Raw genomic sequence first — 288,358 nt, forward strand, 5'->3', positions numbered from 1 at the left:
GGCCATGGAGCATTGTGAATACATAGGCCATGGAGCATTGTGATGACAGGGGTCAAGGAGCATTGTGATGAAAGTGGACATGGAGCACTGTGATGACACGGGCATGGAGCATTATGATGACAAGAGTTCTGGAGCATTGTGATGACAAGGGTATGGAGCATTGTGATTACAGGGGACCAGGAGCATTGTGATTACATGGGCAGTGAATATTGTGATGACAGGGGTTAATGGAGCACTGTGTTGACTAGTGTCATGGATCATTGTGATGACAGGGATCATGGAGCATTGTGATGAGAGGGGCCTTGGAGCATTATGATGATAGGCGTCATGGGGCATTTTGATGACAGCGGTCTTGGAGCATTGTGATTAAAGGGATCATGGAGCAATGTGATTACAGGAGCCATGGAGCATTGTGAATGCATAGGCCATGGAGCAATGAAATGACAGGGGTCAAGGAGCATTGTGATGTAAGTTGTCATGGAGCATTGTGATCACAAGTGTCCATGAATATTGTGATGACATCGTTCATGGAGCATTGTGATGACACAGGCATGGAGCATTATGATGACAAGTGTTCTGGAGCATTGTGATGAATAGGGTATGGAGCACTGTGATTATAGGGGACCAGAAGCATTGTGATTACATGGGCAGTGAATATTGTGATGACAGGGGTTCATGGAGCACTGTGATGACAAGTGACATGGAACATTGTGATGACAGGGTTCATGGAGCATTGTGATGAGAGGGGCCTTGAAGCATTATGATGATAGGCGTCATGGGGTTTTGTGATGAGAGTGGTCATAGAACATTGTGATGAAAGGGATCATGGAGCAATGTGATTACAGGGGCCATGGAGCATTTTGAATGCATAGGCCATGGAGCAGTGTTATGACAGGGGTCATGGAGCGTTGTGATGAATGTGGTCATAGTTCATTGTGATGATAAGTGTCCAGGAACATTGTGATGACATGGATCATGGAGCATTGTGATGACAGGTGTCATGGGGAATTGTGATGACAGTGGTCATGTAGAATTGTAATGAAAAGTATCATGGAGGACTCTGATGACAGGGGCCGTGGAGCACTGTGATGACAGTGGTCATCTAGAATTGTGATGAAATATACCAGGGAGCATTGTGATGACAGGGGTCATGGATCACCGCAATTATAGGGGCCATGGAGCATTGTGAATACAAAGATCATGGAGCATTGATATGACAGGGGTCATGGATCATTGTGGTGACAATGGTCCTGGAACCTTGTGATGACACGATTCATGGATCATTGTGAAGACATGGTTCTTCAAGCATTGTGATGACACAGGCATGGAGCATTATGATGACAAGTGTTCTGGAGCATTGTGATGAATAGGGTATGGAGCACTGTGATTATAGGGGACCAGAAGCATTGTGATTACATGGGCAGTGAATATTGTGATGACAGGGGTTCATGGAGCACTGTGATGACAAGTGACATGGAACATTGTGATGACAGGGTTCATGGAGCATTGTGATGAGAGGGGCCTTGGAGCATTATGATGATAGGCGTCATGGGGTATTGTGATGAGAGTGGTCATAGAACATTGTGATGAAAGGGATCATGGAGCAATGTGATTACAGGGGCCATGGAGCATTTTGAATGCATAGGCCATGGAGCAGTGTTATGACAGGGGTCATGGAGCGTTGTGATGAATGTGGTCATAGTTCATTGTGATGATAAGTGTCCAGGAACATTGTGATGATATGGATCATGGAGCATTGTGAAGACAAGGGCCATGGCGAATTGTGATGACAGGTGTCATGGGGCATTGTGATGACAGTGGTCATCTAGGATTGTGATGAAAGGTAACATGGAGCACTGTGATAACAGGGGCCATGGAGCATTGTGATGACAAAGGCCATGGAGCATTTTGATGACAAGTGTCATGGAACATTGTGATGAGACGGGCATGGAGCATTATGATACCAAGAGTTCTGGAGCATTGTGGTGACAAGGGCATGGAGCATTGTGATGACAAGGGCCATGGCCAATTCTGATGACAGGTGTCATCGGGCATTGTGATGACAGAGGTTATCTAGCATTGTGATGAAAGGTACCATGGATCACTGTGATAACAGGGGCCATGGAGCATTGTGATGATAAAGGCCATGGAGCATTTTAATGAAAAGTGTCATGGAGAATTGTGATGAGACGGGCATGGAGCATTATGATGACAAGAGTTCTGGAGCATTGCGTTGACAAGGGAATGGAGCATTGTGATTACAGGGACCATGGAGGAGAGTGATGACATCTGTCATGGAACATTGTGCTGACAGGGGCCATGGAGCATTGTGATGACAGGTATAATGTGGCATTGTAATGACAGTGGTCATAGAGCATTGTGATGAAATGGATCATGGAGCAATGTGATTACAGGGACCATGTAGCATTGCGAATGCATAGGCTATGGAGCATTGTGATGACAGGAGTCAAGGAGCATTGTGATGTAAGTGGTCATGGATCATTGTGATGACAAGTGTCCTGGACCATTGTGATGACACGGGTCATGGAGCATTGTGATGGCAAGGGCCATGGCGAATTGTGATGACATGTGTCTTGGGGCATTGTGATGACAGTGGTCATCTAGAATTGTGATAAAAGGTATCATGGAGCACTGTGATGACAGGGGCCATGGAGTATTGTAATGACAAGGCCATGGAACATTGTGATGACAAGTATCATGGAGCTTTGCGATGACACGAGCATTCATCATTATGATGACAAGAGTTCTGGAGCATTGTGATGACAAGGGCATGGAGCATTGTGATTACAGGGTCATGGAGCATTGTGATGACAACTGTCATGGAACATTGTGATGACAGGGTTCATGGAGCATTGTGATTAAAGGGGCCATGGAGCATTTTGATGACAAGGGCAGGCGAACATTTTGATTACATTGGTAATGGAGCATTGTGATGACATGGGCAGGGAACATTGTGAAGACAGGTGTAATGGAACATTGTGATTACAGGGGACATGGAGCATTTTGATGACATGGGCAGGCAACATTGTGATGACAGGTGTCATGGAGCATTGTGATGACAATTGTCATGGAACGTTGTGCTGACAGGGATCATGCAGCATTGTAATGAGACGGTCATTGGAGCATTGTGATGACAGGCGTACTGGAGCGTTCTGAGGAAAGGTGTCATGGGTCATTGTGATTACAGCGATCATGGAACATTGTGATGACAGTGGTCATGGAGCATTGTAATGACAGGGGCCATGGAGCATTGTGATGACAGGGTTCATGGGGCATTGTGATGACAGTGGTCATGGAGCATTGTGATGAAAGGGGTCATGGAGCACTGTGATCACAGGGGCCATGTATAATTGTGATGACAAAGGCCATGGAGCATTGTGATGACAGTTGTCATGGAGCATTGTGTTGAAAGGGGCATGGAGCATTGTGACGACAATGGTCATGGAGCATTGTGATGACTGGTATCATGGAGCATTGTTCTGAAAAAGGTCATGGGGAGTGTAATGACAAGTATCATGGAGGATGTGATGAAAGGAGTCATGGAGCATTGTGATTAAATGGATCATGAGGCATTTTGATGACAAGAGTCATGGAACATTGTGATGACAGGGCTAATGGAGCATTGTGATGACAAGGGCTATGGAGCATTGTGATGACTGGGGTCATGGAGCATTGTGATGAAAGGGGTCATGGATCACTACGATGACATGGGTAATGGAGCATTGTGATGATATGAGCATGGAGCATTGTGATGACAGGGGCCAGGGAGCATTGAGATGACAAGGGCAGGGAATATTGTGATGACAGCAGTCATGGATCATTGTGATGATACCTGTCATGGAACATTGTGCTGACAGGGGCTATAGAGCATTGTGATGACAGGTGTCATGTGGCATTGTGATGACAGTGGTCATAGAGCATTGTGATGACAGGGGTCAAGGAGCATTGTGATGAAAGTGGTCATGGAGCACTGTGATGACACGAGCATGGAGAATTATGATGACAAGAGTTCTGGAGCTATGTGATGACAAGGGTATGGAGCATTGTGATTACAGGGGACCAGGAGCATTGTGATTACATGGGCAGTGAATATTGTGATGACAGGGGTCATGGAGCACTGTGATGACTAGTGTCATGGAACATTGTGATGACAGGGATCATGGAGCATTGTGATGAGAGGGGCCTTGGAGCATTATGATGATAGGCGTCATGGGGCATTGTGATGACAGCAGTCTTGGAGCATTGTGATGAAAGGGATCATGGAGCAATGTGATTACAGGAGCCATGGAGCATTGTGAATGCATAGGCCATGGAGCAATGAAATGACAGGGGTCAAGGAGCATCGTGATGTAAGTTGTCATGGAGCATTGTGATGACTATTGTCCATGAACATTGTGATGACATGGTTCATGGAGCATTGTGATGACAGGTGTCATGTGGAATTGTGATGAGAGCGGTCATATAGAATTGTGATGAAAGGTATCAGGGAGGACTCTGATGACAGGGGCCGTGGAGCACTGTGATGACAGTAGTCATCTAGAATTGTGATGAAATATACCAGGGAGCATTGTGATGACAGGGGTCATGGATCACCGCAATTATAGGGGCCATGGAGCATTGTGAATACAAAGATCATGGAGCATTGAGATGACAGGGGTCACGGATCATTGTGATGACAAGGGTCCTGGAACCTTGTGATGACACGGTTCATGGAGCATTGTGATGACAAGGTTCTTCAAGCATTGTGATGACACGGGCATGGAGCATTATGATGACAAGAGTTCTGGAGCATTGTGATGACAAGGGTATGGAGCATTATGATTACAGGGGACCAGGAGCATTGTGATTACATGGGCAGTGAATATTGTGATGACAGGGGTCATGGAACACTGTGATGACTAGTGTCATGGAACATTGTGATGACATGGATCATGGAGCATTGTGATGACAAGGGCCGTGGCGAATTGTGATGACAGGTGTCATGGGGCCTTGTGATGACAGTGGTCATCTAGTATTGTGATGAAAGGTAACATGGAGCACTGTGATAACAGGGGCCATGGAGCATTGTGATGACAAAGGCCATGGAGCATTTTGATGACAAGTGTCATGGAGCATTGTGATGAGACGGGCATGGAGCATTATGATGCCAAGAGTTCTGGAGCATTGTGGTGACAAGGGCATGGAGCATTGTGATGACAAAGGCCATGGAGCATTTTGATGACCAGAGTCATGGAACATTGTGATGACAGGGATAATGGAGCATTGTGATGAGAAGGGCTATGGAGCATTGTGATGACTGGGGTCATGGAGCATTGTGATGAAAGGGGTCAGGGATCACTACGATTTCATGGGTAATGGAGCATTGTGATGATATGAGCATGGAGCATTCTGATGACAGGGGCCAGGGAGCATGAGAATGACAAGGGCAGGGAACATTGTGATGACAGCAGTCATGGATCATTGTGATGATACCTGTCATGGAACATTGTGCTGACAGGGGCTATAGAGCATTGTGATGACAGGTGTCATGTGGCATTGTGATGACAGTGGTCATAGAGCATTGTGATGAAAAGGATCATGGAACAATGTGATTACAGGGGCCATGGAGCATTGTGAATACATAGGCCATGGAGCATTGTGATGACAGGGGTCAAGGAGCATTGTGATGAAAGTGGACATGGAGCACTGTGATGACACGGGCATGGAGCATTATGATGACAAGAGTTCTGGAGCATTGTGATGACAAGGGTATGGAGCATTGTGATTACAGGGGACCAGGAGCATTGTGATTACATGGGCAGTGAATATTGTGATGACAGGGGTTAATGGAGCACTGTGTTGACTAGTGTCATGGATCATTGTGATGACAGGGATCATGGAGCATTGTGATGAGAGGGGCCTTGGAGCATTATGATGATAGGCGTCATGGGGCATTTTGATGACAGCGGTCTTGGAGCATTGTGATTAAAGGGATCATGGAGCAATGTGATTACAGGAGCCATGGAGCATTGTGAATGCATAGGCCATGGAGCAATGAAATGACAGGGGTCAAGGAGCATTGTGATGTAAGTTGTCATGGAGCATTGTGATCACAAGTGTCCATGAATATTGTGATGACATCGTTCATGGAGCATTGTGATGACACAGGCATGGAGCATTATGATGACAAGTGTTCTGGAGCATTGTGATGAATAGGGTATGGAGCACTGTGATTATAGGGGACCAGAAGCATTGTGATTACATGGGCAGTGAATATTGTGATGACAGGGGTTCATGGAGCACTGTGATGACAAGTGACATGGAACATTGTGATGACAGGGTTCATGGAGCATTGTGATGAGAGGGGCCTTGAAGCATTATGATGATAGGCGTCATGGGGTATTGTGATGAGAGTGGTCATAGAACATTGTGATGAAAGGGATCATGGAGCAATGTGATTACAGGGGCCATGGAGCATTTTGAATGCATAGGCCATGGAGCAGTGTTATGACAGGGGTCATGGAGCGTTGTGATGAATGTGGTCATAGTTCATTGTGATGATAAGTGTCCAGGAACATTGTGATGACATGGATCATGGAGCATTGTGATGACAGGTGTCATGGGGAATTGTGATGACAGTGGTCATGTAGAATTGTAATGAAAAGTATCATGGAGGACTCTGATGACAGGGGCCGTGGAGCACTGTGATGACAGTGGTCATCTAGAATTGTGATGAAATATACCAGGGAGCATTGTGATGACAGGGGTCATGGATCACCGCAATTATAGGGGCCATGGAGCATTGTGAATACAAAGATCATGGAGCATTGATATGACAGGGGTCATGGATCATTGTGGTGACAATGGTCCTGGAACCTTGTGATGACACGATTCATGGATCATTGTGAAGACATGGTTCTTCAAGCATTGTGATGACACAGGCATGGAGCATTATGATGACAAGTGTTCTGGAGCATTGTGATGAATAGGGTATGGAGCACTGTGATTATAGGGGACCAGAAGCATTGTGATTACATGGGCAGTGAATATTGTGATGACAGGGGTTCATGGAGCACTGTGATGACAAGTGACATGGAACATTGTGATGACAGGGTTCATGGAGCATTGTGATGAGAGGGGCCTTGGAGCATTATGATGATAGGCGTCATGGGGTATTGTGATGAGAGTGGTCATAGAACATTGTGATGAAAGGGATCATGGAGCAATGTGATTACAGGGGCCATGGAGCATTTTGAATGCATAGGCCATGGAGCAGTGTTATGACAGGGGTCATGGAGCGTTGTGATGAATGTGGTCATAGTTCATTGTGATGATAAGTGTCCAGGAACATTGTGATGATATGGATCATGGAGCATTGTGAAGACAAGGGCCATGGCGAATTGTGATGACAGGTGTCATGGGGCATTGTGATGACAGTGGTCATCTAGGATTGTGATGAAAGGTAACATGGAGCACTGTGATAACAGGGGCCATGGAGCATTGTGATGACAAAGGCCATGGAGCATTTTGATGACAAGTGTCATGGAACATTGTGATGAGACGGGCATGGAGCATTATGATACCAAGAGTTCTGGAGCATTGTGGTGACAAGGGCATGGAGCATTGTGATGACAAGGGCCATGGCCAATTCTGATGACAGGTGTCATCGGGCATTGTGATGACAGAGGTTATCTAGCATTGTGATGAAAGGTACCATGGATCACTGTGATAACAGGGGCCATGGAGCATTGTGATGATAAAGGCCATGGAGCATTTTAATGAAAAGTGTCATGGAGAATTGTGATGAGACGGGCATGGAGCATTATGATGACAAGAGTTCTGGAGCATTGCGTTGACAAGGGAATGGAGCATTGTGATTACAGGGACCATGGAGGAGAGTGATGACATCTGTCATGGAACATTGTGCTGACAGGGGCCATGGAGCATTGTGATGACAGGTATAATGTGGCATTGTAATGACAGTGGTCATAGAGCATTGTGATGAAATGGATCATGGAGCAATGTGATTACAGGGACCATGTAGCATTGCGAATGCATAGGCTATGGAGCATTGTGATGACAGGAGTCAAGGAGCATTGTGATGTAAGTGGTCATGGATCATTGTGATGACAAGTGTCCTGGACCATTGTGATGACACGGGTCATGGAGCATTGTGATGGCAAGGGCCATGGCGAATTGTGATGACATGTGTCTTGGGGCATTGTGATGACAGTGGTCATCTAGAATTGTGATAAAAGGTATCATGGAGCACTGTGATGACAGGGGCCATGGAGTATTGTAATGACAAGGCCATGGAACATTGTGATGACAAGTATCATGGAGCTTTGCGATGACACGAGCATTCATCATTATGATGACAAGAGTTCTGGAGCATTGTGATGACAAGGGCATGGAGCATTGTGATTACAGGGTCATGGAGCATTGTGATGACAACTGTCATGGAACATTGTGATGACAGGGTTCATGGAGCATTGTGATTAAAGGGGCCATGGAGCATTTTGATGACAAGGGCAGGCGAACATTTTGATTACATTGGTAATGGAGCATTGTGATGACATGGGCAGGGAACATTGTGAAGACAGGTGTAATGGAACATTGTGATTACAGGGGACATGGAGCATTTTGATGACATGGGCAGGCAACATTGTGATGACAGGTGTCATGGAGCATTGTGATGACAATTGTCATGGAACGTTGTGCTGACAGGGATCATGCAGCATTGTAATGAGACGGTCATTGGAGCATTGTGATGACAGGCGTACTGGAGCGTTCTGAGGAAAGGTGTCATGGGTCATTGTGATTACAGCGATCATGGAACATTGTGATGACAGTGGTCATGGAGCATTGTAATGACAGGGGCCATGGAGCATTGTGATGACAGGGTTCATGGGGCATTGTGATGACAGTGGTCATGGAGCATTGTGATGAAAGGGGTCATGGAGCACTGTGATCACAGGGGCCATGTATAATTGTGATGACAAAGGCCATGGAGCATTGTGATGACAGTTGTCATGGAGCATTGTGTTGAAAGGGGCATGGAGCATTGTGACGACAATGGTCATGGAGCATTGTGATGACTGGTATCATGGAGCATTGTTCTGAAAAAGGTCATGGGGAGTGTAATGACAAGTATCATGGAGGATGTGATGAAAGGAGTCATGGAGCATTGTGATTAAATGGATCATGAGGCATTTTGATGACAAGAGTCATGGAACATTGTGATGACAGGGCTAATGGAGCATTGTGATGACAAGGGCTATGGAGCATTGTGATGACTGGGGTCATGGAGCATTGTGATGAAAGGGGTCATGGATCACTACGATGACATGGGTAATGGAGCATTGTGATGATATGAGCATGGAGCATTGTGATGACAGGGGCCAGGGAGCATTGAGATGACAAGGGCAGGGAATATTGTGATGACAGCAGTCATGGATCATTGTGATGATACCTGTCATGGAACATTGTGCTGACAGGGGCTATAGAGCATTGTGATGACAGGTGTCATGTGGCATTGTGATGACAGTGGTCATAGAGCATTGTGATGACAGGGGTCAAGGAGCATTGTGATGAAAGTGGTCATGGAGCACTGTGATGACACGAGCATGGAGAATTATGATGACAAGAGTTCTGGAGCTATGTGATGACAAGGGTATGGAGCATTGTGATTACAGGGGACCAGGAGCATTGTGATTACATGGGCAGTGAATATTGTGATGACAGGGGTCATGGAGCACTGTGATGACTAGTGTCATGGAACATTGTGATGACAGGGATCATGGAGCATTGTGATGAGAGGGGCCTTGGAGCATTATGATGATAGGCGTCATGGGGCATTGTGATGACAGCAGTCTTGGAGCATTGTGATGAAAGGGATCATGGAGCAATGTGATTACAGGAGCCATGGAGCATTGTGAATGCATAGGCCATGGAGCAATGAAATGACAGGGGTCAAGGAGCATCGTGATGTAAGTTGTCATGGAGCATTGTGATGACTATTGTCCATGAACATTGTGATGACATGGTTCATGGAGCATTGTGATGACAGGTGTCATGTGGAATTGTGATGAGAGCGGTCATATAGAATTGTGATGAAAGGTATCAGGGAGGACTCTGATGACAGGGGCCGTGGAGCACTGTGATGACAGTAGTCATCTAGAATTGTGATGAAATATACCAGGGAGCATTGTGATGACAGGGGTCATGGATCACCGCAATTATAGGGGCCATGGAGCATTGTGAATACAAAGATCATGGAGCATTGAGATGACAGGGGTCACGGATCATTGTGATGACAAGGGTCCTGGAACCTTGTGATGACACGGTTCATGGAGCATTGTGATGACAAGGTTCTTCAAGCATTGTGATGACACGGGCATGGAGCATTATGATGACAAGAGTTCTGGAGCATTGTGATGACAAGGGTATGGAGCATTATGATTACAGGGGACCAGGAGCATTGTGATTACATGGGCAGTGAATATTGTGATGACAGGGGTCATGGAACACTGTGATGACTAGTGTCATGGAACATTGTGATGACATGGATCATGGAGCATTGTGATGACAAGGGCCGTGGCGAATTGTGATGACAGGTGTCATGGGGCCTTGTGATGACAGTGGTCATCTAGTATTGTGATGAAAGGTAACATGGAGCACTGTGATAACAGGGGCCATGGAGCATTGTGATGACAAAGGCCATGGAGCATTTTGATGACAAGTGTCATGGAGCATTGTGATGAGACGGGCATGGAGCATTATGATGCCAAGAGTTCTGGAGCATTGTGGTGACAAGGGCATGGAGCATTGTGATGACAAAGGCCATGGAGCATTTTGATGACCAGAGTCATGGAACATTGTGATGACAGGGATAATGGAGCATTGTGATGAGAAGGGCTATGGAGCATTGTGATGACTGGGGTCATGGAGCATTGTGATGAAAGGGGTCAGGGATCACTACGATGACATGGGTAATGGAGCATTGTGATGATATGAGCATGGAGCATTCTGATGACAGGGGCCAGGGAGCATGAGAATGACAAGGGCAGGGAACATTGTGATGACAGCAGTCATGGATCATTGTGATGATACCTGTCATGGAACATTGTGCTGACAGGGGCTATAGAGCATTGTGATGACAGGTGTCATGTGGCATTGTGATGACAGTGGTCATAGAGCATTGTGATGAAAAGGATCATGGAACAATGTGATTACAGGGGCCATGGAGCATTGTGAATACATAGGCCATGGAGCATTGTGATGACAGGGGTCAAGGAGCATTGTGATGAAAGTGGACATGGAGCACTGTGATGACACGGGCATGGAGCATTATGATGACAAGAGTTCTGGAGCATTGTGATGACAAGGGTATGGAGCATTGTGATTACAGGGGACCAGGAGCATTGTGATTACATGGGCAGTGAATATTGTGATGACAGGGGTTAATGGAGCACTGTGTTGACTAGTGTCATGGATCATTGTGATGACAGGGATCATGGAGCATTGTGATGAGAGGGGCCTTGGAGCATTATGATGATAGGCGTCATGGGGCATTTTGATGACAGCGGTCTTGGAGCATTGTGATTAAAGGGATCATGGAGCAATGTGATTACAGGAGCCATGGAGCATTGTGAATGCATAGGCCATGGAGCAATGAAATGACAGGGGTCAAGGAGCATTGTGATGTAAGTTGTCATGGAGCATTGTGATCACAAGTGTCCATGAATATTGTGATGACATCGTTCATGGAGCATTGTGATGACAGGTGTCATGGGGAATTGTGATGACAGTGGTCACGTAGAATTGTAATGAAAAGTATCATGGAGGACTCTGATGACAGGGGCCGTGGAGCCCTGTGTTGACAGTGGTCATCTAGAATTGTGATGAAATATACCAGGGAGTATTGTGATGACAGGGGTCATGGATCACCGCAATTATAGGGGCCATGGAGCATTGTGAATACAAAGATCATGGAGCATTGAGATGACAGGGGTCATGGATCATTGTGATGACAAGGGTCCTGGAACCTTGTGATGACACGGTTCATGGAGCATTGTGATGACAAGGTTCTTCAAGCATTGTGATGACACGGGCATGGAGCATTATGATGACAAGAGTTCTGGAGCATTGTGATGAAAAGGGTATGGAGCACTGTGATTATAGGGGACCAGGAGCATTGTGATTACATGGGCAGTGAATATTGTGATGACAGGGGTTCATGGAGCACTGTGATGACAAGTGTCATGGAACATTGTGATGACAGGGTTCATGGAGCATTGTGATGAGAGGGGCCTTGGAGCATTATGATGATAGGCGTCATGGGGTATTGTGATGAGAGTGGTCATAGAACATTGTGATGAAAGGGATCATGGAGCAATGTGATTAAAGGGGCCATGGAGCATTTTGAATGCATAGGCCATGGAGCAGTGTGATGACAGGTGTCATGGATCACCGCAATTATAGCGGCCATGGAGCATTGTGAATACAAAGATCATGGAGCATTGAGATGACAGGGGTCATGGAGTATTGTAATGACAAGGCCATGGAACATTGTAATGACAAGTATCATGGAGCTTTTTGATGACACGAGCATTCATCATTATGATGACAAGAGTTCTGGAGCATTGTGATGACAAGGGCATGGAGCATTGTGATTACAGTGTCATGGAGCATTGTGATGACAACTGTCATGGAACATTGTGATGACAGGGTTCATGGAGCATTGTGATTAAAGGGGCCATGGAGCATTTTGATGACAAGGGCAGGCGAACATTTTGATTACATTGATAATGGAGCATTGTGATGACATGGGCAGGGAACATTGTGAAGACAGGTGTAATGGAACATTGTGATTACAGGGGACATGGAGCATTTTGATGACATGGGCAGGCAACATTGTGATGACAGGTGTCTCGGAGCATTGTGAAGACAATTGTCATGTAACTTTGTGCTGACAGGGATCATGGAGCATTGTGATGACAGGCGTACTGGAGCCTTCTTAGGAATGGTGTCATGAGTCATTGTGATTACAGCGATCATGGGACATTGTGATGACAGTGGTCATGGAGCATTGTGATGAAAGGGGTCATGGAGCACTGTGATCACAGGAGCCATGTATAATTGTGATGACAAAGGCCATGGAGCATTGTGATGACAGTTGTCATGGAGCATTGTGTTGTAAGGGGCATGGAGCACTGTGACGACGATGGTCATGGAGCATTGTGATGACTGGTATCATGGAGCATTGTTCTGAAAAAGGTCATGGGGCAGTGTAATGACAAGTATCATGGAGGATGTGATGAAAGGAGTCATGGAGCATTGTGATTAAATGGATCATGAGGCATTTTGATGACAAGAGTCATGGAACATTGTGATGACAGGGATCATGGAGCATTGTGATGAGAGGGGCCTTGGAGCATTATGATGATAGGCATCATGGGGCATTGTGATGACAGCAGTCTTGGAGCATTGTGATGAAAGGGATCATGGAGCAATGTGATTAAAGGAGCCATGGAGCATTGTGAATGCATAGGCCATGGAGCAATGAAATGACAGGGGTCAAGGAGCATTGTGATGTAAGTTGTCATGGAGCATTGTGATGACAAGTGTCCATGAACATTGTGATGACATGGTTCATGGAGCATTGTGATGACAAGTGCCATGGCGAATTGTGATGACAGGTGTCATGGGGCATTGTGATGACAGTGGTCACGTAGTATTGTAATGAAAGGTATCATGGAGGATTCGGACGACAGGGGCCGTGGAGCACTGTGATGACAGTGGTCATCTAGAATTGTGATGAAATATACCAGGGAGCATTGTGATGACAGGGGTCATGGATCACCGCAATTATAGGGGCCAGGGAGCATTGTGAATACAAAGATCATGGAGCATTGAGATGACAGGGGTCATGGATCATTGTGATGACAAGGGTCCTGGAACCTTGTGATGACACGGTTCATGGAGCATTGTGATGACAAGGTTCTTCAAGCATTGTGATGACACGGGCATGGAGCATTATGATGACAAGAGTTCTGGAGCATTGTGATGAAAAGTGTATGGAGCACTGTGATTACAGGGGACCAGGAGCATTGTGATTACATGGGCAGTGAATATTGTGATGGCAGGGGTTCATGGAGCACTGTGATGACAAGAGTCATGGAACATTGTGATGACAGGGTTCATGGAGCATTGTGATGAGAGGGGCCTTGGAGCATTATGATGATAGGCGTCATGGGGTATTGTGATGAGAGTGGTCATAGAACATTGTGATGAAAGGTATCATGGAGCAACGTGATTAAAGGGGCCATGGAGCATTTTGAATGCATAGGCCATGGAGCAGTGTGATGACAGGGGTCATGGAGCATTGTGATGAATGTGGTCATAGTTCATTGTGATGATAAGTGTCCAGGAACATTGTGATGACATGGATCATGGAGCATTGTGATGACAAGGGCCATGGCGAATTGTGATGACAGGTGTCATGGGGCATTGTGATGACAGTGGTCATCTAGAATTGAGATGAAAGGTAACATGGAGCACTGTCATAACAGGTGCCATGGAGCATTGTGATGACAAAGGCCATGGAGCATTTTGATGACAAGTGTCATGGAGCATTGTGATGAAGCGGGCATGGAGCATTATGATGCCAAGAGTTCTGGAGCATTGTGGTGACAAGGGCATGGAGCATTGTGATGACAAAGGCCATGGAGCATTTTGATGACCTGAGTCATGGAACATTGTGATGACAGGGATAATGGAGCATTGTGATGACAAGGGCTATGGAGCATTGTGATGACTGGGGTCATGGAGCATTGTGATGAAAGGGGTCATGGATCACTACGATGACATGGGTAATGGAGCATTGTGATGATATGAGCATGGAAAATTGTGAGGGCAGGGGCAAGGGAGCATTGAGATGACAAGGGCAGGGAACATTTTGATGACAGCAGTCATGGATCATTGTGATTATACCTGTCATGGAACATTGTGCTGACAGGGGCTATAGAGCATTGTGATGACAGGTGTCATGTGGCATTGTGATGACAGTGGTCATAGAGCATTGTGATGAAAAGGATCATGGAACAATGTGATTACAGGGGACATTGAGCATTGTGAATACATAGGCCATGGAGCATTGTGATGACAGGGGTCAAGGAGCATTGTGATGAAAGTGGTCATGGAGCACTGTGATGACACGGGCATGGAGCATTATGAAGACAAGAGTTCTGGAGCATTGTGATGACAAGGGTATGGAGCATTGTGATTACAGGGGACCAGGAGCATTGTGATTACATGGGCAGTGAATATTGTGATGACAAGGGTTCATGGAGCACTGTGATGACTAGTGTCATGGATCATTGTGATGACAGTGATCATGGAGCATTGTGATGAGAGGGGCCTTGGAGCATTATGATGATAGGCGTCATGGGGCATTTTGATGACAGCGGTCTTGGAGCATTGTGATGAAAGGGATCATGGAGCAATGTGATTACAGGGGCCATGGAGCATTGTGAATGCATAGGCCATGGAGCAATGAAATGACAGGGGTCAAGGAGCATTGTGATGTAAGTTGTCATGGAGCATTGTGATCACAAGTGTCCATGAATATTGTGATGACATCGTTCATGGAGCATTGTGATGACAGGTGTCATGGGGAATTGTGATGACAGTGGTCATGTAGAATTGTAATGAAAAGTATCATGGAGGACTCTGATGACAGGGGCCGTGGAGCACTGTGATGACAGTGGTCATCTAGAATTGTGATGAAATATACCAGGGAGCATTGTGATGACAGGGGTCATGGATCACCGCAATTATAGGGGCCATGGAGCATTGTGAATACAAAGATCATGGAGCATTGAGATGACAGGGGTCATGGATCATTGTGGTGACAATGGTCCTGGAACCTTGTGATGACACGGTTCATGGATCATTGTGAAGACAAGGTTCTTCAAGCATTGTGATGACACAGGCATGGAGCATTATGATGACAAGTGTTCTGGAGCATTGTGATGAATAGGGTATGGAGCACTGTGATTATAGGGGACCAGAAGCATTGTGATTACATGGGCAGTGAATATTGTGATGACAGGGGTTCATGGAGCACTGTGATGACAAGTGACATGGAACATTGTGATGACAGGGTTCATGGAGCATTGTGATGAGAGGGGCCTTGAAGCATTATGATGATAGGCGTCATGGGGTATTGTGATGAGAGTGGTCATAGAACATTGTGATGAAAGGGATCATGGAGCAATGTGATTACAGGGGCCATGGAGCATTTTGAATGCATAGGCCATGGAGCAGTGTTATGACAGGGGTCATGGAGCGTTGTGATGAATGTGGTCATAGTTCATTGTGATGATAAGTGTCCAGGAACATTGTGATGACATGGATCATGGAGCATTGTGATGACAGGTGTCATGGGGAATTGTGATGACAGTGGTCATGTAGAATTGTAATGAAAAGTATCATGGAGGACTCTGATGACAGGGGCCGTGGAGCACTGTGATGACAGTGGTCATCTAGAATTGTGATGAAATATACCAGGGAGCATTGTGATGACAGGGGTCATGGATCACCGCAATTATAGGGGCCATGGAGCATTGTGAATACAAAGATCATGGAGCATTGATATGACAGGGGTCATGGATCATTGTGGTGACAATGGTCCTGGAACCTTGTGATGACACGATTCATGGATCATTGTGAAGACATGGTTCTTCAAGCATTGTGATGACACAGGCATGGAGCATTATGATGACAAGTGTTCTGGAGCATTGTGATGAATAGGGTATGGAGCACTGTGATTATAGGGGACCAGAAGCATTGTGATTACATGGGCAGTGAATATTGTGATGACAGGGGTTCATGGAGCACTGTGATGACAAGTGACATGGAACATTGTGATGACAGGGTTCATGGAGCATTGTGATGAGAGGGGCCTTGGAGCATTATGATGATAGGCGTCATGGGGTATTGTGATGAGAGTGGTCATAGAACATTGTGATGAAAGGGATCATGGAGCAATGTGATTACAGGGGCCATGGAGCATTTTGAATGCATAGGCCATGGAGCAGTGTTATGACAGGGGTCATGGAGCGTTGTGATGAATGTGGTCATAGTTCATTGTGATGATAAGTGTCCAGGAACATTGTGATGATATGGATCATGGAGCATTGTGAAGACAAGGGCCATGGCGAATTGTGATGACAGGTGTCATGGGGCATTGTGATGACAGTGGTCATCTAGGATTGTGATGAAAGGTAACATGGAGCACTGTGATAACAGGGGCCATGGAGCATTGTGATGACAAAGGCCATGGAGCATTTTGATGACAAGTGTCATGGAACATTGTGATGAGACGGGCATGGAGCATTATGATACCAAGAGTTCTGGAGCATTGTGGTGACAAGGGCATGGAGCATTGTGATGACAAGGGCCATGGCCAATTCTGATGACAGGTGTCATCGGGCATTGTGATGACAGAGGTTATCTAGCATTGTGATGAAAGGTACCATGGATCACTGTGATAACAGGGGCCATGGAGCATTGTGATGATAAAGGCCATGGAGCATTTTAATGAAAAGTGTCATGGAGAATTGTGATGAGACGGGCATGGAGCATTATGATGACAAGAGTTCTGGAGCATTGCGTTGACAAGGGAATGGAGCATTGTGATTACAGGGACCATGGAGGAGAGTGATGACATCTGTCATGGAACATTGTGCTGACAGGGGCCATGGAGCATTGTGATGACAGGTATAATGTGGCATTGTAATGACAGTGGTCATAGAGCATTGTGATGAAATGGATCATGGAGCAATGTGATTACAGGGACCATGTAGCATTGCGAATGCATAGGCTATGGAGCATTGTGATGACAGGAGTCAAGGAGCATTGTGATGTAAGTGGTCATGGATCATTGTGATGACAAGTGTCCTGGACCATTGTGATGACACGGGTCATGGAGCATTGTGATGGCAAGGGCCATGGCGAATTGTGATGACATGTGTCTTGGGGCATTGTGATGACAGTGGTCATCTAGAATTGTGATAAAAGGTATCATGGAGCACTGTGATGACAGGGGCCATGGAGTATTGTAATGACAAGGCCATGGAACATTGTGATGACAAGTATCATGGAGCTTTGCGATGACACGAGCATTCATCATTATGATGACAAGAGTTCTGGAGCATTGTGATGACAAGGGCATGGAGCATTGTGATTACAGGGTCATGGAGCATTGTGATGACAACTGTCATGGAACATTGTGATGACAGGGTTCATGGAGCATTGTGATTAAAGGGGCCATGGAGCATTTTGATGACAAGGGCAGGCGAACATTTTGATTACATTGGTAATGGAGCATTGTGATGACATGGGCAGGGAACATTGTGAAGACAGGTGTAATGGAACATTGTGATTACAGGGGACATGGAGCATTTTGATGACATGGGCAGGCAACATTGTGATGACAGGTGTCATGGAGCATTGTGATGACAATTGTCATGGAACGTTGTGCTGACAGGGATCATGCAGCATTGTAATGAGACGGTCATTGGAGCATTGTGATGACAGGCGTACTGGAGCGTTCTGAGGAAAGGTGTCATGGGTCATTGTGATTACAGCGATCATGGAACATTGTGATGACAGTGGTCATGGAGCATTGTAATGACAGGGGCCATGGAGCATTGTGATGACAGGGTTCATGGGGCATTGTGATGACAGTGGTCATGGAGCATTGTGATGAAAGGGGTCATGGAGCACTGTGATCACAGGGGCCATGTATAATTGTGATGACAAAGGCCATGGAGCATTGTGATGACAGTTGTCATGGAGCATTGTGTTGAAAGGGGCATGGAGCATTGTGACGACAATGGTCATGGAGCATTGTGATGACTGGTATCATGGAGCATTGTTCTGAAAAAGGTCATGGGGAGTGTAATGACAAGTATCATGGAGGATGTGATGAAAGGAGTCATGGAGCATTGTGATTAAATGGATCATGAGGCATTTTGATGACAAGAGTCATGGAACATTGTGATGACAGGGCTAATGGAGCATTGTGATGACAAGGGCTATGGAGCATTGTGATGACTGGGGTCATGGAGCATTGTGATGAAAGGGGTCATGGATCACTACGATGACATGGGTAATGGAGCATTGTGATGATATGAGCATGGAGCATTGTGATGACAGGGGCCAGGGAGCATTGAGATGACAAGGGCAGGGAATATTGTGATGACAGCAGTCATGGATCATTGTGATGATACCTGTCATGGAACATTGTGCTGACAGGGGCTATAGAGCATTGTGATGACAGGTGTCATGTGGCATTGTGATGACAGTGGTCATAGAGCATTGTGATGACAGGGGTCAAGGAGCATTGTGATGAAAGTGGTCATGGAGCACTGTGATGACACGAGCATGGAGAATTATGATGACAAGAGTTCTGGAGCTATGTGATGACAAGGGTATGGAGCATTGTGATTACAGGGGACCAGGAGCATTGTGATTACATGGGCAGTGAATATTGTGATGACAGGGGTCATGGAGCACTGTGATGACTAGTGTCATGGAACATTGTGATGACAGGGATCATGGAGCATTGTGATGAGAGGGGCCTTGGAGCATTATGATGATAGGCGTCATGGGGCATTGTGATGACAGCAGTCTTGGAGCATTGTGATGAAAGGGATCATGGAGCAATGTGATTACAGGAGCCATGGAGCATTGTGAATGCATAGGCCATGGAGCAATGAAATGACAGGGGTCAAGGAGCATCGTGATGTAAGTTGTCATGGAGCATTGTGATGACTATTGTCCATGAACATTGTGATGACATGGTTCATGGAGCATTGTGATGACAGGTGTCATGTGGAATTGTGATGAGAGCGGTCATATAGAATTGTGATGAAAGGTATCAGGGAGGACTCTGATGACAGGGGCCGTGGAGCACTGTGATGACAGTAGTCATCTAGAATTGTGATGAAATATACCAGGGAGCATTGTGATGACAGGGGTCATGGATCACCGCAATTATAGGGGCCATGGAGCATTGTGAATACAAAGATCATGGAGCATTGAGATGACAGGGGTCACGGATCATTGTGATGACAAGGGTCCTGGAACCTTGTGATGACACGGTTCATGGAGCATTGTGATGACAAGGTTCTTCAAGCATTGTGATGACACGGGCATGGAGCATTATGATGACAAGAGTTCTGGAGCATTGTGATGACAAGGGTATGGAGCATTATGATTACAGGGGACCAGGAGCATTGTGATTACATGGGCAGTGAATATTGTGATGACAGGGGTCATGGAACACTGTGATGACTAGTGTCATGGAACATTGTGATGACATGGATCATGGAGCATTGTGATGACAAGGGCCGTGGCGAATTGTGATGACAGGTGTCATGGGGCCTTGTGATGACAGTGGTCATCTAGTATTGTGATGAAAGGTAACATGGAGCACTGTGATAACAGGGGCCATGGAGCATTGTGATGACAAAGGCCATGGAGCATTTTGATGACAAGTGTCATGGAGCATTGTGATGAGACGGGCATGGAGCATTATGATGCCAAGAGTTCTGGAGCATTGTGGTGACAAGGGCATGGAGCATTGTGATGACAAAGGCCATGGAGCATTTTGATGACCAGAGTCATGGAACATTGTGATGACAGGGATAATGGAGCATTGTGATGAGAAGGGCTATGGAGCATTGTGATGACTGGGGTCATGGAGCATTGTGATGAAAGGGGTCAGGGATCACTACGATGACATGGGTAATGGAGCATTGTGATGATATGAGCATGGAGCATTCTGATGACAGGGGCCAGGGAGCATGAGAATGACAAGGGCAGGGAACATTGTGATGACAGCAGTCATGGATCATTGTGATGATACCTGTCATGGAACATTGTGCTGACAGGGGCTATAGAGCATTGTGATGACAGGTGTCATGTGGCATTGTGATGACAGTGGTCATAGAGCATTGTGATGAAAAGGATCATGGAACAATGTGATTACAGGGGCCATGGAGCATTGTGAATACATAGGCCATGGAGCATTGTGATGACAGGGGTCAAGGAGCATTGTGATGAAAGTGGACATGGAGCACTGTGATGACACGGGCATGGAGCATTATGATGACAAGAGTTCTGGAGCATTGTGATGACAAGGGTATGGAGCATTGTGATTACAGGGGACCAGGAGCATTGTGATTACATGGGCAGTGAATATTGTGATGACAGGGGTTAATGGAGCACTGTGTTGACTAGTGTCATGGATCATTGTGATGACAGGGATCATGGAGCATTGTGATGAGAGGGGCCTTGGAGCATTATGATGATAGGCGTCATGGGGCATTTTGATGACAGCGGTCTTGGAGCATTGTGATTAAAGGGATCATGGAGCAATGTGATTACAGGAGCCATGGAGCATTGTGAATGCATAGGCCATGGAGCAATGAAATGACAGGGGTCAAGGAGCATTGTGATGTAAGTTGTCATGGAGCATTGTGATCACAAGTGTCCATGAATATTGTGATGACATCGTTCATGGAGCATTGTGATGACACAGGCATGGAGCATTATGATGACAAGTGTTCTGGAGCATTGTGATGAATAGGGTATGGAGCACTGTGATTATAGGGGACCAGAAGCATTGTGATTACATGGGCAGTGAATATTGTGATGACAGGGGTTCATGGAGCACTGTGATGACAAGTGACATGGAACATTGTGATGACAGGGTTCATGGAGCATTGTGATGAGAGGGGCCTTGAAGCATTATGATGATAGGCGTCATGGGGTTTTGTGATGAGAGTGGTCATAGAACATTGTGATGAAAGGGATCATGGAGCAATGTGATTACAGGGGCCATGGAGCATTTTGAATGCATAGGCCATGGAGCAGTGTTATGACAGGGGTCATGGAGCGTTGTGATGAATGTGGTCATAGTTCATTGTGATGATAAGTGTCCAGGAACATTGTGATGACATGGATCATGGAGCATTGTGATGACAGGTGTCATGGGGAATTGTGATGACAGTGGTCATGTAGAATTGTAATGAAAAGTATCATGGAGGACTCTGATGACAGGGGCCGTGGAGCACTGTGATGACAGTGGTCATCTAGAATTGTGATGAAATATACCAGGGAGCATTGTGATGACAGGGGTCATGGATCACCGCAATTATAGGGGCCATGGAGCATTGTGAATACAAAGATCATGGAGCATTGATATGACAGGGGTCATGGATCATTGTGGTGACAATGGTCCTGGAACCTTGTGATGACACGATTCATGGATCATTGTGAAGACATGGTTCTTCAAGCATTGTGATGACACAGGCATGGAGCATTATGATGACAAGTGTTCTGGAGCATTGTGATGAATAGGGTATGGAGCACTGTGATTATAGGGGACCAGAAGCATTGTGATTACATGGGCAGTGAATATTGTGATGACAGGGGTTCATGGAGCACTGTGATGACAAGTGACATGGAACATTGTGATGACAGGGTTCATGGAGCATTGTGATGAGAGGGGCCTTGGAGCATTATGATGATAGGCGTCATGGGGTATTGTGATGAGAGTGGTCATAGAACATTGTGATGAAAGGGATCATGGAGCAATGTGATTACAGGGGCCATGGAGCATTTTGAATGCATAGGCCATGGAGCAGTGTTATGACAGGGGTCATGGAGCGTTGTGATGAATGTGGTCATAGTTCATTGTGATGATAAGTGTCCAGGAACATTGTGATGATATGGATCATGGAGCATTGTGAAGACAAGGGCCATGGCGAATTGTGATGACAGGTGTCATGGGGCATTGTGATGACAGTGGTCATCTAGGATTGTGATGAAAGGTAACATGGAGCACTGTGATAACAGGGGCCATGGAGCATTGTGATGACAAAGGCCATGGAGCATTTTGATGACAAGTGTCATGGAACATTGTGATGAGACGGGCATGGAGCATTATGATACCAAGAGTTCTGGAGCATTGTGGTGACAAGGGCATGGAGCATTGTGATGACAAGGGCCATGGCCAATTCTGATGACAGGTGTCATCGGGCATTGTGATGACAGAGGTTATCTAGCATTGTGATGAAAGGTACCATGGATCACTGTGATAACAGGGGCCATGGAGCATTGTGATGATAAAGGCCATGGAGCATTTTAATGAAAAGTGTCATGGAGAATTGTGATGAGACGGGCATGGAGCATTATGATGACAAGAGTTCTGGAGCATTGCGTTGACAAGGGAATGGAGCATTGTGATTACAGGGACCATGGAGGAGAGTGATGACATCTGTCATGGAACATTGTGCTGACAGGGGCCATGGAGCATTGTGATGACAGGTATAATGTGGCATTGTAATGACAGTGGTCATAGAGCATTGTGATGAAATGGATCATGGAGCAATGTGATTACAGGGACCATGTAGCATTGCGAATGCATAGGCTATGGAGCATTGTGATGACAGGAGTCAAGGAGCATTGTGATGTAAGTGGTCATGGATCATTGTGATGACAAGTGTCCTGGACCATTGTGATGACACGGGTCATGGAGCATTGTGATGGCAAGGGCCATGGCGAATTGTGATGACATGTGTCTTGGGGCATTGTGATGACAGTGGTCATCTAGAATTGTGATAAAAGGTATCATGGAGCACTGTGATGACAGGGGCCATGGAGTATTGTAATGACAAGGCCATGGAACATTGTGATGACAAGTATCATGGAGCTTTGCGATGACACGAGCATTCATCATTATGATGACAAGAGTTCTGGAGCATTGTGATGACAAGGGCATGGAGCATTGTGATTACAGGGTCATGGAGCATTGTGATGACAACTGTCATGGAACATTGTGATGACAGGGTTCATGGAGCATTGTGATTAAAGGGGCCATGGAGCATTTTGATGACAAGGGCAGGCGAACATTTTGATTACATTGGTAATGGAGCATTGTGATGACATGGGCAGGGAACATTGTGAAGACAGGTGTAATGGAACATTGTGATTACAGGGGACATGGAGCATTTTGATGACATGGGCAGGCAACATTGTGATGACAGGTGTCATGGAGCATTGTGATGACAATTGTCATGGAACGTTGTGCTGACAGGGATCATGCAGCATTGTAATGAGACGGTCATTGGAGCATTGTGATGACAGGCGTACTGGAGCGTTCTGAGGAAAGGTGTCATGGGTCATTGTGATTACAGCGATCATGGAACATTGTGATGACAGTGGTCATGGAGCATTGTAATGACAGGGGCCATGGAGCATTGTGATGACAGGGTTCATGGGGCATTGTGATGACAGTGGTCATGGAGCATTGTGATGAAAGGGGTCATGGAGCACTGTGATCACAGGGGCCATGTATAATTGTGATGACAAAGGCCATGGAGCATTGTGATGACAGTTGTCATGGAGCATTGTGTTGAAAGGGGCATGGAGCATTGTGACGACAATGGTCATGGAGCATTGTGATGACTGGTATCATGGAGCATTGTTCTGAAAAAGGTCATGGGGAGTGTAATGACAAGTATCATGGAGGATGTGATGAAAGGAGTCATGGAGCATTGTGATTAAATGGATCATGAGGCATTTTGATGACAAGAGTCATGGAACATTGTGATGACAGGGCTAATGGAGCATTGTGATGACAAGGGCTATGGAGCATTGTGATGACTGGGGTCATGGAGCATTGTGATGAAAGGGGTCATGGATCACTACGATGACATGGGTAATGGAGCATTGTGATGATATGAGCATGGAGCATTGTGATGACAGGGGCCAGGGAGCATTGAGATGACAAGGGCAGGGAATATTGTGATGACAGCAGTCATGGATCATTGTGATGATACCTGTCATGGAACATTGTGCTGACAGGGGCTATAGAGCATTGTGATGACAGGTGTCATGTGGCATTGTGATGACAGTGGTCATAGAGCATTGTGATGACAGGGGTCAAGGAGCATTGTGATGAAAGTGGTCATGGAGCACTGTGATGACACGAGCATGGAGAATTATGATGACAAGAGTTCTGGAGCTATGTGATGACAAGGGTATGGAGCATTGTGATTACAGGGGACCAGGAGCATTGTGATTACATGGGCAGTGAATATTGTGATGACAGGGGTCATGGAGCACTGTGATGACTAGTGTCATGGAACATTGTGATGACAGGGATCATGGAGCATTGTGATGAGAGGGGCCTTGGAGCATTATGATGATAGGCGTCATGGGGCATTGTGATGACAGCAGTCTTGGAGCATTGTGATGAAAGGGATCATGGAGCAATGTGATTACAGGAGCCATGGAGCATTGTGAATGCATAGGCCATGGAGCAATGAAATGACAGGGGTCAAGGAGCATCGTGATGTAAGTTGTCATGGAGCATTGTGATGACTATTGTCCATGAACATTGTGATGACATGGTTCATGGAGCATTGTGATGACAGGTGTCATGTGGAATTGTGATGAGAGCGGTCATATAGAATTGTGATGAAAGGTATCAGGGAGGACTCTGATGACAGGGGCCGTGGAGCACTGTGATGACAGTAGTCATCTAGAATTGTGATGAAATATACCAGGGAGCATTGTGATGACAGGGGTCATGGATCACCGCAATTATAGGGGCCATGGAGCATTGTGAATACAAAGATCATGGAGCATTGAGATGACAGGGGTCACGGATCATTGTGATGACAAGGGTCCTGGAACCTTGTGATGACACGGTTCATGGAGCATTGTGATGACAAGGTTCTTCAAGCATTGTGATGACACGGGCATGGAGCATTATGATGACAAGAGTTCTGGAGCATTGTGATGACAAGGGTATGGAGCATTATGATTACAGGGGACCAGGAGCATTGTGATTACATGGGCAGTGAATATTGTGATGACAGGGGTCATGGAACACTGTGATGACTAGTGTCATGGAACATTGTGATGACATGGATCATGGAGCATTGTGATGACAAGGGCCGTGGCGAATTGTGATGACAGGTGTCATGGGGCCTTGTGATGACAGTGGTCATCTAGTATTGTGATGAAAGGTAACATGGAGCACTGTGATAACAGGGGCCATGGAGCATTGTGATGACAAAGGCCATGGAGCATTTTGATGACAAGTGTCATGGAGCATTGTGATGAGACGGGCATGGAGCATTATGATGCCAAGAGTTCTGGAGCATTGTGGTGACAAGGGCATGGAGCATTGTGATGACAAAGGCCATGGAGCATTTTGATGACCAGAGTCATGGAACATTGTGATGACAGGGATAATGGAGCATTGTGATGAGAAGGGCTATGGAGCATTGTGATGACTGGGGTCATGGAGCATTGTGATGAAAGGGGTCAGGGATCACTACGATTTCATGGGTAATGGAGCATTGTGATGATATGAGCATGGAGCATTCTGATGACAGGGGCCAGGGAGCATGAGAATGACAAGGGCAGGGAACATTGTGATGACAGCAGTCATGGATCATTGTGATGATACCTGTCATGGAACATTGTGCTGACAGGGGCTATAGAGCATTGTGATGACAGGTGTCATGTGGCATTGTGATGACAGTGGTCATAGAGCATTGTGATGAAAAGGATCATGGAACAATGTGATTACAGGGGCCATGGAGCATTGTGAATACATAGGCCATGGAGCATTGTGATGACAGGGGTCAAGGAGCATTGTGATGAAAGTGGACATGGAGCACTGTGATGACACGGGCATGGAGCATTATGATGACAAGAGTTCTGGAGCATTGTGATGACAAGGGTATGGAGCATTGTGATTACAGGGGACCAGGAGCATTGTGATTACATGGGCAGTGAATATTGTGATGACAGGGGTTAATGGAGCACTGTGTTGACTAGTGTCATGGATCATTGTGATGACAGGGATCATGGAGCATTGTGATGAGAGGGGCCTTGGAGCATTATGATGATAGGCGTCATGGGGCATTTTGATGACAGCGGTCTTGGAGCATTGTGATTAAAGGGATCATGGAGCAATGTGATTACAGGAGCCATGGAGCATTGTGAATGCATAGGCCATGGAGCAATGAAATGACAGGGGTCAAGGAGCATTGTGATGTAAGTTGTCATGGAGCATTGTGATCACAAGTGTCCATGAATATTGTGATGACATCGTTCATGGAGCATTGTGATGACACAGGCATGGAGCATTATGATGACAAGTGTTCTGGAGCATTGTGATGAATAGGGTATGGAGCACTGTGATTATAGGGGACCAGAAGCATTGTGATTACATGGGCAGTGAATATTGTGATGACAGGGGTTCATGGAGCACTGTGATGACAAGTGACATGGAACATTGTGATGACAGGGTTCATGGAGCATTGTGATGAGAGGGGCCTTGAAGCATTATGATGATAGGCGTCATGGGGTATTGTGATGAGAGTGGTCATAGAACATTGTGATGAAAGGGATCATGGAGCAATGTGATTACAGGGGCCATGGAGCATTTTGAATGCATAGGCCATGGAGCAGTGTTATGACAGGGGTCATGGAGCGTTGTGATGAATGTGGTCATAGTTCATTGTGATGATAAGTGTCCAGGAACATTGTGATGACATGGATCATGGAGCATTGTGATGACAGGTGTCATGGGGAATTGTGATGACAGTGGTCATGTAGAATTGTAATGAAAAGTATCATGGAGGACTCTGATGACAGGGGCCGTGGAGCACTGTGATGACAGTGGTCATCTAGAATTGTGATGAAATATACCAGGGAGCATTGTGATGACAGGGGTCATGGATCACCGCAATTATAGGGGCCATGGAGCATTGTGAATACAAAGATCATGGAGCATTGATATGACAGGGGTCATGGATCATTGTGGTGACAATGGTCCTGGAACCTTGTGATGACACGATTCATGGATCATTGTGAAGACATGGTTCTTCAAGCATTGTGATGACACAGGCATGGAGCATTATGATGACAAGTGTTCTGGAGCATTGTGATGAATAGGGTATGGAGCACTGTGATTATAGGGGACCAGAAGCATTGTGATTACATGGGCAGTGAATATTGTGATGACAGGGGTTCATGGAGCACTGTGATGACAAGTGACATGGAACATTGTGATGACAGGGTTCATGGAGCATTGTGATGAGAGGGGCCTTGGAGCATTATGATGATAGGCGTCATGGGGTATTGTGATGAGAGTGGTCATAGAACATTGTGATGAAAGGGATCATGGAGCAATGTGATTACAGGGGCCATGGAGCATTTTGAATGCATAGGCCATGGAGCAGTGTTATGACAGGGGTCATGGAGCGTTGTGATGAATGTGGTCATAGTTCATTGTGATGATAAGTGTCCAGGAACATTGTGATGATATGGATCATGGAGCATTGTGAAGACAAGGGCCATGGCGAATTGTGATGACAGGTGTCATGGGGCATTGTGATGACAGTGGTCATCTAGGATTGTGATGAAAGGTAACATGGAGCACTGTGATAACAGGGGCCATGGAGCATTGTGATGACAAAGGCCATGGAGCATTTTGATGACAAGTGTCATGGAACATTGTGATGAGACGGGCATGGAGCATTATGATACCAAGAGTTCTGGAGCATTGTGGTGACAAGGGCATGGAGCATTGTGATGACAAGGGCCATGGCCAATTCTGATGACAGGTGTCATCGGGCATTGTGATGACAGAGGTTATCTAGCATTGTGATGAAAGGTACCATGGATCACTGTGATAACAGGGGCCATGGAGCATTGTGATGATAAAGGCCATGGAGCATTTTAATGAAAAGTGTCATGGAGAATTGTGATGAGACGGGCATGGAGCATTATGATGACAAGAGTTCTGGAGCATTGCGTTGACAAGGGAATGGAGCATTGTGATTACAGGGACCATGGAGGAGAGTGATGACATCTGTCATGGAACATTGTGCTGACAGGGGCCATGGAGCATTGTGATGACAGGTATAATGTGGCATTGTAATGACAGTGGTCATAGAGCATTGTGATGAAATGGATCATGGAGCAATGTGATTACAGGGACCATGTAGCATTGCGAATGCATAGGCTATGGAGCATTGTGATGACAGGAGTCAAGGAGCATTGTGATGTAAGTGGTCATGGATCATTGTGATGACAAGTGTCCTGGACCATTGTGATGACACGGGTCATGGAGCATTGTGATGGCAAGGGCCATGGCGAATTGTGATGACATGTGTCTTGGGGCATTGTGATGACAGTGGTCATCTAGAATTGTGATAAAAGGTATCATGGAGCACTGTGATGACAGGGGCCATGGAGTATTGTAATGACAAGGCCATGGAACATTGTGATGACAAGTATCATGGAGCTTTGCGATGACACGAGCATTCATCATTATGATGACAAGAGTTCTGGAGCATTGTGATGACAAGGGCATGGAGCATTGTGATTACAGGGTCATGGAGCATTGTGATGACAACTGTCATGGAACATTGTGATGACAGGGTTCATGGAGCATTGTGATTAAAGGGGCCATGGAGCATTTTGATGACAAGGGCAGGCGAACATTTTGATTACATTGGTAATGGAGCATTGTGATGACATGGGCAGGGAACATTGTGAAGACAGGTGTAATGGAACATTGTGATTACAGGGGACATGGAGCATTTTGATGACATGGGCAGGCAACATTGTGATGACAGGTGTCATGGAGCATTGTGATGACAATTGTCATGGAACGTTGTGCTGACAGGGATCATGCAGCATTGTAATGAGACGGTCATTGGAGCATTGTGATGACAGGCGTACTGGAGCGTTCTGAGGAAAGGTGTCATGGGTCATTGTGATTACAGCGATCATGGAACATTGTGATGACAGTGGTCATGGAGCATTGTAATGACAGGGGCCATGGAGCATTGTGATGACAGGGTTCATGGGGCATTGTGATGACAGTGGTCATGGAGCATTGTGATGAAAGGGGTCATGGAGCACTGTGATCACAGGGGCCATGTATAATTGTGATGACAAAGGCCATGGAGCATTGTGATGACAGTTGTCATGGAGCATTGTGTTGAAAGGGGCATGGAGCATTGTGACGACAATGGTCATGGAGCATTGTGATGACTGGTATCATGGAGCATTGTTCTGAAAAAGGTCATGGGGAGTGTAATGACAACTATCATGGAGGATGTGATGAAAGGAGTCATGGAGCATTGTGATTAAATGGATCATGAGGCATTTTGATGACAAGAGTCATGGAACATTGTGATGACAGGGCTAATGGAGCATTGTGATGACAAGGGCTATGGAGCATTGTGATGACTGGGGTCATGGAGCATTGTGATGAAAGGGGTCATGGATCACTACGATGACATGGGTAATGGAGCATTGTGATGATATGAGCATGGAGCATTGTGATGACAGGGGCCAGGGAGCATTGAGATGACAAGGGCAGGGAATATTGTGATGACAGCAGTCATGGATCATTGTGATGATACCTGTCATGGAACATTGTGCTGACAGGGGCTATAGAGCATTGTGATGACAGGTGTCATGTGGCATTGTGATGACAGTGGTCATAGAGCATTGTGATGACAGGGGTCAAGGAGCATTGTGATGAAAGTGGTCATGGAGCACTGTGATGACACGAGCATGGAGAATTATGATGACAAGAGTTCTGGAGCTATGTGATGACAAGTGTATGGAGCATTGTGATTACAGGGGACCAGGAGCATTGTGATTACATGGGCAGTGAATATTGTGATGACAGGGGTCATGGAGCACTGTGATGACTAGTGTCATGGAACATTGTGATGACAGGGATCATGGAGCATTGTGATGAGAGGGGCCTTGGAGCATTATGATGATAGGCGTCATGGGGCATTGTGATGACAGCAGTCTTGGAGCATTGTGATGAAAGGGATCATGGAGCAATGTGATTACAGGAGCCATGGAGCATTGTGAATGCATAGGCCATGGAGCAATGAAATGACAGGGGTCAAGGAGCATCGTGATGTAAGTTGTCATGGAGCATTGTGATGACTATTGTCCATGAACATTGTGATGACATGGTTCATGGAGCATTGTGATGACAGGTGTCATGTGGAATTGTGATGAGAGCGGTCATATAGAATTGTGATGAAAGGTATCAGGGAGGACTCTGATGACAGGGGCCGTGGAGCACTGTGATGACAGTAGTCATCTAGAATTGTGATGAAATATACCAGGGAGCATTGTGATGACAGGGGTCATGGATCACCGCAATTATAGGGGCCATGGAGCATTGTGAATACAAAGATCATGGAGCATTGAGATGACAGGGGTCACGGATCATTGTGATGACAAGGGTCCTGGAACCTTGTGATGACACGGTTCATGGAGCATTGTGATGACAAGGTTCTTCAAGCATTGTGATGACACGGGCATGGAGCATTATGATGACAAGAGTTCTGGAGCATTGTGATGACAAGGGTATGGAGCATTATGATTACAGGGGACCAGGAGCATTGTGATTACATGGGCAGTGAATATTGTGATGACAGGGGTCATGGAACACTGTGATGACTAGTGTCATGGAACATTGTGATGACATGGATCATGGAGCATTGTGATGACAAGGGCCGTGGCGAATTGTGATGACAGGTGTCATGGGGCCTTGTGATGACAGTGGTCATCTAGTATTGTGATGAAAGGTAACATGGAGCACTGTGATAACAGGGGCCATGGAGCATTGTGATGACAAAGGCCATGGAGCATTTTGATGACAAGTGTCATGGAGCATTGTGATGAGACGGGCATGGAGCATTATGATGCCAAGAGTTCTGGAGCATTGTGGTGACAAGGGCATGGAGCATTGTGATGACAAAGGCCATGGAGCATTTTGATGACCAGAGTCATGGAACATTGTGATGACAGGGATAATGGAGCATTGTGATGAGAAGGGCTATGGAGCATTGTGATGACTGGGGTCATGGAGCATTGTGATGAAAGGGGTCAGGGATCACTACGATTTCATGGGTAATGGAGCATTGTGATGATATGAGCATGGAGCATTCTGATGACAGGGGCCAGGGAGCATGAGAATGACAAGGGCAGGGAACATTGTGATGACAGCAGTCATGGATCATTGTGATGATACCTGTCATGGAACATTGTGCTGACAGGGGCTATAGAGCATTGTGAGGACAGGTGTCATGTGGCATTGTGATGACAGTGGTCATAGAGCATTGTGATGAAAAGGATCATGGAACAATGTGATTACAGGGGCCATGGAGCATTGTGAATACATAGGCCATGGAGCATTGTGATGACAGGGGTCAAGGAGCATTGTGATGAAAGTGGACATGGAGCACTGTGATGACACGGGCATGGAGCATTATGATGACAAGAGTTCTGGAGCATTGTGATGACAAGGGTATGGAGCATTGTGATTACAGGGGACCAGGAGCATTGTGATTACATGGGCAGTGAATATTGTGATGACAGGGGTTAATGGAGCACTGTGTTGACTAGTGTCATGGATCATTGTGATGACAGGGATCATGGAGCATTGTGATGAGAGGGGCCTTGGAGCATTATGATGATAGGCGTCATGGGGCATTTTGATGACAGCGGTCTTGGAGCATTGTGATTAAAGGGATCATGGAGCAATGTGATTACAGGAGCCATGGAGCATTGTGAATGCATAGGCCATGGAGCAATGAAATGACAGGGGTCAAGGAGCATTGTGATGTAAGTTGTCATGGAGCATTGTGATCACAAGTGTCCATGAATATTGTGATGACATCGTTCATGGAGCATTGTGATGACACAGGCATGGAGCATTATGATGACAAGTGTTCTGGAGCATTGTGATGAATAGGGTATGGAGCACTGTGATTATAGGGGACCAGAAGCATTGTGATTACATGGGCAGTGAATATTGTGATGACAGGGGTTCATGGAGCACTGTGATGACAAGTGACATGGAACATTGTGATGACAGGGTTCATGGAGCATTGTGATGAGAGGGGCCTTGAAGCATTATGATGATAGGCGTCATGGGGTATTGTGATGAGAGTGGTCATAGAACATTGTGATGAAAGGGATCATGGAGCAATGTGATTACAGGGGCCATGGAGCATTTTGAATGCATAGGCCATGGAGCAGTGTTATGACAGGGGTCATGGAGCGTTGTGATGAATGTGGTCATAGTTCATTGTGATGATAAGTGTCCAGGAACATTGTGATGACATGGATCATGGAGCATTGTGATGACAGGTGTCATGGGGAATTGTGATGACAGTGGTCATGTAGAATTGTAATGAAAAGTATCATGGAGGACTCTGATGACAGGGGCCGTGGAGCACTGTGATGACAGTGGTCATCTAGAATTGTGATGAAATATACCAGGGAGCATTGTGATGACAGGGGTCATGGATCACCGCAATTATAGGGGCCATGGAGCATTGTGAATACAAAGATCATGGAGCATTGATATGACAGGGGTCATGGATCATTGTGGTGACAATGGTCCTGGAACCTTGTGATGACACGATTCATGGATCATTGTGAAGACATGGTTCTTCAAGCATTGTGATGACACAGGCATGGAGCATTATGATGACAAGTGTTCTGGAGCATTGTGATGAATAGGGTATGGAGCACTGTGATTATAGGGGACCAGAAGCATTGTGATTACATGGGCAGTGAATATTGTGATGACAGGGGTTCATGGAGCACTGTGATGACAAGTGACATGGAACATTGTGATGACAGGGTTCATGGAGCATTGTGATGAGAGGGGCCTTGGAGCATTATGATGATAGGCGTCATGGGGTATTGTGATGAGAGTGGTCATAGAACATTGTGATGAAAGGGATCATGGAGCAATGTGATTACAGGGGCCATGGAGCATTTTGAATGCATAGGCCATGGAGCAGTGTTATGACAGGGGTCATGGAGCGTTGTGATGAATGTGGTCATAGTTCATTGTGATGATAAGTGTCCAGGAACATTGTGATGATATGGATCATGGAGCATTGTGAAGACAAGGGCCATGGCGAATTGTGATGACAGGTGTCATGGGGCATTGTGATGACAGTGGTCATCTAGGATTGTGATGAAAGGTAACATGGAGCACTGTGATAACAGGGGCCATGGAGCATTGTGATGACAAAGGCCATGGAGCATTTTGATGACAAGTGTCATGGAACATTGTGATGAGACGGGCATGGAGCATTATGATACCAAGAGTTCTGGAGCATTGTGGTGACAAGGGCATGGAGCATTGTGATGACAAGGGCCATGGCCAATTCTGATGACAGGTGTCATCGGGCATTGTGATGACAGAGGTTATCTAGCATTGTGATGAAAGGTACCATGGATCACTGTGATAACAGGGGCCATGGAGCATTGTGATGATAAAGGCCATGGAGCATTTTAATGAAAAGTGTCATGGAGAATTGTGATGAGACGGGCATGGAGCATTATGATGACAAGAGTTCTGGAGCATTGCGTTGACAAGGGAATGGAGCATTGTGATTACAGGGACCATGGAGGAGAGTGATGACATCTGTCATGGAACATTGTGCTGACAGGGGCCATGGAGCATTGTGATGACAGGTATAATGTGGCATTGTAATGACAGTGGTCATAGAGCATTGTGATGAAATGGATCATGGAGCAATGTGATTACAGGGACCATGTAGCATTGCGAATGCATAGGCTATGGAGCATTGTGATGACAGGAGTCAAGGAGCATTGTGATGTAAGTGGTCATGGATCATTGTGATGACAAGTGTCCTGGACCATTGTGATGACACGGGTCATGGAGCATTGTGATGGCAAGGGCCATGGCGAATTGTGATGACATGTGTCTTGGGGCATTGTGATGACAGTGGTCATCTAGAATTGTGATAAAAGGTATCATGGAGCACTGTGATGACAGGGGCCATGGAGTATTGTAATGACAAGGCCATGGAACATTGTGATGACAAGTATCATGGAGCTTTGCGATGACACGAGCATTCATCATTATGATGACAAGAGTTCTGGAGCATTGTGATGACAAGGGCATGGAGCATTGTGATTACAGGGTCATGGAGCATTGTGATGACAACTGTCATGGAACATTGTGATGACAGGGTTCATGGAGCATTGTGATTAAAGGGGCCATGGAGCATTTTGATGACAAGGGCAGGCGAACATTTTGATTACATTGGTAATGGAGCATTGTGATGACATGGGCAGGGAACATTGTGAAGACAGGTGTAATGGAACATTGTGATTACAGGGGACATGGAGCATTTTGATGACATGGGCAGGCAACATTGTGATGACAGGTGTCATGGAGCATTGTGATGACAATTGTCATGGAACGTTGTGCTGACAGGGATCATGCAGCATTGTAATGAGACGGTCATTGGAGCATTGTGATGACAGGCGTACTGGAGCGTTCTGAGGAAAGGTGTCATGGGTCATTGTGATTACAGCGATCATGGAACATTGTGATGACAGTGGTCATGGAGCATTGTAATGACAGGGGCCATGGAGCATTGTGATGACAGGGTTCATGGGGCATTGTGATGACAGTGGTCATGGAGCATTGTGATGAAAGGGGTCATGGAGCACTGTGATCACAGGGGCCATGTATAATTGTGATGACAAAGGCCATGGAGCATTGTGATGACAGTTGTCATGGAGCATTGTGTTGAAAGGGGCATGGAGCATTGTGACGACAATGGTCATGGAGCATTGTGATGACTGGTATCATGGAGCATTGTTCTGAAAAAGGTCATGGGGAGTGTAATGACAACTATCATGGAGGATGTGATGAAAGGAGTCATGGAGCATTGTGATTAAATGGATCATGAGGCATTTTGATGACAAGAGTCATGGAACATTGTGATGACAGGGCTAATGGAGCATTGTGATGACAAGGGCTATGGAGCATTGTGATGACTGGGGTCATGGAGCATTGTGATGAAAGGGGTCATGGATCACTACGATGACATGGGTAATGGAGCATTGTGATGATATGAGCATGGAGCATTGTGATGACAGGGGCCAGGGAGCATTGAGATGACAAGGGCAGGGAATATTGTGATGACAGCAGTCATGGATCATTGTGATGATACCTGTCATGGAACATTGTGCTGACAGGGGCTATAGAGCATTGTGATGACAGGTGTCATGTGGCATTGTGATGACAGTGGTCATAGAGCATTGTGATGACAGGGGTCAAGGAGCATTGTGATGAAAGTGGTCATGGAGCACTGTGATGACACGAGCATGGAGAATTATGATGACAAGAGTTCTGGAGCTATGTGATGACAAGTGTATGGAGCATTGTGATTACAGGGGACCAGGAGCATTGTGATTACATGGGCAGTGAATATTGTGATGACAGGGGTCATGGAGCACTGTGATGACTAGTGTCATGGAACATTGTGATGACAGGGATCATGGAGCATTGTGATGAGAGGGGCCTTGGAGCATTATGATGATAGGCGTCATGGGGCATTGTGATGACAGCAGTCTTGGAGCATTGTGATGAAAGGGATCATGGAGCAATGTGATTACAGGAGCCATGGAGCATTGTGAATGCATAGGCCATGGAGCAATGAAATGACAGGGGTCAAGGAGCATCGTGATGTAAGTTGTCATGGAGCATTGTGATGACTATTGTCCATGAACATTGTGATGACATGGTTCATGGAGCATTGTGATGACAGGTGTCATGTGGAATTGTGATGAGAGCGGTCATATAGAATTGTGATGAAAGGTATCAGGGAGGACTCTGATGACAGGGGCCGTGGAGCACTGTGATGACAGTAGTCATCTAGAATTGTGATGAAATATACCAGGGAGCATTGTGATGACAGGGGTCATGGATCACCGCAATTATAGGGGCCATGGAGCATTGTGAATACAAAGATCATGGAGCATTGAGATGACAGGGGTCACGGATCATTGTGATGACAAGGGTCCTGGAACCTTGTGATGACACGGTTCATGGAGCATTGTGATGACAAGGTTCTTCAAGCATTGTGATGACACGGGCATGGAGCATTATGATGACAAGAGTTCTGGAGCATTGTGATGACAAGGGTATGGAGCATTATGATTACAGGGGACCAGGAGCATTGTGATTACATGGGCAGTGAATATTGTGATGACAGGGGTCATGGAACACTGTGATGACTAGTGTCATGGAACATTGTGATGACATGGATCATGGAGCATTGTGATGACAAGGGCCGTGGCGAATTGTGATGACAGGTGTCATGGGGCCTTGTGATGACAGTGGTCATCTAGTATTGTGATGAAAGGTAACATGGAGCACTGTGATAACAGGGGCCATGGAGCATTGTGATGACAAAGGCCATGGAGCATTTTGATGACAAGTGTCATGGAGCATTGTGATGAGACGGGCATGGAGCATTATGATGCCAAGAGTTCTGGAGCATTGTGGTGACAAGGGCATGGAGCATTGTGATGACAAAGGCCATGGAGCATTTTGATGACCAGAGTCATGGAACATTGTGATGACAGGGATAATGGAGCATTGTGATGAGAAGGGCTATGGAGCATTGTGATGACTGGGGTCATGGAGCATTGTGATGAAAGGGGTCAGGGATCACTACGATGACATGGGTAATGGAGCATTGTGATGATATGAGCATGGAGCATTCTGATGACAGGGGCCAGGGAGCATGAGAATGACAAGGGCAGGGAACATTGTGATGACAGCAGTCATGGATCATTGTGATGATACCTGTCATGGAACATTGTGCTGACAGGGGCTATAGAGCATTGTGATGACAGGTGTCATGTGGCATTGTGATGACAGTGGTCATAGAGCATTGTGATGAAAAGGATCATGGAACAATGTGATTACAGGGGCCATGGAGCATTGTGAATACATAGGCCATGGAGCATTGTGATGACAGGGGTCAAGGAGCATTGTGATGAAAGTGGACATGGAGCACTGTGATGACACGGGCATGGAGCATTATGATGACAAGAGTTCTGGAGCATTGTGATGACAAGGGTATGGAGCATTGTGATTACAGGGGACCAGGAGCATTGTGATTACATGGGCAGTGAATATTGTGATGACAGGGGTTAATGGAGCACTGTGTTGACTAGTGTCATGGATCATTGTGATGACAGGGATCATGGAGCATTGTGATGAGAGGGGCCTTGGAGCATTATGATGATAGGCGTCATGGGGCATTTTGATGACAGCGGTCTTGGAGCATTGTGATTAAAGGGATCATGGAGCAATGTGATTACAGGGGCCATGGAGCATTGTGAATGCATAGGCCATGGAGCAATGAAATGACAGGGGTCAAGGAGCATTGTGATGTAAGTTGTCATGGAGCATTGTGATCACAAGTGTCCATGAATATTGTGATGACATCGTTCATGGAGCATTGTGATGACACAGGCATGGAGCATTATGATGACAAGTGTTCTGGAGCATTGTGATGAATAGGGTATGGAGCACTGTGATTATAGGGGACCAGAAGCATTGTGATTACATGGGCAGTGAATATTGTGATGACAGGGGTTCATGGAGCACTGTGATGACAAGTGACATGGAACATTGTGATGACAGGGTTCATGGAGCATTGTGATGAGAGGGGCCTTGAAGCATTATGATGATAGGCGTCATGGGGTATTGTGATGAGAGTGGTCATAGAACATTGTGATGAAAGGGATCATGGAGCAATGTGATTACAGGGGCCATGGAGCATTTTGAATGCATAGGCCATGGAGCAGTGTTATGACAGGGGTCATGGAGCGTTGTGATGAATGTGGTCATAGTTCATTGTGATGATAAGTGTCCAGGAACATTGTGATGACATGGATCATGGAGCATTGTGATGACAGGTGTCATGGGGAATTGTGATGACAGTGGTCATGTAGAATTGTAATGAAAAGTATCATGGAGGACTCTGATGACAGGGGCCGTGGAGCACTGTGATGACAGTGGTCATCTAGAATTGTGATGAAATATACCAGGGAGCATTGTGATGACAGGGGTCATGGATCACCGCAATTATAGGGGCCATGGAGCATTGTGAATACAAAGATCATGGAGCATTGATATGACAGGGGTCATGGATCATTGTGGTGACAATGGTCCTGGAACCTTGTGATGACACGATTCATGGATCATTGTGAAGACATGGTTCTTCAAGCATTGTGATGACACAGGCATGGAGCATTATGATGACAAGTGTTCTGGAGCATTGTGATGAATAGGGTATGGAGCACTGTGATTATAGGGGACCAGAAGCATTGTGATTACATGGGCAGTGAATATTGTGATGACAGGGGTTCATGGAGCACTGTGATGACAAGTGACATGGAACATTGTGATGACAGGGTTCATGGAGCATTGTGATGAGAGGGGCCTTGGAGCATTATGATGATAGGCGTCATGGGGTATTGTGATGAGAGTGGTCATAGAACATTGTGATGAAAGGGATCATGGAGCAATGTGATTACAGGGGCCATGGAGCATTTTGAATGCATAGGCCATGGAGCAGTGTTATGACAGGGGTCATGGAGCGTTGTGATGAATGTGGTCATAGTTCATTGTGATGATAAGTGTCCAGGAACATTGTGATGATATGGATCATGGAGCATTGTGAAGACAAGGGCCATGGCGAATTGTGATGACAGGTGTCATGGGGCATTGTGATGACAGTGGTCATCTAGGATTGTGATGAAAGGTAACATGGAGCACTGTGATAACAGGGGCCATGGAGCATTGTGATGACAAAGGCCATGGAGCATTTTGATGACAAGTGTCATGGAACATTGTGATGAGACGGGCATGGAGCATTATGATACCAAGAGTTCTGGAGCATTGTGGTGACAAGGGCATGGAGCATTGTGATGACAAGGGCCATGGCCAATTCTGATGACAGGTGTCATCGGGCATTGTGATGACAGAGGTTATCTAGCATTGTGATGAAAGGTACCATGGATCACTGTGATAACAGGGGCCATGGAGCATTGTGATGATAAAGGCCATGGAGCATTTTAATGAAAAGTGTCATGGAGAATTGTGATGAGACGGGCATGGAGCATTATGATGACAAGAGTTCTGGAGCATTGCGTTGACAAGGGAATGGAGCATTGTGATTACAGGGACCATGGAGGAGAGTGATGACATCTGTCATGGAACATTGTGCTGACAGGGGCCATGGAGCATTGTGATGACAGGTATAATGTGGCATTGTAATGACAGTGGTCATAGAGCATTGTGATGAAATGGATCATGGAGCAATGTGATTACAGGGACCATGTAGCATTGCGAATGCATAGGCTATGGAGCATTGTGATGACAGGAGTCAAGGAGCATTGTGATGTAAGTGGTCATGGATCATTGTGATGACAAGTGTCCTGGACCATTGTGATGACACGGGTCATGGAGCATTGTGATGGCAAGGGCCATGGCGAATTGTGATGACATGTGTCTTGGGGCATTGTGATGACAGTGGTCATCTAGAATTGTGATAAAAGGTATCATGGAGCACTGTGATGACAGGGGCCATGGAGTATTGTAATGACAAGGCCATGGAACATTGTGATGACAAGTATCATGGAGCTTTGCGATGACACGAGCATTCATCATTATGATGACAAGAGTTCTGGAGCATTGTGATGACAAGGGCATGGAGCATTGTGATTACAGGGTCATGGAGCATTGTGATGACAACTGTCATGGAACATTGTGATGACAGGGTTCATGGAGCATTGTGATTAAAGGGGCCATGGAGCATTTTGATGACAAGGGCAGGCGAACATTTTGATTACATTGGTAATGGAGCATTGTGATGACATGGGCAGGGAACATTGTGAAGACAGGTGTAATGGAACATTGTGATTACAGGGGACATGGAGCATTTTGATGACATGGGCAGGCAACATTGTGATGACAGGTGTCATGGAGCATTGTGATGACAATTGTCATGGAACGTTGTGCTGACAGGGATCATGCAGCATTGTAATGAGACGGTCATTGGAGCATTGTGATGACAGGCGTACTGGAGCGTTCTGAGGAAAGGTGTCATGGGTCATTGTGATTACAGCGATCATGGAACATTGTGATGACAGTGGTCATGGAGCATTGTAATGACAGGGGCCATGGAGCATTGTGATGACAGGGTTCATGGGGCATTGTGATGACAGTGGTCATGGAGCATTGTGATGAAAGGGGTCATGGAGCACTGTGATCACAGGGGCCATGTATAATTGTGATGACAAAGGCCATGGAGCATTGTGATGACAGTTGTCATGGAGCATTGTGTTGAAAGGGGCATGGAGCATTGTGACGACAATGGTCATGGAGCATTGTGATGACTGGTATCATGGAGCATTGTTCTGAAAAAGGTCATGGGGAGTGTAATGACAACTATCATGGAGGATGTGATGAAAGGAGTCATGGAGCATTGTGATTAAATGGATCATGAGGCATTTTGATGACAAGAGTCATGGAACATTGTGATGACAGGGCTAATGGAGCATTGTGATGACAAGGGCTATGGAGCATTGTGATGACTGGGGTCATGGAGCATTGTGATGAAAGGGGTCATGGATCACTACGATGACATGGGTAATGGAGCATTGTGATGATATGAGCATGGAGCATTGTGATGACAGGGGCCAGGGAGCATTGAGATGACAAGGGCAGGGAATATTGTGATGACAGCAGTCATGGATCATTGTGATGATACCTGTCATGGAACATTGTGCTGACAGGGGCTATAGAGCATTGTGATGACAGGTGTCATGTGGCATTGTGATGACAGTGGTCATAGAGCATTGTGATGACAGGGGTCAAGGAGCATTGTGATGAAAGTGGTCATGGAGCACTGTGATGACACGAGCATGGAGAATTATGATGACAAGAGTTCTGGAGCTATGTGATGACAAGTGTATGGAGCATTGTGATTACAGGGGACCAGGAGCATTGTGATTACATGGGCAGTGAATATTGTGATGACAGGGGTCATGGAGCACTGTGATGACTAGTGTCATGGAACATTGTGATGACAGGGATCATGGAGCATTGTGATGAGAGGGGCCTTGGAGCATTATGATGATAGGCGTCATGGGGCATTGTGATGACAGCAGTCTTGGAGCATTGTGATGAAAGGGATCATGGAGCAATGTGATTACAGGAGCCATGGAGCATTGTGAATGCATAGGCCATGGAGCAATGAAATGACAGGGGTCAAGGAGCATCGTGATGTAAGTTGTCATGGAGCATTGTGATGACTATTGTCCATGAACATTGTGATGACATGGTTCATGGAGCATTGTGATGACAGGTGTCATGTGGAATTGTGATGAGAGCGGTCATATAGAATTGTGATGAAAGGTATCAGAGAGGACTCTGATGACAGGGGCCGTGGAGCACTGTGATGACAGTGGTCATCTAGAATTGTGATGAAATATACCAGGGAGCATTGTGATGACAGGGGTCATGGATCACCGCAATTATAGGGGCCATGGGGCATTGTGAATACAAAGATCATGGAGCATTGAGATGACAGGGGTCACGGATCATTGTGATGACAAGGGTCCTGGAACCTTGTGATGACACGGTTCATGGAGCATTGTGATGACAAGGTTCTTCAAGCATTGTGATGACACGGGCATGGAGCATTATGATGACAAGAGTTCTGGAGCATTGTGATGACAAGGGTATGGAGCATTATGATTACAGGGGACCAGGAGCATTGTGATTACATGGGCAGTGAATATTGTGATGACAGGGGTCATGGAACACTGTGATGACTAGTGTCATGGAACATTGTGATGACATGGATCATGGAGCATTGTGATGACAAGGGCCGTGGCGAATTGTGATGACAGGTGTCATGGGGCCTTGTGATGACAGTGGTCATCTAGAATTGTGATGAAAGGTAACATGGAGCACTGTGATAACAGGGGCCATGGAGCATTGTGATGACAAAGGCCATGGAGCATTTTGATGACAAGTGTCATGGAGCATTGTGATGAGACGGGCATGGAGCATTATGATGCCAAGAGTTCTGGAGCATTGTGGTGACAAGGGCATGGAGCATTGTGATGACAAAGGCCATGGAGCATTTTGATGACCAGAGTCATGGAACATTGTGATGACAGGGATAATGGAGCATTGTGATGAGAAGGGCTATGGAGCATTGTGATGACTGGGGTCATGGAGCATTGTGATGAAAGGGGTCAGGGATCACTACGATGACATGGGTAATGGAGCATTGTGATGATATGAGCATGGAGCATTCTGATGACAGGGGCCAGGGAGCATGAGAATGACAAGGGCAGGGAACATTGTGATGACAGCAGTCATGGATCATTGTGATGATACCTGTCATGGAACATTGTGCTGACAGGGGCTATAGAGCATTGTGATGACAGGTGTCATGTGGCATTGTGATGACAGTGGTCATAGAGCATTGTGATGAAAAGGATCATGGAACAATGTGATTACAGGGGCCATGGAGCATTGTGAATACATAGGCCATGGAGCATTGTGATGACAGGGGTCAAGGAGCATTGTGATGAAAGTGGACATGGAGCACTGTGATGACACGGGCATGGAGCATTATGATGACAAGAGTTCTGGAGCATTGTGATGACAAGGGTATGGAGCATTGTGATTACAGGGGACCAGGAGCATTGTGATTACATGGGCAGTGAATATTGTGATGACAGGGGTTAATGGAGCACTGTGTTGACTAGTGTCATGGATCATTGTGATGACAGGGATCATGGAGCATTGTGATGAGAGGGGCCTTGGAGCATTATGATGATAGGCGTCATGGGGCATTTTGATGACAGCGGTCTTGGAGCATTGTGATTAAAGGGATCATGGAGCAATGTGATTACAGGAGCCATGGAGCATTGTGAATGCATAGGCCATGGAGCAATGAAATGACAGGGGTCAAGGAGCATTGTGATGTAAGTTGTCATGGAGCATTGTGATCACAAGTGTCCATGAATATTGTGATGACATCGTTCATGGAGCATTGTGATGACAGGTGTCATGGGGAATTGTGATGACAGTGGTCATGTAGAATTGTAATGAAAAGTATCATGGAGGACTCTGATGACAGGGGCCGTGGAGCCCTGTGTTGACAGTGGTCATCTAGAATTGTGATGAAATATACCAGGGAGCATTGTGATGACAGGGGTCATGGATCACCGCAATTATAGGGGCCATGGAGCATTGTGAATACAAAATCATGGAGCATTGAGATGACAGGGGTCATGGATCATTGTGATGACAAGTGTCCTGGAACCTGGTGATGACACGGTTCATGGAGCATTGTGATGACAAGGTTCTTCAAGCATTGTGATGACACGGGCATGGAGCATTATGATGACAAGTGTTCTGGAGCATTGTGATGAAAAGGGTATGGAACACTGTGATTACAGGGGACCAGGAGCATTGTGATTACATGGGCAGTGAATATTGTGATGACAGGGGTTCATGGAGCACTGTGATGACAAGTGTCATGGAACATTGTGATGACAGGGTTCATGGAGCATTGTGATGAGAGGGGCCTTGGAGCATTATGATGATAGGCGTCATGGGGTATTGTGATGAGAGTGGTCATAGAACATTGTGATGAAAGGGATCATGGAGCAATGTGATTAAAGGGGCCATGGAGCATTTTGAATGCATAGGCCATGGAGCAGTGTGATGACAGGTGTCATGGATCACCGCAATTATAGGGGCCATGGAGCATTGTGAATACAAAGATCATGGAGCATTGAGATGACAGGGGTCATGGAGTATTGTAATGACAAGGCCATGGAACATTGTAATGACAAGTATCATGGAGCTTTTTGATGACACGAGCATTCATCATTATGATGACAAGAGTTCTGGAGCATTGTGATGACAAGGGCATGGAGCATTGTGATTACAGTGTCATGGAGCATTGTGATGACAACTGTCATGGAACATTGTGATGACAGGGTTCATGGAGCATTGTGATTAAAGGGGCCATGGAGCATTTTGATGACAAGGGCAGGCGAACATTTTGATTACATTGATAATGGAGCATTGTGATGACATGGGCAGGGAACATTGTGAAGACAGGTGTAATGGAATATTGTGATTACAGGGGACATGGAGCATTTTGATGACATGGGCAGGCAACATTGTGATGACAGGTGTCTTGGAGCATTGTGAAGACAATTGTCATGTAACTTTGTGCTGACAGGGATCATGGAGCATTGTGATGACAGGCGTACTGGAGCCTTCTTAGGAATGGTGTCATGAGTCATTGTGATTACAGCGATCATGGAACATTGTGATGACAGTGGTCATGGAGCATTGTGATGAAAGGGGTCATGGAGCACTGTGATCACAGGAGCCATGTATAATTGTGATGACAAAGGCCATGGAGCATTGTGATGACAGTTGTCATGGAGCATTGTGTTGAAAGGGGCATGGAGCACTGTGACGACAATGGTCATGGAGCATTGTGATGACTGGTATCATGGAGCATTGTTCTGAAAAAGGTCATGGGGCAGTGTAATGACAAGTATCATGGAGGATGTGATGAATGGAGTCATGGAGCATTGTGATTAAATGGATCATGAGGCATTTTGATGACAAGAGTCATGGAACATTGTGATGACAGGGATCATGGAGCATTGTGATGAGAGGGGCCTTGGAGCATTATGATGATAGGCATCATGGGGCATTGTGATGACAGCAGTCTTGGAGCATTGTGATGAAAGGGATCATGGAGCAATGTGATTAAAGGAGCCATGGAGCATTGTGAATGCATAGGCCATGGAGCAATGAAATGACAGGGGTCAAGGAGCATAGTGATGTAAGTTGTCATGGAGCATTGTGATGACAAGTGTCCATGAACATTGTGATGACGTGGTTCATGGAGCATTGTGATGACAAGTGCCATGGCGAATTGTGATGACAGGTGTCATGGGGCATTGTGATGACAGTGGTCACGTAGTATTGTAATGAAAGGTATCATGGAGGATTCTGACGACAGGGGCCGTGGAGCACTGTGATGACAGTGGTCATCTAGAATTGTGATGAAATATACCAGGGAGCATTGTGATGACAGGGGTCATGGATCACCGCAATTATAGGGGCCATGGAGCATTGTGAATACAAAGATCATGGAGCATTGAGATGACAGGGGTCATGGATCATTGTGATGACAAGGGTCCTGGAACCTTGTGATGACACGGTTCATGGAGCATTGTGATGACAAGGTTCTTCAAGAATTGTGATGACACGGGCATGGAGCATTATGATGACAAGAGTTCTGGAGCATTGTGATGAAAAGTGTATGGAGCACTGTGATTACAGGGGACCAGGAGCATTGTGATTACATGGGCAGTGAATATTGTGATGACAGGGGTTCATGGAGCACTGTGATGACAAGTGTCATGGAACATTGTGATGACAGGGTTCATGGAGCATTGTGATGAGAGGGGCCTTGGAGCATTATGATGATAGGCGTCATGGGGTATTGTGATGAGAGTGGTCATAGAACATTGTGATGAAAGGGATCATGGAGCAATGTGATTAAAGGGGCCATGGAGCATTTTGAATGCATAGGCCATGGAGCAGTGTGATGACAGGGGTCATGGAGCATTGTGATGAATGTGTTCATAGTTCATTGTGATGATAAGTGTCCAGGAACATTGTGATGACATGGATCATGGAGCATTGTGATGACAAGGGCCATGGCGAATTGTGATGACAGGTGTCATGGGGCATTGTGATGACAGTGGTCATCTAGAATTGAGATGAAAGGTAACATGGAGCACTGTCATAACAGGTGCCATGGAGCATTGTGATGACAAAGGCCATGGAGCATTTTGATGACAAGTGTCATGGAGCATTGTGATGAAGCGGGCATGGAGCATTATGATGCCAAGAGTTCTGGAGCATTGTGGTGACAAGGGCATGGAGCATTGTGATGACAAAGGCCATGGAGCATTTTGATGACCTGAGTCATGGAACATTGTGATGACAGGGATAATGGAGCATTGTGATGACAAGGGCTATGGAGCATTGTGATGACTGGGGTCATGGAGCATTGTGATGAAAGGGGTCATGGATCACTACGATGACATGGGTAATGGAGCATTGTGATGATATGAGCATGGAAAATTGTGAGGGCAGGGGCAAGGGAGCATTGAGATGACAAGGGCAGGGAACATTTTGATGACAGCAGTCATGGATCATTGTGATGATACCTGTCATGGAACATTGTGCTGACAGGGGCTATAGAGCATTGTGATGACAGGTGTCATGTGGCATTGTGATGACAGTGGTCATAGAGCATTGTGATGAAAAGGATCATGGAACAATGTGATTACAGGGGACATTGAGCATTGTGAATACATAGGCCATGGAGCATTGTGATGACAGGGGTCAAGGAGCATTGTGATGAAAGTGGTCATGGTGCACTGTGATGACACGGGCATGGAGCATTATGATGACAAGAGTTCTGGAGCATTGTGATGACAAGGGTATGGAGCATTGTGATTACAGGGGACCAGGAGCATTGTGATTACATGGGCAGTGAATATTGTGATGACAAGGGTTCATGGAGCACTGTGATGACTAGTGTCATGGATCATTGTGATGACAGTGATCATGGAGCATTGTGATGAGAGGGGCCTTGGAGCATTATGATGATAGGCGTCATGGGGCATTTTGATGACAGCGGTCTTGGAGCATTGTGATGAAAGGGATCATGGAGCAATGTGATTACAGGGGCCATGGAGCATTGTGAATGCATAGGCCATGGAGCAATGAAATGACAGGGGTCAAGGAGCATTGTGATGTAAGTTGTCATGGAGCATTGTGATCACAAGTGTCCATGAATATTGTGATGACATCGTTCATGGAGCATTGTGATGACAGGTGTCATGGGGAATTGTGATGACAGTGGTCATGTAGAATTGTAATGAAAAGTATCATGGAGGACTCTGATGACAGGGGCCGTGGAGCACTGTGATGACAGTGGTCATCTAGAATTGTGATGAAATATACCAGGGAGCATTGTGATGACAGGGGTCATGGATCACCGCAATTATATGGGCCATGGAGCTTTGTGAATACAAAGATCATGGAGCCTTGAGATGACAGGGGTCATGGATCATTGTGGTGACAATGGTCCTGGAACCTTGTGATGACACGGTTCATGGATCATTGTGAAGACAAGGTTCTTCAAGCATTGTGATGACACCGGCATGGAGCATTATGATGACAAGTGTTCTGGAGCATTGTGATGAATAGGGTATGGAGCACTGTGATTATAGGGGACCAGAAGCATTGTGATTACATGGGCAGTGAATATTGTGATGACAGGTGTTCATGGAGCACTGTGATGACAAGTGACATGGAACATTGTGATGACAGGGTTCATGGAGCATTGTGATGAGAGGGGCCTTGGAGCATTATGATGATAGGCGTCATGGGGTATTGTGATGAGAGTGGTCATAGAACATTGTGATGAAAGGGATCATGGAGCAATGTGATTACAGGGGCCATGGAGCATTTTGAATGCATAGGCCATGGAGCAGTGTTATGACAGGGGTCATGGAGCGTTGTGATGAATGTGGTCATAGTTCATTGTGATGATAAGTGTCCAGGAACATTGTGATGACATGGATCATGGAGCATTGTGAAGACAAGTGCCATGGCGAATTGTGATGACAGGTGTCATGGGGCATTGTGATGACAGTGGTCATCTAGGATTGTGATGAAAGGTAACATGGAGCACTGTGATAACAGGGGCCATGGAGCATTGTGATGACAAAGGCCATGGAGCATTTTGATGACAAGTGTCATGGAACATTGTGATGAGACGGGCATGGAGCATTATGATACCAAGAGTTCTGGAGCATTGTGGTGACAAGGGCATGGAGCATTGTGATGACAAGGGCCATGGCCAATTCTGATGACAGGTGTCATCGGGCATTGTGATGACAGAGGTTATCTAGCATTGTGATGAAAGGTACCATGGATCACTGTGATAACAGGGGCCATGGAGCATTGTGATGATAAAGGCCATGGAGCATTTTAATGAAAAGTGTCATGGAGAATTGTGATGAGACGGGCATGGAGCATTATGATGACAAGAGTTCTGGAGCATTGCGTTGAAAAGGGAATGGAGCATTGTGATTACAGGGACCATGGAGGAGAGTGATGACATCTGTCATGGAACATTGTGCTGACAGGGGCCATGGAGCATTGTGATGACAGGTATAATGTGGCATTGTAATGACAGTGGTCATAGAGCATTGTGATGAAATGGATCATGGAGCAATGTGATTACAGGGACCATGTAGCATTGCGAATGCATAGGCTATGGAGCATTGTGATGACAGGAGTCAAGGAGCATTGTGATGTAAGTGGTCATGTATCATTGTGATGACAAGTGACCTGGACCATTGTGATGACACGGGTCATGGAGCATTGTGATGGCAAGGGCCATGGCGAATTGTGATGACATGTGTCTTGGGGCATTGTGATGACAGTGGTCATCTAGAATTGTGATAAAAGGTATCATGGAGCACTGTGATGACAGGGGCCATGGAGTATTGTAATGACAAGGCCATGGAACATTGTGATGACAAGTATCATGGAGCTTTGTGATGACACGAGCATTCATCATTATGATGACAAGAGTTCTGGAGCATTGTGATGACAAGGGCATGGAGCATTGTGATTACAGGGTCATGGAGCATTGTGATGACAACTGTCATGGAACATTGTGATGACAGGGTTCATGGAGCATTGTGATTAAAGGGGCCATGGAGCATTTTGATGACAAGGGCAGGCGAACATTTTGATTACCTTGGTAATGGAGCATTGTGATGACATGGGCAGGGAACATTGTGAAGACAGGTGTAATGGAACATTGTGATTACAGGGGACATGGAGCATTTTGATGACATGGGCAGGCAACATTGTGATGACAGTGGTCATGGAGCATTGTGATGAAAGGGGTCATGGAGCACTGTGATCACAGGGGCCATGTATAATTGTGATGACAAAGGCCAGGGAGCATTGTGATGACAGTTGTCATGGAGCATTGTGTTGAAAGGGGCATGGAGCATTGTGACAACAATGATCATGGAGCATTGTGAGGAATGGTATCATGGAGCATTGTTCTGAAAAAGGATATGGGGCAGTGTAATGACAAGTATCATGGAGGATGTGATGAAAGGAGTCATGGAGCATTGTGATTAAATGGATCATGAGGCATTTTGATGACAAGAGTCATGGAACATTGTGATGACAGGGCTAATGGAGCATTGTGATGACAAGGGCTATGGAGCATTGTGATGACTGGGGTCATGGAGCATTGTGATGAAAGGGGTCATGGATCACTACGATGACATGGGTAATGGAGCATTGTGATGATATGAGCATGGAGCATTGTGATGAGAGGGGCCAGGGAGCATTGAGATGACAAGGGCAGGGAACATTGTGATGACAGCAGACATGGACCATTGTGATGATACCTGTCATGGAACATTGTGCTGACAGGGGCTATAGAGCATTGTGATGACAGGTGTCATGTGGCATTGTGATGACAGTGGTCATAGAGCATTGTGATGACAGGGGTCATGGGGCACTGTGATGACGCGGGCATGGAGAATTATGATGACAAGAGTTCTGGAGCATTGTGATGACAAGGGTATGGAGAATTGTGATTACAGGGGACAAGGAGCATTTTGATTACATGGGCAGTGAATATTCTGATGACAGGGGTCATGGAGCACTGTGATGACTAATGTCATGGAACATTGTGATGACCGGGATCATGGAGCATTGTGATGAGAGGGGCCTTGGAGCATTATGATGATAGGCGTCATGGGGCATTGTGATGACAGCGGTCTTGGAGCATTGTGATGAAACGGATCATGGAGCAATGTGATTACAGGAGCCATGGAGCATTGTGAATGCATAGGCCATGGAGCAATGAAGTGACAGGGGTCAAGGAGCATTGTGATGTAAGTTGTCATGGAGCATTGTGATGACAAGTGTCCATGAACATTGTGATGACATGGTTCATGGAGCATTGTTATGACAAGTGCCATGGCGAATTGTGATGACAGGTGTCATGGGGCATTGTGATGACAGTGGTCATGTAGAATTGTAATGAAAGGTATCATGGAGGACTCTGACGACAGGGGCCGTGGAGCACTGTGATGACTGTGGTCATCTAGAATTGTGATGAAATATACCAGGGAGCATTGTGATGACAGGGGTCATGGATCACCGCAATTATAGGGGCCATGGAGCATTGTGAATACAAAGATCATGGAGCATTGAGATGACAGGGGTCATGGATCATTGTGATGACAAGGGTCCTCGAACCTTGTGATGACACGGTTCATGGAGCATTGTGATGACAAGGTTCTTCAAGCATTGTGATGACACGGGCATGCAGCATTATGATGACAAGAGTTCTGGAGCATTGTGATGAAAAGGGTATGGAGCACTGTGATTACAGGGGACCAGGAGCATTGTGATTACATGGGCAGTGAATATTGTGATGACAAGGGTTCATGGAGCACTGTGATGACAAGTGTCATGGAACATTGTGATGACAGGGTTCATGGAGCATTGTGATGAGAGGGGCCTTGGAGCATTATGATGATAGGCGTCATGGGGTATTGTGATGAGAGTGGTCATAGAACATTGTGATGAAAGGGATCATGAAGCAATGTGATTACAGGGGCCATGGAGCATATTGAATGCATAGGCCATGGAGCAGTGTGATGACAGGGGTCATGAGGCATTGTGATGAATGTGGTCATAGTTCATTGTGATGATAAGTGTCCAGGAACATTGTGATGACATGGATCATGGAGCATTGTGATGACAAGGGCCATGGCGAATTGTGATGACAGGTGTCATGGGGCATTGTGATGACAGTGGTCATCTAGGATTGTGATGAAAGGTAACATGGAGCACTGTGATAACAGGGGCCATGGAGCATTGTGAGGACAAAGGCCATGGAGCATTTTGATGACAAGTGTCATGGAGCATTGTGATGAGACGGGCATGGAGCATTATGATGCCAAGAGTTCTGGAGCATTGTGGTGACAAGGGCATGGAGCATTGTGATGACAAGGGCCATGGCCAATTCTGATGACAGGTGTCATCGGGCATTGTGATGACAGAGGTTATCTAGCATTGTGATGAAAGGTACCATGGATCACTGTGATAACAGGGGCCATGGAACATTGTGACGATAAAGGCCATGGAGCATTTTAATGAAAAGTGTCATGTAAAATTGTGATGAGACGGGCATGGAGCATTTTGATGACAAGAGTTCTGGAGCATTGCGTTGACAAGGGAATGGAGCATTGTGATTACAGGGACCATGGAGGAGAGTGATGACATCTGTCATGGAACATTGTGCTGACAGGGGCCATGGAGCATTGTGATGACAGGTATAATGTGGCATTGTAATGACAGTGGTCATAGAGCATTGTGATGAAATGGATCATGGAGCAATGTGATTACAGGGACCATGTAGCATTGCGAATGCATAGGCTATGGAGCATTGTGATGACAGGAGTCAAGGAGCATTGTGATGTAAGTGGTCATGGATCATTGTGATGACAAGTGTCCTGGACCATTGTGATGACACGGGTCGTGGAGCATTGTGATGGCAAGGGCCATGGCGAATTGTGATGACATGTGTCTTGGGGCATTGTGATGACAGTGGTCATCTAGAATTGTGATAAATGGTATCATGGAGCACTGTGATGACAGGGGCCATGGAGTATTGTAATGAAAAGGCCATGGAACATTGTGATGACAAGTATCATGGAGCTTTGTGATGACACGAGCATTCATCATTATGATGACAAGAGTTCTGGAGCATTGTGATGACAAGGGCATGGAGCATTGTGATTACAGGGTCATGGAGCATTGTGATGACAACTGTCATGGAACATTGTGATGACAGGGTTCATGGAGCATTGTGATTAAAGGGGCCATGGAGCATTTTGATGACAAGGGCAGGCGAACATTTTGATTACATTGGTAATGGAGCATTGTGATGACATGGGCAGGGAACATTGTGAAGACAGGTGTAATGGAACATTGTGATTACAGGGGACATGGAGCATTTTGATGACATGGGCAGGCAACATTGTGATGAAAGGTGTCATGGAGCATTGTGATGACAATTGTCATGTAATGTTGTGCTGACAGGGATCATGGAGCATTGTGATGAGACGGTCATTGGAGCATTGTGATGACAGGCGTACTGGAGCGTTCTGAGGAAAGGTGTCATGGGTCATTGTGATTACAGCGATCATGGAACATTGTGATGACAGTGGTCATGGAGCATTGTAATGACAGGGGCCATGGAGCATTGTGATGACAGGGTTCATGGGGCATTGTGATGACAGTGGTCATGGAGCATTGTGATGAAAGGGGTCATGGAGCACTGTGATCACAGGGGCCATGTATAATTGTGATGACAAAGGCCATGGAGCATTGTGATGACAGTTGTCATGGAGCATTGTGTTGAAAGGGGCATGGAGCATTGTGACGACAATGGTCATGGAGCATTGTGATGACTGGTATCATGGAGCATTGTTCTGAAAAAGGTCATGGGGAGTGTAATGACAAGTATCATGGAGGATGTGATGAAAGGAGTCATGGAGCATTGTGATTAAATGGATCATGAGGCATTTTGATGACAAGAGTCATGGAACATTGTGATGACAGCGCTAATGGAGCATTGTGATGACAAGGGCTATGGAGCATTGTGATGACAGTGGTCATAGAGCATTGTGATGAAAGTGGTCATGGAGCACTGTGATGACACGAGCATGGAGAATTATGATGACAAGAGTTCTGGAGCTATGTGATGACAAGGGTATGGAGCATTGTGATTACAGGGGACCAGGAGCATTGTGATTACATGGGCAGTGAATATTGTGATGACAGGGGTCATGGAGCACTGTGATGACTAGTGTCATGGAACATTGTGATGACAGGGATCATGGAGCATTGTGATGAGAGGGGTCTTGGAGCATTATGATGATAGGCATCATGGGGCATTGTGATGACAGCAGTCTTGGAGCATTGTGATGAAAGGGATCATGGAGCAATGTGATTACAGGAGCCATGGAGCATTGTGAATGCATAGGCCATGGAGCAATGAAATGACAGGGGTCAAGGAGCATTGTGATGTAAGTTGTCATGGAGCATTGTGATGACTATTGTCCATGAACATTGTGATGACATGGTTCATGGAGCATTGTGATGACAGGTGTCATGTGGAATTGTGATGAGAGCGGTCATATAGAATTGTGATGAAAGGTATCAGGGAGGACTCTGATGACAGGGGCCGTGGAGCACTGTGATGACAGTGGTCATCTAGAATTGTGATGAAATATACCAGGGAGCATTGTGATGACAGGGGTCATGGATCACCGCAATTATAGGGGCCATGGAGCATTGTGAATACAAAGATCATGGAGCATTGAGATGACAGGGGTCACGGATCATTGTGATGACAAGGGTCCTGGAACCTTGTGATGACACGGTTCATGGAGCATTGTGATGACAAGGTTCTTCAAGCATTGTGATGACACGGGCATGGAGCATTATGATGACAAGAGTTCTGGAGCATTGTGATGACAAGGGTATGGAGCATTATGATTACAGGGGACCAGGAGCATTGTGATTACATGGGCAGTGAATATTGTGATGACAGGGGTCATGGAGCACTGTGATGACTAGTGTCATGGAACATTGTGATGACATGGATCATGGAGCATTGTGATGACAAGGGCCATGGCGAATTGTGATGACAGGTGTCATGGGGCCTTGTGATGACAGTGGTCATCTAGAATTGTGATGAAAGGTAACATGGAGCACTGTGATAACAGGGGCCATGGAGCATTGTGATGACAAAGGCCATGGAGCATTTTGATGACAAGTGTCATGGAGCATTGTGATGAGACGGGCATGGAGCATTATGATGCCAAGAGTTCTGGAGCATTGTGGTGACAAGGGCATGGAGCATTGTGATGACAAAGGCCATGGAGCATTTTGATGACCAGAGTCATGGAACATTGTGATGACAGGGATAATGGAGCATTGTGATGAGAAGGGCTATGGAGCATTGTGATGACTGGGGTCATGGAGCATTGTGATGAAAGGGGTCAGGGATCACTACGATGACATGGGTAATGGAGCATTGTGATGATATGAGCATGGAAAATTGTGAGGGCAGGGGCCAGGGAGCATTGAGATGACAAGGGCAGGGAACATTTTGATGACAGCAGTCATGGACCATTGTGATGATACCTGTCATGGAACATTGTGCTGACAGGGGCCATAGAGCATTGTGATGACAGGTGTCATGTGGCATTGTGATGACAGTGGTCATAGAGCATTGTGATGAAAAGGATCATGGAACAATGTGATTACAGGGGCCATGGAGCATTGTGAATACATAGGCCATGGAGCATTGTGATGACAGGGGTCAAGGAGCATTGTGATGAAAGTGGACATGGAGCACTGTGATGACACGGGCATGGAGCATTATGATGACAAGAGTTCTGGAGCATTGTGATGACAAGGGTATGGAGCATTGTGATTACAGGGGACCAGGAGCATTGTGATTACATGGGCAGTGAATATTGTGATGACAGGGGTTAATGGAGCACTGTGTTGACTAGTGTCATGGATCATTGTGATGACAGGGATCATGGAGCATTGTGATGAGAGGGACCTTGGAGCATTATGATGATAGGCGTCATGGGGCATTTTGATGACAGCGGTCTTGGAGCATTGTGATTAAAGGGATCATGGAGCAATGTGATTACAGGGGCCATGGAGCATTGTGAATGCATAGGCCATGGAGCAATGAAATGACAGGGGTCAAGGAGCATTGTGATGTAAGTTGTCATGGAGCATTGTGATCACAAGTGTCCATGAATATTGTGATGACATCGTTCATGGAGCATTGTGATGACAGGTGTCATGGGGAATTGTGATGACAGTGGTCACGTAGAATTGTAATGAAAAGTATCATGGAGGACTCTGATGACAGGGGCCGTGGAGCCCTGTGTTGACAGTGGTCATCTAGAATTGTGATGAAATATACCAGGGAGTATTGTGATGACAGGGGTCATGGATCACCGCAATTATAGGGGCCATGGAGCATTGTGAATACAAAGATCATGGAGCATTGAGATGACAGGGGTCATGGATCATTGTGATGACAAGGGTCCTGGAACCTTGTGATGACACGGTTCATGGAGCATTGTGATGACAAGGTTCTTCAAGCATTGTGATGACACGGGCATGGAGCATTATGATGACAAGAGTTCTGGAGCATTGTGATGAAAAGGGTATGGAGCACTGTGATTATAGGGGACCAGGAGCATTGTGATTACATGGGCAGTGAATATTGTGATGACAGGGGTTCATGGAGCACTGTGATGACAAGTGTCATGGAACATTGTGATGACAGGGTTCATGGAGCATTGTGATGAGAGGGGCCTTGGAGCATTATGATGATAGGCGTCATGGGGTATTGTGATGAGAGTGGTCATAGAACATTGTGATGAAAGGGATCATGGAGCAATGTGATTAAAGGGGCCATGGAGCATTTTGAATGCATAGGCCATGGAGCAGTGTGATGACAGGTGTCATGGATCACCGCAATTATAGCGGCCATGGAGCATTGTGAATACAAAGATCATGGAGCATTGAGATGACAGGGGTCATGGAGTATTGTAATGACAAGGCCATGGAACATTGTAATGACAAGTATCATGGAGCTTTTTGATGACACGAGCATTCATCATTATGATGACAAGAGTTCTGGAGCATTGTGATGACAAGGGCATGGAGCATTGTGATTACAGTGTCATGGAGCATTGTGATGACAACTGTCATGGAACATTGTGATGACAGGGTTCATGGAGCATTGTGATTAAAGGGGCCATGGAGCATTTTGATGACAAGGGCAGGCGAACATTTTGATTACATTGATAATGGAGCATTGTGATGACATGGGCAGGGAACATTGTGAAGACAGGTGTAATGGAACATTGTGATTACAGGGGACATGGAGCATTTTGATGACATGGGCAGGCAACATTGTGATGACAGGTGTCTCGGAGCATTGTGAAGACAATTGTCATGTAACTTTGTGCTGACAGGGATCATGGAGCATTGTGATGACAGGCGTACTGGAGCCTTCTTAGGAATGGTGTCATGAGTCATTGTGATTACAGCGATCATGGGACATTGTGATGACAGTGGTCATGGAGCATTGTGATGAAAGGGGTCATGGAGCACTGTGATCACAGGAGCCATGTATAATTGTGATGACAAAGGCCATGGAGCATTGTGATGACAGTTGTCATGGAGCATTGTGTTGTAAGGGGCATGGAGCACTGTGACGACAATGGTCATGGAGCATTGTGATGACTGGTATCATGGAGCATTGTTCTGAAAAAGGTCATGGGGCAGTGTAATGACAAGTATCATGGAGGATGTGATGAAAGGAGTCATGGAGCATTGTGATTAAATGGATCATGAGGCATTTTGATGACAAGAGTCATGGAACATTGTGATGACAGGGATCATGGAGCATTGTGATGAGAGGGGCCTTGGAGCATTATGATGATAGGCATCATGGGGCATTGTGATGACAGCAGTCTTGGAGCATTGTGATGAAAGGGATCATGGAGCAATGTGATTAAAGGAGCCATGGAGCATTGTGAATGCATAGGCCATGGAGCAATGAAATGACAGGGGTCAAGGAGCATTGTGATGTAAGTTGTCATGGAGCATTGTGATGACAAGTGTCCATGAACATTGTGATGACATGGTTCATGGAGCATTGTGATGACAAGTGCCATGGCGAATTGTGATGACAGGTGTCATGGGGCATTGTGATGACAGTGGTCACGTAGTATTGTAATGAAAGGTATCATGGAGGATTCGGACGACAGGGGCCGTGGAGCACTGTGATGACAGTGGTCATCTAGAATTGTGATGAAATATACCAGGGAGCATTGTGATGACAGGGGTCATGGATCACCGCAATTATAGGGGCCAGGGAGCATTGTGAATACAAAGATCATGGAGCATTGAGATGACAGGGGTCATGGATCATTGTGATGACAAGGGTCCTGGAACCTTGTGATGACACGGTTCATGGAGCATTGTGATGACAAGGTTCTTCAAGCATTGTGATGACACGGGCATGGAGCATTATGATGACAAGAGTTCTGGAGCATTGTGATGAAAAGTGTATGGAGCACTGTGATTACAGGGGACCAGGAGCATTGTGATTACATGGGCAGTGAATATTGTGATGGCAGGGGTTCATGGAGCACTGTGATGACAAGAGTCATGGAACATTGTGATGACAGGGTTCATGGAGCATTGTGATGAGAGGGGCCTTGGAGCATTATGATGATAGGCGTCATGGGGTATTGTGATGAGAGTGGTCATAGAACATTGTGATGAAAGGTATCATGGAGCAACGTGATTAAAGGGGCCATGGAGCATTTTGAATGCATAGGCCATGGAGCAGTGTGATGACAGGGGTCATGGAGCATTGTGATGAATGTGGTCATAGTTCATTGTGATGATAAGTGTCCAGGAACATTGTGATGACATGGATCATGGAGCATTGTGATGACAAGGGCCATGGCGAATTGTGATGACAGGTGTCATGGGGCATTGTGATGACAGTGGTCATCTAGAATTGAGATGAAAGGTAACATGGAGCACTGTCATAACAGGTGCCATGGAGCATTGTGATGACAAAGGCCATGGAGCATTTTGATGACAAGTGTCATGGAGCATTGTGATGAAGCGGGCATGGAGCATTATGATGCCAAGAGTTCTGGAGCATTGTGGTGACAAGGTCATGGAGCATTGTGATGACAAAGGCCATGGAGCATTTTGATGACCTGAGTCATGGAACATTGTGATGACAGGGATAATGGAGCATTGTGATGACAAGGGCTATGGAGCATTGTGATGACTGGGGTCATGGAGCATTGTGATGAAAGGGGTCATGGATCACTACGATGACATGGGTAATGGAGCATTGTGATGATATGAGCATGGAAAATTGTGAGGGCAGGGGCAAGGGAGCATTGAGATGACAAGGGCAGGGAACATTTTGATGACAGCAGTCATGGATCATTGTGATTATACCTGTCATGGAACATTGTGCTGACAGGGGCTATAGAGCATTGTGATGACAGGTGTCATGTGGCATTGTGATGACAGTGGTCATAGAGCATTGTGATGAAAAGGATCATGGAACAATGTGATTACAGGGGACATTGAGCATTGTGAATACATAGGCCATGGAGCATTGTGATGACAGGGGTCAAGGAGCATTGTGATGAAAGTGGTCATGGAGCACTGTGATGACACGGGCATGGAGCATTATGAAGACAAGAGTTCTGGAGCATTGTGATGACAAGGGTATGGAGCATTGTGATTACAGGGGACCAGGAGCATTGTGATTACATGGGCAGTGAATATTGTGATGACAAGGGTTCATGGAGCACTGTGATGACTAGTGTCATGGATCATTGTGATGACAGTGATCATGGAGCATTGTGATGAGAGGGGCCTTGGAGCATTATGATGATAGGCGTCATGGGGCATTTTGATGACAGCGGTCTTGGAGCATTGTGATGAAAGGGATCATGGAGCAATGTGATTACAGGGGCCATGGAGCATTGTGAATGCATAGGCCATGGAGCAATGAAATGACAGGGGTCAAGGAGCATTGTGATGTAAGTTGTCATGGAGCATTGTGATCACAAGTGTCCATGAATATTGTGATGACATCGTTCATGGAGCATTGTGATGACAGGTGTCATGGGGAATTGTGATGACAGTGGTCATGTAGAATTGTAATGAAAAGTATCATGGAGGACTCTGATGACAGGGGCCGTGGAGCACTGTGATGACAGTGGTCATCTAGAATTGTGATGAAATATACCAGGGAGCATTGTGATGACAGGGGTCATGGATCACCGCAATTATAGGGGCCATGGAGCATTGTGAATACAAAGATCATGGAGCATTGAGATGACAGGGGTCATGGATCATTGTGGTGACAATGGTCCTGGAACCTTGTGATGACACGGTTCATGGATCATTGTGAAGACAAGGTTCTTCAAGCATTGTGATGACACAGGCATGGAGCATTATGATGACAAGTGTTCTGGAGCATTGTGATGAATAGGGTATGGAGCACTGTGATTATAGGGGACCAGAAGCATTGTGATTACATGGGCAGTGAATATTGTGATGACAGGGGTTCATGGAGCACTGTGATGACAAGTGACATGGAACATTGTGATGACAGGGTTCATGGAGCATTGTGATGAGAGGGGCCTTGAAGCATTATGATGATAGGCGTCATGGGGTATTGTGATGAGAGTGGTCATAGAACATTGTGATGAAAGGGATCATGGAGCAATGTGATTACAGGGGCCATGGAGCATTTTGAATGCATAGGCCATGGAGCAGTGTTATGACAGGGGTCATGGAGCGTTGTGATGAATGTGGTCATAGTTCATTGTGATGATAAGTGTCCAGGAACATTGTGATGACATGGATCATGGAGCATTGTGATGACAGGTGTCATGGGGAATTGTGATGACAGTGGTCATGTAGAATTGTAATGAAAAGTATCATGGAGGACTCTGATGACAGGGGCCGTGGAGCACTGTGATGACAGTGGTCATCTAGAATTGTGATGAAATATACCAGGGAGCATTGTGATGACAGGGGTCATGGATCACCGCAATTATAGGGGCCATGGAGCATTGTGAATACAAAGATCATGGAGCATTGATATGACAGGGGTCATGGATCATTGTGGTGACAATGGTCCTGGAACCTTGTGATGACACGATTCATGGATCATTGTGAAGACATGGTTCTTCAAGCATTGTGATGACACAGGCATGGAGCATTATGATGACAAGTGTTCTGGAGCATTGTGATGAATAGGGTATGGAGCACTGTGATTATAGGGGACCAGAAGCATTGTGATTACATGGGCAGTGAATATTGTGATGACAGGGGTTCATGGAGCACTGTGATGACAAGTGACATGGAACATTGTGATGACAGGGTTCATGGAGCATTGTGATGAGAGGGGCCTTGGAGCATTATGATGATAGGCGTCATGGGGTATTGTGATGAGAGTGGTCATAGAACATTGTGATGAAAGGGATCATGGAGCAATGTGATTACAGGGGCCATGGAGCATTTTGAATGCATAGGCCATGGAGCAGTGTTATGACAGGGGTCATGGAGCGTTGTGATGAATGTGGTCATAGTTCATTGTGATGATAAGTGTCCAGGAACATTGTGATGATATGGATCATGGAGCATTGTGAAGACAAGGGCCATGGCGAATTGTGATGACAGGTGTCATGGGGCATTGTGATGACAGTGGTCATCTAGGATTGTGATGAAAGGTAACATGGAGCACTGTGATAACAGGGGCCATGGAGCATTGTGATGACAAAGGCCATGGAGCATTTTGATGACAAGTGTCATGGAACATTGTGATGAGACGGGCATGGAGCATTATGATACCAAGAGTTCTGGAGCATTGTGGTGACAAGGGCATGGAGCATTGTGATGACAAGGGCCATGGCCAATTCTGATGACAGGTGTCATCGGGCATTGTGATGACAGAGGTTATCTAGCATTGTGATGAAAGGTACCATGGATCACTGTGATAACAGGGGCCATGGAGCATTGTGATGATAAAGGCCATGGAGCATTTTAATGAAAAGTGTCATGGAGAATTGTGATGAGACGGGCATGGAGCATTATGATGACAAGAGTTCTGGAGCATTGCGTTGACAAGGGAATGGAGCATTGTGATTACAGGGACCATGGAGGAGAGTGATGACATCTGTCATGGAACATTGTGCTGACAGGGGCCATGGAGCATTGTGATGACAGGTATAATGTGGCATTGTAATGACAGTGGTCATAGAGCATTGTGATGAAATGGATCATGGAGCAATGTGATTACAGGGACCATGTAGCATTGCGAATGCATAGGCTATGGAGCATTGTGATGACAGGAGTCAAGGAGCATTGTGATGTAAGTGGTCATGGATCATTGTGATGACAAGTGTCCTGGACCATTGTGATGACACGGGTCATGGAGCATTGTGATGGCAAGGGCCATGGCGAATTGTGATGACATGTGTCTTGGGGCATTGTGATGACAGTGGTCATCTAGAATTGTGATAAAAGGTATCATGGAGCACTGTGATGACAGGGGCCATGGAGTATTGTAATGACAAGGCCATGGAACATTGTGATGACAAGTATCATGGAGCTTTGCGATGACACGAGCATTCATCATTATGATGACAAGAGTTCTGGAGCATTGTGATGACAAGGGCATGGAGCATTGTGATTACAGGGTCATGGAGCATTGTGATGACAACTGTCATGGAACATTGTGATGACAGGGTTCATGGAGCATTGTGATTAAAGGGGCCATGGAGCATTTTGATGACAAGGGCAGGCGAACATTTTGATTACATTGGTAATGGAGCATTGTGATGACATGGGCAGGGAACATTGTGAAGACAGGTGTAATGGAACATTGTGATTACAGGGGACATGGAGCATTTTGATGACATGGGCAGGCAACATTGTGATGACAGGTGTCATGGAGCATTGTGATGACAATTGTCATGGAACGTTGTGCTGACAGGGATCATGCAGCATTGTAATGAGACGGTCATTGGAGCATTGTGATGACAGGCGTACTGGAGCGTTCTGAGGAAAGGTGTCATGGGTCATTGTGATTACAGCGATCATGGAACATTGTGATGACAGTGGTCATGGAGCATTGTAATGACAGGGGCCATGGAGCATTGTGATGACAGGGTTCATGGGGCATTGTGATGACAGTGGTCATGGAGCATTGTGATGAAAGGGGTCATGGAGCACTGTGATCACAGGGGCCATGTATAATTGTGATGACAAAGGCCATGGAGCATTGTGATGACAGTTGTCATGGAGCATTGTGTTGAAAGGGGCATGGAGCATTGTGACGACAATGGTCATGGAGCATTGTGATGACTGGTATCATGGAGCATTGTTCTGAAAAAGGTCATGGGGAGTGTAATGACAAGTATCATGGAGGATGTGATGAAAGGAGTCATGGAGCATTGTGATTAAATGGATCATGAGGCATTTTGATGACAAGAGTCATGGAACATTGTGATGACAGGGCTAATGGAGCATTGTGATGACAAGGGCTATGGAGCATTGTGATGACTGGGGTCATGGAGCATTGTGATGAAAGGGGTCATGGATCACTACGATGACATGGGTAATGGAGCATTGTGATGATATGAGCATGGAGCATTGTGATGACAGGGGCCAGGGAGCATTGAGATGACAAGGGCAGGGAATATTGTGATGACAGCAGTCATGGATCATTGTGATGATACCTGTCATGGAACATTGTGCTGACAGGGGCTATAGAGCATTGTGATGACAGGTGTCATGTGGCATTGTGATGACAGTGGTCATAGAGCATTGTGATGACAGGGGTCAAGGAGCATTGTGATGAAAGTGGTCATGGAGCACTGTGATGACACGAGCATGGAGAATTATGATGACAAGAGTTCTGGAGCTATGTGATGACAAGTGTATGGAGCATTGTGATTACAGGGGACCAGGAGCATTGTGATTACATGGGCAGTGAATATTGTGATGACAGGGGTCATGGAGCACTGTGATGACTAGTGTCATGGAACATTGTGATGACAGGGATCATGGAGCATTGTGATGAGAGGGGCCTTGGAGCATTATGATGATAGGCGTCATGGGGCATTGTGATGACAGCAGTCTTGGAGCATTGTGATGAAAGGGATCATGGAGCAATGTGATTACAGGAGCCATGGAGCATTGTGAATGCATAGGCCATGGAGCAATGAAATGACAGGGGTCAAGGAGCATCGTGATGTAAGTTGTCATGGAGCATTGTGATGACTATTGTCCATGAACATTGTGATGACATGGTTCATGGAGCATTGTGATGACAGGTGTCATGTGGAATTGTGATGAGAGCGGTCATATAGAATTGTGATGAAAGGTATCAGGGAGGACTCTGATGACAGGGGCCGTGGAGCACTGTGATGACAGTAGTCATCTAGAATTGTGATGAAATATACCAGGGAGCATTGTGATGACAGGGGTCATGGATCACCGCAATTATAGGGGCCATGGAGCATTGTGAATACAAAGATCATGGAGCATTGAGATGACAGGGGTCACGGATCATTGTGATGACAAGGGTCCTGGAACCTTGTGATGACACGGTTCATGGAGCATTGTGATGACAAGGTTCTTCAAGCATTGTGATGACACGGGCATGGAGCATTATGATGACAAGAGTTCTGGAGCATTGTGATGACAAGGGTATGGAGCATTATGATTACAGGGGACCAGGAGCATTGTGATTACATGGGCAGTGAATATTGTGATGACAGGGGTCATGGAACACTGTGATGACTAGTGTCATGGAACATTGTGATGACATGGATCATGGAGCATTGTGATGACAAGGGCCGTGGCGAATTGTGATGACAGGTGTCATGGGGCCTTGTGATGACAGTGGTCATCTAGTATTGTGATGAAAGGTAACATGGAGCACTGTGATAACAGGGGCCATGGAGCATTGTGATGACAAAGGCCATGGAGCATTTTGATGACAAGTGTCATGGAGCATTGTGATGAGACGGGCATGGAGCATTATGATGCCAAGAGTTCTGGAGCATTGTGGTGACAAGGGCATGGAGCATTGTGATGACAAAGGCCATGGAGCATTTTGATGACCAGAGTCATGGAACATTGTGATGACAGGGATAATGGAGCATTGTGATGAGAAGGGCTATGGAGCATTGTGATGACTGGGGTCATGGAGCATTGTGATGAAAGGGGTCAGGGATCACTACGATTTCATGGGTAATGGAGCATTGTGATGATATGAGCATGGAGCATTCTGATGACAGGGGCCAGGGAGCATGAGAATGACAAGGGCAGGGAACATTGTGATGACAGCAGTCATGGATCATTGTGATGATACCTGTCATGGAACATTGTGCTGACAGGGGCTATAGAGCATTGTGATGACAGGTGTCATGTGGCATTGTGATGACAGTGGTCATAGAGCATTGTGATGAAAAGGATCATGGAACAATGTGATTACAGGGGCCATGGAGCATTGTGAATACATAGGCCATGGAGCATTGTGATGACAGGGGTCAAGGAGCATTGTGATGAAAGTGGACATGGAGCACTGTGATGACACGGGCATGGAGCATTATGATGACAAGAGTTCTGGAGCATTGTGATGACAAGGGTATGGAGCATTGTGATTACAGGGGACCAGGAGCATTGTGATTACATGGGCAGTGAATATTGTGATGACAGGGGTTAATGGAGCACTGTGTTGACTAGTGTCATGGATCATTGTGATGACAGGGATCATGGAGCATTGTGATGAGAGGGGCCTTGGAGCATTATGATGATAGGCGTCATGGGGCATTTTGATGACAGCGGTCTTGGAGCATTGTGATTAAAGGGATCATGGAGCAATGTGATTACAGGAGCCATGGAGCATTGTGAATGCATAGGCCATGGAGCAATGAAATGACAGGGGTCAAGGAGCATTGTGATGTAAGTTGTCATGGAGCATTGTGATCACAAGTGTCCATGAATATTGTGATGACATCGTTCATGGAGCATTGTGATGACACAGGCATGGAGCATTATGATGACAAGTGTTCTGGAGCATTGTGATGAATAGGGTATGGAGCACTGTGATTATAGGGGACCAGAAGCATTGTGATTACATGGGCAGTGAATATTGTGATGACAGGGGTTCATGGAGCACTGTGATGACAAGTGACATGGAACATTGTGATGACAGGGTTCATGGAGCATTGTGATGAGAGGGGCCTTGAAGCATTATGATGATAGGCGTCATGGGGTATTGTGATGAGAGTGGTCATAGAACATTGTGATGAAAGGGATCATGGAGCAATGTGATTACAGGGGCCATGGAGCATTTTGAATGCATAGGCCATGGAGCAGTGTTATGACAGGGGTCATGGAGCGTTGTGATGAATGTGGTCATAGTTCATTGTGATGATAAGTGTCCAGGAACATTGTGATGACATGGATCATGGAGCATTGTGATGACAGGTGTCATGGGGAATTGTGATGACAGTGGTCATGTAGAATTGTAATGAAAAGTATCATGGAGGACTCTGATGACAGGGGCCGTGGAGCACTGTGATGACAGTGGTCATCTAGAATTGTGATGAAATATACCAGGGAGCATTGTGATGACAGGGGTCATGGATCACCGCAATTATAGGGGCCATGGAGCATTGTGAATACAAAGATCATGGAGCATTGATATGACAGGGGTCATGGATCATTGTGGTGACAATGGTCCTGGAACCTTGTGATGACACGATTCATGGATCATTGTGAAGACATGGTTCTTCAAGCATTGTGATGACACAGGCATGGAGCATTATGATGACAAGTGTTCTGGAGCATTGTGATGAATAGGGTATGGAGCACTGTGATTATAGGGGACCAGAAGCATTGTGATTACATGGGCAGTGAATATTGTGATGACAGGGGTTCATGGAGCACTGTGATGACAAGTGACATGGAACATTGTGATGACAGGGTTCATGGAGCATTGTGATGAGAGGGGCCTTGGAGCATTATGATGATAGGCGTCATGGGGTATTGTGATGAGAGTGGTCATAGAACATTGTGATGAAAGGGATCATGGAGCAATGTGATTACAGGGGCCATGGAGCATTTTGAATGCATAGGCCATGGAGCAGTGTTATGACAGGGGTCATGGAGCGTTGTGATGAATGTGGTCATAGTTCATTGTGATGATAAGTGTCCAGGAACATTGTGATGATATGGATCATGGAGCATTGTGAAGACAAGGGCCATGGCGAATTGTGATGACAGGTGTCATGGGGCATTGTGATGACAGTGGTCATCTAGGATTGTGATGAAAGGTAACATGGAGCACTGTGATAACAGGGGCCATGGAGCATTGTGATGACAAAGGCCATGGAGCATTTTGATGACAAGTGTCATGGAACATTGTGATGAGACGGGCATGGAGCATTATGATACCAAGAGTTCTGGAGCATTGTGGTGACAAGGGCATGGAGCATTGTGATGACAAGGGCCATGGCCAATTCTGATGACAGGTGTCATCGGGCATTGTGATGACAGAGGTTATCTAGCATTGTGATGAAAGGTACCATGGATCACTGTGATAACAGGGGCCATGGAGCATTGTGATGATAAAGGCCATGGAGCATTTTAATGAAAAGTGTCATGGAGAATTGTGATGAGACGGGCATGGAGCATTATGATGACAAGAGTTCTGGAGCATTGCGTTGACAAGGGAATGGAGCATTGTGATTACAGGGACCATGGAGGAGAGTGATGACATCTGTCATGGAACATTGTGCTGACAGGGGCCATGGAGCATTGTGATGACAGGTATAATGTGGCATTGTAATGACAGTGGTCATAGAGCATTGTGATGAAATGGATCATGGAGCAATGTGATTACAGGGACCATGTAGCATTGCGAATGCATAGGCTATGGAGCATTGTGATGACAGGAGTCAAGGAGCATTGTGATGTAAGTGGTCATGGATCATTGTGATGACAAGTGTCCTGGACCATTGTGATGACACGGGTCATGGAGCATTGTGATGGCAAGGGCCATGGCGAATTGTGATGACATGTGTCTTGGGGCATTGTGATGACAGTGGTCATCTAGAATTGTGATAAAAGGTATCATGGAGCACTGTGATGACAGGGGCCATGGAGTATTGTAATGACAAGGCCATGGAACATTGTGATGACAAGTATCATGGAGCTTTGCGATGACACGAGCATTCATCATTATGATGACAAGAGTTCTGGAGCATTGTGATGACAAGGGCATGGAGCATTGTGATTACAGGGTCATGGAGCATTGTGATGACAACTGTCATGGAACATTGTGATGACAGGGTTCATGGAGCATTGTGATTAAAGGGGCCATGGAGCATTTTGATGACAAGGGCAGGCGAACATTTTGATTACATTGGTAATGGAGCATTGTGATGACATGGGCAGGGAACATTGTGAAGACAGGTGTAATGGAACATTGTGATTACAGGGGACATGGAGCATTTTGATGACATGGGCAGGCAACATTGTGATGACAGGTGTCATGGAGCATTGTGATGACAATTGTCATGGAACGTTGTGCTGACAGGGATCATGCAGCATTGTAATGAGACGGTCATTGGAGCATTGTGATGACAGGCGTACTGGAGCGTTCTGAGGAAAGGTGTCATGGGTCATTGTGATTACAGCGATCATGGAACATTGTGATGACAGTGGTCATGGAGCATTGTAATGACAGGGGCCATGGAGCATTGTGATGACAGGGTTCATGGGGCATTGTGATGACAGTGGTCATGGAGCATTGTGATGAAAGGGGTCATGGAGCACTGTGATCACAGGGGCCATGTATAATTGTGATGACAAAGGCCATGGAGCATTGTGATGACAGTTGTCATGGAGCATTGTGTTGAAAGGGGCATGGAGCATTGTGACGACAATGGTCATGGAGCATTGTGATGACTGGTATCATGGAGCATTGTTCTGAAAAAGGTCATGGGGAGTGTAATGACAACTATCATGGAGGATGTGATGAAAGGAGTCATGGAGCATTGTGATTAAATGGATCATGAGGCATTTTGATGACAAGAGTCATGGAACATTGTGATGACAAGGGCTATGGAGCATTGTGATGACTGGGGTCATGGAGCATTGTGATGAAAGGGGTCATGGATCACTACGATGACATGGGTAATGGAGCATTGTGATGATATGAGCATGGAGCATTGTGATGACAGGGGCCAGGGAGCATTGAGATGACAAGGGCAGGGAATATTGTGATGACAGCAGTCATGGATCATTGTGATGATACCTGTCATGGAACATTGTGCTGACAGGGGCTATAGAGCATTGTGATGACAGGTGTCATGTGGCATTGTGATGACAGTGGTCATAGAGCATTGTGATGACAGGGGTCAAGGAGCATTGTGATGAAAGTGGTCATGGAGCACTGTGATGACACGAGCATGGAGAATTATGATGACAAGAGTTCTGGAGCTATGTGATGACAAGTGTATGGAGCATTGTGATTACAGGGGACCAGGAGCATTGTGATTACATGGGCAGTGAATATTGTGATGACAGGGGTCATGGAGCACTGTGATGACTAGTGTCATGGAACATTGTGATGACAGGGATCATGGAGCATTGTGATGAGAGGGGCCTTGGAGCATTATGATGATAGGCGTCATGGGGCATTGTGATGACAGCAGTCTTGGAGCATTGTGATGAAAGGGATCATGGAGCAATGTGATTACAGGAGCCATGGAGCATTGTGAATGCATAGGCCATGGAGCAATGAAATGACAGGGGTCAAGGAGCATCGTGATGTAAGTTGTCATGGAGCATTGTGATGACTATTGTCCATGAACATTGTGATGACATGGTTCATGGAGCATTGTGATGACAGGTGTCATGTGGAATTGTGATGAGAGCGGTCATATAGAATTGTGATGAAAGGTATCAGAGAGGACTCTGATGACAGGGGCCGTGGAGCACTGTGATGACAGTGGTCATCTAGAATTGTGATGAAATATACCAGGGAGCATTGTGATGACAGGGGTCATGGATCACCGCAATTATAGGGGCCATGGGGCATTGTGAATACAAAGATCATGGAGCATTGAGATGACAGGGGTCACGGATCATTGTGATGACAAGGGTCCTGGAACCTTGTGATGACACGGTTCATGGAGCATTGTGATGACAAGGTTCTTCAAGCATTGTGATGACACGGGCATGGAGCATTATGATGACAAGAGTTCTGGAGCATTGTGATGACAAGGGTATGGAGCATTATGATTACAGGGGACCAGGAGCATTGTGATTACATGGGCAGTGAATATTGTGATGACAGGGGTCATGGAACACTGTGATGACTAGTGTCATGGAACATTGTGATGACATGGATCATGGAGCATTGTGATGACAAGGGCCGTGGCGAATTGTGATGACAGGTGTCATGGGGCCTTGTGATGACAGTGGTCATCTAGAATTGTGATGAAAGGTAACATGGAGCACTGTGATAACAGGGGCCATGGAGCATTGTGATGACAAAGGCCATGGAGCATTTTGATGACAAGTGTCATGGAGCATTGTGATGAGACGGGCATGGAGCATTATGATGCCAAGAGTTCTGGAGCATTGTGGTGACAAGGGCATGGAGCATTGTGATGACAAAGGCCATGGAGCATTTTGATGACCAGAGTCATGGAACATTGTGATGACAGGGATAATGGAGCATTGTGATGAGAAGGGCTATGGAGCATTGTGATGACTGGGGTCATGGAGCATTGTGATGAAAGGGGTCAGGGATCACTACGATTTCATGGGTAATGGAGCATTGTGATGATATGAGCATGGAGCATTCTGATGACAGGGGCCAGGGAGCATGAGAATGACAAGGGCAGGGAACATTGTGATGACAGCAGTCATGGATCATTGTGATGATACCTGTCATGGAACATTGTGCTGACAGGGGCTATAGAGCATTGTGATGACAGGTGTCATGTGGCATTGTGATGACAGTGGTCATAGAGCATTGTGATGAAAAGGATCATGGAACAATGTGATTACAGGGGCCATGGAGCATTGTGAATACATAGGCCATGGAGCATTGTGATGACAGGGGTCAAGGAGCATTGTGATGAAAGTGGACATGGAGCACTGTGATGACACGGGCATGGAGCATTATGATGACAAGAGTTCTGGAGCATTGTGATGACAAGGGTATGGAGCATTGTGATTACAGGGGACCAGGAGCATTGTGATTACATGGGCAGTGAATATTGTGATGACAGGGGTTAATGGAGCACTGTGTTGACTAGTGTCATGGATCATTGTGATGACAGGGATCATGGAGCATTGTGATGAGAGGGGCCTTGGAGCATTATGATGATAGGCGTCATGGGGCATTTTGATGACAGCGGTCTTGGAGCATTGTGATTAAAGGGATCATGGAGCAATGTGATTACAGGAGCCATGGAGCATTGTGAATGCATAGGCCATGGAGCAATGAAATGACAGGGGTCAAGGAGCATTGTGATGTAAGTTGTCATGGAGCATTGTGATCACAAGTGTCCATGAATATTGTGATGACATCGTTCATGGAGCATTGTGATGACACAGGCATGGAGCATTATGATGACAAGTGTTCTGGAGCATTGTGATGAATAGGGTATGGAGCACTGTGATTATAGGGGACCAGAAGCATTGTGATTACATGGGCAGTGAATATTGTGATGACAGGGGTTCATGGAGCACTGTGATGACAAGTGACATGGAACATTGTGATGACAGGGATCATGGAGCATTGTGATGAGAGGGGCCTTGAAGCATTATGATGATAGGCGTCATGGGGTATTGTGATGAGAGTGGTCATAGAACATTGTGATGAAAGGGATCATGGAGCACTGTGATGACAGGGGCCATGGAGTATTGTAATGACAAGGCCATGGAACATTGTGATGACAAGTATCATGGAGCTTTGCGATGACACGAGCATTCATCATTATGATGACAAGAGTTCTGGAGCATTGTGATGACAAGGGCATGGAGCATTGTGATTACAGGGTCATGGAGCATTGTGATGACAACTGTCATGGAACATTGTGATGACAGGGTTCATGGAGCATTGTGATTAAAGGGGCCATGGAGCATTTTGATGACAAGGGCAGGCGAACATTTTGATTACATTGGTAATGGAGCATTGTGATGACATGGGCAGGGAACATTGTGAAGACAGGTGTAATGGAACATTGTGATTACAGGGGACATGGAGCATTTTGATGACATGGGCAGGCAACATTGTGATGACAGGTGTCATGGAGCATTGTGATGACAATTGTCATGGAACGTTGTGCTGACAGGGATCATGCAGCATTGTAAGGAGACGGTCATTGGAGCATTGTGATGACAGGCGTACTGGAGCGTTCTGAGGAAAGGTGTCATGGGTCATTGTGATTACAGCGATCATGGAACATTGTGATGACAGTGGTCATGGAGCATTGTAATGACAGGGGCCATGGAGCATTGTGATGACAGGGTTCATGGGGCATTGTGATGACAGTGGTCATGGAGCATTGTGATGAAAGGGGTCATGGAGCACTGTGATCACAGGGGCCATGTATAATTGTGATGACAAAGGCCATGGAGCATTGTGATGACAGTTGTCATGGAGCATTGTGTTGAAAGGGGCATGGAGCATTGTGACGACAATGGTCATGGAGCATTGTGATGACTGGTATCATGGAGCATTGTTCTGAAAAAGGTCATGGGGAGTGTAATGACAACTATCATGGAGGATGTGATGAAAGGAGTCATGGAGCATTGTGATTAAATGGATCATGAGGCATTTTGATGACAAGAGTCATGGAACATTGTGATGACAGGGCTAATGGAGCATTGTGATGACAAGGGCTATGGAGCATTGTGATGACTGGGGTCATGGAGCATTGTGATGAAAGGGGTCATGGATCACTACGATGACATGGGTAATGGAGCATTGTGATGATATGAGCATGGAGCATTGTGATGACAGGGGCCAGGGAGCATTGAGATGACAAGGGCAGGGAATATTGTGATGACAGCAGTCATGGATCATTGTGATGATACCTGTCATGGAACATTGTGCTGACAGGGGCTATAGAGCATTGTGATGACAGGTGTCATGTGGCATTGTGATGACAGTGGTCATAGAGCATTGTGATGACAGGGGTCAAGGAGCATTGTGATGAAAGTGGTCATGGAGCACTGTGATGACACGAGCATGGAGAATTATGATGACAAGAGTTCTGGAGCTATGTGATGACAAGTGTATGGAGCATTGTGATTACAGGGGACCAGGAGCATTGTGATTACATGGGCAGTGAATATTGTGATGACAGGGGTCATGGAGCACTGTGATGACTAGTGTCATGGAACATTGTGATGACAGGGATCATGGAGCATTGTGATGAGAGGGGCCTTGGAGCATTATGATGATAGGCGTCATGGGGCATTGTGATGACAGCAGTCTTGGAGCATTGTGATGAAAGGGATCATGGAGCAATGTGATTACAGGAGCCATGGAGCATTGTGAATGCATAGGCCATGGAGCAATGAAATGACAGGGGTCAAGGAGCATCGTGATGTAAGTTGTCATGGAGCATTGTGATGACTATTGTCCATGAACATTGTGATGACATGGTTCATGGAGCATTGTGATGACAGGTGTCATGTGGAATTGTGATGAGAGCGGTCATATAGAATTGTGATGAAAGGTATCAGAGAGGACTCTGATGACAGGGGCCGTGGAGCACTGTGATGACAGTGGTCATCTAGAATTGTGATGAAATATACCAGGGAGCATTGTGATGGCAGGGGTCATGGATCACCGCAATTATAGGGGCCATGGGGCATTGTGAATACAAAGATCATGGAGCATTGAGATGACAGGGGTCACGGATCATTGTGATGACAAGGGTCCTGGAACCTTGTGATGACACGGTTCATGGAGCATTGTGATGACAAGGTTCTTCAAGCATTGTGATGACACGGGCATGGAGCATTATGATGACAAGAGTTCTGGAGCATTGTGATGACAAGGGTATGGAGCATTATGATTACAGGGGACCAGGAGCATTGTGATTACATGGGCAGTGAATATTGTGATGACAGGGGTCATGGAACACTGTGATGACTAGTGTCATGGAACATTGTGATGACATGGATCATGGAGCATTGTGATGACAAGGGCCGTGGCGAATTGTGATGACAGGTGTCATGGGGCCTTGTAATGACAGTGGTCATCTAGAATTGTGATGAAAGGTAACATGGAGCACTGTGATAACAGGGGCCATGGAGCATTGTGATGACAAAGGCCACGGAGCATTTTGATGACAAGTGTCATGGAGCATTGTGATGAGACGGGCATGGAGCATTATGATGCCAAGAGTTCTGGAGCATTGTGGTGACAAGGGCATGGAGCATTGTGATGACAAAGGCCATGGAGCATTTTGATGACCAGAGTCATGGAACATTGTGATGACAGGGATAATGGAGCATTGTGATGAGAAGGGCTATGGAGCATTGTGATGACTGGGGTCATGGAGCATTGTGATGAAAGGGGTCAGGGATCACTACGATGACATGGGTAATGGAGCATTGTGATGATATGAGCATGGAGCATTCTGATGACGGGGGCCAGGGAGCATGAGAATGACAAGGGCAGGGAACATTTTGATGACAGCAGTCATGGATCATTGTGATGATACCTGTCATGGAACATTGTGCTGACAGGGGCTATAGAGCATTGTGATGACAGGTGTCATGTGGCATTGTGATGACAGTGGTCATAGAGCATTGTGATGAAAAGGATCATGGAACAATGTGATTACAGGGGCCATGGAGCATTGTGAATACATAGGCCATGGAGCATTGTGATGACAGGGGCCAAGGAGCATTGTGATGAAAGTGGACATGGAGCACTGTGATGACACGGGCATGGAGCATTATGATGACAAGAGTTCTGGAGCATTGTGATGACAAGGGTATGGAGCATTGTGATTACAGGGGACCAGGAGCATTGTGATTACATGGGCAGTGAATATTGTGATGACAGGGGTTAATGGAGCACTGTGTTGACTAGTGTCATGGATCATTGTGATGACAGGGATCATGGAGCATTGTGATGAGAGGGGCCTTGGAGCATTATGATGATAGGCGTCATGGGGCATTTTGATGACAGCGGTCTTGGAGCATTGTGATTAAAGGGATCATGGAGCAATGTGATTACAGGAGCCATGGAGCATTGTGAATGCATAGGCCATGGAGCAATGAAATGACAGGGGTCAAGGAGCATTGTGATGTAAGTTGTCATGGAGCATTGTGATCACAAGTGTCCATGAATATTGTGATGACATCGTTCATGGAGCATTGTGATGACAGGTGTCATGGGGAATTGTGATGACAGTGGTCACGTAGAATTGTAATGAAAAGTATCATGGAGGACTCTGATGACAGGGGCCGTGGAGCCCTGTGTTGACAGTGGTCATCTAGAATTGTGATGAAATATACCAGGGAGTATTGTGATGACAGGGGTCATGGATCACCGCAATTATAGGGGCCATGGAGCATTGTGAATACAAAGATCATGGAGCATTGAGATGACAGGGGTCATGGATCATTGTGATGACAAGGGTCCTGGAACCTTGTGATGACACGGTTCATGGAGCATTGTGATGACAAGGTTCTTCAAGCATTGTGATGACACGGGCATGGAGCATTATGATGACAAGAGTTCTGGAGCATTGTGATGAAAAGGGTATGGAGCACTGTGATTATAGGGGACCAGGAGCATTGTGATTACATGGGCAGTGAATATTGTGATGACAGGGGTTCATGGAGCACTGTGATGACAAGTGTCATGGAACATTGTGATGACAGGGTTCATGGAGCATTGTGATGAGAGGGGCCTTGGAGCATTATGATGATAGGCGTCATGGGGTATTGTGATGAGAGTGGTCATAGAACATTGTGATGAAAGGGATCATGGAGCAATGTGATTAAAGGGGCCATGGAGCATTTTGAATGCATAGGCCATGGAGCAGTGTGATGACAGGTGTCATGGATCACCGCAATTATAGCGGCCATGGAGCATTGTGAATACAAAGATCATGGAGCATTGAGATGACAGGGGTCATGGAGTATTGTAATGACAAGGCCATGGAACATTGTAATGACAAGTATCATGGAGCTTTTTGATGACACGAGCATTCATCATTATGATGACAAGAGTTCTGGAGCATTGTGATGACAAGGGCATGGAGCATTGTGATTACAGTGTCATGGAGCATTGTGATGACAACTGTCATGGAACATTGTGATGACAGGGTTCATGGAGCATTGTGATTAAAGGGGCCATGGAGCATTTTGATGACAAGGGCAGGCGAACATTTTGATTACATTGATAATGGAGCATTGTGATGACATGGGCAGGGAACATTGTGAAGACAGGTGTAATGGAACATTGTGATTACAGGGGACATGGAGCATTTTGATGACATGGGCAGGCAACATTGTGATGACAGGTGTCTCGGAGCATTGTGAAGACAATTGTCATGTAACTTTGTGCTGACAGGGATCATGGAGCATTGTGATGACAGGCGTACTGGAGCCTTCTTAGGAATGGTGTCATGAGTCATTGTGATTACAGCGATCATGGGACATTGTGATGACAGTGGTCATGGAGCATTGTGATGAAAGGGGTCATGGAGCACTGTGATCACAGGAGCCATGTATAATTGTGATGACAAAGGCCATGGAGCATTGTGATGACAGTTGTCATGGAGCATTGTGTTGTAAGGGGCATGGAGCACTGTGACGACAATGGTCATGGAGCATTGTGATGACTGGTATCATGGAGCATTGTTCTGAAAAAGGTCATGGGGCAGTGTAATGACAAGTATCATGGAGGATGTGATGAAAGGAGTCATGGAGCATTGTGATTAAATGGATCATGAGGCATTTTGATGACAAGAGTCATGGAACATTGTGATGACAGGGATCATGGAGCATTGTGATGAGAGGGGCCTTGGAGCATTATGATGATAGGCATCATGGGGCATTGTGATGACAGCAGTCTTGGAGCATTGTGATGAAAGGGATCATGGAGCAATGTGATTAAAGGAGCCATGGAGCATTGTGAATGCATAGGCCATGGAGCAATGAAATGACAGGGGTCAAGGAGCATTGTGATGTAAGTTGTCATGGAGCATTGTGATGACAAGTGTCCATGAACATTGTGATGACATGGTTCATGGAGCATTGTGATGACAAGTGCCATGGCGAATTGTGATGACAGGTGTCATGGGGCATTGTGATGACAGTGGTCACGTAGTATTGTAATGAAAGGTATCATGGAGGATTCGGACGACAGGGGCCGTGGAGCACTGTGATGACAGTGGTCATCTAGAATTGTGATGAAATATACCAGGGAGCATTGTGATGACAGGGGTCATGGATCACCGCAATTATAGGGGCCAGGGAGCATTGTGAATACAAAGATCATGGAGCATTGAGATGACAGGGGTCATGGATCATTGTGATGACAAGGGTCCTGGAACCTTGTGATGACACGGTTCATGGAGCATTGTGATGACAAGGTTCTTCAAGCATTGTGATGACACGGGCATGGAGCATTATGATGACAAGAGTTCTGGAGCATTGTGATGAAAAGTGTATGGAGCACTGTGATTACAGGGGACCAGGAGCATTGTGATTACATGGGCAGTGAATATTGTGATGGCAGGGGTTCATGGAGCACTGTGATGACAAGAGTCATGGAACATTGTGATGACAGGGTTCATGGAGCATTGTGATGAGAGGGGCCTTGGAGCATTATGATGATAGGCGTCATGGGGTATTGTGATGAGAGTGGTCATAGAACATTGTGATGAAAGGTATCATGGAGCAACGTGATTAAAGGGGCCATGGAGCATTTTGAATGCATAGGCCATGGAGCAGTGTGATGACAGGGGTCATGGAGCATTGTGATGAATGTGGTCATAGTTCATTGTGATGATAAGTGTCCAGGAACATTGTGATGACATGGATCATGGAGCATTGTGATGACAAGGGCCATGGCGAATTGTGATGACAGGTGTCATGGGGCATTGTGATGACAGTGGTCATCTAGAATTGAGATGAAAGGTAACATGGAGCACTGTCATAACAGGTGCCATGGAGCATTGTGATGACAAAGGCCATGGAGCATTTTGATGACAAGTGTCATGGAGCATTGTGATGAAGCGGGCATGGAGCATTATGATGCCAAGAGTTCTGGAGCATTGTGGTGACAAGGTCATGGAGCATTGTGATGACAAAGGCCATGGAGCATTTTGATGACCTGAGTCATGGAACATTGTGATGACAGGGATAATGGAGCATTGTGATGACAAGGGCTATGGAGCATTGTGATGACTGGGGTCATGGAGCATTGTGATGAAAGGGGTCATGGATCACTACGATGACATGGGTAATGGAGCATTGTGATGATATGAGCATGGAAAATTGTGAGGGCAGGGGCAAGGGAGCATTGAGATGACAAGGGCAGGGAACATTTTGATGACAGCAGTCATGGATCATTGTGATTATACCTGTCATGGAACATTGTGCTGACAGGGGCTATAGAGCATTGTGATGACAGGTGTCATGTGGCATTGTGATGACAGTGGTCATAGAGCATTGTGATGAAAAGGATCATGGAACAATGTGATTACAGGGGACATTGAGCATTGTGAATACATAGGCCATGGAGCATTGTGATGACAGGGGTCAAGGAGCATTGTGATGAAAGTGGTCATGGAGCACTGTGATGACACGGGCATGGAGCATTATGAAGACAAGAGTTCTGGAGCATTGTGATGACAAGGGTATGGAGCATTGTGATTACAGGGGACCAGGAGCATTGTGATTACATGGGCAGTGAATATTGTGATGACAAGGGTTCATGGAGCACTGTGATGACTAGTGTCATGGATCATTGTGATGACAGTGATCATGGAGCATTGTGATGAGAGGGGCCTTGGAGCATTATGATGATAGGCGTCATGGGGCATTTTGATGACAGCGGTCTTGGAGCATTGTGATGAAAGGGATCATGGAGCAATGTGATTACAGGGGCCATGGAGCATTGTGAATGCATAGGCCATGGAGCAATGAAATGACAGGGGTCAAGGAGCATTGTGATGTAAGTTGTCATGGAGCATTGTGATCACAAGTGTCCATGAATATTGTGATGACATCGTTCATGGAGCATTGTGATGACAGGTGTCATGGGGAATTGTGATGACAGTGGTCATGTAGAATTGTAATGAAAAGTATCATGGAGGACTCTGATGACAGGGGCCGTGGAGCACTGTGATGACAGTGGTCATCTAGAATTGTGATGAAATATACCAGGGAGCATTGTGATGACAGGGGTCATGGATCACCGCAATTATAGGGGCCATGGAGCATTGTGAATACAAAGATCATGGAGCATTGAGATGACAGGGGTCATGGATCATTGTGGTGACAATGGTCCTGGAACCTTGTGATGACACGGTTCATGGATCATTGTGAAGACAAGGTTCTTCAAGCATTGTGATGACACAGGCATGGAGCATTATGATGACAAGTGTTCTGGAGCATTGTGATGAATAGGGTATGGAGCACTGTGATTATAGGGGACCAGAAGCATTGTGATTACATGGGCAGTGAATATTGTGATGACAGGGGTTCATGGAGCACTGTGATGACAAGTGACATGGAACATTGTGATGACAGGGTTCATGGAGCATTGTGATGAGAGGGGCCTTGAAGCATTATGATGATAGGCGTCATGGGGTATTGTGATGAGAGTGGTCATAGAACATTGTGATGAAAGGGATCATGGAGCAATGTGATTACAGGGGCCATGGAGCATTTTGAATGCATAGGCCATGGAGCAGTGTTATGACAGGGGTCATGGAGCGTTGTGATGAATGTGGTCATAGTTCATTGTGATGATAAGTGTCCAGGAACATTGTGATGACATGGATCATGGAGCATTGTGATGACAGGTGTCATGGGGAATTGTGATGACAGTGGTCATGTAGAATTGTAATGAAAAGTATCATGGAGGACTCTGATGACAGGGGCCGTGGAGCACTGTGATGACAGTGGTCATCTAGAATTGTGATGAAATATACCAGGGAGCATTGTGATGACAGGGGTCATGGATCACCGCAATTATAGGGGCCATGGAGCATTGTGAATACAAAGATCATGGAGCATTGATATGACAGGGGTCATGGATCATTGTGGTGACAATGGTCCTGGAACCTTGTGATGACACGATTCATGGATCATTGTGAAGACATGGTTCTTCAAGCATTGTGATGACACAGGCATGGAGCATTATGATGACAAGTGTTCTGGAGCATTGTGATGAATAGGGTATGGAGCACTGTGATTATAGGGGACCAGAAGCATTGTGATTACATGGGCAGTGAATATTGTGATGACAGGGGTTCATGGAGCACTGTGATGACAAGTGACATGGAACATTGTGATGACAGGGTTCATGGAGCATTGTGATGAGAGGGGCCTTGGAGCATTATGATGATAGGCGTCATGGGGTATTGTGATGAGAGTGGTCATAGAACATTGTGATGAAAGGGATCATGGAGCAATGTGATTACAGGGGCCATGGAGCATTTTGAATGCATAGGCCATGGAGCAGTGTTATGACAGGGGTCATGGAGCGTTGTGATGAATGTGGTCATAGTTCATTGTGATGATAAGTGTCCAGGAACATTGTGATGATATGGATCATGGAGCATTGTGAAGACAAGGGCCATGGCGAATTGTGATGACAGGTGTCATGGGGCATTGTGATGACAGTGGTCATCTAGGATTGTGATGAAAGGTAACATGGAGCACTGTGATAACAGGGGCCATGGAGCATTGTGATGACAAAGGCCATGGAGCATTTTGATGACAAGTGTCATGGAACATTGTGATGAGACGGGCATGGAGCATTATGATACCAAGAGTTCTGGAGCATTGTGGTGACAAGGGCATGGAGCATTGTGATGACAAGGGCCATGGCCAATTCTGATGACAGGTGTCATCGGGCATTGTGATGACAGAGGTTATCTAGCATTGTGATGAAAGGTACCATGGATCACTGTGATAACAGGGGCCATGGAGCATTGTGATGATAAAGGCCATGGAGCATTTTAATGAAAAGTGTCATGGAGAATTGTGATGAGACGGGCATGGAGCATTATGATGACAAGAGTTCTGGAGCATTGCGTTGACAAGGGAATGGAGCATTGTGATTACAGGGACCATGGAGGAGAGTGATGACATCTGTCATGGAACATTGTGCTGACAGGGGCCATGGAGCATTGTGATGACAGGTATAATGTGGCATTGTAATGACAGTGGTCATAGAGCATTGTGATGAAATGGATCATGGAGCAATGTGATTACAGGGACCATGTAGCATTGCGAATGCATAGGCTATGGAGCATTGTGATGACAGGAGTCAAGGAGCATTGTGATGTAAGTGGTCATGGATCATTGTGATGACAAGTGTCCTGGACCATTGTGATGACACGGGTCATGGAGCATTGTGATGGCAAGGGCCATGGCGAATTGTGATGACATGTGTCTTGGGGCATTGTGATGACAGTGGTCATCTAGAATTGTGATAAAAGGTATCATGGAGCACTGTGATGACAGGGGCCATGGAGTATTGTAATGACAAGGCCATGGAACATTGTGATGACAAGTATCATGGAGCTTTGCGATGACACGAGCATTCATCATTATGATGACAAGAGTTCTGGAGCATTGTGATGACAAGGGCATGGAGCATTGTGATTACAGGGTCATGGAGCATTGTGATGACAACTGTCATGGAACATTGTGATGACAGGGTTCATGGAGCATTGTGATTAAAGGGGCCATGGAGCATTTTGATGACAAGGGCAGGCGAACATTTTGATTACATTGGTAATGGAGCATTGTGATGACATGGGCAGGGAACATTGTGAAGACAGGTGTAATGGAACATTGTGATTACAGGGGACATGGAGCATTTTGATGACATGGGCAGGCAACATTGTGATGACAGGTGTCATGGAGCATTGTGATGACAATTGTCATGGAACGTTGTGCTGACAGGGATCATGCAGCATTGTAATGAGACGGTCATTGGAGCATTGTGATGACAGGCGTACTGGAGCGTTCTGAGGAAAGGTGTCATGGGTCATTGTGATTACAGCGATCATGGAACATTGTGATGACAGTGGTCATGGAGCATTGTAATGACAGGGGCCATGGAGCATTGTGATGACAGGGTTCATGGGGCATTGTGATGACAGTGGTCATGGAGCATTGTGATGAAAGGGGTCATGGAGCACTGTGATCACAGGGGCCATGTATAATTGTGATGACAAAGGCCATGGAGCATTGTGATGACAGTTGTCATGGAGCATTGTGTTGAAAGGGGCATGGAGCATTGTGACGACAATGGTCATGGAGCATTGTGATGACTGGTATCATGGAGCATTGTTCTGAAAAAGGTCATGGGGAGTGTAATGACAAGTATCATGGAGGATGTGATGAAAGGAGTCATGGAGCATTGTGATTAAATGGATCATGAGGCATTTTGATGACAAGAGTCATGGAACATTGTGATGACAGGGCTAATGGAGCATTGTGATGACAAGGGCTATGGAGCATTGTGATGACTGGGGTCATGGAGCATTGTGATGAAAGGGGTCATGGATCACTACGATGACATGGGTAATGGAGCATTGTGATGATATGAGCATGGAGCATTGTGATGACAGGGGCCAGGGAGCATTGAGATGACAAGGGCAGGGAATATTGTGATGACAGCAGTCATGGATCATTGTGATGATACCTGTCATGGAACATTGTGCTGACAGGGGCTATAGAGCATTGTGATGACAGGTGTCATGTGGCATTGTGATGACAGTGGTCATAGAGCATTGTGATGACAGGGGTCAAGGAGCATTGTGATGAAAGTGGTCATGGAGCACTGTGATGACACGAGCATGGAGAATTATGATGACAAGAGTTCTGGAGCTATGTGATGACAAGTGTATGGAGCATTGTGATTACAGGGGACCAGGAGCATTGTGATTACATGGGCAGTGAATATTGTGATGACAGGGGTCATGGAGCACTGTGATGACTAGTGTCATGGAACATTGTGATGACAGGGATCATGGAGCATTGTGATGAGAGGGGCCTTGGAGCATTATGATGATAGGCGTCATGGGGCATTGTGATGACAGCAGTCTTGGAGCATTGTGATGAAAGGGATCATGGAGCAATGTGATTACAGGAGCCATGGAGCATTGTGAATGCATAGGCCATGGAGCAATGAAATGACAGGGGTCAAGGAGCATCGTGATGTAAGTTGTCATGGAGCATTGTGATGACTATTGTCCATGAACATTGTGATGACATGGTTCATGGAGCATTGTGATGACAGGTGTCATGTGGAATTGTGATGAGAGCGGTCATATATAATTGTGATGAAAGGTATCAGGGAGGACTCTGATGACAGGGGCCGTGGAGCACTGTGATGACAGTAGTCATCTAGAATTGTGATGAAATATACCAGGGAGCATTGTGATGACAGGGGTCATGGATCACCGCAATTATAGGGGCCATGGAGCATTGTGAATACAAAGATCATGGAGCATTGAGATGACAGGGGTCACGGATCATTGTGATGACAAGGGTCCTGGAACCTTGTGATGACACGGTTCATGGAGCATTGTGATGACAAGGTTCTTCAAGCATTGTGATGACACGGGCATGGAGCATTATGATGACAAGAGTTCTGGAGCATTGTGATGACAAGGGTATGGAGCATTATGATTACAGGGGACCAGGAGCATTGTGATTACATGGGCAGTGAATATTGTGATGACAGGGGTCATGGAACACTGTGATGACTAGTGTCATGGAACATTGTGATGACATGGATCATGGAGCATTGTGATGACAAGGGCCGTGGCGAATTGTGATGACAGGTGTCATGGGGCCTTGTGATGACAGTGGTCATCTAGTATTGTGATGAAAGGTAACATGGAGCACTGTGATAACAGGGGCCATGGAGCATTGTGATGACAAAGGCCATGGAGCATTTTGATGACAAGTGTCATGGAGCATTGTGATGAGACGGGCATGGAGCATTATGATGCCAAGAGTTCTGGAGCATTGTGGTGACAAGGGCATGGAGCATTGTGATGACAAAGGCCATGGAGCATTTTGATGACCAGAGTCATGGAACATTGTGATGACAGGGATAATGGAGCATTGTGATGAGAAGGGCTATGGAGCATTGTGATGACTGGGGTCATGGAGCATTGTGATGAAAGGGGTCAGGGATCACTACGATTTCATGGGTAATGGAGCATTGTGATGATATGAGCATGGAGCATTCTGATGACAGGGGCCAGGGAGCATGAGAATGACAAGGGCAGGGAACATTGTGATGACAGCAGTCATGGATCATTGTGATGATACCTGTCATGGAACATTGTGCTGACAGGGGCTATAGAGCATTGTGATGACAGGTGTCATGTGGCATTGTGATGACAGTGGTCATAGAGCATTGTGATGAAAAGGATCATGGAACAATGTGATTACAGGGGCCATGGAGCATTGTGAATACATAGGCCATGGAGCATTGTGATGACAGGGGTCAAGGAGCATTGTGATGAAAGTGGACATGGAGCACTGTGATGACACGGGCATGGAGCATTATGATGACAAGAGTTCTGGAGCATTGTGATGACAAGGGTATGGAGCATTGTGATTACAGGGGACCAGGAGCATTGTGATTACATGGGCAGTGAATATTGTGATGACAGGGGTTAATGGAGCACTGTGTTGACTAGTGTCATGGATCATTGTGATGACAGGGATCATGGAGCATTGTGATGAGAGGGGCCTTGGAGCATTATGATGATAGGCGTCATGGGGCATTTTGATGACAGCGGTCTTGGAGCATTGTGATTAAAGGGATCATGGAGCAATGTGATTACAGGAGCCATGGAGCATTGTGAATGCATAGGCCATGGAGCAATGAAATGACAGGGGTCAAGGAGCATTGTGATGTAAGTTGTCATGGAGCATTGTGATCACAAGTGTCCATGAATATTGTGATGACATCGTTCATGGAGCATTGTGATGACACAGGCATGGAGCATTATGATGACAAGTGTTCTGGAGCATTGTGATGAATAGGGTATGGAGCACTGTGATTATAGGGGACCAGAAGCATTGTGATTACATGGGCAGTGAATATTGTGATGACAGGGGTTCATGGAGCACTGTGATGACAAGTGACATGGAACATTGTGATGACAGGGTTCATGGAGCATTGTGATGAGAGGGGCCTTGAAGCATTATGATGATAGGCGTCATGGGGTATTGTGATGAGAGTGGTCATAGAACATTGTGATGAAAGGGATCATGGAGCAATGTGATTACAGGGGCCATGGAGCATTTTGAATGCATAGGCCATGGAGCAGTGTTATGACAGGGGTCATGGAGCGTTGTGATGAATGTGGTCATAGTTCATTGTGATGATAAGTGTCCAGGAACATTGTGATGACATGGATCATGGAGCATTGTGATGACAGGTGTCATGGGGAATTGTGATGACAGTGGTCATGTAGAATTGTAATGAAAAGTATCATGGAGGACTCTGATGACAGGGGCCGTGGAGCACTGTGATGACAGTGGTCATCTAGAATTGTGATGAAATATACCAGGGAGCATTGTGATGACAGGGGTCATGGATCACCGCAATTATAGGGGCCATGGAGCATTGTGAATACAAAGATCATGGAGCATTGATATGACAGGGGTCATGGATCATTGTGGTGACAATGGTCCTGGAACCTTGTGATGACACGATTCATGGATCATTGTGAAGACATGGTTCTTCAAGCATTGTGATGACACAGGCATGGAGCATTATGATGACAAGTGTTCTGGAGCATTGTGATGAATGTATGGAGCACTGTGATTATAGGGGACCAGAAGCATTGTGATTACATGGGCAGTGAATATTGTGATGACAGGGGTTCATGGAGCACTGTGATGACAAGTGACATGGAACATTGTGATGACAGGGTTCATGGAGCATTGTGATGAGAGGGGCCTTGGAGCATTATGATGATAGGCGTCATGGGGTATTGTGATGAGAGTGGTCATAGAACATTGTGATGAAAGGGATCATGGAGCAATGTGATTACAGGGGCCATGGAGCATTTTGAATGCATAGGCCATGGAGCAGTGTTATGACAGGGGTCATGGAGCGTTGTGATGAATGTGGTCATAGTTCATTGTGATGATAAGTGTCCAGGAACATTGTGATGATATGGATCATGGAGCATTGTGAAGACAAGGGCCATGGCGAATTGTGATGACAGGTGTCATGGGGCATTGTGATGACAGTGGTCATCTAGGATTGTGATGAAAGGTAACATGGAGCACTGTGATAACAGGGGCCATGGAGCATTGTGATGACAAAGGCCATGGAGCATTTTGATGACAAGTGTCATGGAACATTGTGATGAGACGGGCATGGAGCATTATGATACCAAGAGTTCTGGAGCATTGTGGTGACAAGGGCATGGAGCATTGTGATGACAAGGGCCATGGCCAATTCTGATGACAGGTGTCATCGGGCATTGTGATGACAGAGGTTATCTAGCATTGTGATGAAAGGTACCATGGATCACTGTGATAACAGGGGCCATGGAGCATTGTGATGATAAAGGCCATGGAGCATTTTAATGAAAAGTGTCATGGAGAATTGTGATGAGACGGGCATGGAGCATTATGATGACAAGAGTTCTGGAGCATTGCGTTGACAAGGGAATGGAGCATTGTGATTACAGGGACCATGGAGGAGAGTGATGACATCTGTCATGGAACATTGTGCTGACAGGGGCCATGGAGCATTGTGATGACAGGTATAATGTGGCATTGTAATGACAGTGGTCATAGAGCATTGTGATGAAATGGATCATGGAGCAATGTGATTACAGGGACCATGTAGCATTGCGAATGCATAGGCTATGGAGCATTGTGATGACAGGAGTCAAGGAGCATTGTGATGTAAGTGGTCATGGATCATTGTGATGACAAGTGTCCTGGACCATTGTGATGACACGGGTCATGGAGCATTGTGATGGCAAGGGCCATGGCGAATTGTGATGACATGTGTCTTGGGGCATTGTGATGACAGTGGTCATCTAGAATTGTGATAAAAGGTATCATGGAGCACTGTGATGACAGGGGCCATGGAGTATTGTAATGACAAGGCCATGGAACATTGTGATGACAAGTATCATGGAGCTTTGCGATGACACGAGCATTCATCATTATGATGACAAGAGTTCTGGAGCATTGTGATGACAAGGGCATGGAGCATTGTGATTACAGGGTCATGGAGCATTGTGATGACAACTGTCATGGAACATTGTGATGACAGGGTTCATGGAGCATTGTGATTAAAGGGGCCATGGAGCATTTTGATGACAAGGGCAGGCGAACATTTTGATTACATTGGTAATGGAGCATTGTGATGACATGGGCAGGGAACATTGTGAAGACAGGTGTAATGGAACATTGTGATTACAGGGGACATGGAGCATTTTGATGACATGGGCAGGCAACATTGTGATGACAGGTGTCATGGAGCATTGTGATGACAATTGTCATGGAACGTTGTGCTGACAGGGATCATGCAGCATTGTAATGAGACGGTCATTGGAGCATTGTGATGACAGGCGTACTGGAGCGTTCTGAGGAAAGGTGTCATGGGTCATTGTGATTACAGCGATCATGGAACATTGTGATGACAGTGGTCATGGAGCATTGTAATGACAGGGGCCATGGAGCATTGTGATGACAGGGTTCATGGGGCATTGTGATGACAGTGGTCATGGAGCATTGTGATGAAAGGGGTCATGGAGCACTGTGATCACAGGGGCCATGTATAATTGTGATGACAAAGGCCATGGAGCATTGTGATGACAGTTGTCATGGAGCATTGTGTTGAAAGGGGCATGGAGCATTGTGACGACAATGGTCATGGAGCATTGTGATGACTGGTATCATGGAGCATTGTTCTGAAAAAGGTCATGGGGAGTGTAATGACAAGTATCATGGAGGATGTGATGAAAGGAGTCATGGAGCATTGTGATTAAATGGATCATGAGGCATTTTGATGACAAGAGTCATGGAACATTGTGATGACAAGGGCTATGGAGCATTGTGATGACTGGGGTCATGGAGCATTGTGATGAAAGGGGTCATGGATCACTACGATGACATGGGTAATGGAGCATTGTGATGATATGAGCATGGAGCATTGTGATGACAGGGGCCAGGGAGCATTGAGATGACAAGGGCAGGGAATATTGTGATGACAGCAGTCATGGATCATTGTGATGATACCTGTCATGGAACATTGTGCTGACAGGGGCTATAGAGCATTGTGATGACAGGTGTCATGTGGCATTGTGATGACAGTGGTCATAGAGCATTGTGATGACAGGGGTCAAGGAGCATTGTGATGAAAGTGGACATGGAGCACTGTGATGACACGGGCATGGAGCATTATGATGACAAGAGTTCTGGAGCATTGTGATGACAAGGGTATGGAGCATTGTGATTACAGGGGACCAGGAGCATTGTGATTACATGGGCAGTGAATATTGTGATGACAGGGGTTAATGGAGCACTGTGTTGACTAGTGTCATGGATCATTGTGATGACAGGGATCATGGAGCATTGTGATGAGAGGGGCCTTGGAGCATTATGATGATAGGCGTCATGGGGCATTTTGATGACAGCGGTCTTGGAGCATTGTGATTAAAGGGATCATGGAGCAATGTGATTACAGGAGCCATGGAGCATTGTGAATGCATAGGCCATGGAGCAATGAAATGACAGGGGTCAAGGAGCATTGTGATGTAAGTTGTCATGGAGCATTGTGATCACAAGTGTCCATGAATATTGTGATGACATCGTTCATGGAGCATTGTGATGACACAGGCATGGAGCATTATGATGACAAGTGTTCTGGAGCATTGTGATGAATAGGGTATGGAGCACTGTGATTATAGGGGACCAGAAGCATTGTGATTACATGGGCAGTGAATATTGTGATGACAGGGGTTCATGGAGCACTGTGATGACAAGTGACATGGAACATTGTGATGACAGGGTTCATGGAGCATTGTGATGAGAGGGGCCTTGAAGCATTATGATGATAGGCGTCATGGGGTATTGTGATGAGAGTGGTCATAGAACATTGTGATGAAAGGGATCATGGAGCAATGTGATTACAGGGGCCATGGAGCATTTTGAATGCATAGGCCATGGAGCAGTGTTATGACAGGGGTCATGGAGCGTTGTGATGAATGTGGTCATAGTTCATTGTGATGATAAGTGTCCAGGAACATTGTGATGACATGGATCATGGAGCATTGTGATGACAGGTGTCATGGGGAATTGTGATGACAGTGGTCATGTAGAATTGTAATGAAAAGTATCATGGAGGACTCTGATGACAGGGGCCGTGGAGCACTGTGATGACAGTGGTCATCTAGAATTGTGATGAAATATACCAGGGAGCATTGTGATGACAGGGGTCATGGATCACCGCAATTATAGGGGCCATGGAGCATTGTGAATACAAAGATCATGGAGCATTGATATGACAGGGGTCATGGATCATTGTGGTGACAATGGTCCTGGAACCTTGTGATGACACGATTCATGGATCATTGTGAAGACATGGTTCTTCAAGCATTGTGATGACACAGGCATGGAGCATTATGATGACAAGTGTTCTGGAGCATTGTGATGAATAGGGTATGGAGCACTGTGATTATAGGGGACCAGAAGCATTGTGATTACATGGGCAGTGAATATTGTGATGACAGGGGTTCATGGAGCACTGTGATGACAAGTGACATGGAACATTGTGATGACAGGGTTCATGGAGCATTGTGATGAGAGGGGCCTTGGAGCATTATGATGATAGGCGTCATGGGGTATTGTGATGAGAGTGGTCATAGAACATTGTGATGAAAGGGATCATGGAGCAATGTGATTACAGGGGCCATGGAGCATTTTGAATGCATAGGCCATGGAGCAGTGTTATGACAGGGGTCATGGAGCGTTGTGATGAATGTGGTCATAGTTCATTGTGATGATAAGTGTCCAGGAACATTGTGATGATATGGATCATGGAGCATTGTGAAGACAAGGGCCATGGCGAATTGTGATGACAGGTGTCATGGGGCATTGTGATGACAGTGGTCATCTAGGATTGTGATGAAAGGTAACATGGAGCACTGTGATAACAGGGGCCATGGAGCATTGTGATGACAAAGGCCATGGAGCATTTTGATGACAAGTGTCATGGAACATTGTGATGAGACGGGCATGGAGCATTATGATACCAAGAGTTCTGGAGCATTGTGGTGACAAGGGCATGGAGCATTGTGATGACAAGGGCCATGGCCAATTCTGATGACAGGTGTCATCGGGCATTGTGATGACAGAGGTTATCTAGCATTGTGATGAAAGGTACCATGGATCACTGTGATAACAGGGGCCATGGAGCATTGTGATGATAAAGGCCATGGAGCATTTTAATGAAAAGTGTCATGGAGAATTGTGATGAGACGGGCATGGAGCATTATGATGACAAGAGTTCTGGAGCATTGCGTTGACAAGGGAATGGAGCATTGTGATTACAGGGACCATGGAGGAGAGTGATGACATCTGTCATGGAACATTGTGCTGACAGGGGCCATGGAGCATTGTGATGACAGGTATAATGTGGCATTGTAATGACAGTGGTCATAGAGCATTGTGATGAAATGGATCATGGAGCAATGTGATTACAGGGACCATGTAGCATTGCGAATGCATAGGCTATGGAGCATTGTGATGACAGGAGTCAAGGAGCATTGTGATGTAAGTGGTCATGGATCATTGTGATGACAAGTGTCCTGGACCATTGTGATGACACGGGTCATGGAGCATTGTGATGGCAAGGGCCATGGCGAATTGTGATGACATGTGTCTTGGGGCATTGTGATGACAGTGGTCATCTAGAATTGTGATAAAAGGTATCATGGAGCACTGTGATGACAGGGGCCATGGAGTATTGTAATGACAAGGCCATGGAACATTGTGATGACAAGTATCATGGAGCTTTGCGATGACACGAGCATTCATCATTATGATGACAAGAGTTCTGGAGCATTGTGATGACAAGGGCATGGAGCATTGTGATTACAGGGTCATGGAGCATTGTGATGACAACTGTCATGGAACATTGTGATGACAGGGTTCATGGAGCATTGTGATTAAAGGGGCCATGGAGCATTTTGATGACAAGGGCAGGCGAACATTTTGATTACATTGGTAATGGAGCATTGTGATGACATGGGCAGGGAACATTGTGAAGACAGGTGTAATGGAACATTGTGATTACAGGGGACATGGAGCATTTTGATGACATGGGCAGGCAACATTGTGATGACAGGTGTCATGGAGCATTGTGATGACAATTGTCATGGAACGTTGTGCTGACAGGGATCATGCAGCATTGTAATGAGACGGTCATTGGAGCATTGTGATGACAGGCGTACTGGAGCGTTCTGAGGAAAGGTGTCATGGGTCATTGTGATTACAGCGATCATGGAACATTGTGATGACAGTGGTCATGGAGCATTGTAATGACAGGGGCCATGGAGCATTGTGATGACAGGGTTCATGGGGCATTGTGATGACAGTGGTCATGGAGCATTGTGATGAAAGGGGTCATGGAGCACTGTGATCACAGGGGCCATGTATAATTGTGATGACAAAGGCCATGGAGCATTGTGATGACAGTTGTCATGGAGCATTGTGTTGAAAGGGGCATGGAGCATTGTGACGACAATGGTCATGGAGCATTGTGATGACTGGTATCATGGAGCATTGTTCTGAAAAAGGTCATGGGGAGTGTAATGACAAGTATCATGGAGGATGTGATGAAAGGAGTCATGGAGCATTGTGATTAAATGGATCATGAGGCATTTTGATGACAAGAGTCATGGAACATTGTGATGACAAGGGCTATGGAGCATTGTGATGACTGGGGTCATGGAGCATTGTGATGAAAGGGGTCATGGATCACTACGATGACATGGGTAATGGAGCATTGTGATGATATGAGCATGGAGCATTGTGATGACAGGGGCCAGGGAGCATTGAGATGACAAGGGCAGGGAATATTGTGATGACAGCAGTCATGGATCATTGTGATGATACCTGTCATGGAACATTGTGCTGACAGGGGCTATAGAGCATTGTGATGACAGGTGTCATGTGGCATTGTGATGACAGTGGTCATAGAGCATTGTGATGACAGGGGTCAAGGAGCATTGTGATGAAAGTGGACATGGAGCACTGTGATGACACGGGCATGGAGCATTATGATGACAAGAGTTCTGGAGCATTGTGATGACAAGGGTATGGAGCATTGTGATTACAGGGGACCAGGAGCATTGTGATTACATGGGCAGTGAATATTGTGATGACAGGGGTTAATGGAGCACTGTGTTGACTAGTGTCATGGATCATTGTGATGACAGGGATCATGGAGCATTGTGATGAGAGGGGCCTTGGAGCATTATGATGATAGGCGTCATGGGGCATTTTGATGACAGCGGTCTTGGAGCATTGTGATTAAAGGGATCATGGAGCAATGTGATTACAGGAGCCATGGAGCATTGTGAATGCATAGGCCATGGAGCAATGAAATGACAGGGGTCAAGGAGCATTGTGATGTAAGTTGTCATGGAGCATTGTGATCACAAGTGTCCATGAATATTGTGATGACATCGTTCATGGAGCATTGTGATGACACAGGCATGGAGCATTATGATGACAAGTGTTCTGGAGCATTGTGATGAATAGGGTATGGAGCACTGTGATTATAGGGGACCAGAAGCATTGTGATTACATGGGCAGTGAATATTGTGATGACAGGGGTTCATGGAGCACTGTGATGACAAGTGACATGGAACATTGTGATGACAGGGTTCATGGAGCATTGTGATGAGAGGGGCCTTGAAGCATTATGATGATAGGCGTCATGGGGTATTGTGATGAGAGTGGTCATAGAACATTGTGATGAAAGGGATCATGGAGCAATGTGATTACAGGGGCCATGGAGCATTTTGAATGCATAGGCCATGGAGCAGTGTTATGACAGGGGTCATGGAGCGTTGTGATGAATGTGGTCATAGTTCATTGTGATGATAAGTGTCCAGGAACATTGTGATGACATGGATCATGGAGCATTGTGATGACAGGTGTCATGGGGAATTGTGATGACAGTGGTCATGTAGAATTGTAATGAAAAGTATCATGGAGGACTCTGATGACAGGGGCCGTGGAGCACTGTGATGACAGTGGTCATCTAGAATTGTGATGAAATATACCAGGGAGCATTGTGATGACAGGGGTCATGGATCACCGCAATTATAGGGGCCATGGAGCATTGTGAATACAAAGATCATGGAGCATTGATATGACAGGGGTCATGGATCATTGTGGTGACAATGGTCCTGGAACCTTGTGATGACACGATTCATGGATCATTGTGAAGACATGGTTCTTCAAGCATTGTGATGACACAGGCATGGAGCATTATGATGACAAGTGTTCTGGAGCATTGTGATGAATAGGGTATGGAGCACTGTGATTATAGGGGACCAGAAGCATTGTGATTACATGGGCAGTGAATATTGTGATGACAGGGGTTCATGGAGCACTGTGATGACAAGTGACATGGAACATTGTGATGACAGGGTTCATGGAGCATTGTGATGAGAGGGGCCTTGGAGCATTATGATGATAGGCGTCATGGGGTATTGTGATGAGAGTGGTCATAGAACATTGTGATGAAAGGGATCATGGAGCAATGTGATTACAGGGGCCATGGAGCATTTTGAATGCATAGGCCATGGAGCAGTGTTATGACAGGGGTCATGGAGCGTTGTGATGAATGTGGTCATAGTTCATTGTGATGATAAGTGTCCAGGAACATTGTGATGATATGGATCATGGAGCATTGTGAAGACAAGGGCCATGGCGAATTGTGATGACAGGTGTCATGGGGCATTGTGATGACAGTGGTCATCTAGGATTGTGATGAAAGGTAACATGGAGCACTGTGATAACAGGGGCCATGGAGCATTGTGATGACAAAGGCCATGGAGCATTTTGATGACAAGTGTCATGGAACATTGTGATGAGACGGGCATGGAGCATTATGATACCAAGAGTTCTGGAGCATTGTGGTGACAAGGGCATGGAGCATTGTGATGACAAGGGCCATGGCCAATTCTGATGACAGGTGTCATCGGGCATTGTGATGACAGAGGTTATCTAGCATTGTGATGAAAGGTACCATGGATCACTGTGATAACAGGGGCCATGGAGCATTGTGATGATAAAGGCCATGGAGCATTTTAATGAAAAGTGTCATGGAGAATTGTGATGAGACGGGCATGGAGCATTATGATGACAAGAGTTCTGGAGCATTGCGTTGACAAGGGAATGGAGCATTGTGATTACAGGGACCATGGAGGAGAGTGATGACATCTGTCATGGAACATTGTGCTGACAGGGGCCATGGAGCATTGTGATGACAGGTATAATGTGGCATTGTAATGACAGTGGTCATAGAGCATTGTGATGAAATGGATCATGGAGCAATGTGATTACAGGGACCATGTAGCATTGCGAATGCATAGGCTATGGAGCATTGTGATGACAGGAGTCAAGGAGCATTGTGATGTAAGTGGTCATGGATCATTGTGATGACAAGTGTCCTGGACCATTGTGATGACACGGGTCATGGAGCATTGTGATGGCAAGGGCCATGGCGAATTGTGATGACATGTGTCTTGGGGCATTGTGATGACAGTGGTCATCTAGAATTGTGATAAAAGGTATCATGGAGCACTGTGATGACAGGGGCCATGGAGTATTGTAATGACAAGGCCATGGAACATTGTGATGACAAGTATCATGGAGCTTTGCGATGACACGAGCATTCATCATTATGATGACAAGAGTTCTGGAGCATTGTGATGACAAGGGCATGGAGCATTGTGATTACAGGGTCATGGAGCATTGTGATGACAACTGTCATGGAACATTGTGATGACAGGGTTCATGGAGCATTGTGATTAAAGGGGCCATGGAGCATTTTGATGACAAGGGCAGGCGAACATTTTGATTACATTGGTAATGGAGCATTGTGATGACATGGGCAGGGAACATTGTGAAGACAGGTGTAATGGAACATTGTGATTACAGGGGACATGGAGCATTTTGATGACATGGGCAGGCAACATTGTGATGACAGGTGTCATGGAGCATTGTGATGACAATTGTCATGGAACGTTGTGCTGACAGGGATCATGCAGCATTGTAATGAGACGGTCATTGGAGCATTGTGATGACAGGCGTACTGGAGCGTTCTGAGGAAAGGTGTCATGGGTCATTGTGATTACAGCGATCATGGAACATTGTGATGACAGTGGTCATGGAGCATTGTAATGACAGGGGCCATGGAGCATTGTGATGACAGGGTTCATGGGGCATTGTGATGACAGTGGTCATGGAGCATTGTGATGAAAGGGGTCATGGAGCACTGTGATCACAGGGGCCATGTATAATTGTGATGACAAAGGCCATGGAGCATTGTGATGACAGTTGTCATGGAGCATTGTGTTGAAAGGGGCATGGAGCATTGTGACGACAATGGTCATGGAGCATTGTGATGACTGGTATCATGGAGCATTGTTCTGAAAAAGGTCATGGGGAGTGTAATGACAACTATCATGGAGGATGTGATGAAAGGAGTCATGGAGCATTGTGATTAAATGGATCATGAGGCATTTTGATGACAAGAGTCATGGAACATTGTGATGACAAGGGCTATGGAGCATTGTGATGACTGGGGTCATGGAGCATTGTGATGAAAGGGGTCATGGATCACTACGATGACATGGGTAATGGAGCATTGTGATGATATGAGCATGGAGCATTGTGATGACAGGGGCCAGGGAGCATTGAGATGACAAGGGCAGGGAATATTGTGATGACAGCAGTCATGGATCATTGTGATGATACCTGTCATGGAACATTGTGCTGACAGGGGCTATAGAGCATTGAGATGACAGGTGTCATGTGGCATTGTGATGACAGTGGTCATAGAGCATTGTGATGACAGGGGTCAAGGAGCATTGTGATGAAAGTGGTCATGGAGCACTGTGATGACACGAGCATGGAGAATTATGATGACAAGAGTTCTGGAGCTATGTGATGACAAGTGTATGGAGCATTGTGATTACAGGGGACCAGGAGCATTGTGATTACATGGGCAGTGAATATTGTGATGACAGGGGTCATGGAGCACTGTGATGACTAGTGTCATGGAACATTGTGATGACAGGGATCATGGAGCATTGTGATGAGAGGGGCCTTGGAGCATTATGATGATAGGCGTCATGGGGCATTGTGATGACAGCAGTCTTGGAGCATTGTGATGAAAGGGATCATGGAGCAATGTGATTACAGGAGCCATGGAGCATTGTGAATGCATAGGCCATGGAGCAATGAAATGACAGGGGTCAAGGAGCATCGTGATGTAAGTTGTCATGGAGCATTGTGATGACTATTGTCCATGAACATTGTGATGACATGGTTCATGGAGCATTGTGATGACAGGTGTCATGTGGAATTGTGATGAGAGCGGTCATATAGAATTGTGATGAAAGGTATCAGAGAGGACTCTGATGACAGGGGCCGTGGAGCACTGTGATGACAGTGGTCATCTAGAATTGTGATGAAATATACCAGGGAGCATTGTGATGACAGGGGTCATGGATCACCGCAATTATAGGGGCCATGGGGCATTGTGAATACAAAGATCATGGAGCATTGAGATGACAGGGGTCACGGATCATTGTGATGACAAGGGTCCTGGAACCTTGTGATGACACGGTTCATGGAGAATTGTGATGACAAGGTTCTTCAAGCATTGTGATGACACGGGCATGGAGCATTATGATGACAAGAGTTCTGGAGCATTGTGATGACAAGGGTATGGAGCATTATGATTACAGGGGACCAGGAGCATTGTGATTACATGGGCAGTGAATATTGTGATGACAGGGGTCATGGAACACTGTGATGACTAGTGTCATGGAACATTGTGATGACATGGATCATGGAGCATTGTGATGACAAGGGCCGTGGCGAATTGTGATGACAGGTGTCATGGGGCCTTGTGATGACAGTGGTCATCTAGAATTGTGATGAAAGGTAACATGGAGCACTGTGATAACAGGGGCCATGGAGCATTGTGATGACAAAGGCCATGGAGCATTTTGATGACAAGTGTCATGGAGCATTGTGATGAGACGGGCATGGAGCATTATGATGCCAAGAGTTCTGGAGCATTGTGGTGACAAGGGCATGGAGCATTGTGATGACAAAGGCCATGGAGCATTTTGATGACCAGAGTCATGGAACATTGTGATGACAGGGATAATGGAGCATTGTGATGAGAAGGGCTATGGAGCATTGTGATGACTGGGGTCATGGAGCATTGTGATGAAAGGGGTCAGGGATCACTACGATGACATGGGTAATGGAGCATTGTGATGATATGAGCATGGAGCATTCTGATGACAGGGGCCAGGGAGCATGAGAATGACAAGGGCAGGGAACATTGTGATGACAGCAGTCATGGATCATTGTGATGATACCTGTCATGGAACATTGTGCTGACAGGGGCTATAGAGCATTGTGATGACAGGTGTCATGTGGCATTGTGATGACAGTGGTCATAGAGCATTGTGATGAAAAGGATCATGGAACAATGTGATTACAGGGGCCATGGAGCATTGTGAATACATAGGCCATGGAGCATTGTGATGACAGGGGTCAAGGAGCATTGTGATGAAAGTGGACATGGAGCACTGTGATGACACGGGCATGGAGCATTATGATGACAAGAGTTCTGGAGCATTGTGATGACAAGGGTATGGAGCATTGTGATTACAGGGGACCAGGAGCATTGTGATTACATGGGCAGTGAATATTGTGATGACAGGGGTTAATGGAGCACTGTGTTGACTAGTGTCATGGATCATTGTGATGACAGGGATCATGGAGCATTGTGATGAGAGGGGCCTTGGAGCATTATGATGATAGGCGTCATGGGGCATTTTGATGACAGCGGTCTTGGAGTATTGTGATTAAAGGGATCATGGAGCAATGTGATTACAGGAGCCATGGAGCATTGTGAATGCATAGGCCATGGAGCAATGAAATGACAGGGGTCAAGGAGCATTGTGATGTAAGTTGTCATGGAGCATTGTGATCACAAGTGTCCATGAATATTGTGATGACATCGTTCATGGAGCATTGTGATGACAGGTGTCATGGGGAATTGTGATGACAGTGGTCATGTAGAATTGTAATGAAAAGTATCATGGAGGACTCTGATGACAGGGGCCGTGGAGCCCTGTGTTGACAGTGGTCATCTAGAATTGTGATGAAATATACCAGGGAGCATTGTGATGACAGGGGTCATGGATCACCGCAATTATAGGGGCCATGGAGCATTGTGAATACAAAATCATGGAGCATTGAGATGACAGGGGTCATGGATCATTGTGATGACAAGTGTCCTGGAACCTGGTGATGACACGGTTCATGGAGCATTGTGATGACAAGGTTCTTCAAGCATTGTGATGACACGGGCATGGAGCATTATGATGACAAGTGTTCTGGAGCATTGTGATGAAAAGGGTATGGAACACTGTGATTACAGGGGACCAGGAGCATTGTGATTACATGGGCAGTGAATATTGTGATGACAGGGGTTCATGGAGCACTGTGATGACAAGTGTCATGGAACATTGTGATGACAGGGTTCATGGAGCATTGTGATGAGAGGGGCCTTGGAGCATTATGATGATAGGCGTCATGGGGTATTGTGATGAGAGTGGTCATAGAACATTGTGATGAAAGGGATCATGGAGCAATGTGATTAAAGGGGCCATGGAGCATTTTGAATGCATAGGCCATGGAGCAGTGTGATGACAGGTGTCATGGATCACCGCAATTATAGGGGCCATGGAGCATTGTGAATACAAAGATCATGGAGCATTGAGATGACAGGGGTCATGGAGTATTGTAATGACAAGGCCATGGAACATTGTAATGACAAGTATCATGGAGCTTTTTGATGACACGAGCATTCATCATTATGATGACAAGAGTTCTGGAGCATTGTGATGACAAGGGCATGGAGCATTGTGATTACAGTGTCATGGAGCATTGTGATGACAACTGTCATGGAACATTGTGATGACAGGGTTCATGGAGCATTGTGATTAAAGGGGCCATGGAGCATTTTGATGACAAGGGCAGGCGAACATTTTGATTACATTGATAATGGAGCATTGTGATGACATGGGCAGGGAACATTGTGAAGACAGGTGTAATGGAATATTGTGATTACAGGGGACATGGAGCATTTTGATGACATGGGCAGGCAACATTGTGATGACAGGTGTCTTGGAGCATTGTGAAGACAATTGTCATGTAACTTTGTGCTGACAGGGATCATGGAGCATTGTGATGACAGGCGTACTGGAGCCTTCTTAGGAATGGTGTCATGAGTCATTGTGATTACAGCGATCATGGAACATTGTGATGACAGTGGTCATGGAGCATTGTGATGAAAGGGGTCATGGAGCACTGTGATCACAGGAGCCATGTATAATTGTGATGACAAAGGCCATGGAGCATTGTGATGACAGTTGTCATGGAGCATTGTGTTGAAAGGGGCATGGAGCACTGTGACGACAATGGTCATGGAGCATTGTGATGACTGGTATCATGGAGCATTGTTCTGAAAAAGGTCATGGGGCAGTGTAATGACAAGTATCATGGAGGATGTGATGAATGGAGTCATGGAGCATTGTGATTAAATGGATCATGAGGCATTTTGATGACAAGAGTCATGGAACATTGTGATGACAGGGATCATGGAGCATTGTGATGAGAGGGGCCTTGGAGCATTATGATGATAGGCATCATGGGGCATTGTGATGACAGCAGTCTTGGAGCATTGTGATGAAAGGGATCATGGAGCAATGTGATTAAAGGAGCCATGGAGCATTGTGAATGCATAGGCCATGGAGCAATGAAATGACAGGGGTCAAGGAGCATAGTGATGTAAGTTGTCATGGAGCATTGTGATGACAAGTGTCCATGAACATTGTGATGACATGGTTCATGGAGCATTGTGATGACAAGTGCCATGGCGAATTGTGATGACAGGTGTCATGGGGCATTGTGATGACAGTGGTCACGTAGTATTGTAATGAAAGGTATCATGGAGGATTCTGACGACAGGGGCCGTGGAGCACTGTGATGACAGTGGTCATCTAGAATTGTGATGAAATATACCAGGGAGCATTGTGATGACAGGGGTCATGGATCACCGCAATTATAGGGGCCATGGAGCATTGTGAATACAAAGATCATGGAGCATTGAGATGACAGGGGTCATGGATCATTGTGATGACAAGGGTCCTGGAACCTTGTGATGACACGGTTCATGGAGCATTGTGATGACAAGGTTCTTCAAGAATTGTGATGACACGGGCATGGAGCATTATGATGACAAGAGTTCTGGAGCATTGTGATGAAAAGTGTATGGAGCACTGTGATTACAGGGGACCAGGAGCATTGTGATTACATGGGCAGTGAATATTGTGATGACAGGGGTTCATGGAGCACTGTGATGACAAGTGTCATGGAACATTGTGATGACAGGGTTCATGGAGCATTGTGATGAGAGGGGCCTTGGAGCATTATGATGATAGGCGTCATGGGGTATTGTGATGAGAGTGGTCATAGAACATTGTGATGAAAGGGATCATGGAGCAATGTGATTAAAGGGGCCATGGAGCATTTTGAATGCATAGGCCATGGAGCAGTGTGATGACAGGGGTCATGGAGCATTGTGATGAATGTGTTCATAGTTCATTGTGATGATAAGTGTCCAGGAACATTGTGATGACATGGATCATGGAGCATTGTGATGACAAGGGCCATGGCGAATTGTGATGACAGGTGTCATGGGGCATTGTGATGACAGTGGTCATCTAGAATTGAGATGAAAGGTAACATGGAGCACTGTCATAACAGGTGCCATGGAGCATTGTGATGACAAAGGCCATGGAGCATTTTGATGACAAGTGTCATGGAGCATTGTGATGAAGCGGGCATGGAGCATTATGATGCCAAGAGTTCTGGAGCATTGTGGTGACAAGGGCATGGAGCATTGTGATGACAAAGGCCATGGAGCATTTTGATGACCTGAGTCATGGAACATTGTGATGACAGGGATAATGGAGCATTGTGATGACAAGGGCTATGGAGCATTGTGATGACTGGGGTCATGGAGCATTGTGATGAAAGGGGTCATGGATCACTACGATGACATGGGTAATGGAGCATTGTGATGATATGAGCATGGAAAATTGTGAGGGCAGGGGCAAGGGAGCATTGAGATGACAAGGGCAGGGAACATTTTGATGACAGCAGTCATGGATCATTGTGATGATACCTGTCATGGAACATTGTGCTGACAGGGGCTATAGAGCATTGTGATGACAGGTGTCATGTGGCATTGTGATGACAGTGGTCATAGAGCATTGTGATGAAAAGGATCATGGAACAATGTGATTACAGGGGACATTGAGCATTGTGAATACATAGGCCATGGAGCATTGTGATGACAGGGGTCAAGGAGCATTGTGATGAAAGTGGTCATGGTGCACTGTGATGACACGGGCATGGAGCATTATGATGACAAGAGTTCTGGAGCATTGTGATGACAAGGGTATGGAGCATTGTGATTACAGGGGACCAGGAGCATTGTGATTACATGGGCAGTGAATATTGTGATGACAAGGGTTCATGGAGCACTGTGATGACTAGTGTCATGGATCATTGTGATGACAGTGATCATGGAGCATTGTGATGAGAGGGGCCTTGGAGCATTATGATGATAGGCGTCATGGGGCATTTTGATGACAGCGGTCTTGGAGCATTGTGATGAAAGGGATCATGGAGCAATGTGATTACAGGGGCCATGGAGCATTGTGAATGCATAGGCCATGGAGCAATGAAATGACAGGGGTCAAGGAGCATTGTGATGTAAGTTGTCATGGAGCATTGTGATCACAAGTGTCCATGAATATTGTGATGACATCGTTCATGGAGCATTGTGATGACAGGTGTCATGGGGAATTGTGATGACAGTGGTCATGTAGAATTGTAATGAAAAGTATCATGGAGGACTCTGATGACAGGGGCCGTGGAGCACTGTGATGACAGTGGTCATCTAGAATTGTGATGAAATATACCAGGGAGCATTGTGATGACAGGGGTCATGGATCACCGCAATTATATGGGCCATGGAGCTTTGTGAATACAAAGATCATGGAGCCTTGAGATGACAGGGGTCATGGATCATTGTGGTGACAATGGTCCTGGAACCTTGTGATGACACGGTTCATGGATCATTGTGAAGACAAGGTTCTTCAAGCATTGTGATGACACCGGCATGGAGCATTATGATGACAAGTGTTCTGGAGCATTGTGATGAATAGGGTATGGAGCACTGTGATTATAGGGGACCAGAAGCATTGTGATTACATGGGCAGTGAATATTGTGATGACAGGTGTTCATGGAGCACTGTGATGACAAGTGACATGGAACATTGTGATGACAGGGTTCATGGAGCATTGTGATGAGAGGGGCCTTGGAGCATTATGATGATAGGCGTCATGGGGTATTGTGATGAGAGTGGTCATAGAACATTGTGATGAAAGGGATCATGGAGCAATGTGATTACAGGGGCCATGGAGCATTTTGAATGCATAGGCCATGGAGCAGTGTTATGACAGGGGTCATGGAGCGTTGTGATGAATGTGGTCATAGTTCATTGTGATGATAAGTGTCCAGGAACATTGTGATGACATGGATCATGGAGCATTGTGAAGACAAGTGCCATGGCGAATTGTGATGACAGGTGTCATGGGGCATTGTGATGACAGTGGTCATCTAGGATTGTGATGAAAGGTAACATGGAGCACTGTGATAACAGGGGCCATGGAGCATTGTGATGACAAAGGCCATGGAGCATTTTGATGACAAGTGTCATGGAACATTGTGATGAGACGGGCATGGAGCATTATGATACCAAGAGTTCTGGAGCATTGTGGTGACAAGGGCATGGAGCATTGTGATGACAAGGGCCATGGCCAATTCTGATGACAGGTGTCATCGGGCATTGTGATGACAGAGGTTATCTAGCATTGTGATGAAAGGTACCATGGATCACTGTGATAACAGGGGCCATGGAGCATTGTGATGATAAAGGCCATGGAGCATTTTAATGAAAAGTGTCATGGAGAATTGTGATGAGACGGGCATGGAGCATTATGATGACAAGAGTTCTGGAGCATTGCGTTGAAAAGGGAATGGAGCATTGTGATTACAGGGACCATGGAGGAGAGTGATGACATCTGTCATGGAACATTGTGCTGACAGGGGCCATGGAGCATTGTGATGACAGGTATAATGTGGCATTGTAATGACAGTGGTCATAGAGCATTGTGATGAAATGGATCATGGAGCAATGTGATTACAGGGACCATGTAGCATTGCGAATGCATAGGCTATGGAGCATTGTGATGACAGGAGTCAAGGAGCATTGTGATGTAAGTGGTCATGTATCATTGTGATGACAAGTGACCTGGACCATTGTGATGACACGGGTCATGGAGCATTGTGATGGCAAGGGCCATGGCGAATTGTGATGACATGTGTCTTGGGGCATTGTGATGACAGTGGTCATCTAGAATTGTGATAAAAGGTATCATGGAGCACTGTGATGACAGGGGCCATGGAGTATTGTAATGACAAGGCCATGGAACATTGTGATGACAAGTATCATGGAGCTTTGTGATGACACGAGCATTCATCATTATGATGACAAGAGTTCTGGAGCATTGTGATGACAAGGGCATGGAGCATTGTGATTACAGGGTCATGGAGCATTGTGATGACAACTGTCATGGAACATTGTGATGACAGGGTTCATGGAGCATTGTGATTAAAGGGGCCATGGAGCATTTTGATGACAAGGGCAGGCGAACATTTTGATTACCTTGGTAATGGAGCATTGTGATGACATGGGCAGGGAACATTGTGAAGACAGGTGTAATGGAACATTGTGATTACAGGGGACATGGAGCATTTTGATGACATGGGCAGGCAACATTGTGATGACAGTGGTCATGGAGCATTGTGATGAAAGGGGTCATGGAGCACTGTGATCACAGGGGCCATGTATAATTGTGATGACAAAGGCCAGGGAGCATTGTGATGACAGTTGTCATGGAGCATTGTGTTGAAAGGGGCATGGAGCATTGTGACAACAATGATCATGGAGCATTGTGAGGAATGGTATCATGGAGCATTGTTCTGAAAAAGGATATGGGGCAGTGTAATGACAAGTATCATGGAGGATGTGATGAAAGGAGTCATGGAGCATTGTGATTAAATGGATCATGAGGCATTTTGATGACAAGAGTCATGGAACATTGTGATGACAGGGCTAATGGAGCATTGTGATGACAAGGGCTATGGAGCATTGTGATGACTGGGGTCATGGAGCATTGTGATGAAAGGGGTCATGGATCACTACGATGACATGGGTAATGGAGCATTGTGATGATATGAGCATGGAGCATTGTGATGAGAGGGGCCAGGGAGCATTGAGATGACAAGGGCAGGGAACATTGTGATGACAGCAGACATGGACCATTGTGATGATACCTGTCATGGAACATTGTGCTGACAGGGGCTATAGAGCATTGTGATGACAGGTGTCATGTGGCATTGTGATGACAGTGGTCATAGAGCATTGTGATGACAGGGGTCATGGGGCACTGTGATGACGCGGGCATGGAGAATTATGATGACAAGAGTTCTGGAGCATTGTGATGACAAGGGTATGGAGAATTGTGATTACAGGGGACAAGGAGCATTTTGATTACATGGGCAGTGAATATTCTGATGACAGGGGTCATGGAGCACTGTGATGACTAATGTCATGGAACATTGTGATGACCGGGATCATGGAGCATTGTGATGAGAGGGGCCTTGGAGCATTATGATGATAGGCGTCATGGGGCATTGTGATGACAGCGGTCTTGGAGCATTGTGATGAAACGGATCATGGAGCAATGTGATTACAGGAGCCATGGAGCATTGTGAATGCATAGGCCATGGAGCAATGAAGTGACAGGGGTCAAGGAGCATTGTGATGTAAGTTGTCATGGAGCATTGTGATGACAAGTGTCCATGAACATTGTGATGACATGGTTCATGGAGCATTGTTATGACAAGTGCCATGGCGAATTGTGATGACAGGTGTCATGGGGCATTGTGATGACAGTGGTCATGTAGAATTGTAATGAAAGGTATCATGGAGGACTCTGACGACAGGGGCCGTGGAGCACTGTGATGACTGTGGTCATCTAGAATTGTGATGAAATATACCAGGGAGCATTGTGATGACAGGGGTCATGGATCACCGCAATTATAGGGGCCATGGAGCATTGTGAATACAAAGATCATGGAGCATTGAGATGACAGGGGTCATGGATCATTGTGATGACAAGGGTCCTCGAACCTTGTGATGACACGGTTCATGGAGCATTGTGATGACAAGGTTCTTCAAGCATTGTGATGACACGGGCATGCAGCATTATGATGACAAGAGTTCTGGAGCATTGTGATGAAAAGGGTATGGAGCACTGTGATTACAGGGGACCAGGAGCATTGTGATTACATGGGCAGTGAATATTGTGATGACAAGGGTTCATGGAGCACTGTGATGACAAGTGTCATGGAACATTGTGATGACAGGGTTCATGGAGCATTGTGATGAGAGGGGCCTTGGAGCATTATGATGATAGGCGTCATGGGGTATTGTGATGAGAGTGGTCATAGAACATTGTGATGAAAGGGATCATGAAGCAATGTGATTACAGGGGCCATGGAGCATATTGAATGCATAGGCCATGGAGCAGTGTGATGACAGGGGTCATGAGGCATTGTGATGAATGTGGTCATAGTTCATTGTGATGATAAGTGTCCAGGAACATTGTGATGACATGGATCATGGAGCATTGTGATGACAAGGGCCATGGCGAATTGTGATGACAGGTGTCATGGGGCATTGTGATGACAGTGGTCATCTAGGATTGTGATGAAAGGTAACATGGAGCACTGTGATAACAGGGGCCATGGAGCATTGTGAGGACAAAGGCCATGGAGCATTTTGATGACAAGTGTCATGGAGCATTGTGATGAGACGGGCATGGAGCATTATGATGCCAAGAGTTCTGGAGCATTGTGGTGACAAGGGCATGGAGCATTGTGATGACAAGGGCCATGGCCAATTTTGATGACAGGTGTCATCGGGCATTGTGATGACAGAGGTTATCTAGCATTGTGATGAAAGGTACCATGGATCACTGTGATAACAGGGGCCATGGAACATTGTGACGATAAAGGCCATGGAGCATTTTAATGAAAAGTGTCATGTAAAATTGTGATGAGACGGGCATGGAGCATTTTGATGACAAGAGTTCTGGAGCATTGCGTTGACAAGGGAATGGAGCATTGTGATTACAGGGACCATGGAGGAGAGTGATGACATCTGTCATGGAACATTGTGCTGACAGGGGCCATGGAGCATTGTGATGACAGGTATAATGTGGCATTGTAATGACAGTGGTCATAGAGCATTGTGATGAAATGGATCATGGAGCAATGTGATTACAGGGACCATGTAGCATTGCGAATGCATAGGCTATGGAGCATTGTGATGACAGGAGTCAAGGAGCATTGTGATGTAAGTGGTCATGGATCATTGTGATGACAAGTGTCCTGGACCATTGTGATGACACGGGTCGTGGAGCATTGTGATGGCAAGGGCCATGGCGAATTGTGATGACATGTGTCTTGGGGCATTGTGATGACAGTGGTCATCTAGAATTGTGATAAATGGTATCATGGAGCACTGTGATGACAGGGGCCATGGAGTATTGTAATGAAAAGGCCATGGAACATTGTGATGACAAGTATCATGGAGCTTTGTGATGACACGAGCATTCATCATTATGATGACAAGAGTTCTGGAGCATTGTGATGACAAGGGCATGGAGCATTGTGATTACAGGGTCATGGAGCATTGTGATGACAACTGTCATGGAACATTGTGATGACAGGGTTCATGGAGCATTGTGATTAAAGGGGCCATGGAGCATTTTGATGACAAGGGCAGGCGAACATTTTGATTACATTGGTAATGGAGCATTGTGATGACATGGGCAGGGAACATTGTGAAGACAGGTGTAATGGAACATTGTGATTACAGGGGACATGGAGCATTTTGATGACATGGGCAGGCAACATTGTGATGACAGGTGTCATGGAGCATTGTGATGACAATTGTCATGTAATGTTGTGCTGACAGGGATCATGGAGCATTGTGATGAGACGGTCATTGGAGCATTGTGATGACAGGCGTACTGGAGCGTTCTGAGGAAAGGTGTCATGGGTCATTGTGATTACAGCGATCATGGAACATTGTGATGACAGTGGTCATGGAGCATTGTAATGACAGGGGCCATGGAGCATTGTGATGACAGGGTTCATGGGGCATTGTGATGACAGTGGTCATGGAGCATTGTGATGAAAGGGGTCATGGAGCACTGTGATCACAGGGGCCATGTATAATTGTGATGACAAAGGCCATGGAGCATTGTGATGACAGTTGTCATGGAGCATTGTGTTGAAAGGGGCATGGAGCATTGTGACGACAATGGTCATGGAGCATTGTGATGACTGGTATCATGGAGCATTGTTCTGAAAAAGGTCATGGGGAGTGTAATGACAAGTATCATGGAGGATGTGATGAAAGGAGTCATGGAGCATTGTGATTAAATGGATCATGAGGCATTTTGATGACAAGAGTCATGGAACATTGTGATGACAGCGCTAATGGAGCATTGTGATGACAAGGGCTATGGAGCATTGTGATGACAGTGGTCATAGAGCATTGTGATGAAAGTGGTCACGGAGCACTGTGATGACACGAGCATGGAGAATTATGATGACAAGAGTTCTGGAGCTATGTGATGACAAGGGTATGGAGCATTGTGATTACAGGGGACCAGGAGCATTGTGATTACATGGGCAGTGAATATTGTGATGACAGGGGTCATGGAGCACTGTGATGACTAGTGTCATGGAACATTGTGATGACAGGGATCATGGAGCATTGTGATGAGAGGGGTCTTGGAGCATTATGATGATAGGCATCATGGGGCATTGTGATGACAGCAGTCTTGGAGCATTGTGATGAAAGGGATCATGGAGCAATGTGATTACAGGAGCCATGGAGCATTGTGAATGCATAGGCCATGGAGCAATGAAATGACAGGGGTCAAGGAGCATTGTGATGTAAGTTGTCATGGAGCATTGTGATGACTATTGTCCATGAACATTGTGATGACATGGTTCATGGAGCATTGTGATGACAGGTGTCATGTGGAATTGTGATGAGAGCGGTCATATAGAATTGTGATGAAAGGTATCAGGGAGGACTCTGATGACAGGGGCCGTGGAGCACTGTGATGACAGTGGTCATCTAGAATTGTGATGAAATATACCAGGGAGCATTGTGATGACAGGGGTCATGGATCACCGCAATTATAGGGGCCATGGAGCATTGTGAATACAAAGATCATGGAGCATTGAGATGACAGGGGTCACGGATCATTGTGATGACAAGGGTCCTGGAACCTTGTGATGACACGGTTCATGGAGCATTGTGATGACAAGGTTCTTCAAGCATTGTGATGACACGGGCATGGAGCATTATGATGACAAGAGTTCTGGAGCATTGTGATGACAAGGGTATGGAGCATTATGATTACAGGGGACCAGGAGCATTGTGATTACATGGGCAGTGAATATTGTGATGACAGGGGTCATGGAGCACTGTGATGACTAGTGTCATGGAACATTGTGATGACATGGATCATGGAGCATTGTGATGACAAGGGCCATGGCGAATTGTGATGACAGGTGTCATGGGGCCTTGTGATGACAGTGGTCATCTAGAATTGTGATGAAAGGTAACATGGAGCACTGTGATAACAGGGGCCATGGAGCATTGTGATGACAAAGGCCATGGAGCATTTTGATGACAAGTGTCATGGAGCATTGTGATGAGACGGGCATGGAGCATTATGATGCCAAGAGTTCTGGAGCATTGTGGTGACAAGGGCATGGAGCATTGTGATGACAAAGGCCATGGAGCATTTTGATGACCAGAGTCATGGAACATTGTGATGACAGGGATAATGGAGCATTGTGATGAGAAGGGCTATGGAGCATTGTGATGACTGGGGTCATGGAGCATTGTGATGAAAGGGGTCAGGGATCACTACGATGACATGGGTAATGGAGCATTGTGATGATATGAGCATGGAAAATTGTGAGGGCAGGGGCCAGGGAGCATTGAGATGACAAGGGCAGGGAACATTTTGATGACAGCAGTCATGGACCATTGTGATGATACCTGTCATGGAACATTGTGCTGACAGGGGCCATAGAGCATTGTGATGACAGGTGTCATGTGGCATTGTGATGACAGTGGTCATAGAGCATTGTGATGAAAAGGATCATGGAACAATGTGATTACAGGGGCCATGGAGCATTGTGAATACATAGGCCATGGAGCATTGTGATGACAGGGGTCAAGGAGCATTGTGATGAAAGTGGACATGGAGCACTGTGATGACACGGGCATGGAGCATTATGATGACAAGAGTTCTGGAGCATTGTGATGACAAGGGTATGGAGCATTGTGATTACAGGGGACCAGGAGCATTGTGATTACATGGGCAGTGAATATTGTGATGACAGGGGTTAATGGAGCACTGTGTTGACTAGTGTCATGGATCATTGTGATGACAGGGATCATGGAGCATTGTGATGAGAGGGGCCTTGGAGCATTATGATGATAGGCGTCATGGGGCATTTTGATGACAGCGGTCTTGGAGCATTGTGATTAAAGGGATCATGGAGCAATGTGATTACAGGGGCCATGGAGCATTGTGAATGCATAGGCCATGGAGCAATGAAATGACAGGGGTCAAGGAGCATTGTGATGTAAGTTGTCATGGAGCATTGTGATCACAAGTGTCCATGAATATTGTGATGACATCGTTCATGGAGCATTGTGATGACAGGTGTCATGGGGAATTGTGATGACAGTGGTCACGTAGAATTGTAATGAAAAGTATCATGGAGGACTCTGATGACAGGGGCCGTGGAGCCCTGTGTTGACAGTGGTCATCTAGAATTGTGATGAAATATACCAGGGAGTATTGTGATGACAGGGGTCATGGATCACCGCAATTATAGGGGCCATGGAGCATTGTGAATACAAAGATCATGGAGCATTGAGATGACAGGGGTCATGGATCATTGTGATGACAAGGGTCCTGGAACCTTGTGATGACACGGTTCATGGAGCATTGTGATGACAAGGTTCTTCAAGCATTGTGATGACACGGGCATGGAGCATTATGATGACAAGAGTTCTGGAGCATTGTGATGAAAAGGGTATGGAGCACTGTGATTATAGGGGACCAGGAGCATTGTGATTACATGGGCAGTGAATATTGTGATGACAGGGGTTCATGGAGCACTGTGATGACAAGTGTCATGGAACATTGTGATGACAGGGTTCATGGAGCATTGTGATGAGAGGGGCCTTGGAGCATTATGATGATAGGCGTCATGGGGTATTGTGATGAGAGTGGTCATAGAACATTGTGATGAAAGGGATCATGGAGCAATGTGATTAAAGGGGCCATGGAGCATTTTGAATGCATAGGCCATGGAGCAGTGTGATGACAGGTGTCATGGATCACCGCAATTATAGCGGCCATGGAGCATTGTGAATACAAAGATCATGGAGCATTGAGATGACAGGGGTCATGGAGTATTGTAATGACAAGGCCATGGAACATTGTAATGACAAGTATCATGGAGCTTTTTGATGACACGAGCATTCATCATTATGATGACAAGAGTTCTGGAGCATTGTGATGACAAGGGCATGGAGCATTGTGATTACAGTGTCATGGAGCATTGTGATGACAACTGTCATGGAACATTGTGATGACAGGGTTCATGGAGCATTGTGATTAAAGGGGCCATGGAGCATTTTGATGACAAGGGCAGGCGAACATTTTGATTACATTGATAATGGAGCATTGTGATGACATGGGCAGGGAACATTGTGAAGACAGGTGTAATGGAACATTGTGATTACAGGGGACATGGAGCATTTTGATGACATGGGCAGGCAACATTGTGATGACAGGTGTCTCGGAGCATTGTGAAGACAATTGTCATGTAACTTTGTGCTGACAGGGATCATGGAGCATTGTGATGACAGGCGTACTGGAGCCTTCTTAGGAATGGTGTCATGAGTCATTGTGATTACAGCGATCATGGGACATTGTGATGACAGTGGTCATGGAGCATTGTGATGAAAGGGGTCATGGAGCACTGTGATCACAGGAGCCATGTATAATTGTGATGACAAAGGCCATGGAGCATTGTGATGACAGTTGTCATGGAGCATTGTGTTGTAAGGGGCATGGAGCACTGTGACGACAATGGTCATGGAGCATTGTGATGACTGGTATCATGGAGCATTGTTCTGAAAAAGGTCATGGGGCAGTGTAATGACAAGTATCATGGAGGATGTGATGAAAGGAGTCATGGAGCATTGTGATTAAATGGATCATGAGGCATTTTGATGACAAGAGTCATGGAACATTGTGATGACAGGGATCATGGAGCATTGTGATGAGAGGGGCCTTGGAGCATTATGATGATAGGCATCATGGGGCATTGTGATGACAGCAGTCTTGGAGCATTGTGATGAAAGGGATCATGGAGCAATGTGATTAAAGGAGCCATGGAGCATTGTGAATGCATAGGCCATGGAGCAATGAAATGACAGGGGTCAAGGAGCATTGTGATGTAAGTTGTCATGGAGCATTGTGATGACAAGTGTCCATGAACATTGTGATGACATGGTTCATGGAGCATTGTGATGACAAGTGCCATGGCGAATTGTGATGACAGGTGTCATGGGGCATTGTGATGACAGTGGTCACGTAGTATTGTAATGAAAGGTATCATGGAGGATTCGGACGACAGGGGCCGTGGAGCACTGTGATGACAGTGGTCATCTAGAATTGTGATGAAATATACCAGGGAGCATTGTGATGACAGGGGTCATGGATCACCGCAATTATAGGGGCCAGGGAGCATTGTGAATACAAAGATCATGGAGCATTGAGATGACAGGGGTCATGGATCATTGTGATGACAAGGGTCCTGGAACCTTGTGATGACACGGTTCATGGAGCATTGTGATGACAAGGTTCTTCAAGCATTGTGATGACACGGGCATGGAGCATTATGATGACAAGAGTTCTGGAGCATTGTGATGAAAAGTGTATGGAGCACTGTGATTACAGGGGACCAGGAGCATTGTGATTACATGGGCAGTGAATATTGTGATGGCAGGGGTTCATGGAGCACTGTGATGACAAGAGTCATGGAACATTGTGATGACAGGGTTCATGGAGCATTGTGATGAGAGGGGCCTTGGAGCATTATGATGATAGGCGTCATGGGGTATTGTGATGAGAGTGGTCATAGAACATTGTGATGAAAGGTATCATGGAGCAACGTGATTAAAGGGGCCATGGAGCATTTTGAATGCATAGGCCATGGAGCAGTGTGATGACAGGGGTCATGGAGCATTGTGATGAATGTGGTCATAGTTCATTGTGATGATAAGTGTCCAGGAACATTGTGATGACATGGATCATGGAGCATTGTGATGACAAGGGCCATGGCGAATTGTGATGACAGGTGTCATGGGGCATTGTGATGACAGTGGTCATCTAGAATTGAGATGAAAGGTAACATGGAGCACTGTCATAACAGGTGCCATGGAGCATTGTGATGACAAAGGCCATGGAGCATTTTGATGACAAGTGTCATGGAGCATTGTGATGAAGCGGGCATGGAACATTATGATGCCAAGAGTTCTGGAGCATTGTGGTGACAAGGGCATGGAGCATTGTGATGACAAAGGCCATGGAGCATTTTGATGACCTGAGTCATGGAACATTGTGATGACAGGGATAATGGAGCATTGTGATGACAAGGGCTATGGAGCATTGTGATGACTGGGGTCATGGAGCATTGTGATGAAAGGGGTCATGGATCACTACGATGACATGGGTAATGGAGCATTGTGATGATATGAGCATGGAAAATTGTGAGGGCAGGGGCAAGGGAGCATTGAGATGACAAGGGCAGGGAACATTTTGATGACAGCAGTCATGGATCATTGTGATTATACCTGTCATGGAACATTGTGCTGACAGGGGCTATAGAGCATTGTGATGACAGGTGTCATGTGGCATTGTGATGACAGTGGTCATAGAGCATTGTGATGAAAAGGATCATGGAACAATGTGATTACAGGGGACATTGAGCATTGTGAATACATAGGCCATGGAGCATTGTGATGACAGGGGTCAAGGAGCATTGTGATGAAAGTGGTCATGGAGCACTGTGATGACACGGGCATGGAGCATTATGAAGACAAGAGTTCTGGAGCATTGTGATGACAAGGGTATGGAGCATTGTGATTACAGGGGACCAGGAGCATTGTGATTACATGGGCAGTGAATATTGTGATGACAAGGGTTCATGGAGCACTGTGATGACTAGTGTCATGGATCATTGTGATGACAGTGATCATGGAGCATTGTGATGAGAGGGGCCTTGGAGCATTATGATGATAGGCGTCATGGGGCATTTTGATGACAGCGGTCTTGGAGCATTGTGATGAAAGGGATCATGGAGCAATGTGATTACAGGGGCCATGGCGCATTGTGAATGCATAGGCCATGGAGCAATGAAATGACAGGGGTCAAGGAGCATTGTGATGTAAGTTGTCATGGAGCATTGTGATCACAAGTGTCCATGAATATTGTGATGACATCGTTCATGGAGCATTGTGATGACAGGTGTCATGGGGAATTGTGATGACAGTGGTCATGTAGAATTGTAATGAAAAGTATCATGGAGGACTCTGATGACAGGGGCCGTGGAGCACTGTGATGACAGTGGTCATCTAGAATTGTGATGAAATATACCAGGGAGCATTGTGATGACAGGGGTCATGGATCACCGCAATTATAGGGGCCATGGAGCATTGTGAATACAAAGATCATGGAGCATTGAGATGACAGGGGTCATGGATCATTGTGGTGACAATGGTCCTGGAACCTTGTGATGACACGGTTCATGGATCATTGTGAAGACAAGGTTCTTCAAGCATTGTGATGACACAGGCATGGAGCATTATGATGACAAGTGTTCTGGAGCATTGTGATGAATAGGGTATGGAGCACTGTGATTATAGGGGACCAGAAGCATTGTGATTACATGGGCAGTGAATATTGTGATGACAGGGGTTCATGGAGCACTGTGATGACAAGTGACATGGAACATTGTGATGACAGGGTTCATGGAGCATTGTGATGAGAGGGGCCTTGAAGCATTATGATGATAGGCGTCATGGGGTATTGTGATGAGAGTGGTCATAGAACATTGTGATGAAAGGGATCATGGAGCAATGTGATTACAGGGGCCATGGAGCATTTTGAATGCATAGGCCATGGAGCAGTGTTATGACAGGGGTCATGGAGCGTTGTGATGAATGTGGTCATAGTTCATTGTGATGATAAGTGTCCAGGAACATTGTGATGACATGGATCATGGAGCATTGTGATGACAGGTGTCATGGGGAATTGTGATGACAGTGGTCATGTAGAATTGTAATGAAAAGTATCATGGAGGACTCTGATGACAGGGGCCGTGGAGCACTGTGATGACAGTGGTCATCTAGAATTGTGATGAAATATACCAGGGAGCATTGTGATGACAGGGGTCATGGATCACCGCAATTATAGGGGCCATGGAGCATTGTGAATACAAAGATCATGGAGCATTGATATGACAGGGGTCATGGATCATTGTGGTGACAATGGTCCTGGAACCTTGTGATGACACGATTCATGGATCATTGTGAAGACATGGTTCTTCAAGCATTGTGATGACACAGGCATGGAGCATTATGATGACAAGTGTTCTGGAGCATTGTGATGAATAGGGTATGGAGCACTGTGATTATAGGGGACCAGAAGCATTGTGATTACATGGGCAGTGAATATTGTGATGACAGGGGTTCATGGAGCACTGTGATGACAAGTGACATGGAACATTGTGATGACAGGGTTCATGGAGCATTGTGATGAGAGGGGCCTTGGAGCATTATGATGATAGGCGTCATGGGGTATTGTGATGAGAGTGGTCATAGAACATTGTGATGAAAGGGATCATGGAGCAATGTGATTACAGGGGCCATGGAGCATTTTGAATGCATAGGCCATGGAGCAGTGTTATGACAGGGGTCATGGAGCGTTGTGATGAATGTGGTCATAGTTCATTGTGATGATAAGTGTCCAGGAACATTGTGATGATATGGATCATGGAGCATTGTGAAGACAAGGGCCATGGCGAATTGTGATGACAGGTGTCATGGGGCATTGTGATGACAGTGGTCATCTAGGATTGTGATGAAAGGTAACATGGAGCACTGTGATAACAGGGGCCATGGAGCATTGTGATGACAAAGGCCATGGAGCATTTTGATGACAAGTGTCATGGAACATTGTGATGAGACGGGCATGGAGCATTATGATACCAAGAGTTCTGGAGCATTGTGGTGACAAGGGCATGGAGCATTGTGATGACAAGGGCCATGGCCAATTCTGATGACAGGTGTCATCGGGCATTGTGATGACAGAGGTTATCTAGCATTGTGATGAAAGGTACCATGGATCACTGTGATAACAGGGGCCATGGAGCATTGTGATGATAAAGGCCATGGAGCATTTTAATGAAAAGTGTCATGGAGAATTGTGATGAGACGGGCATGGAGCATTATGATGACAAGAGTTCTGGAGCATTGCGTTGACAAGGGAATGGAGCATTGTGATTACAGGGACCATGGAGGAGAGTGATGACATCTGTCATGGAACATTGTGCTGACAGGGGCCATGGAGCATTGTGATGACAGGTATAATGTGGCATTGTAATGACAGTGGTCATAGAGCATTGTGATGAAATGGATCATGGAGCAATGTGATTACAGGGACCATGTAGCATTGCGAATGCATAGGCTATGGAGCATTGTGATGACAGGAGTCAAGGAGCATTGTGATGTAAGTGGTCATGGATCATTGTGATGACAAGTGTCCTGGACCATTGTGATGACACGGGTCATGGAGCATTGTGATGGCAAGGGCCATGGCGAATTGTGATGACATGTGTCTTGGGGCATTGTGATGACAGTGGTCATCTAGAATTGTGATAAAAGGTATCATGGAGCACTGTGATGACAGGGGCCATGGAGTATTGTAATGACAAGGCCATGGAACATTGTGATGACAAGTATCATGGAGCTTTGCGATGACACGAGCATTCATCATTATGATGACAAGAGTTCTGGAGCATTGTGATGACAAGGGCATGGAGCATTGTGATTACAGGGTCATGGAGCATTGTGATGACAACTGTCATGGAACATTGTGATGACAGGGTTCATGGAGCATTGTGATTAAAGGGGCCATGGAGCATTTTGATGACAAGGGCAGGCGAACATTTTGATTACATTGGTAATGGAGCATTGTGATGACATGGGCAGGGAACATTGTGAAGACAGGTGTAATGGAACATTGTGATTACAGGGGACATGGAGCATTTTGATGACATGGGCAGGCAACATTGTGATGACAGGTGTCATGGAGCATTGTGATGACAATTGTCATGGAACGTTGTGCTGACAGGGATCATGCAGCATTGTAATGAGACGGTCATTGGAGCATTGTGATGACAGGCGTACTGGAGCGTTCTGAGGAAAGGTGTCATGGGTCATTGTGATTACAGCGATCATGGAACATTGTGATGACAGTGGTCATGGAGCATTGTAATGACAGGGGCCATGGAGCATTGTGATGACAGGGTTCATGGGGCATTGTGATGACAGTGGTCATGGAGCATTGTGATGAAAGGGGTCATGGAGCACTGTGATCACAGGGGCCATGTATAATTGTGATGACAAAGGCCATGGAGCATTGTGATGACAGTTGTCATGGAGCATTGTGTTGAAAGGGGCATGGAGCATTGTGACGACAATGGTCATGGAGCATTGTGATGACTGGTATCATGGAGCATTGTTCTGAAAAAGGTCATGGGGAGTGTAATGACAACTATCATGGAGGATGTGATGAAAGGAGTCATGGAGCATTGTGATTAAATGGATCATGAGGCATTTTGATGACAAGAGTCATGGAACATTGTGATGACAAGGGCTATGGAGCATTGTGATGACTGGGGTCATGGAGCATTGTGATGAAAGGGGTCATGGATCACTACGATGACATGGGTAATGGAGCATTGTGATGATATGAGCATGGAGCATTGTGATGACAGGGGCCAGGGAGCATTGAGATGACAAGGGCAGGGAATATTGTGATGACAGCAGTCATGGATCATTGTGATGATACCTGTCATGGAACATTGTGCTGACAGGGGCTATAGAGCATTGTGATGACAGGTGTCATGTGGCATTGTGATGACAGTGGTCATAGAGCATTGTGATGACAGGGGTCAAGGAGCATTGTGATGAAAGTGGTCATGGAGCACTGTGATGACACGAGCATGGAGAATTATGATGACAAGAGTTCTGGAGCTATGTGATGACAAGTGTATGGAGCATTGTGATTACAGGGGACCAGGAGCATTGTGATTACATGGGCAGTGAATATTGTGATGACAGGGGTCATGGAGCACTGTGATGACTAGTGTCATGGAACATTGTGATGACAGGGATCATGGAGCATTGTGATGAGAGGGGCCTTGGAGCATTATGATGATAGGCGTCATGGGGCATTGTGATGACAGCAGTCTTGGAGCATTGTGATGAAAGGGATCATGGAGCAATGTGATTACAGGAGCCATGGAGCATTGTGAATGCATAGGCCATGGAGCAATGAAATGACAGGGGTCAAGGAGCATCGTGATGTAAGTTGTCATGGAGCATTGTGATGACTATTGTCCATGAACATTGTGATGACATGGTTCATGGAGCATTGTGATGACAGGTGTCATGTGGAATTGTGATGAGAGCGGTCATATAGAATTGTGATGAAAGGTATCAGGGAGGACTCTGATGACAGGGGCCGTGGAGCACTGTGATGACAGTAGTCATCTAGAATTGTGATGAAATATACCAGGGAGCATTGTGATGACAGGGGTCATGGATCACCGCAATTATAGGGGCCATGGAGCATTGTGAATACAAAGATCATGGAGCATTGAGATGACAGGGGTCACGGATCATTGTGATGACAAGGGTCCTGGAACCTTGTGATGACACGGTTCATGGAGCATTGTGATGACAAGGTTCTTCAAGCATTGTGATGACACGGGCATGGAGCATTATGATGACAAGAGTTCTGGAGCATTGTGATGACAAGGGTATGGAGCATTATGATTACAGGGGACCAGGAGCATTGTGATTACATGGGCAGTGAATATTGTGATGACAGGGGTCATGGAACACTGTGATGACTAGTGTCATGGAACATTGTGATGACATGGATCATGGAGCATTGTGATGACAAGGGCCGTGGCGAATTGTGATGACAGGTGTCATGGGGCCTTGTGATGACAGTGGTCATCTAGTATTGTGATGAAAGGTAACATGGAGCACTGTGATAACAGGGGCCATGGAGCATTGTGATGACAAAGGCCATGGAGCATTTTGATGACAAGTGTCATGGAGCATTGTGATGAGACGGGCATGGAGCATTATGATGCCAAGAGTTCTGGAGCATTGTGGTGACAAGGGCATGGAGCATTGTGATGACAAAGGCCATGGAGCATTTTGATGACCAGAGTCATGGAACATTGTGATGACAGGGATAATGGAGCATTGTGATGAGAAGGGCTATGGAGCATTGTGATGACTGGGGTCATGGAGCATTGTGATGAAAGGGGTCAGGGATCACTACGATGACATGGGTAATGGAGCATTGTGATGATATGAGCATGGAGCATTCTGATGACAGGGGCCAGGGAGCATGAGAATGACAAGGGCAGGGAACATTGTGATGACAGCAGTCATGGATCATTGTGATGATACCTGTCATGGAACATTGTGCTGACAGGGGCTATAGAGCATTGTGATGACAGGTGTCATGTGGCATTGTGATGACAGTGGTCATAGAGCATTGTGATGAAAAGGATCATGGAACAATGTGATTACAGGGGCCATGGAGCATTGTGAATACATAGGCCATGGAGCATTGTGATGACAGGGGTCAAGGAGCATTGTGATGAAAGTGGACATGGAGCACTGTGATGACACGGGCATGGAGCATTATGATGACAAGAGTTCTGGAGCATTGTGATGACAAGGGTATGGAGCATTGTGATTACAGGGGACCAGGAGCATTGTGATTACATGGGCAGTGAATATTGTGATGACAGGGGTTAATGGAGCACTGTGTTGACTAGTGTCATGGATCATTGTGATGACAGGGATCATGGAGCATTGTGATGAGAGGGGCCTTGGAGCATTATGATGATAGGCGTCATGGGGCATTTTGATGACAGCGGTCTTGGAGCATTGTGATTAAAGGGATCATGGAGCAATGTGATTACAGGAGCCATGGAGCATTGTGAATGCATAGGCCATGGAGCAATGAAATGACAGGGGTCAAGGAGCATTGTGATGTAAGTTGTCATGGAGCATTGTGATCACAAGTGTCCATGAATATTGTGATGACATCGTTCATGGAGCATTGTGATGACACAGGCATGGAGCATTATGATGACAAGTGTTCTGGAGCATTGTGATGAATAGGGTATGGAGCACTGTGATTATAGGGGACCAGAAGCATTGTGATTACATGGGCAGTGAATATTGTGATGACAGGGGTTCATGGAGCACTGTGATGACAAGTGACATGGAACATTGTGATGACAGGGTTCATGGAGCATTGTGATGAGAGGGGCCTTGAAGCATTATGATGATAGGCGTCATGGGGTATTGTGATGAGAGTGGTCATAGAACATTGTGATGAAAGGGATCATGGAGCAATGTGATTACAGGGGCCATGGAGCATTTTGAATGCATAGGCCATGGAGCAGTGTTATGACAGGGGTCATGGAGCGTTGTGATGAATGTGGTCATAGTTCATTGTGATGATAAGTGTCCAGGAACATTGTGATGACATGGATCATGGAGCATTGTGATGACAGGTGTCATGGGGAATTGTGATGACAGTGGTCATGTAGAATTGTAATGAAAAGTATCATGGAGGACTCTGATGACAGGGGCCGTGGAGCACTGTGATGACAGTGGTCATCTAGAATTGTGATGAAATATACCAGGGAGCATTGTGATGACAGGGGTCATGGATCACCGCAATTATAGGGGCCATGGAGCATTGTGAATACAAAGATCATGGAGCATTGATATGACAGGGGTCATGGATCATTGTGGTGACAATGGTCCTGGAACCTTGTGATGACACGATTCATGGATCATTGTGAAGACATGGTTCTTCAAGCATTGTGATGACACAGGCATGGAGCATTATGATGACAAGTGTTCTGGAGCATTGTGATGAATAGGGTATGGAGCACTGTGATTATAGGGGACCAGAAGCATTGTGATTACATGGGCAGTGAATATTGTGATGACAGGGGTTCATGGAGCACTGTGATGACAAGTGACATGGAACATTGTGATGACAGGGTTCATGGAGCATTGTGATGAGAGGGGCCTTGGAGCATTATGATGATAGGCGTCATGGGGTATTGTGATGAGAGTGGTCATAGAACATTGTGATGAAAGGGATCATGGAGCAATGTGATTACAGGGGCCATGGAGCATTTTGAATGCATAGGCCATGGAGCAGTGTTATGACAGGGGTCATGGAGCGTTGTGATGAATGTGGTCATAGTTCATTGTGATGATAAGTGTCCAGGAACATTGTGATGATATGGATCATGGAGCATTGTGAAGACAAGGGCCATGGCGAATTGTGATGACAGGTGTCATGGGGCATTGTGATGACAGTGGTCATCTAGGATTGTGATGAAAGGTAACATGGAGCACTGTGATAACAGGGGCCATGGAGCATTGTGATGACAAAGGCCATGGAGCATTTTGATGACAAGTGTCATGGAACATTGTGATGAGACGGGCATGGAGCATTATGATACCAAGAGTTCTGGAGCATTGTGGTGACAAGGGCATGGAGCATTGTGATGACAAGGGCCATGGCCAATTCTGATGACAGGTGTCATCGGGCATTGTGATGACAGAGGTTATCTAGCATTGTGATGAAAGGTACCATGGATCACTGTGATAACAGGGGCCATGGAGCATTGTGATGATAAAGGCCATGGAGCATTTTAATGAAAAGTGTCATGGAGAATTGTGATGAGACGGGCATGGAGCATTATGATGACAAGAGTTCTGGAGCATTGCGTTGACAAGGGAATGGAGCATTGTGATTACAGGGACCATGGAGGAGAGTGATGACATCTGTCATGGAACATTGTGCTGACAGGGGCCATGGAGCATTGTGATGACAGGTATAATGTGGCATTGTAATGACAGTGGTCATAGAGCATTGTGATGAAATGGATCATGGAGCAATGTGATTACAGGGACCATGTAGCATTGCGAATGCATAGGCTATGGAGCATTGTGATGACAGGAGTCAAGGAGCATTGTGATGTAAGTGGTCATGGATCATTGTGATGACAAGTGTCCTGGACCATTGTGATGACACGGGTCATGGAGCATTGTGATGGCAAGGGCCATGGCGAATTGTGATGACATGTGTCTTGGGGCATTGTGATGACAGTGGTCATCTAGAATTGTGATAAAAGGTATCATGGAGCACTGTGATGACAGGGGCCATGGAGTATTGTAATGACAAGGCCATGGAACATTGTGATGACAAGTATCATGGAGCTTTGCGATGACACGAGCATTCATCATTATGATGACAAGAGTTCTGGAGCATTGTGATGACAAGGGCATGGAGCATTGTGATTACAGGGTCATGGAGCATTGTGATGACAACTGTCATGGAACATTGTGATGACAGGGTTCATGGAGCATTGTGATTAAAGGGGCCATGGAGCATTTTGATGACAAGGGCAGGCGAACATTTTGATTACATTGGTAATGGAGCATTGTGATGACATGGGCAGGGAACATTGTGAAGACAGGTGTAATGGAACATTGTGATTACAGGGGACATGGAGCATTTTGATGACATGGGCAGGCAACATTGTGATGACAGGTGTCATGGAGCATTGTGATGACAATTGTCATGGAACGTTGTGCTGACAGGGATCATGCAGCATTGTAATGAGACGGTCATTGGAGCATTGTGATGACAGGCGTACTGGAGCGTTCTGAGGAAAGGTGTCATGGGTCATTGTGATTACAGCGATCATGGAACATTGTGATGACAGTGGTCATGGAACATTGTAATGACAGGGGCCATGGAGCATTGTGATGACAGGGTTCATGGGGCATTGTGATGACAGTGGTCATGGAGCATTGTGATGAAAGGGGTCATGGAGCACTGTGATCACAGGGGCCATGTATAATTGTGATGACAAAGGCCATGGAGCATTGTGATGACAGTTGTCATGGAGCATTGTGTTGAAAGGGGCATGGAGCATTGTGACGACAATGGTCATGGAGCATTGTGATGACTGGTATCATGGAGCATTGTTCTGAAAAAGGTCATGGGGAGTGTAATGACAAGTATCATGGAGGATGTGATGAAAGGAGTCATGGAGCATTGTGATTAAATGGATCATGAGGCATTTTGATGACAAGAGTCATGGAACATTGTGATGACAGGGCTAATGGAGCATTGTGATGACAAGGGCTATGGAGCATTGTGATGACTGGGGTCATGGAGCATTGTGATGAAAGGGGTCATGGATCACTACGATGACATGGGTAATGGAGCATTGTGATGATATGAGCATGGAGCATTGTGATGACAGGGGCCAGGGAGCATTGAGATGACAAGGGCAGGGAATATTGTGATGACAGCAGTCATGGATCATTGTGATGATACCTGTCATGGAACATTGTGCTGACAGGGGCTATAGAGCATTGTGATGACAGGTGTCATGTGGCATTGTGATGACAGTGGTCATAGAGCATTGTGATGACAGGGGTCAAGGAGCATTGTGATGAAAGTGGTCATGGAGCACTGTGATGACACGAGCATGGAGAATTATGATGACAAGAGTTCTGGAGCTATGTGATGACAAGTGTATGGAGCATTGTGATTACAGGGGACCAGGAGCATTGTGATTACATGGGCAGTGAATATTGTGATGACAGGGGTCATGGAGCACTGTGATGACTAGTGTCATGGAACATTGTGATGACAGGGATCATGGAGCATTGTGATGAGAGGGGCCTTGGAGCATTATGATGATAGGCGTCATGGGGCATTGTGATGACAGCAGTCTTGGAGCATTGTGATGAAAGGGATCATGGAGCAATGTGATTACAGGAGCCATGGAGCATTGTGAATGCATAGGCCATGGAGCAATGAAATGACAGGGGTCAAGGAGCATCGTGATGTAAGTTGTCATGGAGCATTGTGATGACTATTGTCCATGAACATTGTGATGACATGGTTCATGGAGCATTGTGATGACAGGTGTCATGTGGAATTGTGATGAGAGCGGTCATATAGAATTGTGATGAAAGGTATCAGGGAGGACTCTGATGACAGGGGCCGTGGAGCACTGTGATGACAGTAGTCATCTAGAATTGTGATGAAATATACCAGGGAGCATTGTGATGACAGGGGTCATGGATCACCGCAATTATAGGGGCCATGGAGCATTGTGAATACAAAGATCATGGAGCATTGAGATGACAGGGGTCACGGATCATTGTGATGACAAGGGTCCTGGAACCTTGTGATGACACGGTTCATGGAGCATTGTGATGACAAGGTTCTTCAAGCATTGTGATGACACGGGCATGGAGCATTATGATGACAAGAGTTCTGGAGCATTGTGATGACAAGGGTATGGAGCATTATGATTACAGGGGACCAGGAGCATTGTGATTACATGGGCAGTGAATATTGTGATGACAGGGGTCATGGAACACTGTGATGACTAGTGTCATGGAACATTGTGATGACATGGATCATGGAGCATTGTGATGACAAGGGCCGTGGCGAATTGTGATGACAGGTGTCATGGGGCCTTGTGATGACAGTGGTCATCTAGTATTGTGATGAAAGGTAACATGGAGCACTGTGATAACAGGGGCCATGGAGCATTGTGATGACAAAGGCCATGGAGCATTTTGATGACAAGTGTCATGGAGCATTGTGATGAGACGGGCATGGAGCATTATGATGCCAAGAGTTCTGGAGCATTGTGGTGACAAGGGCATGGAGCATTGTGATGACAAAGGCCATGGAGCATTTTGATGACCAGAGTCATGGAACATTGTGATGACAGGGATAATGGAGCATTGTGATGAGAAGGGCTATGGAGCATTGTGATGACTGGGGTCATGGAGCATTGTGATGAAAGGGGTCAGGGATCACTACGATGACATGGGTAATGGAGCATTGTGATGATATGAGCATGGAGCATTCTGATGACAGGGGCCAGGGAGCATGAGAATGACAAGGGCAGGGAACATTGTGATGACAGCAGTCATGGATCATTGTGATGATACCTGTCATGGAACATTGTGCTGACAGGGGCTATAGAGCATTGTGATGACAGGTGTCATGTGGCATTGTGATGACAGTGGTCATAGAGCATTGTGATGAAAAGGATCATGGAACAATGTGATTACAGGGGCCATGGAGCATTGTGAATACATAGGCCATGGAGCATTGTGATGACAGGGGTCAAGGAGCATTGTGATGAAAGTGGACATGGAGCACTGTGATGACACGGGCATGGAGCATTATGATGACAAGAGTTCTGGAGCATTGTGATGACAAGGGTATGGAGCATTGTGATTACAGGGGACCAGGAGCATTGTGATTACATGGGCAGTGAATATTGTGATGACAGGGGTTAATGGAGCACTGTGTTGACTAGTGTCATGGATCATTGTGATGACAGGGATCATGGAGCATTGTGATGAGAGGGGCCTTGGAGCATTATGATGATAGGCGTCATGGGGCATTTTGATGACAGCGGTCTTGGAGCATTGTGATTAAAGGGATCATGGAGCAATGTGATTACAGGAGCCATGGAGCATTGTGAATGCATAGGCCATGGAGCAATGAAATGACAGGGGTCAAGGAGCATTGTGATGTAAGTTGTCATGGAGCATTGTGATGACTATTGTCCATGAACATTGTGATGACATGGTTCATGGAGCATTGTGATGACAGGTGTCATGTGGAATTGTGATGAGAGCGGTCATATAGAATTGTGATGAAAGGTATCAGGGAGGACTCTGATGACAGGGGCCGTGGAGCACTGTGATGACAGTGGTCATCTAGAATTGTGATGAAATATACCAGGGAGCATTGTGATGACAGGGGTCATGGATCACCGCAATTATAGGGGCCATGGAGCATTGTGAATACAAAGATCATGGAGCATTGAGATGACAGGGGTCACGGATCATTGTGATGACAAGGGTCCTGGAACCTTGTGATGACACGGTTCATGGAGCATTGTGATGACAAGGTTCTTCAAGCATTGTGATGACACGGGCATGGAGCATTATGATGACAAGAGTTCTGGAGCATTGTGATGACAAGGGTATGGAGCATTATGATTACAGGGGACCAGGAGCATTGTGATTACATGGGCAGTGAATATTGTGATGACAGGGGTCATGGAGCACTGTGATGACTAGTGTCATGGAACATTGTGATGACATGGATCATGGAGCATTGTGATGACAAGGGCCATGGCGAATTGTGATGACAGGTGTCATGGGGCCTTGTGATGACAGTGGTCATCTAGAATTGTGATGAAAGGTAACATGGAGCACTGTGATAACAGGGGCCATGGAGCATTGTGATGACAAAGGCCATGGAGCATTTTGATGACAAGTGTCATGGAGCATTGTGATGAGACGGGCATGGAGCATTATGATGCCAAGAGTTCTGGAGCATTGTGGTGACAAGGGCATGGAGCATTGTGATGACAAAGGCCATGGAGCATTTTGATGACCAGAGTCATGGAACATTGTGATGACAGGGATAATGGAGCATTGTGATGAGAAGGGCTATGGAGCATTGTGATGACTGGGGTCATGGAGCATTGTGATGAAAGGGGTCAGGGATCACTACGATGACATGGGTAATGGAGCATTGTGATGATATGAGCATGGAAAATTGTGAGGGCAGGGGCCAGGGAGCATTGAGATGACAAGGGCAGGGAACATTTTGATGACAGCAGTCATGGACCATTGTGATGATACCTGTCATGGAACATTGTGCTGACAGGGGCCATAGAGCATTGTGATGACAGGTGTCATGTGGCATTGTGATGACAGTGGTCATAGAGCATTGTGATGAAAAGGATCATGGAACAATGTGATTACAGGGGCCATGGAGCATTGTGAATACATAGGCCATGGAGCATTGTGATGACAGGGGTCAAGGAGCATTGTGATGAAAGTGGACATGGAGCACTGTGATGACACGGGCATGGAGCATTATGATGACAAGAGTTCTGGAGCATTGTGATGACAAGGGTATGGAGCATTGTGATTACAGGGGACCAGGAGCATTGTGATTACATGGGCAGTGAATATTGTGATGACAGGGGTTAATGGAGCACTGTGTTGACTAGTGTCATGGATCATTGTGATGACAGGGATCATGGAGCATTGTGATGAGAGGGGCCTTGGAGCATTATGATGATAGGCGTCATGGGGCATTTTGATGACAGCGGTCTTGGAGCATTGTGATTAAAGGGATCATGGAGCAATGTGATTACAGGGGCCATGGAGCATTGTGAATGCATAGGCCATGGAGCAATGAAATGACAGGGGTCAAGGAGCATTGTGATGTAAGTTGTCATGGAGCATTGTGATCACAAGTGTCCATGAATATTGTGATGACATCGTTCATGGAGCATTGTGATGACAGGTGTCATGGGGAATTGTGATGACAGTGGTCACGTAGAATTGTAATGAAAAGTATCATGGAGGACTCTGATGACAGGGGCCGTGGAGCCCTGTGTTGACAGTGGTCATCTAGAATTGTGATGAAATATACCAGGGAGTATTGTGATGACAGGGGTCATGGATCACCGCAATTATAGGGGCCATGGAGCATTGTGAATACAAAGATCATGGAGCATTGAGATGACAGGGGTCATGGATCATTGTGATGACAAGGGTCCTGGAACCTTGTGATGACACGGTTCATGGAGCATTGTGATGACAAGGTTCTTCAAGCATTGTGATGACACGGGCATGGAGCATTATGATGACAAGAGTTCTGGAGCATTGTGATGAAAAGGGTATGGAGCACTGTGATTATAGGGGACCAGGAGCATTGTGATTACATGGGCAGTGAATATTGTGATGACAGGGGTTCATGGAGCACTGTGATGACAAGTGTCATGGAACATTGTGATGACAGGGTTCATGGAGCATTGTGATGAGAGGGGCCTTGGAGCATTATGATGATAGGCGTCATGGGGTATTGTGATGAGAGTGGTCATAGAACATTGTGATGAAAGGGATCATGGAGCAATGTGATTAAAGGGGCCATGGAGCATTTTGAATGCATAGGCCATGGAGCAGTGTGATGACAGGTGTCATGGATCACCGCAATTATAGCGGCCATGGAGCATTGTGAATACAAAGATCATGGAGCATTGAGATGACAGGGGTCATGGAGTATTGTAATGACAAGGCCATGGAACATTGTAATGACAAGTATCATGGAGCTTTTTGATGACACGAGCATTCATCATTATGATGACAAGAGTTCTGGAGCATTGTGATGACAAGGGCATGGAGCATTGTGATTACAGTGTCATGGAGCATTGTGATGACAACTGTCATGGAACATTGTGATGACAGGGTTCATGGAGCATTGTGATTAAAGGGGCCATGGAGCATTTTGATGACAAGGGCAGGCGAACATTTTGATTACATTGATAATGGAGCATTGTGATGACATGGGCAGGGAACATTGTGAAGACAGGTGTAATGGAACATTGTGATTACAGGGGACATGGAGCATTTTGATGACATGGGCAGGCAACATTGTGATGACAGGTGTCTCGGAGCATTGTGAAGACAATTGTCATGTAACTTTGTGCTGACAGGGATCATGGAGCATTGTGATGACAGGCGTACTGGAGCCTTCTTAGGAATGGTGTCATGAGTCATTGTGATTACAGCGATCATGGGACATTGTGATGACAGTGGTCATGGAGCATTGTGATGAAAGGGGTCATGGAGCACTGTGATCACAGGAGCCATGTATAATTGTGATGACAAAGGCCATGGAGCATTGTGATGACAGTTGTCATGGAGCATTGTGTTGTAAGGGGCATGGAGCACTGTGACGACAATGGTCATGGAGCATTGTGATGACTGGTATCATGGAGCATTGTTCTGAAAAAGGTCATGGGGCAGTGTAATGACAAGTATCATGGAGGATGTGATGAAAGGAGTCATGGAGCATTGTGATTAAATGGATCATGAGGCATTTTGATGACAAGAGTCATGGAACATTGTGATGACAGGGATCATGGAGCATTGTGATGAGAGGGGCCTTGGAGCATTATGATGATAGGCATCATGGGGCATTGTGATGACAGCAGTCTTGGAGCATTGTGATGAAAGGGATCATGGAGCAATGTGATTAAAGGAGCCATGGAGCATTGTGAATGCATAGGCCATGGAGCAATGAAATGACAGGGGTCAAGGAGCATTGTGATGTAAGTTGTCATGGAGCATTGTGATGACAAGTGTCCATGAACATTGTGATGACATGGTTCATGGAGCATTGTGATGACAAGTGCCATGGCGAATTGTGATGACAGGTGTCATGGGGCATTGTGATGACAGTGGTCACGTAGTATTGTAATGAAAGGTATCATGGAGGATTCGGACGACAGGGGCCGTGGAGCACTGTGATGACAGTGGTCATCTAGAATTGTGATGAAATATACCAGGGAGCATTGTGATGACAGGGGTCATGGATCACCGCAATTATAGGGGCCAGGGAGCATTGTGAATACAAAGATCATGGAGCATTGAGATGACAGGGGTCATGGATCATTGTGATGACAAGGGTCCTGGAACCTTGTGATGACACGGTTCATGGAGCATTGTGATGACAAGGTTCTTCAAGCATTGTGATGACACGGGCATGGAGCATTATGATGACAAGAGTTCTGGAGCATTGTGATGAAAAGTGTATGGAGCACTGTGATTACAGGGGACCAGGAGCATTGTGATTACATGGGCAGTGAATATTGTGATGGCAGGGGTTCATGGAGCACTGTGATGACAAGAGTCATGGAACATTGTGATGACAGGGTTCATGGAGCATTGTGATGAGAGGGGCCTTGGAGCATTATGATGATAGGCGTCATGGGGTATTGTGATGAGAGTGGTCATAGAACATTGTGATGAAAGGTATCATGGAGCAACGTGATTAAAGGGGCCATGGAGCATTTTGAATGCATAGGCCATGGAGCAGTGTGATGACAGGGGTCATGGAGCATTGTGATGAATGTGGTCATAGTTCATTGTGATGATAAGTGTCCAGGAACATTGTGATGACATGGATCATGGAGCATTGTGATGACAAGGGCCATGGCGAATTGTGATGACAGGTGTCATGGGGCATTGTGATGACAGTGGTCATCTAGAATTGAGATGAAAGGTAACATGGAGCACTGTCATAACAGGTGCCATGGAGCATTGTGATGACAAAGGCCATGGAGCATTTTGATGACAAGTGTCATGGAGCATTGTGATGAAGCGGGCATGGAACATTATGATGCCAAGAGTTCTGGAGCATTGTGGTGACAAGGGCATGGAGCATTGTGATGACAAAGGCCATGGAGCATTTTGATGACCTGAGTCATGGAACATTGTGATGACAGGGATAATGGAGCATTGTGATGACAAGGGCTATGGAGCATTGTGATGACTGGGGTCATGGAGCATTGTGATGAAAGGGGTCATGGATCACTACGATGACATGGGTAATGGAGCATTGTGATGATATGAGCATGGAAAATTGTGAGGGCAGGGGCAAGGGAGCATTGAGATGACAAGGGCAGGGAACATTTTGATGACAGCAGTCATGGATCATTGTGATTATACCTGTCATGGAACATTGTGCTGACAGGGGCTATAGAGCATTGTGATGACAGGTGTCATGTGGCATTGTGATGACAGTGGTCATAGAGCATTGTGATGAAAAGGATCATGGAACAATGTGATTACAGGGGACATTGAGCATTGTGAATACATAGGCCATGGAGCATTGTGATGACAGGGGTCAAGGAGCATTGTGATGAAAGTGGTCATGGAGCACTGTGATGACACGGGCATGGAGCATTATGAAGACAAGAGTTCTGGAGCATTGTGATGACAAGGGTATGGAGCATTGTGATTACAGGGGACCAGGAGCATTGTGATTACATGGGCAGTGAATATTGTGATGACAAGGGTTCATGGAGCACTGTGATGACTAGTGTCATGGATCATTGTGATGACAGTGATCATGGAGCATTGTGATGAGAGGGGCCTTGGAGCATTATGATGATAGGCGTCATGGGGCATTTTGATGACAGCGGTCTTGGAGCATTGTGATGAAAGGGATCATGGAGCAATGTGATTACAGGGGCCATGGCGCATTGTGAATGCATAGGCCATGGAGCAATGAAATGACAGGGGTCAAGGAGCATTGTGATGTAAGTTGTCATGGAGCATTGTGATCACAAGTGTCCATGAATATTGTGATGACATCGTTCATGGAGCATTGTGATGACAGGTGTCATGGGGAATTGTGATGACAGTGGTCATGTAGAATTGTAATGAAAAGTATCATGGAGGACTCTGATGACAGGGGCCGTGGAGCACTGTGATGACAGTGGTCATCTAGAATTGTGATGAAATATACCAGGGAGCATTGTGATGACAGGGGTCATGGATCACCGCAATTATAGGGGCCATGGAGCATTGTGAATACAAAGATCATGGAGCATTGAGATGACAGGGGTCATGGATCATTGTGGTGACAATGGTCCTGGAACCTTGTGATGACACGGTTCATGGATCATTGTGAAGACAAGGTTCTTCAAGCATTGTGATGACACAGGCATGGAGCATTATGATGACAAGTGTTCTGGAGCATTGTGATGAATAGGGTATGGAGCACTGTGATTATAGGGGACCAGAAGCATTGTGATTACATGGGCAGTGAATATTGTGATGACAGGGGTTCATGGAGCACTGTGATGACAAGTGACATGGAACATTGTGATGACAGGGTTCATGGAGCATTGTGATGAGAGGGGCCTTGAAGCATTATGATGATAGGCGTCATGGGGTATTGTGATGAGAGTGGTCATAGAACATTGTGATGAAAGGGATCATGGAGCAATGTGATTACAGGGGCCATGGAGCATTTTGAATGCATAGGCCATGGAGCAGTGTTATGACAGGGGTCATGGAGCGTTGTGATGAATGTGGTCATAGTTCATTGTGATGATAAGTGTCCAGGAACATTGTGATGACATGGATCATGGAGCATTGTGATGACAGGTGTCATGGGGAATTGTGATGACAGTGGTCATGTAGAATTGTAATGAAAAGTATCATGGAGGACTCTGATGACAGGGGCCGTGGAGCACTGTGATGACAGTGGTCATCTAGAATTGTGATGAAATATACCAGGGAGCATTGTGATGACAGGGGTCATGGATCACCGCAATTATAGGGGCCATGGAGCATTGTGAATACAAAGATCATGGAGCATTGATATGACAGGGGTCATGGATCATTGTGGTGACAATGGTCCTGGAACCTTGTGATGACACGATTCATGGATCATTGTGAAGACATGGTTCTTCAAGCATTGTGATGACACAGGCATGGAGCATTATGATGACAAGTGTTCTGGAGCATTGTGATGAATAGGGTATGGAGCACTGTGATTATAGGGGACCAGAAGCATTGTGATTACATGGGCAGTGAATATTGTGATGACAGGGGTTCATGGAGCACTGTGATGACAAGTGACATGGAACATTGTGATGACAGGGTTCATGGAGCATTGTGATGAGAGGGGCCTTGGAGCATTATGATGATAGGCGTCATGGGGTATTGTGATGAGAGTGGTCATAGAACATTGTGATGAAAGGGATCATGGAGCAATGTGATTACAGGGGCCATGGAGCATTTTGAATGCATAGGCCATGGAGCAGTGTTATGACAGGGGTCATGGAGCGTTGTGATGAATGTGGTCATAGTTCATTGTGATGATAAGTGTCCAGGAACATTGTGATGATATGGATCATGGAGCATTGTGAAGACAAGGGCCATGGCGAATTGTGATGACAGGTGTCATGGGGCATTGTGATGACAGTGGTCATCTAGGATTGTGATGAAAGGTAACATGGAGCACTGTGATAACAGGGGCCATGGAGCATTGTGATGACAAAGGCCATGGAGCATTTTGATGACAAGTGTCATGGAACATTGTGATGAGACGGGCATGGAGCATTATGATACCAAGAGTTCTGGAGCATTGTGGTGACAAGGGCATGGAGCATTGTGATGACAAGGGCCATGGCCAATTCTGATGACAGGTGTCATCGGGCATTGTGATGACAGAGGTTATCTAGCATTGTGATGAAAGGTACCATGGATCACTGTGATAACAGGGGCCATGGAGCATTGTGATGATAAAGGCCATGGAGCATTTTAATGAAAAGTGTCATGGAGAATTGTGATGAGACGGGCATGGAGCATTATGATGACAAGAGTTCTGGAGCATTGCGTTGACAAGGGAATGGAGCATTGTGATTACAGGGACCATGGAGGAGAGTGATGACATCTGTCATGGAACATTGTGCTGACAGGGGCCATGGAGCATTGTGATGACAGGTATAATGTGGCATTGTAATGACAGTGGTCATAGAGCATTGTGATGAAATGGATCATGGAGCAATGTGATTACAGGGACCATGTAGCATTGCGAATGCATAGGCTATGGAGCATTGTGATGACAGGAGTCAAGGAGCATTGTGATGTAAGTGGTCATGGATCATTGTGATGACAAGTGTCCTGGACCATTGTGATGACACGGGTCATGGAGCATTGTGATGGCAAGGGCCATGGCGAATTGTGATGACATGTGTCTTGGGGCATTGTGATGACAGTGGTCATCTAGAATTGTGATAAAAGGTATCATGGAGCACTGTGATGACAGGGGCCATGGAGTATTGTAATGACAAGGCCATGGAACATTGTGATGACAAGTATCATGGAGCTTTGCGATGACACGAGCATTCATCATTATGATGACAAGAGTTCTGGAGCATTGTGATGACAAGGGCATGGAGCATTGTGATTACAGGGTCATGGAGCATTGTGATGACAACTGTCATGGAACATTGTGATGACAGGGTTCATGGAGCATTGTGATTAAAGGGGCCATGGAGCATTTTGATGACAAGGGCAGGCGAACATTTTGATTACATTGGTAATGGAGCATTGTGATGACATGGGCAGGGAACATTGTGAAGACAGGTGTAATGGAACATTGTGATTACAGGGGACATGGAGCATTTTGATGACATGGGCAGGCAACATTGTGATGACAGGTGTCATGGAGCATTGTGATGACAATTGTCATGGAACGTTGTGCTGACAGGGATCATGCAGCATTGTAAGGAGACGGTCATTGGAGCATTGTGATGACAGGCGTACTGGAGCGTTCTGAGGAAAGGTGTCATGGGTCATTGTGATTACAGCGATCATGGAACATTGTGATGACAGTGGTCATGGAGCATTGTAATGACAGGGGCCATGGAGCATTGTGATGACAGGGTTCATGGGGCATTGTGATGACAGTGGTCATGGAGCATTGTGATGAAAGGGGTCATGGAGCACTGTGATCACAGGGGCCATGTATAATTGTGATGACAAAGGCCATGGAGCATTGTGATGACAGTTGTCATGGAGCATTGTGTCGAAAGGGGCATGGAGCATTGTGACGACAATGGTCATGGAGCATTGTGATGACTGGTATCATGGAGCATTGTTCTGAAAAAGGTCATGGGGAGTGTAATGACAACTATCATGGAGGATGTGATGAAAGGAGTCATGGAGCATTGTGATTAAATGGATCATGAGGCATTTTGATGACAAGAGTCATGGAACATTGTGATGACAGGGCTAATGGAGCATTGTGATGACAAGGGCTATGGAGCATTGTGATGACTGGGGTCATGGAGCATTGTGATGAAAGGGGTCATGGATCACTACGATGACATGGGTAATGGAGCATTGTGATGATATGAGCATGGAGCATTGTGATGACAGGGGCCAGGGAGCATTGAGATGACAAGGGCAGGGAATATTGTGATGACAGCAGTCATGGATCATTGTGATGATACCTGTCATGGAACATTGTGCTGACAGGGGCTATAGAGCATTGTGATGACAGGTGTCATGTGGCATTGTGATGACAGTGGTCATAGAGCATTGTGATGACAGGGGTCAAGGAGCATTGTGATGAAAGTGGTCATGGAGCACTGTGATGACACGAGCATGGAGAATTATGATGACAAGAGTTCTGGAGCTATGTGATGACAAGTGTATGGAGCATTGTGATTACAGGGGACCAGGAGCATTGTGATTACATGGGCAGTGAATATTGTGATGACAGGGGTCATGGAGCACTGTGATGACTAGTGTCATGGAACATTGTGATGACAGGGATCATGGAGCATTGTGATGAGAGGGGCCTTGGAGCATTATGATGATAGGCGTCATGGGGCATTGTGATGACAGCAGTCTTGGAGCATTGTGATGAAAGGGATCATGGAGCAATGTGATTACAGGAGCCATGGAGCATTGTGAATGCATAGGCCATGGAGCAATGAAATGACAGGGGTCAAGGAGCATCGTGATGTAAGTTGTCATGGAGCATTGTGATGACTATTGTCCATGAACATTGTGATGACATGGTTCATGGAGCATTGTGATGACAGGTGTCATGTGGAATTGTGATGAGAGCGGTCATATAGAATTGTGATGAAAGGTATCAGAGAGGACTCTGATGACAGGGGCCGTGGAGCACTGTGATGACAGTGGTCATCTAGAATTGTGATGAAATATACCAGGGAGCATTGTGATGACAGGGGTCATGGATCACCGCAATTATAGGGGCCATGGGGCATTGTGAATACAAAGATCATGGAGCATTGAGATGACAGGGGTCACGGATCATTGTGATGACAAGGGTCCTGGAACCTTGTGATGACACGGTTCATGGAGCATTGTGATGACAAGGTTCTTCAAGCATTGTGATGACACGGGCATGGAGCATTATGATGACAAGAGTTCTGGAGCATTGTGATGACAAGGGTATGGAGCATTATGATTACAGGGGACCAGGAGCATTGTGATTACATGGGCAGTGAATATTGTGATGACAGGGGTCATGGAACACTGTGATGACTAGTGTCATGGAACATTGTGATGACATGGATCATGGAGCATTGTGATGACAAGGGCCGTGGCGAATTGTGATGACAGGTGTCATGGGGCCTTGTGATGACAGTGGTCATCTAGAATTGTGATGAAAGGTAACATGGAGCACTGTGATAACAGGGGCCATGGAGCATTGTGATGACAAAGGCCACGGAGCATTTTGATGACAAGTGTCATGGAGCATTGTGATGAGACGGGCATGGAGCATTATGATGCCAAGAGTTCTGGAGCATTGTGGTGACAAGGGCATGGAGCATTGTGATGACAAAGGCCATGGAGCATTTTGATGACCAGAGTCATGGAACATTGTGATGACAGGGATAATGGAGCATTGTGATGAGAAGGGCTATGGAGCATTGTGATGACTGGGGTCATGGAGCATTGTGATGAAAGGGGTCAGGGATCACTACGATGACATGGGTAATGGAGCATTGTGATGATATGAGCATGGAGCATTCTGATGACGGGGGCCAGGGAGCATGAGAATGACAAGGGCAGGGAACATTTTGATGACAGCAGTCATGGATCATTGTGATGATACCTGTCATGGAACATTGTGCTGACAGGGGCTATAGAGCATTGTGATGACAGGTGTCATGTGGCATTGTGATGACAGTGGTCATAGAGCATTGTGATGAAAAGGATCATGGAACAATGTGATTACAGGGGCCATGGAGCATTGTGAATACATAGGCCATGGAGCATTGTGATGACAGGGGCCAAGGAGCATTGTGATGAAAGTGGACATGGAGCACTGTGATGACACGGGCATGGAGCATTATGATGACAAGAGTTCTGGAGCATTGTGATGACAAGGGTATGGAGCATTGTGATTACAGGGGACCAGGAGCATTGTGATTACATGGGCAGTGAATATTGTGATGACAGGGGTTAATGGAGCACTGTGTTGACTAGTGTCATGGATCATTGTGATGACAGGGATCATGGAGCATTGTGATGAGAGGGGCCTTGGAGCATTATGATGATAGGCGTCATGGGGCATTTTGATGACAGCGGTCTTGGAGCATTGTGATTAAAGGGATCATGGAGCAATGTGATTACAGGAGCCATGGAGCATTGTGAATGCATAGGCCATGGAGCAATGAAATGACAGGGGTCAAGGAGCATTGTGATGTAAGTTGTCATGGAGCATTGTGATCACAAGTGTCCATGAATATTGTGATGACATCGTTCATGGAGCATTGTGATGACAGGTGTCATGGGGAATTGTGATGACAGTGGTCACGTAGAATTGTAATGAAAAGTATCATGGAGGACTCTGATGACAGGGGCCGTGGAGCCCTGTGTTGACAGTGGTCATCTAGAATTGTGATGAAATATACCAGGGAGTATTGTGATGACAGGGGTCATAGATCACCGCAATTATAGGGGCCATGGAGCATTGTGAATACAAAGATCATGGAGCATTGAGATGACAGGGGTCATGGATCATTGTGATGACAAGGGTCCTGGAACCTTGTGATGACACGGTTCATGGAGCATTGTGATGACAAGGTTCTTCAAGCATTGTGATGACACGGGCATGGAGCATTATGATGACAAGAGTTCTGGAGCATTGTGATGAAAAGGGTATGGAGCACTGTGATTATAGGGGACCAGGAGCATTGTGATTACATGGGCAGTGAATATTGTGATGACAGGGGTTCATGGAGCACTGTGATGACAAGTGTCATGGAACATTGTGATGACAGGGTTCATGGAGCATTGTGATGAGAGGGGCCTTGGAGCATTATGATGATAGGCGTCATGGGGTATTGTGATGAGAGTGGTCATAGAACATTGTGATGAAAGGGATCATGGAGCAATGTGATTAAAGGGGCCATGGAGCATTTTGAATGCATAGGCCATGGAGCAGTGTGATGACAGGTGTCATGGATCACCGCAATTATAGCGGCCATGGAGCATTGTGAATACAAAGATCATGGAGCATTGAGATGACAGGGGTCATGGAGTATTGTAATGACAAGGCCATGGAACATTGTAATGACAAGTATCATGGAGCTTTTTGATGACACGAGCATTCATCATTATGATGACAAGAGTTCTGGAGCATTGTGATGACAAGGGCATGGAGCATTGTGATTACAGTGTCATGGAGCATTGTGATGACAACTGTCATGGAACATTGTGATGACAGGGTTCATGGAGCATTGTGATTAAAGGGGCCATGGAGCATTTTGATGACAAGGGCAGGCGAACATTTTGATTACATTGATAATGGAGCATTGTGATGACATGGGCAGGGAACATTGTGAAGACAGGTGTAATGGAACATTGTGATTACAGGGGACATGGAGCATTTTGATGACATGGGCAGGCAACATTGTGATGACAGGTGTCTCGGAGCATTGTGAAGACAATTGTCATGTAACTTTGTGCTGACAGGGATCATGGAGCATTGTGATGACAGGCGTACTGGAGCCTTCTTAGGAATGGTGTCATGAGTCATTGTGATTACAGCGATCATGGGACATTGTGATGACAGTGGTCATGGAGCATTGTGATGAAAGGGGTCATGGAGCACTGTGATCACAGGAGCCATGTATAATTGTGATGACAAAGGCCATGGAGCATTGTGATGACAGTTGTCATGGAGCATTGTGTTGTAAGGGGCATGGAGCACTGTGACGACAATGGTCATGGAGCATTGTGATGACTGGTATCATGGAGCATTGTTCTGAAAAAGGTCATGGGGCAGTGTAATGACAAGTATCATGGAGGATGTGATGAAAGGAGTCATGGAGCATTGTGATTAAATGGATCATGAGGCATTTTGATGACAAGAGTCATGGAACATTGTGATGACAGGGATCATGGAGCATTGTGATGAGAGGGGCCTTGGAGCATTATGATGATAGGCATCATGGGGCATTGTGATGACAGCAGTCTTGGAGCATTGTGATGAAAGGGATCATGGAGCAATGTGATTAAAGGAGCCATGGAGCATTGTGAATGCATAGGCCATGGAGCAATGAAATGACAGGGGTCAAGGAGCATTGTGATGTAAGTTGTCATGGAGCATTGTGATGACAAGTGTCCATGAACATTGTGATGACATGGTTCATGGAGCATTGTGATGACAAGTGCCATGGCGAATTGTGATGACAGGTGTCATGGGGCATTGTGATGACAGTGGTCACGTAGTATTGTAATGAAAGGTATCATGGAGGATTCGGACGACAGGGGCCGTGGAGCACTGTGATGACAGTGGTCATCTAGAATTGTGATGAAATATACCAGGGAGCATTGTGATGACAGGGGTCATGGATCACCGCAATTATAGGGGCCAGGGAGCATTGTGAATACAAAGATCATGGAGCATTGAGATGACAGGGGTCATGGATCATTGTGATGACAAGGGTCCTGGAACCTTGTGATGACACGGTTCATGGAGCATTGTGATGACAAGGTTCTTCAAGCATTGTGATGACACGGGCATGGAGCATTATGATGACAAGAGTTCTGGAGCATTGTGATGAAAAGTGTATGGAGCACTGTGATTACAGGGGACCAGGAGCATTGTGATTACATGGGCAGTGAATATTGTGATGGCAGGGGTTCATGGAGCACTGTGATGACAAGAGTCATGGAACATTGTGATGACAGGGTTCATGGAGCATTGTGATGAGAGGGGCCTTGGAGCATTATGATGATAGGCGTCATGGGGTATTGTGATGAGAGTGGTCATAGAACATTGTGATGAAAGGTATCATGGAGCAACGTGATTAAAGGGGCCATGGAGCATTTTGAATGCATAGGCCATGGAGCAGTGTGATGACAGGGGTCATGGAGCATTGTGATGAATGTGGTCATAGTTCATTGTGATGATAAGTGTCCAGGAACATTGTGATGACATGGATCATGGAGCATTGTGATGACAAGGGCCATGGCGAATTGTGATGACAGGTGTCATGGGGCATTGTGATGACAGTGGTCATCTAGAATTGAGATGAAAGGTAACATGGAGCACTGTCATAACAGGTGCCATGGAGCATTGTGATGACAAAGGCCATGGAGCATTTTGATGACAAGTGTCATGGAGCATTGTGATGAAGCGGGCATGGAGCATTATGATGCCAAGAGTTCTGGAGCATTGTGGTGACAAGGTCATGGAGCATTGTGATGACAAAGGCCATGGAGCATTTTGATGACCTGAGTCATGGAACATTGTGATGACAGGGATAATGGAGCATTGTGATGACAAGGGCTATGGAGCATTGTGATGACTGGGGTCATGGAGCATTGTGATGAAAGGGGTCATGGATCACTACGATGACATGGGTAATGGAGCATTGTGATGATATGAGCATGGAAAATTGTGAGGGCAGGGGCAAGGGAGCATTGAGATGACAAGGGCAGGGAACATTTTGATGACAGCAGTCATGGATCATTGTGATTATACCTGTCATGGAACATTGTGCTGACAGGGGCTATAGAGCATTGTGATGACAGGTGTCATGTGGCATTGTGATGACAGTGGTCATAGAGCATTGTGATGAAAAGGATCATGGAACAATGTGATTACAGGGGACATTGAGCATTGTGAATACATAGGCCATGGAGCATTGTGATGACAGGGGTCAAGGAGCATTGTGATGAAAGTGGTCATGGAGCACTGTGATGACACGGGCATGGAGCATTATGAAGACAAGAGTTCTGGAGCATTGTGATGACAAGGGTATGGAGCATTGTGATTACAGGGGACCAGGAGCATTGTGATTACATGGGCAGTGAATATTGTGATGACAAGGGTTCATGGAGCACTGTGATGACTAGTGTCATGGATCATTGTGATGACAGTGATCATGGAGCATTGTGATGAGAGGGGCCTTGGAGCATTATGATGATAGGCGTCATGGGGCATTTTGATGACAGCGGTCTTGGAGCATTGTGATGAAAGGGATCATGGAGCAATGTGATTACAGGGGCCATGGAGCATTGTGAATGCATAGGCCATGGAGCAATGAAATGACAGGGGTCAAGGAGCATTGTGATGTAAGTTGTCATGGAGCATTGTGATCACAAGTGTCCATGAATATTGTGATGACATCGTTCATGGAGCATTGTGATGACAGGTGTCATGGGGAATTGTGATGACAGTGGTCATGTAGAATTGTAATGAAAAGTATCATGGAGGACTCTGATGACAGGGGCCGTGGAGCACTGTGATGACAGTGGTCATCTAGAATTGTGATGAAATATACCAGGGAGCATTGTGATGACAGGGGTCATGGATCACCGCAATTATAGGGGCCATGGAGCATTGTGAATACAAAGATCATGGAGCATTGAGATGACAGGGGTCATGGATCATTGTGGTGACAATGGTCCTGGAACCTTGTGATGACACGGTTCATGGATCATTGTGAAGACAAGGTTCTTCAAGCATTGTGATGACACAGGCATGGAGCATTATGATGACAAGTGTTCTGGAGCATTGTGATGAATAGGGTATGGAGCACTGTGATTATAGGGGACCAGAAGCATTGTGATTACATGGGCAGTGAATATTGTGATGACAGGGGTTCATGGAGCACTGTGATGACAAGTGACATGGAACATTGTGATGACAGGGTTCATGGAGCATTGTGATGAGAGGGGCCTTGAAGCATTATGATGATAGGCGTCATGGGGTATTGTGATGAGAGTGGTCATAGAACATTGTGATGAAAGGGATCATGGAGCAATGTGATTACAGGGGCCATGGAGCATTTTGAATGCATAGGCCATGGAGCAGTGTTATGACAGGGGTCATGGAGCGTTGTGATGAATGTGGTCATAGTTCATTGTGATGATAAGTGTCCAGGAACATTGTGATGACATGGATCATGGAGCATTGTGATGACAGGTGTCATGGGGAATTGTGATGACAGTGGTCATGTAGAATTGTAATGAAAAGTATCATGGAGGACTCTGATGACAGGGGCCGTGGAGCACTGTGATGACAGTGGTCATCTAGAATTGTGATGAAATATACCAGGGAGCATTGTGATGACAGGGGTCATGGATCACCGCAATTATAGGGGCCATGGAGCATTGTGAATACAAAGATCATGGAGCATTGATATGACAGGGGTCATGGATCATTGTGGTGACAATGGTCCTGGAACCTTGTGATGACACGATTCATGGATCATTGTGAAGACATGGTTCTTCAAGCATTGTGATGACACAGGCATGGAGCATTATGATGACAAGTGTTCTGGAGCATTGTGATGAATAGGGTATGGAGCACTGTGATTATAGGGGACCAGAAGCATTGTGATTACATGGGCAGTGAATATTGTGATGACAGGGGTTCATGGAGCACTGTGATGACAAGTGACATGGAACATTGTGATGACAGGGTTCATGGAGCATTGTGATGAGAGGGGCCTTGGAGCATTATGATGATAGGCGTCATGGGGTATTGTGATGAGAGTGGTCATAGAACATTGTGATGAAAGGGATCATGGAGCAATGTGATTACAGGGGCCATGGAGCATTTTGAATGCATAGGCCATGGAGCAGTGTTATGACAGGGGTCATGGAGCGTTGTGATGAATGTGGTCATAGTTCATTGTGATGATAAGTGTCCAGGAACATTGTGATGATATGGATCATGGAGCATTGTGAAGACAAGGGCCATGGCGAATTGTGATGACAGGTGTCATGGGGCATTGTGATGACAGTGGTCATCTAGGATTGTGATGAAAGGTAACATGGAGCACTGTGATAACAGGGGCCATGGAGCATTGTGATGACAAAGGCCATGGAGCATTTTGATGACAAGTGTCATGGAACATTGTGATGAGACGGGCATGGAGCATTATGATACCAAGAGTTCTGGAGCATTGTGGTGACAAGGGCATGGAGCATTGTGATGACAAGGGCCATGGCCAATTCTGATGACAGGTGTCATCGGGCATTGTGATGACAGAGGTTATCTAGCATTGTGATGAAAGGTACCATGGATCACTGTGATAACAGGGGCCATGGAGCATTGTGATGATAAAGGCCATGGAGCATTTTAATGAAAAGTGTCATGGAGAATTGTGATGAGACGGGCATGGAGCATTATGATGACAAGAGTTCTGGAGCATTGCGTTGACAAGGGAATGGAGCATTGTGATTACAGGGACCATGGAGGAGAGTGATGACATCTGTCATGGAACATTGTGCTGACAGGGGCCATGGAGCATTGTGATGACAGGTATAATGTGGCATTGTAATGACAGTGGTCATAGAGCATTGTGATGAAATGGATCATGGAGCAATGTGATTACAGGGACCATGTAGCATTGCGAATGCATAGGCTATGGAGCATTGTGATGACAGGAGTCAAGGAGCATTGTGATGTAAGTGGTCATGGATCATTGTGATGACAAGTGTCCTGGACCATTGTGATGACACGGGTCATGGAGCATTGTGATGGCAAGGGCCATGGCGAATTGTGATGACATGTGTCTTGGGGCATTGTGATGACAGTGGTCATCTAGAATTGTGATAAAAGGTATCATGGAGCACTGTGATGACAGGGGCCATGGAGTATTGTAATGACAAGGCCATGGAACATTGTGATGACAAGTATCATGGAGCTTTGCGATGACACGAGCATTCATCATTATGATGACAAGAGTTCTGGAGCATTGTGATGACAAGGGCATGGAGCATTGTGATTACAGGGTCATGGAGCATTGTGATGACAACTGTCATGGAACATTGTGATGACAGGGTTCATGGAGCATTGTGATTAAAGGGGCCATGGAGCATTTTGATGACAAGGGCAGGCGAACATTTTGATTACATTGGTAATGGAGCATTGTGATGACATGGGCAGGGAACATTGTGAAGACAGGTGTAATGGAACATTGTGATTACAGGGGACATGGAGCATTTTGATGACATGGGCAGGCAACATTGTGATGACAGGTGTCATGGAGCATTGTGATGACAATTGTCATGGAACGTTGTGCTGACAGGGATCATGCAGCATTGTAATGAGACGGTCATTGGAGCATTGTGATGACAGGCGTACTGGAGCGTTCTGAGGAAAGGTGTCATGGGTCATTGTGATTACAGCGATCATGGAACATTGTGATGACAGTGGTCATGGAGCATTGTAATGACAGGGGCCATGGAGCATTGTGATGACAGGGTTCATGGGGCATTGTGATGACAGTGGTCATGGAGCATTGTGATGAAAGGGGTCATGGAGCACTGTGATCACAGGGGCCATGTATAATTGTGATGACAAAGGCCATGGAGCATTGTGATGACAGTTGTCATGGAGCATTGTGTTGAAAGGGGCATGGAGCATTGTGACGACAATGGTCATGGAGCATTGTGATGACTGGTATCATGGAGCATTGTTCTGAAAAAGGTCATGGGGAGTGTAATGACAAGTATCATGGAGGATGTGATGAAAGGAGTCATGGAGCATTGTGATTAAATGGATCATGAGGCATTTTGATGACAAGAGTCATGGAACATTGTGATGACAGGGCTAATGGAGCATTGTGATGACAAGGGCTATGGAGCATTGTGATGACTGGGGTCATGGAGCATTGTGATGAAAGGGGTCATGGATCACTACGATGACATGGGTAATGGAGCATTGTGATGATATGAGCATGGAGCATTGTGATGACAGGGGCCAGGGAGCATTGAGATGACAAGGGCAGGGAATATTGTGATGACAGCAGTCATGGATCATTGTGATGATACCTGTCATGGAACATTGTGCTGACAGGGGCTATAGAGCATTGTGATGACAGGTGTCATGTGGCATTGTGATGACAGTGGTCATAGAGCATTGTGATGACAGGGGTCAAGGAGCATTGTGATGAAAGTGGTCATGGAGCACTGTGATGACACGAGCATGGAGAATTATGATGACAAGAGTTCTGGAGCTATGTGATGACAAGTGTATGGAGCATTGTGATTACAGGGGACCAGGAGCATTGTGATTACATGGGCAGTGAATATTGTGATGACAGGGGTCATGGAGCACTGTGATGACTAGTGTCATGGAACATTGTGATGACAGGGATCATGGAGCATTGTGATGAGAGGGGCCTTGGAGCATTATGATGATAGGCGTCATGGGGCATTGTGATGACAGCAGTCTTGGAGCATTGTGATGAAAGGGATCATGGAGCAATGTGATTACAGGAGCCATGGAGCATTGTGAATGCATAGGCCATGGAGCAATGAAATGACAGGGGTCAAGGAGCATCGTGATGTAAGTTGTCATGGAGCATTGTGATGACTATTGTCCATGAACATTGTGATGACATGGTTCATGGAGCATTGTGATGACAGGTGTCATGTGGAATTGTGATGAGAGCGGTCATATAGAATTGTGATGAAAGGTATCAGGGAGGACTCTGATGACAGGGGCCGTGGAGCACTGTGATGACAGTAGTCATCTAGAATTGTGATGAAATATACCAGGGAGCATTGTGATGACAGGGGTCATGGATCACCGCAATTATAGGGGCCATGGAGCATTGTGAATACAAAGATCATGGAGCATTGAGATGACAGGGGTCACGGATCATTGTGATGACAAGGGTCCTGGAACCTTGTGATGACACGGTTCATGGAGCATTGTGATGACAAGGTTCTTCAAGCATTGTGATGACACGGGCATGGAGCATTATGATGACAAGAGTTCTGGAGCATTGTGATGACAAGGGTATGGAGCATTATGATTACAGGGGACCAGGAGCATTGTGATTACATGGGCAGTGAATATTGTGATGACAGGGGTCATGGAACACTGTGATGACTAGTGTCATGGAACATTGTGATGACATGGATCATGGAGCATTGTGATGACAAGGGCCGTGGCGAATTGTGATGACAGGTGTCATGGGGCCTTGTGATGACAGTGGTCATCTAGTATTGTGATGAAAGGTAACATGGAGCACTGTGATAACAGGGGCCATGGAGCATTGTGATGACAAAGGCCATGGAGCATTTTGATGACAAGTGTCATGGAGCATTGTGATGAGACGGGCATGGAGCATTATGATGCCAAGAGTTCTGGAGCATTGTGGTGACAAGGGCATGGAGCATTGTGATGACAAAGGCCATGGAGCATTTTGATGACCAGAGTCATGGAACATTGTGATGACAGGGATAATGGAGCATTGTGATGAGAAGGGCTATGGAGCATTGTGATGACTGGGGTCATGGAGCATTGTGATGAAAGGGGTCAGGGATCACTACGATTTCATGGGTAATGGAGCATTGTGATGATATGAGCATGGAGCATTCTGATGACAGGGGCCAGGGAGCATGAGAATGACAAGGGCAGGGAACATTGTGATGACAGCAGTCATGGATCATTGTGATGATACCTGTCATGGAACATTGTGCTGACAGGGGCTATAGAGCATTGTGATGACAGGTGTCATGTGGCATTGTGATGACAGTGGTCATAGAGCATTGTGATGAAAAGGATCATGGAACAATGTGATTACAGGGGCCATGGAGCATTGTGAATACATAGGCCATGGAGCATTGTGATGACAGGGGTCAAGGAGCATTGTGATGAAAGTGGACATGGAGCACTGTGATGACACGGGCATGGAGCATTATGATGACAAGAGTTCTGGAGCATTGTGATGACAAGGGTATGGAGCATTGTGATTACAGGGGACCAGGAGCATTGTGATTACATGGGCAGTGAATATTGTGATGACAGGGGTTAATGGAGCACTGTGTTGACTAGTGTCATGGATCATTGTGATGACAGGGATCATGGAGCATTGTGATGAGAGGGGCCTTGGAGCATTATGATGATAGGCGTCATGGGGCATTTTGATGACAGCGGTCTTGGAGCATTGTGATTAAAGGGATCATGGAGCAATGTGATTACAGGAGCCATGGAGCATTGTGAATGCATAGGCCATGGAGCAATGAAATGACAGGGGTCAAGGAGCATTGTGATGTAAGTTGTCATGGAGCATTGTGATCACAAGTGTCCATGAATATTGTGATGACATCGTTCATGGAGCATTGTGATGACACAGGCATGGAGCATTATGATGACAAGTGTTCTGGAGCATTGTGATGAATAGGGTATGGAGCACTGTGATTATAGGGGACCAGAAGCATTGTGATTACATGGGCAGTGAATATTGTGATGACAGGGGTTCATGGAGCACTGTGATGACAAGTGACATGGAACATTGTGATGACAGGGTTCATGGAGCATTGTGATGAGAGGGGCCTTGAAGCATTATGATGATAGGCGTCATGGGGTATTGTGATGAGAGTGGTCATAGAACATTGTGATGAAAGGGATCATGGAGCAATGTGATTACAGGGGCCATGGAGCATTTTGAATGCATAGGCCATGGAGCAGTGTTATGACAGGGGTCATGGAGCGTTGTGATGAATGTGGTCATAGTTCATTGTGATGATAAGTGTCCAGGAACATTGTGATGACATGGATCATGGAGCATTGTGATGACAGGTGTCATGGGGAATTGTGATGACAGTGGTCATGTAGAATTGTAATGAAAAGTATCATGGAGGACTCTGATGACAGGGGCCGTGGAGCACTGTGATGACAGTGGTCATCTAGAATTGTGATGAAATATACCAGGGAGCATTGTGATGACAGGGGTCATGGATCACCGCAATTATAGGGGCCATGGAGCATTGTGAATACAAAGATCATGGAGCATTGATATGACAGGGGTCATGGATCATTGTGGTGACAATGGTCCTGGAACCTTGTGATGACACGATTCATGGATCATTGTGAAGACATGGTTCTTCAAGCATTGTGATGACACAGGCATGGAGCATTATGATGACAAGTGTTCTGGAGCATTGTGATGAATAGGGTATGGAGCACTGTGATTATAGGGGACCAGAAGCATTGTGATTACATGGGCAGTGAATATTGTGATGACAGGGGTTCATGGAGCACTGTGATGACAAGTGACATGGAACATTGTGATGACAGGGTTCATGGAGCATTGTGATGAGAGGGGCCTTGGAGCATTATGATGATAGGCGTCATGGGGTATTGTGATGAGAGTGGTCATAGAACATTGTGATGAAAGGGATCATGGAGCAATGTGATTACAGGGGCCATGGAGCATTTTGAATGCATAGGCCATGGAGCAGTGTTATGACAGGGGTCATGGAGCGTTGTGATGAATGTGGTCATAGTTCATTGTGATGATAAGTGTCCAGGAACATTGTGATGATATGGATCATGGAGCATTGTGAAGACAAGGGCCATGGCGAATTGTGATGACAGGTGTCATGGGGCATTGTGATGACAGTGGTCATCTAGGATTGTGATGAAAGGTAACATGGAGCACTGTGATAACAGGGGCCATGGAGCATTGTGATGACAAAGGCCATGGAGCATTTTGATGACAAGTGTCATGGAACATTGTGATGAGACGGGCATGGAGCATTATGATACCAAGAGTTCTGGAGCATTGTGGTGACAAGGGCATGGAGCATTGTGATGACAAGGGCCATGGCCAATTCTGATGACAGGTGTCATCGGGCATTGTGATGACAGAGGTTATCTAGCATTGTGATGAAAGGTACCATGGATCACTGTGATAACAGGGGCCATGGAGCATTGTGATGATAAAGGCCATGGAGCATTTTAATGAAAAGTGTCATGGAGAATTGTGATGAGACGGGCATGGAGCATTATGATGACAAGAGTTCTGGAGCATTGCGTTGACAAGGGAATGGAGCATTGTGATTACAGGGACCATGGAGGAGAGTGATGACATCTGTCATGGAACATTGTGCTGACAGGGGCCATGGAGCATTGTGATGACAGGTATAATGTGGCATTGTAATGACAGTGGTCATAGAGCATTGTGATGAAATGGATCATGGAGCAATGTGATTACAGGGACCATGTAGCATTGCGAATGCATAGGCTATGGAGCATTGTGATGACAGGAGTCAAGGAGCATTGTGATGTAAGTGGTCATGGATCATTGTGATGACAAGTGTCCTGGACCATTGTGATGACACGGGTCATGGAGCATTGTGATGGCAAGGGCCATGGCGAATTGTGATGACATGTGTCTTGGGGCATTGTGATGACAGTGGTCATCTAGAATTGTGATAAAAGGTATCATGGAGCACTGTGATGACAGGGGCCATGGAGTATTGTAATGACAAGGCCATGGAACATTGTGATGACAAGTATCATGGAGCTTTGCGATGACACGAGCATTCATCATTATGATGACAAGAGTTCTGGAGCATTGTGATGACAAGGGCATGGAGCATTGTGATTACAGGGTCATGGAGCATTGTGATGACAACTGTCATGGAACATTGTGATGACAGGGTTCATGGAGCATTGTGATTAAAGGGGCCATGGAGCATTTTGATGACAAGGGCAGGCGAACATTTTGATTACATTGGTAATGGAGCATTGTGATGACATGGGCAGGGAACATTGTGAAGACAGGTGTAATGGAACATTGTGATTACAGGGGACATGGAGCATTTTGATGACATGGGCAGGCAACATTGTGATGACAGGTGTCATGGAGCATTGTGATGACAATTGTCATGGAACGTTGTGCTGACAGGGATCATGCAGCATTGTAATGAGACGGTCATTGGAGCATTGTGATGACAGGCGTACTGGAGCGTTCTGAGGAAAGGTGTCATGGGTCATTGTGATTACAGCGATCATGGAACATTGTGATGACAGTGGTCATGGAGCATTGTAATGACAGGGGCCATGGAGCATTGTGATGACAGGGTTCATGGGGCATTGTGATGACAGTGGTCATGGAGCATTGTGATGAAAGGGGTCATGGAGCACTGTGATCACAGGGGCCATGTATAATTGTGATGACAAAGGCCATGGAGCATTGTGATGACAGTTGTCATGGAGCATTGTGTTGAAAGGGGCATGGAGCATTGTGACGACAATGGTCATGGAGCATTGTGATGACTGGTATCATGGAGCATTGTTCTGAAAAAGGTCATGGGGAGTGTAATGACAACTATCATGGAGGATGTGATGAAAGGAGTCATGGAGCATTGTGATTAAATGGATCATGAGGCATTTTGATGACAAGAGTCATGGAACATTGTGATGACAAGGGCTATGGAGCATTGTGATGACTGGGGTCATGGAGCATTGTGATGAAAGGGGTCATGGATCACTACGATGACATGGGTAATGGAGCATTGTGATGATATGAGCATGGAGCATTGTGATGACAGGGGCCAGGGAGCATTGAGATGACAAGGGCAGGGAATATTGTGATGACAGCAGTCATGGATCATTGTGATGATACCTGTCATGGAACATTGTGCTGACAGGGGCTATAGAGCATTGTGATGACAGGTGTCATGTGGCATTGTGATGACAGTGGTCATAGAGCATTGTGATGACAGGGGTCAAGGAGCATTGTGATGAAAGTGGTCATGGAGCACTGTGATGACACGAGCATGGAGAATTATGATGACAAGAGTTCTGGAGCTATGTGATGACAAGTGTATGGAGCATTGTGATTACAGGGGACCAGGAGCATTGTGATTACATGGGCAGTGAATATTGTGATGACAGGGGTCATGGAGCACTGTGATGACTAGTGTCATGGAACATTGTGATGACAGGGATCATGGAGCATTGTGATGAGAGGGGCCTTGGAGCATTATGATGATAGGCGTCATGGGGCATTGTGATGACAGCAGTCTTGGAGCATTGTGATGAAAGGGATCATGGAGCAATGTGATTACAGGAGCCATGGAGCATTGTGAATGCATAGGCCATGGAGCAATGAAATGACAGGGGTCAAGGAGCATCGTGATGTAAGTTGTCATGGAGCATTGTGATGACTATTGTCCATGAACATTGTGATGACATGGTTCATGGAGCATTGTGATGACAGGTGTCATGTGGAATTGTGATGAGAGCGGTCATATAGAATTGTGATGAAAGGTATCAGAGAGGACTCTGATGACAGGGGCCGTGGAGCACTGTGATGACAGTGGTCATCTAGAATTGTGATGAAATATACCAGGGAGCATTGTGATGACAGGGGTCATGGATCACCGCAATTATAGGGGCCATGGGGCATTGTGAATACAAAGATCATGGAGCATTGAGATGACAGGGGTCACGGATCATTGTGATGACAAGGGTCCTGGAACCTTGTGATGACACGGTTCATGGAGCATTGTGATGACAAGGTTCTTCAAGCATTGTGATGACACGGGCATGGAGCATTATGATGACAAGAGTTCTGGAGCATTGTGATGACAAGGGTATGGAGCATTATGATTACAGGGGACCAGGAGCATTGTGATTACATGGGCAGTGAATATTGTGATGACAGGGGTCATGGAACACTGTGATGACTAGTGTCATGGAACATTGTGATGACATGGATCATGGAGCATTGTGATGACAAGGGCCGTGGCGAATTGTGATGACAGGTGTCATGGGGCCTTGTGATGACAGTGGTCATCTAGAATTGTGATGAAAGGTAACATGGAGCACTGTGATAACAGGGGCCATGGAGCATTGTGATGACAAAGGCCATGGAGCATTTTGATGACAAGTGTCATGGAGCATTGTGATGAGACGGGCATGGAGCATTATGATGCCAAGAGTTCTGGAGCATTGTGGTGACAAGGGCATGGAGCATTGTGATGACAAAGGCCATGGAGCATTTTGATGACCAGAGTCATGGAACATTGTGATGACAGGGATAATGGAGCATTGTGATGAGAAGGGCTATGGAGCATTGTGATGACTGGGGTCATGGAGCATTGTGATGAAAGGGGTCAGGGATCACTACGATGACATGGGTAATGGAGCATTGTGATGATATGAGCATGGAGCATTCTGATGACAGGGGCCAGGGAGCATGAGAATGACAAGGGCAGGGAACATTGTGATGACAGCAGTCATGGATCATTGTGATGATACCTGTCATGGAACATTGTGCTGACAGGGGCTATAGAGCATTGTGATGACAGGTGTCATGTGGCATTGTGATGACAGTGGTCATAGAGCATTGTGATGAAAAGGATCATGGAACAATGTGATTACAGGGGCCATGGAGCATTGTGAATACATAGGCCATGGAGCATTGTGATGACAGGGGTCAAGGAGCATTGTGATGAAAGTGGACATGGAGCACTGTGATGACACGGGCATGGAGCATTATGATGACAAGAGTTCTGGAGCATTGTGATGACAAGGGTATGGAGCATTGTGATTACAGGGGACCAGGAGCATTGTGATTACATGGGCAGTGAATATTGTGATGACAGGGGTTAATGGAGCACTGTGTTGACTAGTGTCATGGATCATTGTGATGACAGGGATCATGGAGCATTGTGATGAGAGGGGCCTTGGAGCATTATGATGATAGGCGTCATGGGGCATTTTGATGACAGCGGTCTTGGAGCATTGTGATTAAAGGGATCATGGAGCAATGTGATTACAGGAGCCATGGAGCATTGTGAATGCATAGGCCATGGAGCAATGAAATGACAGGGGTCAAGGAGCATTGTGATGTAAGTTGTCATGGAGCATTGTGATCACAAGTGTCCATGAATATTGTGATGACATCGTTCATGGAGCATTGTGATGACAGGTGTCATGGGGAATTGTGATGACAGTGGTCATGTAGAATTGTAATGAAAAGTATCATGGAGGACTCTGATGACAGGGGCCGTGGAGCCCTGTGTTGACAGTGGTCATCTAGAATTGTGATGAAATATACCAGGGAGCATTGTGATGACAGGGGTCATGGATCACCGCAATTATAGGGGCCATGGAGCATTGTGAATACAAAATCATGGAGCATTGAGATGACAGGGGTCATGGATCATTGTGATGACAAGTGTCCTGGAACCTGGTGATGACACGGTTCATGGAGCATTGTGATGACAAGGTTCTTCAAGCATTGTGATGACACGGGCATGGAGCATTATGATGACAAGTGTTCTGGAGCATTGTGATGAAAAGGGTATGGAACACTGTGATTACAGGGGACCAGGAGCATTGTGATTACATGGGCAGTGAATATTGTGATGACAGGGGTTCATGGAGCACTGTGATGACAAGTGTCATGGAACATTGTGATGACAGGGTTCATGGAGCATTGTGATGAGAGGGGCCTTGGAGCATTATGATGATAGGCGTCATGGGGTATTGTGATGAGAGTGGTCATAGAACATTGTGATGAAAGGGATCATGGAGCAATGTGATTAAAGGGGCCATGGAGCATTTTGAATGCATAGGCCATGGAGCAGTGTGATGACAGGTGTCATGGATCACCGCAATTATAGGGGCCATGGAGCATTGTGAATACAAAGATCATGGAGCATTGAGATGACAGGGGTCATGGAGTATTGTAATGACAAGGCCATGGAACATTGTAATGACAAGTATCATGGAGCTTTTTGATGACACGAGCATTCATCATTATGATGACAAGAGTTCTGGAGCATTGTGATGACAAGGGCATGGAGCATTGTGATTACAGTGTCATGGAGCATTGTGATGACAACTGTCATGGAACATTGTGATGACAGGGTTCATGGAGCATTGTGATTAAAGGGGCCATGGAGCATTTTGATGACAAGGGCAGGCGAACATTTTGATTACATTGATAATGGAGCATTGTGATGACATGGGCAGGGAACATTGTGAAGACAGGTGTAATGGAATATTGTGATTACAGGGGACATGGAGCATTTTGATGACATGGGCAGGCAACATTGTGATGACAGGTGTCTTGGAGCATTGTGAAGACAATTGTCATGTAACTTTGTGCTGACAGGGATCATGGAGCATTGTGATGACAGGCGTACTGGAGCCTTCTTAGGAATGGTGTCATGAGTCATTGTGATTACAGCGATCATGGAACATTGTGATGACAGTGGTCATGGAGCATTGTGATGAAAGGGGTCATGGAGCACTGTGATCACAGGAGCCATGTATAATTGTGATGACAAAGGCCATGGAGCATTGTGATGACAGTTGTCATGGAGCATTGTGTTGAAAGGGGCATGGAGCACTGTGACGACAATGGTCATGGAGCATTGTGATGACTGGTATCATGGAGCATTGTTCTGAAAAAGGTCATGGGGCAGTGTAATGACAAGTATCATGGAGGATGTGATGAATGGAGTCATGGAGCATTGTGATTAAATGGATCATGAGGCATTTTGATGACAAGAGTCATGGAACATTGTGATGACAGGGATCATGGAGCATTGTGATGAGAGGGGCCTTGGAGCATTATGATGATAGGCATCATGGGGCATTGTGATGACAGCAGTCTTGGAGCATTGTGATGAAAGGGATCATGGAGCAATGTGATTAAAGGAGCCATGGAGCATTGTGAATGCATAGGCCATGGAGCAATGAAATGACAGGGGTCAAGGAGCATAGTGATGTAAGTTGTCATGGAGCATTGTGATGACAAGTGTCCATGAACATTGTGATGACATGGTTCATGGAGCATTGTGATGACAAGTGCCATGGCGAATTGTGATGACAGGTGTCATGGGGCATTGTGATGACAGTGGTCACGTAGTATTGTAATGAAAGGTATCATGGAGGATTCTGACGACAGGGGCCGTGGAGCACTGTGATGACAGTGGTCATCTAGAATTGTGATGAAATATACCAGGGAGCATTGTGATGACAGGGGTCATGGATCACCGCAATTATAGGGGCCATGGAGCATTGTGAATACAAAGATCATGGAGCATTGAGATGACAGGGGTCATGGATCATTGTGATGACAAGGGTCCTGGAACCTTGTGATGACACGGTTCATGGAGCATTGTGATGACAAGGTTCTTCAAGAATTGTGATGACACGGGCATGGAGCATTATGATGACAAGAGTTCTGGAGCATTGTGATGAAAAGTGTATGGAGCACTGTGATTACAGGGGACCAGGAGCATTGTGATTACATGGGCAGTGAATATTGTGATGACAGGGGTTCATGGAGCACTGTGATGACAAGTGTCATGGAACATTGTGATGACAGGGTTCATGGAGCATTGTGATGAGAGGGGCCTTGGAGCATTATGATGATAGGCGTCATGGGGTATTGTGATGAGAGTGGTCATAGAACATTGTGATGAAAGGGATCATGGAGCAATGTGATTAAAGGGGCCATGGAGCATTTTGAATGCATAGGCCATGGAGCAGTGTGATGACAGGGGTCATGGAGCATTGTGATGAATGTGTTCATAGTTCATTGTGATGATAAGTGTCCAGGAACATTGTGATGACATGGATCATGGAGCATTGTGATGACAAGGGCCATGGCGAATTGTGATGACAGGTGTCATGGGGCATTGTGATGACAGTGGTCATCTAGAATTGAGATGAAAGGTAACATGGAGCACTGTCATAACAGGTGCCATGGAGCATTGTGATGACAAAGGCCATGGAGCATTTTGATGACAAGTGTCATGGAGCATTGTGATGAAGCGGGCATGGAGCATTATGATGCCAAGAGTTCTGGAGCATTGTGGTGACAAGGGCATGGAGCATTGTGATGACAAAGGCCATGGAGCATTTTGATGACCTGAGTCATGGAACATTGTGATGACAGGGATAATGGAGCATTGTGATGACAAGGGCTATGGAGCATTGTGATGACTGGGGTCATGGAGCATTGTGATGAAAGGGGTCATGGATCACTACGATGACATGGGTAATGGAGCATTGTGATGATATGAGCATGGAAAATTGTGAGGGCAGGGGCAAGGGAGCATTGAGATGACAAGGGCAGGGAACATTTTGATGACAGCAGTCATGGATCATTGTGATGATACCTGTCATGGAACATTGTGCTGACAGGGGCTATAGAGCATTGTGATGACAGGTGTCATGTGGCATTGTGATGACAGTGGTCATAGAGCATTGTGATGAAAAGGATCATGGAACAATGTGATTACAGGGGACATTGAGCATTGTGAATACATAGGCCATGGAGCATTGTGATGACAGGGGTCAAGGAGCATTGTGATGAAAGTGGTCATGGTGCACTGTGATGACACGGGCATGGAGCATTATGATGACAAGAGTTCTGGAGCATTGTGATGACAAGGGTATGGAGCATTGTGATTACAGGGGACCAGGAGCATTGTGATTACATGGGCAGTGAATATTGTGATGACAAGGGTTCATGGAGCACTGTGATGACTAGTGTCATGGATCATTGTGATGACAGTGATCATGGAGCATTGTGATGAGAGGGGCCTTGGAGCATTATGATGATAGGCGTCATGGGGCATTTTGATGACAGCGGTCTTGGAGCATTGTGATGAAAGGGATCATGGAGCAATGTGATTACAGGGGCCATGGAGCATTGTGAATGCATAGGCCATGGAGCAATGAAATGACAGGGGTCAAGGAGCATTGTGATGTAAGTTGTCATGGAGCATTGTGATCACAAGTGTCCATGAATATTGTGATGACATCGTTCATGGAGCATTGTGATGACAGGTGTCATGGGGAATTGTGATGACAGTGGTCATGTAGAATTGTAATGAAAAGTATCATGGAGGACTCTGATGACAGGGGCCGTGGAGCACTGTGATGACAGTGGTCATCTAGAATTGTGATGAAATATACCAGGGAGCATTGTGATGACAGGGGTCATGGATCACCGCAATTATATGGGCCATGGAGCTTTGTGAATACAAAGATCATGGAGCCTTGAGATGACAGGGGTCATGGATCATTGTGGTGACAATGGTCCTGGAACCTTGTGATGACACGGTTCATGGATCATTGTGAAGACAAGGTTCTTCAAGCATTGTGATGACACCGGCATGGAGCATTATGATGACAAGTGTTCTGGAGCATTGTGATGAATAGGGTATGGAGCACTGTGATTATAGGGGACCAGAAGCATTGTGATTACATGGGCAGTGAATATTGTGATGACAGGTGTTCATGGAGCACTGTGATGACAAGTGACATGGAACATTGTGATGACAGGGTTCATGGAGCATTGTGATGAGAGGGGCCTTGGAGCATTATGATGATAGGCGTCATGGGGTATTGTGATGAGAGTGGTCATAGAACATTGTGATGAAAGGGATCATGGAGCAATGTGATTACAGGGGCCATGGAGCATTTTGAATGCATAGGCCATGGAGCAGTGTTATGACAGGGGTCATGGAGCGTTGTGATGAATGTGGTCATAGTTCATTGTGATGATAAGTGTCCAGGAACATTGTGATGACATGGATCATGGAGCATTGTGAAGACAAGTGCCATGGCGAATTGTGATGACAGGTGTCATGGGGCATTGTGATGACAGTGGTCATCTAGGATTGTGATGAAAGGTAACATGGAGCACTGTGATAACAGGGGCCATGGAGCATTGTGATGACAAAGGCCATGGAGCATTTTGATGACAAGTGTCATGGAACATTGTGATGAGACGGGCATGGAGCATTATGATACCAAGAGTTCTGGAGCATTGTGGTGACAAGGGCATGGAGCATTGTGATGACAAGGGCCATGGCCAATTCTGATGACAGGTGTCATCGGGCATTGTGATGACAGAGGTTATCTAGCATTGTGATGAAAGGTACCATGGATCACTGTGATAACAGGGGCCATGGAGCATTGTGATGATAAAGGCCATGGAGCATTTTAATGAAAAGTGTCATGGAGAATTTTGATGAGACGGGCATGGAGCATTATGATGACAAGAGTTCTGGAGCATTGCGTTGAAAAGGGAATGGAGCATTGTGATTACAGGGACCATGGAGGAGAGTGATGACATCTGTCATGGAACATTGTGCTGACAGGGGCCATGGAGCATTGTGATGACAGGTATAATGTGGCATTGTAATGACAGTGGTCATAGAGCATTGTGATGAAATGGATCATGGAGCAATGTGATTACAGGGACCATGTAGCATTGCGAATGCATAGGCTATGGAGCATTGTGATGACAGGAGTCAAGGAGCATTGTGATGTAAGTGGTCATGTATCATTGTGATGACAAGTGACCTGGACCATTGTGATGACACGGGTCATGGAGCATTGTGATGGCAAGGGCCATGGCGAATTGTGATGACATGTGTCTTGGGGCATTGTGATGACAGTGGTCATCTAGAATTGTGATAAAAGGTATCATGGAGCACTGTGATGACAGGGGCCATGGAGTATTGTAATGACAAGGCCATGGAACATTGTGATGACAAGTATCATGGAGCTTTGTGATGACACGAGCATTCATCATTATGATGACAAGAGTTCTGGAGCATTGTGATGACAAGGGCATGGAGCATTGTGATTACAGGGTCATGGAGCATTGTGATGACAACTGTCATGGAACATTGTGATGACAGGGTTCATGGAGCATTGTGATTAAAGGGGCCATGGAGCATTTTGATGACAAGGGCAGGCGAACATTTTGATTACCTTGGTAATGGAGCATTGTGATGACATGGGCAGGGAACATTGTGAAGACAGGTGTAATGGAACATTGTGATTACAGGGGACATGGAGCATTTTGATGACATGGGCAGGCAACATTGTGATGACAGTGGTCATGGAGCATTGTGATGAAAGGGGTCATGGAGCACTGTGATCACAGGGGCCATGTATAATTGTGATGACAAAGGCCAGGGAGCATTGTGATGACAGTTGTCATGGAGCATTGTGTTGAAAGGGGCATGGAGCATTGTGACAACAATGATCATGGAGCATTGTGAGGAATGGTATCATGGAGCATTGTTCTGAAAAAGGATATGGGGCAGTGTAATGACAAGTATCATGGAGGATGTGATGAAAGGAGTCATGGAGCATTGTGATTAAATGGATCATGAGGCATTTTGATGACAAGAGTCATGGAACATTGTGATGACAGGGCTAATGGAGCATTGTGATGACAAGGGCTATGGAGCATTGTGATGACTGGGGTCATGGAGCATTGTGATGAAAGGGGTCATGGATCACTACGATGACATGGGTAATGGAGCATTGTGATGATATGAGCATGGAGCATTGTGATGAGAGGGGCCAGGGAGCATTGAGATGACAAGGGCAGGGAACATTGTGATGACAGCAGACATGGACCATTGTGATGATACCTGTCATGGAACATTGTGCTGACAGGGGCTATAGAGCATTGTGATGACAGGTGTCATGTGGCATTGTGATGACAGTGGTCATAGAGCATTGTGATGACAGGGGTCATGGGGCACTGTGATGACGCGGGCATGGAGAATTATGATGACAAGAGTTCTGGAGCATTGTGATGACAAGGGTATGGAGAATTGTGATTACAGGGGCCAAGGAGCATTTTGATTACATGGGCAGTGAATATTCTGATGACAGGGGTCATGGAGCACTGTGATGACTAATGTCATGGAACATTGTGATGACCGGGATCATGGAGCATTGTGATGAGAGGGGCCTTGGAGCATTATGATGATAGGCGTCATGGGGCATTGTGATGACAGCGGTCTTGGAGCATTGTGATGAAACGGATCATGGAGCAATGTGATTACAGGAGCCATGGAGCATTGTGAATGCATAGGCCATGGAGCAATGAAGTGACAGGGGTCAAGGAGCATTGTGATGTAAGTTGTCATGGAGCATTGTGATGACAAGTGTCCATGAACATTGTGATGACATGGTTCATGGAGCATTGTTATGACAAGTGCCATGGCGAATTGTGATGACAGGTGTCATGGGGCATTGTGATGACAGTGGTCATGTAGAATTGTAATGAAAGGTATCATGGAGGACTCTGACGACAGGGGCCGTGGAGCACTGTGATGACTGTGGTCATCTAGAATTGTGATGAAATATACCAGGGAGCATTGTGATGACAGGGGTCATGGATCACCGCAATTATAGGGGCCATGGAGCATTGTGAATACAAAGATCATGGAGCATTGAGATGACAGGGGTCATGGATCATTGTGATGACAAGGGTCCTCGAACCTTGTGATGACACGGTTCATGGAGCATTGTGATGACAAGGTTCTTCAAGCATTGTGATGACACGGGCATGCAGCATTATGATGACAAGAGTTCTGGAGCATTGTGATGAAAAGGGTATGGAGCACTGTGATTACAGGGGACCAGGAGCATTGTGATTACATGGGCAGTGAATATTGTGATGACAGGGGTTCATGGAGCACTGTGATGACAAGTGTCATGGAACATTGTGATGACAGGGTTCATGGAGCATTGTGATGAGAGGGGCCTTGGAGCATTATGATGATAGGCGTCATGGGGTATTGTGATGAGAGTGGTCATAGAACATTGTGATGAAAGGGATCATGAAGCAATGTGATTACAGGGGCCATGGAGCATATTGAATGCATAGGCCATGGAGCAGTGTGATGACAGGGGTCATGAGGCATTGTGATGAATGTGGTCATAGTTCATTGTGATGATAAGTGTCCAGGAACATTGTGATGACATGGATCATGGAGCATTGTGATGACAAGGGCCATGGCGAATTGTGATGACAGGTGTCATGGGGCATTGTGATGACAGTGGTCATCTAGGATTGTGATGAAAGGTAACATGGAGCACTGTGATAACAGGGGCCATGGAGCATTGTGAGGACAAAGGCCATGGAGCATTTTGATGACAAGTGTCATGGAGCATTGTGATGAGACGGGCATGGAGCATTATGATGCCAAGAGTTCTGGAGCATTGTGGTGACAAGGGCATGGAGCATTGTGATGACAAGGGCCATGGCCAATTCTGATGACAGGTGTCATCGGGCATTGTGATGACAGAGGTTATCTAGCATTGTGATGAAAGGTACCATGGATCACTGTGATAACAGGGGCCATGGAACATTGTGACGATAAAGGCCATGGAGCATTTTAATGAAAAGTGTCATGTAAAATTGTGATGAGACGGGCATGGAGCATTTTGATGACAAGAGTTCTGGAGCATTGCGTTGACAAGGGAATGGAGCATTGTGATTACAGGGACCATGGAGGAGAGTGATGACATCTGTCATGGAACATTGTGCTGACAGGGGCCATGGAGCATTGTGATGACAGGTATAATGTGGCATTGTAATGACAGTGGTCATAGAGCATTGTGATGAAATGGATCATGGAGCAATGTGATTACAGGGACCATGTAGCATTGCGAATGCATAGGCTATGGAGCATTGTGATGACAGGAGTCAAGGAGCATTGTGATGTAAGTGGTCATGGATCATTGTGATGACAAGTGTCCTGGACCATTGTGATGACACGGGTCGTGGAGCATTGTGATGGCAAGGGCCATGGCGAATTGTGATGACATGTGTCTTGGGGCATTGTGATGACAGTGGTCATCTAGAATTGTGATAAATGGTATCATGGAGCACTGTGATGACAGGGGCCATGGAGTATTGTAATGACAAGGCCATGGAACATTGTGATGACAAGTATCATGGAGCTTTGCGATGACACGAGCATTCATCATTATGATGACAAGAGTTCTGGAGCATTGTGATGACAAGGGCATGGAGCATTGTGATTACAGGGTCATGGAGCATTGTGATGACAACTGTCATGGAACATTGTGATGACAGGGTTCATGGAGCATTGTGATTAAAGGGGCCATGGAGCATTTTGATGACAAGGGCAGGCGAACATTTTGATTACATTGGTAATGGAGCATTGTGATGACATGGGCAGGGAACATTGTGAAGACAGGTGTAATGGAACATTGTGATTACAGGGGACATGGAGCATTTTGATGACATGGGCAGGCAACATTGTGATGACAGGTGTCATGGAGCATTGTGATGACAATTGTCATGTAATGTTGTGCTGACAGGGATCATGGAGCATTGTGATGAGACGGTCATTGGAGCATTGTGATGACAGGCGTACTGGAGCGTTCTGAGGAAAGGTGTCATGGGTCATTGTGATTACAGCGATCATGGAACATTGTGATGACAGTGGTCATGGAGCATTGTAATGACAGGGGCCATGGAGCATTGTGATGACAGGGTTCATGGGGCATTGTGAAGACAGTGGTCATGGAGCATTGTGATGAAAGGGGTCATGGAGCACTGTGATCACAGGGGCCATGTATAATTGTGATGACAAAGGCCATGGAGCATTGTGATGACAGTTGTCATGGAGCATTGTGTTGAAAGGGGCATGGAGCATTGTGACGACAATGGTCATGGAGCATTGTGATGACTGGTATCATGGAGCATTGTTCTGAAAAAGGTCATGGGGAGTGTAATGACAAGTATCATGGAGGATGTGATGAAAGGAGTCATGGAGCATTGTGATTAAATGGATCATGAGGCATTTTGATGACAAGAGTCATGGAACATTGTGATGACAGCGCTAATGGAGCATTGTGATGACAAGGGCTATGGAGCATTGTGATGACAGTGGTCATAGAGCATTGTGATGAAAGTGGTCACGGAGCACTGTGATGACACGAGCATGGAGAATTATGATGACAAGAGTTCTGGAGCTATGTGATGACAAGGGTATGGAGCATTGTGATTACAGGGGACCAGGAGCATTGTGATTACATGGGCAGTGAATATTGTGATGACAGGGGTCATGGAGCACTGTGATGACTAGTGTCATGGAACATTGTGATGACAGGGATCATGGAGCATTGTGATGAGAGGGGTCTTGGAGCATTATGATGATAGGCATCATGGGGCATTGTGATGACAGCAGTCTTGGAGCATTGTGATGAAAGGGATCATGGAGCAATGTGATTACAGGAGCCATGGAGCATTGTGAATGCATAGGCCATGGAGCAATGAAATGACAGGGGTCAAGGAGCATTGTGATGTAAGTTGTCATGGAGCATTGTGATGACTATTGTCCATGAACATTGTGATGACATGGTTCATGGAGCATTGTGATGACAGGTGTCATGTGGAATTGTGATGAGAGCGGTCATATAGAATTGTGATGAAAGGTATCAGGGAGGACTCTGATGACAGGGGCCGTGGAGCACTGTGATGACAGTGGTCATCTAGAATTGTGATGAAATATACCAGGGAGCATTGTGATGACAGGGGTCATGGATCACCGCAATTATAGGGGCCATGGAGCATTGTGAATACAAAGATCATGGAGCATTGAGATGACAGGGGTCACGGATCATTGTGATGACAAGGGTCCTGGAACCTTGTGATGACACGGTTCATGGAGCATTGTGATGACAAGGTTCTTCAAGCATTGTGATGACACGGGCATGGAGCATTATGATGACAAGAGTTCTGGAGCATTGTGATGACAAGGGTATGGAGCATTATGATTACAGGGGACCAGGAGCATTGTGATTACATGGGCAGTGAATATTGTGATGACAGGGGTCATGGAGCACTGTGATGACTAGTGTCATGGAACATTGTGATGACATGGATCATGGAGCATTGTGATGACAAGGGCCATGGCGAATTGTGATGACAGGTGTCATGGGGCCTTGTGATGACAGTGGTCATCTAGAATTGTGATGAAAGGTAACATGGAGCACTGTGATAACAGGGGCCATGGAGCATTGTGATGACAAAGGCCATGGAGCATTTTGATGACAAGTGTCATGGAGCATTGTGATGAGACGGGCATGGAGCATTATGATGCCAAGAGTTCTGGAGCATTGTGGTGACAAGGGCATGGAGCATTGTGATGACAAAGGCCATGGAGCATTTTGATGACCAGAGTCATGGAACATTGTGATGACAGGGATAATGGAGCATTGTGATGAGAAGGGCTATGGAGCATTGTGATGACTGGGGTCATGGAGCATTGTGATGAAAGGGGTCAGGGATCACTACGATGACATGGGTAATGGAGCATTGTGATGATATGAGCATGGAAAATTGTGAGGGCAGGGGCCAGGGAGCATTGAGATGACAAGGGCAGGGAACATTTTGATGACAGCAGTCATGGACCATTGTGATGATACCTGTCATGGAACATTGTGCTGACAGGGGCCATAGAGCATTGTGATGACAGGTGTCATGTGGCATTGTGATGACAGTGGTCATAGAGCATTGTGATGAAAAGGATCATGGAACAATGTGATTACAGGGGCCATGGAGCATTGTGAATACATAGGCCATGGAGCATTGTGATGACAGGGGTCAAGGAGCATTGTGATGAAAGTGGACATGGAGCACTGTGATGACACGGGCATGGAGCATTATGATGACAAGAGTTCTGGAGCATTGTGATGACAAGGGTATGGAGCATTGTGATTACAGGGGACCAGGAGCATTGTGATTACATGGGCAGTGAATATTGTGATGACAGGGGTTAATGGAGCACTGTGTTGACTAGTGTCATGGATCATTGTGATGACAGGGATCATGGAGCATTGTGATGAGAGGGGCCTTGGAGCATTATGATGATAGGCGTCATGGGGCATTTTGATGACAGCGGTCTTGGAGCATTGTGATTAAAGGGATCATGGAGCAATGTGATTACAGGGGCCATGGAGCATTGTGAATGCATAGGCCATGGAGCAATGAAATGACAGGGGTCAAGGAGCATTGTGATGTAAGTTGTCATGGAGCATTGTGATCACAAGTGTCCATGAATATTGTGATGACATCGTTCATGGAGCATTGTGATGACAGGTGTCATGGGGAATTGTGATGACAGTGGTCACGTAGAATTGTAATGAAAAGTATCATGGAGGACTCTGATGACAGGGGCCGTGGAGCCCTGTGTTGACAGTGGTCATCTAGAATTGTGATGAAATATACCAGGGAGTATTGTGATGACAGGGGTCATGGATCACCGCAATTATAGGGGCCATGGAGCATTGTGAATACAAAGATCATGGAGCATTGAGATGACAGGGGTCATGGATCATTGTGATGACAAGGGTCCTGGAACCTTGTGATGACACGGTTCATGGAGCATTGTGATGACAAGGTTCTTCAAGCATTGTGATGACACGGGCATGGAGCATTATGATGACAAGAGTTCTGGAGCATTGTGATGAAAAGGGTATGGAGCACTGTGATTATAGGGGACCAGGAGCATTGTGATTACATGGGCAGTGAATATTGTGATGACAGGGGTTCATGGAGCACTGTGATGACAAGTGTCATGGAACATTGTGATGACAGGGTTCATGGAGCATTGTGATGAGAGGGGCCTTGGAGCATTATGATGATAGGCGTCATGGGGTATTGTGATGAGAGTGGTCATAGAACATTGTGATGAAAGGGATCATGGAGCAATGTGATTAAAGGGGCCATGGAGCATTTTGAATGCATAGGCCATGGAGCAGTGTGATGACAGGTGTCATGGATCACCGCAATTATAGCGGCCATGGAGCATTGTGAATACAAAGATCATGGAGCATTGAGATGACAGGGGTCATGGAGTATTGTAATGACAAGGCCATGGAACATTGTAATGACAAGTATCATGGAGCTTTTTGATGACACGAGCATTCATCATTATGATGACAAGAGTTCTGGAGCATTGTGATGACAAGGGCATGGAGCATTGTGATTACAGTGTCATGGAGCATTGTGATGACAACTGTCATGGAACATTGTGATGACAGGGTTCATGGAGCATTGTGATTAAAGGGGCCATGGAGCATTTTGATGACAAGGGCAGGCGAACATTTTGATTACATTGATAATGGAGCATTGTGATGACATGGGCAGGGAACATTGTGAAGACAGGTGTAATGGAACATTGTGATTACAGGGGACATGGAGCATTTTGATGACATGGGCAGGCAACATTGTGATGACAGGTGTCTCGGAGCATTGTGAAGACAATTGTCATGTAACTTTGTGCTGACAGGGATCATGGAGCATTGTGATGACAGGCGTACTGGAGCCTTCTTAGGAATGGTGTCATGAGTCATTGTGATTACAGCGATCATGGGACATTGTGATGACAGTGGTCATGGAGCATTGTGATGAAAGGGGTCATGGAGCACTGTGATCACAGGAGCCATGTATAATTGTGATGACAAAGGCCATGGAGCATTGTGATGACAGTTGTCATGGAGCATTGTGTTGTAAGGGGCATGGAGCACTGTGACGACAATGGTCATGGAGCATTGTGATGACTGGTATCATGGAGCATTGTTCTGAAAAAGGTCATGGGGCAGTGTAATGACAAGTATCATGGAGGATGTGATGAAAGGAGTCATGGAGCATTGTGATTAAATGGATCATGAGGCATTTTGATGACAAGAGTCATGGAACATTGTGATGACAGGGATCATGGAGCATTGTGATGAGAGGGGCCTTGGAGCATTATGATGATAGGCATCATGGGGCATTGTGATGACAGCAGTCTTGGAGCATTGTGATGAAAGGGATCATGGAGCAATGTGATTAAAGGAGCCATGGAGCATTGTGAATGCATAGGCCATGGAGCAATGAAATGACAGGGGTCAAGGAGCATTGTGATGTAAGTTGTCATGGAGCATTGTGATGACAAGTGTCCATGAACATTGTGATGACATGGTTCATGGAGCATTGTGATGACAAGTGCCATGGCGAATTGTGATGACAGGTGTCATGGGGCATTGTGATGACAGTGGTCACGTAGTATTGTAATGAAAGGTATCATGGAGGATTCGGACGACAGGGGCCGTGGAGCACTGTGATGACAGTGGTCATCTAGAATTGTGATGAAATATACCAGGGAGCATTGTGATGACAGGGGTCATGGATCACCGCAATTATAGGGGCCAGGGAGCATTGTGAATACAAAGATCATGGAGCATTGAGATGACAGGGGTCATGGATCATTGTGATGACAAGGGTCCTGGAACCTTGTGATGACACGGTTCATGGAGCATTGTGATGACAAGGTTCTTCAAGCATTGTGATGACACGGGCATGGAGCATTATGATGACAAGAGTTCTGGAGCATTGTGATGAAAAGTGTATGGAGCACTGTGATTACAGGGGACCAGGAGCATTGTGATTACATGGGCAGTGAATATTGTGATGGCAGGGGTTCATGGAGCACTGTGATGACAAGAGTCATGGAACATTGTGATGACAGGGTTCATGGAGCATTGTGATGAGAGGGGCCTTGGAGCATTATGATGATAGGCGTCATGGGGTATTGTGATGAGAGTGGTCATAGAACATTGTGATGAAAGGTATCATGGAGCAACGTGATTAAAGGGGCCATGGAGCATTTTGAATGCATAGGCCATGGAGCAGTGTGATGACAGGGGTCATGGAGCATTGTGATGAATGTGGTCATAGTTCATTGTGATGATAAGTGTCCAGGAACATTGTGATGACATGGATCATGGAGCATTGTGATGACAAGGGCCATGGCGAATTGTGATGACAGGTGTCATGGGGCATTGTGATGACAGTGGTCATCTAGAATTGAGATGAAAGGTAACATGGAGCACTGTCATAACAGGTGCCATGGAGCATTGTGATGACAAAGGCCATGGAGCATTTTGATGACAAGTGTCATGGAGCATTGTGATGAAGCGGGCATGGAACATTATGATGCCAAGAGTTCTGGAGCATTGTGGTGACAAGGGCATGGAGCATTGTGATGACAAAGGCCATGGAGCATTTTGATGACCTGAGTCATGGAACATTGTGATGACAGGGATAATGGAGCATTGTGATGACAAGGGCTATGGAGCATTGTGATGACTGGGGTCATGGAGCATTGTGATGAAAGGGGTCATGGATCACTACGATGACATGGGTAATGGAGCATTGTGATGATATGAGCATGGAAAATTGTGAGGGCAGGGGCAAGGGAGCATTGAGATGACAAGGGCAGGGAACATTTTGATGACAGCAGTCATGGATCATTGTGATTATACCTGTCATGGAACATTGTGCTGACAGGGGCTATAGAGCATTGTGATGACAGGTGTCATGTGGCATTGTGATGACAGTGGTCATAGAGCATTGTGATGAAAAGGATCATGGAACAATGTGATTACAGGGGACATTGAGCATTGTGAATACATAGGCCATGGAGCATTGTGATGACAGGGGTCAAGGAGCATTGTGATGAAAGTGGTCATGGAGCACTGTGATGACACGGGCATGGAGCATTATGAAGACAAGAGTTCTGGAGCATTGTGATGACAAGGGTATGGAGCATTGTGATTACAGGGGACCAGGAGCATTGTGATTACATGGGCAGTGAATATTGTGATGACAAGGGTTCATGGAGCACTGTGATGACTAGTGTCATGGATCATTGTGATGACAGTGATCATGGAGCATTGTGATGAGAGGGGCCTTGGAGCATTATGATGATAGGCGTCATGGGGCATTTTGATGACAGCGGTCTTGGAGCATTGTGATGAAAGGGATCATGGAGCAATGTGATTACAGGGGCCATGGAGCATTGTGAATGCATAGGCCATGGAGCAATGAAATGACAGGGGTCAAGGAGCATTGTGATGTAAGTTGTCATGGAGCATTGTGATCACAAGTGTCCATGAATATTGTGATGACATCGTTCATGGAGCATTGTGATGACAGGTGTCATGGGGAATTGTGATGACAGTGGTCATGTAGAATTGTAATGAAAAGTATCATGGAGGACTCTGATGACAGGGGCCGTGGAGCACTGTGATGACAGTGGTCATCTAGAATTGTGATGAAATATACCAGGGAGCATTGTGATGACAGGGGTCATGGATCACCGCAATTATAGGGGCCATGGAGCATTGTGAATACAAAGATCATGGAGCATTGAGATGACAGGGGTCATGGATCATTGTGGTGACAATGGTCCTGGAACCTTGTGATGACACGGTTCATGGATCATTGTGAAGACAAGGTTCTTCAAGCATTGTGATGACACAGGCATGGAGCATTATGATGACAAGTGTTCTGGAGCATTGTGATGAATAGGGTATGGAGCACTGTGATTATAGGGGACCAGAAGCATTGTGATTACATGGGCAGTGAATATTGTGATGACAGGGGTTCATGGAGCACTGTGATGACAAGTGACATGGAACATTGTGATGACAGGGTTCATGGAGCATTGTGATGAGAGGGGCCTTGAAGCATTATGATGATAGGCGTCATGGGGTATTGTGATGAGAGTGGTCATAGAACATTGTGATGAAAGGGATCATGGAGCAATGTGATTACAGGGGCCATGGAGCATTTTGAATGCATAGGCCATGGAGCAGTGTTATGACAGGGGTCATGGAGCGTTGTGATGAATGTGGTCATAGTTCATTGTGATGATAAGTGTCCAGGAACATTGTGATGACATGGATCATGGAGCATTGTGATGACAGGTGTCATGGGGAATTGTGATGACAGTGGTCATGTAGAATTGTAATGAAAAGTATCATGGAGGACTCTGATGACAGGGGCCGTGGAGCACTGTGATGACAGTGGTCATCTAGAATTGTGATGAAATATACCAGGGAGCATTGTGATGACAGGGGTCATGGATCACCGCAATTATAGGGGCCATGGAGCATTGTGAATACAAAGATCATGGAGCATTGATATGACAGGGGTCATGGATCATTGTGGTGACAATGGTCCTGGAACCTTGTGATGACACGATTCATGGATCATTGTGAAGACATGGTTCTTCAAGCATTGTGATGACACAGGCATGGAGCATTATGATGACAAGTGTTCTGGAGCATTGTGATGAATAGGGTATGGAGCACTGTGATTATAGGGGACCAGAAGCATTGTGATTACATGGGCAGTGAATATTGTGATGACAGGGGTTCATGGAGCACTGTGATGACAAGTGACATGGAACATTGTGATGACAGGGTTCATGGAGCATTGTGATGAGAGGGGCCTTGGAGCATTATGATGATAGGCGTCATGGGGTATTGTGATGAGAGTGGTCATAGAACATTGTGATGAAAGGGATCATGGAGCAATGTGATTACAGGGGCCATGGAGCATTTTGAATGCATAGGCCATGGAGCAGTGTTATGACAGGGGTCATGGAGCGTTGTGATGAATGTGGTCATAGTTCATTGTGATGATAAGTGTCCAGGAACATTGTGATGATATGGATCATGGAGCATTGTGAAGACAAGGGCCATGGCGAATTGTGATGACAGGTGTCATGGGGCATTGTGATGACAGTGGTCATCTAGGATTGTGATGAAAGGTAACATGGAGCACTGTGATAACAGGGGCCATGGAGCATTGTGATGACAAAGGCCATGGAGCATTTTGATGACAAGTGTCATGGAACATTGTGATGAGACGGGCATGGAGCATTATGATACCAAGAGTTCTGGAGCATTGTGGTGACAAGGGCATGGAGCATTGTGATGACAAGGGCCATGGCCAATTCTGATGACAGGTGTCATCGGGCATTGTGATGACAGAGGTTATCTAGCATTGTGATGAAAGGTACCATGGATCACTGTGATAACAGGGGCCATGGAGCATTGTGATGATAAAGGCCATGGAGCATTTTAATGAAAAGTGTCATGGAGAATTGTGATGAGACGGGCATGGAGCATTATGATGACAAGAGTTCTGGAGCATTGCGTTGACAAGGGAATGGAGCATTGTGATTACAGGGACCATGGAGGAGAGTGATGACATCTGTCATGGAACATTGTGCTGACAGGGGCCATGGAGCATTGTGATGACAGGTATAATGTGGCATTGTAATGACAGTGGTCATAGAGCATTGTGATGAAATGGATCATGGAGCAATGTGATTACAGGGACCATGTAGCATTGCGAATGCATAGGCTATGGAGCATTGTGATGACAGGAGTCAAGGAGCATTGTGATGTAAGTGGTCATGGATCATTGTGATGACAAGTGTCCTGGACCATTGTGATGACACGGGTCATGGAGCATTGTGATGGCAAGGGCCATGGCGAATTGTGATGACATGTGTCTTGGGGCATTGTGATGACAGTGGTCATCTAGAATTGTGATAAAAGGTATCATGGAGCACTGTGATGACAGGGGCCATGGAGTATTGTAATGACAAGGCCATGGAACATTGTGATGACAAGTATCATGGAGCTTTGCGATGACACGAGCATTCATCATTATGATGACAAGAGTTCTGGAGCATTGTGATGACAAGGGCATGGAGCATTGTGATTACAGGGTCATGGAGCATTGTGATGACAACTGTCATGGAACATTGTGATGACAGGGTTCATGGAGCATTGTGATTAAAGGGGCCATGGAGCATTTTGATGACAAGGGCAGGCGAACATTTTGATTACATTGGTAATGGAGCATTGTGATGACATGGGCAGGGAACATTGTGAAGACAGGTGTAATGGAACATTGTGATTACAGGGGACATGGAGCATTTTGATGACATGGGCAGGCAACATTGTGATGACAGGTGTCATGGAGCATTGTGATGACAATTGTCATGGAACGTTGTGCTGACAGGGATCATGCAGCATTGTAATGAGACGGTCATTGGAGCATTGTGATGACAGGCGTACTGGAGCGTTCTGAGGAAAGGTGTCATGGGTCATTGTGATTACAGCGATCATGGAACATTGTGATGACAGTGGTCATGGAGCATTGTAATGACAGGGGCCATGGAGCATTGTGATGACAGGGTTCATGGGGCATTGTGATGACAGTGGTCATGGAGCATTGTGATGAAAGGGGTCATGGAGCACTGTGATCACAGGGGCCATGTATAATTGTGATGACAAAGGCCATGGAGCATTGTGATGACAGTTGTCATGGAGCATTGTGTTGAAAGGGGCATGGAGCATTGTGACGACAATGGTCATGGAGCATTGTGATGACTGGTATCATGGAGCATTGTTCTGAAAAAGGTCATGGGGAGTGTAATGACAACTATCATGGAGGATGTGATGAAAGGAGTCATGGAGCATTGTGATTAAATGGATCATGAGGCATTTTGATGACAAGAGTCATGGAACATTGTGATGACAGGGCTAATGGAGCATTGTGATGACAAGGGCTATGGAGCATTGTGATGACTGGGGTCATGGAGCATTGTGATGAAAGGGGTCATGGATCACTACGATGACATGGGTAATGGAGCATTGTGATGATATGAGCATGGAGCATTGTGATGACAGGGGCCAGGGAGCATTGAGATGACAAGGGCAGGGAATATTGTGATGACAGCAGTCATGGATCATTGTGATGATACCTGTCATGGAACATTGTGCTGACAGGGGCTATAGAGCATTGTGATGACAGGTGTCATGTGGCATTGTGATGACAGTGGTCATAGAGCATTGTGATGACAGGGGTCAAGGAGCATTGTGATGAAAGTGGTCATGGAGCACTGTGATGACACGAGCATGGAGAATTATGATGACAAGAGTTCTGGAGCTATGTGATGACAAGTGTATGGAGCATTGTGATTACAGGGGACCAGGAGCATTGTGATTACATGGGCAGTGAATATTGTGATGACAGGGGTCATGGAGCACTGTGATGACTAGTGTCATGGAACATTGTGATGACAGGGATCATGGAGCATTGTGATGAGAGGGGCCTTGGAGCATTATGATGATAGGCGTCATGGGGCATTGTGATGACAGCAGTCTTGGAGCATTGTGATGAAAGGGATCATGGAGCAATGTGATTACAGGAGCCATGGAGCATTGTGAATGCATAGGCCATGGAGCAATGAAATGACAGGGGTCAAGGAGCATCGTGATGTAAGTTGTCATGGAGCATTGTGATGACTATTGTCCATGAACATTGTGATGACATGGTTCATGGAGCATTGTGATGACAGGTGTCATGTGGAATTGTGATGAGAGCGGTCATATAGAATTGTGATGAAAGGTATCAGGGAGGACTCTGATGACAGGGGCCGTGGAGCACTGTGATGACAGTAGTCATCTAGAATTGTGATGAAATATACCAGGGAGCATTGTGATGACAGGGGTCATGGATCACCGCAATTATAGGGGCCATGGAGCATTGTGAATACAAAGATCATGGAGCATTGAGATGACAGGGGTCACGGATCATTGTGATGACAAGGGTCCTGGAACCTTGTGATGACACGGTTCATGGAGCATTGTGATGACAAGGTTCTTCAAGCATTGTGATGACACGGGCATGGAGCATTATGATGACAAGAGTTCTGGAGCATTGTGATGACAAGGGTATGGAGCATTATGATTACAGGGGACCAGGAGCATTGTGATTACATGGGCAGTGAATATTGTGATGACAGGGGTCATGGAACACTGTGATGACTAGTGTCATGGAACATTGTGATGACATGGATCATGGAGCATTGTGATGACAAGGGCCGTGGCGAATTGTGATGACAGGTGTCATGGGGCCTTGTGATGACAGTGGTCATCTAGTATTGTGATGAAAGGTAACATGGAGCACTGTGATAACAGGGGCCATGGAGCATTGTGATGACAAAGGCCATGGAGCATTTTGATGACAAGTGTCATGGAGCATTGTGATGAGACGGGCATGGAGCATTATGATGCCAAGAGTTCTGGAGCATTGTGGTGACAAGGGCATGGAGCATTGTGATGACAAAGGCCATGGAGCATTTTGATGACCAGAGTCATGGAACATTGTGATGACAGGGATAATGGAGCATTGTGATGAGAAGGGCTATGGAGCATTGTGATGACTGGGGTCATGGAGCATTGTGATGAAAGGGGTCAGGGATCACTACGATGACATGGGTAATGGAGCATTGTGATGATATGAGCATGGAGCATTCTGATGACAGGGGCCAGGGAGCATGAGAATGACAAGGGCAGGGAACATTGTGATGACAGCAGTCATGGATCATTGTGATGATACCTGTCATGGAACATTGTGCTGACAGGGGCTATAGAGCATTGTGATGACAGGTGTCATGTGGCATTGTGATGACAGTGGTCATAGAGCATTGTGATGAAAAGGATCATGGAACAATGTGATTACAGGGGCCATGGAGCATTGTGAATACATAGGCCATGGAGCATTGTGATGACAGGGGTCAAGGAGCATTGTGATGAAAGTGGACATGGAGCACTGTGATGACACGGGCATGGAGCATTATGATGACAAGAGTTCTGGAGCATTGTGATGACAAGGGTATGGAGCATTGTGATTACAGGGGACCAGGAGCATTGTGATTACATGGGCAGTGAATATTGTGATGACAGGGGTTAATGGAGCACTGTGTTGACTAGTGTCATGGATCATTGTGATGACAGGGATCATGGAGCATTGTGATGAGAGGGGCCTTGGAGCATTATGATGATAGGCGTCATGGGGCATTTTGATGACAGCGGTCTTGGAGCATTGTGATTAAAGGGATCATGGAGCAATGTGATTACAGGAGCCATGGAGCATTGTGAATGCATAGGCCATGGAGCAATGAAATGACAGGGGTCAAGGAGCATTGTGATGTAAGTTGTCATGGAGCATTGTGATCACAAGTGTCCATGAATATTGTGATGACATCGTTCATGGAGCATTGTGATGACACAGGCATGGAGCATTATGATGACAAGTGTTCTGGAGCATTGTGATGAATAGGGTATGGAGCACTGTGATTATAGGGGACCAGAAGCATTGTGATTACATGGGCAGTGAATATTGTGATGACAGGGGTTCATGGAGCACTGTGATGACAAGTGACATGGAACATTGTGATGACAGGGTTCATGGAGCATTGTGATGAGAGGGGCCTTGAAGCATTATGATGATAGGCGTCATGGGGTATTGTGATGAGAGTGGTCATAGAACATTGTGATGAAAGGGATCATGGAGCAATGTGATTACAGGGGCCATGGAGCATTTTGAATGCATAGGCCATGGAGCAGTGTTATGACAGGGGTCATGGAGCGTTGTGATGAATGTGGTCATAGTTCATTGTGATGATAAGTGTCCAGGAACATTGTGATGACATGGATCATGGAGCATTGTGATGACAGGTGTCATGGGGAATTGTGATGACAGTGGTCATGTAGAATTGTAATGAAAAGTATCATGGAGGACTCTGATGACAGGGGCCGTGGAGCACTGTGATGACAGTGGTCATCTAGAATTGTGATGAAATATACCAGGGAGCATTGTGATGACAGGGGTCATGGATCACCGCAATTATAGGGGCCATGGAGCATTGTGAATACAAAGATCATGGAGCATTGATATGACAGGGGTCATGGATCATTGTGGTGACAATGGTCCTGGAACCTTGTGATGACACGATTCATGGATCATTGTGAAGACATGGTTCTTCAAGCATTGTGATGACACAGGCATGGAGCATTATGATGACAAGTGTTCTGGAGCATTGTGATGAATAGGGTATGGAGCACTGTGATTATAGGGGACCAGAAGCATTGTGATTACATGGGCAGTGAATATTGTGATGACAGGGGTTCATGGAGCACTGTGATGACAAGTGACATGGAACATTGTGATGACAGGGTTCATGGAGCATTGTGATGAGAGGGGCCTTGGAGCATTATGATGATAGGCGTCATGGGGTATTGTGATGAGAGTGGTCATAGAACATTGTGATGAAAGGGATCATGGAGCAATGTGATTACAGGGGCCATGGAGCATTTTGAATGCATAGGCCATGGAGCAGTGTTATGACAGGGGTCATGGAGCGTTGTGATGAATGTGGTCATAGTTCATTGTGATGATAAGTGTCCAGGAACATTGTGATGATATGGATCATGGAGCATTGTGAAGACAAGGGCCATGGCGAATTGTGATGACAGGTGTCATGGGGCATTGTGATGACAGTGGTCATCTAGGATTGTGATGAAAGGTAACATGGAGCACTGTGATAACAGGGGCCATGGAGCATTGTGATGACAAAGGCCATGGAGCATTTTGATGACAAGTGTCATGGAACATTGTGATGAGACGGGCATGGAGCATTATGATACCAAGAGTTCTGGAGCATTGTGGTGACAAGGGCATGGAGCATTGTGATGACAAGGGCCATGGCCAATTCTGATGACAGGTGTCATCGGGCATTGTGATGACAGAGGTTATCTAGCATTGTGATGAAAGGTACCATGGATCACTGTGATAACAGGGGCCATGGAGCATTGTGATGATAAAGGCCATGGAGCATTTTAATGAAAAGTGTCATGGAGAATTGTGATGAGACGGGCATGGAGCATTATGATGACAAGAGTTCTGGAGCATTGCGTTGACAAGGGAATGGAGCATTGTGATTACAGGGACCATGGAGGAGAGTGATGACATCTGTCATGGAACATTGTGCTGACAGGGGCCATGGAGCATTGTGATGACAGGTATAATGTGGCATTGTAATGACAGTGGTCATAGAGCATTGTGATGAAATGGATCATGGAGCAATGTGATTACAGGGACCATGTAGCATTGCGAATGCATAGGCTATGGAGCATTGTGATGACAGGAGTCAAGGAGCATTGTGATGTAAGTGGTCATGGATCATTGTGATGACAAGTGTCCTGGACCATTGTGATGACACGGGTCATGGAGCATTGTGATGGCAAGGGCCATGGCGAATTGTGATGACATGTGTCTTGGGGCATTGTGATGACAGTGGTCATCTAGAATTGTGATAAAAGGTATCATGGAGCACTGTGATGACAGGGGCCATGGAGTATTGTAATGACAAGGCCATGGAACATTGTGATGACAAGTATCATGGAGCTTTGCGATGACACGAGCATTCATCATTATGATGACAAGAGTTCTGGAGCATTGTGATGACAAGGGCATGGAGCATTGTGATTACAGGGTCATGGAGCATTGTGATGACAACTGTCATGGAACATTGTGATGACAGGGTTCATGGAGCATTGTGATTAAAGGGGCCATGGAGCATTTTGATGACAAGGGCAGGCGAACATTTTGATTACATTGGTAATGGAGCATTGTGATGACATGGGCAGGGAACATTGTGAAGACAGGTGTAATGGAACATTGTGATTACAGGGGACATGGAGCATTTTGATGACATGGGCAGGCAACATTGTGATGACAGGTGTCATGGAGCATTGTGATGACAATTGTCATGGAACGTTGTGCTGACAGGGATCATGCAGCATTGTAATGAGACGGTCATTGGAGCATTGTGATGACAGGCGTACTGGAGCGTTCTGAGGAAAGGTGTCATGGGTCATTGTGATTACAGCGATCATGGAACATTGTGATGACAGTGGTCATGGAGCATTGTAATGACAGGGGCCATGGAGCATTGTGATGACAGGGTTCATGGGGCATTGTGATGACAGTGGTCATGGAGCATTGTGATGAAAGGGGTCATGGAGCACTGTGATCACAGGGGCCATGTATAATTGTGATGACAAAGGCCATGGAGCATTGTGATGACAGTTGTCATGGAGCATTGTGTTGAAAGGGGCATGGAGCATTGTGACGACAATGGTCATGGAGCATTGTGATGACTGGTATCATGGAGCATTGTTCTGAAAAAGGTCATGGGGAGTGTAATGACAAGTATCATGGAGGATGTGATGAAAGGAGTCATGGAGCATTGTGATTAAATGGATCATGAGGCATTTTGATGACAAGAGTCATGGAACATTGTGATGACAGGGCTAATGGAGCATTGTGATGACAAGGGCTATGGAGCATTGTGATGACTGGGGTCATGGAGCATTGTGATGAAAGGGGTCATGGATCACTACGATGACATGGGTAATGGAGCATTGTGATGATATGAGCATGGAGCATTGTGATGACAGGGGCCAGGGAGCATTGAGATGACAAGGGCAGGGAATATTGTGATGACAGCAGTCATGGATCATTGTGATGATACCTGTCATGGAACATTGTGCTGACAGGGGCTATAGAGCATTGTGATGACAGGTGTCATGTGGCATTGTGATGACAGTGGTCATAGAGCATTGTGATGACAGGGGTCAAGGAGCATTGTGATGAAAGTGGTCATGGAGCACTGTGATGACACGAGCATGGAGAATTATGATGACAAGAGTTCTGGAGCTATGTGATGACAAGTGTATGGAGCATTGTGATTACAGGGGACCAGGAGCATTGTGATTACATGGGCAGTGAATATTGTGATGACAGGGGTCATGGAGCACTGTGATGACTAGTGTCATGGAACATTGTGATGACAGGGATCATGGAGCATTGTGATGAGAGGGGCCTTGGAGCATTATGATGATAGGCGTCATGGGGCATTGTGATGACAGCAGTCTTGGAGCATTGTGATGAAAGGGATCATGGAGCAATGTGATTACAGGAGCCATGGAGCATTGTGAATGCATAGGCCATGGAGCAATGAAATGACAGGGGTCAAGGAGCATCGTGATGTAAGTTGTCATGGAGCATTGTGATGACTATTGTCCATGAACATTGTGATGACATGGTTCATGGAGCATTGTGATGACAGGTGTCATGTGGAATTGTGATGAGAGCGGTCATATAGAATTGTGATGAAAGGTATCAGGGAGGACTCTGATGACAGGGGCCGTGGAGCACTGTGATGACAGTAGTCATCTAGAATTGTGATGAAATATACCAGGGAGCATTGTGATGACAGGGGTCATGGATCACCGCAATTATAGGGGCCATGGAGCATTGTGAATACAAAGATCATGGAGCATTGAGATGACAGGGGTCACGGATCATTGTGATGACAAGGGTCCTGGAACCTTGTGATGACACGGTTCATGGAGCATTGTGATGACAAGGTTCTTCAAGCATTGTGATGACACGGGCATGGAGCATTATGATGACAAGAGTTCTGGAGCATTGTGATGACAAGGGTATGGAGCATTATGATTACAGGGGACCAGGAGCATTGTGATTACATGGGCAGTGAATATTGTGATGACAGGGGTCATGGAACACTGTGATGACTAGTGTCATGGAACATTGTGATGACATGGATCATGGAGCATTGTGATGACAAGGGCCGTGGCGAATTGTGATGACAGGTGTCATGGGGCCTTGTGATGACAGTGGTCATCTAGTATTGTGATGAAAGGTAACATGGAGCACTGTGATAACAGGGGCCATGGAGCATTGTGATGACAAAGGCCATGGAGCATTTTGATGACAAGTGTCATGGAGCATTGTGATGAGACGGGCATGGAGCATTATGATGCCAAGAGTTCTGGAGCATTGTGGTGACAAGGGCATGGAGCATTGTGATGACAAAGGCCATGGAGCATTTTGATGACCAGAGTCATGGAACATTGTGATGACAGGGATAATGGAGCATTGTGATGAGAAGGGCTATGGAGCATTGTGATGACTGGGGTCATGGAGCATTGTGATGAAAGGGGTCAGGGATCACTACGATGACATGGGTAATGGAGCATTGTGATGATATGAGCATGGAGCATTCTGATGACAGGGGCCAGGGAGCATGAGAATGACAAGGGCAGGGAACATTGTGATGACAGCAGTCATGGATCATTGTGATGATACCTGTCATGGAACATTGTGCTGACAGGGGCTATAGAGCATTGTGATGACAGGTGTCATGTGGCATTGTGATGACAGTGGTCATAGAGCATTGTGATGAAAAGGATCATGGAACAATGTGATTACAGGGGCCATGGAGCATTGTGAATACATAGGCCATGGAGCATTGTGATGACAGGGGTCAAGGAGCATTGTGATGAAAGTGGACATGGAGCACTGTGATGACACGGGCATGGAGCATTATGATGACAAGAGTTCTGGAGCATTGTGATGACAAGGGTATGGAGCATTGTGATTACAGGGGACCAGGAGCATTGTGATTACATGGGCAGTGAATATTGTGATGACAGGGGTTAATGGAGCACTGTGTTGACTAGTGTCATGGATCATTGTGATGACAGGGATCATGGAGCATTGTGATGAGAGGGGCCTTGGAGCATTATGATGATAGGCGTCATGGGGCATTTTGATGACAGCGGTCTTGGAGCATTGTGATTAAAGGGATCATGGAGCAATGTGATTACAGGAGCCATGGAGCATTGTGAATGCATAGGCCATGGAGCAATGAAATGACAGGGGTCAAGGAGCATTGTGATGTAAGTTGTCATGGAGCATTGTGATCACAAGTGTCCATGAATATTGTGATGACATCGTTCATGGAGCATTGTGATGACACAGGCATGGAGCATTATGATGACAAGTGTTCTGGAGCATTGTGATGAATAGGGTATGGAGCACTGTGATTATAGGGGACCAGAAGCATTGTGATTACATGGGCAGTGAATATTGTGATGACAGGGGTTCATGGAGCACTGTGATGACAAGTGACATGGAACATTGTGATGACAGGGTTCATGGAGCATTGTGATGAGAGGGGCCTTGAAGCATTATGATGATAGGCGTCATGGGGTATTGTGATGAGAGTGGTCATAGAACATTGTGATGAAAGGGATCATGGAGCAATGTGATTACAGGGGCCATGGAGCATTTTGAATGCATAGGCCATGGAGCAGTGTTATGACAGGGGTCATGGAGCGTTGTGATGAATGTGGTCATAGTTCATTGTGATGATAAGTGTCCAGGAACATTGTGATGACATGGATCATGGAGCATTGTGATGACAGGTGTCATGGGGAATTGTGATGACAGTGGTCATGTAGAATTGTAATGAAAAGTATCATGGAGGACTCTGATGACAGGGGCCGTGGAGCACTGTGATGACAGTGGTCATCTAGAATTGTGATGAAATATACCAGGGAGCATTGTGATGACAGGGGTCATGGATCACCGCAATTATAGGGGCCATGGAGCATTGTGAATACAAAGATCATGGAGCATTGATATGACAGGGGTCATGGATCATTGTGGTGACAATGGTCCTGGAACCTTGTGATGACACGATTCATGGATCATTGTGAAGACATGGTTCTTCAAGCATTGTGATGACACAGGCATGGAGCATTATGATGACAAGTGTTCTGGAGCATTGTGATGAATAGGGTATGGAGCACTGTGATTATAGGGGACCAGAAGCATTGTGATTACATGGGCAGTGAATATTGTGATGACAGGGGTTCATGGAGCACTGTGATGACAAGTGACATGGAACATTGTGATGACAGGGTTCATGGAGCATTGTGATGAGAGGGGCCTTGGAGCATTATGATGATAGGCGTCATGGGGTATTGTGATGAGAGTGGTCATAGAACATTGTGATGAAAGGGATCATGGAGCAATGTGATTACAGGGGCCATGGAGCATTTTGAATGCATAGGCCATGGAGCAGTGTTATGACAGGGGTCATGGAGCGTTGTGATGAATGTGGTCATAGTTCATTGTGATGATAAGTGTCCAGGAACATTGTGATGATATGGATCATGGAGCATTGTGAAGACAAGGGCCATGGCGAATTGTGATGACAGGTGTCATGGGGCATTGTGATGACAGTGGTCATCTAGGATTGTGATGAAAGGTAACATGGAGCACTGTGATAACAGGGGCCATGGAGCATTGTGATGACAAAGGCCATGGAGCATTTTGATGACAAGTGTCATGGAACATTGTGATGAGACGGGCATGGAGCATTATGATACCAAGAGTTCTGGAGCATTGTGGTGACAAGGGCATGGAGCATTGTGATGACAAGGGCCATGGCCAATTCTGATGACAGGTGTCATCGGGCATTGTGATGACAGAGGTTATCTAGCATTGTGATGAAAGGTACCATGGATCACTGTGATAACAGGGGCCATGGAGCATTGTGATGATAAAGGCCATGGAGCATTTTAATGAAAAGTGTCATGGAGAATTGTGATGAGACGGGCATGGAGCATTATGATGACAAGAGTTCTGGAGCATTGCGTTGACAAGGGAATGGAGCATTGTGATTACAGGGACCATGGAGGAGAGTGATGACATCTGTCATGGAACATTGTGCTGACAGGGGCCATGGAGCATTGTGATGACAGGTATAATGTGGCATTGTAATGACAGTGGTCATAGAGCATTGTGATGAAATGGATCATGGAGCAATGTGATTACAGGGACCATGTAGCATTGCGAATGCATAGGCTATGGAGCATTGTGATGACAGGAGTCAAGGAGCATTGTGATGTAAGTGGTCATGGATCATTGTGATGACAAGTGTCCTGGACCATTGTGATGACACGGGTCATGGAGCATTGTGATGGCAAGGGCCATGGCGAATTGTGATGACATGTGTCTTGGGGCATTGTGATGACAGTGGTCATCTAGAATTGTGATAAAAGGTATCATGGAGCACTGTGATGACAGGGGCCATGGAGTATTGTAATGACAAGGCCATGGAACATTGTGATGACAAGTATCATGGAGCTTTGCGATGACACGAGCATTCATCATTATGATGACAAGAGTTCTGGAGCATTGTGATGACAAGGGCATGGAGCATTGTGATTACAGGGTCATGGAGCATTGTGATGACAACTGTCATGGAACATTGTGATGACAGGGTTCATGGAGCATTGTGATTAAAGGGGCCATGGAGCATTTTGATGACAAGGGCAGGCGAACATTTTGATTACATTGGTAATGGAGCATTGTGATGACATGGGCAGGGAACATTGTGAAGACAGGTGTAATGGAACATTGTGATTACAGGGGACATGGAGCATTTTGATGACATGGGCAGGCAACATTGTGATGACAGGTGTCATGGAGCATTGTGATGACAATTGTCATGGAACGTTGTGCTGACAGGGATCATGCAGCATTGTAAGGAGACGGTCATTGGAGCATTGTGATGACAGGCGTACTGGAGCGTTCTGAGGAAAGGTGTCATGGGTCATTGTGATTACAGCGATCATGGAACATTGTGATGACAGTGGTCATGGAGCATTGTAATGACAGGGGCCATGGAGCATTGTGATGACAGGGTTCATGGGGCATTGTGATGACAGTGGTCATGGAGCATTGTGATGAAAGGGGTCATGGAGCACTGTGATCACAGGGGCCATGTATAATTGTGATGACAAAGGCCATGGAGCATTGTGATGACAGTTGTCATGGAGCATTGTGTTGAAAGGGGCATGGAGCATTGTGACGACAATGGTCATGGAGCATTGTGATGACTGGTATCATGGAGCATTGTTCTGAAAAAGGTCATGGGGAGTGTAATGACAACTATCATGGAGGATGTGATGAAAGGAGTCATGGAGCATTGTGATTAAATGGATCATGAGGCATTTTGATGACAAGAGTCATGGAACATTGTGATGACAGGGCTAATGGAGCATTGTGATGACAAGGGCTATGGAGCATTGTGATGACTGGGGTCATGGAGCATTGTGATGAAAGGGGTCATGGATCACTACGATGACATGGGTAATGGAGCATTGTGATGATATGAGCATGGAGCATTGTGATGACAGGGGCCAGGGAGCATTGAGATGACAAGGGCAGGGAATATTGTGATGACAGCAGTCATGGATCATTGTGATGATACCTGTCATGGAACATTGTGCTGACAGGGGCTATAGAGCATTGTGATGACAGGTGTCATGTGGCATTGTGATGACAGTGGTCATAGAGCATTGTGATGACAGGGGTCAAGGAGCATTGTGATGAAAGTGGTCATGGAGCACTGTGATGACACGAGCATGGAGAATTATGATGACAAGAGTTCTGGAGCTATGTGATGACAAGTGTATGGAGCATTGTGATTACAGGGGACCAGGAGCATTGTGATTACATGGGCAGTGAATATTGTGATGACAGGGGTCATGGAGCACTGTGATGACTAGTGTCATGGAACATTGTGATGACAGGGATCATGGAGCATTGTGATGAGAGGGGCCTTGGAGCATTATGATGATAGGCGTCATGGGGCATTGTGATGACAGCAGTCTTGGAGCATTGTGATGAAAGGGATCATGGAGCAATGTGATTACAGGAGCCATGGAGCATTGTGAATGCATAGGCCATGGAGCAATGAAATGACAGGGGTCAAGGAGCATCGTGATGTAAGTTGTCATGGAGCATTGTGATGACTATTGTCCATGAACATTGTGATGACATGGTTCATGGAGCATTGTGATGACAGGTGTCATGTGGAATTGTGATGAGAGCGGTCATATAGAATTGTGATGAAAGGTATCAGAGAGGACTCTGATGACAGGGGCCGTGGAGCACTGTGATGACAGTGGTCATCTAGAATTGTGATGAAATATACCAGGGAGCATTGTGATGACAGGGGTCATGGATCACCGCAATTATAGGGGCCATGGGGCATTGTGAATACAAAGATCATGGAGCATTGAGATGACAGGGGTCACGGATCATTGTGATGACAAGGGTCCTGGAACCTTGTGATGACACGGTTCATGGAGCATTGTGATGACAAGGTTCTTCAAGCATTGTGATGACACGGGCATGGAGCATTATGATGACAAGAGTTCTGGAGCATTGTGATGACAAGGGTATGGAGCATTATGATTACAGGGGACCAGGAGCATTGTGATTACATGGGCAGTGAATATTGTGATGACAGGGGTCATGGAACACTGTGATGACTAGTGTCATGGAACATTGTGATGACATGGATCATGGAGCATTGTGATGACAAGGGCCGTGGCGAATTGTGATGACAGGTGTCATGGGGCCTTGTGATGACAGTGGTCATCTAGAATTGTGATGAAAGGTAACATGGAGCACTGTGATAACAGGGGCCATGGAGCATTGTGATGACAAAGGCCACGGAGCATTTTGATGACAAGTGTCATGGAGCATTGTGATGAGACGGGCATGGAGCATTATGATGCCAAGAGTTCTGGAGCATTGTGGTGACAAGGGCATGGAGCATTGTGATGACAAAGGCCATGGAGCATTTTGATGACCAGAGTCATGGAACATTGTGATGACAGGGATAATGGAGCATTGTGATGAGAAGGGCTATGGAGCATTGTGATGACTGGGGTCATGGAGCATTGTGATGAAAGGGGTCAGGGATCACTACGATGACATGGGTAATGGAGCATTGTGATGATATGAGCATGGAGCATTCTGATGACGGGGGCCAGGGAGCATGAGAATGACAAGGGCAGGGAACATTGTGATGACAGCAGTCATGGATCATTGTGATGATACCTGTCATGGAACATTGTGCTGACAGGGGCTATAGAGCATTGTGATGACAGGTGTCATGTGGCATTGTGATGACAGTGGTCATAGAGCATTGTGATGAAAAGGATCATGGAACAATGTGATTACAGGGGCCATGGAGCATTGTGAATACATAGGCCATGGAGCATTGTGATGACAGGGGTCAAGGAGCATTGTGATGAAAGTGGACATGGAGCACTGTGATGACACGGGCATGGAGCATTATGATGACAAGAGTTCTGGAGCATTGTGATGACAAGGGTATGGAGCATTGTGATTACAGGGGACCAGGAGCATTGTGATTACATGGGCAGTGAATATTGTGATGACAGGGGTTAATGGAGCACTGTGTTGACTAGTGTCATGGATCATTGTGATGACAGGGATCATGGAGCATTGTGATGAGAGGGGCCTTGGAGCATTATGATGATAGGCGTCATGGGGCATTTTGATGACAGCGGTCTTGGAGCATTGTGATTAAAGGGATCATGGAGCAATGTGATTACAGGAGCCATGGAGCATTGTGAATGCATAGGCCATGGAGCAATGAAATGACAGGGGTCAAGGAGCATTGTGATGTAAGTTGTCATGGAGCATTGTGATCACAAGTGTCCATGAATATTGTGATGACATCGTTCATGGAGCATTGTGATGACACAGGCATGGAGCATTATGATGACAAGTGTTCTGGAGCATTGTGATGAATAGGGTATGGAGCACTGTGATTATAGGGGACCAGAAGCATTGTGATTACATGGGCAGTGAATATTGTGATGACAGGGGTTCATGGAGCACTGTGATGACAAGTGACATGGAACATTGTGATGACAGGGTTCATGGAGCATTGTGATGAGAGGGGCCTTGAAGCATTATGATGATAGGCGTCATGGGGTATTGTGATGAGAGTGGTCATAGAACATTGTGATGAAAGGGATCATGGAGCAATGTGATTACAGGGGCCATGGAGCATTTTGAATGCATAGGCCATGGAGCAGTGTTATGACAGGGGTCATGGAGCGTTGTGATGAATGTGGTCATAGTTCATTGTGATGATAAGTGTCCAGGAACATTGTGATGACATGGATCATGGAGCATTGTGATGACAGGTGTCATGGGGAATTGTGATGACAGTGGTCATGTAGAATTGTAATGAAAAGTATCATGGAGGACTCTGATGACAGGGGCCGTGGAGCACTGTGATGACAGTGGTCATCTAGAATTGTGATGAAATATACCAGGGAGCATTGTGATGACAGGGGTCATGGATCACCGCAATTATAGGGGCCATGGAGCATTGTGAATACAAAGATCATGGAGCATTGATATGACAGGGGTCATGGATCATTGTGGTGACAATGGTCCTGGAACCTTGTGATGACACGATTCATGGATCATTGTGAAGACATGGTTCTTCAAGCATTGTGATGACACAGGCATGGAGCATTATGATGACAAGTGTTCTGGAGCATTGTGATGAATAGGGTATGGAGCACTGTGATTATAGGGGACCAGAAGCATTGTGATTACATGGGCAGTGAATATTGTGATGACAGGGGTTCATGGAGCACTGTGATGACAAGTGACATGGAACATTGTGATGACAGGGTTCATGGAGCATTGTGATGAGAGGGGCCTTGGAGCATTATGATGATAGGCGTCATGGGGTATTGTGATGAGAGTGGTCATAGAACATTGTGATGAAAGGGATCATGGAGCAATGTGATTACAGGGGCCATGGAGCATTTTGAATGCATAGGCCATGGAGCAGTGTTATGACAGGGGTCATGGAGCGTTGTGATGAATGTGGTCATAGTTCATTGTGATGATAAGTGTCCAGGAACATTGTGATGATATGGATCATGGAGCATTGTGAAGACAAGGGCCATGGCGAATTGTGATGACAGGTGTCATGGGGCATTGTGATGACAGTGGTCATCTAGGATTGTGATGAAAGGTAACATGGAGCACTGTGATAACAGGGGCCATGGAGCATTGTGATGACAAAGGCCATGGAGCATTTTGATGACAAGTGTCATGGAACATTGTGATGAGACGGGCATGGAGCATTATGATACCAAGAGTTCTGGAGCATTGTGGTGACAAGGGCATGGAGCATTGTGATGACAAGGGCCATGGCCAATTCTGATGACAGGTGTCATCGGGCATTGTGATGACAGAGGTTATCTAGCATTGTGATGAAAGGTACCATGGATCACTGTGATAACAGGGGCCATGGAGCATTGTGATGATAAAGGCCATGGAGCATTTTAATGAAAAGTGTCATGGAGAATTGTGATGAGACGGGCATGGAGCATTATGATGACAAGAGTTCTGGAGCATTGCGTTGACAAGGGAATGGAGCATTGTGATTACAGGGACCATGGAGGAGAGTGATGACATCTGTCATGGAACATTGTGCTGACAGGGGCCATGGAGCATTGTGATGACAGGTATAATGTGGCATTGTAATGACAGTGGTCATAGAGCATTGTGATGAAATGGATCATGGAGCAATGTGATTACAGGGACCATGTAGCATTGCGAATGCATAGGCTATGGAGCATTGTGATGACAGGAGTCAAGGAGCATTGTGATGTAAGTGGTCATGGATCATTGTGATGACAAGTGTCCTGGACCATTGTGATGACACGGGTCATGGAGCATTGTGATGGCAAGGGCCATGGCGAATTGTGATGACATGTGTCTTGGGGCATTGTGATGACAGTGGTCATCTAGAATTGTGATAAAAGGTATCATGGAGCACTGTGATGACAGGGGCCATGGAGTATTGTAATGACAAGGCCATGGAACATTGTGATGACAAGTATCATGGAGCTTTGCGATGACACGAGCATTCATCATTATGATGACAAGAGTTCTGGAGCATTGTGATGACAAGGGCATGGAGCATTGTGATTACAGGGTCATGGAGCATTGTGATGACAACTGTCATGGAACATTGTGATGACAGGGTTCATGGAGCATTGTGATTAAAGGGGCCATGGAGCATTTTGATGACAAGGGCAGGCGAACATTTTGATTACATTGGTAATGGAGCATTGTGATGACATGGGCAGGGAACATTGTGAAGACAGGTGTAATGGAACATTGTGATTACAGGGGACATGGAGCATTTTGATGACATGGGCAGGCAACATTGTGATGACAGGTGTCATGGAGCATTGTGATGACAATTGTCATGGAACGTTGTGCTGACAGGGATCATGCAGCATTGTAAGGAGACGGTCATTGGAGCATTGTGATGACAGGCGTACTGGAGCGTTCTGAGGAAAGGTGTCATGGGTCATTGTGATTACAGCGATCATGGAACATTGTGATGACAGTGGTCATGGAGCATTGTAATGACAGGGGCCATGGAGCATTGTGATGACAGGGTTCATGGGGCATTGTGATGACAGTGGTCATGGAGCATTGTGATGAAAGGGGTCATGGAGCACTGTGATCACAGGGGCCATGTATAATTGTGATGACAAAGGCCATGGAGCATTGTGATGACAGTTGTCATGGAGCATTGTGTTGAAAGGGGCATGGAGCATTGTGACGACAATGGTCATGGAGCATTGTGATGACTGGTATCATGGAGCATTGTTCTGAAAAAGGTCATGGGGAGTGTAATGACAACTATCATGGAGGATGTGATGAAAGGAGTCATGGAGCATTGTGATTAAATGGATCATGAGGCATTTTGATGACAAGAGTCATGGAACATTGTGATGACAGGGCTAATGGAGCATTGTGATGACAAGGGCTATGGAGCATTGTGATGACTGGGGTCATGGAGCATTGTGATGAAAGGGGTCATGGATCACTACGATGACATGGGTAATGGAGCATTGTGATGATATGAGCATGGAGCATTGTGATGACAGGGGCCAGGGAGCATTGAGATGACAAGGGCAGGGAATATTGTGATGACAGCAGTCATGGATCATTGTGATGATACCTGTCATGGAACATTGTGCTGACAGGGGCTATAGAGCATTGTGATGACAGGTGTCATGTGGCATTGTGATGACAGTGGTCATAGAGCATTGTGATGACAGGGGTCAAGGAGCATTGTGATGAAAGTGGTCATGGAGCACTGTGATGACACGAGCATGGAGAATTATGATGACAAGAGTTCTGGAGCTATGTGATGACAAGTGTATGGAGCATTGTGATTACAGGGGACCAGGAGCATTGTGATTACATGGGCAGTGAATATTGTGATGACAGGGGTCATGGAGCACTGTGATGACTAGTGTCATGGAACATTGTGATGACAGGGATCATGGAGCATTGTGATGAGAGGGGCCTTGGAGCATTATGATGATAGGCGTCATGGGGCATTGTGATGACAGCAGTCTTGGAGCATTGTGATGAAAGGGATCATGGAGCAATGTGATTACAGGAGCCATGGAGCATTGTGAATGCATAGGCCATGGAGCAATGAAATGACAGGGGTCAAGGAGCATCGTGATGTAAGTTGTCATGGAGCATTGTGATGACTATTGTCCATGAACATTGTGATGACATGGTTCATGGAGCATTGTGATGACAGGTGTCATGTGGAATTGTGATGAGAGCGGTCATATAGAATTGTGATGAAAGGTATCAGAGAGGACTCTGATGACAGGGGCCGTGGAGCACTGTGATGACAGTGGTCATCTAGAATTGTGATGAAATATACCAGGGAGCATTGTGATGACAGGGGTCATGGATCACCGCAATTATAGGGGCCATGGGGCATTGTGAATACAAAGATCATGGAGCATTGAGATGACAGGGGTCACGGATCATTGTGATGACAAGGGTCCTGGAACCTTGTGATGACACGGTTCATGGAGCATTGTGATGACAAGGTTCTTCAAGCATTGTGATGACACGGGCATGGAGCATTATGATGACAAGAGTTCTGGAGCATTGTGATGACAAGGGTATGGAGCATTATGATTACAGGGGACCAGGAGCATTGTGATTACATGGGCAGTGAATATTGTGATGACAGGGGTCATGGAACACTGTGATGACTAGTGTCATGGAACATTGTGATGACATGGATCATGGAGCATTGTGATGACAAGGGCCGTGGCGAATTGTGATGACAGGTGTCATGGGGCCTTGTGATGACAGTGGTCATCTAGAATTGTGATGAAAGGTAACATGGAGCACTGTGATAACAGGGGCCATGGAGCATTGTGATGACAAAGGCCACGGAGCATTTTGATGACAAGTGTCATGGAGCATTGTGATGAGACGGGCATGGAGCATTATGATGCCAAGAGTTCTGGAGCATTGTGGTGACAAGGGCATGGAGCATTGTGATGACAAAGGCCATGGAGCATTTTGATGACCAGAGTCATGGAACATTGTGATGACAGGGATAATGGAGCATTGTGATGAGAAGGGCTATGGAGCATTGTGATGACTGGGGTCATGGAGCATTGTGATGAAAGGGGTCAGGGATCACTACGATGACATGGGTAATGGAGCATTGTGATGATATGAGCATGGAGCATTCTGATGACGGGGGCCAGGGAGCATGAGAATGACAAGGGCAGGGAACATTGTGATGACAGCAGTCATGGATCATTGTGATGATACCTGTCATGGAACATTGTGCTGACAGGGGCTATAGAGCATTGTGATGACAGGTGTCATGTGGCATTGTGATGACAGTGGTCATAGAGCATTGTGATGAAAAGGATCATGGAACAATGTGATTAGAGGGGCCATGGAGCATTGTGAATACATAGGCCATGGAGCATTGTGATGACAGGGGCCAAGGAGCATTGTGATGAAAGTGGACATGGAGCACTGTGATGACACGGGCATGGAGCATTATGATGACAAGAGTTCTGGAGCATTGTGATGACAAGGGTATGGAGCATTGTGATTACAGGGGACCAGGAGCATTGTGATTACATGGGCAGTGAATATTGTGATGACAGGGGTTAATGGAGCACTGTGTTGACTAGTGTCATGGATCATTGTGATGACAGGGATCATGGAGCATTGTGATGAGAGGGGCCTTGGAGCATTATGATGATAGGCGTCATGGGGCATTTTGATGACAGCGGTCTTGGAGCATTGTGATTAAAGGGATCATGGAGCAATGTGATTACAGGAGCCATGGAGCATTGTGAATGCATAGGCCATGGAGCAATGAAATGACAGGGGTCAAGGAGCATTGTGATGTAAGTTGTCATGGAGCATTGTGATCACAAGTGTCCATGAATATTGTGATGACATCGTTCATGGAGCATTGTGATGACAGGTGTCATGGGGAATTGTGATGACAGTGGTCACGTAGAATTGTAATGAAAAGTATCATGGAGGACTCTGATGACAGGGGCCGTGGAGCCCTGTGTTGACAGTGGTCATCTAGAATTGTGATGAAATATACCAGGGAGCATTGTGATGACAGGGGTCATGGATCACCGCAATTATAGGGGCCATGGAGCATTGTGAATACAAAATCATGGAGCATTGAGATGACAGGGGTCATGGATCATTGTGATGACAAGTGTCCTGGAACCTGGTGATGACACGGTTCATGGAGCATTGTGATGACAAGGTTCTTCAAGCATTGTGATGACACGGGCATGGAGCATTATGATGACAAGTGTTCTGGAGCATTGTGATGAAAAGGGTATGGAACACTGTGATTACAGGGGACCAGGAGCATTGTGATTACATGGGCAGTGAATATTGTGATGACAGGGGTTCATGGAGCACTGTGATGACAAGTGTCATGGAACATTGTGATGACAGGGTTCATGGAGCATTGTGATGAGAGGGGCCTTGGAGCATTATGATGATAGGCGTCATGGGGTATTGTGATGAGAGTGGTCATAGAACATTGTGATGAAAGGGATCATGGAGCAATGTGATTAAAGGGGCCATGGAGCATTTTGAATGCATAGGCCATGGAGCAGTGTGATGACAGGTGTCATGGATCACCGCAATTATAGGGGCCATGGAGCATTGTGAATACAAAGATCATGGAGCATTGAGATGACAGGGGTCATGGAGTATTGTAATGACAAGGCCATGGAACATTGTAATGACAAGTATCATGGAGCTTTTTGATGACACGAGCATTCATCATTATGATGACAAGAGTTCTGGAGCATTGTGATGACAAGGGCATGGAGCATTGTGATTACAGTGTCATGGAGCATTGTGATGACAACTGTCATGGAACATTGTGATGACAGGGTTCATGGAGCATTGTGATTAAAGGGGCCATGGAGCATTTTGATGACAAGGGCAGGCGAACATTTTGATTACATTGATAATGGAGCATTGTGATGACATGGGCAGGGAACATTGTGAAGACAGGTGTAATGGAATATTGTGATTACAGGGGACATGGAGCATTTTGATGACATGGGCAGGCAACATTGTGATGACAGGTGTCTTGGAGCATTGTGAAGACAATTGTCATGTAACTTTGTGCTGACAGGGATCATGGAGCATTGTGATGACAGGCGTACTGGAGCCTTCTTAGGAATGGTGTCATGAGTCATTGTGATTACAGCGATCATGGAACATTGTGATGACAGTGGTCATGGAGCATTGTGATGAAAGGGGTCATGGAGCACTGTGATCACAGGAGCCATGTATAATTGTGATGACAAAGGCCATGGAGCATTGTGATGACAGTTGTCATGGAGCATTGTGTTGAAAGGGGCATGGAGCACTGTGACGACAATGGTCATGGAGCATTGTGATGACTGGTATCATGGAGCATTGTTCTGAAAAAGGTCATGGGGCAGTGTAATGACAAGTATCATGGAGGATGTGATGAATGGAGTCATGGAGCATTGTGATTAAATGGATCATGAGGCATTTTGATGACAAGAGTCATGGAACATTGTGATGACAGGGATCATGGAGCATTGTGATGAGAGGGGCCTTGGAGCATTATGATGATAGGCATCATGGGGCATTGTGATGACAGCAGTCTTGGAGCATTGTGATGAAAGGGATCATGGAGCAATGTGATTAAAGGAGCCATGGAGCATTGTGAATGCATAGGCCATGGAGCAATGAAATGACAGGGGTCAAGGAGCATAGTGATGTAAGTTGTCATGGAGCATTGTGATGACAAGTGTCCATGAACATTGTGATGACATGGTTCATGGAGCATTGTGATGACAAGTGCCATGGCGAATTGTGATGACAGGTGTCATGGGGCATTGTGATGACAGTGGTCACGTAGTATTGTAATGAAAGGTATCATGGAGGATTCTGACGACAGGGGCCGTGGAGCACTGTGATGACAGTGGTCATCTAGAATTGTGATGAAATATACCAGGGAGCATTGTGATGACAGGGGTCATGGATCACCGCAATTATAGGGGCCATGGAGCATTGTGAATACAAAGATCATGGAGCATTGAGATGACAGGGGTCATGGATCATTGTGATGACAAGGGTCCTGGAACCTTGTGATGACACGGTTCATGGAGCATTGTGATGACAAGGTTCTTCAAGAATTGTGATGACACGGGCATGGAGCATTATGATGACAAGAGTTCTGGAGCATTGTGATGAAAAGTGTATGGAGCACTGTGATTACAGGGGACCAGGAGCATTGTGATTACATGGGCAGTGAATATTGTGATGACAGGGGTTCATGGAGCACTGTGATGACAAGTGTCATGGAACATTGTGATGACAGGGTTCATGGAGCATTGTGATGAGAGGGGCCTTGGAGCATTATGATGATAGGCGTCATGGGGTATTGTGATGAGAGTGGTCATAGAACATTGTGATGAAAGGGATCATGGAGCAATGTGATTAAAGGGGCCATGGAGCATTTTGAATGCATAGGCCATGGAGCAGTGTGATGACAGGGGTCATGGAGCGTTGTGATGAATGTGGTCATAGTTCATTGTGATGATAAGTGTCCAGGAACATTGTGATGACATGGATCATGGAGCATTGTGATGACAAGGGCCATGGCGAATTGTGATGACAGGTGTCATGGGGCATTGTGATGACAGTGGTCATCTAGAATTGAGATGAAAGGTAACATGGAGCACTGTCATAACAGGTGCCATGGAGCATTGTGATGACAAAGGCCATGGAGCATTTTGATGACAAGTGTCATGGAGCATTGTGATGAAGCGGGCATGGAGCATTATGATGCCAAGAGTTCTGGAGCATTGTGGTGACAAGGGCATGGAGCATTGTGATGACAAAGGCCATGGAGCATTTTGATGACCTGAGTCATGGAACATTGTGATGACAGGGATAATGGAGCATTGTGATGACAAGGGCTATGGAGCATTGTGATGACTGGGGTCATGGAGCATTGTGATGAAAGGGGTCATGGATCACTACGATGACATGGGTAATGGAGCATTGTGATGATATGAGCATGGAAAATTGTGAGGGCAGGGGCAAGGGAGCATTGAGATGACAAGGGCAGGGAACATTTTGATGACAGCAGTCATGGATCATTGTGATGATACCTGTCATGGAACATTGTGCTGACAGGGGCTATAGAGCATTGTGATGACAGGTGTCATGTGGCATTGTGATGACAGTGGTCATAGAGCATTGTGATGAAAAGGATCATGGAACAATGTGATTACAGGGGACATTGAGCATTGTGAATACATAGGCCATGGAGCATTGTGATGACAGGGGTCAAGGAGCATTGTGATGAAAGTGGTCATGGTGCACTGTGATGACACGGGCATGGAGCATTATGATGACAAGAGTTCTGGAGCATTGTGATGACAAGGGTATGGAGCATTGTGATTACAGGGGACCAGGAGCATTGTGATTACATGGGCAGTGAATATTGTGATGACAAGGGTTCATGGAGCACTGTGATGACTAGTGTCATGGATCATTGTGATGACAGTGATCATGGAGCATTGTGATGAGAGGGGCCTTGGAGCATTATGATGATAGGCGTCATGGGGCATTTTGATGACAGCGGTCTTGGAGCATTGTGATGAAAGGGATCATGGAGCAATGTGATTACAGGGGCCATGGAGCATTGTGAATGCATAGGCCATGGAGCAATGAAATGACAGGGGTCAAGGAGCATTGTGATGTAAGTTGTCATGGAGCATTGTGATCACAAGTGTCCATGAATATTGTGATGACATCGTTCATGGAGCATTGTGATGACAGGTGTCATGGGGAATTGTGATGACAGTGGTCATGTAGAATTGTAATGAAAAGTATCATGGAGGACTCTGATGACAGGGGCCGTGGAGCACTGTGATGACAGTGGTCATCTAGAATTGTGATGAAATATACCAGGGAGCATTGTGATGACAGGGGTCATGGATCACCGCAATTATATGGGCCATGGAGCTTTGTGAATACAAAGATCATGGAGCCTTGAGATGACAGGGGTCATGGATCATTGTGGTGACAATGGTCCTGGAACCTTGTGATGACACGGTTCATGGATCATTGTGAAGACAAGGTTCTTCAAGCATTGTGATGACACCGGCATGGAGCATTATGATGACAAGTGTTCTGGAGCATTGTGATGAATAGGGTATGGAGCACTGTGATTATAGGGGACCAGAAGCATTGTGATTACATGGGCAGTGAATATTGTGATGACAGGTGTTCATGGAGCACTGTGATGACAAGTGACATGGAACATTGTGATGACAGGGTTCATGGAGCATTGTGATGAGAGGGGCCTTGGAGCATTATGATGATAGGCGTCATGGGGTATTGTGATGAGAGTGGTCATAGAACATTGTGATGAAAGGGATCATGGAGCAATGTGATTACAGGGGCCATGGAGCATTTTGAATGCATAGGCCATGGAGCAGTGTTATGACAGGGGTCATGGAGCGTTGTGATGAATGTGGTCATAGTTCATTGTGATGATAAGTGTCCAGGAACATTGTGATGACATGGATCATGGAGCATTGTGAAGACAAGTGCCATGGCGAATTGTGATGACAGGTGTCATGGGGCATTGTGATGACAGTGGTCATCTAGGATTGTGATGAAAGGTAACATGGAGCACTGTGATAACAGGGGCCATGGAGCATTGTGATGACAAAGGCCATGGAGCATTTTGATGACAAGTGTCATGGAACATTGTGATGAGACGGGCATGGAGCATTATGATACCAAGAGTTCTGGAGCATTGTGGTGACAAGGGCATGGAGCATTGTGATGACAAGGGCCATGGCCAATTCTGATGACAGGTGTCATCGGGCATTGTGATGACAGAGGTTATCTAGCATTGTGATGAAAGGTACCATGGATCACTGTGATAACAGGGGCCATGGAGCATTGTGATGATAAAGGCCATGGAGCATTTTAATGAAAAGTGTCATGGAGAATTGTGATGAGACGGGCATGGAGCATTATGATGACAAGAGTTCTGGAGCATTGCGTTGAAAAGGGAATGGAGCATTGTGATTACAGGGACCATGGAGGAGAGTGATGACATCTGTCATGGAACATTGTGCTGACAGGGGCCATGGAGCATTGTGATGACAGGTATAATGTGGCATTGTAATGACAGTGGTCATAGAGCATTGTGATGAAATGGATCATGGAGCAATGTGATTACAGGGACCATGTAGCATTGCGAATGCATAGGCTATGGAGCATTGTGATGACAGGAGTCAAGGAGCATTGTGATGTAAGTGGTCATGTATCATTGTGATGACAAGTGTCCTGGACCATTGTGATGACACGGGTCATGGAGCATTGTGATGGCAAGGGCCATGGCGAATTGTGATGACATGTGTCTTGGGGCATTGTGATGACAGTGGTCATCTAGAATTGTGATAAAAGGTATCATGGAGCACTGTGATGACAGGGGCCATGGAGTATTGTAATGACAAGGCCATGGAACATTGTGATGACAAGTATCATGGAGCTTTGTGATGACACGAGCATTCATCATTATGATGACAAGAGTTCTGGAGCATTGTGATGACAAGGGCATGGAGCATTGTGATTACAGGGTCATGGAGCATTGTGATGACAACTGTCATGGAACATTGTGATGACAGGGTTCATGGAGCATTGTGATTAAAGGGGCCATGGAGCATTTTGATGACAAGGGCAGGCGAACATTTTGATTACCTTGGTAATGGAGCATTGTGATGACATGGGCAGGGAACATTGTGAAGACAGGTGTAATGGAACATTGTGATTACAGGGGACATGGAGCATTTTGATGACATGGGCAGGCAACATTGTGATGACAGTGGTCATGGAGCATTGTGATGAAAGGGGTCATGGAGCACTGTGATCACAGGGGCCATGTATAATTGTGATGACAAAGGCCAGGGAGCATTGTGATGACAGTTGTCATGGAGCATTGTGTTGAAAGGGGCATGGAGCATTGTGACAACAATGATCATGGAGCATTGTGAGGAATGGTATCATGGAGCATTGTTCTGAAAAAGGATATGGGGCAGTGTAATGACAAGTATCATGGAGGATGTGATGAAAGGAGTCATGGAGCATTGTGATTAAATGGATCATGAGGCATTTTGATGACAAGAGTCATGGAACATTGTGATGACAGGGCTAATGGAGCATTGTGATGACAAGGGCTATGGAGCATTGTGATGACTGGGGTCATGGAGCATTGTGATGAAAGGGGTCATGGATCACTACGATGACATGGGTAATGGAGCATTGTGATGATATGAGCATGGAGCATTGTGATGAGAGGGGCCAGGGAGCATTGAGATGACAAGGGCAGGGAACATTGTGATGACAGCAGACATGGACCATTGTGATGATACCTGTCATGGAACATTGTGCTGACAGGGGCTATAGAGCATTGTGATGACAGGTGTCATGTGGCATTGTGATGACAGTGGTCATAGAGCATTGTGATGACAGGGGTCATGGGGCACTGTGATGACGCGGGCATGGAGAATTATGATGACAAGAGTTCTGGAGCATTGTGATGACAAGGGTATGGAGAATTGTGATTACAGGGGACAAGGAGCATTTTGATTACATGGGCAGTGAATATTCTGATGACAGGGGTCATGGAGCACTGTGATGACTAATGTCATGGAACATTGTGATGACCGGGATCATGGAGCATTGTGATGAGAGGGGCCTTGGAGCATTATGATGATAGGCGTCATGGGGCATTGTGATGACAGCGGTCTTGGAGCATTGTGATGAAACGGATCATGGAGCAATGTGATTACAGGAGCCATGGAGCATTGTGAATGCATAGGCCATGGAGCAATGAAGTGACAGGGGTCAAGGAGCATTGTGATGTAAGTTGTCATGGAGCATTGTGATGACAAGTGTCCATGAACATTGTGATGACATGGTTCATGGAGCATTGTTATGACAAGTGCCATGGCGAATTGTGATGACAGGTGTCATGGGGCATTGTGATGACAGTGGTCATGTAGAATTGTAATGAAAGGTATCATGGAGGACTCTGACGACAGGGGCCGTGGAGCACTGTGATGACTGTGGTCATCTAGAATTGTGATGAAATATACCAGGGAGCATTGTGATGACAGGGGTCATGGATCACCGCAATTATAGGGGCCATGGAGCATTGTGAATACAAAGATCATGGAGCATTGAGATGACAGGGGTCATGGATCATTGTGATGACAAGGGTCCTCGAACCTTGTGATGACACGGTTCATGGAGCATTGTGATGACAAGGTTCTTCAAGCATTGTGATGACACGGGCATGCAGCATTATGATGACAAGAGTTCTGGAGCATTGTGATGAAAAGGGTATGGAGCACTGTGATTACAGGGGACCAGGAGCATTGTGATTACATGGGCAGTGAATATTGTGATGACAAGGGTTCATGGAGCACTGTGATGACAAGTGTCATGGAACATTGTGATGACAGGGTTCATGGAGCATTGTGATGAGAGGGGCCTTGGAGCATTATGATGATAGGCGTCATGGGGTATTGTGATGAGAGTGGTCATAGAACATTGTGATGAAAGGGATCATGAAGCAATGTGATTACAGGGGCCATGGAGCATATTGAATGCATAGGCCATGGAGCAGTGTGATGACAGGGGTCATGAGGCATTGTGATGAATGTGGTCATAGTTCATTGTGATGATAAGTGTCCAGGAACATTGTGATGACATGGATCATGGAGCATTGTGATGACAAGGGCCATGGCGAATTGTGATGACAGGTGTCATGGGGCATTGTGATGACAGTGGTCATCTAGGATTGTGATGAAAGGTAACATGGAGCACTGTGATAACAGGGGCCATGGAGCATTGTGAGGACAAAGGCCATGGAGCATTTTGATGACAAGTGTCATGGAGCATTGTGATGAGACGGGCATGGAGCATTATGATGCCAAGAGTTCTGGAGCATTGTGGTGACAAGGGCATGGAGCATTGTGATGACAAGGGCCATGGCCAATTCTGATGACAGGTGTCATCGGGCATTGTGATGACAGAGGTTATCTAGCATTGTGATGAAAGGTACCATGGATCACTGTGATAACAGGGGCCATGGAACATTGTGACGATAAAGGCCATGGAGCATTTTAATGAAAAGTGTCATGTAAAATTGTGATGAGACGGGCATGGAGCATTTTGATGACAAGAGTTCTGGAGCATTGCGTTGACAAGGGAATGGAGCATTGTGATTACAGGGACCATGGAGGAGAGTGATGACATCTGTCATGGAACATTGTGCTGACAGGGGCCATGGAGCATTGTGATGACAGGTATAATGTGGCATTGTAATGACAGTGGTCATAGAGCATTGTGATGAAATGGATCATGGAGCAATGTGATTACAGGGACCATGTAGCATTGCGAATGCATAGGCTATGGAGCATTGTGATGACAGGAGTCAAGGAGCATTGTGATGTAAGTGGTCATGGATCATTGTGATGACAAGTGTCCTGGACCATTGTGATGACACGGGTCGTGGAGCATTGTGATGGCAAGGGCCATGGCGAATTGTGATGACATGTGTCTTGGGGCATTGTGATGACAGTGGTCATCTAGAATTGTGATAAATGGTATCATGGAGCACTGTGATGACAGGGGCCATGGAGTATTGTAATGAAAAGGCCATGGAACATTGTGATGACAAGTATCATGGAGCTTTGTGATGACACGAGCATTCATCATTATGATGACAAGAGTTCTGGAGCATTGTGATGACAAGGGCATGGAGCATTGTGATTACAGGGTCATGGAGCATTGTGATGACAACTGTCATGGAACATTGTGATGACAGGGTTCATGGAGCATTGTGATTAAAGGGGCCATGGAGCATTTTGATGACAAGGGCAGGCGAACATTTTGATTACATTGGTAATGGAGCATTGTGATGACATGGGCAGGGAACATTGTGAAGACAGGTGTAATGGAACATTGTGATTACAGGGGACATGGAGCATTTTGATGACATGGGCAGGCAACATTGTGATGACAGGTGTCATGGAGCATTGTGATGACAATTGTCATGTAATGTTGTGCTGACAGGGATCATGGAGCATTGTGATGAGACGGTCATTGGAGCATTGTGATGACAGGCGTACTGGAGCGTTCTGAGGAAAGGTGTCATGGGTCATTGTGATTACAGCGATCATGGAACATTGTGATGACAGTGGTCATGGAGCATTGTAATGACAGGGGCCATGGAGCATTGTGATGACAGGGTTCATGGGGCATTGTGATGACAGTGGTCATGGAGCATTGTGATGAAAGGGGTCATGGAGCACTGTGATCACAGGGGCCATGTATAATTGTGATGACAAAGGCCATGGAGCATTGTGATGACAGTTGTCATGGAGCATTGTGTTGAAAGGGGCATGGAGCATTGTGACGACAATGGTCATGGAGCATTGTGATGACTGGTATCATGGAGCATTGTTCTGAAAAAGGTCATGGGGAGTGTAATGACAAGTATCATGGAGGATGTGATGAAAGGAGTCATGGAGCATTGTGATTAAATGGATCATGAGGCATTTTGATGACAAGAGTCATGGAACATTGTGATGACAGCGCTAATGGAGCATTGTGATGACAAGGGCTATGGAGCATTGTGATGACAGTGGTCATAGAGCATTGTGATGAAAGTGGTCATGGAGCACTGTGATGACACGAGCATGGAGAATTATGATGACAAGAGTTCTGGAGCTATGTGATGACAAGGGTATGGAGCATTGTGATTACAGGGGACCAGGAGCATTGTGATTACATGGGCAGTGAATATTGTGATGACAGGGGTCATGGAGCACTGTGATGACTAGTGTCATGGAACATTGTGATGACAGGGATCATGGAGCATTGTGATGAGAGGGGTCTTGGAGCATTATGATGATAGGCATCATGGGGCATTGTGATGACAGCAGTCTTGGAGCATTGTGATGAAAGGGATCATGGAGCAATGTGATTACAGGAGCCATGGAGCATTGTGAATGCATAGGCCATGGAGCAATGAAATGACAGGGGTCAAGGAGCATTGTGATGTAAGTTGTCATGGAGCATTGTGATGACTATTGTCCATGAACATTGTGATGACATGGTTCATGGAGCATTGTGATGACAGGTGTCATGTGGAATTGTGATGAGAGCGGTCATATAGAATTGTGATGAAAGGTATCAGGGAGGACTCTGATGACAGGGGCCGTGGAGCACTGTGATGACAGTGGTCATCTAGAATTGTGATGAAATATACCAGGGAGCATTGTGATGACAGGGGTCATGGATCACCGCAATTATAGGGGCCATGGAGCATTGTGAATACAAAGATCATGGAGCATTGAGATGACAGGGGTCACGGATCATTGTGATGACAAGGGTCCTGGAACCTTGTGATGACACGGTTCATGGAGCATTGTGATGACAAGGTTCTTCAAGCATTGTGATGACACGGGCATGGAGCATTATGATGACAAGAGTTCTGGAGCATTGTGATGACAAGGGTATGGAGCATTATGATTACAGGGGACCAGGAGCATTGTGATTACATGGGCAGTGAATATTGTGATGACAGGGGTCATGGAGCACTGTGATGACTAGTGTCATGGAACATTGTGATGACATGGATCATGGAGCATTGTGATGACAAGGGCCATGGCGAATTGTGATGACAGGTGTCATGGGGCCTTGTGATGACAGTGGTCATCTAGAATTGTGATGAAAGGTAACATGGAGCACTGTGATAACAGGGGCCATGGAGCATTGTGATGACAAAGGCCATGGAGCATTTTGATGACAAGTGTCATGGAGCATTGTGATGAGACGGGCATGGAGCATTATGATGCCAAGAGTTCTGGAGCATTGTGGTGACAAGGGCATGGAGCATTGTGATGACAAAGGCCATGGAGCATTTTGATGACCAGAGTCATGGAACATTGTGATGACAGGGATAATGGAGCATTGTGATGAGAAGGGCTATGGAGCATTGTGATGACTGGGGTCATGGAGCATTGTGATGAAAGGGGTCAGGGATCACTACGATGACATGGGTAATGGAGCATTGTGATGATATGAGCATGGAAAATTGTGAGGGCAGGGGCCAGGGAGCATTGAGATGACAAGGGCAGGGAACATTTTGATGACAGCAGTCATGGACCATTGTGATGATACCTGTCATGGAACATTGTGCTGACAGGGGCCATAGAGCATTGTGATGACAGGTGTCATGTGGCATTGTGATGACAGTGGTCATAGAGCATTGTGATGAAAAGGATCATGGAACAATGTGATTACAGGGGACATTGAGCATTGTGAATACATAGGCCATGGAGCATTGTGATGACAGGGGTCAAGGAGCATTGTGATGAAAGTGGACATGGAGCACTGTGATGACACGGGCATGGAGCATTATGATGACAAGAGTTCTGGAGCATTGTGATGACAAGGGTATGGAGCATTGTGATTACAGGGGACCAGGAGCATTGTGATTACATGGGCAGTGAATATTGTGATGACAGGGGTTAATGGAGCACTGTGTTGACTAGTGTCATGGATCATTGTGATGACAGGGATCATGGAGCATTGTGATGAGAGGGGCCTTGGAGCATTATGATGATAGGCGTCATGGGGCATTTTGATGACAGCGGTCTTGGAGCATTGTGATTAAAGGGATCATGGAGCAATGTGATTACAGGGGCCATGGAGCATTGTGAATGCATAGGCCATGGAGCAATGAAATGACAGGGGTCAAGGAGCATTGTGATGTAAGTTGTCATGGAGCATTGTGATCACAAGTGTCCATGAATATTGTGATGACATCGTTCATGGAGCATTGTGATGACAGGTGTCATGGGGAATTGTGATGACAGTGGTCACGTAGAATTGTAATGAAAAGTATCATGGAGGACTCTGATGACAGGGGCCGTGGAGCCCTGTGTTGACAGTGGTCATCTAGAATTGTGATGAAATATACCAGGGAGTATTGTGATGACAGGGGTCATGGATCACCGCAATTATAGGGGCCATGGAGCATTGTGAATACAAAGATCATGGAGCATTGAGATGACAGGGGTCATGGATCATTGTGATGACAAGGGTCCTGGAACCTTGTGATGACACGGTTCATGGAGCATTGTGATGACAAGGTTCTTCAAGCATTGTGATGACACGGGCATGGAGCATTATGATGACAAGAGTTCTGGAGCATTGTGATGAAAAGGGTATGGAGCACTGTGATTATAGGGGACCAGGAGCATTGTGATTACATGGGCAGTGAATATTGTGATGACAGGGGTTCATGGAGCACTGTGATGACAAGTGTCATGGAACATTGTGATGACAGGGTTCATGGAGCATTGTGATGAGAGGGGCCTTGGAGCATTATGATGATAGGCGTCATGGGGTATTGTGATGAGAGTGGTCATAGAACATTGTGATGAAAGGGATCATGGAGCAATGTGATTAAAGGGGCCATGGAGCATTTTGAATGCATAGGCCATGGAGCAGTGTGATGACAGGTGTCATGGATCACCGCAATTATAGCGGCCATGGAGCATTGTGAATACAAAGATCATGGAGCATTGAGATGACAGGGGTCATGGAGTATTGTAATGACAAGGCCATGGAACATTGTAATGACAAGTATCATGGAGCTTTTTGATGACACGAGCATTCATCATTATGATGACAAGAGTTCTGGAGCATTGTGATGACAAGGGCATGGAGCATTGTGATTACAGTGTCATGGAGCATTGTGATGACAACTGTCATGGAACATTGTGATGACAGGGTTCATGGAGCATTGTGATTAAAGGGGCCATGGAGCATTTTGATGACAAGGGCAGGCGAACATTTTGATTACATTGATAATGGAGCATTGTGATGACATGGGCAGGGAACATTGTGAAGACAGGTGTAATGGAACATTGTGATTACAGGGGACATGGAGCATTTTGATGACATGGGCAGGCAACATTGTGATGACAGGTGTCTCGGAGCATTGTGAAGACAATTGTCATGTAACTTTGTGCTGACAGGGATCATGGAGCATTGTGATGACAGGCGTACTGGAGCCTTCTTAGGAATGGTGTCATGAGTCATTGTGATTACAGCGATCATGGGACATTGTGATGACAGTGGTCATGGAGCATTGTGATGAAAGGGGTCATGGAGCACTGTGATCACAGGAGCCATGTATAATTGTGATGACAAAGGCCATGGAGCATTGTGATGACAGTTGTCATGGAGCATTGTGTTGTAAGGGGCATGGAGCACTGTGACGACAATGGTCATGGAGCATTGTGATGACTGGTATCATGGAGCATTGTTCTGAAAAAGGTCATGGGGCAGTGTAATGACAAGTATCATGGAGGATGTGATGAAAGGAGTCATGGAGCATTGTGATTAAATGGATCATGAGGCATTTTGATGACAAGAGTCATGGAACATTGTGATGACAGGGATCATGGAGCATTGTGATGAGAGGGGCCTTGGAGCATTATGATGATAGGCATCATGGGGCATTGTGATGACAGCAGTCTTGGAGCATTGTGATGAAAGGGATCATGGAGCAATGTGATTAAAGGAGCCATGGAGCATTGTGAATGCATAGGCCATGGAGCAATGAAATGACAGGGGTCAAGGAGCATTGTGATGTAAGTTGTCATGGAGCATTGTGATGACAAGTGTCCATGAACATTGTGATGACATGGTTCATGGAGCATTGTGATGACAAGTGCCATGGCGAATTGTGATGACAGGTGTCATGGGGCATTGTGATGACAGTGGTCACGTAGTATTGTAATGAAAGGTATCATGGAGGATTCGGACGACAGGGGCCGTGGAGCACTGTGATGACAGTGGTCATCTAGAATTGTGATGAAATATACCAGGGAGCATTGTGATGACAGGGGTCATGGATCACCGCAATTATAGGGGCCAGGGAGCATTGTGAATACAAAGATCATGGAGCATTGAGATGACAGGGGTCATGGATCATTGTGATGACAAGGGTCCTGGAACCTTGTGATGACACGGTTCATGGAGCATTGTGATGACAAGGTTCTTCAAGCATTGTGATGACACGGGCATGGAGCATTATGATGACAAGAGTTCTGGAGCATTGTGATGAAAAGTGTATGGAGCACTGTGATTACAGGGGACCAGGAGCATTGTGATTACATGGGCAGTGAATATTGTGATGGCAGGGGTTCATGGAGCACTGTGATGACAAGAGTCATGGAACATTGTGATGACAGGGTTCATGGAGCATTGTGATGAGAGGGGCCTTGGAGCATTATGATGATAGGCGTCATGGGGTATTGTGATGAGAGTGGTCATAGAACATTGTGATGAAAGGTATCATGGAGCAACGTGATTAAAGGGGCCATGGAGCATTTTGAATGCATAGGCCATGGAGCAGTGTGATGACAGGGGTCATGGAGCATTGTGATGAATGTGGTCATAGTTCATTGTGATGATAAGTGTCCAGGAACATTGTGATGACATGGATCATGGAGCATTGTGATGACAAGGGCCATGGCGAATTGTGATGACAGGTGTCATGGGGCATTGTGATGACAGTGGTCATCTAGAATTGAGATGAAAGGTAACATGGAGCACTGTCATAACAGGTGCCATGGAGCATTGTGATGACAAAGGCCATGGAGCATTTTGATGACAAGTGTCATGGAGCATTGTGATGAAGCGGGCATGGAGCATTATGATGCCAAGAGTTCTGGAGCATTGTGGTGACAAGGGCATGGAGCATTGTGATGACAAAGGCCATGGAGCATTTTGATGACCTGAGTCATGGAACATTGTGATGACAGGGATAATGGAGCATTGTGATGACAAGGGCTATGGAGCATTGTGATGACTGGGGTCACGGAGCATTGTGATGAAAGGGGTCAGGGATCACTACGATGACATGGGTAATGGAGCATTGTGATGATATGAGCATGGAAAATTGTGAGGGCAGGGGCAAGGGAGCATTGAGATGACAAGGGCAGGGAACATTTTGATGACAGCAGTCATGGATCATTGTGATTATACCTGTCATGGAACATTGTGCTGACAGGGGCTATAGAGCATTGTGATGACAGGTGTCATGTGGCATTGTGATGACAGTGGTCATAGAGCATTGTGATGAAAAGGATCATGGAACAATGTGATTACAGGGGACATTGAGCATTGTGAATACATAGGCCATGGAGCATTGTGATGACAGGGGTCAAGGAGCATTGTGATGAAAGTGGTCATGGAGCACTGTGATGACACGGGCATGGAGCATTATGAAGACAAGAGTTCTGGAGCATTGTGATGACAAGGGTATGGAGCATTGTGATTACAGGGGACCAGGAGCATTGTGATTACATGGGCAGTGAATATTGTGATGACAAGGGTTCATGGAGCACTGTGATGACTAGTGTCATGGATCATTGTGATGACAGTGATCATGGAGCATTGTGATGAGAGGGGCCTTGGAGCATTATGATGATAGGCGTCATGGGGCATTTTGATGACAGCGGTCTTGGAGCATTGTGATGAAAGGGATCATGGAGCAATGTGATTACAGGGGCCATGGAGCATTGTGAATGCATAGGCCATGGAGCAATGAAATGACAGGGGTCAAGGAGCATTGTGATGTAAGTTGTCATGGAGCATTGTGATCACAAGTGTCCATGAATATTGTGATGACATCGTTCATGGAGCATTGTGATGACAGGTGTCATGGGGAATTGTGATGACAGTGGTCATGTAGAATTGTAATGAAAAGTATCATGGAGGACTCTGATGACAGGGGCCGTGGAGCACTGTGATGACAGTGGTCATCTAGAATTGTGATGAAATATACCAGGGAGCATTGTGATGACAGGGGTCATGGATCACCGCAATTATAGGGGCCATGGAGCATTGTGAATACAAAGATCATGGAGCATTGAGATGACAGGGGTCATGGATCATTGTGGTGACAATGGTCCTGGAACCTTGTGATGACACGGTTCATGGATCATTGTGAAGACAAGGTTCTTCAAGCATTGTGATGACACAGGCATGGAGCATTATGATGACAAGTGTTCTGGAGCATTGTGATGAATAGGGTATGGAGCACTGTGATTATAGGGGACCAGAAGCATTGTGATTACATGGGCAGTGAATATTGTGATGACAGGGGTTCATGGAGCACTGTGATGACAAGTGACATGGAACATTGTGATGACAGGGTTCATGGAGCATTGTGATGAGAGGGGCCTTGAAGCATTATGATGATAGGCGTCATGGGGTATTGTGATGAGAGTGGTCATAGAACATTGTGATGAAAGGGATCATGGAGCAATGTGATTACAGGGGCCATGGAGCATTTTGAATGCATAGGCCATGGAGCAGTGTTATGACAGGGGTCATGGAGCGTTGTGATGAATGTGGTCATAGTTCATTGTGATGATAAGTGTCCAGGAACATTGTGATGACATGGATCATGGAGCATTGTGATGACAGGTGTCATGGGGAATTGTGATGACAGTGGTCATGTAGAATTGTAATGAAAAGTATCATGGAGGACTCTGATGACAGGGGCCGTGGAGCACTGTGATGACAGTGGTCATCTAGAATTGTGATGAAATATACCAGGGAGCATTGTGATGACAGGGGTCATGGATCACCGCAATTATAGGGGCCATGGAGCATTGTGAATACAAAGATCATGGAGCATTGATATGACAGGGGTCATGGATCATTGTGGTGACAATGGTCCTGGAACCTTGTGATGACACGATTCATGGATCATTGTGAAGACATGGTTCTTCAAGCATTGTGATGACACAGGCATGGAGCATTATGATGACAAGTGTTCTGGAGCATTGTGATGAATAGGGTATGGAGCACTGTGATTATAGGGGACCAGAAGCATTGTGATTACATGGGCAGTGAATATTGTGATGACAGGGGTTCATGGAGCACTGTGATGACAAGTGACATGGAACATTGTGATGACAGGGTTCATGGAGCATTGTGATGAGAGGGGCCTTGGAGCATTATGATGATAGGCGTCATGGGGTATTGTGATGAGAGTGGTCATAGAACATTGTGATGAAAGGGATCATGGAGCAATGTGATTACAGGGGCCATGGAGCATTTTGAATGCATAGGCCATGGAGCAGTGTTATGACAGGGGTCATGGAGCGTTGTGATGAATGTGGTCATAGTTCATTGTGATGATAAGTGTCCAGGAACATTGTGATGATATGGATCATGGAGCATTGTGAAGACAAGGGCCATGGCGAATTGTGATGACAGGTGTCATGGGGCATTGTGATGACAGTGGTCATCTAGGATTGTGATGAAAGGTAACATGGAGCACTGTGATAACAGGGGCCATGGAGCATTGTGATGACAAAGGCCATGGAGCATTTTGATGACAAGTGTCATGGAACATTGTGATGAGACGGGCATGGAGCATTATGATACCAAGAGTTCTGGAGCATTGTGGTGACAAGGGCATGGAGCATTGTGATGACAAGGGCCATGGCCAATTCTGATGACAGGTGTCATCGGGCATTGTGATGACAGAGGTTATCTAGCATTGTGATGAAAGGTACCATGGATCACTGTGATAACAGGGGCCATGGAGCATTGTGATGATAAAGGCCATGGAGCATTTTAATGAAAAGTGTCATGGAGAATTGTGATGAGACGGGCATGGAGCATTATGATGACAAGAGTTCTGGAGCATTGCGTTGACAAGGGAATGGAGCATTGTGATTACAGGGACCATGGAGGAGAGTGATGACATCTGTCATGGAACATTGTGCTGACAGGGGCCATGGAGCATTGTGATGACAGGTATAATGTGGCATTGTAATGACAGTGGTCATAGAGCATTGTGATGAAATGGATCATGGAGCAATGTGATTACAGGGACCATGTAGCATTGCGAATGCATAGGCTATGGAGCATTGTGATGACAGGAGTCAAGGAGCATTGTGATGTAAGTGGTCATGGATCATTGTGATGACAAGTGTCCTGGACCATTGTGATGACACGGGTCATGGAGCATTGTGATGGCAAGGGCCATGGCGAATTGTGATGACATGTGTCTTGGGGCATTGTGATGACAGTGGTCATCTAGAATTGTGATAAAAGGTATCATGGAGCACTGTGATGACAGGGGCCATGGAGTATTGTAATGACAAGGCCATGGAACATTGTGATGACAAGTATCATGGAGCTTTGCGATGACACGAGCATTCATCATTATGATGACAAGAGTTCTGGAGCATTGTGATGACAAGGGCATGGAGCATTGTGATTACAGGGTCATGGAGCATTGTGATGACAACTGTCATGGAACATTGTGATGACAGGGTTCATGGAGCATTGTGATTAAAGGGGCCATGGAGCATTTTGATGACAAGGGCAGGCGAACATTTTGATTACATTGGTAATGGAGCATTGTGATGACATGGGCAGGGAACATTGTGAAGACAGGTGTAATGGAACATTGTGATTACAGGGGACATGGAGCATTTTGATGACATGGGCAGGCAACATTGTGATGACAGGTGTCATGGAGCATTGTGATGACAATTGTCATGGAACGTTGTGCTGACAGGGATCATGCAGCATTGTAATGAGACGGTCATTGGAGCATTGTGATGACAGGCGTACTGGAGCGTTCTGAGGAAAGGTGTCATGGGTCATTGTGATTACAGCGATCATGGAACATTGTGATGACAGTGGTCATGGAGCATTGTAATGACAGGGGCCATGGAGCATTGTGATGACAGGGTTCATGGGGCATTGTGATGACAGTGGTCATGGAGCATTGTGATGAAAGGGGTCATGGAGCACTGTGATCACAGGGGCCATGTATAATTGTGATGACAAAGGCCATGGAGCATTGTGATGACAGTTGTCATGGAGCATTGTGTTGAAAGGGGCATGGAGCATTGTGACGACAATGGTCATGGAGCATTGTGATGACTGGTATCATGGAGCATTGTTCTGAAAAAGGTCATGGGGAGTGTAATGACAAGTATCATGGAGGATGTGATGAAAGGACTCATGGAGCATTGTGATTAAATGGATCATGAGGCATTTTGATGACAAGAGTCATGGAACATTGTGATGACAGGGCTAATGGAGCATTGTGATGACAAGGGCTATGGAGCATTGTGATGACTGGGGTCATGGAGCATTGTGATGAAAGGGGTCATGGATCACTACGATGACATGGGTAATGGAGCATTGTGATGATATGAGCATGGAGCATTGTGATGACAGGGGCCAGGGAGCATTGAGATGACAAGGGCAGGGAATATTGTGATGACAGCAGTCATGGATCATTGTGATGATACCTGTCATGGAACATTGTGCTGACAGGGGCTATAGAGCATTGTGATGACAGGTGTCATGTGGCATTGTGATGACAGTGGTCATAGAGCATTGTGATGACAGGGGTCAAGGAGCATTGTGATGAAAGTGGTCATGGAGCACTGTGATGACACGAGCATGGAGAATTATGATGACAAGAGTTCTGGAGCTATGTGATGACAAGTGTATGGAGCATTGTGATTACAGGGGACCAGGAGCATTGTGATTACATGGGCAGTGAATATTGTGATGACAGGGGTCATGGAGCACTGTGATGACTAGTGTCATGGAACATTGTGATGACAGGGATCATGGAGCATTGTGATGAGAGGGGCCTTGGAGCATTATGATGATAGGCGTCATGGGGCATTGTGATGACAGCAGTCTTGGAGCATTGTGATGAAAGGGATCATGGAGCAATGTGATTACAGGAGCCATGGAGCATTGTGAATGCATAGGCCATGGAGCAATGAAATGACAGGGGTCAAGGAGCATCGTGATGTAAGTTGTCATGGAGCATTGTGATGACTATTGTCCATGAACATTGTGATGACATGGTTCATGGAGCATTGTGATGACAGGTGTCATGTGGAATTGTGATGAGAGCGGTCATATAGAATTGTGATGAAAGGTATCAGGGAGGACTCTGATGACAGGGGCCGTGGAGCACTGTGATGACAGTAGTCATCTAGAATTGTGATGAAATATACCAGGGAGCATTGTGATGACAGGGGTCATGGATCACCGCAATTATAGGGGCCATGGAGCATTGTGAATACAAAGATCATGGAGCATTGAGATGACAGGGGTCACGGATCATTGTGATGACAAGGGTCCTGGAACCTTGTGATGACACGGTTCATGGAGCATTGTGATGACAAGGTTCTTCAAGCATTGTGATGACACGGGCATGGAGCATTATGATGACAAGAGTTCTGGAGCATTGTGATGACAAGGGTATGGAGCATTATGATTACAGGGGACCAGGAGCATTGTGATTACATGGGCAGTGAATATTGTGATGACAGGGGTCATGGAACACTGTGATGACTAGTGTCATGGAACATTGTGATGACATGGATCATGGAGCATTGTGATGACAAGGGCCGTGGCGAATTGTGATGACAGGTGTCATGGGGCCTTGTGATGACAGTGGTCATCTAGTATTGTGATGAAAGGTAACATGGAGCACTGTGATAACAGGGGCCATGGAGCATTGTGATGACAAAGGCCATGGAGCATTTTGATGACAAGTGTCATGGAGCATTGTGATGAGACGGGCATGGAGCATTATGATGCCAAGAGTTCTGGAGCATTGTGGTGACAAGGGCATGGAGCATTGTGATGACAAAGGCCATGGAGCATTTTGATGACCAGAGTCATGGAACATTGTGATGACAGGGATAATGGAGCATTGTGATGAGAAGGGCTATGGAGCATTGTGATGACTGGGGTCATGGAGCATTGTGATGAAAGGGGTCAGGGATCACTACGATGACATGGGTAATGGAGCATTGTGATGATATGAGCATGGAGCATTCTGATGACAGGGGCCAGGGAGCATGAGAATGACAAGGGCAGGGAACATTGTGATGACAGCAGTCATGGATCATTGTGATGATACCTGTCATGGAACATTGTGCTGACAGGGGCTATAGAGCATTGTGATGACAGGTGTCATGTGGCATTGTGATGACAGTGGTCATAGAGCATTGTGATGAAAAGGATCATGGAACAATGTGATTACAGGGGCCATGGAGCATTGTGAATACATAGGCCATGGAGCATTGTGATGACAGGGGTCAAGGAGCATTGTGATGAAAGTGGACATGGAGCACTGTGATGACACGGGCATGGAGCATTATGATGACAAGAGTTCTGGAGCATTGTGATGACAAGGGTATGGAGCATTGTGATTACAGGGGACCAGGAGCATTGTGATTACATGGGCAGTGAATATTGTGATGACAGGGGTTAATGGAGCACTGTGTTGACTAGTGTCATGGATCATTGTGATGACAGGGATCATGGAGCATTGTGATGAGAGGGGCCTTGGAGCATTATGATGATAGGCGTCATGGGGCATTTTGATGACAGCGGTCTTGGAGCATTGTGATTAAAGGGATCATGGAGCAATGTGATTACAGGGGCCATGGAGCATTGTGAATGCATAGGCCATGGAGCAATGAAATGACAGGGGTCAAGGAGCATTGTGATGTAAGTTGTCATGGAGCATTGTGATCACAAGTGTCCATGAATATTGTGATGACATCGTTCATGGAGCATTGTGATGACACAGGCATGGAGCATTATGATGACAAGTGTTCTGGAGCATTGTGATGAATAGGGTATGGAGCACTGTGATTATAGGGGACCAGAAGCATTGTGATTACATGGGCAGTGAATATTGTGATGACAGGGGTTCATGGAGCACTGTGATGACAAGTGACATGGAACATTGTGATGACAGGGTTCATGGAGCATTGTGATGAGAGGGGCCTTGAAGCATTATGATGATAGGCGTCATGGGGTATTGTGATGAGAGTGGTCATAGAACATTGTGATGAAAGGGATCATGGAGCAATGTGATTACAGGGGCCATGGAGCATTTTGAATGCATAGGCCATGGAGCAGTGTTATGACAGGGGTCATGGAGCGTTGTGATGAATGTGGTCATAGTTCATTGTGATGATAAGTGTCCAGGAACATTGTGATGACATGGATCATGGAGCATTGTGATGACAGGTGTCATGGGGAATTGTGATGACAGTGGTCATGTAGAATTGTAATGAAAAGTATCATGGAGGACTCTGATGACAGGGGCCGTGGAGCACTGTGATGACAGTGGTCATCTAGAATTGTGATGAAATATACCAGGGAGCATTGTGATGACAGGGGTCATGGATCACCGCAATTATAGGGGCCATGGAGCATTGTGAATACAAAGATCATGGAGCATTGATATGACAGGGGTCATGGATCATTGTGGTGACAATGGTCCTGGAACCTTGTGATGACACGATTCATGGATCATTGTGAAGACATGGTTCTTCAAGCATTGTGATGACACAGGCATGGAGCATTATGATGACAAGTGTTCTGGAGCATTGTGATGAATAGGGTATGGAGCACTGTGATTATAGGGGACCAGAAGCATTGTGATTACATGGGCAGTGAATATTGTGATGACAGGGGTTCATGGAGCACTGTGATGACAAGTGACATGGAACATTGTGATGACAGGGTTCATGGAGCATTGTGATGAGAGGGGCCTTGGAGCATTATGATGATAGGCGTCATGGGGTATTGTGATGAGAGTGGTCATAGAACATTGTGATGAAAGGGATCATGGAGCAATGTGATTACAGGGGCCATGGAGCATTTTGAATGCATAGGCCATGGAGCAGTGTTATGACAGGGGTCATGGAGCGTTGTGATGAATGTGGTCATAGTTCATTGTGATGATAAGTGTCCAGGAACATTGTGATGATATGGATCATGGAGCATTGTGAAGACAAGGGCCATGGCGAATTGTGATGACAGGTGTCATGGGGCATTGTGATGACAGTGGTCATCTAGGATTGTGATGAAAGGTAACATGGAGCACTGTGATAACAGGGGCCATGGAGCATTGTGATGACAAAGGCCATGGAGCATTTTGATGACAAGTGTCATGGAACATTGTGATGAGACGGGCATGGAGCATTATGATACCAAGAGTTCTGGAGCATTGTGGTGACAAGGGCATGGAGCATTGTGATGACAAGGGCCATGGCCAATTCTGATGACAGGTGTCATCGGGCATTGTGATGACAGAGGTTATCTAGCATTGTGATGAAAGGTACCATGGATCACTGTGATAACAGGGGCCATGGAGCATTGTGATGATAAAGGCCATGGAGCATTTTAATGAAAAGTGTCATGGAGAATTGTGATGAGACGGGCATGGAGCATTATGATGACAAGAGTTCTGGAGCATTGCGTTGACAAGGGAATGGAGCATTGTGATTACAGGGACCATGGAGGAGAGTGATGACATCTGTCATGGAACATTGTGCTGACAGGGGCCATGGAGCATTGTGATGACAGGTATAATGTGGCATTGTAATGACAGTGGTCATAGAGCATTGTGATGAAATGGATCATGGAGCAATGTGATTACAGGGACCATGTAGCATTGCGAATGCATAGGCTATGGAGCATTGTGATGACAGGAGTCAAGGAGCATTGTGATGTAAGTGGTCATGGATCATTGTGATGACAAGTGTCCTGGACCATTGTGATGACACGGGTCATGGAGCATTGTGATGGCAAGGGCCATGGCGAATTGTGATGACATGTGTCTTGGGGCATTGTGATGACAGTGGTCATCTAGAATTGTGATAAAAGGTATCATGGAGCACTGTGATGACAGGGGCCATGGAGTATTGTAATGACAAGGCCATGGAACATTGTGATGACAAGTATCATGGAGCTTTGCGATGACACGAGCATTCATCATTATGATGACAAGAGTTCTGGAGCATTGTGATGACAAGGGCATGGAGCATTGTGATTACAGGGTCATGGAGCATTGTGATGACAACTGTCATGGAACATTGTGATGACAGGGTTCATGGAGCATTGTGATTAAAGGGGCCATGGAGCATTTTGATGACAAGGGCAGGCGAACATTTTGATTACATTGGTAATGGAGCATTGTGATGACATGGGCAGGGAACATTGTGAAGACAGGTGTAATGGAACATTGTGATTACAGGGGACATGGAGCATTTTGATGACATGGGCAGGCAACATTGTGATGACAGGTGTCATGGAGCATTGTGATGACAATTGTCATGGAACGTTGTGCTGACAGGGATCATGCAGCATTGTAATGAGACGGTCATTGGAGCATTGTGATGACAGGCGTACTGGAGCGTTCTGAGGAAAGGTGTCATGGGTCATTGTGATTACAGCGATCATGGAACATTGTGATGACAGTGGTCATGGAACATTGTAATGACAGGGGCCATGGAGCATTGTGATGACAGGGTTCATGGGGCATTGTGATGACAGTGGTCATGGAGCATTGTGATGAAAGGGGTCATGGAGCACTGTGATCACAGGGGCCATGTATAATTGTGATGACAAAGGCCATGGAGCATTGTGATGACAGTTGTCATGGAGCATTGTGTTGAAAGGGGCATGGAGCATTGTGACGACAATGGTCATGGAGCATTGTGATGACTGGTATCATGGAGCATTGTTCTGAAAAAGGTCATGGGGAGTGTAATGACAAGTATCATGGAGGATGTGATGAAAGGAGTCATGGAGCATTGTGATTAAATGGATCATGAGGCATTTTGATGACAAGAGTCATGGAACATTGTGATGACAGGGCTAATGGAGCATTGTGATGACAAGGGCTATGGAGCATTGTGATGACTGGGGTCATGGAGCATTGTGATGAAAGGGGTCATGGATCACTACGATGACATGGGTAATGGAGCATTGTGATGATATGAGCATGGAGCATTGTGATGACAGGGGCCAGGGAGCATTGAGATGACAAGGGCAGGGAATATTGTGATGACAGCAGTCATGGATCATTGTGATGATACCTGTCATGGAACATTGTGCTGACAGGGGCTATAGAGCATTGTGATGACAGGTGTCATGTGGCATTGTGATGACAGTGGTCATAGAGCATTGTGATGACAGGGGTCAAGGAGCATTGTGATGAAAGTGGTCATGGAGCACTGTGATGACACGAGCATGGAGAATTATGATGACAAGAGTTCTGGAGCTATGTGATGACAAGTGTATGGAGCATTGTGATTACAGGGGACCAGGAGCATTGTGATTACATGGGCAGTGAATATTGTGATGACAGGGGTCATGGAGCACTGTGATGACTAGTGTCATGGAACATTGTGATGACAGGGATCATGGAGCATTGTGATGAGAGGGGCCTTGGAGCATTATGATGATAGGCGTCATGGGGCATTGTGATGACAGCAGTCTTGGAGCATTGTGATGAAAGGGATCATGGAGCAATGTGATTACAGGAGCCATGGAGCATTGTGAATGCATAGGCCATGGAGCAATGAAATGACAGGGGTCAAGGAGCATCGTGATGTAAGTTGTCATGGAGCATTGTGATGACTATTGTCCATGAACATTGTGATGACATGGTTCATGGAGCATTGTGATGACAGGTGTCATGTGGAATTGTGATGAGAGCGGTCATATAGAATTGTGATGAAAGGTATCAGGGAGGACTCTGATGACAGGGGCCGTGGAGCACTGTGATGACAGTAGTCATCTAGAATTGTGATGAAATATACCAGGGAGCATTGTGATGACAGGGGTCATGGATCACCGCAATTATAGGGGCCATGGAGCATTGTGAATACAAAGATCATGGAGCATTGAGATGACAGGGGTCACGGATCATTGTGATGACAAGGGTCCTGGAACCTTGTGATGACACGGTTCATGGAGCATTGTGATGACAAGGTTCTTCAAGCATTGTGATGACACGGGCATGGAGCATTATGATGACAAGAGTTCTGGAGCATTGTGATGACAAGGGTATGGAGCATTATGATTACAGGGGACCAGGAGCATTGTGATTACATGGGCAGTGAATATTGTGATGACAGGGGTCATGGAACACTGTGATGACTAGTGTCATGGAACATTGTGATGACATGGATCATGGAGCATTGTGATGACAAGGGCCGTGGCGAATTGTGATGACAGGTGTCATGGGGCCTTGTGATGACAGTGGTCATCTAGTATTGTGATGAAAGGTAACATGGAGCACTGTGATAACAGGGGCCATGGAGCATTGTGATGACAAAGGCCATGGAGCATTTTGATGACAAGTGTCATGGAGCATTGTGATGAGACGGGCATGGAGCATTATGATGCCAAGAGTTCTGGAGCATTGTGGTGACAAGGGCATGGAGCATTGTGATGACAAAGGCCATGGAGCATTTTGATGACCAGAGTCATGGAACATTGTGATGACAGGGATAATGGAGCATTGTGATGAGAAGGGCTATGGAGCATTGTGATGACTGGGGTCATGGAGCATTGTGATGAAAGGGGTCAGGGATCACTACGATGACATGGGTAATGGAGCATTGTGATGATATGAGCATGGAGCATTCTGATGACAGGGGCCAGGGAGCATGAGAATGACAAGGGCAGGGAACATTGTGATGACAGCAGTCATGGATCATTGTGATGATACCTGTCATGGAACATTGTGCTGACAGGGGCTATAGAGCATTGTGATGACAGGTGTCATGTGGCATTGTGATGACAGTGGTCATAGAGCATTGTGATGAAAAGGATCATGGAACAATGTGATTACAGGGGCCATGGAGCATTGTGAATACATAGGCCATGGAGCATTGTGATGACAGGGGTCAAGGAGCATTGTGATGAAAGTGGACATGGAGCACTGTGATGACACGGGCATGGAGCATTATGATGACAAGAGTTCTGGAGCATTGTGATGACAAGGGTATGGAGCATTGTGATTACAGGGGACCAGGAGCATTGTGATTACATGGGCAGTGAATATTGTGATGACAGGGGTTAATGGAGCACTGTGTTGACTAGTGTCATGGATCATTGTGATGACAGGGATCATGGAGCATTGTGATGAGAGGGGCCTTGGAGCATTATGATGATAGGCGTCATGGGGCATTTTGATGACAGCGGTCTTGGAGCATTGTGATTAAAGGGATCATGGAGCAATGTGATTACAGGAGCCATGGAGCATTGTGAATGCATAGGCCATGGAGCAATGAAATGACAGGGGTCAAGGAGCATTGTGATGTAAGTTGTCATGGAGCATTGTGATCACAAGTGTCCATGAATATTGTGATGACATCGTTCATGGAGCATTGTGATGACACAGGCATGGAGCATTATGATGACAAGTGTTCTGGAGCATTGTGATGAATAGGGTATGGAGCACTGTGATTATAGGGGACCAGAAGCATTGTGATTACATGGGCAGTGAATATTGTGATGACAGGGGTTCATGGAGCACTGTGATGACAAGTGACATGGAACATTGTGATGACAGGGTTCATGGAGCATTGTGATGAGAGGGGCCTTGAAGCATTATGATGATAGGCGTCATGGGGTATTGTGATGAGAGTGGTCATAGAACATTGTGATGAAAGGGATCATGGAGCAATGTGATTACAGGGGCCATGGAGCATTTTGAATGCATAGGCCATGGAGCAGTGTTATGACAGGGGTCATGGAGCGTTGTGATGAATGTGGTCATAGTTCATTGTGATGATAAGTGTCCAGGAACATTGTGATGACATGGATCATGGAGCATTGTGATGACAGGTGTCATGGGGAATTGTGATGACAGTGGTCATGTAGAATTGTAATGAAAAGTATCATGGAGGACTCTGATGACAGGGGCCGTGGAGCACTGTGATGACAGTGGTCATCTAGAATTGTGATGAAATATACCAGGGAGCATTGTGATGACAGGGGTCATGGATCACCGCAATTATAGGGGCCATGGAGCATTGTGAATACAAAGATCATGGAGCATTGATATGACAGGGGTCATGGATCATTGTGGTGACAATGGTCCTGGAACCTTGTGATGACACGATTCATGGATCATTGTGAAGACATGGTTCTTCAAGCATTGTGATGACACAGGCATGGAGCATTATGATGACAAGTGTTCTGGAGCATTGTGATGAATAGGGTATGGAGCACTGTGATTATAGGGGACCAGAAGCATTGTGATTACATGGGCAGTGAATATTGTGATGACAGGGGTTCATGGAGCACTGTGATGACAAGTGACATGGAACATTGTGATGACAGGGTTCATGGAGCATTGTGATGAGAGGGGCCTTGGAGCATTATGATGATAGGCGTCATGGGGTATTGTGATGAGAGTGGTCATAGAACATTGTGATGAAAGGGATCATGGAGCAATGTGATTACAGGGGCCATGGAGCATTTTGAATGCATAGGCCATGGAGCAGTGTTATGACAGGGGTCATGGAGCGTTGTGATGAATGTGGTCATAGTTCATTGTGATGATAAGTGTCCAGGAACATTGTGATGATATGGATCATGGAGCATTGTGAAGACAAGGGCCATGGCGAATTGTGATGACAGGTGTCATGGGGCATTGTGATGACAGTGGTCATCTAGGATTGTGATGAAAGGTAACATGGAGCACTGTGATAACAGGGGCCATGGAGCATTGTGATGACAAAGGCCATGGAGCATTTTGATGACAAGTGTCATGGAACATTGTGATGAGACGGGCATGGAGCATTATGATACCAAGAGTTCTGGAGCATTGTGGTGACAAGGGCATGGAGCATTGTGATGACAAGGGCCATGGCCAATTCTGATGACAGGTGTCATCGGGCATTGTGATGACAGAGGTTATCTAGCATTGTGATGAAAGGTACCATGGATCACTGTGATAACAGGGGCCATGGAGCATTGTGATGATAAAGGCCATGGAGCATTTTAATGAAAAGTGTCATGGAGAATTGTGATGAGACGGGCATGGAGCATTATGATGACAAGAGTTCTGGAGCATTGCGTTGACAAGGGAATGGAGCATTGTGATTACAGGGACCATGGAGGAGAGTGATGACATCTGTCATGGAACATTGTGCTGACAGGGGCCATGGAGCATTGTGATGACAGGTATAATGTGGCATTGTAATGACAGTGGTCATAGAGCATTGTGATGAAATGGATCATGGAGCAATGTGATTACAGGGACCATGTAGCATTGCGAATGCATAGGCTATGGAGCATTGTGATGACAGGAGTCAAGGAGCATTGTGATGTAAGTGGTCATGGATCATTGTGATGACAAGTGTCCTGGACCATTGTGATGACACGGGTCATGGAGCATTGTGATGGCAAGGGCCATGGCGAATTGTGATGACATGTGTCTTGGGGCATTGTGATGACAGTGGTCATCTAGAATTGTGATAAAAGGTATCATGGAGCACTGTGATGACAGGGGCCATGGAGTATTGTAATGACAAGGCCATGGAACATTGTGATGACAAGTATCATGGAGCTTTGCGATGACACGAGCATTCATCATTATGATGACAAGAGTTCTGGAGCATTGTGATGACAAGGGCATGGAGCATTGTGATTACAGGGTCATGGAGCATTGTGATGACAACTGTCATGGAACATTGTGATGACAGGGTTCATGGAGCATTGTGATTAAAGGGGCCATGGAGCATTTTGATGACAAGGGCAGGCGAACATTTTGATTACATTGGTAATGGAGCATTGTGATGACATGGGCAGGGAACATTGTGAAGACAGGTGTAATGGAACATTGTGATTACAGGGGACATGGAGCATTTTGATGACATGGGCAGGCAACATTGTGATGACAGGTGTCATGGAGCATTGTGATGACAATTGTCATGGAACGTTGTGCTGACAGGGATCATGCAGCATTGTAATGAGACGGTCATTGGAGCATTGTGATGACAGGCGTACTGGAGCGTTCTGAGGAAAGGTGTCATGGGTCATTGTGATTACAGCGATCATGGAACATTGTGATGACAGTGGTCATGGAGCATTGTAATGACAGGGGCCATGGAGCATTGTGATGACAGGGTTCATGGGGCATTGTGATGACAGTGGTCATGGAGCATTGTGATGAAAGGGGTCATGGAGCACTGTGATCACAGGGGCCATGTATAATTGTGATGACAAAGGCCATGGAGCATTGTGATGACAGTTGTCATGGAGCATTGTGTTGAAAGGGGCATGGAGCATTGTGACGACAATGGTCATGGAGCATTGTGATGACTGGTATCATGGAGCATTGTTCTGAAAAAGGTCATGGGGAGTGTAATGACAAGTATCATGGAGGATGTGATGAAAGGAGTCATGGAGCATTGTGATTAAATGGATCATGAGGCATTTTGATGACAAGAGTCATGGAACATTGTGATGACAGGGCTAATGGAGCATTGTGATGACAAGGGCTATGGAGCATTGTGATGACTGGGGTCATGGAGCATTGTGATGAAAGGGGTCATGGATCACTACGATGACATGGGTAATGGAGCATTGTGATGATATGAGCATGGAGCATTGTGATGACAGGGGCCAGGGAGCATTGAGATGACAAGGGCAGGGAATATTGTGATGACAGCAGTCATGGATCATTGTGATGATACCTGTCATGGAACATTGTGCTGACAGGGGCTATAGAGCATTGTGATGACAGGTGTCATGTGGCATTGTGATGACAGTGGTCATAGAGCATTGTGATGACAGGGGTCAAGGAGCATTGTGATGAAAGTGGTCATGGAGCACTGTGATGACACGAGCATGGAGAATTATGATGACAAGAGTTCTGGAGCTATGTGATGACAAGTGTATGGAGCATTGTGATTACAGGGGACCAGGAGCATTGTGATTACATGGGCAGTGAATATTGTGATGACAGGGGTCATGGAGCACTGTGATGACTAGTGTCATGGAACATTGTGATGACAGGGATCATGGAGCATTGTGATGAGAGGGGCCTTGGAGCATTATGATGATAGGCGTCATGGGGCATTGTGATGACAGCAGTCTTGGAGCATTGTGATGAAAGGGATCATGGAGCAATGTGATTACAGGAGCCATGGAGCATTGTGAATGCATAGGCCATGGAGCAATGAAATGACAGGGGTCAAGGAGCATCGTGATGTAAGTTGTCATGGAGCATTGTGATGACTATTGTCCATGAACATTGTGATGACATGGTTCATGGAGCATTGTGATGACAGGTGTCATGTGGAATTGTGATGAGAGCGGTCATATAGAATTGTGATGAAAGGTATCAGGGAGGACTCTGATGACAGGGGCCGTGGAGCACTGTGATGACAGTAGTCATCTAGAATTGTGATGAAATATACCAGGGAGCATTGTGATGACAGGGGTCATGGATCACCGCAATTATAGGGGCCATGGAGCATTGTGAATACAAAGATCATGGAGCATTGAGATGACAGGGGTCACGGATCATTGTGATGACAAGGGTCCTGGAACCTTGTGATGACACGGTTCATGGAGCATTGTGATGACAAGGTTCTTCAAGCATTGTGATGACACGGGCATGGAGCATTATGATGACAAGAGTTCTGGAGCATTGTGATGACAAGGGTATGGAGCATTATGATTACAGGGGACCAGGAGCATTGTGATTACATGGGCAGTGAATATTGTGATGACAGGGGTCATGGAACACTGTGATGACTAGTGTCATGGAACATTGTGATGACATGGATCATGGAGCATTGTGATGACAAGGGCCGTGGCGAATTGTGATGACAGGTGTCATGGGGCCTTGTGATGACAGTGGTCATCTAGTATTGTGATGAAAGGTAACATGGAGCACTGTGATAACAGGGGCCATGGAGCATTGTGATGACAAAGGCCATGGAGCATTTTGATGACAAGTGTCATGGAGCATTGTGATGAGACGGGCATGGAGCATTATGATGCCAAGAGTTCTGGAGCATTGTGGTGACAAGGGCATGGAGCATTGTGATGACAAAGGCCATGGAGCATTTTGATGACCAGAGTCATGGAACATTGTGATGACAGGGATAATGGAGCATTGTGATGAGAAGGGCTATGGAGCATTGTGATGACTGGGGTCATGGAGCATTGTGATGAAAGGGGTCAGGGATCACTACGATGACATGGGTAATGGAGCATTGTGATGATATGAGCATGGAGCATTCTGATGACAGGGGCCAGGGAGCATGAGAATGACAAGGGCAGGGAACATTGTGATGACAGCAGTCATGGATCATTGTGATGATACCTGTCATGGAACATTGTGCTGACAGGGGCTATAGAGCATTGTGATGACAGGTGTCATGTGGCATTGTGATGACAGTGGTCATAGAGCATTGTGATGAAAAGGATCATGGAACAATGTGATTACAGGGGCCATGGAGCATTGTGAATACATAGGCCATGGAGCATTGTGATGACAGGGGTCAAGGAGCATTGTGATGAAAGTGGACATGGAGCACTGTGATGACACGGGCATGGAGCATTATGATGACAAGAGTTCTGGAGCATTGTGATGACAAGGGTATGGAGCATTGTGATTACAGGGGACCAGGAGCATTGTGATTACATGGGCAGTGAATATTGTGATGACAGGGGTTAATGGAGCACTGTGTTGACTAGTGTCATGGATCATTGTGATGACAGGGATCATGGAGCATTGTGATGAGAGGGGCCTTGGAGCATTATGATGATAGGCGTCATGGGGCATTTTGATGACAGCGGTCTTGGAGCATTGTGATTAAAGGGATCATGGAGCAATGTGATTACAGGGGCCATGGAGCATTGTGAATGCATAGGCCATGGAGCAATGAAATGACAGGGGTCAAGGAGCATTGTGATGTAAGTTGTCATGGAGCATTGTGATCACAAGTGTCCATGAATATTGTGATGACATCGTTCATGGAGCATTGTGATGACACAGGCATGGAGCATTATGATGACAAGTGTTCTGGAGCATTGTGATGAATAGGGTATGGAGCACTGTGATTATAGGGGACCAGAAGCATTGTGATTACATGGGCAGTGAATATTGTGATGACAGGGGTTCATGGAGCACTGTGATGACAAGTGACATGGAACATTGTGATGACAGGGTTCATGGAGCATTGTGATGAGAGGGGCCTTGAAGCATTATGATGATAGGCGTCATGGGGTATTGTGATGAGAGTGGTCATAGAACATTGTGATGAAAGGGATCATGGAGCAATGTGATTACAGGGGCCATGGAGCATTTTGAATGCATAGGCCATGGAGCAGTGTTATGACAGGGGTCATGGAGCGTTGTGATGAATGTGGTCATAGTTCATTGTGATGATAAGTGTCCAGGAACATTGTGATGACATGGATCATGGAGCATTGTGATGACAGGTGTCATGGGGAATTGTGATGACAGTGGTCATGTAGAATTGTAATGAAAAGTATCATGGAGGACTCTGATGACAGGGGCCGTGGAGCACTGTGATGACAGTGGTCATCTAGAATTGTGATGAAATATACCAGGGAGCATTGTGATGACAGGGGTCATGGATCACCGCAATTATAGGGGCCATGGAGCATTGTGAATACAAAGATCATGGAGCATTGATATGACAGGGGTCATGGATCATTGTGGTGACAATGGTCCTGGAACCTTGTGATGACACGATTCATGGATCATTGTGAAGACATGGTTCTTCAAGCATTGTGATGACACAGGCATGGAGCATTATGATGACAAGTGTTCTGGAGCATTGTGATGAATAGGGTATGGAGCACTGTGATTATAGGGGACCAGAAGCATTGTGATTACATGGGCAGTGAATATTGTGATGACAGGGGTTCATGGAGCACTGTGATGACAAGTGACATGGAACATTGTGATGACAGGGTTCATGGAGCATTGTGATGAGAGGGGCCTTGGAGCATTATGATGATAGGCGTCATGGGGTATTGTGATGAGAGTGGTCATAGAACATTGTGATGAAAGGGATCATGGAGCAATGTGATTACAGGGGCCATGGAGCATTTTGAATGCATAGGCCATGGAGCAGTGTTATGACAGGGGTCATGGAGCGTTGTGATGAATGTGGTCATAGTTCATTGTGATGATAAGTGTCCAGGAACATTGTGATGATATGGATCATGGAGCATTGTGAAGACAAGGGCCATGGCGAATTGTGATGACAGGTGTCATGGGGCATTGTGATGACAGTGGTCATCTAGGATTGTGATGAAAGGTAACATGGAGCACTGTGATAACAGGGGCCATGGAGCATTGTGATGACAAAGGCCATGGAGCATTTTGATGACAAGTGTCATGGAACATTGTGATGAGACGGGCATGGAGCATTATGATACCAAGAGTTCTGGAGCATTGTGGTGACAAGGGCATGGAGCATTGTGATGACAAGGGCCATGGCCAATTCTGATGACAGGTGTCATCGGGCATTGTGATGACAGAGGTTATCTAGCATTGTGATGAAAGGTACCATGGATCACTGTGATAACAGGGGCCATGGAGCATTGTGATGATAAAGGCCATGGAGCATTTTAATGAAAAGTGTCATGGAGAATTGTGATGAGACGGGCATGGAGCATTATGATGACAAGAGTTCTGGAGCATTGCGTTGACAAGGGAATGGAGCATTGTGATTACAGGGACCATGGAGGAGAGTGATGACATCTGTCATGGAACATTGTGCTGACAGGGGCCATGGAGCATTGTGATGACAGGTATAATGTGGCATTGTAATGACAGTGGTCATAGAGCATTGTGATGAAATGGATCATGGAGCAATGTGATTACAGGGACCATGTAGCATTGCGAATGCATAGGCTATGGAGCATTGTGATGACAGGAGTCAAGGAGCATTGTGATGTAAGTGGTCATGGATCATTGTGATGACAAGTGTCCTGGACCATTGTGATGACACGGGTCATGGAGCATTGTGATGGCAAGGGCCATGGCGAATTGTGATGACATGTGTCTTGGGGCATTGTGATGACAGTGGTCATCTAGAATTGTGATAAAAGGTATCATGGAGCACTGTGATGACAGGGGCCATGGAGTATTGTAATGACAAGGCCATGGAACATTGTGATGACAAGTATCATGGAGCTTTGCGATGACACGAGCATTCATCATTATGATGACAAGAGTTCTGGAGCATTGTGATGACAAGGGCATGGAGCATTGTGATTACAGGGTCATGGAGCATTGTGATGACAACTGTCATGGAACATTGTGATGACAGGGTTCATGGAGCATTGTGATTAAAGGGGCCATGGAGCATTTTGATGACAAGGGCAGGCGAACATTTTGATTACATTGGTAATGGAGCATTGTGATGACATGGGCAGGGAACATTGTGAAGACAGGTGTAATGGAACATTGTGATTACAGGGGACATGGAGCATTTTGATGACATGGGCAGGCAACATTGTGATGACAGGTGTCATGGAGCATTGTGATGACAATTGTCATGGAACGTTGTGCTGACAGGGATCATGCAGCATTGTAATGAGACGGTCATTGGAGCATTGTGATGACAGGCGTACTGGAGCGTTCTGAGGAAAGGTGTCATGGGTCATTGTGATTACAGCGATCATGGAACATTGTGATGACAGTGGTCATGGAGCATTGTAATGACAGGGGCCATGGAGCATTGTGATGACAGGGTTCATGGGGCATTGTGATGACAGTGGTCATGGAGCATTGTGATGAAAGGGGTCATGGAGCACTGTGATCACAGGGGCCATGTATAATTGTGATGACAAAGGCCATGGAGCATTGTGATGACAGTTGTCATGGAGCATTGTGTTGAAAGGGGCATGGAGCATTGTGACGACAATGGTCATGGAGCATTGTGATGACTGGTATCATGGAGCATTGTTCTGAAAAAGGTCATGGGGAGTGTAATGACAAGTATCATGGAGGATGTGATGAAAGGAGTCATGGAGCATTGTGATTAAATGGATCATGAGGCATTTTGATGACAAGAGTCATGGAACATTGTGATGACAGGGCTAATGGAGCATTGTGATGACAAGGGCTATGGAGCATTGTGATGACTGGGGTCATGGAGCATTGTGATGAAAGGGGTCATGGATCACTACGATGACATGGGTAATGGAGCATTGTGATGATATGAGCATGGAGCATTGTGATGACAGGGGCCAGGGAGCATTGAGATGACAAGGGCAGGGAATATTGTGATGACAGCAGTCATGGATCATTGTGATGATACCTGTCATGGAACATTGTGCTGACAGGGGCTATAGAGCATTGTGATGACAGGTGTCATGTGGCATTGTGATGACAGTGGTCATAGAGCATTGTGATGACAGGGGTCAAGGAGCATTGTGATGAAAGTGGTCATGGAGCACTGTGATGACACGAGCATGGAGAATTATGATGACAAGAGTTCTGGAGCTATGTGATGACAAGTGTATGGAGCATTGTGATTACAGGGGACCAGGAGCATTGTGATTACATGGGCAGTGAATATTGTGATGACAGGGGTCATGGAGCACTGTGATGACTAGTGTCATGGAACATTGTGATGACAGGGATCATGGAGCATTGTGATGAGAGGGGCCTTGGAGCATTATGATGATAGGCGTCATGGGGCATTGTGATGACAGCAGTCTTGGAGCATTGTGATGAAAGGGATCATGGAGCAATGTGATTACAGGAGCCATGGAGCATTGTGAATGCATAGGCCATGGAGCAATGAAATGACAGGGGTCAAGGAGCATCGTGATGTAAGTTGTCATGGAGCATTGTGATGACTATTGTCCATGAACATTGTGATGACATGGTTCATGGAGCATTGTGATGACAGGTGTCATGTGGAATTGTGATGAGAGCGGTCATATAGAATTGTGATGAAAGGTATCAGGGAGGACTCTGATGACAGGGGCCGTGGAGCACTGTGATGACAGTAGTCATCTAGAATTGTGATGAAATATACCAGGGAGCATTGTGATGACAGGGGTCATGGATCACCGCAATTATAGGGGCCATGGAGCATTGTGAATACAAAGATCATGGAGCATTGAGATGACAGGGGTCACGGATCATTGTGATGACAAGGGTCCTGGAACCTTGTGATGACACGGTTCATGGAGCATTGTGATGACAAGGTTCTTCAAGCATTGTGATGACACGGGCATGGAGCATTATGATGACAAGAGTTCTGGAGCATTGTGATGACAAGGGTATGGAGCATTATGATTACAGGGGACCAGGAGCATTGTGATTACATGGGCAGTGAATATTGTGATGACAGGGGTCATGGAACACTGTGATGACTAGTGTCATGGAACATTGTGATGACATGGATCATGGAGCATTGTGATGACAAGGGCCGTGGCGAATTGTGATGACAGGTGTCATGGGGCCTTGTGATGACAGTGGTCATCTAGTATTGTGATGAAAGGTAACATGGAGCACTGTGATAACAGGGGCCATGGAGCATTGTGATGACAAAGGCCATGGAGCATTTTGATGACAAGTGTCATGGAGCATTGTGATGAGACGGGCATGGAGCATTATGATGCCAAGAGTTCTGGAGCATTGTGGTGACAAGGGCATGGAGCATTGTGATGACAAAGGCCATGGAGCATTTTGATGACCAGAGTCATGGAACATTGTGATGACAGGGATAATGGAGCATTGTGATGAGAAGGGCTATGGAGCATTGTGATGACTGGGGTCATGGAGCATTGTGATGAAAGGGGTCAGGGATCACTACGATGACATGGGTAATGGAGCATTGTGATGATATGAGCATGGAGCATTCTGATGACAGGGGCCAGGGAGCATGAGAATGACAAGGGCAGGGAACATTGTGATGACAGCAGTCATGGATCATTGTGATGATACCTGTCATGGAACATTGTGCTGACAGGGGCTATAGAGCATTGTGATGACAGGTGTCATGTGGCATTGTGATGACAGTGGTCATAGAGCATTGTGATGAAAAGGATCATGGAACAATGTGATTACAGGGGCCATGGAGCATTGTGAATACATAGGCCATGGAGCATTGTGATGACAGGGGTCAAGGAGCATTGTGATGAAAGTGGACATGGAGCACTGTGATGACACGGGCATGGAGCATTATGATGACAAGAGTTCTGGAGCATTGTGATGACAAGGGTATGGAGCATTGTGATTACAGGGGACCAGGAGCATTGTGATTACATGGGCAGTGAATATTGTGATGACAGGGGTTAATGGAGCACTGTGTTGACTAGTGTCATGGATCATTGTGATGACAGGGATCATGGAGCATTGTGATGAGAGGGGCCTTGGAGCATTATGATGATAGGCGTCATGGGGCATTTTGATGACAGCGGTCTTGGAGCATTGTGATTAAAGGGATCATGGAGCAATGTGATTACAGGGGCCATGGAGCATTGTGAATGCATAGGCCATGGAGCAATGAAATGACAGGGGTCAAGGAGCATTGTGATGTAAGTTGTCATGGAGCATTGTGATCACAAGTGTCCATGAATATTGTGATGACATCGTTCATGGAGCATTGTGATGACACAGGCATGGAGCATTATGATGACAAGTGTTCTGGAGCATTGTGATGAATAGGGTATGGAGCACTGTGATTATAGGGGACCAGAAGCATTGTGATTACATGGGCAGTGAATATTGTGATGACAGGGGTTCATGGAGCACTGTGATGACAAGTGACATGGAACATTGTGATGACAGGGTTCATGGAGCATTGTGATGAGAGGGGCCTTGAAGCATTATGATGATAGGCGTCATGGGGTATTGTGATGAGAGTGGTCATAGAACATTGTGATGAAAGGGATCATGGAGCAATGTGATTACAGGGGCCATGGAGCATTTTGAATGCATAGGCCATGGAGCAGTGTTATGACAGGGGTCATGGAGCGTTGTGATGAATGTGGTCATAGTTCATTGTGATGATAAGTGTCCAGGAACATTGTGATGACATGGATCATGGAGCATTGTGATGACAGGTGTCATGGGGAATTGTGATGACAGTGGTCATGTAGAATTGTAATGAAAAGTATCATGGAGGACTCTGATGACAGGGGCCGTGGAGCACTGTGATGACAGTGGTCATCTAGAATTGTGATGAAATATACCAGGGAGCATTGTGATGACAGGGGTCATGGATCACCGCAATTATAGGGGCCATGGAGCATTGTGAATACAAAGATCATGGAGCATTGATATGACAGGGGTCATGGATCATTGTGGTGACAATGGTCCTGGAACCTTGTGATGACACGATTCATGGATCATTGTGAAGACATGGTTCTTCAAGCATTGTGATGACACAGGCATGGAGCATTATGATGACAAGTGTTCTGGAGCATTGTGATGAATAGGGTATGGAGCACTGTGATTATAGGGGACCAGAAGCATTGTGATTACATGGGCAGTGAATATTGTGATGACAGGGGTTCATGGAGCACTGTGATGACAAGTGACATGGAACATTGTGATGACAGGGTTCATGGAGCATTGTGATGAGAGGGGCCTTGGAGCATTATGATGATAGGCGTCATGGGGTATTGTGATGAGAGTGGTCATAGAACATTGTGATGAAAGGGATCATGGAGCAATGTGATTACAGGGGCCATGGAGCATTTTGAATGCATAGGCCATGGAGCAGTGTTATGACAGGGGTCATGGAGCGTTGTGATGAATGTGGTCATAGTTCATTGTGATGATAAGTGTCCAGGAACATTGTGATGATATGGATCATGGAGCATTGTGAAGACAAGGGCCATGGCGAATTGTGATGACAGGTGTCATGGGGCATTGTGATGACAGTGGTCATCTAGGATTGTGATGAAAGGTAACATGGAGCACTGTGATAACAGGGGCCATGGAGCATTGTGATGACAAAGGCCATGGAGCATTTTGATGACAAGTGTCATGGAACATTGTGATGAGACGGGCATGGAGCATTATGATACCAAGAGTTCTGGAGCATTGTGGTGACAAGGGCATGGAGCATTGTGATGACAAGGGCCATGGCCAATTCTGATGACAGGTGTCATCGGGCATTGTGATGACAGAGGTTATCTAGCATTGTGATGAAAGGTACCATGGATCACTGTGATAACAGGGGCCATGGAGCATTGTGATGATAAAGGCCATGGAGCATTTTAATGAAAAGTGTCATGGAGAATTGTGATGAGACGGGCATGGAGCATTATGATGACAAGAGTTCTGGAGCATTGCGTTGACAAGGGAATGGAGCATTGTGATTACAGGGACCATGGAGGAGAGTGATGACATCTGTCATGGAACATTGTGCTGACAGGGGCCATGGAGCATTGTGATGACAGGTATAATGTGGCATTGTAATGACAGTGGTCATAGAGCATTGTGATGAAATGGATCATGGAGCAATGTGATTACAGGGACCATGTAGCATTGCGAATGCATAGGCTATGGAGCATTGTGATGACAGGAGTCAAGGAGCATTGTGATGTAAGTGGTCATGGATCATTGTGATGACAAGTGTCCTGGACCATTGTGATGACACGGGTCATGGAGCATTGTGATGGCAAGGGCCATGGCGAATTGTGATGACATGTGTCTTGGGGCATTGTGATGACAGTGGTCATCTAGAATTGTGATAAAAGGTATCATGGAGCACTGTGATGACAGGGGCCATGGAGTATTGTAATGACAAGGCCATGGAACATTGTGATGACAAGTATCATGGAGCTTTGCGATGACACGAGCATTCATCATTATGATGACAAGAGTTCTGGAGCATTGTGATGACAAGGGCATGGAGCATTGTGATTACAGGGTCATGGAGCATTGTGATGACAACTGTCATGGAACATTGTGATGACAGGGTTCATGGAGCATTGTGATTAAAGGGGCCATGGAGCATTTTGATGACAAGGGCAGGCGAACATTTTGATTACATTGGTAATGGAGCATTGTGATGACATGGGCAGGGAACATTGTGAAGACAGGTGTAATGGAACATTGTGATTACAGGGGACATGGAGCATTTTGATGACATGGGCAGGCAACATTGTGATGACAGGTGTCATGGAGCATTGTGATGACAATTGTCATGGAACGTTGTGCTGACAGGGATCATGCAGCATTGTAATGAGACGGTCATTGGAGCATTGTGATGACAGGCGTACTGGAGCGTTCTGAGGAAAGGTGTCATGGGTCATTGTGATTACAGCGATCATGGAACATTGTGATGACAGTGGTCATGGAACATTGTAATGACAGGGGCCATGGAGCATTGTGATGACAGGGTTCATGGGGCATTGTGATGACAGTGGTCATGGAGCATTGTGATGAAAGGGGTCATGGAGCACTGTGATCACAGGGGCCATGTATAATTGTGATGACAAAGGCCATGGAGCATTGTGATGACAGTTGTCATGGAGCATTGTGTTGAAAGGGGCATGGAGCATTGTGACGACAATGGTCATGGAGCATTGTGATGACTGGTATCATGGAGCATTGTTCTGAAAAAGGTCATGGGGAGTGTAATGACAAGTATCATGGAGGATGTGATGAAAGGAGTCATGGAGCATTGTGATTAAATGGATCATGAGGCATTTTGATGACAAGAGTCATGGAACATTGTGATGACAGGGCTAATGGAGCATTGTGATGACAAGGGCTATGGAGCATTGTGATGACTGGGGTCATGGAGCATTGTGATGAAAGGGGTCATGGATCACTACGATGACATGGGTAATGGAGCATTGTGATGATATGAGCATGGAGCATTGTGATGACAGGGGCCAGGGAGCATTGAGATGACAAGGGCAGGGAATATTGTGATGACAGCAGTCATGGATCATTGTGATGATACCTGTCATGGAACATTGTGCTGACAGGGGCTATAGAGCATTGTGATGACAGGTGTCATGTGGCATTGTGATGACAGTGGTCATAGAGCATTGTGATGACAGGGGTCAAGGAGCATTGTGATGAAAGTGGTCATGGAGCACTGTGATGACACGAGCATGGAGAATTATGATGACAAGAGTTCTGGAGCTATGTGATGACAAGTGTATGGAGCATTGTGATTACAGGGGACCAGGAGCATTGTGATTACATGGGCAGTGAATATTGTGATGACAGGGGTCATGGAGCACTGTGATGACTAGTGTCATGGAACATTGTGATGACAGGGATCATGGAGCATTGTGATGAGAGGGGCCTTGGAGCATTATGATGATAGGCGTCATGGGGCATTGTGATGACAGCAGTCTTGGAGCATTGTGATGAAAGGGATCATGGAGCAATGTGATTACAGGAGCCATGGAGCATTGTGAATGCATAGGCCATGGAGCAATGAAATGACAGGGGTCAAGGAGCATCGTGATGTAAGTTGTCATGGAGCATTGTGATGACTATTGTCCATGAACATTGTGATGACATGGTTCATGGAGCATTGTGATGACAGGTGTCATGTGGAATTGTGATGAGAGCGGTCATATAGAATTGTGATGAAAGGTATCAGGGAGGACTCTGATGACAGGGGCCGTGGAGCACTGTGATGACAGTAGTCATCTAGAATTGTGATGAAATATACCAGGGAGCATTGTGATGACAGGGGTCATGGATCACCGCAATTATAGGGGCCATGGAGCATTGTGAATACAAAGATCATGGAGCATTGAGATGACAGGGGTCACGGATCATTGTGATGACAAGGGTCCTGGAACCTTGTGATGACACGGTTCATGGAGCATTGTGATGACAAGGTTCTTCAAGCATTGTGATGACACGGGCATGGAGCATTATGATGACAAGAGTTCTGGAGCATTGTGATGACAAGGGTATGGAGCATTATGATTACAGGGGACCAGGAGCATTGTGATTACATGGGCAGTGAATATTGTGATGACAGGGGTCATGGAACACTGTGATGACTAGTGTCATGGAACATTGTGATGACATGGATCATGGAGCATTGTGATGACAAGGGCCGTGGCGAATTGTGATGACAGGTGTCATGGGGCCTTGTGATGACAGTGGTCATCTAGTATTGTGATGAAAGGTAACATGGAGCACTGTGATAACAGGGGCCATGGAGCATTGTGATGACAAAGGCCATGGAGCATTTTGATGACAAGTGTCATGGAGCATTGTGATGAGACGGGCATGGAGCATTATGATGCCAAGAGTTCTGGAGCATTGTGGTGACAAGGGCATGGAGCATTGTGATGACAAAGGCCATGGAGCATTTTGATGACCAGAGTCATGGAACATTGTGATGACAGGGATAATGGAGCATTGTGATGAGAAGGGCTATGGAGCATTGTGATGACTGGGGTCATGGAGCATTGTGATGAAAGGGGTCAGGGATCACTACGATGACATGGGTAATGGAGCATTGTGATGATATGAGCATGGAGCATTCTGATGACAGGGGCCAGGGAGCATGAGAATGACAAGGGCAGGGAACATTGTGATGACAGCAGTCATGGATCATTGTGATGATACCTGTCATGGAACATTGTGCTGACAGGGGCTATAGAGCATTGTGATGACAGGTGTCATGTGGCATTGTGATGACAGTGGTCATAGAGCATTGTGATGAAAAGGATCATGGAACAATGTGATTACAGGGGCCATGGAGCATTGTGAATACATAGGCCATGGAGCATTGTGATGACAGGGGTCAAGGAGCATTGTGATGAAAGTGGACATGGAGCACTGTGATGACACGGGCATGGAGCATTATGATGACAAGAGTTCTGGAGCATTGTGATGACAAGGGTATGGAGCATTGTGATTACAGGGGACCAGGAGCATTGTGATTACATGGGCAGTGAATATTGTGATGACAGGGGTTAATGGAGCACTGTGTTGACTAGTGTCATGGATCATTGTGATGACAGGGATCATGGAGCATTGTGATGAGAGGGGCCTTGGAGCATTATGATGATAGGCGTCATGGGGCATTTTGATGACAGCGGTCTTGGAGCATTGTGATTAAAGGGATCATGGAGCAATGTGATTACAGGAGCCATGGAGCATTGTGAATGCATAGGCCATGGAGCAATGAAATGACAGGGGTCAAGGAGCATTGTGATGTAAGTTGTCATGGAGCATTGTGATCACAAGTGTCCATGAATATTGTGATGACATCGTTCATGGAGCATTGTGATGACACAGGCATGGAGCATTATGATGACAAGTGTTCTGGAGCATTGTGATGAATAGGGTATGGAGCACTGTGATTATAGGGGACCAGAAGCATTGTGATTACATGGGCAGTGAATATTGTGATGACAGGGGTTCATGGAGCACTGTGATGACAAGTGACATGGAACATTGTGATGACAGGGTTCATGGAGCATTGTGATGAGAGGGGCCTTGAAGCATTATGATGATAGGCGTCATGGGGTATTGTGATGAGAGTGGTCATAGAACATTGTGATGAAAGGGATCATGGAGCAATGTGATTACAGGGGCCATGGAGCATTTTGAATGCATAGGCCATGGAGCAGTGTTATGACAGGGGTCATGGAGCGTTGTGATGAATGTGGTCATAGTTCATTGTGATGATAAGTGTCCAGGAACATTGTGATGACATGGATCATGGAGCATTGTGATGACAGGTGTCATGGGGAATTGTGATGACAGTGGTCATGTAGAATTGTAATGAAAAGTATCATGGAGGACTCTGATGACAGGGGCCGTGGAGCACTGTGATGACAGTGGTCATCTAGAATTGTGATGAAATATACCAGGGAGCATTGTGATGACAGGGGTCATGGATCACCGCAATTATAGGGGCCATGGAGCATTGTGAATACAAAGATCATGGAGCATTGATATGACAGGGGTCATGGATCATTGTGGTGACAATGGTCCTGGAACCTTGTGATGACACGATTCATGGATCATTGTGAAGACATGGTTCTTCAAGCATTGTGATGACACAGGCATGGAGCATTATGATGACAAGTGTTCTGGAGCATTGTGATGAATAGGGTATGGAGCACTGTGATTATAGGGGACCAGAAGCATTGTGATTACATGGGCAGTGAATATTGTGATGACAGGGGTTCATGGAGCACTGTGATGACAAGTGACATGGAACATTGTGATGACAGGGTTCATGGAGCATTGTGATGAGAGGGGCCTTGGAGCATTATGATGATAGGCGTCATGGGGTATTGTGATGAGAGTGGTCATAGAACATTGTGATGAAAGGGATCATGGAGCAATGTGATTACAGGGGCCATGGAGCATTTTGAATGCATAGGCCATGGAGCAGTGTTATGACAGGGGTCATGGAGCGTTGTGATGAATGTGGTCATAGTTCATTGTGATGATAAGTGTCCAGGAACATTGTGATGATATGGATCATGGAGCATTGTGAAGACAAGGGCCATGGCGAATTGTGATGACAGGTGTCATGGGGCATTGTGATGACAGTGGTCATCTAGGATTGTGATGAAAGGTAACATGGAGCACTGTGATAACAGGGGCCATGGAGCATTGTGATGACAAAGGCCATGGAGCATTTTGATGACAAGTGTCATGGAACATTGTGATGAGACGGGCATGGAGCATTATGATACCAAGAGTTCTGGAGCATTGTGGTGACAAGGGCATGGAGCATTGTGATGACAAGGGCCATGGCCAATTCTGATGACAGGTGTCATCGGGCATTGTGATGACAGAGGTTATCTAGCATTGTGATGAAAGGTACCATGGATCACTGTGATAACAGGGGCCATGGAGCATTGTGATGATAAAGGCCATGGAGCATTTTAATGAAAAGTGTCATGGAGAATTGTGATGAGACGGGCATGGAGCATTATGATGACAAGAGTTCTGGAGCATTGCGTTGACAAGGGAATGGAGCATTGTGATTACAGGGACCATGGAGGAGAGTGATGACATCTGTCATGGAACATTGTGCTGACAGGGGCCATGGAGCATTGTGATGACAGGTATAATGTGGCATTGTAATGACAGTGGTCATAGAGCATTGTGATGAAATGGATCATGGAGCAATGTGATTACAGGGACCATGTAGCATTGCGAATGCATAGGCTATGGAGCATTGTGATGACAGGAGTCAAGGAGCATTGTGATGTAAGTGGTCATGGATCATTGTGATGACAAGTGTCCTGGACCATTGTGATGACACGGGTCATGGAGCATTGTGATGGCAAGGGCCATGGCGAATTGTGATGACATGTGTCTTGGGGCATTGTGATGACAGTGGTCATCTAGAATTGTGATAAAAGGTATCATGGAGCACTGTGATGACAGGGGCCATGGAGTATTGTAATGACAAGGCCATGGAACATTGTGATGACAAGTATCATGGAGCTTTGCGATGACACGAGCATTCATCATTATGATGACAAGAGTTCTGGAGCATTGTGATGACAAGGGCATGGAGCATTGTGATTACAGGGTCATGGAGCATTGTGATGACAACTGTCATGGAACATTGTGATGACAGGGTTCATGGAGCATTGTGATTAAAGGGGCCATGGAGCATTTTGATGACAAGGGCAGGCGAACATTTTGATTACATTGGTAATGGAGCATTGTGATGACATGGGCAGGGAACATTGTGAAGACAGGTGTAATGGAACATTGTGATTACAGGGGACATGGAGCATTTTGATGACATGGGCAGGCAACATTGTGATGACAGGTGTCATGGAGCATTGTGATGACAATTGTCATGGAACGTTGTGCTGACAGGGATCATGCAGCATTGTAATGAGACGGTCATTGGAGCATTGTGATGACAGGCGTACTGGAGCGTTCTGAGGAAAGGTGTCATGGGTCATTGTGATTACAGCGATCATGGAACATTGTGATGACAGTGGTCATGGAGCATTGTAATGACAGGGGCCATGGAGCATTGTGATGACAGGGTTCATGGGGCATTGTGATGACAGTGGTCATGGAGCATTGTGATGAAAGGGGTCATGGAGCACTGTGATCACAGGGGCCATGTATAATTGTGATGACAAAGGCCATGGAGCATTGTGATGACAGTTGTCATGGAGCATTGTGTTGAAAGGGGCATGGAGCATTGTGACGACAATGGTCATGGAGCATTGTGATGACTGGTATCATGGAGCATTGTTCTGAAAAAGGTCATGGGGAGTGTAATGACAACTATCATGGAGGATGTGATGAAAGGAGTCATGGAGCATTGTGATTAAATGGATCATGAGGCATTTTGATGACAAGAGTCATGGAACATTGTGATGACAGGGCTAATGGAGCATTGTGATGACAAGGGCTATGGAGCATTGTGATGACTGGGGTCATGGAGCATTGTGATGAAAGGGGTCATGGATCACTACGATGACATGGGTAATGGAGCATTGTGATGATATGAGCATGGAGCATTGTGATGACAGGGGCCAGGGAGCATTGAGATGACAAGGGCAGGGAATATTGTGATGACAGCAGTCATGGATCATTGTGATGATACCTGTCATGGAACATTGTGCTGACAGGGGCTATAGAGCATTGTGATGACAGGTGTCATGTGGCATTGTGATGACAGTGGTCATAGAGCATTGTGATGACAGGGGTCAAGGAGCATTGTGATGAAAGTGGTCATGGAGCACTGTGATGACACGAGCATGGAGAATTATGATGACAAGAGTTCTGGAGCTATGTGATGACAAGTGTATGGAGCATTGTGATTACAGGGGACCAGGAGCATTGTGATTACATGGGCAGTGAATATTGTGATGACAGGGGTCATGGAGCACTGTGATGACTAGTGTCATGGAACATTGTGATGACAGGGATCATGGAGCATTGTGATGAGAGGGGCCTTGGAGCATTATGATGATAGGCGTCATGGGGCATTGTGATGACAGCAGTCTTGGAGCATTGTGATGAAAGGGATCATGGAGCAATGTGATTACAGGAGCCATGGAGCATTGTGAATGCATAGGCCATGGAGCAATGAAATGACAGGGGTCAAGGAGCATCGTGATGTAAGTTGTCATGGAGCATTGTGATGACTATTGTCCATGAACATTGTGATGACATGGTTCATGGAGCATTGTGATGACAGGTGTCATGTGGAATTGTGATGAGAGCGGTCATATAGAATTGTGATGAAAGGTATCAGAGAGGACTCTGATGACAGGGGCCGTGGAGCACTGTGATGACAGTGGTCATCTAGAATTGTGATGAAATATACCAGGGAGCATTGTGATGACAGGGGTCATGGATCACCGCAATTATAGGGGCCATGGGGCATTGTGAATACAAAGATCATGGAGCATTGAGATGACAGGGGTCACGGATCATTGTGATGACAAGGGTCCTGGAACCTTGTGATGACACGGTTCATGGAGCATTGTGATGACAAGGTTCTTCAAGCATTGTGATGACACGGGCATGGAGCATTATGATGACAAGAGTTCTGGAGCATTGTGATGACAAGGGTATGGAGCATTATGATTACAGGGGACCAGGAGCATTGTGATTACATGGGCAGTGAATATTGTGATGACAGGGGTCATGGAACACTGTGATGACTAGTGTCATGGAACATTGTGATGACATGGATCATGGAGCATTGTGATGACAAGGGCCGTGGCGAATTGTGATGACAGGTGTCATGGGGCCTTGTGATGACAGTGGTCATCTAGAATTGTGATGAAAGGTAACATGGAGCACTGTGATAACAGGGGCCATGGAGCATTGTGATGACAAAGGCCATGGAGCATTTTGATGACAAGTGTCATGGAGCATTGTGATGAGACGGGCATGGAGCATTATGATGCCAAGAGTTCTGGAGCATTGTGGTGACAAGGGCATGGAGCATTGTGATGACAAAGGCCATGGAGCATTTTGATGACCAGAGTCATGGAACATTGTGATGACAGGGATAATGGAGCATTGTGATGAGAAGGGCTATGGAGCATTGTGATGACTGGGGTCATGGAGCATTGTGATGAAAGGGGTCAGGGATCACTACGATGACATGGGTAATGGAGCATTGTGATGATATGAGCATGGAGCATTCTGATGACAGGGGCCAGGGAGCATGAGAATGACAAGGGCAGGGAACATTGTGATGACAGCAGTCATGGATCATTGTGATGATACCTGTCATGGAACATTGTGCTGACAGGGGCTATAGAGCATTGTGATGACAGGTGTCATGTGGCATTGTGATGACAGTGGTCATAGAGCATTGTGATGAAAAGGATCATGGAACAATGTGATTACAGGGGCCATGGAGCATTGTGAATACATAGGCCATGGAGCATTGTGATGACAGGGGTCAAGGAGCATTGTGATGAAAGTGGACATGGAGCACTGTGATGACACGGGCATGGAGCATTATGATGACAAGAGTTCTGGAGCATTGTGATGACAAGGGTATGGAGCATTGTGATTACAGGGGACCAGGAGCATTGTGATTACATGGGCAGTGAATATTGTGATGACAGGGGTTAATGGAGCACTGTGTTGACTAGTGTCATGGATCATTGTGATGACAGGGATCATGGAGCATTGTGATGAGAGGGGCCTTGGAGCATTATGATGATAGGCGTCATGGGGCATTTTGATGACAGCGGTCTTGGAGCATTGTGATTAAAGGGATCATGGAGCAATGTGATTACAGGAGCCATGGAGCATTGTGAATGCATAGGCCATGGAGCAATGAAATGACAGGGGTCAAGGAGCATTGTGATGTAAGTTGTCATGGAGCATTGTGATCACAAGTGTCCATGAATATTGTGATGACATCGTTCATGGAGCATTGTGATGACAGGTGTCATGGGGAATTGTGATGACAGTGGTCATGTAGAATTGTAATGAAAAGTATCATGGAGGACTCTGATGACAGGGGCCGTGGAGCCCTGTGTTGACAGTGGTCATCTAGAATTGTGATGAAATATACCAGGGAGCATTGTGATGACAGGGGTCATGGATCACCGCAATTATAGGGGCCATGGAGCATTGTGAATACAAAATCATGGAGCATTGAGATGACAGGGGTCATGGATCATTGTGATGACAAGTGTCCTGGAACCTGGTGATGACACGGTTCATGGAGCATTGTGATGACAAGGTTCTTCAAGCATTGTGATGACACGGGCATGGAGCATTATGATGACAAGTGTTCTGGAGCATTGTGATGAAAAGGGTATGGAACACTGTGATTACAGGGGACCAGGAGCATTGTGATTACATGGGCAGTGAATATTGTGATGACAGGGGTTCATGGAGCACTGTGATGACAAGTGTCATGGAACATTGTGATGACAGGGTTCATGGAGCATTGTGATGAGAGGGGCCTTGGAGCATTATGATGATAGGCGTCATGGGGTATTGTGATGAGAGTGGTCATAGAACATTGTGATGAAAGGGATCATGGAGCAATGTGATTAAAGGGGCCATGGAGCATTTTGAATGCATAGGCCATGGAGCAGTGTGATGACAGGTGTCATGGATCACCGCAATTATAGGGGCCATGGAGCATTGTGAATACAAAGATCATGGAGCATTGAGATGACAGGGGTCATGGAGTATTGTAATGACAAGGCCATGGAACATTGTAATGACAAGTATCATGGAGCTTTTTGATGACACGAGCATTCATCATTATGATGACAAGAGTTCTGGAGCATTGTGATGACAAGGGCATGGAGCATTGTGATTACAGTGTCATGGAGCATTGTGATGACAACTGTCATGGAACATTGTGATGACAGGGTTCATGGAGCATTGTGATTAAAGGGGCCATGGAGCATTTTGATGACAAGGGCAGGCGAACATTTTGATTACATTGATAATGGAGCATTGTGATGACATGGGCAGGGAACATTGTGAAGACAGGTGTAATGGAATATTGTGATTACAGGGGACATGGAGCATTTTGATGACATGGGCAGGCAACATTGTGATGACAGGTGTCTTGGAGCATTGTGAAGACAATTGTCATGTAACTTTGTGCTGACAGGGATCATGGAGCATTGTGATGACAGGCGTACTGGAGCCTTCTTAGGAATGGTGTCATGAGTCATTGTGATTACAGCGATCATGGAACATTGTGATGACAGTGGTCATGGAGCATTGTGATGAAAGGGGTCATGGAGCACTGTGATCACAGGAGCCATGTATAATTGTGATGACAAAGGCCATGGAGCATTGTGATGACAGTTGTCATGGAGCATTGTGTTGAAAGGGGCATGGAGCACTGTGACGACAATGGTCATGGAGCATTGTGATGACTGGTATCATGGAGCATTGTTCTGAAAAAGGTCATGGGGCAGTGTAATGACAAGTATCATGGAGGATGTGATGAATGGAGTCATGGAGCATTGTGATTAAATGGATCATGAGGCATTTTGATGACAAGAGTCATGGAACATTGTGATGACAGGGATCATGGAGCATTGTGATGAGAGGGGCCTTGGAGCATTATGATGATAGGCATCATGGGGCATTGTGATGACAGCAGTCTTGGAGCATTGTGATGAAAGGGATCATGGAGCAATGTGATTAAAGGAGCCATGGAGCATTGTGAATGCATAGGCCATGGAGCAATGAAATGACAGGGGTCAAGGAGCATAGTGATGTAAGTTGTCATGGAGCATTGTGATGACAAGTGTCCATGAACATTGTGATGACATGGTTCATGGAGCATTGTGATGACAAGTGCCATGGCGAATTGTGATGACAGGTGTCATGGGGCATTGTGATGACAGTGGTCACGTAGTATTGTAATGAAAGGTATCATGGAGGATTCTGACGACAGGGGCCGTGGAGCACTGTGATGACAGTGGTCATCTAGAATTGTGATGAAATATACCAGGGAGCATTGTGATGACAGGGGTCATGGATCACCGCAATTATAGGGGCCATGGAGCATTGTGAATACAAAGATCATGGAGCATTGAGATGACAGGGGTCATGGATCATTGTGATGACAAGGGTCCTGGAACCTTGTGATGACACGGTTCATGGAGCATTGTGATGACAAGGTTCTTCAAGAATTGTGATGACACGGGCATGGAGCATTATGATGACAAGAGTTCTGGAGCATTGTGATGAAAAGTGTATGGAGCACTGTGATTACAGGGGACCAGGAGCATTGTGATTACATGGGCAGTGAATATTGTGATGACAGGGGTTCATGGAGCACTGTGATGACAAGTGTCATGGAACATTGTGATGACAGGGTTCATGGAGCATTGTGATGAGAGGGGCCTTGGAGCATTATGATGATAGGCGTCATGGGGTATTGTGATGAGAGTGGTCATAGAACATTGTGATGAAAGGGATCATGGAGCAATGTGATTAAAGGGGCCATGGAGCATTTTGAATGCATAGGCCATGGAGCAGTGTGATGACAGGGGTCATGGAGCATTGTGATGAATGTGGTCATAGTTCATTGTGATGATAAGTGTCCAGGAACATTGTGATGACATGGATCATGGAGCATTGTGATGACAAGGGCCATGGCGAATTGTGATGACAGGTGTCATGGGGCATTGTGATGACAGTGGTCATCTAGAATTGAGATGAAAGGTAACATGGAGCACTGTCATAACAGGTGCCATGGAGCATTGTGATGACAAAGGCCATGGAGCATTTTGATGACAAGTGTCATGGAGCATTGTGATGAAGCGGGCATGGAGCATTATGATGCCAAGAGTTCTGGAGCATTGTGGTGACAAGGGCATGGAGCATTGTGATGACAAAGGCCATGGAGCATTTTGATGACCTGAGTCATGGAACATTGTGATGACAGGGATAATGGAGCATTGTGATGACAAGGGCTATGGAGCATTGTGATGACTGGGGTCATGGAGCATTGTGATGAAAGGGGTCATGGATCACTACGATGACATGGGTAATGGAGCATTGTGATGATATGAGCATGGAAAATTGTGAGGGCAGGGGCAAGGGAGCATTGAGATGACAAGGGCAGGGAACATTTTGATGACAGCAGTCATGGATCATTGTGATGATACCTGTCATGGAACATTGTGCTGACAGGGGCTATAGAGCATTGTGATGACAGGTGTCATGTGGCATTGTGATGACAGTGGTCATAGAGCATTGTGATGAAAAGGATCATGGAACAATGTGATTACAGGGGACATTGAGCATTGTGAATACATAGGCCATGGAGCATTGTGATGACAGGGGTCAAGGAGCATTGTGATGAAAGTGGTCATGGTGCACTGTGATGACACGGGCATGGAGCATTATGATGACAAGAGTTCTGGAGCATTGTGATGACAAGGGTATGGAGCATTGTGATTACAGGGGACCAGGAGCATTGTGATTACATGGGCAGTGAATATTGTGATGACAAGGGTTCATGGAGCACTGTGATGACTAGTGTCATGGATCATTGTGATGACAGTGATCATGGAGCATTGTGATGAGAGGGGCCTTGGAGCATTATGATGATAGGCGTCATGGGGCATTTTGATGACAGCGGTCTTGGAGCATTGTGATGAAAGGGATCATGGAGCAATGTGATTACAGGGGCCATGGAGCATTGTGAATGCATAGGCCATGGAGCAATGAAATGACAGGGGTCAAGGAGCATTGTGATGTAAGTTGTCATGGAGCATTGTGATCACAAGTGTCCATGAATATTGTGATGACATCGTTCATGGAGCATTGTGATGACAGGTGTCATGGGGAATTGTGATGACAGTGGTCATGTAGAATTGTAATGAAAAGTATCATGGAGGACTCTGATGACAGGGGCCGTGGAGCACTGTGATGACAGTGGTCATCTAGAATTGTGATGAAATATACCAGGGAGCATTGTGATGACAGGGGTCATGGATCACCGCAATTATATGGGCCATGGAGCTTTGTGAATACAAAGATCATGGAGCCTTGAGATGACAGGGGTCATGGATCATTGTGGTGACAATGGTCCTGGAACCTTGTGATGACACGGTTCATGGATCATTGTGAAGACAAGGTTCTTCAAGCATTGTGATGACACCGGCATGGAGCATTATGATGACAAGTGTTCTGGAGCATTGTGATGAATAGGGTATGGAGCACTGTGATTATAGGGGACCAGAAGCATTGTGATTACATGGGCAGTGAATATTGTGATGACAGGTGTTCATGGAGCACTGTGATGACAAGTGACATGGAACATTGTGATGACAGGGTTCATGGAGCATTGTGATGAGAGGGGCCTTGGAGCATTATGATGATAGGCGTCATGGGGTATTGTGATGAGAGTGGTCATAGAACATTGTGATGAAAGGGATCATGGAGCAATGTGATTACAGGGGCCATGGAGCATTTTGAATGCATAGGCCATGGAGCAGTGTTATGACAGGGGTCATGGAGCGTTGTGATGAATGTGGTCATAGTTCATTGTGATGATAAGTGTCCAGGAACATTGTGATGACATGGATCATGGAGCATTGTGAAGACAAGTGCCATGGCGAATTGTGATGACAGGTGTCATGGGGCATTGTGATGACAGTGGTCATCTAGGATTGTGATGAAAGGTAACATGGAGCACTGTGATAACAGGGGCCATGGAGCATTGTGATGACAAAGGCCATGGAGCATTTTGATGACAAGTGTCATGGAACATTGTGATGAGACGGGCATGGAGCATTATGATACCAAGAGTTCTGGAGCATTGTGGTGACAAGGGCATGGAGCATTGTGATGACAAGGGCCATGGCCAATTCTGATGACAGGTGTCATCGGGCATTGTGATGACAGAGGTTATCTAGCATTGTGATGAAAGGTACCATGGATCACTGTGATAACAGGGGCCATGGAGCATTGTGATGATAAAGGCCATGGAGCATTTTAATGAAAAGTGTCATGGAGAATTGTGATGAGACGGGCATGGAGCATTATGATGACAAGAGTTCTGGAGCATTGCGTTGAAAAGGGAATGGAGCATTGTGATTACAGGGACCATGGAGGAGAGTGATGACATCTGTCATGGAACATTGTGCTGACAGGGGCCATGGAGCATTGTGATGACAGGTATAATGTGGCATTGTAATGACAGTGGTCATAGAGCATTGTGATGAAATGGATCATGGAGCAATGTGATTACAGGGACCATGTAGCATTGCGAATGCATAGGCTATGGAGCATTGTGATGACAGGAGTCAAGGAGCATTGTGATGTAAGTGGTCATGTATCATTGTGATGACAAGTGTCCTGGACCATTGTGATGACACGGGTCATGGAGCATTGTGATGGCAAGGGCCATGGCGAATTGTGATGACATGTGTCTTGGGGCATTGTGATGACAGTGGTCATCTAGAATTGTGATAAAAGGTATCATGGAGCACTGTGATGACAGGGGCCATGGAGTATTGTAATGACAAGGCCATGGAACATTGTGATGACAAGTATCATGGAGCTTTGTGATGACACGAGCATTCATCATTATGATGACAAGAGTTCTGGAGCATTGTGATGACAAGGGCATGGAGCATTGTGATTACAGGGTCATGGAGCATTGTGATGACAACTGTCATGGAACATTGTGATGACAGGGTTCATGGAGCATTGTGATTAAAGGGGCCATGGAGCATTTTGATGACAAGGGCAGGCGAACATTTTGATTACCTTGGTAATGGAGCATTGTGATGACATGGGCAGGGAACATTGTGAAGACAGGTGTAATGGAACATTGTGATTACAGGGGACATGGAGCATTTTGATGACATGGGCAGGCAACATTGTGATGACAGTGGTCATGGAGCATTGTGATGAAAGGGGTCATGGAGCACTGTGATCACAGGGGCCATGTATAATTGTGATGACAAAGGCCAGGGAGCATTGTGATGACAGTTGTCATGGAGCATTGTGTTGAAAGGGGCATGGAGCATTGTGACAACAATGATCATGGAGCATTGTGAGGAATGGTATCATGGAGCATTGTTCTGAAAAAGGATATGGGGCAGTGTAATGACAAGTATCATGGAGGATGTGATGAAAGGAGTCATGGAGCATTGTGATTAAATGGATCATGAGGCATTTTGATGACAAGAGTCATGGAACATTGTGATGACAGGGCTAATGGAGCATTGTGATGACAAGGGCTATGGAGCATTGTGATGACTGGGGTCATGGAGCATTGTGATGAAAGGGGTCATGGATCACTACGATGACATGGGTAATGGAGCATTGTGATGATATGAGCATGGAGCATTGTGATGAGAGGGGCCAGGGAGCATTGAGATGACAAGGGCAGGGAACATTGTGATGACAGCAGACATGGACCATTGTGATGATACCTGTCATGGAACATTGTGCTGACAGGGGCTATAGAGCATTGTGATGACAGGTGTCATGTGGCATTGTGATGACAGTGGTCATAGAGCATTGTGATGACAGGGGTCATGGGGCACTGTGATGACGCGGGCATGGAGAATTATGATGACAAGAGTTCTGGAGCATTGTGATGACAAGGGTATGGAGAATTGTGATTACAGGGGACAAGGAGCATTTTGATTACATGGGCAGTGAATATTCTGATGACAGGGGTCATGGAGCACTGTGATGACTAATGTCATGGAACATTGTGATGACCGGGATCATGGAGCATTGTGATGAGAGGGGCCTTGGAGCATTATGATGATAGGCGTCATGGGGCATTGTGATGACAGCGGTCTTGGAGCATTGTGATGAAACGGATCATGGAGCAATGTGATTACAGGAGCCATGGAGCATTGTGAATGCATAGGCCATGGAGCAATGAAGTGACAGGGGTCAAGGAGCATTGTGATGTAAGTTGTCATGGAGCATTGTGATGACAAGTGTCCATGAACATTGTGATGACATGGTTCATGGAGCATTGTTATGACAAGTGCCATGGCGAATTGTGATGACAGGTGTCATGGGGCATTGTGATGACAGTGGTCATGTAGAATTGTAATGAAAGGTATCATGGAGGACTCTGACGACAGGGGCCGTGGAGCACTGTGATGACTGTGGTCATCTAGAATTGTGATGAAATATACCAGGGAGCATTGTGATGACAGGGGTCATGGATCACCGCAATTATAGGGGCCATGGAGCATTGTGAATACAAAGATCATGGAGCATTGAGATGACAGGGGTCATGGATCATTGTGATGACAAGGGTCCTGGAACCTTGTGATGACACGGTTCATGGAGCATTGTGATGACAAGGTTCTTCAAGCATTGTGATGACACGGGCATGCAGCATTATGATGACAAGAGTTCTGGAGCATTGTGATGAAAAGGGTATGGAGCACTGTGATTACAGGGGACCAGGAGCATTGTGATTACATGGGCAGTGAATATTGTGATGACAAGGGTTCATGGAGCACTGTGATGACAAGTGTCATGGAACATTGTGATGACAGGGTTCATGGAGCATTGTGATGAGAGGGGCCTTGGAGCATTATGATGATAGGCGTCATGGGGTATTGTGATGAGAGTGGTCATAGAACATTGTGATGAAAGGGATCATGAAGCAATGTGATTACAGGGGCCATGGAGCATATTGAATGCATAGGCCATGGAGCAGTGTGATGACAGGGGTCATGAGGCATTGTGATGAATGTGGTCATAGTTCATTGTGATGATAAGTGTCCAGGAACATTGTGATGACATGGATCATGGAGCATTGTGATGACAAGGGCCATGGCGAATTGTGATGACAGGTGTCATGGGGCATTGTGATGACAGTGGTCATCTAGGATTGTGATGAAAGGTAACATGGAGCACTGTGATAACAGGGGCCATGGAGCATTGTGAGGACAAAGGCCATGGAGCATTTTGATGACAAGTGTCATGGAGCATTGTGATGAGACGGGCATGGAGCATTATGATGCCAAGAGTTCTGGAGCATTGTGGTGACAAGGGCATGGAGCATTGTGATGACAAGGGCCATGGCCAATTCTGATGACAGGTGTCATCGGGCATTGTGATGACAGAGGTTATCTAGCATTGTGATGAAAGGTACCATGGATCACTGTGATAACAGGGGCCATGGAACATTGTGACGATAAAGGCCATGGAGCATTTTAATGAAAAGTGTCATGTAAAATTGTGATGAGACGGGCATGGAGCATTTTGATGACAAGAGTTCTGGAGCATTGCGTTGACAAGGGAATGGAGCATTGTGATTACAGGGACCATGGAGGAGAGTGATGACATCTGTCATGGAACATTGTGCTGACAGGGGCCATGGAGCATTGTGATGACAGGTATAATGTGGCATTGTAATGACAGTGGTCATAGAGCATTGTGATGAAATGGATCATGGAGCAATGTGATTACAGGGACCATGTAGCATTGCGAATGCATAGGCTATGGAGCATTGTGATGACAGGAGTCAAGGAGCATTGTGATGTAAGTGGTCATGGATCATTGTGATGACAAGTGTCCTGGACCATTGTGATGACACGGGTCGTGGAGCATTGTGATGGCAAGGGCCATGGCGAATTGTGATGACATGTGTCTTGGGGCATTGTGATGACAGTGGTCATCTAGAATTGTGATAAATGGTATCATGGAGCACTGTGATGACAGGGGCCATGGAGTATTGTAATGAAAAGGCCATGGAACATTGTGATGACAAGTATCATGGAGCTTTGTGATGACACGAGCATTCATCATTATGATGACAAGAGTTCTGGAGCATTGTGATGACAAGGGCATGGAGCATTGTGATTACAGGGTCATGGAGCATTGTGATGACAACTGTCATGGAACATTGTGATGACAGGGTTCATGGAGCATTGTGATTAAAGGGGCCATGGAGCATTTTGATGACAAGGGCAGGCGAACATTTTGATTACATTGGTAATGGAGCATTGTGATGACATGGGCAGGGAACATTGTGAAGACAGGTGTAATGGAACATTGTGATTACAGGGGACATGGAGCATTTTGATGACATGGGCAGGCAACATTGTGATGACAGGTGTCATGGAGCATTGTGATGACAATTGTCATGTAATGTTGTGCTGACAGGGATCATGGAGCATTGTGATGAGACGGTCATTGGAGCATTGTGATGACAGGCGTACTGGAGCGTTCTGAGGAAAGGTGTCATGGGTCATTGTGATTACAGCGATCATGGAACATTGTGATGACAGTGGTCATGGAGCATTGTAATGACAGGGGCCATGGAGCATTGTGATGACAGGGTTCATGGGGCATTGTGATGACAGTGGTCATGGAGCATTGTGATGAAAGGGGTCATGGAGCACTGTGATCACAGGGGCCATGTATAATTGTGATGACAAAGGCCATGGAGCATTGTGATGACAGTTGTCATGGAGCATTGTGTTGAAAGGGGCATGGAGCATTGTGACGACAATGGTCATGGAGCATTGTGATGACTGGTATCATGGAGCATTGTTCTGAAAAAGGTCATGGGGAGTGTAATGACAAGTATCATGGAGGATGTGATGAAAGGAGTCATGGAGCATTGTGATTAAATGGATCATGAGGCATTTTGATGACAAGAGTCATGGAACATTGTGATGACAGCGCTAATGGAGCATTGTGATGACAAGGGCTATGGAGCATTGTGATGACAGTGGTCATAGAGCATTGTGATGAAAGTGGTCATGGAGCACTTTGATGACACGAGCATGGAGAATTATGATGACAAGAGTTCTGGAGCTATGTGATGACAAGGGTATGGAGCATTGTGATTACAGGGGACCAGGAGCATTGTGATTACATGGGCAGTGAATATTGTGATGACAGGGGTCATGGAGCACTGTGATGACTAGTGTCATGGAACATTGTGATGACAGGGATCATGGAGCATTGTGATGAGAGGGGTCTTGGAGCATTATGATGATAGGCATCATGGGGCATTGTGATGACAGCAGTCTTGGAGCATTGTGATGAAAGGGATCATGGAGCAATGTGATTACAGGAGCCATGGAGCATTGTGAATGCATAGGCCATGGAGCAATGAAATGACAGGGGTCAAGGAGCATTGTGATGTAAGTTGTCATGGAGCATTGTGATGACTATTGTCCATGAACATTGTGATGACATGGTTCATGGAGCATTGTGATGACAGGTGTCATGTGGAATTGTGATGAGAGCGGTCATATAGAATTGTGATGAAAGGTATCAGGGAGGACTCTGATGACAGGGGCCGTGGAGCACTGTGATGACAGTGGTCATCTAGAATTGTGATGAAATATACCAGGGAGCATTGTGATGACAGGGGTCATGGATCACCGCAATTATAGGGGCCATGGAGCATTGTGAATACAAAGATCATGGAGCATTGAGATGACAGGGGTCACGGATCATTGTGATGACAAGGGTCCTGGAACCTTGTGATGACACGGTTCATGGAGCATTGTGATGACAAGGTTCTTCAAGCATTGTGATGACACGGGCATGGAGCATTATGATGACAAGAGTTCTGGAGCATTGTGATGACAAGGGTATGGAGCATTATGATTACAGGGGACCAGGAGCATTGTGATTACATGGGCAGTGAATATTGTGATGACAGGGGTCATGGAGCACTGTGATGACTAGTGTCATGGAACATTGTGATGACATGGATCATGGAGCATTGTGATGACAAGGGCCATGGCGAATTGTGATGACAGGTGTCATGGGGCCTTGTGATGACAGTGGTCATCTAGAATTGTGATGAAAGGTAACATGGAGCACTGTGATAACAGGGGCCATGGAGCATTGTGATGACAAAGGCCATGGAGCATTTTGATGACAAGTGTCATGGAGCATTGTGATGAGACGGGCATGGAGCATTATGATGCCAAGAGTTCTGGAGCATTGTGGTGACAAGGGCATGGAGCATTGTGATGACAAAGGCCATGGAGCATTTTGATGACCAGAGTCATGGAACATTGTGATGACAGGGATAATGGAGCATTGTGATGAGAAGGGCTATGGAGCATTGTGATGACTGGGGTCATGGAGCATTGTGATGAAAGGGGTCAGGGATCACTACGATGACATGGGTAATGGAGCATTGTGATGATATGAGCATGGAAAATTGTGAGGGCAGGGGCCAGGGAGCATTGAGATGACAAGGGCAGGGAACATTTTGATGACAGCAGTCATGGACCATTGTGATGATACCTGTCATGGAACATTGTGCTGACAGGGGCCATAGAGCATTGTGATGACAGGTGTCATGTGGCATTGTGATGACAGTGGTCATAGAGCATTGTGATGAAAAGGATCATGGAACAATGTGATTACAGGGGCCATGGAGCATTGTGAATACATAGGCCATGGAGCATTGTGATGACAGGGGTCAAGGAGCATTGTGATGAAAGTGGACATGGAGCACTGTGATGACACGGGCATGGAGCATTATGATGACAAGAGTTCTGGAGCATTGTGATGACAAGGGTATGGAGCATTGTGATTACAGGGGACCAGGAGCATTGTGATTACATGGGCAGTGAATATTGTGATGACAGGGGTTAATGGAGCACTGTGTTGACTAGTGTCATGGATCATTGTGATGACAGGGATCATGGAGCATTGTGATGAGAGGGGCCTTGGAGCATTATGATGATAGGCGTCATGGGGCATTTTGATGACAGCGGTCTTGGAGCATTGTGATTAAAGGGATCATGGAGCAATGTGATTACAGGGGCCATGGAGCATTGTGAATGCATAGGCCATGGAGCAATGAAATGACAGGGGTCAAGGAGCATTGTGATGTAAGTTGTCATGGAGCATTGTGATCACAAGTGTCCATGAATATTGTGATGACATCGTTCATGGAGCATTGTGATGACAGGTGTCATGGGGAATTGTGATGACAGTGGTCATGTAGAATTGTAATGAAAAGTATCATGGAGGACTCTGATGACAGGGGCCGTGGAGCACTGTGATGACAGTGGTCATCTAGAATTGTGATGAAATATACCAGGGAGTATTGTGATGACAGGGGTCATGGATCATCGCAATTATAGGGGCCATGGAGCATTGTGAATGCAAAGATCATGGAGCATTGAGATGACAGGGGTCATGGATCATTGTGATGACAAGTGTCCTGGAACCTGGTGATGACACGGTTCATGGAGAATTTGATGACAAGGTTCTTCAAGCATTGTGATGACACGGGCATGGAGCATTATGAAGACAAGAGTTCTGGAGCATTGTGATGAAAAGGGTATGGAGCACTGTGATTACAGGGGACCAGGAGCATTGTGATTACATGGGCAGTGAATATTGTGATGACAGGTGTTCATGGAGCACTGTGATGACAAGTGTCATGGAACATTGTGATGACAGGGTTCATGGAGCATTGTGATGAGAGGGGCCTTGGAGCGTTATGATGATAGGCGTCATGGGGTATTGTGATGAGAGTGGTCATAGAACATTGTGATGAAAGGGATCATGGAGCAATGTGATTAAAGGGGCCATGGAGCATTTTGAATGCATAGGCCATGGAGCAGTGTGATGACAGGGGTCATGGATCACCGCAATTATAGGGGCCATGGAGCATTGTGAATACAAAGATCATGGAGCATTGTGATGACAGGGGTCATGGAGTATTGTAATGACAAGGCCATGGAACATTGTAATGACAAGTATCATGGAGCTTTGTGATGACACGAGCATTCATCTTTATGTTGACAAGAGTTCTGGAGCATTGTGATGACAAGGGCATGGAGCATTGTGATTACAGGGTCATGGAGCATTGTGATGACAACTGTCATGGAACATTGTGATGACAGGGTTCATGGAGCATTGTGATTAAAGGGGCCATGGAGCATTTTGATGACAAGGGCAGGCGAACATTTTGATTACATTGATAATGGAGCATTGTGATGACATGGGCAGGGAACATTGTGAAGACAGGTGTAATGGAACATTGTGATTACAGGGGACATGGAGCATTTTGATGACATGGGCAGGCAACATTGTGATGACAGGTGTCTTGGAGCATTGTGAAGACAATTGTCATGTAACTTTGTGCTGACAGGGATCATGGAGCATTGTGATGACAGGCGTACTCGAGCCTTCTTAGGAATGGTGTCATGAGTCATTGTGATTACAGCGCTCATGGAACATTGTGATGACAGTGGTCATGGAGCATTGTGATGAAAGGGGTCATGGAGCACTGTGATCACAGGAGCCATGTATAATTGTGATGACAAAGGCCATGGAGCATTGTGATGACAGTTGTCATGGAGCATTGTGTTGAATGGGGCATGGAGCATTGTGACGACAATGGTCATGGAGCATTGTGATGACTGGTATCATGGAGCATTGTTCTGAAAAAGGTCATGGGGCAGTGTAATGACAAGTATCATGGAGAATGTGATGAATGGAGTCATGGAGCATTGTGATTAAATGGATCATGAGGCATTTTGATGACAAGAGTCATGGTACATTGTGATGACAGGGCTAATGGAGCATTGTGATGACAAGGTCTATGGAGCATTGTGATGACTGGGGTCATGGGGCATGGTGATGACAGTGGTCATGGAGCATTGTGATGACAAAGACCACGGAGCATTGTGATGACAGGTGTCATGCAGCATTGTGATGAAAGGGGTCATGGAGCACTGTGATTACAGGGGCCATGTATAATTGTGATGACAAAAGCCATGGAGAATTGTGATGACAGTTGTCATGGAGCATTGTGTTGAAAGGGGCATGGAGCATTGTGACGACAATGGTCATGGAGCATTGTGATGACTGGTATCATGGAGCATTGTTCTGAAAAAGGTCATGGGGCAGTGTAATGACAAGTATCATGGAGGATGTGATGAAAGGAGTCATGGAGCATTGTGATTAAATGGATCATGAGGCATTTTGATGACAAGAGTCATGGAACATTGTGATGACAGGGCTAATGGAGCATTGTGATGACAAGGGCTATGGAGCATTGTGATGACAGGTGTCATGCAGCATTGTGATGAAAGGGGTCATGGATCACTACGATGACATGGGTAATGGAGCATTGTGATGATACGGGCATGGAGCAATGTGATGACAGGGGTCATGCAGCATTGTGATGACAGGGGCCATGCAGCATTGTGATGACATGGGCATGGAGCATAGTGATGACAAGAGTTCTGGAGCATTTTGATGACAAGGGCATGGATCATTTTGACGACAGGGGCCATGAAGCATTGAGATGACAAGGGAATGGAGCATTGTGATGAAAGCGGTCCTGGAGAATTGTGAGGAAACGGGTCATGGATTATTGTGATGGAAGGGTTCCTGGAGCATTCTGATGACAAGCGCCATGGAGCATTTTAATGAAAGGGGTACTGGAGCATTGTACAGAAATGGTTCATGGATCATCGTGATTACACGGATCATGGAATATTGTGATGACAAGGGTTTCGGAGCATTGTGACGACAGGGGTCATGGAGCATTGTAATAGCAGGGGTGATGGGGCATTGTGATGACAGGGGCATGGAGCATTGTGATGACAGAAGTCATAGAATATTGTGATGACAAGGGCCATGGAGCATTGTCATGAAAGGTCTTATGTGGCATTGTGATGAGAGTGGTCATGGAGCATTGTGAAAAATGTTGTCCTGAAGCACTGTTATTAAAGGGGCCATGTAGAATTTTGATGACAAAGGCCATGGAGCATTGTGATGACAGGCATCATGGAGCAATTTGATGAAAGTGGTCATGGAGCATTGTGATGAAATGCGCCATGGAACATTGTGAAGACAAGTGTCCTGGAGCATTGTGATGACAAGGGCCATGGCCAATTCTGATGACAGGTGTCATGGAGCATTGTGATGACAGTGGTCATCTATCATTATGATGAAAGGTATCACGGAGCACTGTGATGACAGGGGCCATGGAGCATTGTGATGACACGGGCATGGAGCATTATGATGAGAAGTGATCTGGAGCATTGCGATGACAAGCGTATGGAGCATTGCGATTACAGGGGCCAGGGAGCATTGAGATGACAAGGGCAGGGAACATTGTGATGACAGCGGTCATGGATCCTTGTGATGATATCTGTCATGGAACATTGTGCTGACAGGGGCCATAGAGCATTGTGATGACAGGTGTCGTGTGGCCTTGTGATGACAGTGGTCATAGAGCATTGTGAGGAAAAGGATCATGGAGCAATGTGATTACAGGGGCCATGGAGCATTGTGTATGCATAGGCCATGGAGCAATGAAATGACAGGGGTCAAGGAGCATTGTGATGTAAGTTGTCATGGAGCATTGTGATGACTATTGTCCATGAACATTGTGATGACATGGTTCATGGAGGATTGTGATGACAGGTGTCATGTGGAATTGTGAGGAGAGCAGTCATATAGAATTGTGATGAAAGGTATCAGGGAGGACTCTGATGACAGGGGCCGTGGAGCACTGTGATGACAGTGGTCATCTAGAATTGTGATGAAATATACCAGGGAGCATTGTGATGACAGGGGTCATGGATCACCGCAATTATAGGGGCCATGGAGCATTGTGAATACAAAGATCATTGAGCATTGAGATGACAGGGGTCATGGATCATTGTGATGACAAGAGTCCTGGAAACTTGTGATGACACGGTTCATGGAGCATTGTGATGACAAGGTTCTTCAAGCATTGTGATGACACGGGCATGGAGCATTATGATGACAAGAGTTCTGGAGCATTGTGATGAAAAGGGTATGGAGCACTGTGATTACAGGGGACCAGGAGCATTGTGATTACATGGGCAGTGAATATTGTGATGACAGGGGTCATGGAGAACTGTGATGACTAGTGTCATGGAACATTGTGATGACAGGGATCATGGAGCATTGTGATGAGAGGGGCCTTAGAGCATTATGATGATAGGCGTCATGGGGCATTGTGATGACAGCGGTCTTGGAGCATTGTGATGAAAGGGGTCATGGAGCACTGTGATCACAGGGGCCACGTATAATTGTGATGACAAAGGCCATGGAGCATTGTGATGACAGTTTTCATGGAGCATTGTGTTGAAAGGGGCATGGAGCATTGTGACGACAATGGTCATGGAGCATTGTGATGACTGGTATCATGGAGCATTGTTCTGAAAAAGGTCATGGGGCAGTGTAATGACAAGTATCATGGAGGATGTGATGAAAGGACTCATGGAGCATTGTGATTAAATGGATCATGAGGCATTTTGATGACAAGAGTCATGGAACATTGTGATGACAGGGCTAATGGAGCATTGTGATGACAAGAGCTATGGAGCTTTGTGATGACAGGGGTCATGGAGCATTGTGATGAAAGGGGTCATGGATCACTACGATGACATGGGTAATGGAGCATTGTGATGATATGAGCATGGAGCATTGTGATGACAGGGGCCAGGGAGCATTGAGAATGACAAGGGCAGGGAACATTGTGATGACAGCAGTCATGGATCATTGTGATGATACCTGTCATGGAACATTGTGCTGACAGGGGCTATAGAGCATTGTGATGACAGGTGTCATGTGGCATTGTGATGACAGTGGTCATAGAGCATTGTGATGAAAAGGATCATGGAGCAATGTGATTACAGGTGCCATGGAGCATTGTGAATACATAAGCCATGGAGCATTGTGATGACAGGGGTCAAGGAGCATTGTTATGAAAGTGGACCTGGAGCACTGTGAGGACACGGGCATGCAGCATTTTGATGACAAGAGTTCTGGAGCATTGTGATGACAAGTGTATGGAGCATTGTGATGACAAGGGCCATGGCCAATTCTGATGACAGGTGTCATCGGGCATTGTGATGACAGAGGTTATCTAGCATTGTGATGAAAGGTACCATGGATCACTGTGATAACAGGGGCCATGGAGCATTGTGATGATAAAGGCCATGGAGCATTTTAATGAAAAGTGTCATGGAGAATTGTGATGAGACGGGCAGGGAGCATTATAATGCCAAGGGTTCTGGAGCATTGTGGTGACAAGGGCATGGAGCATTGCGATGACAAGGGCCATGGCCAATTCTGATGACAGGTGTCATCGGGCATTGTGATGACAGAGGTTATCTAGCATTGTGATGAAAGGTACCATGGATCACTGTGATAACAGGGGCCATGGAGCATTGTGATGATAAAGGCCATGGAGCATTTTAACGAAAAGTGTCATGGAGAATTGTGATGAGACGGGCATGGAGCATTATGATGACAAGAGTTCTGGAGCATTGCGTTGACAAGGGAATGGAGCATTGTGATTACAGGGACCATGGAGGAGAGTGATGACATCTGTCATGGAACATTGTGCTGACAGGGGCCATGGAGCATTGTGATGACAGGTATAATGTGGCATTGTAATGACAGTGGTCATAGAGCATTGTGATGAAATGGATCATGGAGCAATGTGATTACAGGGACCATGTAGCATTGCGAATGCATAGGCTATGGAGCATTGTGATGACAGGAGTCAAGGAGCATTGTGATGTAAGTGGTCATGGATCATTGTGATGACAAGTGTCCTGGACCACTGTGATGACACGGGTCATGGAGCATTGTGATGGCAAGGGCCATGGCGAATTGTGATAACATGTGTCTTGGGGCATTGTGATGACAGTGGTCATGTAGAATTGTAATGAAAGGTATCATGGAGCACTGTGATGACAGGGGCCATGGAGTATTGTAATGACAAGGCCATGGAACATTGTGATGACAAGTATCATGGAGCTTTGTGATGACACGAGCATTCATCATTATGATGACAAGAGTTCTGGAGCATTGTGATGACAAGGGCATGGAGCATTGTGATTACAGGGTCATGGAGCATTGTGATGACAACTGTCATGGAACATTGTGATGACAGGGTTCATGGAGCATTGTGATTAAAGGGGCCATGGAGCATTTTGATGACAAGGGCAGGCGAACATTTTGATTACATTGGTAATGGAGCATTGTGATGACATGGGCAGGGAACATTGTGAAGACAGGTGTAATGGAACATTGTGATTACAGGGGACATGGAGCATTTTGATGACATGGGCAGGCAACATTGTGATGACAGGTGTCATGGAGCATTGTGATGACAATTGTCATGGAACGTTGTGCTGACAGGGATCATGCAGCATTGTGATGAGACGGTCATTGGAGCATTGTGATGACAGGCGTACTGGAGCCTTCTGAGGAAAGGTGTCATGGGTCATTGTGATTACAGCGATCATGGAATATTGTGATGACAGTGGTCATGGAGCATTGTAATGACAGGGGCCATGGAGCATTGTGATGACAGGGGTCATGGGGCATTGTGATCACAGGGGCCATGTATAATTGTGATGACAAAGGCCATGGAGCATTGTGATGACAGTTGTCATGGAGCATTGTGTTGAAAGGGGCATGGAGCATTGTGACGACAATGGTCATGGAGCATTGTGATGACTGGTATCATGGAGCATTGTTCTGAAAAAGGTCATGGGGCAGTGTAATGACAAGAATCATGGAGGATGTGATGAAAGGAGTCATGGAGCAGTGTGATTAAATGGATCATGAGGCATTTTGATGACAAGAGTCATGGAACATTGTGATGACAGGGCTAATGGAGCATTGTGATGACAAGGGCTATGGAGCATTGTGATGACTGGGGTCATGGAGCATTGTGATGAAAGGGGTCATGGATCACTACGATGACATGGGTAATGGAGCATTGTGATGATATGAGCATGGAGCATTGTGAGGACAGGGGCCAGGGAGCATTGAGATGACAAGGGCAGGGAACATTGTGATGAGAGCAGTCATGGATCATTGTGATGATACCTGTCATGGAACATTGTGCTGACAGGGGCTATAGAGCATTGTGATGACAGGTGTCATGTGGTATTGTGATGACAGTGGTCATAGAGCATTGTGATGACAGGGGTCAAGGGGCATTGTGATGAAAGTGGTCATGGAGCACTGTGATGACACGGGCATGGAGAATTATGATGACAAGTGTTCTGGAGCATTGTGATGACAAGGGTATGGAGCATTGTGATTAGAGAGGACCAGGAGCATTGTGATTACATGGGCAGTGAATATTGTGATGACAGGGGTCATGGAGCACTGTGATGACTAGTGTCATGGAACATTGTGATGACAGGGATCATGGAGCATTGTGATAAGAGGGGCCTTGGAGCATTATGATGATAGGCATCATGGGGCATTGTGATGACAGCGGTCTTGGAGCATTGTGATGAAAGGAATCATGGAGCAATGTGATTACAGGAGCCATGGAGCATTGTGAATGCATAGGCCATGGAGCAATGAAATGACAGGTGTCAAGGAGCATTGTGATGTAAGTTGTCATGGAGCATTGTGATGACAAGTGTCCATGAATATTGTGATGACATGGTTCATGGAGCATTGTCATGACAAGTGCCATGGCGAATTGTGATGACAGGTGTCATGGGGCATTGTGATGACAGTTGTCATGTAGAATTGTAATGAAAGGTATCATGGAGGACTCTGACGACAGGGGCCGTGGAGCACTGTGATGACAGTGGTCATCTAGAATTGTGATGAAATATACCAGGGAGCATTGTGATGACAGGGGTCATGGATCACTGCAATTATAGGGGCCATGGAGCATTGTGAATACAAAGATCATGGAGCATTGAGATGACAGGGGTCATGGATAATTGTGATGACAAGGGTCCTGGAACCTTGTGATGACACGGTTCATGGAGCATTGTGATGACAAGGTTCTTCAAGCATTGTGATGACACGGGCATGGAGCATTATGATGACAACAGTTCTGGAGCATTGTGATGAAAAGGGTATGGAGCACTGTGATTACAGGGGACCAGGAGCATTGTGATTACATGGGAAGTGTATATTGTGATGACAGGGGTTCATGGAGCACTGTGATGACAAGTGTCATGGAACATTGTGATGACAGGGTTCATGGAGCATTGTGATGAGAGGGACCTTGGAGCATTATGATGATAGGCGTCATGGGGTATTGTGATGAGAGTGGTCATAGAACATTGTGATGAAATGGATCATGGAGCAATGTGATTACAGGGGCCATGGAGCATTTTGAATGCATAGGCCATGGAGCAGTGTGATGACAGGGGTCATGGAGCATTGTGATGAATGTGGTCATAGTTCATTGTGATGATAAGTGTCCAAGAACATTGTGATGACATGGATCATGGAGCATTGTGTTGACAAGGGCCATGGGGAATTTTGTTGACAGGTGTCATGGGGCATTGTGATGACAGTGGTCATCTAGAATTGTGATGAAAGGTAACATGGAGCACTGTGATAACAGGGGCCATGGAGCATTGTGATGACAAAGGCCATGGAGCATTTTGATGACAAGTGTCATGGAGCATTGTGATGAGACGGACATGGAGCATTATGATGCCAAGAGTTCTGGAGCATTGTGGTGACAAGGGCATGGAGCATTGTGATGACAAGGGCCATGGCCAATTCTGATGACAGGTGTCCTCGGGCATTGTGATGACAGAGTTTATCTAGCACTGTGATGAAAGGTACCATGGATCACTGTGATAACAGGGCCATGGAGCATTGTGATGATAAAGGCCATGGAGCATTGTAATGAAAAGTGTCATGGAGAATTGTGATGAGACGGGCATGGAGCATTTTGATGACAAGAGTTCTGGAGCATTGCGTTGACAAGGGAATGGAGCATTGTGATTACAGGGACCATGGAGGAGAGTGATGACATCTGTCATGGAACATTGTGCTGACAGGGGCCATGGAGCATTGTGATGACAGGTATAATGTGGCATTGTAATGACAGTGGTCATAGAGCATTGTGATGAAATGGATCATGGAGCAATGTGATTACAGGGACCATGTAGCATTGCGAATGCATAGGCTATGGAGCATTGTGATGACAGGAGTCAAGGAGCATTGTGATGTAAGTGGTCATGGACCATTGTGATGACAAGTGTCCTGGACCATTGTGATGACACGGGTCATGGAGCCTTGTGATGGCAAGGGCCATGGCGAATTGTGATGACATGTGTCTTGGGGCATTGTGATGACAGTGGTCATCTAGAATTGTGATAAAAGGTATCATGGAGCACTGTGATGACAGGGGCCATGGAGTATTGTAAAGACAAGGCCATGGAACATTGTGATGACAAGTATCATGGAGCTTTGTGATGACACGAGCATTCATCATTATGATGACAAGAGTTCTGGAGCATTGTGATGACAAGGGCATGGAGCATTGTGATTACAGGGTCATGGAGCATTGTGATGACAACTGTCATGGAACATTGTGATGACAGGGTTCATGGAGCATTGTGATTAAAGGGGCCATGGAGCATTTTGATGACAAGGGCAGGCAAACATTTTGATTACATTGGTAATGGAGCATTGTGATGACATGGGCAGGGAACACTGTGAAGACAGGTGTAATGGAACATTGTGAATACAGGGGACATGGAGCATTTTGATGACATGGGCAGGCAACATTGTGATGACAGGTGTCATGGAGCATTGGGATGACAATTGTCATGGAACGTTGTGCTGACAGGGATCATGGAGCAATGTGATGAGACGGTCATTGGAGCATTGTGATGACAGGCGTACTGGAGCCTTCTGAGGAAAGGTGTCATGGGTCATTGTGATTACAGCGATCATGGAACATTGTGATGACAGTGGTCATGGAGCATTGTAATGACAGGGGCCATGGAGCATTGTGATGACAGGGGTCATGGGGCATTGTGATGACAGTGGTCATGGAGCATTGTGATGAAAGGGGTCATGGAGCACTGTGATCACAGGGGCCATGTATAATTGTGATGACAAAGACCATGGAGCATTGTGATGACAGTTGTCATGGAGCATTGTGTTGAAAGGGGCATGGAGCATTGTGATGACAAGGGTATGGAGCACTATGATTACAGGGGACCAGGAGCATTGTGATTACATGGGCAGTGAATATTGTGATGACAGGGGTCTTGGAGCACTGTGATGACTAGTGTCATGGAACATTGTGATGACAGGGATCATGGAGCATTGTGATGAGAGGGGCCTTAGAGCATTATGATGATAGGCGTCATGGGGCATTGTGATGACAGCGGTCTTGGAGCATTGTGATGAAAGGGATCATGGAGCAATGTGCTTACAGGAGCCATGGAGCATTGTGAATGCATAGGCCATGGAGCAATGAAATGACAGGGGTCAAGGAGCGTTGTGATGTAAGATGTCATGGAGCACTGTGATGACAAGTGTCCATGAACATTGTGATGACATGGTTCATGGAGCATTGTGATGACAAGTGCCATGGCGAATTGTGATGACAGGTGTCATGGGGCATTGTGTTGAAAGGGGCATGGAGCATTGTGACGACAATGGTCATGGAGCATTGTGATGACTGGTATCATGGAGCATTGTTCTGAAAAAGGTCATGGGGCAGTGTAATGACAACTATCATGGAGGATGTGATGAAAGGAGTCATGGAGCATTGTGATTAAATGGATCATGAGGAATTTTGATGACAAGTGTCATGGAACATTGTGATGACAGGGCTAATGGAGCATTTTGATGGCAAGGGCTATGGAGCATTGTGATGACAGGTGTCATGGAGCATTGTGATGAAAGGGGTCATGGATCACTACGATGACATGGGTAATGGAGCATTTTGATGATATGGGCATGGAGCATTGTGATAACAGGGGCCAGGGAGCATTGAGATGACAAGAGCAGGGAACATTGTGATGAGAGCAGTCATGGATCATTGTGATGATACCTGTCATGGAACATTGTGCTGACAGGGGCTATAGAGCATTGTGATGACAGGTGTCATGTGGCATTGTGATGACAGTCGTCATAGAGCATTGTGATGACAGGGGTCAAGGAGCATTGAGAAGAAAGTGGTCATGGAGCACTGTGATGACACGGGCATGGAGCATTATGATGACAAGAGTTCTGGAGCATTGTGATGACAAGGGTATGGAGCATTGTGATTACAGGGGACCAGGAGCATTGTGATTACATGGGCAGTGAATATTGTGATGACAGGGGTCATGGAGCACTGTGATGACTAGTGTCATGGAACATTGTGATGACAGGGATCATGGAGCATTGTGATGAGAGGGGCCTTAGAGCATTATGATGATAGGCGTCATGGGGCATTGTGATGACAGCGGTCTTAGAGCATTGTGATGAAAGGGATCATGGAGCAATGTGCTTACAGGAGCCATGGAGCATTGTTAATGCATAGGCAATGGAGCAATGAAATGACAGGGGTCAAGGAGCATTGTGATGTAAGATGTCATGGAGCATTGTGATGACAAGTGTCCATGAACATTGTGATGACATGGTTCATGGAGCATTGTGATGACAAGTGCCATGGCGAATTGTGAAGACAGGTGTCATGGGGCACTGTGTTGAAAGGGGCATGGAGCATTGTGACGACAATGGTCATGGAGCATTGTGATGACTGGTATCATGGAGCATTGTTCTGAAAAAGGTCATGGGGCAGTGTAATGACAAGTATCATGGAGGATGTGATGAAAGGAGTCATGGAGCATTGTGATTAAATGGATCATGAGGCATTTTGATGACAAGAGTCATGGAACATTGTGATGACAGGGCTAATGGAGCATTGTGATGACAAGGGCTATGGAGCATTGTGATGACAGGTGTCATGCAGCATTGTGATGTAAGGGGTCATGGATCACTACGATGACATGGGTAATGGAGCATTGTGATGATACGGGCATGGAGCAATGTGATGACAGGGGTCATGCAGCATTGTGATGACAGGGGCCATGCAGCATTGTGATGACATGGGCATGGAGCATAGTGATGACAAGAGTTCTGGAGCATTTTGATGACAAGGGCATAGATCATTTTGATGACAGGGGCCATGAAGCATTGAGATGACAAGGGAATGGAGCATTGTGATGAAAGCGGTCCTGGAGAATTGTGAGGAAACGGGTCATGGATTACTGTGATGGAAGGGTTCCTGGAGCATTCTGATGACAAGCGCCATGGAGCATTTTAATGAAAGGGGTACTGGAGCATTGTACAGAAATGGTTCATGGATCATCGTGATTACACAGATCATGGAATATTGTGATGACAAGGGTTTCGGAGCATTGTGACGACAGGGGTCATGGAGCATAGTAATAGCAGGGGTGATGGGGCATTGTGATGACAGGGGCATGGAGCATTGTGATGACAGAAGTCATAGAATATTGTGATGACAAGGGCCATGGAGCATTGTCATGAAAGGTCTTATCTGGCATTGTGATGAGAGTGGTCATGGAGCATTGTGATAAATGTTGTCCTGAAGCACTGTTATTAAAGGGGCCATGTAGAATTTTGATGACAAAGGCCATGGAGCATTGTGATGACAGGCATCATGGAGCAATTTGATGAAAGTGGTCATGGAGCATTGTGATGAAATGGGCCATGGAACATTGTGAAGACAAGTGTCCTGGAGCATTGTGATGACAAGGGCCATGGCCAATTCTGATGACAGGTGTCATGGAGCATTGTGATGACAGTGGTCATCTATCATTATGATGAAAGGTATCACGGAGCACTGTGATGACAGGGGCCATGGAGCATTGTGATGACACGGGCATGGAGCATTATGATGAGAAGTGATCTGGAGCATTGCGATGACAAGGGTATGGAGCATTGCGATTACAGGGGCCAGGGAGCATTGAGATGACAAGGGCAGGGAACATTGTGATGACAGCGGTCATGGATCCTTGTGATGATATCTGTCATGGAACATTGTGCTGACAGGGGCCATAGAGCATTGTGATGACAGGTGTCGTGTGGCCTTGTGATGACAGTGGTCATAGAGCATTGTGATGAAAAGGATCATGGAGCAATGTGATTACAGGGGCCATGGAGCATTGTGTATGCATAGGCCATGGAGCAATGAAATGACAGGGGTCACGGAGCATTGTGATGTAAGTTGTCATGGAGCATTGTGATGAGACTGGCATGGAGCATTATGATGCCAAGAGTTCTGGAGCATTGTGATGACAAGGGTATGGAGCATTGTGATTACAGGGGACCAGGAGCATTGTGATTACATGGGCAGTGAATATTGTGATGACAGGGGTCATGGAGCACTGTGATGACTAGTGTCATGGAACATTGTGATGACAGGGATCATGGAGCATTGTGATGACAAGTGCCATGGCGAATTGTGAAGACAGGTGTCATGGGGCACTGTGTTGAAAGGGGCATGGAGCATTGTGACGACAATGGTCATGGAGCATTGTGATGACTGGTATCATGGAGCATTGTTCTGAAAGAGGTCATGGGGCAGTGTAATGACAAGTATCATGGAGGATGTGATGAATGGAGTCATGGAGCATTGTGATTAAATGGATCATGAGGCATTTTGATGACAAGAGTCATGGTACATTGTGATGACAGGGCTAATGGAGCATTGTGATGACAAGGTCTATGGAGCATTGTGATGACTGGGGTCATGGGGCATGGTGATGACAGTGGTCATGGAGCGTTGTGATGACAAAGACCACGGAGCATTGTGATGACAGGTGTCATGCAGCATTGTGATGAAAGGGGTCATGGAGCACTGTGATTACAGGGGCCATGTATAATTGTGATGACAAAAGCCATGGAGAATTGTGATGACAGTTGTCATGGAGCATTGTGTTGAAAGGGGCATGGAGCATTGTGACGACAATGGTCATGGAGCATTGTGATGACTGGTATCATGGAGCATTGTTCTGAAAAAGGTCATGGGGCAGTGTAATGACAAGTATCATGGAGGATGTGATGAAAGGAGTCATGGAGCATTGTGATTAAATGGATCATGAGGCATTTTGATGACAAGAGTCATGGAACATTGTGATGACAGGGCTAATGGAGCATTGTGATGACAAGGGCTATGGAGCATTGTGATGACAGGTGTCATGCAGCATTGTGATGAAAGGGGTCATGGATCACTACGATGACATGGGTAATGGAGCATTGTGATGATACGGGCATGGAGCAATGTGATGACAGGGGTCATGCAGCATTGTGATGACAGGGGCCATGCAGCATTGTGATGACATGGGCATGGAGCATAGTGATGACAAGAGTTCTGGAGCATTTTGATGACAAGGGCATGGATCATTTTGATGACAGGGGCCATGAAGCATTGAGATGACAAGGGAATGGAGCATTGTGATGAAAGCGGTCCTGGAGAATTGTGAGGAAAAGGGTCATGGATTATTGTGATGGAAGGGTTCCTGGAGCATTCTGATGACAAGCGCCATGGAGCATTTTAATGAAAGGGGTACTGGAGCATTGTACAGAAATGGTTCATGGATCATCGTGATTACACGGATCATGGAATATTGTGATGACAAGGGTTTCGGAGCATTGTGACGACAGGGGTCATGGAGCATTGTAATAGCAGGGGTGATGGGGCATTGTGATGACAGGGGCATGGAGCATTGTGATGACAGAAGTCATAGAATATTGTGATGACAAGGGCCATGGAGCATTGTCATGAAAGGTCTTATGTGGCATTGTGATGAGAGTGGTCATGGAGCATTGTGAAAAATGTTGTCCTGAAGCACTGTTATTAAAGGGGCCATGTAGAATTTTGATGACAAAGGCCATGGAGCATTGTGATGACAGGCATCATGGAGCAATTTGATGAAAGTGGTCATGGAGCATTGTGATGAAATGCGCCATGGAACATTGTGAAGACAAGTGTCCTGGAGCATTGTGATGACAAGGGCCATGGCCAATTCTGATGACAGGTGTCATGGAGCATTGTGATGACAGTGGTCATCTATCATTATGATGAAAGGTATCACGGAGCACTGTGATGACAGGGGCCATGGAGCATTGTGATGACACGGGCATGGAGCATTATGATGAGAAGTGATCTGGAGCATTGCGATGACAAGCGTATGGAGCATTGCGATTACAGGGGCCAGGGAGCATTGAGATGACAAGGGCAGGGAACATTGTGATGACAGCGGTCATGGATCCTTGTGATGATATCTGTCATGGAACATTGTGCTGACATGGGCCATAGAGCATTGTGATGACAGGTGTCGTGTGGCCTTGTGATGACAGTGGTCATAGAGCATTGTGAGGAAAAGGATCATGGAGCAATGTGATTACAGGGGCCATGGAGCATTGTGTATGCATAGGCCATGGAGCAATGAAATGACAGGGGTCAAGGAGCATTGTGATGTAAGTTGTCATGGAGCATTGTGATGACTATTGTCCATGAACATTGTGATGACATGGTTCATGGAGGATTGTGATGACAGGTGTCATGTGGAATTGTGAGGAGAGCAGTCATATAGAATTGTGATGAAAGGTATCAGGGAGGACTCTGATGACAGGGGCCGTGGAGCACTGTGATGACAGTGGTCATCTAGAATTGTGATGAAATATACCAGGGAGCATTGTGATGACAGGGGTCATGGATCACCGCAATTATAGGGGCCATGGAGCATTGTGAATACAAAGATCATTGAGCATTGAGATGACAGGGGTCATGGATCATTGTGATGACAAGAGTCCTGGAAACTTGTGATGACACGGTTCATGGAGCATTGTGATGACAAGGTTCTTCAAGCATTGTGATGACACGGGCATGGAGCATTATGATGACAAGAGTTCTGGAGCATTGTGATGAAAAGGGTATGGAGCACTGTGATTACAGGGGACCAGGAGCATTGTGATTACATGGGCAGTGAATATTGTGATGACAGGGGTCATGGAGAACTGTGATGACTAGTGTCATGGAACATTGTGATGACAGGGATCATGGAGCATTGTGATGAGAGGGGCCTTAGAGCATTATGATGATAGGCGTCATGGGGCATTGTGATGACAGCGGTCTTGGAGCATTGTGATGAAAGGGGTCATGGAGCACTGTGATCACAGGGGCCACGTATAATTGTGATGACAAAGGCCATGGAGCATTGTGATGACAGTTTTCATGGAGCATTGTGTTGAAAGGGGCATGGAGCATTGTGACGACAATGGTCATGGAGCATTGTGATGACTGGTATCATGGAGCATTGTTCTGAAAAAGGTCATGGGGCAGTGTAATGACAAGTATCATGGAGGATGTGATGAAAGGACTCATGGAGCATTGTGATTAAATGGATCATGAGGCATTTTGATGACAAGAGTCATGGAACATTGTGATGACAGGGCTAATGGAGCATTGTGATGACAAGAGCTATGGAGCTTTGTGATGACAGGGGTCATGGAGCATTGTGATGAAAGGGGTCATGGATCACTACGATGACATGGGTAATGGAGCATTGTGATGATATGAGCATGGAGCATTGTGATGACAGGGGCCAGGGAGCATTGAGAATGACAAGGGCAGGGAACATTGTGATGACAGCAGTCATGGATCATTGTGATGATACCTGTCATGGAACATTGTGCTGACAGGGGCTATAGAGCATTGTGATGACAGGTGTCATGTGGCATTGTGATGACAGTGGTCATAGAGCATTGTGATGAAAAGGATCATGGAGCAATGTGATTACAGGTGCCATGGAGCATTGTGAATACATAAGCCATGGAGCATTGTGATGACAGGGGTCAAGGAGCATTGTTATGAAAGTGGACCTGGAGCACTGTGAGGACACGGGCATGCAGCATTTTGATGACAAGAGTTCTGGAGCATTGTGATGACAAGTGTATGGAGCATTGTGATGACAAGGGCCATGGCCAATTCTGATGACAGGTGTCATCGGGCATTGTGATGACAGAGGTTATCTAGCATTGTGATGAAAGGTACCATGGATCACTGTGATAACAGGGGCCATGGAGCATTGTGATGATAAAGGCCATGGAGCATTTTAATGAAAAGTGTCATGGAGAATTGTGATGAGACGGGCAGGGAGCATTATAATGCCAAGGGTTCTGGAGCATTGTGGTGACAAGGGCATGGAGCATTGCGATGACAAGGGCCATGGCCAATTCTGATGACAGGTGTCATCGGGCATTGTGATGACAGAGGTTATCTAGCATTGTGATGAAAGGTACCATGGATCACTGTGATAACAGGGGCCATGGAGCATTGTGATGATAAAGGCCATGGAGCATTTTAACGAAAAGTGTCATGGAGAATTGTGATGAGACGGGCATGGAGCATTATGATGACAAGAGTTCTGGAGCATTGCGTTGACAAGGGAATGGAGCATTGTGATTACAGGGACCATGGAGGAGAGTGATGACATCTGTCATGGAACATTGTGCTGACAGGGGCCATGGAGCATTGTGATGACAGGTATAATGTGGCATTGTAATGACAGTGGTCATAGAGCATTGTGATGAAATGGATCATGGAGCAATGTGATTACAGGGACCATGTAGCATTGCGAATGCATAGGCTATGGAGCATTGTGATGACAGGAGTCAAGGAGCATTGTGATGTAAGTGGTCATGGATCATTGTGATGACAAGTGTCCTGGACCACTGTGATGACACGGGTCATGGAGCATTGTGATGGCAAGGGCCATGGCGAATTGTGATAACATGTGTCTTGGGGCATTGTGATGACAGTGGTCATGTAGAATTGTAATGAAAGGTATCATGGAGCACTGTGATGACAGGGGCCATGGAGTATTGTAATGACAAGGCCATGGAACATTGTGATGACAAGTATCATGGAGCTTTGTGATGACACGAGCATTCATCATTATGATGACAAGAGTTCTGGAGCATTGTGATGACAAGGGCATGGAGCATTGTGATTACAGGGTCATGGAGCATTGTGATGACAACTGTCATGGAACATTGTGATGACAGGGTTCATGGAGCATTGTGATTAAAGGGGCCATGGAGCATTTTGATGACAAGGGCAGGCGAACATTTTGATTACATTGGTAATGGAGCATTGTGATGACATGGGCAGGGAACATTGTGAAGACAGGTGTAATGGAACATTGTGATTACAGGGGACATGGAGCATTTTGATGACATGGGCAGGCAACATTGTGATGACAGGTGTCATGGAGCATTTTGATGACAATTGTCATGGAACGTTGTGCTGACAGGGATCATGGAGCATTGTGATGAGACGGTCATTGGAGCATTGTGATGACAGGCGTACTGGAGCCTTCTGAGGAAAGGTGTCATGGGTCATTGTGATTACAGCGATCATGGAATATTGTGATGACAGTGGTCATGGAGCATTGTAATGACAGGGGCCATGGAGCATTGTGATGACAGGGGTCATGGGGCATTGTGATCACAGGGGCCATGTATAATTGTGATGACAAAGGCCATGGAGCATTGTGATGACAGTTGTCATGGAGCATTGTGTTGAAAGGGGCATGGAGCATTGTGACGACAATGGTCATGGAGCATTGTGATGACTGGTATCATGGAGCATTGTTCTGAAAAAGGTCATGGGGCAGTGTAATGACAAGAATCATGGAGGATGTGATGAAAGGAGTCATGGAGCAGTGTGATTAAATGGATCATGAGGCATTTTGATGACAAGAGTCATGGAACATTGTGATGACAGGGCTAATGGAGCATTGTGATGACAAGGGCTATGGAGCATTGTGATGACTGGGGTCATGGAGCATTGTGATGAAAGGGGTCATGGATCACTACGATGACATGGGTAATGGAGCATTGTGATGATATGAGCATGGAGCATTGTGAGGACAGGGGCCAGGGAGCATTGAGATGACAAGGGCAGGGAACATTGTGATGAGAGCAGTCATGGATCATTGTGATGATACCTGTCATGGAACATTGTGCTGACAGGGGCTATAGAGCATTGTGATGACAGGTGTCATGTGGTATTGTGATGACAGTGGTCATAGAGCATTGTGATGACAGGGGTCAAGGGGCATTGTGATGAAAGTGGTCATGGAGCACTGTGATGACACGGGCATGGAGAATTATGATGACAAGTGTTCTGGAGCATTGTGATGACAAGGGTATGGAGCATTGTGATTAGAGGGGACCAGGAGCATTGTGATTACATGGGCAGTGAATATTGTGATGACAGGGGTCATGGAGCACTGTGATGACTAGTGTCATGGAACATTGTGATGACAGGGATCATGGAGCATTGTGATAAGAGGGGCCTTGGAGCATTATGATGATAGGCATCATGGGGCATTGTGATGACAGCGGTCTTGGAGCATTGTGATGAAAGGAATCATGGAGCAATGTGATTACAGGAGCCATGGAGCATTGTGAATGCATAGGCCATGGAGCAATGAAATGACAGGTGTCAAGGAGCATTGTGATGTAAGTTGTCATGGAGCATTGTGATGACAAGTGTCCATGAATATTGTGATGACATGGTTCATGGAGCATTGTCATGACAAGTGCCATGGCGAATTGTGATGACAGGTGTCATGGGGCATTGTGATGACAGTTGTCATGTAGAATTGTAATGAAAGGTATCATGGAGGACTCTGACGACAGGGGCCGTGGAGCACTGTGATGACAGTGGTCATCTAGAATTGTGATGAAATATACCAGGGAGCATTGTGATGACAGGGGTCATGGATCACTGCAATTATAGGGGCCATGGAGCATTTTGAATACAAAGATCATGGAGCATTGAGATGACAGGGGTCATGGATAATTGTGATGACAAGGGTCCTGGAACCTTGTGATGACACGGTTCATGGAGCATTGTGATGACAAGGTTCTTCAAGCATTGTGATGACACGGGCATGGAGCATTATGATGACAACAGTTCTGGAGCATTGTGATGAAAAGGGTATGGAGCACTGTGATTACAGGGGACCAGGAGCATTGTGATTACATGGGAAGTGTATATTGTGATCACAGGGGTTCATGGAGCACTGTGATGACAAGTGTCATGGAACATTGTGATGACAGGGTTCATGGAGCATTGTGATGAGAGGGACCTTGGAGCATTATGATGATAGGCGTCATGGGGTATTGTGATGAGAGTGGTCATAGAACATTGTGATGAAATGGATCATGGAGCAATGTGATTACAGGGGCCATGGAGCATTTTGAATGCATAGGCCATGGAGCAGTGTGATGACATGGGTCATGGAGCATTGTGATGAATGTGGTCATAGTTCATTGTGATGATAAGTGTCCAAGAACATTGTGATGACATGGATCATGGAGCATTGTGTTGACAAGGGCCATGGGGAATTTTGTTGACAGGTGTCATGGGGCATTGTGATGACAGTGGTCATCTAGAATTGTGATGAAAGGTAACATGGAGCACTGTGATAACAGGGGCCATGGAGCATTGTGATGACAAAGGCCATGGAGCATTTTGATGACAAGTGTCATGGAGCATTGTGATGAGACGGACATGGAGCATTATGATGCCAAGAGTTCTGGAGCATTGTGGTGACAAGGGCATGGAGCATTGTGATGACAAGGGCCATGGCCAATTCTGATGACAGGTGTCCTCGGGCATTGTGATGACAGAGGTTATCTAGCACTGTGATGAAAGGTACCATGGATCACTGTGATAACAGGGCCATTGAGCATTGTGATGATAAAGGCCATGGAGCATTGTAATGAAAAGTGTCATGGAGAATTGTGATGAGACGGGCATGGAGCATTTTGATGACAAGAGTTCTGGAGCATTGCGTTGACAAGGGAATGGAGCATTGTGATTACAGGGACCATGGAGGAGAGTGATGACATCTGTCATGGAACATTGTGCTGACAGGGGCCATGGAGCATTGTGATGACAGGTATAATGTGGCATTGTAATGACAGTGGTCATAGAGCATTGTGATGAAATGGATCATGGAGCAATGTGATTACAGGGACCATGTAGCATTGCGAATGCATAGGCTATGGAGCATTGTGATGACAGGAGTCAAGGAGCATTGTGATGTAAGTGGTCATGGACCATTGTGATGACACGTGTCCTGGACCATTGTGATGACACGGGTCATGGAGCCTTGTGATGGCAAGGGCCATGGCGAATTGTGATGACATGTGTCTTGGGGCATTGTGATGACAGTGGTCATCTAGAATTTGATAAAAGGTATCATGGAGCACTGTGATGACAGGGGCCATGGAGTATTGTAAAGACAAGGCCATGGAACATTGTGATGACAAGTATCATGGAGCTTTGTGATGACACGAGCATTCATCATTATGATGACAAGAGTTCTGGAGCATTGTGATGACAAGGGCATGGAGCATTGTGATTACAGGGTCATGGAGCATTGTGATGACAACTGTCATGGAACATTGTGATGACAGGGTTCATGGAGCATTGTGATTAAAGGGGCCATGGAGCATTTTGATGACAAGGGCAGGCAAACATTTTGATTACATTGGTAATGGAGCATTGTGATGACATGGGCAGGCAACACTGTGAAGACAGGTGTAATGGAACATTGTGAATACAGGGGACATGGAGCATTTTGATGACATGGGCAGGCAACATTGTGATGACAGGTGTCATGGAGCATTGGGATGACAATTGTCATGGAACGTTGTGCTGACAGGGATCATGGAGCAATGTGATGAGACGGTCATTGGAGCATTGTGATGACAGGCGTACTGGAGCCTTCTGAGGAAAGGTGTCATGGGTCATTGTGATTACAGCGATCATGGAACATTGTGATGACAGTGGTCATGGAGCATTGTAATGACAGGGGCCATGGAGCATTGTGATGACAGGGGTCATGGGGCATTGTGATGACAGTGGTCATGGAGCATTGTGATGAAAGGGGTCATGGAGCACTGTGATCACAGGGGCCATGTATAATTGTGATGACAAAGACCATGGAGCATTGTGATGACAGTTGTCATGGAGCATTGTGTTGAAAGGGGCATGGAGCATTGTGATGACAAGGGTATGGAGCACTATGATTACAGGGGACCAGGAGCATTGTGATTACATGGGCAGTGAATATTGTGATGACAGGGGTCTTGGAGCACTGTGATGACTAGTGTCATGGAACATTGTGATGACAGGGATCATGGAGCATTGTGATGAGAGGGGCCTTAGAGCATTATGATGATAGGCGTCATGGGGCATTGTGATGACAGCGGTCTTGGAGCATTGTGATGAAAGGGATCATGGAGCAATGTGCTTACAGGAGCCATGGAGCATTGTGAATGCATAGGCCATGGAGCAATGAAATGACAGGGGTCAAGGAGCATTGTGATGTAAGATGTCATGGAGCACTGTGATGACAAGTGTCCATGAACATTGTGATGACATGGTTCATGGAGCATTGTGATGACAAGTGCCATGGCGAATTGTGATGACAGGTGTCATGGGGCATTGTGTTGAAAGGGGCATGGAGCATTGTGACGACAATGGTCATGGAGCATTGTGATGACTGGTATCATGGAGCATTGTTCTGAAAAAGGTCATGGGGCAGTGTAATGACAAGTATCATGGAGGATGTGATGAAAGGAGTCATGGAGCATTGTGATTAAATGGATCATGAGGAATTTTGATGACAAGTGTCATGGAACATTGTGATGACAGGGCTAATGGAGCATTTTGATGGCAAGGGCTATGGAGCATTGTGATGACAGGTGTCATGCAGCATTGTGATGAAAGGGGTCATGGATCACTACGATGACATGGGTAATGGAGCATTTTGATGATATGGGCATGGAGCATTGTGATAACAGGGGCCAGGGAGCATTGAGATGACAAGAGCAGGGAACATTGTGATGAGAGCAGTCATGGATCATTGTGATGATACCTGTCATGGAACATTGTGCTGACAGGGGCTATAGAGCATTGTGATGACAGGTGTCATGTGGCATTGTGATGACAGTCGTCATAGAGCATTGTGATGACAGGGGTCAAGGAGCATTGAGAAGAAAGTGGTCATGGAGCACTGTGATGACACGGGCATGGAGCATTATGATGACAAGAGTTCTGGAGCATTGTGATGACAAGGGTATGGAGCATTGTGATTACAGGGGACCAGGAGCATTGTGATTACATGGGCAGTGAATATTGTGATGACAGGGGTCATGGAGCACTGTGATGACTAGTGTCATGGAACATTGTGATGACAGGGATCATGGAGCATTGTGATGAGAGGGGCCTTAGAGCATTATGATGATAGGCGTCATGGGGCATTGTGATGACAGCGGTCTTAGAGCATTGTGATGAAAGGGATCATGGAGCAATGTGCTTACAGGAGCCATGGAGCATTGTTAATGCATAGGCAATGGAGCAATGAAATGACAGGGGTCAAGGAGCATTGTGATGTAAGATGTCATGGAGCATTGTGATGACAAGTGTCCATGAACATTGTGATGACATGGTTCATGGAGCATTGTGATGACAAGTGCCATGGCGAATTGTGAAGACAGGTGTCATGGGGCACTGTGTTGAAAGGGGCATGGAGCATTGTGACGACAATGGTCATGGAGCATTGTGATGACTGGTATCATGGAGCATTGTTCTGAAAAAGGTCATGGGGCAGTGTAATGACAAGTATCATGGAGGATGTGATGAAAGGAGTCATGGAGCATTGTGATTAAATGGATCATGAGGCATTTTGATGACAAGAGTCATGGAACATTGTGATGACAGGGCTAATGGAGCATTGTGATGACAAGGGCTATGGAGCATTGTGATGACAGGTGTCATGCAGCATTGTGATGAAAGGGGTCATGGATCACTACGATGACATGGGTAATGGAGCATTGTGATGATACGGGCATGGAGCAATGTGATGACAGGGGTCATGCAGCATTGTGATGACAGGGGCCATGCAGCATTGTGATGACATGGGCATGGAGCATAGTGATGACAAGAGTTCTGGAGCATTTTGATGACAAGGGCATAGATCATTTTGATGACAGGGGCCATGAAGCATTGAGATGACAAGGGAATGGAGCATTGTGATGAAAGCGGTCCTGGAGAATTGTGAGGAAACGGGTCATGGATTATTGTGATGGAAGGGTTCCTGGAGCATTCTGATGACAAGCGCCATGGAGCATTTTAATGAAAGGGGTACTGGAGCATTGTACAGAAATGGTTCATGGATCATCGTGATTACACAGATCATGGAATATTGTGATGACAAGGGTTTCGGAGCATTGTGACGACAGGGGTCATGGAGCATTGTAATAGCAGGGGTGATGGGGCATTGTGATGACAGGGGCATGGAGCATTGTGATGACAGAAGTCATAGAATATTGTGATGACAAGGGCCATGGAGCATTGTCATGAAAGGTCTTATGTGGCATTGTGATGAGAGTGGTCATGGAGCATTGTGATAAATGTTGTCCTGAAGCACTGTTATTAAAGGGGCCATGTAGAATTTTGATGACAAAGGCCATGGAGCATTGTGATGACAGGCATCATGGAGCAATTTGATGAAAGTGGTCATGGAGCATTGTGATGAAATGGGCCATGGAACATTGTGAAGACAAGTGTCCTGGAGCATTGTGATGACAAGGGCCATGGCCAATTCTGATGACAGGTGTCATGGAGCATTGTGATGACAGTGGTCATCTATCATTATGATGAAAGGTATCACGGAGCACTGTGATGACAGGGGCCATGGAGCATTGTGATGACACGGGCATGGAGCATTATGATGAGAAGTGATCTGGAGCATTGCGATGACAAGGGTATGGAGCATTGCGATTACAGGGGCCAGGGAGCATTGAGATGACAAGGGCAGGGAACATTGTGATGACAGCGGTCATGGATCCTTGTGATGATATCTGTCATGGAACATTGTGCTGACAGGGGCCATAGAGCATTGTGATGACAGGTGTCGTGTGGCCTTGTGATGACAGTGGTCATAGAGCATTGTGATGAAAAGGATCATGGAGCAATGTGATTACAGGGGCCATGGAGCATTGTGTATGCATAGGCCATGGAGCAATGAAATGACAGGGGTCACGGAGCATTGTGATGTAAGTTGTCATGGAGCATTGTGATGAGACTGGCATGGAGCATTATGATGCCAAGGGTTCTGGAGCATTGTGATGACAAGGGTATGGAGCATTGTGATTATAGGGGACCAGGAGCATTGTGATTACATGGGCAGTGAATATTGTGTTGACAGGGGTCATGGAGCACTGTGATGACTAGTGTCATGGAACATTGTGATGACAGGGATCATGGAGCATTGTGATAAGAGGGGCCTTGGAGCATTATGATGATAGGCATCATGGGGCATTGTGATGATAGCGGTCTTGGAGCATTGTGATGAAAGGGATCATGGAGCAATGTGATTACAGGAGCCATGGAGCATTGTGAATGCATAGGCCATGGAGCAATGAAATGACAGGGGTCAAGGAGCATTGTGATGTAAGTTGTCATGGAGCATTGTGATGACAAGTGTCCATGAACATTGTGATGACATGGTTCATGGAGCATTGTGATGACAAGTGCCATGGCGAATTGTGATGACAAATGCCATGGCGAATTGTGATGACAGGTGTCATGGGGCATTGTGATGACAGTGGTAATGTAGAATTGTAATGAAAGGTATCATGGAGGAGTCTGATGACAGGGGCCGTGGAGCACTGTGATGACAGTGGTCATCTAGAATTGTGATGAAATATACCAGGGAGCATTGTGATGACAGGGGTCATGGATCACCGCAATTATAGGGGCCATGGAGCATTGTGAATACAAAGATCATGGAGCATTGAGATGACAGGGGTCATGGATCATTGTGATGACAAGGGTCCTGGAACCTTGTGATGACACGGTTCATGGAACATTGTGATGACAGGGTTCATGGAGCATTGTGATGAGAGGGGCCTTGGAGCATTATGATGATAGGCGTCATGGGGTATTGTGATGAGAGTGGTCATAGAACATTGTGATGAAAGGGATCATGGAGCAATGTGATTACAGGGGCCATGGAGCATTTTGAATGCATAGTCCATGGAGCAGTGTGATGACAGGGGTCATGGAGCATTGTGATGAATGTGGTCATAGTTCATTGTGATGATAAGTGTCCAGGAACGTTGTGATGACATGGATCATGGAGCATTGTGATGACAAGGGCCATGGCGAATTGTGATGACAGGTGTCATGGGGCATTGTGATGACAGTGGTCATCGAGAATTATGAGGAAAGGTAACATGGAGCACTGTGATAACAGGGGCCATGGAGCATTGTGATGACAAAGGCCATGTAGCATTTTGATGACAAGTGTCATGGAGCATTGTGATGAGATGGGCATGGAGCATTATGATGCCCAGAGTTCTGGAGCATTGTGGTGACAAGGGCATGGAGCATTGTGATGACAAGGGCCATGGCCAATTCTGATGACAGGTGTCCTCGGGCATTGTGATGACAGAGGTTACCTAGCAATGTGATGAAAGGTACAATGGATCAATGTGATAACAGGGGCCATGGAGCATTGTGATGATAAAGGCCATGGAGCATTTTAATGAAAAGTGTCATGGAGAATTGTGATGAGACGGGCATGGAGCATTATGATGACAAGAGTTCTGGAGCATTGCGTTGACAAGGGAATGGAGCATTGTGATTACAGGGACCATGGAGGAGAGTGATGACATCTGTCATGGAACATTGTGCTGACAGGGGCCATGGAGCATTGTGATGACAGGTATAATGTGGCATTGTAATGACAGGGGTCATAGAGCATTGTGATGAAATGGATCATGGAGCAATGTGATTACAGGGACCATGTAGCATTGCGAATGCATAGGCTATGGAGCATTGTGATGACAGGAGTCAAGGAGCATTGTGATGTAAGTGGTCATGGATCATTGTGATGACAAGTGTCCTGGACCATTGTGATGACACGGGTCATGGAGCATTGTGATGGCAAGGGCCATGGTGAATTGTGATGACATGTGTCTTGGGGCATTGTGATGACAGTGGTCATCTAGAATTGTGATAAAAGGTATCATGGAGCACTGTGATGACAGGGGCCATGGAGTATTGTAATGACAAGGCCATGGAACTTTGTGATGACAAGTATCATGGAGCTTTGTGATGACACGAGCATTCATCATTATGATGACAAGAGTTCTGGAGCATTGTGATGACAAGGGCATGGAGCATTGTGATTACAGGGTCATGGAGCATTGTGATGACAACTGTCATGGAACATTGTGATGACAGGGTTCATGGAGCATTGTGATTAAAGGGGCCATGGAGCATTTTGATGACAAGGGCAGGTGAACATTTTGATTACATTGGTAATGGGGCATTGTGATGACATGGGCAGGGAACATTGTGAAGACAGGTGTAATGGAACATTGTGATTACAGGGGACATGGAGCATTTTGATGACATGGGCAGGCAACATTGTGATGACAGGTGTCATGGAGCATTGGGATGACAATTGTCATGGAACGTTGTGCTGACAGGGATCATGGAGCATTGTGATGAGACGGTCATTGGAGCATTGTGATGACAGGCGTACTGGAGCCTTCTGAGGAAAGGTGTCATGGGTCATTGTGATTACAGCGATCATGGAACATTGTGATGACAGTGGTCATGGAGCATTGTAATGACAGGGGCCATGGAGCATTGTGATGACAGGGGTCATGGGGCATTGTGATCACAGGGGCCATGTATAATTGTGATGACAAAGGCCATGGAGCATTGTGATGACAGTTGTCATGGAGCATTGTGTTGAAAGGGGCATGGAGCATTGTGATGAGAAGGGCCTTGGAGCATTATGATGATAGGCGTCATGGGGCATTGTGATGACAGCGGTCTTGGAGCATTGTGATGAAAGGAATCATGGAGCAATGTGCTTACAGGAGCCATGGAGCATTGTTAATGCATAGGCAATGGAGCAATGAAATGACAGGGGTCAAGGAGCATTGTGATGTAAGATGTCATGGAGCATTGTGATGACAAGTGTCCATGAACATTGTGATGACATGGTTCATGGAGCATTGTGATGACAAGTGCCATGGCGAATTGTGATGACAGGTGTCATGGGGCATTGTGTTGAAAGGGGCATGGAGCATTGTGACGACAATGGTCATGGAGCATTGTGATGACTGATATCATGGAGCATTGTTCTGAAAAAGGTCATGGGGCAGTGTAATGACAAGTATCATGGAGGATGTGATGAAAGGAGTCATGGAGCATTCTGATTAAATGGATCATGAGGCATTTTGATGACAAGAGTCATGGATCATTGTGATGACAGGGCTAATGGAGCATTGTGATGACAAGGGCTATGGAGCATTGTGATGACAGGTGTCATGCAGCATTGTGATGAAAGGGGTCATGGATCACTACGATGACATGGGTAATGGAGCATTGTGATTATACGGGCATGGAGCAATGTGATGACAGGGGTCATGCAGCATTGTGATGACAGGGGCCATGCAGCATTGTGATGACATGGGCATGGAGCATAGTGATGACAAGAGTTCTGGAGCATTTTGATGACAAGGGCATGGATCATTTTGATGACAGGGGCCATGAAGCATTGAGATGACAAGGGAATGGAGCATTGTGATGAAAGCGGTCCTGGAGAATTGTGAGGAAAAGGGTCATGGATTATTGTGATGGAAGGGTTCCTGGAGCATTCTGATGACAAGCGCCATGGAGCATTTTAATGAAAGGGGTACTGGAGCATTGTACAGAAATGGTTCATGGATCATCGTGATTACACAGATCATGGAATATTGTGATGACAAGGGTTTCGGAGCATTGTGACGACAGGGGTCATGGAGCATAGTAATAGCAGGGGTGATGGGGCATTGTGATGACAGGGGCATGGAGCATTGTGATGACAGAAGTCATAGAATATTGTGATGACAAGGGCCATGGAGCATTGTCATGAAAGGTCTTATCTGGCATTGTGATGAGAGTGGTCATGGAGCATTGTGATAAATGTTGTCCTGAAGCACTGTTATTAAAGGGGCCATGTAGAATTTTGATGACAAAGGCCATGGAGCATTGTGATGACAGGCATCATGGAGCAATTTGATGAAAGTGGTCATGGAGCATTGTGATGAAATGGGCCATGGAACATTGTGAAGACAAGTGTCCTGGAGCATTGTGATGACAAGGGCCATGGCCAATTCTGATGACAGGTGTCATGGAGCATTGTGATGACAGTGGTCATCTATCATTATGATGAAAGGTATCACGGAGCACTGTGATGACAGGGGCCATGGAGCATTGTGATGACACGGGCATGGAGCATTATGATGAGAAGTGATCTGGAGCATTGCGATGACAAGGGTATGGAGCATTGCGATTACAGGGGCCAGGGAGCATTGAGATGACAAGGGCAGGGAACATTGTGATGACAGCGGTCATGGATCCTTGTGATGATATCTGTCATGGAACATTGTGCTGACAGGGGCCATAGAGCATTGTGATGACAGGTGTCGTGTGGCCTTGTGATGACAGTGGTCATAGAGCATTGTGATGAAAAGGATCATGGAGCAATGTGATTACAGGGGCCATGGAGCATTGTGTATGCATAGGCCATGGAGCAATGAAATGACAGGGGTCAAGGAGCATTGTGATGTAAGTTGTCATGGAGCATTGTGATGAGACGGGCATGGAGCATTATGATGCCAAGAGTTCTGGAGCATTGTGGTGACAAGGGCATGGAGCATTGTGATGACTAGGGCCATGGCCAATTATGATGACAGGTGTCATCGGGCATTGTGATGACAGAGGTTATCTAGCATTGTGATGAAAGGTACAATGGATCACTGTGATAACAGGGGCCATGGAGCATTGTGATGATAAAGGCCATGGAGCATTTTAATGAAAAGTGTCATGGAGAATTGTGATGAGACGGGCATGGAGCATTATGATGACAAGAGTTCTGGAGCATTGCGTTGATAAGGGAATGGAGCATTGTGATTACAGGGACCATGGAGGAGAGTGATGACATCTGTCATGGAACATTGTGCTGACAGGGGCCATGGAGCCTTGTGATGACAGGTATAATGTGGCATTGTAATGACAGTGGTCATACAGCATTGTGATGAAATGGATCATGGAGCAATGTGATTACAGGGACCATGTAGCATTGCGAATGCATAGGCTATGGAGCATTGTGATGACAGGAGTCAAGGAGCATTGTGATGTAAGTGGTCATGGATCATTGTGATGACAAGTGTCCTGGACCATTGTGATGACACGGGTCATGGAGCATTGTGATGGCAAGGGCCATGGCGAATTGTGATGACATGTGTCTTGGGGCATTGTGATGACAGTGGTCATCTAGAATTGTGATAAAAGGTATCATGGAGCACTGTGATGACAGGGGCCATGGAGTATTGTAATGACAAGGCCATGGAACATTGTGATGACAAGTATCATGGAGCTTTGTGATGACACGAGTATTAATCATTATGATGACAAGAGTTCTGGAGCATTGTGATGACAAGGGCATGGAGCATTGTGATGACTGGGGTCATGGAGCATTGTGATGAAAGGGGTCATGGATCACTACGATGACATGGGTAATGGAGCATTGTGATGATATGAGCATGGAGCATTGTGAGGACAGGGGCCAGGGAGCATTGAGATGATAAGGGCAGGGAACATTGTGATGAGAGCAGTCATGGATCATTGTGATGATACCTGTCATGGAACATTGTGCTGACAGGGGCTATAGAGCATTGTGATGACAGGTGTCATGTGGCATTGTGATGACAGTGGTCATAGAGCATTGTGATGACAGGGGTCAAGGAGCATTGAGATGAAAGTGGTCATGGAGCACTGTGATGACACGGGCATGGAGCATTATGATGACAAGAGTTCTGGAGCATTGTGATGACAAGGGTATGGAGCATTGTGATTACAGGGGACCAGGAGCATTGTGATTACATGGGCAGTGGATATTGTGATGACAGGGGTCATGGAGCACTGTGATGACTAGTGTCATGGAACATTGTGATGACAGGGATCATGGAGCATTGTGATGAGAGGGGCCTTAGAGCATTATGATGATAGGCGTCATGGGGCATTGTGATGACAGCGGTCTTGGAGCATTGTGATGAAAGGGATCATGGAGCAATGTGCTTACAGGAGACATGGAGCATTGTTAATGCATAGGCAATGGAGCAATGAAATGACAGGTGTCAAGGAGCATTGTGATGTAAGATGTCATGGAGCATTGTGATGACAAGTGTCCATGAACATTGTGATGACATGGTTCATGGAGCATTGTGATGACAAGTGCCATGGCGAATTGTGATGACAGGTGTCATGGGGCATTGTGTTGAAAGGGGCATGGAGCATTGTGACGACAATGGTCATGGAGCATTGTGATGACTGGTATCATGGAGCATTGTTCTGAAAAAGGTCATGGGGCAGTGTAATGACAAGTATCATGGAGGATGTGATGAAAGGAGTCATGGAGCATTGTGATTAAATGGATCATGAGGCATTTTGATGACAAGAGTCATGGAACATTGTGATGACAGGGCTAATGGAGCATTGTGATGACAAGAGCTATGGAGCATTGTGATGACTGGGTTCATGGAGCATTGTGATGAAAGGGGTCATGGATCACTATGATGACATGGGTAATGGAGCATTGTGATGATATGAGCATGGAGCATTGTGATGACAGGGGCCAGGGAGCATTGAGAATGACAAGGGCAGGGAACATTGTGATGACAGCAGTCATGGATCATTGTGATGATACCTGTCATGGAACATTGTGCTGACAGGGGCTATAGAGCATTGTGATGACAGGTGTCATGTGGCATTGTGATGACAGTGGTCATAGAGCATTGTGATGACAAGAGTTCTGCAGCATTGTGATGACAAGGGTATGGAGCATTGTGATTACAGGGGACCAGGAGCATTGTGATTACATGGGCAGTGAATATTGTGATGACAGGGGTCATGGAGCACTGTGATGACTAGTGTCATGGAACATTGTGATGACAGGGATCATGGAGCATTGTGATGAGAGGGGCCTTGGAGCATTATGATGATAGGCATCATGGGGCATTGTGATGACAGCGGTCTTGGAGCATTGTGATGAAAGGGATCATGGAGCAAAGTGATTACAGGAGCCATGTAGCATTGTGAATGCATAGGCCATGGAGCAATGGAATGACAGGGGTCAAGGAGATTGTGATGTAACTTGTCATGGAGCATTGTGATGACTATTGTCCATGAACATTGTGATGACATGGTTCATGGAGCATCGTGATGACAGGTGTCATGTGGCATTGTGATGACAGTGGTCATAGAGCATTGTGATGACAGGGGTCAAGGAGCACTGTGATGACACGGGCATGGAGCATTGTGAATACATAGGCCATGGAGCATTGTGATGACAGGGGTCAAGGAGCATTGTGATGAAAGTGGACATGGAGCACTGTGATGACACGGGCATGCAGCATTATGATGACAAGAGTTCTGTAGCATTGTGAAGAAATGGGTATGGAGCATTGTGATTACAGGGAACCAGGAGCATTGTGATTACATGGGCAGTGAATATTGTGATGACAGTGGTCATGGAGCACTGTGATGACTAGTGTCATGGAACATTGTGATGACAGGGATCATGGAGCATTGTGATGACAAGGTTCTTCAAGCATTGTGATGACACGGGCATGGAGCATTATGATGACAAGAGTTCTGGAGCATTGTGATGAAAAGGGTATGGAGCACTGTGATTACAGGGGATCAGGAGCATTGTGATTACATGGGCAGTGAATATTGTGATGACAGGGGTTCATGGAGCACTGTAATGAAAAGTGTCATGGAACATTGTGATGACAGGGTTCATGGAGCATTGTGATGAGAGGGGCCTTGGAGCATTATGATGATAGGCGTCATGGGGTATTGTGATGAGAGTGGTCATAGAACATTGTGATGAAAGGGATCATGGAGCAATGTGATTACAGGGGCCATGGAGCATTTTGAATGCATAGTCCATGGAGCAGTGTGATGACAGGGGTCATGGAGCATTGTGATGAATGTGGTCATAGTTCATTGTGATGATAAGTGTCCAGGAACATTGTGATGACATGGATCATGGAGCATTGTGATGTCAAGGGCCATGGCGAATTGTGATGACAGGTGTCATGGAACATTGTGATGACAGGGCTAATGGAGCATTGTGATGACAAGGGCTATGGAGCATTGTGATGACTGGGGTCATGGAGCATTGTGATGAAAGGGGTCATGGATCACTACGATGACATGGGTAATGGAGCATTGTGATGATATGAGCATGGAGCATTGTGAGGACAGGGGCCAGGGAGCATTGAGATGATAAGGGCAGGGAACATTGTGATGACAGCAGTCATGGATCATTGTGATGATACCTGTCATGGAACATTGTGCTGACAGGGGCTATAGAGCATTGTGATGACAGGTGTCATGTGGAATTGTGATGAGAGCGGTCATATAGAATTGTGATGAAAGGTATCAGGGAGGACTCTGATGACAGGGGCCGTGGAGCACTGTGATGACAGTGGTCATCTAGAATTGTGATGAAATATACCAGGGAGCATTGTGATGACAGGGGTCATGGATCACCGCAATTATAGGGGCCATGGAGCATTGTGAATACAAAGATCATGGAGCATTGAGATGACAGGGGTCACGGATCATTGTGATGACAAGGGTCCTGGAACCCTGTGATGACACGGTTCATGGAGCATTGTGATGACAAGGTTCTTCAAGCATTGTGATGACACGGGCATGGAGCATTATGATGACAAGAGTTCTGGAGCATTGTGATGACAAGGGTATGGAGCACTATGATTGCAGGGGACCAGGAGCATTGTGATTACATGGGCAGTGAATATTGTGATGACAGGGGTCATGGAGCACTGTGATGACAGGGGTCATGGAGCACTGTGATGACTAGTGTCATGGAACATTGTGATGACAGGGATCATGGAGCATTGTGATGAGAGGGGCCTTAGAGCATTATGATGATAGGCGTCATGGGGCATTGTGATGACAGCGGTCTTGGAGCATTGTGATGAAAGGGATCATGGAGCAATGTGCTTACAGGAGCCATGGAGCATTGTTAATGCATAGGCCATGGAGCAATGAAATGACAGGGGTCAAGGAGCATTGTGATGTAAGATGTCATGGAGCATTGTGATGACAAGTGTCCATGAACATTGTGATGACATGGTTCATGGAGCATTGTGATGAAAAGTGCCATGGCGAATTGTGATGACAAGTGTCATGGGGCATTGTGTTGAAAGGGGCATGGAGCATTGTGACGACAATGGTCATGGAGCATTGTGATGACTGGTATCATGGAGCATTGTTCTGAAAAAGGTCATGGGGCAGTGTAATGACAAGTATCATGGAGGATGTGATGAAAGGAGTCATGGAGCATTGTGATCATGAGGCATTTTGATGACAAGAGTCATGGAACATTGTGATGACAGGGCTAATGGAGCATTGTGATGACAAGGGCTATGGAGCATTGTGATGACTGGGGTCATGGAGCATTGTGATGAAAGGGGTCATGGATCACTACGATGACATGGATAATGGAGCATTGTGATGATATGAGCATGGAGCATTGTGAGGACAGGGGCCAGGGAGCATTGAGATGTTAAGGCAGGGAACATTGTGATGACAGCAGTCATGGATCATTGTGATGATACCTGTCATGGAACATTGTGCTGACAGGGGCTATAGAGCTTTGTGATGACAGGTGTCATGTGGCATTGTGATGACAGTGGTCATAGAGCATTGTTATGACAGGGGTCAAGGAGCATTGTGATGAAAGTGGTCATGGAGCACTGTGATGACACGGGCATGGAGAATTATGATGACAAGAGTTCTGGAGCATTGTGATGACAAGGGTATGGAGCATTGTGATTACAGGGGACCAGGAGCATTGTGATTACATGGGCAGTGAATATTGTGATGACAGGGGTCATGGAGCACTGTGATGACTAGTGTCATGGAATA

The sequence above is a fragment of the Balaenoptera borealis genome, assembly GCF_965194805.1.
Source record: "Balaenoptera borealis genome assembly, chromosome: 10".
NCBI classification, from domain to species: domain Eukaryota; kingdom Metazoa; phylum Chordata; class Mammalia; order Artiodactyla; family Balaenopteridae; genus Balaenoptera; species Balaenoptera borealis.